This window comes from Nelusetta ayraudi, unplaced genomic scaffold (assembly GCF_046127955.1).
Source record: "Nelusetta ayraudi isolate G7.1 ecotype Tasmania unplaced genomic scaffold, CSIRO-AGI_Nayr_v1 ptg000026l, whole genome shotgun sequence".
Taxonomy (NCBI): Eukaryota; Metazoa; Chordata; class Actinopteri; order Tetraodontiformes; family Monacanthidae; genus Nelusetta; species Nelusetta ayraudi.
This window is the reverse complement of record NW_027466076.1, coordinates 914-247,189: the sequence shown is the minus strand read 5'-3', so window position 1 is coordinate 247,189 and position 246,276 is coordinate 914. Positions and strand designations below refer to the sequence as shown.

The window sequence follows — 246,276 nt, the reverse complement described above, 5'->3', positions numbered from 1 at the left end:
ACGAAAAGAACCAGCAACTTCAGGTGCTGTTTGTTGGCCTGAAGCTGCAGGTAAAACATTTTTTTTAGGTTCAAAAAGGTTTCATCCACCCACTAAAGCTGACACACACACACACAAACACACACATACACACGCACACACACACTAGATGGATACTAAGCGGCTATGAACAGGGAGGGGGCGGAGCCTGATCCTCCATTCCTGTTTGGAAAATCCTCCAGCGTTGGTGTGATGCGAGTATCTCAAGAGTGAATAAACGTCCAGTCCAGTCCTGCTGAAACTGCTTCTGTGGGAGCTTCCACACGGCTGTTCTGTGCTCTGCAGCAGCAGCAGCTGCAGCTTCACGCCGATAGAAACTCTTATCGCATTTTTTCCAACAACAGAAACTCACAGTTCTGACTGGATGTTTCTGTTTTGGGACAAACGAAGGAGCATTCTTCCGTCGCTAATCAGGGATCAAGACGAGACAAGCACGGCAAGGCCAATCAGCAGCAGTGGGACTTTCTCACTCCTGCCACTGTGTGACTGTCAAAGGTTTGAAAATCAGTTCAGTTTGACGGCTGATCTTCGCTGTTATCACAAGGATTACATTACCGGCTACGTCATCATGGCTGCATCACCGCTCACAGCGCCCCCTAGCCACCTCGAGTCAGAATGAACCTGAGCCGAAAGATCACATCTTTCTACTTTTAGAACTTTCACATATCCAGAGACGCTGTGATCACTCACAGTCGCATGGTTTGAGTTGGGAAGCCCCACCCCTCCAGCCCTTCCTTCCTATGGTGAAATGTAACAATAAACTGTTTTCTTCACGCGTGAAGTGCAGAAATCCAAATAATTCCGCCGGTTTTAAACCTCGCCGAGACTCTGCGAATCTCCGCCGCCTTTCTATAATCAGTTCTGCGCCGGAACACGGCCAAGAGTCAAGTTGCCAATTTGCAATTCCAATTAGCCTCGCAGCCCCTCAGACTGAGGACTGCGTACGCGCCGCCGCTCGCTGAGGCGATGATTTTGCCACTGAATAAAACACACTCCGGTCCCAGGTGCTGCTGTGCAGCAGGTGTGAGTCGCCCTCTGTGTCATTTGTGTGTATCATGAAAAAACAACTTGATGGCGGCTGCAGGATTAAACAACCCAGTTCCCCTAAATCATTCAGATGACAGTGGCGGAGGCAGCGAGTCCCTGCTGTGATAAGACTCTGGTAAGTGGCGCTCTAATGCACGGAGTGGAATCTGGAGTGGCGGAACATCTGCTGCGGCTCTGACTGGGAGCTGTCTGGGAAAACACTCTCCCGTCCCGCCCTTCTGCCAGCGTGTCAGTGTTTGTGGGTTTATGTGCAAGTCTCCGTCCTGCAGCCCAGCCTCAGGAGGACTGAGACCTGACACCGTCTGCTGAGGAGGCTTCCAGTCAGTGTCAGAGCTGGGCCAACTTTGGATGACGTTCAACTCTGTAGCTTTCTCAAGAGCTCCCGGCTAGAATGCATTCAACTGGTTGGTGTTTGGCTGGGCCAATCACTGTCCCTTGTGGAGACAAGAGGCGGAGCTACTTCAGCTGTGACAGAAACAGGAAGCTGCTGCCAGCATGGATGCTCCAGCGTGAACAATGTGTGTGTGTGTGTGTGTGTGTGTGTGTGTGTGTGTCAGCGTGGATGCAGCAGTGTGAACAGTGTGTGTGTGTGTGTGTGTGTATGTGTGTGTGTGTGTCAGCGAGGATGTAGCAGTGTCAACAGTGTGCGTGTGTGTGTGTGTGTGTGTGTGTGTGTGTGTGTGTGTGTGTGTGTGTGTCAGCGTGGATGTAGCAGTGTGAACAGTGTGAGTGTGTGTGTGTGTGTCAATGTGGATGTAGCAGTGTGAACAGTGTGAGTGTGTGTGTGTGTGTGTGTGTATGTGTGTGTGTGTGTCAATGTGGATGTAGCACTGTGAGTGTCTGCATGGATGCCGCAGTTGGGCAGTTTGATCCCAACTAGACAACATTTTTCTACACTTCCTGGAAGAAGAAGAAGAAGAAGAAGAAGAAGAAGAAGAAGAAGAAGAAGAAGAGAATTAAAGGTTAAACAAGATTAAATTATTTTCCCTGCAGCTGATTGTCTTTGGACGCACTTGAGTGAAACTCTGCCAGCTATCTCGCCAGAACACCAGTGAGTCACATGGCGACACTTGAATGAACAGAATGTAAAGAGTGTGTGAGACGCCGTCAGGGAGCTGTGGCATGATTTGGCTCAACCGTTCATCACTCATCACGCTGCGATTTGTTCAAGGACCCACTGCGGTCACCTGCCACAACGCTGCGCACACTGCACACGGCCGCTTCACGGTCTGGAGGGACGTTCTCACATCCTCCGCTCTCCACAGCGGCGGCTGCGCACACACAAAGCTGGCGATCCTCCACAGAGACACTTTGTGTGTTGCTGATTATCGCTGCCGGTTGATTTCCATATGTTTGCATGGCAAAACCCACTGACGCACCGCACAGGTGTGGAAGTGCTCACAGTCACAGTCACACGCGCACGTATCAGCTGAGGTGCAAAAGATTTAAAAATAGCATTTTCAATGCTTGTAAAAGTGTTGTTTCTAAACGCGGTGCGATGATGAAATCGGCCGCGGTCCCTGAAGGCATCACCAGGAGCTCAGGAGTTCAGTTCTGCCCTTTCTGCTGGAAAGGCTGAGGCTTGGTGTCAAGCTGGACTCATCAGTTTCCCACCAGTGATCGGTGTCTCCGCCCTGCGGGTGAAAAACATTCATTCTTTCCTCTTCCGCCAGCTACAAGTCCACTAGAAGCTCGGGAGACCAGCCCGTCACAAATGCTTTGTGGCCACGCCTCCAGCCAGGTGTCGGCTCCACCCCCTTCTCATCAAGCCACTCCCCAAACACGTGGAAGGTCCAACAAAGTGCCATTTTCCAGCAGGCGGCAGAAAACAGAGGGTTCAATCTTCTCCTTCCTGCCGACCTAGAGGAGTTTCTGGGACGATTAACCAGGCGCTGCGGCTTCACCTTGAGTCCAGGTCGGAAAAATAAAAGCCTCTGAGGGAGCAGAAGGTGGTGCATTTTTTCCTCCAAAAAGAATGGAGCCAAACGGCCAAACTAAGTAATTTGGACAGCGGCCGAAAAACCCAGCGAGCCATAATATGAGTCAGACACAAGCAGAAGCAGAAGATCAGACTGTGTCTGCGGGGGCTTTGACTCACGCTGTCCTCGGTCCAGACAAACAGAACTGGTCCGGGACTTTGCTCGGACGCTCAAATTGATCAAATCAGTTTGAGGATTTAACCAGAAGGAGGCGGGAGGGAAAAGGAAAAAACGTTAATATGGATCCGCTGTTGTCGTCGGTCTTCCCCAAGGGTTACGCTCAGTCTGAGGACGCCTCTCTCTCTCTCTCTCTCTCTCTCTCTCTCTCTCTCTCACTCGCTCTCTCTCTCTCTCTCTCTCTCTCTCTCTTTCTCTCTTTAAACATTAAATTAGGACGGACATATTTGGCTCCGACTTCTCAGGCAGGAAATACATATTCATATCTGCTGAGAGAAGAAGAAGAAGAAGAAGAAGAAGAAGAAGAAGAAGAAGAAGGTCACACGGCTCCACGCCAAGAGTGCGGTCACCCGGAGACGCCTCCGAGCGGGAATCTGCATCGCCTCATCAATTTTTAAACCTTTTTATTCGTCCGTCGTGAACTCAGCGGGCTCCTTTCTCTCCCTCTGTCTCTCTCTGTGAATATGTTAACGTCCACAGCGGGGCGTCTGACGGGCGACCGGTGGTCAGTTGACCGTGTCTGGGTCAGGAGGGAGGAACTTAGGCCGTCGAGCAAGAAGTCGACTTAAATTGGAAGTTCTGTTAGAAAAGAAATTTTTAAAAATATCGTCAGAAACCAAAGTCACGTTATGAGGCCGACAGTTTACTCAGCTCTCAGACTCAAAACCCGTAGACGACCCCTAAAGGTCACGGCGAGTACCGCCCACGTTAGGGCCACAAGGCGACGGCGCTCTGCTTCTGCTGCAACAAGGCAGCCAGAGACGGAGTCCTCGCTGCGCCTGGGCAGCAGATGGTGAGGAGCTCTGGGTCGCACCTTCTTCATTTCATTGTAATCCCCTGTTTTTTCTTTTCCCTGCATCCATAATTCATGGCGGAGAGACTGAGTCAGAGCTGTTTGACTCTCCGAGCTCTGTGAGTCAAACACGCCGCCGCCGCCGCTGCCACCGGAGGGTTTCTGCTTTTTCACGGTCATGAGAAAGTGTAGAGATGTTTCACTCTGTGTGGCTGGTTGTTGCCTGCGAATAAAAATCTAAATCTCACACACCAAACAGAACCTCCACGTCCTCGAGCACTACATCCACAAACCTCCTGTCAGCTCCATCCACCCACCCACCCATCCATCCACCCATCCATCCATCCATCCATCTACCCATCCATCCATCCACCCATCTACCATCCATCCATCCACCCATCTACCATCCATCCATCTACCCATCCATCCACCCACCCATCCATCCATCCACCCATCCACCCACCCATCCATCTACCCATCCATCCATCCACCCATCTACCATCCATCCATCCATCCAGCCATCCATCCATCCATCCACCCATCCATCCATCCATCCATCTACCCATCCATCCATCCATCCATCCATCCATCTACCCATCCATCCATCCAGCCATCTATCCATCTATCCATCCACCCATCCATCCATCCATCCATCCATCCATCCATCCATCCATCCATCCATCTGTTTATTTGTTGTGACCGTTGCAACCAGGCCTTAATGCAGCACATAAGTCTATTAGCACTGCATCTGCAGGCGAAGCACTTTGTGATGTTTTGAAGAGGAGCGACGAGTCGGATGAGCTCATCAGAACACGCTTGCTAATGGGGACTTCTACGACAACGTCCTCACCGGGGCTCTCCAGCTTTGCGTGTGTGTGTGTGTGTGTGTGTGTGCACTGCGTCCTACATCACTTATGTGTAGTGGTCTCTTCACATTGATTAGCAGTTAAGAGCCGGAGCCAAACGCTGGGTTCCACAGCGGCTCCGTGGGCAGATGGGTCAGCGGAGGTGGACAGACTGTTCAGCGCCACCCACGCCACCCAGGGTCGAGCAGAGCACCGCTCACTTTGTCTGCCTGCAAAAACATACACACAAACACACAAAAAAATCGACAAAAAGCACACTGTCAACGTCCTGGTTTCACAAACTCACACATTTCCAATCATTTTTATTTGGCTGTTGTGCTGATGAAAATCAAACATTTCCTGTTTGTTTATGTTGTTTTTGGAAATTAGACACTTTTTCTCCTCATATTCTTAAACCAAATTTATAATACAGTGGCCAGAATGCAACAAATTGTTAGGTAGAAAAATCAGGCTGGATTTCGTTACTTTTGAGGTGCTTAAGGTGCATAAAAACTATGTGTCCTAAGCACCAGTGTGAATGTCGCTTACAGCAAATTCTATGATAATCCACAATGGATTAAAAAAAAAAAAAAAAACAAAAAAAACAATAACTGACTGGGTGGGCTAAACTGTAGCTCCGCCCCCCTTGTGGCGCCACCTTTTGACAGTCTTGACTAACGATATCGTCTGACTGTTTGCAAGTGTCGCAGCAGGATTTTTTGGAAGAGTTGACACGCTGTGACAAAACAAAACCATCTGAGATGCATCACCAGCGTGTCGCCGCCACAGAGAGCAGGCGTCACATCTGATGGCACACAAAGCCGATGGTGACACGAAAGCAGCTCAGGGTGACGTTTTTACGGAGTGCAAATCATCTCACCGCCACGGCAAACACGTCAAAGCTGCAGCGTCTCACTGCAGGGTGAATAATCTCATAACAATCCGGAACCCGAGTCTCCTCTGGCGCTAATAGTCTTGCGTGCTAGCGCCCCCTGCAGGGGTTGAGGCTGTGGTGTTTTTGAAGGGAAGATTTTGAGATGGAAAAACTTTTGCCCAAAACTTTGATGATTTTATTTCTCTTAAATTATTAATTTTTTAAAACTATTTTTGATCCCTCTGCAATGAGACGGTGCAAGGAGGAGTTAACTTGAACAAAAATAAAATTTAAATTAAAAAAATGAAATTATGCAGTCACTTTGCAGGCGCCTCAAGCTTCACAATGTCAATAGAAAGTAAATCGGGATCACCTGGAGGGAAGTTAGTCAGCGACACTTCGTAACGTCGAGAAATGAGAAACACCCTGTTTTTATATTCACCAAATCATTAAAACTTTCTGGATGAAAAAATAAATCATTAACTTGGTCGTAACATGCAAGAAAAGGTTCGAAAACAAAAAGGGAAAAAAATTCAATGCTCTATTGGAGATTCCACCACAATGTATTTAACATTGTAGTGGAGAGAAGCCTTCAGTTGGTCTTCTTCTGTGGTTCTCAGGTTGTTTCTCATATCCATCAACATAACTGCTGTAGTCACTCCCAAAATACAATGGGAAACAACTGAAAGAAATCTGCCGGAACTCGTCAAGATGGATGAGCAAGATATCAGTTTAAAACAAGTCGTAATAAAAGCCATGGAGTTGCAGGATGATTTCAGAGGAACTCAATGAAATAATATAAGAATGGTCCCAAATAGCAGCCAATCGACGGAACATTTCTCGCACACAGCGACGCGTCCTCTTCTTAGAAGAGCCCGAGGAGTCCGAGTGGCCCGGCTGGTTCCCTGGACGGCAGCAGCAGCAGCTGCTAACCAGCCCGAGATTTACATTCAAATGAGAACAAGTATACACAAGGAAATTGGATTCCTCTTTCATTCCACAGAATGAATTTCCTGCCGGCAGACTGTATTGTATCATCTGCCGGCGTTAATATGCAGCTCCGAGCATCAGGTGCTTTTTCTTCTTCTTTTTCATTACGCCAATGCGCCGACAATTTCCATTTCTGCTCCAACATTCAAACAAAGGCCCCCGCGGCTGTTTGAGACATTTTCTTCACCCGTTTTAATTTGCACATGAAAGGCGGTGACATGTGAGAGGAGCGCTGAAGGAACTGGCCTCAGCCTCGTGTCAACCAGCCGCGGCAAAATCTGCACCACCATGGCAGCAGCCCCCCCCTTAACAAACACACCACCGCCACCTCTCAGGAGATTTTTTTTTTTGGAGATCGGGACGGTGAACATCATCCACTCACCATGTAGTGGACTGAAATCTCATTCAACATCCATCTTGTCGAACTCTAGTTTGCAGCGTTTTTATTCAGACCACAGGCTGCTCCTAACTTTTAAACTCCAATTAAATTGTTTTTTGTTTGTTTGTTTAATTTGTGCTCATCTGACCTGAATCCAGCAGTTTCTCCCATCTGGTCAAAATCAACTCATGAATAGCAAAACAACCTAAATGGTACCAAACGTGTGAATCCTGCAGGTATTCATGACTCGAATGAGCGACGATACACATTTTTCATTTATTAATGACATCAAACAAAGACAAGCAGAAAATCTTCTTGATGGCCGCGGGAGAAGCAGCGGGGAAGGAGAAAGAAAGTAAGAGTGACGTCATGACGACGAGTTCATCTGCACGTTGGGGCAGCGAGGAGGGAAGTTCACGGCCGTTTGTCACTCGGAAACAGTCGTTGAACGATCTCTGGCGCCCTCTGGCGGCGATGCGGCCGCAATAGTTGCCCGACGAGTTTTTACATTTCATTGACCACAGGCATAAAAACCGAAATCAAACAAACGCTCAAATTTGGAAACAGACAAACAGAGATGAAAGTTGTTAGAAACAAACGCTCAGTGCATTTTAATGCTATTTCAGCTCCTTCACTGTGTTAACATGTTCTGTCTATTCTGTGGCATTATTTATTTATTAGATGAAGTAGATGGTGACAAAAAACGGACAAAATTCCCAGTGATGTAAAATCCAAACATGAGTCGACACCTTCTGAAGGGACGGTCCATCTTGGATATTTGAGTGAACGACAGAGAAACCCAGAGCAGGGAGAGCTGTTGGCTGGGAGTCTTTGGTCTGTGTGAATGATTCTAGTCCCAGCGTGACTTGCGACCCCCCACTTGCTGAAATGATGTTTACAGACTGCTCAGTTATTATTCTTTCCTTTTTTTTGCCTCCCATGTACATGGGTGCTAAACAGCTGCTGCAGGGAACCTACTTGAATAAATTAATGCTCAAAAGTTACAAAGTCTTTAAAAATCTTCCAAGCTTCTCAATTTCATGTCTTCAGTTCGGTTGAAGCTGCGGCCCATCCAGCTGCAGGACATCAGACTCGGCCCCGCACGGAAATTCACAAACGCAAGAAATGCCCCAAAACAAGAGATATCAAAAAAAAAATGTCCTAATCGCTGCTGCATGATTCTGAAATCCAACACCGGCTCTTCACACGTCGCGAGGGGGTCGGACGACTGAGGCAGCTGGAAGGCTGCGCCGGCCCAGAAGCTACTTGGAGACAGAGTCCACGCTGCCGTCGGGCCTCATGCTGAAGGGCTCCAGGCGCTCGCTCTCGGGCAGCATGTTGTTGAGACGCTCCATCAGCGGCACCGTCTGGTCGATGCCCATCTGGATGCGGCGCAGGATCATGGACATCTCGTTGACCTTCTGGATCTGCTCGGCGTACTTGGCGTAGCGCTTCTGCCGCTCCTGCATGATGCTGAACAGGGTCTCCACCGACAGGTCCATCTGGGCGGAGGAGGAGGAGGAGGACGAATAGGAGGAAGAGGAGGAGGAGGAGGAAAAGAGGAGGGCAGAGGGTCAGCCAGAGGCCTCAAGGAGACCCCAAACAAAATGTTCTGAGGAGATCCAGTCAAGTCAAGTCAAAAAGACAAACTGATGGAGTTCAGTTCCTTCGTCTGCGTCTTTACCTCCTTGATCCTCTTGACCAGGGCGTTCTGGTCGAAGGCCACGGCCTCGGCACACTGGTGCAGGTGCTCCTGGTACCTGACGCAGAGCTGCAGGACCTGCGCCGTGTCCAGCCGCTCCAGACACAGACTGCTGGGCGACGTCTGGCCACTCAGCACTCCTGCAGGGGGGGGGGTCATTAGCAACATCGACCAATAACACCCGCTAACTCAGGAGGTCGCCCCTATAGGACATTTGGTTCATGATGAGCTGCTTGATGAAGAAGAAGAAGAAGAAGAAGAAGAAGAAGAAGAAGAAGAAGAAGAAGAAGAAGAATGGGCTTCATGGGACGTTTCTGATGAAGTGGAACTGGAGCCACAATCACTGTCATTGCTCCATCGGTGGTGGAGACCTCGGCCATGACTGTTGGACTGAGGGGGGTCAGACGGAGAGTTCTTGGGGAGGTGCTGGTTACCTTTGAGCAGAGGCTGGAAGGTGGGTATTTCCTGGAGCTTTATCACATCCGGGTCGTTGTGGATGTTTCTCATCGACTGGGTCCCTGGAGCCACCACCACAATATCATCCATCTTGGCCTTCTGGCGGGCTGGTGATGGCACCGCTGCAGCAACAACAACATTGTGGCTGATTAGATATGTACCATCCTGACAGTGCTTTACTTTTTATTTTCCACTCAAACTCACTTTACGACCACGTCAGATAAGAACACTGAACTGAACATGTTTCAGGGAACAGTCACTGCTGCTCCATAGGACCCAACACGCCGCAGTCCACCAGTGGCAGCAGAGATGCTAGCATTCACCTCCACATACGGTGGTTTATTACAGCAGACAGAAACTAGTCAGTAGCTGAATGGGCCTCTACGTGCAGTCACTCACCGGCTGAGCTGTAGTCGGAGTGTTTGTGCTCCGCGTCTCCACTCTGCTCGGCTCCCATGATGCTCTGCTCTGGTTAGCCAGCCAGCTAGCTAGCTCGCTCGCTCGCTCGCAGTCAGCTTTTCTCGGCAGACACGGACGCCGCAGCCATAGACTTTCAGCGACAATGTCAATCTCCGTGGCCAGAGACGTCTCGTCAACTAGACGACCAACAGGCCATGATCGAATCAACGGCAGCTACACGCCTCGTCCCCTGCCAGCTAGTAAAGCCAGGAGTCCAAACCTGAGCCGCGTCTGCCTGCTAACAGGCTAGCAGGCTGTCACTACGAGTTGCTAACTAGCTGTTTATATATTAACAAGAAGCGTTGCGATGGAACTTATTTAAACAGGAACATTAAACACTGCTGATGAGACCTGGCACTGCGGCTGATTTCTCACTTCCGTAAATATTGGTCACGGGGTTTTTGACTGCGCCGCCCCCTAGTGGAAGGAAAAATGCACTACACGTTGTGACGTATTCTTCCACGAGTTTAATTGAGGAAATATTTTGAACACGAACCTATGACTGCGGCGTGCAAAAACATTACACATTTACTAACATAAACGTAACCCAGCTCGGCCAAGAAAAAAAAAACAAACTTGACTGATAATTCAAAAGCAACATGTCGTTATTGTAGAAAACACTCAACAATACAGTCTGGTTAACGTGTGCAAACGCAACAATCGTCCTCTGAATATTGAAGAACTACAGAGGTTTACACTTTTATAGCTTGCTGACTGTTAGTGCATTTAAGAGAATCTTAATAAAGTCAAACCCCAAACACTGAGTTTGAACAACCAGAAAACACAACAACCCTCATGAGAGCTCCTAAGAGGATGACTTTAGTAACTGCACTATTATAAAATAGAACCGAGTGTGGCAACTGCTTTAATCCAGTCATGCACTCTGGCTGTCCTCCTGTTTTTCACTATCCTCCTCATCCAGCGGGTAGGGGCGCAGGTCCAGCGTCAGGATACGGCTGAACATGCACTCGTCAAACTGTCGGTGAAAGACAAAAGAGCAGACGCACGGAGCTATTAGTGTCAGCTGGAGGAAAGAAGAGAGAGGCATGGAGAGGCACGCAACAGCAGAGCAAGGCCACTTACGCCTGTGTAAACTCCCAGCAGGGCGTCAGACTTGGAGAAGAACTCCTCCTTCAGAGAGATGACGATGATCTGCATGTTCCTCACTGACTCCTCCCTGATGAAACTGGTCACCTGGATCCAAGTAAGTCACACGTGTGCAAGTCACAAGCAAGTCTCAAGTCTTAACCTTCAAGTCGCAAGCAAGTCCCGAGTCACTGTGATGAGAATCAAGCAAGTCCCAAGTCACTGTGATGAGAATCAAGCAAGTCCCAAGTCACTGTGATGAGAATCAAGCAAGTCCCGAGTCAAGTCATACAAAAATCTGATCATCTACCCCAGTTTCTACACTAAGCGTAAATTACTTTATATGACGTTACGTTGATGTCATGCATATCTTAAACTTAACATGGCTAAATATTAGCATTTATATAATTTGACCAGCCAATAAGTTAGCTAAAGACACTTTTATTGCACATTTTATTGAGAAGACATACCTTACTTACTTAGCTTTCTAGCCACATTACGTTTAAGCTATATTAGTATTAGCCAACGTTAGCTTTCTAACAGCCGTAACAGTTAGCTAAGAAGGCGCATTCTTAGAAGTTGTGGTGGTTGTGCCACTGATCTTTGAGCGACAGACCTGGCATATTGCTGTTATCGTCTTCAGAGCGTCATTGACCACATAATGCTTAAACCCAAATTGAATTATTCTTGGTCAAGCCGCCTCCATGACTGCTGCTCATGTGTTGATCTGTTGACCGCTGTTGGACTGCGCACATCGTGCATTGCACTGTAAAATCACCCGATCATGTTTCAAAATAAAACACATTTCCTAACGTAATCTAAAAAAAAAGTTGCAAATTTTTTTTGAAGAAGTCAAGTACTTTCGAGTCATCTGTCTCAAGTCTATGTCAAGTCTCAAGTCATGAATAGTCAAGTCAAAGTCAAGTCGAGTCTTTTATCAGGGTTAGTGAAGCATCTCAAGTCCTCAAATTTGCGACTCGAGTCTGACTCCAGTCAAGTCATGTGACCCGAGTCTCCCATCTCAGCCACCGACAACCTTTCATCAAAGGAAAAACCCATGAAAAGACTTCCAAACCTGGTTATTAACTGAGTGCTCAAACATAAACAATGCTGTTTTCATGCCGACGCGGCTGCAATCTCACCTTGCCGACGTTGCTGTTGTCCAGAGCTGCGTCCACCTCGTCCAAGACGAAGAAGGGGGCGGGGCAGTAACTGCGACACGACACAAACGTTGTGAGTTGCCGACGGTGCAGCGTGGCGGAGAGAATTTGGATTCGTGCGGTTTAAAAAAAAAGAAGTTTAAATCACATTTGTGACGTGACGGTGTGGGAGCAACAATGAGAAGGTTCCGCATGTCCAGCGGCAACTTAAGGAACAATTTCAAGATGGGGACAAAACAAAGTACAAAGAAAGTGTTTATGAACACGTATATGGAAGAGCAGTGATGAAGGGGAAATAAATGCATACATTACAAATGACTATGTTGAAATTGATTAGTATTTGCTATATTGTTGTATAGATGTTAATTATAGATATTATATTTACATAATGTGTATATACATGGAAGTGCGTATGTGTGCACAAGTCAAAATTAATTCTATACAGATGTTTATTATGTCTGTATTGACACTGATATGTTATATGTATATGTTTTTTCTTCTTTCTAAAATATTATATATTTTGTAGAGTATATGTTTATAAACATATGTATATGGATTATATGCCATGCAGTGTACATACATATAATATATTTGCACAGATGTTAAATCAGAATATTGTTATACAACCCATAAGAAACAGTAATAAGGAGTAGGAATTAAAATGTCATTATTCTTCCAACTCTTTTCCAAACCTGCATTAATACTTTATTCTGTTTTTTTTCCTTTCTATGAGAAATGCATTCCTCCATTTTTATTTTATTCATTCAGTCCGGTCTCGATGTCGGCGACTACTTCTTATGACCTCACAAGCTTCCGTCTGCTGTGCCCAGGTGTGCGTCTCGTCTTACCTGTGGATGGCAAACAGCAGCGCCAAGGCAGCGATGGACTTTTCTCCTCCCGACAGGTTCTCCATGGACATGAAGCGCTTCCCCGGCGCCACGCAGCTGTAGCCGATGCCGCCGAGGTACGGCTCGTCTGGGTTCTCTGGGCTCAGGATGGCCTGGAGGGGAGAAAGCAGGCGCTCGGAGGTCAAGCGGGGCGACGGTGTCCCAGTGTGACGGTCGCAACAGGCTGCAGGACTGAGTCAAAGTGTCTGTCAGTGTCTGTCGGTGTCTGTCGGTGTCTGCTGCAGGCTGACCTGAGCGCTGCTGTTCCTGCAGATCCTCTTGTAGATCTGGTCGATGACGGTGGACACGTGCTCCAAGCAGCCCACGAACCGCTGCAGGCGCTGCGACTTGACCCGCTCGAACTCCAGGCTGCACTTCCTGGTGGCCGCGGTGCTGGCCTCGAAGGCTGCGGGGACGAGCGGACGGACACGGCGGGAGTGAGTCAGCGTCGTCGAGCCACCGAGGCGCGCAAGGACGGAACGGCGGCGCACCTGTCGTCGCCCCCTGCAGTGTCTCCTTCAGCTCCCACAGGCTCTCCAGAGCCTTGAGGTTGGGCGTGGTGCTGTGCTGCAGCACCTCCTCCGCCTCCAGCAGCGACGCGCTCCTCCTCCTGATGTACGACTCCATGTCCTCCTCTGGCCGAGCCTGAGCCAGGACACATGACCAGAGAGGTTGTTCACTGACTTCAATTTTTTACTTTATTCGTTAAAAGAAAACAATTAGACACTCCTAAATGAAAGAGAGCAGAAAGAAGAAGAATTTTATATTGTCTGCCTTTTTAAATTTTAAATTCTGCCTTTATAAATGAAAAAAAACAACAATCCACAACACATTAAATATCAACAATTTTGATTAAGTATGCAAGTTATCGATTAATTCATTAATCATTAGTTGATTGTCCTCACGATTAATTGATAAGCGGCGCCCTAAACATACTTTAAGTTGACTTCTAATGAGTCACATTTCAACTTTTCTTTTTTTAAAAGTTCTTTAAAAAGAATGTGTTCTAGGTATACACCACGGCATTTAACAAAAACAAAAAAATAAAAAGGTGGAAAAAATTCAATTGACTGCGACTAATTCAATTTAATCGATTAAATTCTTAAGCGACAATTAATCAATAATTGATTAATTGTTAACATCCCCAATTTTGATAATAATAATATGATAGCAATAATAAAATAAAATAGGTGTCCTCCAACGCTGACAGTCACATTCTACTTGAGGTAAATACTCTTCAATCAAATCAGAAAATATGACAGGATTATTTATTTTTCATGACAATCACAAACAAACATACTTCTTCAACATACTGGCTTTTATTGTTCTTCTAAATGTAAATATTGATCTGGACTCTTTGGTTTCTTAGTTCAGACTGTGGTTGTGGTGGCACTGAAGCTGGCTGTGGACCCACCTGGAGGTCGGCCGTCAGGACCGAGTAGTCGATGATCAGCCGCGCCTCCCTCTTGTAGACTTCCTCGGTGTTCAGGGTGCTTTCGGAATCGGCGACCAGCTGCAGAGACCAGAAACAAGAGGAGAAGAGCGGCGGACTCTGGCAAGTTCTGCCGTCGCCTCTCAAGTTCTGCAACCGGCATTGTGTTTTTAGTGTCCCCCTTCCAAGCGTGTGGAAGGTTTGACAAAGCATCGGGAGGCTGTAAACAAAGGGCTAAGTACGCGGTTTGTCCGGCACGTCTCCAGCGGCATTTTGGGAGAAGGTGTGAACCAGCTCCACTGGAACTGGTTGGAGAAAACACAGGTGCAGAGCCTGGACCTCCAGGTCCTACCTGGACCTCGTTGATCTCGGTGAGGTTCCCCGACAGCAGAGCGACGGGCAGCTCCTGGATCTTGCAGTCCAGCAGCAGGTTGTGTCTGGCCATACGTTTCTGCTCCAGGGCCACCTCCACGCTCATCTCCTCCCGCTGGAGCCTGGCCAGCTCTCTGAGGGGGGGACACACAGTGAGGGTTGGGCTGGGGGGGGGGGGGGGGGGGTGTTGCACGACGGAACCGGTGACGCTCTGAGAAGGTTCCGTCACCAGAGTCGTGCAGCTGCTCCTCGTACCTGCTGAGTCCTTGCACGCTCTTGGTTTTCTGCTCCGCTTCGGCCTTGGCAGTCTCCGTCTGCTTCTCCTTCTCCAGCAGCTGCTGTTTCTGCTCCTGCAGTTTCTCCTGGGCCTCCTCCACCGCCAGCAGCAGCTTCTCCTCGTCCTGAGGATGAGATAAATGCAGCAGGATTCAGGGGTCCTAGTCGATAGCCAACCTGCCGCTGTGGACACAGAGGGAATTCTTTTCTTTTCTTTTTTTAATTCTATTTTATTTTTCAACCTTTTTCAGCTCATTTGCCGTTCTCTCCTCTTTTTCAACGTTCTCATCAGTCTTCCGGGACTTCTTCTTCTCCTGCTCCAGGCGACTCTGGTTGTACTCCAGCGCCATGTTCAGGCGGCCGCAGTGACTCTGGAACTCAAACCTGAAATCACCAGGATGATGAGCCGCAATGAAACAATAGCAGAGGAGTGAAGAAACATAAAAACGCTGCTGAATCTGTTTAAACGCCTCCGTCTCTCATTTTCCTTCTACCGTTTCTTCTCCAGCTCGGTCTGCTGCTTCAAGTGTTCCTGCTCGTACTCCCTGATGTTGCCCACGCCGATCTCCACGCAGAAGTCGGAAAACACCGCGTCGTTCATCTGCAAGAACCTGCGCTGTTGTCAACAAGTCAACGGCCACGGGACGTTTGCAAAAACTCTTGAAAGAAATCCTGTGGCAAGACACAACCTGGGAGATCTGGTCTCTGATCTTCTCCATGGAGGCCTCCTTGGTCTCCACGCTCTGCTGCTGCAGCTGGATCTGTGACTCCAGGTTGGCCAGGTCCCTCTCCATGCGAGAAATATCCTGCAAAAACACGAGCTCATGAATCTCTGCCTCTTCAGGAGATTCTATCGGATGCTGCAGCATCGGCAGTCCACGCCCACCGTTTGGCACCGGACGATGTTCTTCTTGCGAAGGACCTCCAGCTCGACTCCGGAGTATTTGAGGCGGGTGGTCGCACCCTGAGCCTCGGCGATGACCTGATTCAGCTGCGACTCCTTCCTCCTGAGCTTCATCAAGTCCTGCAGCGCCGGCACCAGAAAAACCACATCAAGCTTTGGAGAGCAAAGCCGCAACTCAATTCTAATGTGGATATTCAAGTGTGTGACAGGAGCAGGGCCAATGTCGAGAGCAGGCGTGGGCAAACTACGGCCTGGGGACCGTATGCGGCCCATTAAGCTTTTATATGCGGCCGACCTAACTTGAAGAAATGATATCAAGATCAAGCAAGTGTAACCCAGGTCATTTTGTTATTTTATTATGTAGTTAAATTACCCACGGTTTCCCCCCAAACTTGAACGCATTGCGTACATGAGCCCCAGCTGGCAGTGAACACATTCACATTCCTCATGGCCACCTGGGCGGTGTTGGACACCGGGCGCCCGATGTGGGCTCCGTTTATCACATTCACTCTTGACAATTCAAGAGAAGAAGAATCTGAAGAATCTATGGCATTTTCTGTTCATGTACTGCATTGAATTTTTGTTTTGCATTGTTTTATTTGGAAGATATTTTACACAGCAGATATCGTTGAGCAATATTATATTTAATTTTCTGTTGTTTCACAGAGGGAAAACAATTAATTTTCATATATGTTTTTTTTTTATTATTATGAACTGTGTGTGTTTTGTGAGGGTTGGAGGTTTATAGTGAGTTTGGGAACAGTACATCTAGTCAACCAGTTGTAGAAGCCATTGTGGCCCCACCAGTCAAAAGGTTTCACAAGACAGACAGACAGACAGACAGACAGAGAGGTAACAAGAGGGAGGGAAAGTTGTCAAATAAAATAAACATTTCCTGCTGACGCACCCGCAACTCTGCAGTCAGTTTCTCTTTACGCCCTTTCATGTTGGCCACGGCCGCCTCCCCCCAGCGCCGAGCTTTGGTTTGCAGGTCGCTGGAGCCTCCAGAGATCACACCAGACTTTGAAAACAGCGTCCCGTCCAGAGAGACAGTCTGCAGAAAAAAAACAACAATCACATTTTATATGACGACAACAGTTGAGACAAACCGGGAGACTGAACAGTGGGAAATCCTCAGACAGCATCAGGGACTGGTTGGTTGTTGGTGGCTGGGGAGGGGCGGGGGGCGGGGGGCGGAGCCGGGTCACCTTGTGGCGCTCCTGCCTGTCGAAGGCCACGCTCCGGGCTTCTCCGATGGTGTCACACACCAAAGTGTTGCCGCACACAAACTGCAACACCTTCCGCAGCTCGGGGGCGCCGTGGCCTCCGTTGACCTGCACGACGTCCATCAGCATCTTGCCGTTGGGAAACTCCCTCAGCCGCTCGTTCAGAGGACTCACCTTGGAGGGCAAAAGAACAGCAACCATCGGCTACGTCCAGCACCCCCTGCAGGCCAGCGGGGGTCACACTCACATCCAGGTAGTCGATGGGCAGGAAGGTCTCGCGCTCGGCTCGTTCCTCCTTGACGAAGGAGATGCAGTCGCGAGCCACCTTCTCCGTGGCCACCACAATGGCGTTCATGTAGCGGCCAAAGACCTTGGTGACGGCCAGCTGGTACTTCCTGTGGATGGGACTGCACAGGTTCGACAGGCGGCCGTACTGCCAGGCGGAAAGACAAGTAAGACAAGGCGCAATGAGAAAACTGAATCATTCATCCATGGAATCACTTCTGGATTTTGAACCGTTATATTTTTGTATTGGTGAAACAAACAAAAACCAACAACACAACAAAACAGTGTGACAGTAACAGACAAAGACACAAAAACAGTGAAAGAACAGCATATTAATGTCTGATACATTTTACAATGTTTGAATTGGGGACCATGTTACTGTACAGCTGGGTATAGAGTGAATAATCAGGTGAGAAAATGAGTAAAATAGATAGACAGACAGATATGAGACATTAAGGTTGTAGTGGTAAGAAGGCAAACTAAAAATAATAATGTCATGTTCAGTCCATTTCCTGTTTTATTTTGAAATCTGTTAATTCTGTTGTCAGCGTCCTCCCTGTTACGCCCTGTGTTTAATTTCTTGATGTCTTTTACCTGTGTCTGGTTGTCAGCCCTGCCCTTGAGCGCTCTCACCTGTGTTCCCCTGAGTGCTCGTCTCCCTTTGTCTGTGTTGGTTCATTGGTTCTCGCCATGGTGTTCAGTTGTTTTCAGGTCTGTTGGTTCATGTGTTCTCTTAACTCCTTGTTACGGCTTTCTTTTGTACCCGCCTTGTCTTTTCTTCTATTTAATCTGTTTTTCTGTTTGTCTCCTGATTTAGTTTTGTTCATTTTTGACCTTTATGGGCACCCTTAGTTTGGTTTCTGTTTATGGTTTAAAACAAATCCTTTTTTTGTCAGCAAAATCCAGAGTGGTCTGCATGATGGCATTATGTTACAACATGAATGGGGGAATGAATATATGAAGATATAGCGTATGATATATAGAAATATATTATAACTCACTATAGTATAATATGATATCATGATAAACATAAGTGTTGCAAGGTATAAAATAATGCAATGTTCTGTAGTGCAACAGTACAAAAATACAATACAACATCTGATCTATCACAGTTTAATGGTTTAAAATAGTTCTTTTTGCCTTTTATATACTTTTAAAAATATATTTTTTTTAAATATCTATGGAACCTTTAACTATGAAGAGCAGAACTTCAGTCCTGACTGCTACTGTGACCGAGTGTCTCACCACGCTGTCGGGGAAAAGCCTGCGCAGCTTCTCCAGCAGCTCCTTGCGCTGCAGCTGCAGGCGGCTCTCTTGGCTATCCATACGGGCGTTGCCCAGCTCCTCCAGCACCTGGCCCAGCTCCTGGTTCACCTCCTCGGAGCGACGCCGGCCCCGCTCGAGCTCCGCGCTCAGGCTCTCCTCGCGGCCGCGGCACTCGTCCAGGAAGGAGCTGGAGCGAAAGTTGACGTTGTGACAACCGGGTCGGTCGACCTCAGATGTCGTCTCAGTCCCGCTGCTCTGCTTCCTGTTCCTACAGCGTCGCTACGCTTCACGTTGACTCATTACATAGCATCAAATCACTTCACTGAAACACCAAACTCTACATACAGGTCACATGACCAACCTGCAGGTTTTAGTGTACTCCTCCAGTTTTTCTGCCCTGGTTATCAGGTCTTCCAGCTGAGTTTTGTGGCTCCTGTTGGCAGCCTGCAAAAAAAAAAAAAAGGCTTTGAATCTTGGGCTAAACTGACACTGTCAGCTGATCTGTGGGCTCCAGAGGGGCGACTTGCGGTACCTCCACCTCCTTCTTCCTGCGCTGGTCCAGGGCAATCTGCTCATGGTCGGCTTTCAACTCCCAGTGGAGCTTCTCAGCCTGCTGGCTGAGGACGGCACTCTGCTTCAGAGAAAGCTGCTTCAGCTCGTTGTAGCGCTGCAGCTGAGGAAGAGACAAACCAAAAACCAGCAGAAGGAATTAATTTCACCTGCGTGTCTGGGAGGAAGTTCCCCGGAGAGAGGGAAAAACAGTCTTTCTGGAATTCTGCTCATGATTTCTGGACACTGATCCAAGACTTTGGGTCTCACCTGATCTCCGTCCAGCTCGATGTCCCTTCCCCCGGACGTACCCTTCTCCTGCACCTCCTTCTCGTACCTCCTCCAGGCTCTCTCCAGCTGGGCCAGCTCCTGCCGCTCCTCCTCCAGCTCGCTCTCCATCATGGCCAGCAGCTTCTGGCCCCTTCTGAGGGCCTGCTCGTGCTCCTCCACCTTCTTCCTGTGGTGTGAAGAGTTCACCTTGGCTTTGACGTACTGGGAGCGATGCTGGGACACGGCGTGCTCCTGGGCTCTGATTGGTGGAGCAAGAGGAGGGAGAGGACAGGAACGAGGAAGAGGAGGAGACGACGGAGGACGAAGCATGTAAAAACAAAGACATAAGTTCTGTTTCCATTACATTTTTTTTTTTTTGCAAAATAAAAGCGATATTTCAAAAAATTTTGACAAAGTACAATTGCAATTTGCCGTAATTCTCATAAAATCTCATCCTGCAAGATTTACGAGAATTACGTTTGCTTTTGTTTGTTTACATTTTCTTGCCGTCAAGAATGGTTGTTATATTTTTCTCTTTGATTATTTGTAAAAAATATTCCGTCTCCTCCTCCGTCCAAACATAATGCGCGCGTCCAGTAACGTGTTTCTATGACTTCAATATTATTATTTTTCACTGTTAGAACTTTTAAATCAGGATTAACTCCCATCATTATTAATTGTCAAAAAAAAAAAAAAAAAGCAAGGTTGAACTTCAACCTATGGGGTTCAGACACACACCGGATCTCCTTCTCCAGGAGCTGCTGCTCCACGGAGAGCCGCCGGTGTTGCTTCTTGCCGGCTTTGACCATCTCCTCCTTGTGCGCCAGCTCATCTTTCTTTGCCACCGCCTCCAGCTGTTTCTCCATGCGGGCGCTGCCCAAGGTGTCGATGCTGGTCTCGTTGTGGTAGAGCTCAGCCAGCATCAGCTGCAGGCGGTGGTGGTGAACCTCGTCCACCAGAGCCTGGTACTTCTCCGCCTGGAGGGGAGCAAGTGTGAACTAGCCGTCGCCATCAACCTCACTCATAATTATTATATGCAAAAATACGAAGGGTCAGTGGAAATTCACTCTGTTGCTATTGAAATGTCTCTTGCACCGTGTTTGTAGTTCCAGTAAATATTTCTGTTGTTTCCTTTTGCTGACATTGTGACTGTTTTGGGTGAATATTAGTTATTTTAAATCAATGTCAGGTAAAAATTGATGCAACTTTAGTTGACAAAGGTAAATGATGTGTGTGTGTGTGGGGGGGGGGGGGCAACTGGAACACAAACACGCAATCTTTTCCTGAGGCACCACCTCTTCCTTTTCCTTGAACATCTGCTTCCTCTCGGAGATGGCCGTCTTCTTCTTGTTGAAGTTATACTGCGTTTCCTCTATGGCCTTCTGCAGGGCCTCCTTCTTTCTGTCGTACTCAGCTGCAAACTCCCTGGACTGGCAGATGCACTCCAACATCTTGGTCCTCTCCTCGGCGTGCTTCAGAGCGATGGCCTCCACTGTTCCCTGGCCGGGAGCGAAACAGGGTGTTCAATGAACAACCAACAGTGATTGATTGATTGATTGCTAATTTTATTCATCCCCAAGTGGAAATTCTCATAGTTCAGCAGTGTACAGAATTAAGAGCATGCAATAATTAAATTAAATTAAATTAGAATTAAAACCAGTAGACTCTAAGGGGCAGTGCTGGGGTAATGTACAGTGCAGTGTGTGTCACAGTACAGTACAAGTACATGAGAATGTTCCAACTGTTGATTAAATTAATTTATAAATACACATACACGCACACACATGATTACATTTATTAAAACATTGGAGAATTGTGATGAAAATGATGCCTTCTCGAACATACTGTTTGTTTTGCGCTACACTGACCAGGGTTTTCCCACGAGTTCACTTCAGGTCTGTTTTACCTGGAACACCAAGCAGTTTTGTGCTTTGGTCACGATGCCGATCTTCTCCAGCTGCTCCAGGTATTTGGCGAGGCTGACACGTTCACCGTCGAGGGAGTACTCGGACGATTCGCCTGCGAACGCCAGGAATTAGTCGGTACCCATCGAAACGCGTAAAGACTTCGACTAAACAAAGACACGAATCTGGGCATATACACGACGAAAGGCAGAAACAAAGTTGAGTGAACTAACCGTGGATGCGCCGGCAGAACACTATCACCTGGTCGTCGCCGTCGGCGCAGTAGCTCATGGCCACCTGGGCGGTGTTGGACACCGGGCGCCCGATGTGGGCTCCGTGTATCAGTTCGCTGAGCTGCTTCACCCGGAGAAACCTGGCCCGCTCGCCCATGACAAAACTCAGCGCGTCCATAACATTGGACTTGCCTGGTTGCGAATACATACATACATACATGCGAATACACATTTTATACATTCGACACATGCTGTGAATAAAAAATCTTTTAAAATGAAACTGTTTTATTATTTTTTTTTTTATTTTTTTATTAACCTTGACTTTTGAAGCTAGCGAGTCAAACCTACACCAAGCTTAAGCAACGTTCATTTTAATGAGATGTTCTCAGATGCGAAATACATGTTTCCACATAAGCGTTTTTTGTTTTTGTTTTGTTTTTTTTAGTTGGCTGTCTGACTAAATTGAGAAGTTTGTCATTATTTCACCCTCAATAAAGTCATACATGAAGTATTTTTAGTCCAAGCAAAAACATATTTGACGATGCTAGCTAGCTGTGAAGCGATTCGTCGAGCTAACCGTAAGCTACTTAGCATCATTGGTGGCTAGTTAGTTGAAAACACTGACCTGAGCCGTTTATGCCAATTATGCAATTAAATCTCATAAAAGGTCCGATCATTTGCTTCCCTCGCCACGACTTGAAGTTTTCGACATCGAGTTGTTTCAAAAAGCCCATTTTTGGCCAACTCAGCGGTGATGAGTCAAGATGTCAAAGGGAGATGTTGAACTGTTATCTGACTGATCCCAGCAGAGTGATTCTTGTGGCGGGAAAACTAGCAGGGCCTCTGAGTTCTTGAGCAAAGAAACAAAAAACATTTGGAACAGGTGAGCAGGACTTGGATTTGATATCACCAAGAGTGACTTCTGTACAGTAGAACTCTCTCTTTCCCCCCTTTCCCCACCATAAAACAATTGTTGATGTTATTTTGGGAAAGGTTAGGTGCAATTCAGTCTGCAGTCTTATTTTTTTTAAACTATTAACTCATGCATTAATATTTCTATTATGGAAGTTATTCAGTTTGTCAGTCAAATGATGGTGAGGGATATGGGGATTGGGCAGCAATATAATGTACTGTACTAATGTAATAGTAAAGAATGTGAATGTGAATCTGCATTTTATTTTGTGTTTAGCTATAGACACCATCCTTCCAAGGAGTACAAGAGTTTAACACACCAACAGTCCCCCCCCCCCCCCCCCCATCTACTTATTTTCTTTATTTCCTAACAATTGAAAAATATCTGTTTGATGTGAGCTGGTTACGAACATGGTTATGTTGAGTAATAAACACTGTCCAATTAAAAACACCAAGTTATGATGAGAATGTCTTCCAAGTATCACTAAAGATGAGCATTTTACACTTTCATCCTTTTACCTCTGGAAGTCAAGGCCAATAAAAAGTAAAAAGTAAAAATGTTCTTGTTATTGCTTTCAACAATAACTGGACTCTTTTGTGTCATTTAAGTATGAGTCATGTTTTTTTGTTGTTTTTTTTACATAGAAGTAAACTGTGCTTGTCCAAATGGCCATTCTAAGATCCCAAAACGACACATGAAAGTCGCATCCTACTTCCACAACTGCAGTGCTCAATTTTCAACCTAAACCTTTTCTCACAGAAACGTCTCAATGTCATGTTTTATACAAACACTGCATATGATCATTTGTAGGAATTTTGTTCACAAGAAGCTGAACAAAACTAACAAAAAGACAGACTGCTGGAACATGAACATGCAACTGAAGACTTTATTGTGAGGTGCTGACAACCGTTCAATAAGGATGGTCATGGACGTACTCCATCATGTGCTTCAGAGCCAGCCAGGTCTCAGAGGCTGTAGGGATGATCTGATTGGCCGGAAGGATGAAGCCGTAGCGACCGGTGTCCCTGAGCTCAAATGCGAAAGAGTACTTGATGCCGAGGTTGTAAGACCAGTCGATGCTGCTGCCACTGGCTTGATCTGCAGAAAGAAACCAGAGGGAGGAAAAACTTTGACAGGAACTACTCGACAACAGAGGAAATCACTCAAATAACTTAATCAAATACTATAACTACTGTTCTTGGATATGATTTTGCTTTTTTAATGGCATGATATCCATTTCGGAGAGAGATTGATCGGCTGACTGTTGTTTTTATTTTAACTGATCTTCATTTGTCTGTGTATTATTTTATGCTTGTATAATTAAATCACAACTGAAATACTTATATATTAGTCTTATAACAAATTTACTTAAAGCCTAAACTCATTGATTAAAGGGACTCACAGATGATGTTGCAGATGCTTCCAACTCTGTATCTGGTGCCGTAGAGGGAGGTCAGTTTCTGCACGGCTGCTCTGCCGAGAGTGTCCTGCAGGGAACGACAAAGGGTGACGACGCAGGTGAAGATGCATGTAGGACACAGTGCGTCCTTGAAACTGCAAAATAGGGCCGCTGTGGGTTATGAAAACAACACTTTAACGTTTAATGGACCTCTACATCCGCTCACAATAACGCGGGTCAGACAGCTTTGTGCAGCCCAAAACGACAGCTTTTTCTCTGAGGGTGTCGTTACAGAGCAGAAAAAGTTGCTGCTGCTGATGCACAATGTGGTTTGAAATAGATCGGTGCCAATTATCAAGGACGTTGCTTTTCTTTTTTTTCATCACAAAACGCAATAAAGCCGTCAAAGAACCGCAGCGGCAGCCAAATGTTTTGTTCACCCTGAAAATGAAGGGACACAAAGAGTAAAAAGCAACTGTCTGATTCACAAGTCACTCACTGACTCGCGAGTCAGTTTGAGGAGAGAACCTTACCAGCTCCGACTTGTGGGGGATGTTGCCGCAGGAGTAGCCGTAAGGATACATGAGCAGCTGGGAGTAGGCGTGCACGGAGATGAAGGACTTGAAGTTTCCGTGGCTCTTGATCAGGTTCACCACGTTCTTCACCTCGACCTCAGAGTGAGCCCAAGGGCCGTGGTAGGAGTCGGAGCATGGGTTTTTGCTGGCACCGCCGCCTGTCAAGGCCGTGAAACACTCAGTTAGCGCTAATTATGCCTCCTTTTTTTTCCTTTTGTTCAGACAAATGAATGTAGGTGCAGGTGTTAACTCGTCATTTGTCTGAACAAAAGAAAAAAAGCATAATTATATTCACAAAAGACCAAATGAGCATAATTAGCCTTAGGCGTCGCGCTAACTGACAGTCACATCCTGTTCAAAACTAAATAGCATCATCCTCCAAATCACTTCATAATGACTTAATAAGCATTCAACATATCTTCAGTTTGATAAAACATACATGAAAAAAAAGAAAAACATGTATGAAATTGATCAGAATTGAATTCATTCTTAGTGGCAGTAACTTTTAAAAAATATACTTTGATTCCTTGGCTTTGAATTCACTTTAATTTACTTTCTCACCTTGTTGTAAGCCTGTTTTGCTTCCATGTATCGCATATTATGTTTTTAAATTCAATATATATGTATTTTTTTTTACTGTATGTACAACATTTGCTGATCGATTGAGTGTTTAAATAATTAATTTAGTATCTTTTTTTTTTTTAAAGTGGTTGACATAAAGTCTCTACTGGCTGCTCTCTCATCACTCACTGGCGAAGGCAGCATCCCAGTTCCTGTTGGGGTCAACACCGCGGCACATGGAGCCGGAGTTCCTGGAGCGGGTCTTCCTCCACATGCGGTCCTGAGCGCAAAAGCGCAGCAACACAGGTAAAACACACTGCAGCTAATTTTCCTGCTTTCAGCCTCAGTGTAAAAAGAGACAAAAATAGAAAATAAAAAGCAACAACGAGGCAGCCAGTTTGTGACGTCAACCAGCGAGCCGTACGTTGGAATGTGTGTAGGCGTAGCCGTCAGGGTTGGCCAGCACCAGCAGGTAGATGTCCATGGTGTCCAGCAGGGAGGTCAGAGACGGGTCAGTACCGTAGTCAGTGGCGATCTGAATGAAAAACACACCAGCGAGGAGAGAAGTGCTGTTTTAATTTTAATGTCTTTGCACTCCTGTGTGATTATTTTTTCATTTTTCTTTTTTGACTATTTTCAAAATAAACTAAATTAAACTAAACTAAACTAAAAAGGCAAAAGAGATTTTAGTCCTTTTCACAAAGCTATTATTAAAATATATAATAGCTAAAAGCTAATATAATAATATGCTTATTATATTTTAATGGAGACCATCTCAAAATAGGACGGATGTGGTGGCTTTATGGTGTTGTTGAAACAGGGACCCAAAAAAATGGATGTTGAATTAAAGATCACAATGCTTTAGCTGCAACATTTTAAAGGCCCAAATGTGGAACATCTTGAGACCTCTGGGGGCAGAGAACGGAATCAAAAACATTAAATCACAGGAAAATGAAGGTTGAGTGCAGTGTTGTTGGGCACCTTGTTGGCGGTCCACACCCCAGTGGCTGGGGACACCCACTCCCTGGAGTGGATCCCAGTGTCCAACCAGATGGCAGGACGCCTGGATCCCCCGGTGCTGAACTGCAACAACACAGAGTGAGAGTGAGTAGAGAGAACACACACACACACACACACACACACACACACACACACACACAGGTGGTTTTCACTCCTACCTTGAGCACGTACATGGGCCTGTTCTCGTAGGTCCTGCCGATCTCCTGCTTTGTCACCAGGTGGGAGTACTGAGCCACCAGGGTGTCCATCCAGCTGTAGATCTGTACCGTGAGCAAATGGAGCTTGATTGGAAACGCTGGGCTGGATTTGTTTTGTCACATTGAGGAAAATAAAACATTCACAGCAAAACAGATTTTTTTATTATCTATTATCTATTCATTTATTTTTTTTACAACATGGCCTGATTTATTTCTGGCATGTGTGGAAGGAAAGAGTCCAGGGAAAACATTTGGAAGAAGGATTGGATCAACCTTGATTTTGACAAATTCAACAAACCATTCATCCAACCATTTTCGATACTGGCTTATTCCTGAGCTCAGGGTCATGGGCGTCTGCTGGAGCTCATCCCAGCAGGGTGACACAGAACCCGGAGAGAACCCACGCAGACAAAGGGAGAACATGCACCCGGAAACGAACCCACAACCTTTTTGCTGTGAGGCGGCAGCGCTAGCCACTGCGCCACCGCTAGTCAAGGCCTCCTGCTGTAGCTCCGCCTCTTTTCTCTCTCCTCCTGATTGACCCGCTGCTTGCACAGAGGACATACCGTTTCCAGGGTGTGGTATGCTCCAAAGTTGAAGCTCCTGGTGCTGCGCTCCTTCATCCTGTTCAGTTCCATCTCAGCCTTCTCCTGGTCCAGAAGATCCTGCGGTGACGAGGGGAAACAGGAAGCAGGCGTCACAAACAGGAAACAGGAGGACGCCGTGAGTACAGGCTCACCGCGTGACCACTTACCTGGAGGTTGTCGATGATGACGGTGTAGGTAAGGCTGTGGGTATCCAGGTACTCCATCACTGGGTTCACACTGGGGAGGGGGACGCGGATGTCCACCGGCTGCTCAGCGGAGGCTGGGTGGAGCCAGAAGTCAACCTGAAGTTGGCGAGGAAGGTCAGAGGGCCAAAGAATCTCGACATATGGAATGACTGCATGTGTGTGTGTGTGTGTGTGTGTGTGTGTGTGTGTGTGTGTGTGTGCGTGCGTGTGTGTACCTCCCACTCCTCTTGTGTCTCCAGCGACTGCAGCAGTCGGAGCTGCTCCTCAGACTGAACATTAACCCTGAAGACCTGATCTCTGGAAGAAATGCATTATATCAACACACACACGTATACGTATATATGTATTTATATATGTATGTATGTATGTATGTATATGGATATATATATATATATATACTGTCTATGAATACATAAAGCTATATCCAGTATTTTTTATATCTATTTATATTATTCAATTCTTTTACTGTATATTAGTAATATTTTACTTATTTTAATTTACTATTTCTCTACCTGAGTGCCGCTATTTTTTTTATCTGTGTGCTGCTTCAATTCATTGCTGCTGCAAGTTTTAGTTTCCCTGAGGGAGTCATCCCAAGGGGATCAATAAAGTCTGTCTATGTCTATATTATATATACGTATATATATATATATATATATATATATATATATATATATACACACACGTATATACATATATGTATGTTAATTGCTTAATAACCTGCATGGGACAGTTATCAATGCCCTTAGTAATATCACAAAGGGCTAGAGGTAGAGGGACGGCGTTCGAGCTACAGCCACAGCCTCTGAACAGCCTCTCAGCCCGACGCCAGCGGGGAAAACTCACTACGGAGGGACACTCTCACCCGGTGAAGAGCCTCTCGGCTGTGGCCACGGCCACCAGCAGCAGCAGACAAAGGCCTCTCATCTCGTCGACTGGAACTGTTTCGAGGGGGAAGCCGCCGATCGCCTTTTGTAGTCACCCTCTGACCCCCCCCCCGGCCGCTATCAGACAGCGACAGGTGCGCTGTTCCCACCCAGGTGTTCCCATCCTCTAGCGTCTTGATAAGCGCAGAGGTCCCGGAGATACACTATATTACCAAAAGTATTTGCTCACCTGCCTTGACTCACATATCAACTTAAGTGCCATCCCATTCCTAACCCATAGGGTTCAATATGATGTCGGTCCACCTTTTGCAGCTATTACAGCTTCAACTCTTCTGGGAAGGCTGTCCACAAGGTTGAGGAGTGTGTTTATGGGAATATTTGACCATTCTTTCAAAAGCGCATTGGTGAGGTCACACACTGATGTTGGTGGAGAAGGCCTGGCTCTCAGTCTCCGCTCTAACTCATCCCAAAGGTGTTCTATTGGGTTCAGGTCAGGACTCTGTGCAGGCCAGTCAAGTTCATCCACACCAGACTCTGTCATCCGTGTCTTTATGGACCTTGCTTTGTGCACTGGTGCACAGTCATGTTCGAGGGGGGAGGGGCCTGCTCCAAACTGTTCCCACAAAGTCGGGAGCATGGAATTGTCCAAAATGTTTTGGTATCCTGAAGCATTCAAAGTTCCTTTCACTGGAACTAAGGGGCCAAGCCCGACTGCTGAAAAACAACCCCACACCATAATTCCTCCTCCACCAAATTTCACCCTTGGCACAATGCAGTCCGAAATGTACCGTTCTCCTGGCAACCTCCAGACCCAGACTCGTCCATCAGATTGCCAGATGGAAAAGCGTGATTCATCGCTCCAGAGAACGCGTCTCCACTGCTCTATAGTCCAGTGGCGCCGTGCTTTACACCACTGCATCTGGCGCTTCGCATTGCACTTGGTGATGTATGGCTTGGATGCAGCTGCTCTGCCATGGAAACCCATTCCATGAAGCTCTCTGCGTACGGTACTTGGGCTAATCTGAAGGCCACATGAAGTTTGGAGCTCTGCAGCAATTGACTGTGCAGAAAGTCGGCGACCTCTTTGCACTGTGCGCCTGAGCATCCGCTTACCCCTCTCCGTCAGTTTACGTGGCCTACCACTTCGTGGCTGAGTTGCTGTTGTGCCCAAACTCTTCCATTTTCTTATAATAAGCTGACAGTTGACTGTGGAATATTTGGGAGCGAGGAAATTTCACGACTGGATTTGTTGCACAGGTGGCATCCTATGACAGTTCCACGCTGGAAGTCACTGAGCTCCTGAGAGCGACCCATTCTTTCACAAATGTTTGTCAAAACAGTCTGCATGCCTAGGTGCTTGATTTTATACACATGAGTATATAAAGGTCAAGAATCATGGAGGAGTTGCTGATGTTCTTTTTTTTTTTTTAGTTATCTACTCGGTGCTCAGCTGCTGATAGTGCTGCTTTCCCCATGTTCCCCCGGGCACACGCACACACCGACTGCTGCTAGCATCACTCGTCATTTTAAAGTGCAGGTTGTTTTTTTTAATTATTTGATAAAAATTTAAAAAAAGTAATAAGATGAGTCTGTGTTTTGTTTTTTTTTGAATAAACTTTATTCACACTAATCATCAGCACGTTAACAGTTAAACCACCAACTAGGCAACACATGTTTGAGGAGGAGAGGTACATCATTATTTTTTTTTTAACAAAACAAGTGTAAATACAATAACCTTTTTAAAATCAAACTGTTTATTTAAAAAAAAACGAGAAAAAAAAACGAGTCTATATTAGCCTGTGTTGGTGGTCTGAACTTTTCAGCTAATTATGCAAAAAAATAATGGACCCGAGATTGATTTTCAGATTTCAGAATTCAGATTTCATTTCTTTCGCATCTTGCCATAGTAGCCTGTAGAGGGCAGCGCACCGCAACACATCTCCGCCGGGCGCAGCAGCGACTACTAACAAACAATGAGTGATTGCGTTAATGGTGAGAACTGAGTGATGGCACTGACAGCGAAGGTTTCAGCTCGGCGTCGTATCAGTGGAGTGTAATGAACCTTCAACAGAAGATCAATTAGTAGCTTTGACAGCTGAGGGACGTATGAGATGGACAGGCAACACTGGACAAGCTGTAACAGACAACGACGACGATGATGGCATGACAAAACCAAACAACAACCTCTGGATTTGTACTATGACAAAAACAAAGACAACAGCTGAGAGACGACACATGTATCATGCATCCATTGCATTTCGTGTTCATGCATTTCCTGCAATATGCATGGACCACCAGCAGCCACGTGGATGCACTGGCCAATACATGGAATTACTGTTACCGTCTCTTCCTGCTGGTTAAACACACAAACAAACAAAAACAAATCCGGATTGAATGCGAGTGAATGCGGAGGATTCTGAGGTTTTGTGTCAACTTATTCATGGTGATATCTGCCGGTTGAGAGGGAAACAAGCTGAATTAATTAGAAGCTGATGAACTCCCTTGCTCATGTTTACCTGACACTATTTTTTTTTTCAAGTCAGCTGAAATTTGGGAGTAAATTAATAAAATGCAAAAAAAATAATAATAATAATAAAAAAGAGCTGCAGGCTGTGAAATCATGCAAACAAATGTCTCACTGCATGAGCTGCAGAGACGTGCAATTTACATGCTAATGCACGTATCGTCCTATTTTCTCTTCTTTTTTTAAAAAAATTGAATTTAAATCAGATTGTTGTTTACACTGATTTATCATATTTGCATAGGTTTACTCATATAAAAGCCAGGTGTGCACCTATCTTTGTCAACCCCTACCCTCCCCCCAAAAAAAGTTGCTTTCACCAAAATTCAAATAAAAAAAATAAATAATAATATTTAAAAAAAAAAAAAAAAAAAAAAGAAGGGTTCTCCAACGTGTCACTTCCTTTTTGCCTCCCGCCCGCCCGGGCCCTGAGACATGGTGGGCGTGGGCGTGCGGCGGGGCCTTTCCCGCCTCCCTCAGCCTGGAAATTATTCATCGCTATTCTTGCTGTGTGTGACTAAAAGTTTAATGTCCCCGTGAAGATGGGGGGGAAAGCAGCTTTACATGCAAATGTGAGTGCAGCGCATGTGTGCGTGCGTGAGTGTGTGTGTGTGTGTGTGTGTGTGTGTTTATGCTCCCCCGTCCTTCCCCTCTAAGAGCTATACGGACGCGGCGCCTCCGAGCGGCTCCTCCTTCCGCCTCGCTTCCCCCTGCGACTCTATAAATAGATCCATTTACATTGCATTTCATGGCTGAGCTCTCCCTCAATATTTCAGAGGCCCACCAGTAAATTGACCATTAATTATTCATCTCTCACTTGTTCATCACATTCTGGACGCAAGTATGCATGTGCGCCGACCGATATGGAAACACAATCAGCGCCTTTGATTTGTTGTTTGACACATAGTTTTTTTTGCTGTTGGGGGAAAAAATACAACAAAACCTTTCTTTTAAACTTCGGTCCGAGTGTGTGTTGTGTGTGTGAGAGAGAGAGAGAAAGAAAGACAAGGAGAACTGGTAGGAGCATTGAAACAAATATATATACATATGTATATATATATATATATATATATATATATATATATATATATATATATATATATATATACATATATATATATACATATAAAAATACAATCCATGTGTGCCGCCAACCTCCTGGCACTAGGGGTTGGCGGCACACCCCGCCAACCCCTAGTGCCACTGGCTTTTACTTTCTTTTATCCACCATTGACTGTGTAAAAAGATGGGCGAAACTTCTGGTGTCAAAAAAGACACCAACGTGCCAGCAAAAAAAAAAAAGCCTGCATTCTATTTTTCATTCAGCAGGGACCGCCAAAAACGGTTGCAAAAATGCTAAACAAAAAAAAGACGTAAAGAGGCACAAATTGGTTCCTATATAAACTGCTTCAAAATCACACCTGAGGGTTCGTTCTGTCGAATTTTGGTGTAATTTTGCTTAAAACCGTCGCAAAGTTGTGGGCGCAGCTACTTTCGCAGACACTCGTACCTGGCTTACACGCAAGTAGGCAGGTGTTGGGAGGCACATTGCATTCAGCGTAAATCATTTTACATTTAAACTACTTTTATCTAATTAAAAAACAAACAAACAGACAAATTCTGACACCTAGCATGACTTGTGCTAGCCTCAATGTTTGGGTTGCCAGGGAGCCTCGTTAGTTTGGCAGTCTGGGTCGTTGATGCTGATTCTGTTGACAACGTGAAAATCTTCAGGCATGATTTCAAAGTTGTTGTTATTGCTGCAGATTGTTTTTTCTTTCTACGAACAGCCTTCGTTCATGCTGGTCCGTCAGAGGATTACGTAAGCCGGGAATCGGAACCACGTCTCCGGAAAAACGCTGTCACATATTACGTTTTCCTCCTGCGGGATCTTGACGGAGCCGGGTTTGGCTGGCTCCGCCCCCTGCTTGGCCAGGATGAGCCGTGTTCGCTGCCCGTCCTAAAGGTGTCTTTTTTAATGTTCCAGGCTCAATATCAGCATTTCTTCTTTTTTTTTTATGTCCTCTCTTTAATGCTGTTACTGGAGATGACAAGTCACCCTCCAGACTAAACTCATTACCCTCCTCCCTAAGAGGTGCCAGCAAGCTGACAAGATGTCCTTTGGGCTGTTTTACCCAAGCTCATATATATGTATGTATGTGCATATATATATATATATATATATATATATATATATATATAGGTGTATATATATACACACACACACACACACACACATAAAATGTCCTCAAATGCACCCGGTCCCTGAAAGCCTCCCTCAGCCAAAGGCGAAGGAAGACTGAATTCTGGGACTGACTCTGCAAAAAAAAAAAAAAAAAAAAAACGCATCAGGCCTGAAGATTTATCTCTTACGTAATGCGTCTAAGAATAGCGCACGGCCGGCCAGGAAGGACTCGCCTGTGCAAAAAATAGAGTCGGGCACAAAATGATTTTGTTATATTTAGCAGGCTCCGCCCCCCCTCTGCTCCTAAGAATAGCAGTGCTAGATGTTGATACCCACGCCGGGAATGTTTCCACCCCTGGACGGCTGGCCGTGTGACGGCGCCTCCTATTGGACGCGCTGCTGCTGCGCGCCGTCTGAATTTTAACGCAGCTCAGTTCAGCGTGCCGATATTTCACAGCCCATGAGCTTCTGAGTGGAATGGCGGAGACGTAGAGAGCAACAACAACAACAACAACAACAACAACAACAACACTACAGCTGCATCATTTGCACTGTTCAATCAGCCTGGCTGCCTCGGGTCCTCTGCAGCCAATCCATGAGGAAACTGAAGGTGCTAGTCACGTGACTCCCTCGCTGCAAATTGCAAAACACGTCTTTCCTTCTTTCATTCTCGCTCGGTCACATGCATTCGTGTTTTGCACTCTAAAGCAGAAATAATTGGTCTGTTTTTGCGTGCGTCCAACTAGAAGTAAAAGTTGTTGTTTTTTCTTTCTTTCTTTTTGTTTTTCCCTCACAAGTCACTGCAGGATGAATAAGAGGCTGCAAGACGCTGTTGCTCATTTTTTTTCCTGATAGAATTGAACTGAGAAAAGATTTGTCAGATTACCAAGACAACAACATTTTTAATATGAACTTGAATAATGCGGATTTTCAAATTGTACATGTTGACCCTGATGGTGCTGTTAAAATGTGTGTGTGGGGCGAAGGGGTGGGGGTGATAGAGCCCAAAATTGCTAGCTGTGGCCCTGCTACCCCTGGTTTGTTTGTGTGTGTGTGTGTGTGTGTGTGTGTGTGTGTGTGCCTTCTTGAATTCCTTGGACCCCACTTGGCATTTCCATTTTAGCTGCTGACAACAGCGGTAGAAAACTGATTTATCAGGGATTAATGTGTTTAAATGAGAAAGCTGAGCAACTTTTGAGTTATGTGACTGTCAATTATTACAAGCTCTCATGGAAAACGCCAGGAGATGCATGTAGTCTGTTGCTGAAGGAATGAAAGCTTCTGACTGGCAGATAAAGAAATTAGCATGACTATCTTTTTTTTATTATTATTATTTTTGTGTCGCTACAGACCAGGTCGGGAAGTGAAGAAAGATGCCGGGAGACTTGAAGTTGTTTGCTGAATTCACATAAAGCTTCAGGGTGCAAATGTTGAAGAGTATTGCATTGGAAATACACAACAATGTTGTCAACTAGTGCAAATCTTGAAAGTGTTGAAGGTGTGATGGATAACTTTGCAACTTCACCGACTGATCAAAGGTGTAAAATCCGAAACCCCCTTGTTTCCATCACCCAGAGTCTGGAGACAGAAAACAGTTGACTGGTGCTTTTTTTGTGAGTGTGTGTGTGTGCATGTGTGTCAACTCCCTTCTGAGCAGCCGGGTTGAGAGGTTAAAAAACAAAAAGCAAAAAAAAAACCAACAACAACCAAAACTGAACAAACAACAAGTGCAAGGAAAAGGAGGGTTGGACATGAATATTTATTTAAAGACTTGAAGTTCTTACACGAAGAGTCGTTTGTTCTTGAGTGGCTTCCCAACCGGAGCAGCAAAAGAACCGGAATGAACTGATTTAATTTGAATACCGCAAACAGGAGTAATCACACCTGATTGGTGTAATCAAGGGGGCGCCGTGCAGAGGCCGTCAATCACCTCCTTCACAGCCGCAAGCAGGAGTCGTGAGAAACACAGTCGAGTTTTGGGGCCGACGGCTCGTTTCTGTCGGCCCCAGAAAACAACTGATTGGCAGGAAGTTCACTTGCGCTGTGGTTGACGTGATGCTGTTCCCGGTGGAACGCTTCCGCCTCTAATCGCCGCCCCCTTTCAGACACACAACAGTGCTGGACGAGCGGCTGGATGTGAGCCAGAAAGGGAAAAAAAAAACGAACAAAAAAACAATACGACAAGAAGACACAGATCAGAATCAGTCTTTGAAATAAATAATCTCAAGGCATTGCACAATTCAAAGATTGATCAGTGAGATTTTTTTTAAGGCAAAAAAGATCTAAAAACACCACATCCAGACGCTACTTTACAAGTTTCTTTTGAAAACTCACAGGTGCATCGCTGGTAGAAAACAATAAGAATAACACGAATAATAATAATAATAATAATAATAATAATAATAATAAAAAAATAAACAAAACACCACATGCAAACTTAATGCATGCTAAAAAAGAATAAAAAATAGTCAGAGTAAAACAGGATATTCAACCACGAGCATTCTGTTGAACCACTTTGCTAACATCATAAAGTTACAAGTAAACAACTTTCCCCCGTGTACGAGTGAGGACCAAGTGGGCGTTCATTCCCGCGGGACGCACGCTGACACGCAGCCGCGCCGCATCTCCGATACAATAAATGCTTTTTGATTGTCACACCTCCACCGAAGCTCTGCTGCTGCTGGGGGAGCAGCAGCGACCTCACGCTCTGCAGTCCACGTGACAACCGCAACGTCAGCGCCGCACGTGACGTGATGTGACGCGCGACTCCACCGGAATCCCGCTCTGCGGCTCCTCCGCTTCCTCCTCCTCGGGGGCAAATCCACGCACGGCGCGGAAAAAGCACTCGTGTTTCTGTCACATCTAGAAAGCCGCACAAAAGCGCATCGCAGGGCCAAACCGTGCGCCTGCGACAATGCGGTGCGACTGCATGGACGCCAACGGCGGTTTGTGGCGCGTGCGATTGAGTGGCTGAAAGGAGGAAGAGGAGGAGAAGGAGGAGGAGGAGTGTCTCGTCTAAAGGCTTTTGAAAACCATTTGAAAGAAAGAAATTCAAGGAGAGACGGTGACATTAAAAAAAAAAAAACGCAGCCTAATTTATTCCTTGGCCAGGAAATGATACCTTCTGATCTTACGACAGTGATCCCTCATCATCTGCTGGGCTAGCGTCAGGATTAGCTCCGCTCCGCTAACCGTAGGAGAGTTAAAAAAACAGCCAATCACTTGGCTTCCCTGAAGATTAAAACGAAAGCAGCCCACGTTGCGATCACTTTGTGATATCGAAATGAGATCTTCTGAACGGCTCCCAAGGATTATTAGTGAACTTGGCTAGCAAGCATTAAAAACTACAAGAGTCATGACTCGCTGGCGGTAAGTTAAAAACACGATGGTGCAAATGAATTGTTGGGCAAAGAGGTTCAAATTTTTCAGTTTCTTACTAAACTTTTTGTCTACTTATCAGAGTTGCTTTTTCTTAGCTTTATACGGTGGACGTAATGAATATTTAGGACACTTTAGCTTGAACGCTCTGAGCATAAAGATACCAACACTGATACTTTTTAGCTTAATGTTTTTTGGGCCCATCTTAATAAAGAGATATTTTAGGAAATGATGGAAAATCATGGAAATTGTTGTTCTAGTTTAGCCACATTGTTTCAAAACTGATGTCTCGTGAAAACAAATGAAAATATCAATGTGGGTCATTGGGTATTTTGGTAAACATCTTCAAAATCATCAAAAAAAAGAAGGACTGCAATTTTGCTTCAATAATTACTTTTTTTAAACAACGGTTGGGACAGAGCGTGAAATCGCTGTTTCTCCGAGAGCAAGAAAACTTCACCCAAGTCCGGCCTCGTTACGTAAGTGTCATGCATGTTTCATACACAAATACATGTAGACGCGGTTGCACAGCTTTTACCAGAGTGTGGGTGCGAGCACAAGACCACGTCTTTGCCGTGATAAATAAATGAAAGGCCCTGCCTTGTGTTCTTGGAGTTGACTCTCCACAAGAAAAATACATATGGTATATACAGAATCAATATATATATATATACAAACATATGTAAAAAAAAAAAAAAAAAAAAAAAAAGAAAAGAAAAACCTGTTCCTGCTTGATCCAGTTTGGTCCAGTCCAGTGCTGGACCTCAGATCGGTGCTACATTGTGCAATTCAACACCCCTCGCCAGTTGTTCAGGGTCCCCGCCAAGATACAACGATACAGCAGTGTAGAAAACCCTCTCAGCCCCGCTCCCTCTCCACCGTCGCCTCACACGGGGCACCCCGCCCAGTCAAAGTAAGGATCAGGCGTCAAGACGCTACAGCCTCACACACGTGTGAACGGGTTTGGTTCTAAATGAAATACACGTCATCGCCCCCGACGGCTGGCTTATAAAAAAATACAGGCCTGTCGTTCATGATTTAAATATGAATAACGTATGTATATAAACATGAATAAGGCCTGTTAGTCATGATTTAAATATGATTACAGGCCTCGGTATAAAATGTAATACGTCATATATATATAAATCAACAGTTGAGAAGCAGCATTGCACGTTCGGTATATTGGCAGATACGGAAGAGAAGGCAAAGAAAGAAAGATTTGTACAGTGTAAATAGGAAAAGGTTGCAAAAGTTTGATCAGTAGACACTTATAGAATATGTTTGATGAGTTTGAGGTGAAAGTTTATAAAAGTGTATAAACTTCTCGTCCACCAACTACTTAACTGGATAGGGGCCCAAAAATTCGGAACAGGATCAACGTACACGTAAAAAAAAAAAAACAATCTTGTTTTTGTTTACATGAGCTGTGAGGGGGTGTGGCTTGCAGCTCTTGTGGAAGTTTGTGCTTTTGCTTTGTGTCACATGGGAAAAGTTTTGTTTTCACGTTTACGTCAAAGATTTGTTTTTTTTTTACCCCGATGTGGCGAAAAAAAGTGTCAGTGCAAACTTTGTTTTGTCCTCGGTCGCGAAGGTGGAAATGCTGAAATGCGATTGGTTGGTTTGTTGGTGAGACGTTGGAAGGCTTGTAGCTAGCTTGTAGCTAACGGCGGTAGTTAGCTCAGATCCACAGCAGCGTCTGTCGGAATGGATTCCAAAGTTAGAGCAGAGTCGGAATGAAGAATTGGCATAATTTATATTTTTTTTTAGACTTTGCTGTGTAATGTTATGCTTTTAAAGCTGCAAGATAAGCAGAGGCCAAAATTACTTGCTCCTTTCTTTTGTTGCTGGTTCCTGCAACTGTACCGAGGATGGTGCAGAATGAAACTTCTTTTCTCACAAAGCGTTTTCTTTTTTTTTTTTTGGCTGCTCGGTGGTAAATAATAAAACTGGCCAGAATCATCCAAGCAGATGTTACCAAAACACATCAGTCAGTAACAATGATAGTTGAGGCATCAGGAGGCCGTTGGGTTCCAATGGAGAAAATTAAACTTGACCTGCTCAGCCAGTGGAATCCATTTGGACTGTTGTGGATCCAAGACAAAGAAAAAAAAGAAAAAAAAAAAGAAAGAAAAATGTTCTGTAGAGTCTCCAGACAGGAATTTTAAAATGTTGTCACGTCTTTATAATAAGTTGGCTGATTTACAGCAGGTCTGTGTGCTTTCCAGATTTTTTGTATTCTAGTCAACGGTGCAGGTGTTGCCAACACAGAGCTGCCAACTTCCAACAGTTTGGCAACTATCACCATGTTCTAACAACACCGCTAGTGAGAAAGAAATATGAATGTGAATTCTACAAATGAACCCCCATCCCTCCCTCCAAAAAATAATACAACCCCTCACTGACACGCCAACGCACAGTTAATATTATTATATATTTTTTTGGCAATACCCGACAAAGTGAGAGGTAGAGAGACGATAAATGAAAAATAAAAAACAGAAAACGCTTCTAAACGGATGAGCGATGTTCCGGTACCAAGGAAATGGAAACACACAGTGGGGTTCGGCGGTGAGATGTGTGTGTTTTTGACTCCCAGGCTTGGAGAACCCACAGTGGCGGTGGGAGGGGGAGTAGGAGAAGTGAGGGTAGGGGACTAAACAAGACAGAAAAAGGGTGCCTGTGACTGTAAGGCAGGTTCTGGTCCCTGCTGCATTTGACCCGACTCCCAGGGAGCACAGCTTCCTCCCGAGGCCGAGCAGGTGGACGGAGCAGAGGGGAGGAGAGGCGTGGAGCGATTTCAGCAGGCTGACGGCTCTGCTGCTGATGGGAGGTGGCAGTGGTGAGTAGGTGGAGGTGGTGGAGGGAAGGGACGAAGCCCTGAGTGCAAGACGGACGACAGTGCATGCTTACTCAGAACAAGCACATGCTCCATTTATAGACTTATATTGGATAAAAACACACACGCACTCGCACACACACAACTTGCACACAGTCGCACGCACACTGTAATGAAGAACACGGCACTGTGGGCCTGAAGGTCTTTTTTTTTTTTGTACAAAGTCACAAACCTCCAGTTTCTGCAGGCGAAAAATAGGAATCTGGAAGTTTCTGCGTTTTTCACATTGACTGGTAGAAATGTTCTGGTGGTGGTGTAAAACTCTCCGCTCCACTTCTGTAAACAGTATCATCTCGAAAGACGGGAGATTTTGGTGAAAGACGAACTGTGGGGTGTTGAAATAGAAAAAAATCAAAAGGAAAAACCTCTTTCCCCAGCATCACACCCCGTCGGCCTGGAGCTTTGGTCCTTTCATAGTCCCGATGCAAATAACCTCCACCACAAAAAAGAGTCGGGCTGTGAAGCTCATCGCGGTCGCAACCAAAGTGCAACATGGGACAGAGGAGCGGTCAGAGGGAACCGCCGGAGCCTCAGTAGCTTCCAGTAAAGAGCAGGAAGGAGGAGAAGAAGAATAAGAAGGAGGAGGATGGTTCGGAACCAGTGGTTGGCCGGCTGCAGCGGAACCTGGGCAGCTCTTAGATCCGGCTTACCCGTCTGGTGAGGAGGGGGTGGATGGCTGGCGGCGGACACGGGGTGTAGGGAGGCGGCAGCGGGCCGGGTTTGATCCCTCGGGTCCTCATGTAGGACAGGAACTGGTCGGGGATCTCGGCCAGCACTTCCTTGGCCAGGCGGGCCATGCTGAGGATGTGGTTACCGCGTCGGTCAATGTAGTCGCGGAAAGGGACGAACTGGAAAAAATGAGAGCACAAAGTATAGAATCCCCTTTACAAAGATGCTACAAAAATTCAAATATTTCAGATGTACCCTAGCGTACACCCTCACCCAACAAAGATCCATCAATACCATCCGGAACCCTGAAAATTAAATCATTGTGCAGTGACGGTTCAGAGTATGTGCCACCGTCAGTCAGGACTTCAAAAGTCCCCTCCAGAACCGGACACTGCCAGCACCAGAAGTCTGCCTTTTATTAGTTAGCCAAATGCTAACATAGCCGAATGGCAAACTGGGCTGCGGTGGATACATAATTCACCCTTGCCTGTACATTCTTTCTTTTTAATGCCGTATTTTGGTCCAGAAATTGCTAAATCGTGCAAAAACTCATTCCCAAGTATCTGGAAGCTTCTGTGACACGGCACAAAGGGATGTGTCAAGGAGTTGAAAAAGGATAGACAGAATGGAGGAGAAACGAAAAGGAATGAAAACGAGGAGCGAATGTGGATGGATTGTATGATAGGACAACCTATAATAGGAAAGGAGACAAGGAGGGACGTTCTGGCAAAATATCGGCAGTGAAAAAGGGATGAGAATAAAATGTGAAAAAGGTAGGAACCAGATGAAGGGGAAGAAGAGAAAAAAAAAAAAACAAGAGTGGGAACACCAAGAGAAGGGTCAGCAGGCATCATCGTTCCCTCGTTAATCACCAATCCCAACATTCCTCCGGACATTCCGCTGAGCGGACACTCCGACAGCCGAGGACGCACCTGGACAATGTCCCTCTCGGCGTAGCGTCCTTGTGATGAGATCCGCTCCTCGTCCCCGTCCAGCTCGATCATCTCTGTGGTACAAGAGGAGGAAGAAGAGGAGGGGGGGGGAAGAAGAGCCCATTGAGTCAGAAGAGTCCAGTGTCAAAATGATGCCGGGCCACTGGAGTGTCACAATTTGCATTCCCTCCGAGCGTTCCGAGCATTCCCTCCCCTGTCGTGGCATGCAAATTGTGGAATTTACATCGCAATGTGCTGGTTGCTACGTGCCGCTGCAGCCTGACGCTGCACCGGGGCTGGAACGGATGACAGAATCCAGGGGTCGGATCGGATCACGGTTTCATGGCCACGGTTGCTTCGTGGAACTTCGCTTTGATTTGGGGTGTAGGTTGTATTTTGTAAGGCCGTAGAAATACCACATATTATCGAGATATGTTACCTAGTAATTCACCATTTATGTATTTTATGACTGAAATATACAATCTATATTTGGCAATTCATTCATCGCTAAGTCCCGCCCCCTTATTTGGATTTTTCCTTCAATTTGGGTGAATAGCTCAAAGACAACCAGACAGAAAGGACCTTCAACATCAGTCCCGGACCAAGGAGGACGTTGCTACTGAAGAGAAGGTTGGCCGTTGTCTGTGCTGTGAAGGCTCTCGGTTGTCTCGGTCATCGTAGAACTTGAATATTGTTGAGCTAAACCAAATGTACTGGTTCTGAAGAACTGAAGGAGCCTTTCAGATGAGAGGCGAAATGTCTTCAAAACACCAAAACCAGTTCATTAGCCTTGAATCAATCTTCAACAAACAAACAAACGTTGTGCTGCTCGTGTCGACACCAGTGCTGATGCCGGCGCTTATGTTTGGGTCACAGTTAGCGCTGACGCTAATCTGTGGAGAAGCAGAAGGACAATTCCACAAGCGAATGGACTGAATGGTACACACACATTCCGAAACCCAGACAGTAGAACCAAATGTGAACCGTTCCATCCCTAATATGCACCACAGGGACATTTGTGCAACGGTGCCGCACACTGGCTCTCTGATCCAGTGAGGGGCACAATTTCCCGTTTTGACAAACGACAATTCTCACATCCACTCAACCCCCGGAGTGAGCAAGAAGGAAGAGGGATGCATGCATGCAGGTAAGAACACGAGCACTTTCTTACCGTCAAATTCCGCTGGTCCAACCCCGACTATTATAATGGACATGGGCAGGGAAGCAGCCTGCAAGACAGAACAGGCACATCAGGGTCTGATGACCTGAAATATGGTGGGCTGCCGGTGAAACTCCCGCCCCAGCGGGGACGACTAGCCACGCTGCTAGCTCGCGGCTAATTCCAGAGCCGTTGTCAGGACAGGCCTCTTGTCCGGCGAGAGCTCTGCCGCGTTTTCTAATTTCATGCATCTGCAAGTTTGTCTCAATCTGCTCGGAGGCCTGACAGCTCAGAAATGAGTCAATTTACATCCCCCCCACTCCATAGAAAAAAAAAGATCACACCGCCCAGCATCGCAATATTGTTTATTAAATCTGGGTCGAGCGGGACGGCGGCAAACACTTCCAGTGATGAATGATAAATGAACCAGGTTTTTTTTTTTACAGTGTTTCATAACTTCCTCTTGTTATTAGGTGGACGCTTAAATTGCCTGGGATATGAGCGGGGCCGTGGATCTTCTGCGGGCTAGTAAATAATTAGGTTCAGATCTCAGTTTACAATAAGATCACATCAGAGCAGGTGATGACTTAAAGAATAAACACACACAGAGATGGGCAAACCGTTGCATCATCTCTGGTGGTAAAGCTGCAAGATTTTCTCATTTGCAGGAATTTCTCTCCCCCTCATTAGTCCAATCTCAGAGTCTGACACTTGCTGTGCTCCTTCTTCTTCGTCTTCTTTTTTTAATTTGCCCTTTCACATCATTTGCCGGTTCATTAGGAACCAGATCAGTGGCGTCACCTTGCGGACTGCTCCAGGAAACGAACCGGAGGAATGTGGAGACGCTGCCGAGCCATAGATCAAAGCTGTCGACTCAACAGTTCCGAGGCTAATATAACGGTGGAGGCGCCGCTTTTTGCTTCAGTTTATTGCCGTCTAGGCGTTCAACAGAGGCACAAGTTTTCATTGAAGTTGAAGTTTACCGCCAGCTTAGCCAGGTTGTCAAGAAGCTCGGTTCACTGGTTCTAGAGCAGGGGTGGGCAAACTCATTGACTGGTGGGCCACAATGGAATGTAAAATTTAATCGAGGGGCCGAAGCAGGAGCAGATGAATGGAACGTTTTGATGACCCACCTCATAGGAGAAAAAAATATATCATGGGATGTGTAGAAAACATGTGCTTTGATGTTATTTGAAAATGAACAAAAGCAAAGTTACAAGAAAATGTGTCTTTGAAGCCCAGTATTTAGCTTTTCATTGAAATGACTCTTAAAACACTGAAGAAATGAATGATATACAGCAATCTTTTGACTTACTGACTATTGAAATAATTTCTTCAAGTTTGGCGGGTTGGATTAAAAAGCTTAACGGGCCGCATATGGCCCCCAGGCCATAGTTTGCCCATGCCTGTTCTAGAGGAGAAGCTTAAAGCACTGGTTATGGTGGGACATGAGAGCGGCTGGACTGGTATTAGTGGAAAGAGAAGATCTCAGAGGCCCACAGAGACGTTAGGCTGCGTCCAAGAAGACCAGAACTGGTTCTGTGTATCAGGGGGAAACACCGCCTAGTTTTTTCAGCCACGTCGCACTTTTTGGATTTTCTCATTGATCTGCTTCTTCTGTCGTTCCTCCACAGAGACGCAGCAGTTTCACATCTCAGCCTCCTTAAAAAGCAGCAGCTTCATTTCATCTCCAGTTCAACAATATCCTGCACCGATTGCATTTTTGTGGGGTTTTTTTCCCCTCATGAGTGAAGTGGTGGAAAATAAATATATTTATATATACATATATATATATAAAAAAGTCTGGTACTTTACATTGACGATGGACTCCTTGGTCTGCGCCATGTCGGTGATGACGCCGTCGGAGATGATGAGAAGGATGAAGTACTGCGAGCCGTCCGTGATCGCCGAGGCGTACCTGCCGTCAAAGAAGGAGAGGGGTCAGAGGTCAGCAGGACTGGAGGAGGAGGAGGAGGAGGAGGTGCCGGTTCTGGCGCCAAGCCCATCGGGCTGCTGCTGACGGAGGCACTTCTCCCACCGTCCAACATCAGAGTTAGCCCCACCCCCCCACCCACCCAAAAATCAAACTTTTCACTGCGAGGCCAATGAGCCAATCAGGGCGCTAATAACGCAGTAAGTCGGAGGTAAACGGATCACTCTGTGTATTTACAGCGGAGACACGGCCGCCTTGCCGCCAAATGAGCCGGAAGTTTTAATGAAGCGTCTTTCTGCTGAGACTCCACGCAGCCTGGAGGCCATGCGACCGTTCCAGCCCCCACCTCCCCACCCCCCACAACGTATAAACATATCTGCAGCCCGTCTCTCAACTGTCACCATGAATTTCCATCTTGCCGTATTAATGCGGAGACCTACTTTGTGCACAAGGCAGCGTTTATTATCCTCCTCGTGGTAAATGTGCCGCATTCATTTTTTATTTTTTGACCAATAAAAAAAACCTCTCGAAATGCCGTCAAACAGAAGAAGGCCAGCGGCTAGTGCAGCGTGTGTGGCCGTGTGTGTGTGAGTGCGTGCGCACTGTAAAAGGCCTTATTTATTGTGGAAAGTAAAAAAAAAAAACAACCTCAGAGTTGTTTGATGATTTAATGCTGTTTACCAGATTTGTCCTGTTATTCTGCTGGCTTTCACATTTTATTTCTTTAATATTATTACAATATATATAAAAATAAATTGCATTTATTTAAGCCGGTTTTCATCACATATCTCAATGTGTAGTTGTTTCTGATCATGTCTGTGCACGGGGAGGGAGGGTGTGAAGGCAGATCCGCCTCTGCGGGAAGAAAACGACAAACGCGGCTCTGTGTCTTATTTATTTATTCTCAGTCTCTCTATATTTAGTTTTTTTTTTAGCCTGGTCTGGTTGCAGGGTTTTTAGTCAGCCGCTCCACGGAGGCGCTCGCCGAACAATGAAGCTATTCTCAGGCCTAGTGGGCGGACGGCGCCCGGAGAGGGAAGAGGAGGGGGGCGGGATCTGCAAGGCAGTGATGATGAAAGGTGAGCAAAGTGGTTGTTACAGTCACCGCTGACGACGAGGAGCCAAGCTCTGTAAATAGGGAACGTCAGGTGGAGGTGTGTGTGGGGGGGGGGGGCTGTGTGTGTGTGTATGTGTGTCTGGGGGGGAGATCTCCTGTACTACAAGGCAGGGCATTAATTTTACATCAGCGGTGATTCATGTTATCTGTCGAGGTGGGTGGGCCTATCTAAAGTGTTAAAATGTGTGTGTGTGTGTGTGTGTGTGTGTGTGTGTGTGTGTGCGCACGCATTTATTTCCATCTACTGCTATTGTTTCTGCCAATTATTGGTTGACTGCTTTTCACCGCGGTGGCGGTAAAGTGGTAGGAGGTGTGAGTGTGTGTGTGTGTGTGTGTGTGTTTATTTTAAACTCTGCCCACTGACTCAGGGCGGCCACGCCCGTCGCTGTGACACTCAACAGCGGCGGTTGTCGCCAGTGCCACGTTTCCACAGTGCTGTGCGTTCAAAGCCCCTTCGCCGGCGCCCCCTGCTGGCTGCCCCGCCGACCTACCTGGCCACGTGGTTGATGACGGGGGAGAAGTGGGTGGGGCCGTAGAGACGCACGGACTTGAGACTCTGGTAGTAGGCTTCCATCACGCCCTCGATGCCGCTGCAGTAGGGGTTCTGTGGGTTGCCGTTCTGAAAAAGAAAAAACACACAAAAGACACAAATAGCTGTGAAAGTTATGCATATGAAGACATATGAACAACAATGTGTGTGTGTGTGTATGTATGTGTGTGTGTGTGTGGTGCCACACTTGTAAGGAACATGCATTTAAAATGTGACAAATCTCTGCCGAGTCAAACAGCTTATTCTGCTGTTGCTGTTGACTCTTTTTTTGAGCTTCTGGTGCCACCAGGTGCGGCCAATCAGAGGCCTGATCGGCGTCTGCTTCAACAATCGGCATACCACCTAGTGTGGGATCAGCTTGGGCGTGCTGTTCGTGCCACAGTGACCGACACAACCACTTTGGCTGACTTGCGACAAGTCTGCTGGTTGAACGATGGGATGCCATCCCACAGCAGTGTGTGACCAGGCTGGGGACCAGCACGAGGAGATGCCAGGCGGCTGTGGCTGTGTGTGGTTCTTCTACACACCACTGAGGCTCCTGTTTGTTAAATGAATCAATTGCCAAGATGTTTTGTTTCATCCAATCCACCAAACAGGAGTAAATGGAATAGAATAAGCTGTTTGACTCGGCAGAGAAGGTTTGTCTGCTCACCCCACAAATGCATGTTCCTTACAAGTGTGGCACCATTTAAAAGGGGAATAAACAGGCTTTCCAAAGATATGAGATTTATTTCCAAGAAATATTGTTACAACAATGAAATAATCTACCAAAAACAAATCTCCTTGCTTTTTGCGTTATGTTCATATACACACATACAATATATATATATGTATATGTAAACACACAAGTGTATAATAACAGCTGTGGGAGTGTGGAGCCGTGAAGGACAAGTCGACGCTCTGGGAATTATTGATCTCGGGCGCCGGGACGTTTTGTCGGCTCCGGTTTGGACGGCCGCTCGTTTACAGCCTCGCCGTGACGGCAGCTCTAGAGAAAACTGGTCCGCTGGGACCAGGCTGTCAGCCGCCGCCGCCGCGCCTGACGCGTGACGGCAGAGAGAAACTCAAAGCATCTGGAACCAGCGAGAATTAAAATACAGCTGATGTCTAAAAAAAAAAAAAAACCAAACAATATTCACTTGTAAACTGAGGTTTTCTTCTACTCATCTTTCTTGTTTGCATTTAGAACGTCCAGTCTGGTTTAAAAAAAAAAAAAATAGCAATTGAATATTTGCACACACACAAAGCTCACTTCCTCTCTAGGCACGATGCATCGTCCACAACGACGCAGAGGCACAGCAAGATGGGACAATTAGGAGTGATTCATTCATGTGTTATTTATTTTGGGTAGCCAGTGAATTTGAAGATGCTTTATTTTCATTTCCGGATCTTTACAGATACCCGTTAATCTGCGAGGTAGCAAATCGTGCCACTCTGAGACCAAGGCGTTGGCTATTTTCCCTTCCCCTCATGGGGAAATGTGCTTTTATTTTGAAACGACTGTGGCAACAAGCTGCAGAATAACAGGATTAACCCGCAGAGCTGGAGGCATCAGGAGCGGCCGCCCCAAGGGCCAGAACATCAATAACACCCGCGCGCTTTTACAATTTACGACCTGGATGGAGAACGAGCCTCTGGGGGGCGGCGCTGAGCCGCTGAGGATCCACCACCTCATCTGGCCTTGGCCTCGCTCCACATATTTTAGGCAAACACCCCGTACGCTTCATTTTCTCTGGTGCAACATTTGTGTAAGAGCGCCCGAGGCGCCGCTCCTCACATTCTGAACCTCGTTTGTGGAACCAATAGCGGTGGAATGTTGTCTCCTTAAGAGGCTCACCACCGAGATCCGGCCGTTTGCAACAGAAGATTTAACTGATTCATTAGCTGGCAGCTTCCGACTCCGGCGTCTTGCAGGAAACAAAAACAAAAACTTTGGGAGGAGGACGTTGGTGCATTATTAAAGGCTTCCATATGTTGCCGGCTCGCTAATTATCTCAGCCGACTCTGCAAAGACGTGCGCGCGGGACTCCTTCGCTTTCTCTTTTTTCGAAAAAAAAAACATTCTTGTGTAACCCCGCCGGAGTCGGCGGCAGCTGCAATCCTCGCCGAGATTACGATTAATGCGCACGTGTCTGATCTCCGGGTTCGGAGCCCGCAGGGCCAAGAAAGTCTTAGCCAACGACGAGCAGCTGTAAAAAGCGGGAAAAACGCCTCTGGAGCAGCATCTGGAGGTGGTGGAGGTCGAGAAGGAGTGAGGGAGAGTGAGGCCTGCAGGATGGATGGATGGATGGATGGGAGAGTTGACAATCGATGGATGGATGGATTGGTGGATGGATGGAAGGACACGAAGAAGGATGGATAACTGGATGATGGAGGTGTGGACAACTAAGGGTTGTATGGAATGATGGAATGATGGATGGAAGGATGGACACTACAGATGGATGAAATGACTTGGGTTGATGATGGAGGGGTGCAGTATAGGATGGATACAAAGAAGGGTGATGGGTTAAGGATGGATGGATAACTGGAAAATGAATGGAAGGATATATAGGATGGATGATGACAGAGGGGTGGAAATTAACAGATAATCAGAAAGATAAGAGGGATGATGGATGGACTGATCAAGGAAGACATACCTGGATGGATAAACTTGAGGATGGACGGATGGAAGGATCGATGATGGATGGATGAATGGACAGAAGGATGGCTGATGAACAAATGGATGGATGAGCAGATGGATGATAAATGGATGGACTACTGGACAGGTGGATGGATGGATGAATAGAGGAATGAACAGATGGATGGATGGGCGACTGGACAGGTGGATGGATGGATGAATGGACGGATGGATGGATGGATGGACAGAAGGAAGAACAGATGGATGGACGACTGGACAGGTGGATGGATGGATGAATGGACAGGTGGATGGATGGATGGACAGGTGGATGGATGGATGGATGAACAGAAGGAAGAACAGGTGGATGGATGAATGGATGGATGATCAGAAGCATGGATGGACGACTGGACAGGTGGATGGATGGATGGATGGATGGATGGATGGATGAACAAAAGGATGAACAGATGGATGGATGGACGACTGGACAGGTGGATGGATGGATGGATGGATGGATGGATGGATGGACAGAAGTCCTGCCTCTACAGAATGAGGAGACCTTCCAGAGGAAACATCATTAGATCCTGGGCAAACACAGATCCAGGCCTCCTTACCAGGGCGAACTCGTGCGAGACGCGTCCGTCCGGCGGCAGCTTGGCTCCGAAGCCGAGCGCCGGGAACATCTTGTCGCTGTCGTAGTCCTGGATGATCTCGCCGATGGCCCGCAGCGCCATGGCGTAGTCGTTGAGCTGGTAGGGGCTCATGTAGTGCAGCGAGGTGGGCTGGGACGGGTTTCCTGCCGGGGAGAAACACACAGCAACACACCTGTCACCGCGGCCCAGCTGACCTCGTCCGTCCCGATGGCCTCTTAGCTGGTTTAAAGGGGCAACACCCCATTTCTGTCACTGTCAGACCTAAGGTTGTAAAAAAGTGAAGCTCCCGTGGTGTGGTGAACGTCACATGTGCTCTGTGGGGGGACCGCTGTTTTGTTACCAGAAATGTCACAATGTCTTGTTTCCAAGGGGACGGACCTGCCTCTGTCACAGGAACTCTGCTGAAGTTCAGTTTGGTTTTATTTATTCAACTTTGGCTTTGCATGAATAAAACTAAACAATAAGTCTCACATGTTGAAAGCAGGTCCGTCACTGATCGTGGTCCCTTGGAAACACGACATGGCCATAGAAGGCGACACTCTATCCAGCATCACCGCTTGAGCTAATCCTAGCATGTCCAGCTGGATCACTCAACTTTAATACGTCTGGAGGTCCTTACACACTCCGCCTTTTTTTTTCTTCTTGCCTCTGCAAAATTCAACACAAGAGCGAAAAAAATAACAGCTGCTTTTTCGCTCCGTGGAAATTCTCTGCCGGTGTATCAGGACCTTGAGTCACTACATGTTTGAATGATCGCTCCTTGCTCGCTCAGCGGGGGGTTTCTCGCTTTGCATACGAAGTTTGTTTGTGTTTCTTTGTTTTGTTTCAGTTCTTTTGTCTGTTTATGCAATTTCATCTTTTCTCATTTCTTCTTTTCAACCAAACCTTTGTGTGCATCTTCGCTTCCAGGTGACATTTCCTTGTGCTTTGTCACCGTTTCAGATTGCGGTGTAATTTCCAATAGTACGTCAACTGGACTGTCACTCGCACTCACACTCACACACACTCAGTCACACACACACACTCACGCACACTTAGTCAGTCACACACACACACTCAGTCACACACACACCCTACAGCGCCGCTGATGTTGTTGTTGATCCTATTTTTAGTCTTTTCCACGTCCTTGAACAGCACAACTATTATATGCAAAATGACACAAGTCTGACACACAACTTGTGCGTTCTCAATTTGAATTATGGGAAATTCAGTTGAAAAACGGGCCAGAACCCTCCTGCTTAAATGCTACAGAAGTGAGGCAGCAAAGAGGAACAGTTAATTACACAGAGTCATTCTGCACGCTCATTAACTTCCACGCAGTAATGAACCCAAACACCGAGCATGAGGAAACGAACTTCAGGCAGGTAAATCGCTGCCCGACCTCATTACGATGACAGATGACTTCGAGGTTCCGCTGACTCTCCAAGAGAGGAGGGGGGGGGGGACGCCCCCTTTTCCCAGCTGAGGGAACAACATCCATAATATTGCGTTAGGAATATTTGCTCGCCGCACTGAAATGAGATCATCACTCATACAAAGTGACAAAGTTTCTGTTGGGTTTATCGATGATCTGATGAACAGCGCAGCTCACCCTCTACCTGCAGGGACTGGCAGCGACCTGATTGGCTGAGAGCTCAGATCAGACGAGTGGCAGATAATCTGACATGGAGAGCGAGCGACTGAAGGAAACGACAGCAATAACAAATAATGATAACGATGATAATAAATCAAAGCTGACTGGCGACGCTGAAAGATTTCGCACGGAGAAAAGTTTCATCTGCTGGAGCGTTGAAGCACTCACCGTTTGACGCGGTGAAGTCAATGGCCACTGTGAAATTAATCTGAGTCCTACGAGAGAGAAAGAGAGAATCAACACGCGATCAGTCCGTCTCCACACCCGGGCCGATGGTGCCAATCTGCTGCAGAGGGAGTGAGAACCGACCCGCCGCGGATGTAGTCCAGGAAGGAGAGCTCGGTGTCCACCAGGCAGGACAGCAGGGTGACCTGCACCACAAATCAGGGCGACAGTCACTCATCAGCCGGAACACAGCTGGAAGGTGTGAGATCAGCTCAGCGAGGAGCCGAATGCAGACCGTTCACACACTCGATCGCAATCAGCAACTGGTTATCAGTGAACGCGAAAGACGTCGAGATTGGATTAAGCCCGGTGTTTACAGCCTCCGACTAAAACCAAAGACTAGTTTGGTGAGTGAGCACAGAGCCTGGTCTCAATCTGATCAATAACGTTGATTGTTTAAATGACATTATGTATTTGCATGTTTTGTTTTTGTTTTTTAAAGTTTTAAACTAACCCAACAAAGGAATTGAACCAGTGGTCTTCTCACAGTTTTCGCACTGTCAGAAACAATTTAATCACATTTATCCACATCTTCTGCGGTTTTATTACCATTTTTTTTCCTGAACAGGGAAACGTTTTAGCAGATCTCAAGTGAATAACATGGGGACAGGAGCAGCTGCTGTCATGTGACCATCTGTCGTTAAAAATTACCAAAAAACACAAATCAAATTTGTAATTTCCAACAGAGTGACTGTCTAAAAAGCGACGTGTTTCACTTTTCCTGACATTCCCGTGGTTTCCAACATAAAACCAATACACCTGACGACCGGCTGCCTGTTTGTTGCTAGAACAAAACGTACCGTCCCCGAGTTCTGGTACTTTTTCTTCTTCTTTCCTTTTTTCTTTGGATTTAGCACCTGTCAAAACAAACAAACAAACAAATGAAAACAGCAACTTTTATCACAAAGCACTTTGTTCTCCTGATGAACTAGCCTGAGCTGAATGTCACCATGTGACTTGAAGAGGGCGGAGCTTACTGTAATCTGATCTGGTTCATTCCTAAAGACACTCTACGTCTAGATAAAACCACATTGATTCAGTGGGTCCAGTTCAACAATCGGCCTAATTTGCAACTAATTTTGCGACTTTCCAGGATCTGGAACAGGTAAACAAAACAAAAGCAAACAGACGGCCACACCACCTCGTAGATGTGGAACTGCGACTGGCTCCGGGACATTTCTCTGTAGCTGGTGCTGAACTCGCCGATGAAGTCGTGGCTGCGGGCACAAAAGGAAAATGGCCTCAATTAAGCAGCAGGTTGTTAACCCTCCAGTGAAGGTGACTCACTGGGATCGGACTTTTTTGTTTTAAATAAATAAATAACAGAAATAAAGGCATTATGAAGCTTAATTTAAGTTAAACTCTTTTCCCATTTTTTCTTTTTGGTCAGTTATAAAACCGAAAATCTCCACAACTACACAACACTCTTAATTAATGGTCGCGTTTTTCCTTTTGTGCATAATAATAACATAAAAACCATGGTATTGTGGTCACCTCGGCCCGAGTGTTATCACGAGAAGCTCGGATGAAAAATCAGCCTCGAAAACCATGAATATTAATGAGCCGCGAAGGAGTAAACGGCGCCCTCTTGAGAACACAGAGGATTTTTTTTTTTTTAATGTTCACTGAAACACGGGCGGCATGCCGCTGCTGTCAAGAGAGCGTTCAGGCGGCGTTAATAGTTAATGCTCGGCTCAAAGCGGCAAGGAGGGTTTTGTCAAATGTGGAGGAAAACAGGAGGGCGCGCGATACGCCGTCCCAGAAGCCTCCTCGCACCGCTTTCATTTGATTTCATTTTCCCTGTGAACCTTCAAACCGGGTGAGCAAGTCGCGTCGATGCTTTTTATATTTACACAGAGCAGCTGAATAACTGAGAGAAACGGCCTCTGGCTAACGATTTCTACGACGCCCTGAGGGTCTATTTTATCAGCGGCGGAAGAAGAAAGTAGTTCCCTCACCCTCCGTCCCTGTCCCAGTCGTACACCTCCACCTTGATGCTCCTGCAGGACAAACAAAGCAATTCCATTTGCGTGTTGTTTTTACAGCCTGCCATCTTTACGATCGTCACACAACAGAGCAAGGCATACACACACACACATATATATATATATATATATATATATATATATATGTATATATATATATATATATATATATATATATACATATATATATATATATATATATATATATATGTATACATATATATATATATATATATATATATATATACATATATATATATATATATATATATAAATATATATATACATATATATATATATATATAGATATATGTATATATAGATATATACACAACTCATCTGTACCTACGTCAAAATTCTTCAAAAGGAAAACTGACTATTCAATCTAAATTTTCAATATTCCTCCAAAGATCTATTATTTTGACATGTCACTCAAACTCCGCCTTTTTTCCGAGGCAGTAGGCGGAGCAGGCGGGAAGCCCTACCTGTCGTAGTCTCCGTTGCACAGCGCCCTGACGGGGATTTTGAAGGCCTGCCACACTGGGTCCAGTGTGTTCTTCACCACCTCCGTCTTATGGCAGATGGTGAATCTGAGAAAAAGAGGAAGAAACCAGGAAGTGAATCCAAGCCTAGCTCAGAGATTAGTGCAAGTTTCCAGAATTGGATAAAAGATGCCATAAGTGAGACTGGAGGTTTTTTTCTTGCTCTGTAAAGATTTCAATTTAATCGTAAATGGTTTCCAGCAAGATTTTGAACATGCTTGAAAGTGACGGACGAAGGTTCGCCCGTTGCAAACAGGAAGTAGAAAATGTTTGCAAAACTTTGTCCCAAGCCATCGTCACTCTGCATGCTAAGCTCGAGTGAGCTTTTGTAACATGATGTGTTGAGGCAGGGCTGTACATAAGGGGGGCAGGGGCTGTATGTTCCTTTTTTTGTTTCCCCTGCCAACAATCTTTCCACTTCCTGTTCTTTTGGACGGCGGCGCCCTTCTTTGTGGCCGCGGCCGCCCGGCCCGCCGCCTGCCGTCGCGCCCCGCGGCCCAACATTTAGGCTGCTCCACTAAACACGCAGCTGCACAAAGAGGAGGAGGCGTGTCGGCGCTAAGACGAACTTGAATGCAGCACATCTGCAGGGGCGGGAAGAAAGAAAGGAGGAAGAAGAAAAAGAAGAGGAGGAGGAGGAGGAGGAAGAGGGGGAGGGCGACCTCGGCGACACGCTCCGCACTTCGCCCCGTCGTGTCCGTCCACTCGGCTCTTTGTTTGTTTTGCCCTGACGAGTCTGTCCTATTATCTGTGCTCATCCCTCCGTCGGCTGCCGGATCCCGCTAATGGTCGCGCAGCATAAGTCGCATATACGTGGCAGTTACGCAACGTAACGCATTGGCGTTTCAGACCTTATATATTTGGAGCATGAAAAAATTGCCCCAGCTACATTTCTGGCATCTATACGGTGCGTCTGTGGGCGTCGGGGCAGGAGACGCCTGCTCGAGGTAATGCACACAAATTGACGTCGGCAAGGACAGAACGAGAGAGTGAGAGAGAGAGAGAGAGAGAGAGAGAGAGAGAGAGAGAGAGAGAGAGAGAGAGAGGAAAAAACAATAATAAAAGAAGAGCGCGAGGGCCAAAGCGCCGCCTGTCAACTCACGATCCGTCCTCGTTGCTGCGGTAGAAGACCAGGAACGGGTCGGATTTTCCAAAGAAGTCCTTCTTGTCCAGCTTGTTGCCGCAGAACTGCAGCATCACCGACTCCTGCCGAGGGAGGCAAAGTTACAGCAGGCGTCAGTCGCAGGTCCAGAGGAAGGAAACGGCGCCGCGGCCCTCGACAGTCTCAGTTCTGGTGGGGGCTGATATTAACCGTCCGGCTTCATTTGACCCCTGACCCCTCGTCATCATACTGTTTCATCTGGAAACATCGGCGGCAATTAGAGGTGGTTAATGGTTCCGCACGGCAAATGAACCACCCTGATGAATGTGTTTCGCTGTGTCTCCCCGGGCAGCCGGACGGACGGACGGACGGACAGACGGCTGTGAAGAGACTGAGGATGAATTAATGATGCAGCTGCTTTATTTTATCTTTCCACCGCCTCCCGCCTGGATGCCAAACAGAGTCACGGAGGAGGCAGCTCAGACTGGTTCCCCGGTCTGGATTTGTTTTCGGTCTGGTTTCCTGCTGCTGCTGCGGCTGCTGGAGGAGGAAAACCACTTTGATGATTTGCTCTTCCCGTAAATAACCATGTCAGGAGTGAAGAACAGGATTCTCTCATATAATACATACATACATACATACATCTCATACAAAAAAAAATGGGCTCAGGAACAAGAAGTTGCTGCCAACCACCAAAGACTGAAGGTTTTCCCGGCTGCTGATTGGCTCTGGGCCACACATTAGTTAAACTCCGCCCACAACTTCCTTCAACTCCTACACACATTTAACACTAGTTGAAACTCTGAACTAAAGTTCACATGGGGGTATTATAAGAACTGGATACCGGACTGGCAATATGGCTGCGTGCCAAATCCCATTGGCTCAAAATGTATTTTTCCCATAGATAAACATATACAAAGATAAACACCTTTAAAACCGTTGACAGGACGACTATTGCAGATTTTAATCACCAGTAAAGAGTTTATTCCCAGCGTGATGTCGCTACATCGCTACATCGTACATGCTGCTGCGTCTCAGCTCGTTCTGATTGGCTGCGTCCTGACGTGTCTGTAAGTGACATTCTCTAGGATCGTTCTGAATGGCCACATAGATCATGTGAGTTACCGAGGCATGATGGGAAGTGACACTACTAGCCCATCTGGTCTGGATTGAAAACCTCACTCAGAGTTGAGGGCAGATTTACAGCTGATTTTGAGCTTGATGGGGCCGTTACTTTAAGTGTGACAAACAAACTTTGGGTTTGTGCCTCATCCTGTGTGACGTAGGAGAAGGTGAATGTGAGGCCGACGGGCTCTTACCCGGCAGTTGCTCAGCTCCTCTGCTCTCACGATGATGGTGCCACATTTCTTCCCCGGAATCCCACTGAAACAAGGAAAGAATCAGGTTAAAATCCAAAGTTCCATTCAGAATTCAACGCGCGCGCACACACACACACACACACACACACACACACCAGTGACTGCTGCCTACATGAGAGCAACATTAATGTCAGGGGACATTTGAGCGGCGATGTTTGTTTACACGGCGCGCTGACAAAGCGTGCAGCGTTGGCCAAAAAAAAAAAGAAAAGGAGGAGTGCCGGCTAAAAATAGAACGAAAACGGACGGCGCCGACCCCGGGCCTGGTTCACAACAGGGTGGGCGGGGCTTCTCGTTTGGCTAAAAAGGGTCGAGGAATGGCGAGATGAGAGACGACTGATGGCTTTGACGACTCCTGGGACACGGCGCCACCTTTTGATGGCCAGCATGGAAAATAATTGGCAATAATGAAATGATGAAGAGGAGGAGGAGGAGTCAGGAGTCAGGAGTCAGGAGGAAGATGACACTGGGAGGATGCAGAGATCTGATTTTAAAATAAGTGAAAATGTGGCGTGATTTGTGATGTTGTGATGCTGCACTGATTGGCTTCTTCTTCTTCTTCTTCTTCTTCTTCTTCTTCTTCTTCTTCTTCTTCTTCTTCTTCTCCTCCTCCTCCATCTCCTTCGTCTTTGTCTTCTTCTTCCCACTGATATTTGTGAGATAAACACAATTTCAAAACAAGAGTTTGGGGTTTCAAAGTTCAATCCAACATTACAGCGTAGACAAAAGGCCCAGATTTCCCGACGTCAGCGTGTGTGTGTGTGTGTGTGTGTGTGTGTGTGTGTGTGTGAGGACTCTGCAGTCAGCTCAGTGAAGTGCGCACGCCTCACATGGCAAACGTGAATGAAAATTGTTCTGATTGTTTCGAGCCTGTCGTCGTCCCTTACTCTGAAGCTCCGCCTCCAGCCGACGGAGTGGAAAATCACACACGCACACACAGACATACATGCACGTGCGGAAAGGAAACAAAATGCACAAAAGTGAATGGTGCATCTACACAAACAACACAAGAAAACAGACGTGAGTGAATGACGACGGACAGATTGCGTAACCTGAGCAGCGGCAGCAGCACATTCTTACATCATAGTTCTTGTGTGTGTGTGTGTGTGTGTGTGTGTGTGTGTGTGTGTGTGAGATCTTTCAGCAGGCCCATTCAGCCGCAACTTCTCATTGATTCCCTCACTCACGCACACACACACTGAGTGGGTGCATTCACACACATTAAATGCCACTGGAGGAGAAACAAAAAGCTGCGACATTGGGGCTCCTCGCTGATCTGCAGCGCGGCTCAGAGACCAATCACAGGGAGGCGTCATGTGTCTCTGTCACACTAGACCAGAGAAAAAAGACGACGGCGAAACAAAAAAAAACAACCAAACAGTTTCACACGCAACGTTTTTCGGAAGGGCGGCAAAAGACAAGCGGCAGCGTTTCCACTCAGAGACGCGACGTTACGTAACGCAAAGAAAGTGAGAACTTTTCCTCCCCGTGTTGAGTCGCGGCTACGAGGGCGACACTTTACACCAGCGTTATCAGTACAGGGGGAAGGTTGCCGGTTCAATTCCACTCCATTCCGAGACAGCTGGGAGAGCTGGGTTGACTCCGGCCTCCAGAGGGCGCTGTCTGCTCCGGGTTTCTTCCAACAGGGGGAGTTTTTCCTGTTTGCTCTGCGGCTTCCTGCCGCTCTGGAGGCATCAGCTGCGTTTGTGCCTCGAAACGTCTTTGGCTGCGATTTAGCGCTTCACAAACGTCCGCTGATTGACTGATTGACTGATTGATTGAAAGATAAGAAAGAGAAAAATGTTTCCTGCGCTGCGACGGATGTTCCCTTCAAAAAAAAAAAAACAAACCCGCCACACTTGTGTGTGTAATTTGTGTAATCTTACATAAAGTGGCTGCAGGTTTTCTGTCTAATTTCTTCGGCTTGTTTATGTGAAACTGTTTTGGCCCGTTTGTTTCTGCAGGCTCGGGCTGAGACTTCACTTTGGGTTTGGATCCCGGTGCTGACGTCTCCCCCTGGGCCGAACCCACTGTTTACCATCTCGTGTTGACACTCTGCGGCTGCGAGCGGCGCGCTAACTATTCGTTAACTATTCATTTCCTCTGGCTGGCTGGTTTCGACTCGCTTGATTTTCGCTTCAGCGTTGCATCGTTATGAAGATCAGAACAAGGCGCTGATTTCTCGATTCACGCCCGTCTGAATGGGAACCGATCTGAAATCAAAACCACTGATACTGACACTGACTTTTCCTTGGCGGTGACTGACTGGAGGAGTCTCTTACCTCAAGGGTTTCTCCAAGCGACAGCCCAGGGAGCCGAAAATCTCCCCCAGCGTGCAGAAGGCCTGGCCCAGGAAGTCCTGCAAGGGTTCCAGAAGAAGGGACTCAGTCAGAACCACGGAGACATTCGACGGTGGAAGGAAAAAAAAAGTTTTCTAATGTGGCATTTTGTCCGAAGCAGAAAGGTCAACTCGCATGTCATTTTCATCAGCACCACATATCAAGCATTTTTCTTGTTTTTTTTTCTTTTTGTTTTGTTACAGCAGCATTTTTCTCTCTGACAGTTTCATCTCGGCTTTATTAACATTTCCAGTCGCTGCTGCGGGCGACAACCTCTCTCCACGCTGACGAATGAGTGACTCCGTTCCGGCCGCTGCCGTGGATAACGACGACAAAAGAAACTAAAAGCGGTGCGGAGCGGCCGCCTCGAGGCGCCGCCGGCTTCGTGGTCCACGGGCCGCGTCCAGATTCAGAAAACAGAAGGACGCAGGAGCAGCAACGGCAGAAGAATGAAGTGTTTTCTGTTGATTGGACAAATAGCACTCAAGGGTTTTGTCTCCGGTTAGCAGATGCCGAGATCTGACAACTCTGCACTCGCCTGTGACTCTGACAAAACATTGGGAAATGCACATGAAACATGGGAAAGTCTAGATGTGTCCAAAGCGGGCGATTTCGGGTCTGGAGTCTTGTGCCGGCAGAATCAATCACAGACAAGGATTAAAGAGGCGACGGTCCGAGGCCTGATAGCGACTCCTTCGCCGCCAGATTGTGTGTGCATGAGACGGCACACATGCATGTGTGAGTGTGTGTATGTGTGTGCGTGTGTGCGCGTGTGTGTGTGTGTGGCAGCATTTGACAGATGAGCTGTGTTGCGTCCGGCGGGCAGAAAGCTGCTCCACAGATCCGTGCCGGTGCTGAGCCGACGACTCCAAACACAGAGATGAAAAATACTGAGCCGCGGCTGAGGCGCCTCGGCGCTGGCAGGAGGAGAAAAAAGGTCGTCTGGTCGTCTGAAAGTCTCCTAAAATGCTCTATTACTCTTCCGCTCAGCTCCAAGGAGGCGCCACCTCGCAGTTTACACCACCACCGCAGCAGAGGGCGCCGTCAGGGGCAGCAGCTCTTGAATTGAATTGATGTGTTTGATTGAATACATAAATTTGAATTTAGTTCTCCTTATTCTTCCCCATATTTCTTCGTCCTATTCAGTCTGGCTGCTCCTTTTCGCACTAATTTGAACGTGTTGGCTTACAATGACGACGTCCATAAATAAAATAAATTACTCACAAAGCCGCTCCGCTTATAAAAGGAAACTAAATGAACTAAACGGCTGCTGTGAAATGCCGCCTGCTTCCAAACAGCCACCGGGGGCATTGGGGGGGCGCGGGGGGGTGGGAGGGGGGGTGGGAGCAAGCGGCGGCAGATTAATTGCTGCCCACAAACAAAGAAGCTTTTTTTTCCCGTCTTCAAATCCTGAATCCTCTTGACAATAACAGAGTTCAAAAAGAAAAATAATAACAAAACGCGCAGGCTTTGAAAAGAGGTTTTGTTCCTTTGTGAGGAAGGTGGTGATGGTGCGTTTATCCCCCCTGAAGGAAGAAGAAACAGGAGGCTGCAGGATCCAAACATCCTGCACCTCCAGTGCAGATGTACGCGAGGGAGGTATGTGAACCATATGGCACAGGGGGAAACATCTGCTGTGTGGGGGGGATGTCACGTGACCCAGGGCTCCCGAAGCTGCCAGCACAGATACTGAACACGTCTTTGCTTTGGCCTTTTCCTCACTGTTAGTCATAGCCGAGCAGCAGCAGTGGGCGGTGGCCGCATGGTATAGACCATCTCTCCGCCCACACATCGGCCGCCACGACAGGACGCAGCCAAGCGAGTCGCCACGTCCACGCTGCTTGGCGCCAGGGGTAGAAAACCCGCAGGGCCACGACGAGGAGAAACCTGGAGGCAGGCCTGCTGAAGATGGAGGCGGGACTGGTGCAGATGGAGGCAGGCCTGGTGGAGATGGAGGCGGGACTAGTGGAGATGGAGGTGAGCCTGGTGGAGATGGAGGCGGGTCTGGTGGAGATGGAGGCGGTACTAGTGGAGATGGAGGTGAGCCTGGTGGAGATGGAGGCGGGTCTGGTGGAGATGGAGGCGGTACTAGTGGAGATGGAGGTGAGCCTGGTGGAGATGGAGGCGGGTCTGGTGGAGATGGAGGCGGTACTAGTGGAGATGGAAATGGAGCAGCAGCTTCATTTCAAAATGAACACACAAAACAAAAGGGCGGTTTTGGATGAAGAACAGCCACCACATGGGGAACTCCAGCTCCTGAAAGCGCCCCCTGCTGCAGCGGTGGTGTAACCTGTGCTTGGAGCTCCAGACTTTGCTGAATTTCACCATGAGCCATCCTGCAAATCATCTGTCAGGTTCCGGAAATGAGAAAAGGCCGTCCTTCACGTCTTCTGCTTTCTCCACTTGTCACTCTGCCGTAACGCAAATGTCAGAAATGGCACATGCACCTCCCCCGAGGTAAGTGACCACTATTGAATCCTTGGATCATTTAGAGTGGCGGGATGTTCAAAGGTCACACTGGCTGACCTCTGCAGGCTCCTCCGCTCCTCTGAGAATCACGAGATTTCCGGTAGGTCACCGAACCGGAGTTTTAACGTGCACGTGTCAGAAAAACATATCTCTGGTGCGTGCACGCTGCTGCCACTGGAAACCATCTTCAACCTGGTCCGCATGCGTTTCTTTTCCCAGCCGAGACTCAGATTGAACTCGGGCGACCAATGTGGCGGAAAGGTTAAAAAATAAAACGTCAACGCGCTGCCCGGCTGCTGAGGTCAGAAAACAACAAACAAAACAACAACAACTCACGTGTTTGGAGAGGTTGTCGCTCTTGCTGTCCAGATCATACCTGCAAGACAAAGAGAGAGAGAGTGTGAGAGAGGGGGGAGGGGTGAGGGGAGGCTTCAGCGGCAAAAAAGACACAGGACACTTCTGGGCCGAGAGCCGAGAGAAGCTGTCCGGGTCTGAAGTGGAATCCCGATTACTCCTCCAAATTACGCCTCTTTTTTTTTTTTTTTTTTCCTCTTGCCGCTGATCCAATTTAAGGCTTTAAAGGTGAAACAGTCGCAGCAGTTTCAGCTTCACACCAAGGCTGCAGCTGAGACTTTCATTAGTAGAACAAAACTGCAGTGCAAGGGCTCAGTCCTTTCACCGGTCCCATTACTCCGACACGTCAGAGAGTTGAAGCGTCCTGCGCTGTCATAAAGCTGGTCGCTTTAGGGAAATACACAGCGGACTGTAAACAGAGGGCTAAATATAACCGGGTCGGACAACACCGTGTCACAAATGGCACCGGAACCCCACCCAAGGTAAGTGAACACCAGTCAGGTGTTGGCCATACAGTCGATACAATACGGGTAGGTACGATACAATACGGAACAACACAACACCATACGATATAAAAAGATGCATCGATGCGATGCGATGCGATGCGATGCGATGCGATACGGTACCATACGGTACAATATGATAGGATACGAAACAATACTATACCAAACAATACGATACGATACAATACGGTACGGTACGATACTATACGACACCGTATGATTCAAGAAAACAACTTCAGATACAATAAAATACAATAGAGACTCAGCAGAGCAGGGTTTTTTTTTTAAACAAAGCAACCCAAACAGTTTGAGGAACGGCTCAAAGTGGCTGTGCTGGTTACTGATTGATGAAATATCACTTTAAAAAAGAAGCGGGGGGAACTGCGTTTCTACATTCCATCCAAAAGAAGCTCCGCCTCCAATATTTTCCCTGTGTGACTTCGTTGTCGGGTGGGTGCTTATTTGTTTTCGCCACACCGTTCCTCCAATCACATTTTAGGGCTTTTTTCTGAAGGCCACGCCCCCCTTTAGAAACATTCCCTGTGGGCTCTTCTCCCTGCTGGTAGTCCCGATCTGGGAAACTGAAGTACCCACTTGAACAGAATCCACCCTTGGGACGGAGCACGTGGTAGTTATTTACTCCCCCTGAACTCGCCACCTTGCCGGGCTCCATCTCAGGTGTGTGTGTGTGTGTGTGTGTGTGTGTGTGTGTGTGTTCAAGTGTGCATGCACGGAGTGGTGTGGAAACAGAAGTGGGTCCTTCTCCCTCCTGCAATAAGACGCCTGCTGACAGAACCTGCAGGAGCTGCTGCTCCTGCAGGTTCCCCGCATGCACGTGTGTGTGTGTTTGTTTGTATGTGTTTTTTTTTTTTTGTCCGTGCAGCACTGCAGCTAATGCAATTCCATAAGAACAAGCAAAATGCTGTTACGCAACGTGCCGTCGCGGGACGCACAGGTGCAGCTTCATGTTCTATTCGGCCCCGTGACTCTGCGGCTCCCCCCAAACCAGCATCAATGATTCAGTTCCTCTTATTTAATATTGAGGGCTGGTGTGCGTGTGTGTGTGTGTGTGTGTGTTGTGTGTGCGCGCGCAAGTGTGTGCGCGTGTGAGTGAGTGAGTGCATGCTGCTGATATATGCATGATGATTTGGTTGCACACACGTTCACAAGAACACACACACACACACACACACACACACACACACACACACACACACACACACACACTGGGAGTTTTGCAGCAGGAGAGGATGTCCCACGGCACTTCATGAGTGCACATTAGTTTGGGGTGTGTGCACGTGTGTGTGTGTGTGTGTGTGCGCGGGTGCGTGTGTGTGCGGATGACATCACTCTGCCTCGGCACTGAGCCAGACAGGATTTCTCATGGTCCTGTGCTGCAGTACTGTCTGTCTAGCAGGAGTGTGTGTGCGCGCGCGTGTGTGCGCGTGCGTGTGTGTGTGTGTGTGTGTGTGTGTGTGTGTGTGTGTGTGTGCGCGCGCGCGTGAACGGTTTGAACTGAGTGATGATGACGAGCACACAAACAAACAGGGCGCCGGTCAGGTGGACTAACAGCAGTCGGCTGCAGTTTTTCAGTGCAGCAACGCCCCCAGACAGCCTGATGATGCTTGTTTTTTTTAAAGCATTAATTTGTCCTGAACAATCAATAATTCAATATGACTGTTACAGTGATATTTAAAAGCATGGTGGCCATATGTTCCATCAATGACCAGAAACTGGCTTCTGGTCAGCTTGTATCGTCGCAAAATACTGCTTTGCTTTGACGAAGTGCATGCTGGACTGTGTTTTCACTCTGGAGAATAGCGCCACCTGATGCTGATATTAGCGTAGCCTGCTAGCCCTAACCTTGTAAATTACATGGGAGGTAAATTTGTCACAGGTAAATATACTTCATTGAAAAGTTTTGGCAACTCTCGATGATTTGAGAATATTCACAACACAATCAGCAGTTCTGAAAAAAAAAAAAAAAGAAAGAAAGAAAGAAAATTAAAACATGCGCTGTCGAAAGGCCTTGAACGTAAGAATTTGCTTAATTCCAAGTATGTAAATACTGCTTTCAGCTCAACATTCCGTCTTAATTCCTCTTGATAGTGGAACCCTGTTCGTTTCTTTGAGGGCTGATGCGAAATGTCAGCCCTGATTAGACAATCATCCACCACCGGAGGGGGCTTCACTCAGGGAGGGTCCCAAGTTTTACTCCCAGTAAAAAAAAAATGGGGAGGGGAGAAAGGGGGCGAAGATGAAAAGAAAGATGGCCGGCAGTGAGCAGCATTTCCAGCAAAACTGTGTCGTGGCTTTGGGGATCTTCTGCTACAGAGAGCATGGGAGGAGCGGGGTGTGTGTGTGTGTGTGTGTGTGTGTGTGTGTGTGTGTGTGTGTGTGTGTCCTGAAGGGAGGTGAAGCAGTTGGATGCGATGGCGGACTGATAGCGCTACAGCCAAGAAACCCAAAAGCCTCAGGACAGTCTGAGGAGACACTGCCTCGGAAAACAGCAGGAACTAGTGTGTGTGTGTGTGTGTGTGTGTGTGTGTGTGTGTGTGTGTGTGTGTGTGTGACAAAGAGAGGGAGTGAGAGTGAGAGAGAACATTCCAGTCAAAGTCAGAAAACGCAGTCGGCTTTGTCGGTTGTGGTCGTTAGCTTTTAGCTGTTAGCTGTTAACCAGAACCAGCTGGTAGCCGACAACAACGCACCGGCTTCCTGCAGGTCTTCCAGCGTAGCAGACATAGATCTACAACAACAAGACCAGCACTGTCTGCTGTATCGTTGTGTTTTCCTGTAAACTCTAAAGCAGTTTGAGCAAACCCTCTAGCGGGCCGCGCTATCGTTCGCAGCTCTTGGTGGTTTGAAACGGTGTTGGGAGCAGCAGGTACGCACACGTGCAAGTTTTTCGGAAAGAAAAAAAAAGGCCCCAAAGGTCTAAAAAGCACAAGTGCTCACATTCACACACCTGTGCAACCTAAACAACATGAGAACATACAGGCTTAACTTGTGACTGCGCAAATAGCAACGTGGACACACACGCTCGAGCTGCCAGACGTGCTATCTGACAGTGCACACACGGCCTCAATGGACACACAGACACAGACACAGACAGCCGACAGCCGGTGCGTCTCCTCGACCTTCAGCGTGACCTCCTGGAGCCTGTGAGCAGCATGCGGCCGCGCTGACAGGCCAACAAGAAAACAAACAAAAGAGCCCCTGCATATTTCATGAGCCGTTTCTGGGAAATACAGAGTGGGCGATGAAAAATACCGATTAGCATAATGACTCGGACAGCCTCGACTTCTGCCGCCACGCTGAGAGAAGAAGAAAAAAAAAAAAAGGAATTCCTCCCTACAGTTGAAACATGCAAATTTTTTAAGTGAAACCAAACACAGAGGAACTAGCGAAGCTAGTTTTTTTTTTTTTTTTTACAGTGAGAAGGTGGAGCCAACGGCTGTCAAAGCAAAGATGGAACCAATAGGAAAGAGAAGAACACAGCCACAGCTTAAAACTCCTCACAAAAAGAATCTAAATGATCTTTTAACACAATTTATTATTCTCGAGGGCTGTGAGGAACCTGGCTGCTGTCAGCCGGCGGGTGGACTTCCTGTTCAACAGAGCAGGTTGAATTTGAGAGGAAAGGTCTGAGGAAAGGAGACCAGCGAGAGCTGCAGGCGCTCAATTAAAACTGTATGACGGGGCGTCAGAAGTCTCTCAGTCGGCCCAGGAGCGAGCCGCTGCTGGACGGAGGCCACCGACTGAAACCAGCTTGGGTTTCTGACCGACCACAGGGGGGCGCCTGTACGTCACCGTGCACGTGAGATTAACAAACATTCTCCTTTTTCTTCTCTCACTGTCGGTCTGTTGGAAAAATCCGCAAGCTAGCCGGCTGCGGTTGGCTGCTAAACTTTTTTGTGGCCATTTAAACTCAAAATTGAATCAAATGGGACAAAGTGGACAGTAGATTGTATTTTTACTTACAATTAAGACTGCTAAAGACATTTTTAACCAGTTTGTAACTGTAACTCCTCTGTACAGATTGTCATTTTTTGCAACCGAGTTTGGCGGTCCCTGCTGGCCAAACAGTAGAATGCAGGTTGTTTTTTTTGATACTTCAGCATTGGCCCCCTTTTTTTAAACTGAAAGCTCCGGACCATCTGTTTACACAGCCAGTGCATTCGGCTTACTGGCCGTGAGGAAAAACAGTTTTCTCTGTGCAGAACCAGCAGAACAAAGCCACGACAACAACATCTTCTCAATGGAAGGGAGAGGGGGGAGGTGACCCTGTTTGCTGACGAAACAACAAAGAGACCAGAAATTACCAGGGAGAAATGCCAAGTGTGTGATTCACGGTGTGCACCTGACCCTGATTTGTCTTGAGGCATCGTACGAACAGGATGAATTCACATGGAAACGCCGGAGAAGAAGAAGAAGAAGAAGAAGAAGAAGAAGAAGAAGCGGCAGGAAAACTGGTCTTTTATTTAGCAGGGAGACGACTTTCCGACTCCCCTGCTGCACACGACATGAATATTTCAAGCACGGAAACAAGTTTTTTCGTCACGCTGGAGCTGCATTCTCACCCACGCACGCACGCACGCCCGCACGCCCGCACGCCCGCACGCACACACACATACACACACACACACACACACAGACAATCCGACACCTATAAGTCGGTGGTAAACTCACAGGTCAAAGCGCAGATTCTGCCGCTCCTCGAAGAAATAGTCCAGGATGAATTTGCGGACAAAGTCTGGGTTGAGGGTGTTGTCGATGACTTCCGTCCTGCCAAACTAGAGGACAGAAAAAAGACGTTCAAACACACACAACATGACACACGACTTGTTGCAGGCCAGGCGAGGGGAAACTACGGCCGGGGCGACCATATGCGGCCCGTAAAGAATTTTAATCCGGCCCACCGAATTTAAAAATGTATTAATAGTAAGTAAGTCATATAATGGCTGTATTTCATCCGTTTTTTCAGTGTTTTAAGAGTTGTTTCAATAAAGAGCTAAATACCGTGGGGCTTCACAGACACATATTTTGTTGTAACGCTTATGTTTATTTTCAAGCGACATTAAAGCACGTTTTCTACATATCCCACAATCTACTTTTTCCCCCATGAGATCGGTCACCAAGACACTCCATCCATCCATTCCTGAAGCCACTGTGGCCCACCAGTCAAAAAGTTTGCCCACCCATGTTCTAGACAAGCGCGTGAAAAAAAACAAGTCAGACTGCAGAGGTTCCTCCAAGCCCACAGGGGGCAGAATCTCACCGGCTAAGCCACGACGCTGGGCCGGTAGCAGCGGACGAGTTCCCGGCTAACTGTTAGCGGTTTAGCTGCGTAGCCATGAAGCCTCACGTGGTTAGCGACTGGCGGGCCAGGTATCTTTCGAACGTGACAGTTTAAACAGTTCTTCCAATCACCTTGACGATGTTGGCTTTGTCCGTCTGGGATCTTCCCCTTTTTCTGCAATATTTCTTATTTTCCAGGATGAATGTGCGAAATGACGCCGACAAATAATTCTGTCAGTCTATCTGGAGCAAATTTTATGGAAACAAGGGTTTGAGGATAACTAAATAAAAAGGCTTTTTTTTTGTTGCTATTTTGTTTAGTTGTTTTGCGAAACAGACACCTGATGATGTCTCAATAATGCATCGCTGGAACAAGCTTAAAAGAAAGAAGAAAAGAAGAAAGGAAGCAAAAAGGCGGTTTGACTGACGGCGGCGACGCATCGATCTCCAGGTATTAAAATAGCTTTGACTTGTCAGGCTCGTTTAGCGTGCGCCGCGTGATGACTCATAGGCCGACTTAACGGGGAGAAAAACACACACGCGCGCACACACACACACACATTAGGCCGATTGTGGTCCATCAGCGCTGCCATTTAAAAAACCTCCTCGGAGGCCCAGCCCCCCCCCCTCCCCCGCCCCCTCGAGTACTCACCTCCCTCCACTCCCTGTTGGCAATTCCTTGAGTGTACAGCACACAAACTGGAGAGGGAGAGAGAGAGATAAAGACAGACAGACAGAGAGAGAGAGAGAGAGAGCGAGAGGGTGAGTGTGACGGAGGAGTGCGTAGCGACGAGCATCATCGTCTTCTCGCCCTGGACGACCGACTAGGCCACGAGAGGAGAGAGAGAGAGTCCCTAATTAAATGTCACTGGAACTTTGCCTCACAGCGCTGTGATATTTGAGGGGGGGGGGGTAGGTTGGAGGGTGAGCGGGTGGTTGGGGGGGGGCTCAGTGAGTGTCGTTGTGGGCGGAGCCAAGTCCTCCTTATTGACATTCAAACGTCTCCGCGTCACAGTGTTTTCCGTCCCCTTCTCCCCCTTTTTTTCATCCCAATGAGGAGGAGGAGCAGGAGGAGGAGGAGGTGGAGGAGCAGGGGGTGGAGGAGGTGGAGGAGGGGCAGGGGGAGGAGGAGATGGAGGGGCGATCAGCTGCAGCTAAAATGACATTTCATCTGCATCCCAGCGGCCTCCGCCTCACGCACGCACACCTCTGCAGAAATGTTGCAAGTCGTCGAGCTTGTCGCCGCTGACAGTCGAAATGTTTCCCATTGAGGCAAATTTCCTGCGCGACGCTGTTTTCACTCGAGATGCCACAATTTTTCGAACATTTCAAAACAATTTTGGCATCGGCATCAATCGGGCCAGTTTGATCGGAGTGTTTGCGTTGCGTTGCGTGATTTTCATGAGGTCACAGTTTAACTGAACGAGGTTCATTGCGTCTTCACAATACATCTCGTCCTGCTAGGATTACGAAATTACGTTTGTTTTTGTTTGTTTGCTGTCAAGAATGGTTGTTATATCGTTCTCTTTGAGGACTCGTATCAAAGAGCGCCATTTTCACTGAAAGCAAACTGGTCATGTGACCCCGTACGCGAAAAAGTGTTTCCGTTACGCTTTTGCGACATACCTCTATATCGATACTGATACTGTAATGGAAATGCAACCACTGGCGAAACACGTCAAGTGGCGAAGACGACATCTGAAATAGTCACACGTCTGTTTTAAAAAGAAAAATGCTAATAATCGTACGTGTCGGAGTTTAATCCGATTGTTCGCGTTCGTCGGAGTTTCCGCCTCTCAGAGTTTCTCCCCGGTGGTCAGAGTCTCTCGTTGCGGAACCTCTGAAGACACGAGGAACTCGACCGGATTCGTCTTCAGCGAAAAGGAGCGCCGAGGTCAAAGGTCGAAGGTCTGGAGGGGTCGGGGGGGCAGCCGATCTCGTCACACGCGCTGAAGCCGGCGACACCTCTTCCCCCGCCGAGGTGCCTCGCATTTGCATGAATTAGTGCGCTAATTTATTGTAAATGTATTCCGGGGTTAATATATGAGCCGCCGCCGGCTGATGAGACGCCGCCGCAGCTGATTTAATTAAGTTGTGAGGGGAAAAACAATCACTTCCTCCCCAAAACTGACATCTACATCTATATGAATTTATACATATTTAAATGAAATCATGATTAAAACACAGAGACAGGATGACAGCTGTCTTTTTTTTTGCTTTGGTTTTTTTTTAATCCATTTCCCAGAACCAGAAACTGATTGAGAAGCTCCGCCAGCGTGTTGTTTCTCCCTCCCAGTGGCCTCGTTAGCGTTAGCATTAGCGGTAGCGTCTGGTGCGCCGCTATATGTCGCGGATGGCGGTCCGGGCTCAGCTGCTGCGACGTACAGCCGGCCCGCTTTCATCTGACAGCGCCCCACACACACACATGCACGCACGCACACACGCACACACGCACACGCTCTCTGAGTTAGCGAGGCATCAGTCACATGACTTTGAACGGCACCCGGACGCTGCGCTGCGGCGAGGGAGGGGTCTCCACGGCGGCAAGGATGAGGGGACTCACGCTAACGTCGTTTTTCTCTTTGATAATGCAACCTAAACTACCCCCCCCCCCCCCGCCCCGCCCCCACCCCCACCCCCACCTTCTATTCTTTCTTCTTTCTCCAGGCTGATCAAAGCGTGTACCTGCACCGCAGGGGGAGAGGAGGGGGGGCGAGGAGCGGGAGAGAAACAAACAACAAACAAACAACAAAACAAAACAGACACACAAAGGCATGCGGGGGAGAAAAAAAAAAAAACGAGAGAAAAAACAAAAACGCCTGATTGTCGTCCGGCTTGAAAAGCTGATCTGAATACGGTGCGTGCGGCCGCCCGGGGCCTCGCTCATGTGCACTTTTTGTGCGTGCGTGTGTGTGTGTATGTGTGTGTGTGTGTGTGTGTGTGTGTGTGTGTGTGCGCGCGCTGCGGCTCTGCTGAGGCGCTCTAATGCTGTGTGACTGGGGCCAGTGCTGTCAGCAGAGCAGAGACATGGACGCAGCACAAGTGCCTCCTTGCATAAAAGTCGTGGAGCTCTGCGAGCGGCCGACACTCGCAGGGCCAATCGCCGTCCGCGGGAGCTCATCAATTATGAGTCCCGCACGAAGCCGGCGGAGCCAGGAGGATTTGATGGGAAAAAGGAGGAAAGAAAGAAGCTGTTAAAAAAAAAATGCAATAATAATAATAAAAAAAAAACAACTGCCTGCGTACATGTATTTCTACTTTATCATTATTATTATATCTGGGTTGTTGTTGTTTTTTTTTCAGGCCGCCGTGTTTATTTTTGGAGGGTCTTTTCACAGACGGCGCTGTCACAGTGCGTTACGGAAAACAAAGCACGCAAGGCAGATGGAAAACAGCGAGGAATCATTTTAAAGTCTCTCTGTGTGTGTGTGTGTGTGTGTGTGTGTGTGTGTGTGTGTGTGTGTGTGTGAGAGAGAGAGCGAGAGAGAGAGAGTCTAAACTTTTATTCAGGCCAAGTTCGCAACCGCACGACGCGGAGACGTCCATAACTCTGTCCCATTCATGTCATGTGATTAAAATTGAGACACGCCCCTTTTTTTATTGCGTTTCATGGGATGGACCTTAAGTTTAACTTTTTTTTTTGGAAGCAAATCGATAAATGTTGCTCCACAAAGTCGGTCAAATTGCCTGAGACATTTCTAAGTCAAGCCTAAGTTGCGATACCACGAGACACCACCAGGGTGACAAAGTTATATCCATTCGGTGCACACTTGGGAGGTACAAGGTATACGAGAGGTATGAGTTATATATCGCTGTCTTTCTGCAGTCTTTATGCAGTTTAGTTTGTTAGTTTTACCAAAAACAATTTAATTTAAAATAAGGAAATAAATCATTTTTGGTCGATACAAACATTTACATTCAGTCCACTCTGCTTTACCATTTGAATCTTTCTGGCAGGGCATATATGCATCATAATGGTGATGATAAATGTCCATTTAGTCTCCCGTCAGTTTTTCGTTTTGCATTTCAATTACTTTATGTTTCAGTGAAACAACAGGAGAATGAATTTGGATCAGCCAGCGTGTCCTTCCGCTCACAGGTCACATCACTACCTCCTAATTTGGAGCACATGACAGCCGGCGAGATTATTTCCAAATGCCAACATATGCACGAGGATGAGGCCTCATTTGGTCTGTGAGGGGGGGAAAAACAGTTGTTGAAGTGCAGACTGGACCTTTAAAAACCACCGGACCAGTTGCCAAATCGGGCTCCTGCTGTCAAGGGAGTGTGGAGAGTTTACGCGTGCATCGCTGTGTGCGACTGCACATGCGTGGGTGTCGGTGTGTGGGTGCGTGCTGCGTGCGTGCGTGCGTGCGTGCGTGCGCTGCAATCAGGAGGAAAGCGTGTGTGCTGCGTGTGTGAGGATGATCCGGTTCCCCTCACTCACGTTGGGAGAACAGTGACGAATACGACCCCTGACATATGCAAATGTCTGCTGAATCACACAGCTGAGGCGGCGCGCACGCGCGTGCATGAGTGTGCGTGCGTGCGCAAAGGTATGTGAAACTGTACGGCGCACACGCACGCAAGTGTTTCCAGTCTACAGCGAGTGTTTGTGTGCGCACGTGTCGTGCAAGTCTGCATCCACATGGATTCAAGCCTGCTCCCGTGTGCGTGTGTGTGTGTGTGTGTGTGTGTGTCTGTGCGTGCGCGTCTGTGTGTTACAAAGAGCTTACTTGGATCAGACTTGGAGAACGTGTCTCTGTCCAGCAGGCTTCTGAAAAACAAAAGAAGAAGAAAAGCCACACTTAGATGAGAAACGTAGCGGACATGCTAATGCCAATCAGATTCCTTTACAGTTAGCTGCCTGTAAAAAGGCAGCGATGCAGAAGAAGAAATACAGGAAGCGGGCTGCCCAGCCAGCTAAAGAGGCTAGCGTGTGTTAGCTTGTTTTTATCAGAACTAGGTGGCATTTCTCAACTTGAGTTCTGGCCAGCAGCAGCAGCAGCAGCAGCAGCAGCAGCAGCAGCAGCAGCAGCGGTGGTGGTGGCGACGGCCAATGAAGCGGAAGCAGGAGGTTGTTACAGGGATAAACTGCTTTACTGGCACCATTACTGACCCATTATAACCCGTTTAACCGTAACAAACACTGACAGGACCAACAAAAGCCCATCCCGCCTGCCCCGCCGAGGCGGAAACATGAAACAGATTATAGAATCAGGCGTCTAAAGTGGAACCCATTTATATTTCAGGACGCGGGCGGCGGAGAGGAGCTGTTTTTTTCACTTTTTATTCACTCCCCGGGTGGCGGCAACAACGGAGGAGGCCGGCCATCAAATTTACATGACCGCCGACTCCCATCACGGAGCAGCTGCTCGGCACGGCGGCGGCTAAATGGCTGCGATTGGGATTAAAGATGCAGGCGAGGAAGACGGTGGTTCGGGAGAGAAGGAGAGAAGGCCGGAAGGAAGGAAGGAAGGAGGGAGGGAAACCCGACGGTGACGTCCAGGCCCGGTTGGGTCCCGTCACTCAGCCGAGGGTCCAGGAGAACCTCAGTCTCTGAACCTCGACTTTAAAAGCCCGAAAAGGTTTCAAAGGAGCCGAGCCGCAGAGAGGCGGAGCGGTGAGAGAGTCAGCAGGGAGATGGAATCCTGGGGCTTCTTGCACGCCATCAGCAGGAAATATCACAGAAATAATCAAGTCAAGGCTGCGGTGGGAGTCTGTTTCAGCTCGACCAGAAGATAAAACTAGTTCCCCACGTGGGACGTGAAGAAGAAAAAACAGGGCATAACCACCATTACTGCCCTTTCGGCTGGACTTTTTTTTAATCCGTCCTCTTTATTTTTCACCAGGCACTTCACCATGATGATACTAGCAATAATAGTAACAGCAAATTACATTTTATGAAACTTTAATTTCTTAATGAAAAAATAAAACAGAGAAACATTAAAAACAATGAGACCACAGAGGAAAAGCAAGATCTAGAAAACAGGAGTTTTAGGGAGGAGCTCGGGCGACCAATCACAATTGGCCAAAATCACAAGTGGCTGATAGCAAAACAGGAAGCTGATGTTTCCATCACCAACTTCAACGTCAACAACGTAATTTCTTATTGCTAACTCCGTGATTCCAGGTTTATTCATATGATTTTGTTCTTACTTTGTGTGTGTGTGTGTGTGTGTGTGTGTGTATGTGTGTGCGCGCGCACTAGACAAGACCGCCAAGTGTGACGTCTGAAGATCCAAAGGTCTGAAGTCTGAAGGTTCCTACATTAATTAGTATCTGCCCTGGCACTGGGTGGTTCCACTTAGTGACCACACCCCCCAGCCAGGTGTCGGCCCGCCCCCTAAGTGTCCCCATCCAAACAAACTGAAGCTCCTACAAAGCATCAGCTTTAGCTGGAGGCATCAAACACAGGGCTAACTTTTTGGAATTATTGTGTTATTTCCGGATAGTTTACCAGGTTCACTGTTTCCCTGGAGAGCAAAGATCTGAAAACTTGCCAGAATGCGGCAGGTTCAGGAGCACCACGAGCGCACGCAGCGCAAACAACACGCAGGTGGAGACGAGCTGTGCGCGTCTGCGCAGGGCGCCACTTAAAGCCCTGCTAATTGCAGCGACGTGACTCCGTGCATATTGCGCTCTGAAGCAGTGAGGGAGGGAGGAGGAAGGAGACGCTCCGGCTGTCGCGCTCGCTGCTGCCTGAGCGTTCCGTCACCATCTCCCCCGTCCCGCCTGACGTCTTGCCGCGTCTCTGGACCGAGCCCGGCGTGGCCCAGATGGCGAGGAGCCACGCTTGGCTGCCAGGGAACGCCCACCGGCCTTCCCCCGGCTGGGGAGGGGAGGGGAGGGGAGGTGGGAGTGGGGAGCCTGAATAAATGATAGGCAGCGAGAGATGGAATCCGGCCCAGTCACATTTTGATGGGAGATGGTGTGGGAGTGAGAAGTGGCTGGGATCACCTGCCAGACAGCGTGAAAGTCCAGCGGAAGGAAGCGAAGAAAAAAAAAAAAAACAAGCGAACAATTTCTTTTTTTTTGCCGGAGCTCCAGCCAAGAGGAAGGAAACAGTGCAGGACGACGTGCACGGCGGGAGCTGGCAGAGCGGCATCACATTTGTAAGGATACGGTGACCTCCGTCTGATTGGCTGAGCAGCCCGGGGCTCCCACCTGGCCCCGGCCACGCTGTAAAAAGCCCTTTCCACCGCAGGCAGGGCGGGCGGTGGCGGGGGTGGAGGGATGGTGGGGGGGGGACTCGCCGGCCATCAAAGATTCAGGAGAGCGGCTCCCTCGCTCGACACCACATTCACATTTGAAATCCCAGCAGCGGTTACGTCACGGCCGGCCTGAACGCGGGGCGGCCACAGCTTTAAATACCTGCATGTGAGCCGCGGCAGCGGCGCTCAATCTGCCGAGAGGAAGCAAACGGCAAGAAACACAGACAGACAGACAGACAGACTGACAGAGGGAAAAAATCATTTGAACAGGAAATAAGCCTCCACTCTTCTTTTTTTTTTTTTGCTTTCCTCCCCGGTTGGTTTGATTTGTTTTATTTTTATACATTAAAGCCGGAGAGTTCTGACTCTGGCTGCAGGAACATGGAATGGCACTTAGGCTCCAGCAGCCCTGAGACCTCCAGCATCGCTTCTCCTGGACAGCAGCGTCAGACCGGCGTCCTAACGAATCATAGACACACGCATGGCAGACGCACCGTGAAGGAGCGGAGGCGAAAAGTCAGTCTCAGATCTCAGACTGTGTGCAAATATTTGCATTTCCTTTTCATTTACTTAAGAGTCCAGTGTATTAAAATTTGACCTTATTTATGATTTTTATATTGGTAGATATACTGCCAAGAAATACATTAATGACGTGAATACTAAAGTATTTAGGTTTTCCTTCTGATGGTTCTTTTGTATTTGTATTTAAGAACACACATAGAGCAGGGGTCTTTCTCCCAGTTAGCTGCCATCTTGAAACCACCACATCTAAGGAAGCCCGTGTGGACAATCCAGTCTGCCTGAAGTGCATTTCGAATTTAGGGTGAAGGCTCGCGACCTCAAATAAACCAACAAAGAAAAAGTTGTACGAGGTATCCAGGTTTGTGTGCACAGGCCATTGCAGTTCACCGGCAAGCTTGGGAGAGGGAGGTTGAGTGAACGTGCGTTGCAGTCTAAATTCTGACCACTAGATGGCAGAGTTTAACACACTGTACAGTAGGTAGTCGGAGGTAGTTGTTTTCCGGGTTATTTTCAAAAGGTCATTCTAGATATTACAGCCCGCCTCTCTTAGTTGGAGGGACAAGAGCTGCAGCTCGGGCAACGCAAAGCGATCGCTCCCGCTAATGAACAGAGCAAGGCCAGCGGCGCTGGGAGAGCAGCTGTCCAATCGATGGGGTCAATGGAGTCCTGAAGTCGACTGTTAGCCCACCTGATCAATCCACACTTTGAAGCACCTGAGACGCTCTCGGCCAATGATTTTTCTCACATTCCCAGAGTGGAGTGTTTGCTTTCATGCTGGGAGGGAAGGGAGGGGCGGAGGGGCGGTGCGGAGTCGATAACGGAGGGGAAGCCGAGGAATCCTGCAAGAATGGAGGGAGATGAACAGCTGCCGCTTTTGGATGTAAATCTATGAAAATTGCGAGAGAGTCGAGCGCCGAGAAGCGAAAGGGCAGGCGTGAGCGAGACAAGCCATCGATTCCTCCGAGAGGCGATGGATTTCTCCAGAACATCTCCACTGCGTCTGGCAGTGTTGGCACCATGACAACACTTTCGGGGAGCGCAAATAAGAAATTCAAGCGTTTTCCTACACAACGCTGCGGCTCTGTAAGGTTCTGCACAATGAAGGACTTTCCACCGTCCCAAACTTAGCGTTTACTTCGACAGCGCCAGAGGAAATCTGCTTTGTTGCTATTTCAATCTCTTGTCATTTTACTCATTTGCAGTACAGCCAATCAGAAACACAAACCTATCTACCGACTGTTGCCCGAATTTCCAATTAAATGCTTGAGTAATAATGAACTCAACGTGTTCTTTTCTGCAGTAGTTTCCTCTGAAAGTGACACACACTGCTGTCTGAGACAAACCATTCAAAATTTTGGAAGGCAGTCCTTTTTGGGTTTTTTTTTTACTTGTCTGACATGCCGCCATGCTGACACAGACGATTTTCAATCCCACGACTCCGCCCACTCCCACCTGACTAGCTGATGCAGTGGAAGTGTCAGTACCCCTGAGCAGACAGAGAGCCGTACCTACTACTACAGAGCACGGCCGTCACTTCCAGGGTCTATTTTCATCATCCAGCCTGCCAGCATCTGCATCACTTCTGGCTCAAAGCCGGCCGGCCGGCCGACATTGTTTTCTCATCGGAGGGGCATCAAACGACGCTAATCAAGTGGTCGTCTTCAGATGTGTCCGCAGCAATCGGCGAGATGGAGGGAAATTGGCGATGCAAAGAGATGAAAGCGGAGGAACGAAGGAGGTTCAAGAGGTGAGCAGGTCTCCGAGGTAACCAGGCGACACCGCCGCTGGCTGCTGCCCTTAATTAGGCCAAATCACTCCTTCAAAAGCCTATTAATGCCGAGCGCAGCGTGACCCTCACCAGGCCTCCTGTGATTGGCCCGATCCCGCCTGATGGCTGTACTAAACTCCCCACCAGCGGAACCAGCGGCAGATCCACGGAAGCTGAGCGCTACTTCAGTACTACTTCACGACTTGAAGTTGCAGCCAAACCCTCGGCCAGCCATACACCAAGCTGCTGATTAACGAGGGCAGGAATGAAATGGGAGCAACTGGAAATGTGAGAGATGATCGGCATGAGGCCAACAATCAGAGGAGAAGGCGATGAATTAATGAATGGAGCGTGTGCACAGCAGGAACTTTTGACCTCGTCACAACCGGCCAGTTCCTTAAGAGTTTATGTTGGTCCAACAGCCCTTCAGGAAAAACAACAATTGCAGAAAGAATGACTGATTCTTCCAAACTTTTCTACTGCAACCACCAATCAAAAGAGTCGTTGGCAAGATTTAGCGGTTTATCGCAGCACCAAGTGCTGTTTAAGGAACCGAGATGCAAGTTATTGGTAAATACAAAACTTATAAAGTCAACAATCACAAAGACAACATCCGCAGTTCACATGTTGCACCAGTTAGTTCGTTGCTGCTCTTCGTAGAAGGCGCTAGCATCTACATAGGGGCCTTCAGCTGTCTTCCTGACATGCTAACATACCAGAATTTATGCCTCTGCTTGGGGGAAGTGAGTACTGTCTTTTCTGGACCCAAAACATTTCCTTAATTACGTATTCCGGGGAATTCCGCTGCAGGTTTTTAACGTTTCCTCCTATCATTTCAAACCCAAATATTTATGATTCACACGTGCTTCGAACCTTCACCCAGTCAGCATCTGCGGGACCTGAAGGTCGGATCCGTCGTCCAAATTTTTTCGCTGCTTCAGTGATGTCTGTTGCCTGTTTGTGTGCGCAGCTGCAGTAGCAACAGGAAGTGGCGCCAATAGGACCCCTCCGCTCAGAACAACGGCTCCTTCTGTCTCTTTCTTTGCCTCCCTGCTGCCAAAGTGCAACACCGGCGGCGACACATCGAGCGGCCTCACGGCGGGGCGCCGGCCGCCTTCAATGCAGCCGCGTCGAAACGCATCGATACTTGGGACGGGACGCACTCGCTACCTTTGTAGCGGAAAGGTCAGAGCTATCTCTCGGCGGCAGACCAGCCCAGGCAATGTGAGTGTTTCTCAGAGGGCCAATCAGATCGCTGCGTACTGCCAAGCGGCCGGATAGATTTGACTCCATCTGCATGTGTCTGTCTGGCTGACAGCTTGTTTTATCTTTTTCCCCCGTTAATGCACAACACCGGACTGGATCAATCTGTCACTTCTTCTGCCCGACGACACACTCAGCGACTTTGCATGTCTGTTCATTATCTGAGTGAAGGAGGGCTTTTCCGCCGGAGATCTTTAGGCATCTCTCCAGAGGGGAACGCCTCCGTAGCTCCACAGATGCTGAAGTGGGAGAGTCCCAGCGCCCACAGGCTCACAATGGGTAAATTTAGTGCCGCTGAGGTCGCCAAGGGCGTCGACTCAACCTCCTCTAGACAAGCGGGGAATCCTTCAGAAATTGGCGGGGAGTGTTATTCCATCTTCTTTTGAAGGTTTCTGAGATCAGGTTAGTTTGATTGACGGATTGAGCCTTTAATGGAGACAATGAATGGCAGATTACCGGGATAATCGCATCCCTGATTGCATCCTGAAAGATGCTGACACATTGTGAGGTTTGGGAAAAATTTCCACCTAATCCTCAGTACATCCATATGGACAGGTCTGTGCAGATACAGGCCTTTTAGTTTTTTTTCTTTTCGAAATGCTGGTGTTTCCAATAGCAGTTGTTCAACTGTTTATTTAGATTGTGGGCATTCAAGAGTAATGGAAACACCGAGAGTGTTGACTACGCATTCCACCGCTCCATAAATCACTACCACTGATCTGGTGAGCAGTCAGTTAACGGGAGAAACAACAAGTTATTGTCTCGGTATCTCCTCGCCGCAGCCGCCTGGAGGCTCTGGCGGCTTAGTGGGTTTTTTTTTGTTAGCGCGGCACAGCGGTCTTTTCGAACTCCCGCCTCAGACAATGTCGCCCATCATCTCAAACTAAGACCAACAACGGAAAACGGTGCATTGTCTCTGCAGGGAGCACATTAAGAGTGCAAACAAACGGAAGTGGCAACTGGGAAACAAATTCCAAATAATGGGGAAGCCTTTGGCCGTCACGACTCGCCCGCCGTCCACGGCCTCCTTTTGTGCGAGGTGACTTATATTCGGTAAGTGTCGGAGGAGCCTGCAAGCTCCGACTGACTCAAAATCTCCTCCTGCACAACTACGAAAGAAACGTGGTTCCGGTTAGTCACTACGCTATTCATGCTTCCGTGTATACATTGAGAGCCGCCGCCGCCGCTCACGCCTCGGGTTTGCACAGAAGAGCAGAGTTCAGTCCAAAACAGGGGGAGGGTAGATGACTCACACTCCTTCACGGCCAGTCGTTCTTAACCGTTTCAAACAAACAAACATCAGAGGCCAGGTGAATCCCACGGCTGTCCGTCCATTTTCTGACTGTTCTGTCACAACGGCACCCCCAAGGATTTCTTAAGAATCCCCTCTTTTTTCACAATAAAAGGGCACTAATAACTATTTGAATTTTTACAGGCATCAAATCATGTGAATTTATCTTTTCTACCGACTCCATCAGTCAGCCTACAAGTCTACAAGCGTCTCAGTTCCGGAAGCAGCGATGAATGCACAACATTCCGCATGAATACAGTGAACCAGAGCGGACAGAGGGATTCCTCCTGGTTTCTGCATAAGTCCGAGTGAAAAGCTTCTACCTCTGGTTCCTGATGAAAGGCAACGGGAATGCCCTCGGTTAGGGTGTGAAGCATTCCATCACAGCCAGCCGAGCAACTAAATCAGCGTCATTCGCTGTGGCTTTCCCTCAGCCTCTGAGAGGTCGGAGAGGAGGCTGCTGACTGGGACCGACAGACCAAACACCGTGGCAGCACCAAGTACAGTAAAGACGCGTCAACTCTGACCTCCATCAGCCGAGCGGAGGAAGGATTTCCCTCTAGCTGCCCGCTTCTACCCCCGGAATCGACACAGAGAGGCATCCGGGAACCGGAAATGCCGCTCGACGAAACGACTGACCCTTTAAAAAATAAATATATATATATGTTAATAACGATAATTCAGCCCTTTAGGTGTAAAATAAACCAGACCTTTTAGACGAAAACCAGTCGCGACTGTGCGCTGAGAGGAAGAATTTGAAGCCGCGCGCCGAGTTTGTGGCGCGAATTCTCTCCGCGCGCCGTCCGTATTGAAACATGAAGAAGGAACAAGAAGAGAAGACGCAAAAGAGTAGTCGAAGCGGTTTTCACACACAAACCCATTCGACGGCGGCTCGCCACTCACCTGCATGACACCGTCAGCTCAACTTTGGTGGCGGGTATCGCGGCGGTGAAGGGGTCTGCGTCCGCGATGCACGCCATGTTCATCATGATGCCGCCCGGTCGCTCGCTCGCTCGCTCGGTCACACAGCGCCGCGGATCCCGCGGCGAGCAGGCGGCATGAGAGGGACCGTCCGTCCGTCCGTCTGGGGTGGAGAAAGGAATGAGGTGGTGGTTGTGGTGGAGGAGGAGGAGGAGGAGGAGGAGGAGGAGGGGGGTGAAGGAAGAGAAGCACCCGAGTGGTGGATGAGGCGATGAAGATGATGATGATGATGATGATGATGGTGGTGGTGGTGGTGATGTTGAGGGAAGGAGGAGGGAGGATGGATGGAGGGAAGCTCCGCAGCGAGGAGAGACACGCAGCCGCTTCGCTGTTTGCGTGGCTGTGTATGTGAGTGAGTGTGTGACTGCGTGCGGAAGAGAGGAGCAGCGGTTGTGTGCGCCTCGGTCGGAGTGTTCGGCAGGGGAGACTCGGATGGACACGCACGCACACACACACACACACACACACACACACACACACACACACACACACACACACACACACACACACACACAGTGGGAGGAAGTATATGTGTGGGACCCAACTTCTTAAAAAAAAAAAATCAAATTTTATTGGAATATCTGGCTGAAGGAGGGGGGTTTTTTGTGTGTTTTTTTATTGGGAAGTTGTATTTTGTTATGTTGTTTTTGTTACTGACAGTGTTTGTGCACGACCATAAAGTTAGCTGAGCACACAGAAACACACTCTTTGTAGTTCCAAGCTAGCTAAAACCTTGAAACCGTTTTTTAATTGTCCCTGAAGCGTAGCAAAACTCAAGTACACATTGCTCCTTGCATTAAATGAATGCAGAGGACAGTTGGTCACATGCTGTGCGACACGCGGACGTCACGCGGACAATGCCTTGTCTTTTCAGGTTAGGTCGGGAAAGACCAACTGTGATTGGACAGGAACCTCTCTTGTGGATAGCAAATGCCACCTGAGCACCACAAACTCAATTAGCAGTCCCAGCATGAAACTGAGCGCAGTTAAAGGCAGGAATTTGCACGTCAGCTCCAATTACTGTCAAGACGGACAGAAAGGGAGTTCATCTTGTGGGTCAAACACCTGCTGAATTTGCACACGAAGCCGAGTGTTGGTTTTTTTGGGGGTTTTTTTCATGTGATGAATACAAATAGAGAAGAAAAATAAAATAGCCACAGCTGAATGTAACTACCACCCAATGCAGTGAACTGTGGTTAAAACAGTCACCGTGGATGAAAACAGTCCTTCTGCATATGTGCATTTCCAGTGTTTGTGAGTCATGCTTTGCACAATGAAAGAACGCATGAGACTCGTTTGGGGACAAAAATTATGTCCAGTTACGCTACAGTCCCCCCGGCGCCACCTGTGTCCAGCACATTGTCTGTCTCAGTATTGTTTTTGTTCTTTTTAATGACAGATACACAATCAACATTTGAGTGGAAGAGCTTTCGGTTTCACACATTCAGTGGGTTGTTGTTTTTTTCACAAAGTGTCAAGAAGTACACTGTGTTCAGGATTGGAACGGGTTGTCACCAACAGCACAAAAAGTCTTAATTTAACATTTGTTGTGTTCAAAAAAATAATAGGACCAACCACCTTAGTTTTGAGGTAGAAGGCTGGAAGAGAGATAAGAAACACGTTTGTCATCAGATTTCCAACAACTACAGCAACAACTATTCATTTGCAGAAATCTTTGGCCAAGGCAAACCTGAAGTATGTCACAATCAGTCTTCTTATTTTCCATGTTGAGATAAAGCACTTCAACAGCAAGATGAGAAATACGATCGGGAACAAAAGGCGTCAAGGCGACTTTTAAGTCCCTGAAAAGCTCCCATTGCTGCAGAACAAAACAGAAATAAACTGGTTTTATCAGCCTGGGAAGCTGCTGTGGCTATAGCAGAGTGGCTTCAGCCTCCCCGTCATAGCGCGTCAACTGACCAAACACCTAGAGATAGAATGCTAGCACGAGTTAAACCAAGCAATAATTTCTAAATATATTGCCTTGAAAGAAGTTAACACGATTAGCTCCGCTGGGAGCCGGCACGGAAGTTTGTGATGTGATCTGTTCAGCGACTCTTCAATATTAGGAGCAGCAGCTGAGGGAGCGATCCGGATAAAATGTTGACTTTGATCACTTGCAATTAGGAATCAGTGAATGATTATAGAGAGGCTAATTGGCCGCTGGGCTTTAGTGGGCGCCCTCAAATGTTCTATCACTGCTATTACCTCAGACATGATTTGATATCACTGCTTCTTGTCAGCTGTTACAAGCCTTTGGAGAGGAGTTTGGTGCGGACAGATTATTCATAGCAGCCATTGCACTTTGATGAAGGTGCTGAGAAGAAGAAAAAAAATTAGAAAATTTAATTAAATATTGTTCTTTCAGGACCAATTCCTTTATATTGCTTGGGTCAAGCAAATTGCTTGTTGTAATCTGTTCTTTTTTTGGAGGTTTTCAGTTTGGGCTGCCTTGTTTGGGTTTTTGTCTCCCAGATCTTCGGTCGTCTCTGGATGAAAATCAGCCGTCGTGGGACTATCGTGCCTTCATACGTCCCGATGTCGTTAAAATGTGTGAGAATTATGTGTTTAATCTGCTCAAAGAGCTAATTTTGAGACTTCTCATCTACACCATCTTTTTTTTCAAAGTTGCACTTTTCTTTTATTTCTTTTTGAAAAATCACTTTGGGCTTGTGCCTTATTTTCAGAGCAAACCTCCACAGAGCTCTTTGAATGAAAAAGTGTCTTCGGTAACTCTTGCTATAATAACCCAACAAATCAACACACACACACATACGCAAATGTGCGCACACAGTTGCAGACATAAACTTCTGAGCAGCGGCAGAAAATTCACTGGAGACACCCCCACGCTACCTGTAATCTCAGCATTTAGGGCAAGGACGCTCAGCAGCTCATGAATAATGCACAACGGGCGACGCTAATAGTGTGAAATGCCAGACGAGCGGATGTGCTTCACTCCTCGGGAGATTTTACGATGATCTCATCAAAAAAAAAAACAACACAAAAAACAAACAGAACAGTCTGGTTATGCTTGTACATTATTCCCACACATCCATATTGAAATGACCAGGCAGTGAAAGCAAACACGCACAAAAGCGGCGACAATGTGGTGAACATAACTCGCAGAGCCGCAGTGGAACCCCCACGTTTGCACCCTGGTCCACGTGTTCGATGGTGATTTAACAGGGTTTTTTTTTATGCCACGTTAATTAGGAAGGAAACACCCGGTGTGTGGTCTCACATTGTTCTATACCGAGGGTTCTTTCAATCCAGGCCGCGCTGACTCAGCCAGAAGCCGTCGTCCTCGGAGGGCTGCAAAGATCCGGCCGACCAGCCCGCAGAAAAATGTGCTCATCTCTGCATCTTGAGAAACAGCTGCTTGTGCTGTTTTTTTTTCTTTTCTTTTTTTTTTTTTTTTAAGATGAGGATTAATAGACTGCCATCAAAGGAAGAGGCCGCTGACCAGCCACTCACGCGCACACACGTGAGATAGGGACACACGTGTGAGGGACCCTGAGGTTCACAGCAACAGAAACTGCAGCCTCTCCAGATGCTCCAGAGGGCTGGGAAGGTGCTGAACCAGTCCAGGAGACATGGTGTTGAGCTGAGCGCACTGCTGATTGGTGCAGCCTGTCAGAATCCACTAAGGGCTCAAAAAACACTTCATTAACAACTCTCATCAAGACAGAATGCAAAACAGTTGGATCATGTTTGAATCGTCACACGCCCTTCAAGAAAAGCTGCAGCCAAACTGTGGCAGCACCAATCACCGCTCTGCTGGCGGGAAAAGAGGCGGAGCAGGAACAGTAGGCTGCTGCCTGTTTGTGTCTGTGTCATGGATGTATAATAAGAACTGGATACAAGACTGGCAATGTGGCGGTGGAACAATTTTTTTCCCCCAGTGGCCACTCAATGTACTGCAGCAAAAAAAAAAGAAAAAATCCCATTGGTCCAAAAAGCATTTTTTTCCCCCATAGATTGCAATACAAAAATAAACGCCTTTAAAACGGCTGACAGGACAACTGTGACCTGAAATGCAAGTTAGACCAAATCTTTCTATTGTAGATTTTTCCATTAGGGTCTTTTAGTCATTTAAAAAAAAATAATGAAGGCCAGAAAATCACCAGAAAAGAACACGCTTGAGTTAAACTCCGCCCACTATTGAGGCTAACAGCTTGGGAAGTGACGAGGCTCGTGTTGCAACCGGCTCGTTTCACTCCCAGTGAAACATCTAAAGTGGTTTGCAGCGACCGAGACAGGAAGGAGGTCCGTCCAATCAGAGGGCTTTTCATTTTAGAGTAGGCCCCGCCCCTTTCCAGACAATTCCTGTGAGCTCCCTCTCAAACGTAGAAAACCAGAGGAGACACATTGATGTATCGGAGTACAAATGACCCTAATGAGCTGGTGCCAATAACTAAGCAAAAATGTCAATGTTCGCATGGATTTCAACACATTACGGAACTAAATTAACCTTTTAGTTTCACAGCTGCGTGAAGGCTCAACTAAACTAACTGACTCACTCCTCCATCTCCATTTCCCTGGTTAAAACTGCCGTATTGATTCATCCTGATCTTTTCAAACAAGGTCAGCGAGGTCCCCAAGGCTCCCAGGAGGGATTCAGTCTGGAGACCTTCGTCGTAGGGCAGCGGACAGGTTTCCTCGTCAGCCCCCGGGCTTCAGATCCCTCCTGCTTTTAACCGCTCCAACGACTTCTGAGTCCATCAGCCCCTGCTGCTGGTGGTGCTTCTGCCCCCTTCTGGTCAAAATAAACCAGTTTGGTGACTAGATTCCACCAGGACAACTGACGGAGAGGAGGAAGAGGAATCACTTCCAGATGCAGAAATTCGCAATATAGAACTTTGAATTTGATGCATCGAGAAATTAACTTTCAAAATCAGATGCATCTAGAATGACCTTCTTCTTTATGCAAATTACAAAATGCACCGGATGGATTAAATTTAATAACAACTGAAATCCGCTCAGCCAAATTTGCTTGTCGACAAACACACTTGAGAAGTGAGGCGTTTGACTGTGAGTTACGCAACTGGCTAACAAACTGTTAAAATGTGAGATTAAAAATGCTCCTTTTTTAGGCTTGTAGTGAACTACAACTACAAGCCTTAAAAAAAAAACAAAAAAAAAACAAGATTTTCAACAATATTTTAAGCGTTTCCCAATTAGAAAACAGCTCGATATCGTGGTCCAACCCCACACATCTATTAAGCGCAATCACTCAGCAAGCAAATCTAGACAACACACACGCATACACACAGAGACAGAGAGAGAGAGAGACAGACGCACAAAGAGCCACTTATTGTTTTTGACAGATGGTGTTTATTCTCACCAGGCATCTGACATTAGAATCGCTACGGAGTCCGTCATCTCAGAAAGGCTACTAGACCTCCAGAGGAAGGAGGGAGCGGGGGGGTGGTGGAGGAGGAAACGTAACAAACAAAAGAAGGAAAAAAGATGAAGAAGAAAATGAAACAATCACAGACCACTAAACACAACGCCTCCAAACCACAGCTGTAATACTGCTCGTCCATCGTGGTCCTTTCAGTTTCTGATGGTTTCCATTCGTGGTCCCACAAAAACAAAACATTCAGTCAGATTCTTATGTTTCTTGTTGTTGTTTTTTTACAATACAGGTCACATACATTAGATATGATTAAATAATGTCTACAATCGTGATTTTCTTTCTATTTTTTTTTTTTACTTTTCAAAAGCACACAAACAGTGACAGACAGATCTGGCAAGGAACTCTGGGGTGGGTCCCCTTAGAGATAAAAGCGTCGGAAGGCCTCTGCTGTCCAGATGATGCGTGATCACCACACGCAGGCGCGCGCACACACACACACACACACACACACACACACACACACACACACACACACACACACACACACACACACACACCAACATACAAAGAGTCCTTAACGAGGAGCCCTCAAGCTGCATCACAAGTAGGTGAGCACACAACGTAGCAGCGTGACAGTTTGACTCAGTAGTGTGGCTTCAGTGAGCGCTAACGCTAGCGCAACCGGTTTCCTTTTACGTACGACACGTGGACACGGACACCTGCTCACATTTAAACATGGATCAAAGTGTTTCCCACAGACTCATTGTGTTGTTGTTTCTATTTTCACAAGTGCTCAAGAGTTAACGTAGAAGCTCGACAATTTGGAGACTACACTGGATACTACAGGCTAGTTAGCTTAGCTAGCTTGGCATTAAGTGGTCGGTGCCAGCAAGAGCCATCTGGAATGAAGTCCAGTACCAATGATAACATTATCATTTGTTGTTGTGAAATGTGTGGATTTGGAAAGTTTTTGTTTTCTTTTCAATCACATCATTGAACTCAAGCTAGGCAGAGCTAACCAGCTATGTCATTCTAGCATTAAATTTTACATCACACTAACATTTTCCAAAGGTTTGAGCTTTCTCTCTTTGGGGGGTGGAGGGGTGGTGGGAAGGGCTTGTGTGTGAGGTGTGTTCCTCTCTCAAGTGCAACACTGGACAATGACAACTAAAACGACAATAAGTCTCACACAATTTTGGTCGCTGATTTTATAACAGCAGCAGGAATTTAGGAGGACTAAAGGAAGAGAGGCACGTTGAGGGAGCAGAGATTTGTCGTTTACGTGTACAGAGAAGCCACTTTTGTTGTGCATTTATAATGAGGGGATGGGGTGGTGCTAAAGGAGTGTCGGAGACACTAGTTCTGCTTTTGGTGCGCACAGAAACCTCAACTTCAACAAGCCCACGAGACCGAAGAGGAATGAGATGCAAAGACCAGCTAGCAGCCCATTAGCTCCTCTTGCCTTTCAGTCCTAAAACACTCTACTTCCTGTCCAATTTATTTAAATTTTCCAAAGCACACAGCTACCCATACTCCTGCCTACAATCGATCGTCGTTAGCAACATGTCAAGCTAATTTGTGGTGGCGCTAACGGAACCCAAATCACAACGCTGGTTTTAGTTTTCTGTCAGGATTGAATATTTTGGGCTGAAACGGTGTGTTTTGGAAGTTCGGGGTGCTGCGTGAGCCGTGCAGTGCAGTTCGCGGTCAAAGTGCAGGGCAGGAGCATCGTGGGAGGATTCAGAACCCAGTCGGTGGCTTCCTTTCAGTTGCTAGCCACCTCGTCCGCATTGTCAGTCGCCTCTAAGGTGCTGTCCAGTCCACCGCGAGCTCGCCAGATCTTCACCGTCCGGTCACTGGAAGACAGGAAGAGAGAATGTTGAACCTGTCGGGGACCTTGGATATATCAAAAGAACTAGATACCTGCCTTCCAAAATGGCGAATTTGTACTAGTGGCCACTCGAAGTACTGCAGCCAAAATTCCATGTGACCCCCACCAAAAAGAAAAAACTCCCCGTAGACAACGATACATAATTAAACACCCATAAAATGGCAGACTGGATGCCTTCAACCAAAATCATGGTTTAATCATAGATTAATCACAATTAATCTTTCTATTGTATATTTTTAAATCATGGACTTAAAAAAAAAAAATCTCCAGTATATACTTTCTTCCCAGCGGTTTCTTCCATTAGGAGTTGTGCCTTGGCTCATTCTGATTGGCTGATTACGTTCTGATTCATCACCTGAGTTACAGAGGCATGATGGGAAGCGACGCTACTGCTACATGCTCCATGATGCGGAAGTAACCAGGTGGCCACAGATGTATTCAGCATGTACGCTGGGTGAGCAACTGATTTTGGGGGCGTGGTTAGCACTTGGTGCCATAAAGATTTAAAGTGGCCACACACAAACGCACGCACGCACACACACACACACGCGCGCGCGCAAACACACACACACACACACACACACACACACACACACACACACACACACACGTAGACTCACTCGGAGGCGGTGAACAGGTGGCTGCTGTTGGTGGAGATGCTGTTGATGGGGCTCTCGTGGCCCTTCACTTCTCCCAGGGTGCCCAGCGTGTCCGTGTGCCACAGCTTGAGGACGCCGCCCCTGCAGCCGCTCAGCAGGGCCGAAGAACCGGGGACCACGCCCAGCGCACAGACCCAGTCCCGGTGGGCATTTGGGACTTGCTGTCAGACAGTCAGTTAGAAAACCTCCATCAGGTCGGGTCGAATACTTATAACAACAACAACATCAACAACAATAATAATAATAATAGCAATAATAATAATAATAATACCGAGAGCAGGCCTTCGCTGAGGCTCAGTCCCGAATAATAATAATAATAATAATAATAATAATAATAACAATAATAATAATAATAATAATAATAGTAGTAATAATAATAATAATAATAGTAATAATGGATTTGTATAGTGCTCACTCAAAGCACTCTGTGTATGTGTAGTCACACACTGCATTGGGGAAGACTCAAGGACGCGTGGCTGCCAATTTGTGCCAAACGCCCCCTCCTCCTCCGACCAGCACCACTACTCACATTCATACAAGGCATACATGTGGGAAAAGTGTCTTGCCCAAGGACACACAGACAGAGAGTGGGATGGAGTGGGATTCGAACCGTAAACAGTCGTTGGACAACCCGCTCTACCGAGAAAAAAAAAAAGGCCGAACTACCTGCAGCAGATCTTTGCGGTCCAGGTCCCACTTCTTGATGCCGTTGTCCCGGGAGCCGCTGAAGAACATGTCACCCTGGATCACCAGCGACTCGATGCCGTCGTAGTGTGGCGGCTCAAAGTTGTGGGCGGCTCCCACGCTTCCAAGGGAGCCCTCGCTGACGTCAAACAGCTGCAACCGGTTTAGAAATAAATAAAAAAGGATCAGGTCTGAGGAGGAACGTCTCGAAGCATCAGGCTGCTATCCGGTGGTTCGGTGGAGGCCCACCTTGATGTAGTGGTCCTTGGAGCCGGTGATCACCAGGTCCTGGTTGTTTCCGGACTGATCCACGGTCAGACACATGACTGGACCCAGGTGGCCGATGAGCTTCCCGGTGGAGGCAAACCTGGAGCAAGGAGGCGGAGCTTAAGATGCACCCTGAAGACAGTTTCATAAGCGGGCCAATCGGATTTCAACCTCATTGTGCTTTTTTTCTACCAGAGGAGCTGAGAAAAGTTGCTACTAGGCCTTTGCTCTTCTTGAAATTAGAAAATCAAACTGCAGCATCCGCGCTGACATAGACACTGTTCACAGGCTAGATCATAGCTGTAAGGATGCAGATTAGCCTCTATACCCGGAGTCTGGAGTTTTCCAAATGGATCTAACAGAACACAGACAACTTGACCACTACCGCTGCCCATTGTTAAAGTTTCCATGCGGTTACATTCTTCCTGCTACGCTTACGGCCAGCGTTACCTCCGTAGGTCCCAGACTCGGACCGAGTTCCCGGCGGCGGCGTACAGAACGGTTCCGTGAGGGTTGAGAGCGATCTGGTTGATCTGGTTCTCTCCGGCCGGGATGGTGACGGTCCGGCTGCTGGTGGAGGAGCAGGTGTCACCAGCATTCACCTGGCCGGAGGAGCTGAGGGAGGAGAGTGCGGAGGAGGCGTCACCCCAAAAATCACGTTAAGCGACGAGGGAAGGAGATATTTTGGTGGTGATTTTGACACAAAAATCATAATGCCAGTGAGTAACGGCTCTAAATTTAAGCCGGGGGTGTTAAATGGCAGGATGACATCATCCACCGCGGCGAAGACGAGTTGGACCACATGTACAGTGAGTCACCATCTTCTGGTCACACACACACACACACACACGAGGGAAAAGAAGGTCAGGCTCACGTCAGCGTTCGGATGCACTTGGCCGAGTCGCGGATGTCCCAGACTTTGATGTAGGAGGTGGAGACGGTGAAGACCAGGCTAGAGCTGTAGCGGACGGACACCACGTTGTTGGGGTGACCTGAAAGGGACATGATCTCCTGGCCCGTCACCAGGTTCCATACCTTGCAGGTGCGGTCTGCAGGTGGAGGGCGGGATTAGTTTGGGATTCGACATCGCAGATTTATGTCACGCATAAGCAAAACATTTCTTCCTCTCTCTTTTACGTTGCCGTTGCAGGGGATCAGTCTCCCACCGAGTTGGTCACAGAGAGCTGCAATTGCACATTTCAACCAGAGGGGTCGCCAAACCCAACAGCTAAAGGGGCTCAGTTATTATTATTATTATTATTTCACGCCAAAGTGTGACGACTGGACAGCTCTTAACAGTGAGAGAGGGAGGAGTGCTCGGGGTGTGGAGGATTGTGGGTAATGACCTTTGGACCCGGTGAAGAGGAGGTCGTCGGTGCAGTCGACACAGAGGACGGCCTTGCTGTGGCCTTCGGCCACGTGGACGCACTGCAGCGTTGCGGAGCGGCTGCTTTTGGTGGGCGGGACCGGGTTGATGACACCCCTGGAAGACAGACAGATACACACACATACACACACGCACACACATGCGTCAACAGGTGCAGGATGGACGCAGTGCTGTCTCGGCAAGGAGCTGAATCACAACCCACGCACAACTGGAGTCATGCTCAGCGTGCAATTGAACACACACTGAAAACAGAAAAACAGAGCCCAGAGACACGGAGAGAGAGAGGAAGGAGGAGAGAAAGAGAGAGAAAACACCAGGCGACAGCCGTCAGAGTCGTCATCACAGCAGGAACCACCACTGGGCCCCTGCTTTCCAAAAGTGGTAGAGCCATCTGCTGCAGAGCCCGTAGAAAGTGTTTGACAGGAAGAGAGGGAACCAGGAAGGTTCCTGATTGTAGCTCCTGACGGTAGCTCCGCCTCTTCCTCCTCGACTGATGCTGATTGGTTAACGTTGAAGCTAGGACGTCTCTGTCCCAATACACTGTGCTCGATAGCGGGCTAGCAACCTCATCATTTCAGCTCTAAGTTTTAAAGCCAAACAATTGTTCTTGTTTTTCTTCCTTACGTGTCAAAAATGTTTTACTTTATTTGAAATAAGCGACGCAGCGCCACACGCTGGCTAGGTATACATCTACGTAATTGATAGCTACTTTTAAAGTAAGCTGCCTGTTTTGTAAAATCCTCTTCCGTTACCGCAGTTGGGGAGAAGAGGCGACCTGGTGGTAAATCCACCCGAGTGGAACCATCACAGACGTTGATCGGCGGCTAACTGGCCGGCTGTGTCGACATGGCTGCAGGTGACAGTTGCGACCGTGCGACTCGCCGGCGGTGGCGGCGACGGCTGATCCAGACCTCGATACCCGGCCTGTTGTCTGCAGGATAAAAGGGCCGATGATAAAGGGGATTAGCGGGGCTTTAACAGCTTGACACGCTTTGGCTTGACGGTGATTATCTATCGATCCCAGGGAGGATTCCCTTTGTTTTATGTGCACACATGAAAGTACTGCGGTCTGGCTGCTGGGTTTATCACACCGTGTCAGACCAGCTGAGGACAGGAGAGACGGAGCGTGCGATTCAGGTTCACCTTCAGCCCCAGCCGACACCAGAGCGGTGGAGGTTAGCGGATCCAACGGGAAACTAGAGAATGAAAACATCAAGATGTACTTGGGCGGCTCAGTGGGATGGAGCCACCCATTCATCCTGACAACAGAGGTAAATAAATTTGAAGAACCAAGTGACTTTGACACCAGTGAGTTTCCAGACTCATCAGATACGAGAAAAAACGGAATAGAAAACAAGGACGAGAGAAATTGTCGCTTCTGTGAAGCGTTTTTCACGGCAGCCGACTCTTAATAATTCAACAGCCCGAAAACGGACGACGGCCTCAGCGGCCGCAAAACAAACTGACACGTTGGCACACGGTGATGGATGACCTGTCAGCGCCGCTTCCCTTTCAAATTGATTTCCCCTCATCTTTAATGCAGCTAATACGCAGGGAAAACAGAAGCTACAAGAGGGGGCGGAGCGCCAGCCAGGGGCTCTTCTAAAGCGATAAAAATCAAATGCATTATTTCAGCGACAGCGAGTTCGTTTCTTTCGTCTAAAGAGTACATGTAACTTTTTAAACCACGAAAAGAACACAAACAAAATCACTAAAGAAACAATGTGGGCTTCAAATTCTTGATTCTGGAGCAGGAAAACCACCTGACATTACAGACGTCATGACTCCTGTCAGTGAACTCACCACGAATCACAAACAACCTCTTCTGCTGGGTCTGAAAAGTATGCCATTTGTGATGTCACCAAGGGCTCTGACACCTCTCTCAGCTCAGTGACCACACCTCCAGCCAGGCGTTGGCTCCTTGTCCTCTTTTGTCCCCTTCCAAACACATGGACGGCCCAACAGAGCATCATTTTTATCAGCAGGTTGTAAACAGAGGGCTAAACATGCTGCTGCTGCTGCTGCTGCTGCTGCTTCCTAGAAATCCAGAGAGGGTTTGTGGATCACGTGTCGCTGCTCCAGCGGAGCGTGAAAGCGACACTTTGACGACGATCACTTCCTCAAAGATTTTTGCTCTCAATCTGTCGGAGATTTAAAGATTTAAATCTGGACGACTGGTTTTCAGCCGAGCTTAGAAGATAATCCCGCGTCACCGACAAGCCCGGAAGATCATTCCTACACTTCCTGCAAGTCCACTCACATTTACATATCACACGTCAGTCAGTGTGTGACGGAGCTCAGATCTGCAGAGAAGATCGTTGTGATTTTATGGACGTTTTTTTTTCTTCAGGGAGCAGGGAGACGAAAAATAATAAAATAGCGGCTGGTTCTCCATGCCAACCAAACTTCCATCAAATGACCAAACAGTGTGACGGATGACAGTCCAGCTCTTTATGATCACAATATGTTTTTATCTTGACATTAAATCTTTAAAAAAAAAAAAAAAAAAAAAAACTCACGTGTGCCTCATTATATCGGATCAAGACATTCCCCGTCTCGTCACTCCTCCCACTCCCCTCTAAATCTGACATTCCGCTGGCCTCGCGTCACTTTCACTCATCCACCGCCGGAGTCTTTTTTTTTTCTCTTATCAAGGCGCAGCCGCGGCTCTCCCGCTGCCCGTCACGCGGGCTAAATGCAGGGCGAGAGGAAGCAGTGGGCGCCGCTTTCGGAGGAGCTCTAATGAGCGGAGAGGGGGAGTGGGGGGGGGGGGGGGGGGGGGGCGCTGCGTGGCCTGCCAATTTACGACAGCGGCATAATTAAAGCGTGTGCCGAGCCGCGAGCCTGCAGCAGCGGCGGCAGCAGCCGCGTGGGAGGCCTGAGAACCAGGACAGACAGACAGACAGACAGACAGACAGACAGCAAGGAGGGAGACACACAGGCTGCCGCTGCTTTATTACAGTCAGGCTGCGTCTTCCGCCGTCACACGCTGTGTCTTCACGTCCACCTTAAAAGCATTTTTTTCCCCGGTTTCCTTTTTGTTTTCTGAGATCAAAGATGCCACCTTCTTGTTCGCTTCTGATTGGGTTAGAGCAGGGCTGGCCAAACTTTTTGACTGGTGGGCCACACCCAGTCTAAGATTTGACAGAGGGGCCGGAGCAGAAGCAGAGGGATGGAGTGTTTTGGTGGCCCACCTCTATGGAGAAAAAAAGTATATCATGGGATATGTAGAAAATATGTGTTTTAATGTCAATTGAAAATGAACAAAAGCGTTACAATAAAAATATGTGTCTTTGAAGCCCCACAGTATTTAGCTCTTTATTGAAATCACTCTCAAAACACTGAAAAGCTATTTTATTACTTAATTACCATTAATATAAACTCTTCAAGTTTGCTGGGCCGGTGTAAATCTTTCACGGGCCTCATATGGCCCCCGGGCCGTAGTTTGCCCATGCCTGGGTTGGAGGCTGGGTTTTGGGATAGGGTTAGTGGCATCGCTGCTCAACTAAAAAGCTCCGAAAGCTCTTTCCTCAACTGTCGGCCCAGTGTGGAAAGATTCCCACTACGTTCAGGATTTAAACCTGAAGGCTCCACAGGGGGGCAGCGCACTCAAGTCACATCTCCCGCCGACGCTGGCAGGATAAATGCTATGTTGTAGCGTCAGCTGGTGGTAGTGTTGTTGTGACACACACACGTGCGTGCGCACGCACGCGCACATACACACACGCACACACACACACACGCACACACGCACACACACACACACACACACACACAAACACCATGCACTTACAACATCCCTGGTTCAATTGTTCTTGTCTCCACATTTAGCTTTGTCTTCAGTCCCACAACTATAAATATCTGCTGTCACTGGAATCACAACTAAAGTTCTAAATGTTCACAAGGATGAAGCCTGAAGGCTAATTGGGTTTCAATGCTTGAAATCCCTGAGCACAGTGCTAATTGGTCAATTGTTAAATAATTCAGATCAGAGCTTTTTAAGATGGATCGCCAAGATTTCCGACCTCATAATCTTTTTCAATCTGGTTTTGCGAATCACACACACACACACACACACACACACACACACACACACACACACACACACACACACACACACACACAAGTCAGTGTGTTCAACCAAAGTCCACATCTGCAGGTGTCGGTGGCTGGTTGACATGATAAATCTGCGCCGCTACTTTTAGCATTTCCACTTCCTGTTTATTGATCCGAATGCTTTTATTTTTCTCCGCCTTCTCAGAGAGGATGAGACACAAAAGAAGATTGCCACCTAGTGGTAGCAATAAAAAAAAGGATACGGGAAGTTCATGTTTGACATGGAAGCAGCATGGAATCGCTAACGGCAATGGTTGGTTAGTTAGACCCGTTAGCCAGGTTAGCCGGGTTAGCCGGGTTGGCCAGGTTAGCCGGGTTAGCCCAGCGAACCCAGTTTCAGTTGCGCGATGCCTTTCTCAATGATACAGGAAGAGGGCAGTTCTTGTTCGAGGGCTCGCAACAGCAAACTCTGCAGACTATTTAGGGAAACCAGGTCGTTATTTCTAGGAGACTTTGCTGATGAGTCTTTTTGAAAGTTTCTTGGGTTTTGTTCAGTTAGAAGATGAAAAACGAGACGCCGATGAAAGCCAGTGGAAACTCAGCTCAGTGACTCCAGCCAGGCTTCTAGTGGACTGGACAACAGAGAGAGTCTTTCAAGAGGAGCAGGAAGCGGATGAGTGGCGGAAATGTTGATTTGAGCCCAACGCCAAATTTGAGTCTGGGCTGCTGCTGTCCGGTTGGCAGCCGGGACTCAAACCTCAGCGTGGAACCGTGCAGGTCAAAGGTCAGGATGACGACGACGGCCGCAGCTTCAGGTTTGGTTTTAGTGGGGACGACATGCTTCTCCAAGTCAGAAAAACCCAGAGGAAGAGGAGGAGGAGGGGTTAGTAGAGCGGTGGGCGGAGCTACAGCCCCTGTTTTCTCCCCTCTACAGCTACTGCTGGGCTCCGGTCGGCGTCGGCGTCTTACTGTTTAATCTCCTTGACCTTTGCCCTTTCGGCGGCGGCGGCGGCCTGCGCCTTGTCATAGGTCTTCCTGCGAGTGAGCGGCGAGGGCTCGGCGGCGCGCCGCTCGGACCCCCCAGAGGGCGCTCTGGAGCCAGAGCTGAGTGTTTGAGTTCACGCAGCACAACACAGAGAGTGAAATGAAAAAAATAATAAATAATCAACAACAACAACAACAGAAGGATGTAGCAAACAATAATAATAATGACGATGGCTGACATGCAGTACGCAGAGAGAACTCAGATACCTGATGTTCAACGTCCAAGCCAGTTGGTGGCGCTCTGTCGGCAAGGTTTGTTTTTTGTTTGTTTTTTTTAAGAAAAGACGCCTCAGACTAAACTAAAGTATAAAGCCATCCTCTTTTTTTTCACACTCGCACTTCACTTGCAGCAGATCCTGAAGCCTTTCAGCAGCCACTCGCAGTAGCCCGGTTAGCATTTCAGCAGCAATCCGCACTCAAACTATTTACTATTTAATTACCTCGGCAGCCACATTATAAAGTTAATCACCGCCGCTGCTCTCTGCATGCTGCAGCCTCCGACTGGGAGGAAACCGCTGGAGGCCGGCCAAGACTTTCGCCTTTTTTCTTTTTTTTTCTTTTTAAAAAAAAAAGGGAGCTCATGAATTATGAGCGGCCAATGTATGTACAGCACAGGATGCAGCGGCTACATCAAGACATGCAGGCGGGAGGAGAGGAGGAGGTGGGAGGAAGGGGGAGGGGTGAGAGGAGGAGGGGGAGGAAAGAGGAGGACAGAGGAGGTGGGAGGAGGAGGAGGAGAGAGGAGGTGGAAGGAGGTAGGAGGTGAGAGGATGGAGGAGGAGGAAAGAGGTGGAGGGAGGCAGGTGGAGGGAGGCAGGTGAAGGGAGGAGGAAAGAGGAGGACAGAGGAGGTGGGAGGAGGAGGAGGAGGAGGAGAGAGGAGGTGGAAGGAGGTAGGAGGTGAGAGGATGGAGGAGGAGGAAAGAGGTGGAGGGAGGCAGGTGAAGGGAGGAGGAGGGGGAGGAGGAGGAGGGAAGAGGGAGGAAGACGAAGAGGTGGGAGGAGGAGGGGAGAGGGAGGGGGAGGAGGGAGGATGAAAAAGGTAGGAGGAGGAAGGAGGTGGGAGGAAGGTGAAGGAGTGGGAGCAGGAGACGGGAGAGGAGAGGGGAGGAGGTGGGAGGAGGTGCGAGGAGGAGGAAGGAGGTGGGAGGACGGAGGAGGAGGTGGGAGTAGGTAGAGTGGCGGGCCAGGACTTACATGCTGCCCGTTTTAGAGGAGAAGCCGGGGGAGAGAGCGGCAGCAGCGAAGTCCCTGACTGAAGAGCCTGATGAGTCCACGTCGCCGCCGCCGCCGCCTTCAGGGGTCTCGGCCAGCGGCAGCAGGGGGCCGGAGAAGTCTGCGGCTGGAGCGTCAGCCGCCGATTCGCTGTTGGCGTACAGCAGCTCCATCTGGGTGGTGGTTCTCCTGCGAGCCTGAGACAGACACGCGTGGATCGATCAGACACTTCTTCCAAATGCTTCTGTTTGTTTCTTGCAAATGAAACGCGGGAATAAAAACACTCCTCATATTGAATGAATGTCACTTTCACTTTCTGCACTGAGGAAATGTACTAGGTGGGCTCAAGAAAGAGGAGAAATACTGGCTGGTGGTATAAAAAAAAAAGGAGCAACAACTGAAACATAGAAAATTACTGAATAAAGAGCCTCCAACAGTCAATGAATGGAAAATAATTAGAACTCAGGAAATTCATAATACGGAACAAACAACATTTTCTCTGAGATACGCCACCAAAAAAAGGAGAAGAATATCGAAATAACTGTTATGTCTTATTCCCTCCTGGAGCAATGTTCATGTTTCAGCTTATCATAATTAAATTTTGTTTACAAAGACTCTTTTTTTTTAATTGGCCATTTAAGGACTTGAAAGAAAACACTTGAAAGAAACATGGAATAGACGCAAGCCATCTCATTTTCTGTTCATGTATAGTTTTGTTTTTTTTTTACCTCAGCAAACTTCATCACCTCATAAACAGGCCAATTTCCTGATTGTTAGGATGACACTTTTAATGTTCCATTTTTGGTTGTAATAATATAAAAATAGCGTACAAGAAATAGAGTGCAACAAATGGAAATGTTGTTTTTACATCTTGGCAATTCAAAATAAATCATTTTAAAGTTTCAGTTATCGTACAGTGACACAAACAGTTTTCTGTATCCTTTTCTAATATTGTTAAAAAATCTATATATCAATATAATAATCCGTCTGTTCGTCACATTGATCACACACAATCTTTTTCATTTCTTTACATTTGGAGCGGTAGATTCAATCGTTTCTCCAACTATCAGACCCGTGCCAGTGCCAGTGAGCCTGGCGCTAAGGACGATGGGCATCAGTGGCAAACCTGTCGACACGACTGCAGTGCAAAAATGAAACTCTCGCTACCTTGCTCCTTGTTTTGGTCTCGCCGCACAGCTTCATGAGGTCGGTGGCCAGGCTGCTGTTGGAGGAGAGCGGACACGAGGGTCAGAAGCCAAAACGCCACCAGCAGGCGGGCTGCGGGAGGGCGGCTGAGCGGCCGGGACTCACCTCCCCTCGGCGGAGGGACTCTGAGCCGATTCGTCGCTGCTGCTGTCGTCTCCGTTTTCTGATGGCGAGAGGAGAAAAAAAGTCCCGTCAGCCTGGACGTCCGAGGCCTGGACGGCTGAGTGGTTAAAGCTCCAGTTAAAAGTCCCGCATTAGATCAAGGTGTCTGGACTCGCGTGGAGCAGCCGCATGCTACTAATTATGAAAAAAAATGTTTCGAATCTTTAAAAAAGACAGAAAAAAAGATTTAGCCCTCTGTTTGCAGCCTCCAGCTAAAACACCCGGTTTCTGCCTCCTTTCCCGCACGTCAGTTAAAACAAGGCGGTGTCCGGGGAGTGGGGCTTTGGGCGGTGTTGTGCCGGTGCCCTTTGTGACATCACAATGGGTCGATTTCCTGAACGTTATAGCTCATGACCTGGGACCTTGTTTTACTTCTTTCAAACTTTTCCAGCAGTCTTCTGATTTGTGTGTGTGTGTGTGTGTGTGTGTGTGTGTGTGTGTGTGTGCGTGAGCAGCCCAACAGAGCGCACACGGAACAGATGGAGGGGAGGGGGGGGTGAAGCAGGATGGGGGGGCGGGGCCATGCTGCTCGGACTGGGCCCTCCCCTCCTCCTGTCGGATGGGGGTGAGATGGACTGAAAAGGGTGGAGGTGAGAGGGGCAGGGGGGGTGAGGAGAGGAGGGGGGGTTACGAGGGAGATGAGAAGACCCAGATACAGATAGCCGGCAGGGTGGAGGAAACATTAGTCGGAGGCTCCCGACTAGAAGACTCCGTGTTCATCACAGCTCTTCCTGCAGGGGGCGCTGGTTAGCTGGGTGCTAAAGCTGTAGTAGGAGGTTGGTGTGTCCAGCAGATGGAGGGGGGGGGTGGGTGCTGGTGGTGGTGGTGGTTGGTGGGCTAGCAGACAGACAGATGCACCTCATGCACCTCCCAGTGTTTGTTTGCTTTGTGCTGTTGCCTTATATTTCATCGAGATGTGCTGGTGCTGGTTAGTGTTGCGGCAGTGCCAGGAGGCGACCATGCAGTCACAGACTAGACAAGACAAGAGTCACTCACCGGCCGGGACGGAACCTAGCTCTGTGAAAAACACCAAGGGAACAAAAAGAAAAAAAGAACAGAAGTGGTGGCGGGGAACAGAAAAAACAACCAAAAAGGCAAAAAGGCAATGCACAAATTAAAACCATCACCGCCCCCCCCCCCTCCCCCCTCGCCCCCGCCAAAATAAAACAAACACAAAATAAAATGCAGCTGCTGAGATCTGACTGAGGAGAACCCGGCAAACATTCGGTGGCTGTTGTGTTTTAAACTTTAGCAAAAATAGTTTTATTTTTTTCGGCTTCTCATCAGCAGAGATCAGGAAAACCAGTCCGCAGACCCACTCATGCACCTGCAGGGTGACCCAGTCTGCTTCCTGAAGGCTCGTCTGCCAGGTCGTGTTTTGACTCCTCAAACATGCTTTGGGAGGCGTCCAGGACTGAGGCTGAGTGGTGGTAGGTGAGGGTGTCTGGCCCTAATGCTCGTCTGCAGGCTACACGCTAAGCGCTAAGTGTTAGCATTACCTTGCAGGGCGTTCCCCAGCAGCGCGTCCAGCTCCGGGTTGAACTCGGCCTTCTCCTTCAGCATGTGGAAGAGCAGCTGGTTCTGCGTGGCGCTGGTGATCTCCGTCTGCTTCAGCCGGCCCTCCATCACCTTCACCTGGGACTCCCGCTGGGCGGCCTGCAGGCCCTGCAGAGTGGGGGTTGGGGGGGTATTGTTGTAGTCAAGACCGCACCGACTGAGTCCATGACATCATCAAGACCAGAGAGTATCGTGATTGAGACCAGACCAAGACAGTTGCTTCGAAATCGAGCAGCCACATCTCTTTATCTTCTAAGGTATCTTTCGAAATTTGAACATTGTGCTTCTTTGCCAACTATTTTGAACCACTTTCAAAAAAACAACTTAGAGAATATATAAGAAATAAATTAACTAGGAAGAAGTGGATGAGTTGCTCTGGGTGTCATAAACGGAGCATAAAACGGCAAAAGTTGGATTCTTTTCCGTTATTATCGTGTCATTGTAGTGTTGGCTGAGTCCGGACTGGACTTCATCAAAAATCCCAAGTCCGTCCTGTCCAAGACTGAGACAAGACCGAATAAAAATGCCTCTGGCTCCTAGACGAGAATGAGACCCTTAAAAAGTAGTCTTGAAACCAAGCCAATCTCCACTGCTCCACCACTAGGGGGAGTCAGGGAGGTGGGGGGAGGAGTCAACCCAGACAAAAACGATCAGGGTTCATTTCACACGTCCCTCTGCACGATGCAGCGTCGTCTGTGCTGACAAAATCATTGTTGACACGCTAGCAGCAACTAGCTATCTAGCTGGAGCTCCGCCTCTTTCTCTTCAAAAACGGACTCCGGTTGGGCTAAATCAGTGGCTGAAAATGACCCACACTGGAGCTTTTCGGAATGGATGTCGAATATTTCAAGCAGCTGCCTTGTTGCAGAGTCAAATCTGTGTTTTACATTAGATTATTTTTGGGGTTTGGGTCTGATGATCTATTGATCAGGCCGCTACCTTGTTGATGGCCATCGACATGAAGTGGTCCAACAGGAAGCGAGCTTCGGTCAGCGTGCAGGAGGTAATCACAGCCGAGACGTCCACCGTGTCGCCTTCCTCCTGCGGGAAAAACAAAACCAAAAAAAAAGAGCGTCAATGCAGCGCTGTGATTGGCCCATGGCTTAGCGGCTGTCTTTGGCCCCGCCCACCTTGGTCTCCTCCATCTGCATGATGTTGGCCTGGCAGTCGGCGATGCTGTCGTTGATGTAGTCGATGTTGGCCGTCAGCGCCTCCACCTCCTCGTTGAGCGGCAGCACGGCCTTCTCGGCCTCGGGCCCCTCCCTCAGGAGCCGGTCCCTCTTCCTGAGGACCTTCTCCTTGCGCTTGGTCAGCTCCTCCCGTTGCTGCAGGACAACACCACAGTGGCTGCTGGTTCACGGCCTTGTCTGACACCGATTCTCTCTCTCTCTCTCTCTCTCTCTCTCTCTCTCTCTCTCTCTCTCTCTCTCTCTCTCTTTCTCTCTCTCTCTCTCTCAATGTGAGCGCCAGCATGTCGTTGACAGCAACGTCGTCAACACTCACAAAATCCCCGCTGAGCCTTTGTCAAGTCCGACTCTGCAGGAAGTGAGTTTAATTCCTCAGACGCGGTTTGGATGCTTCTGCACATTTCTGCATTTCCCGTGTCGTTTACGCATTTCACAGCCAGTCTGTCAAGGCTTTCGTTCTGAAGCTCCTCAAGAATGCAAGACACATTTTGTTGTAGGCTAAAACTTCACTTCGCTCGCAGGGTGAATTTCATCTGAGAGGCCTCGACTGTTGAATGTTGAGCAAAGTTGTCAAAGCTGACGTTGAATAGTTACACTTGGTGAGTTGTAGTGACATTATGTTACGAAAACAACAGACAAACAAAAAAAAACAATTAACCTCGCACTACTTCTGGCACTAGATGGCAGCACCTGCAGTCAATTGAACTTGAAGCTCATTATTAAACTTGCTAAGCTCACCAGCTAACGTGTGGTGTGTCTGTGTGTGTGTGTGTGTGGGGGGGGGGGGAGCTGCAGACTCATGAATCATGTTTCACCGTCGTCCTGTGAGTCGTTTTGAAGTCATTTATTTTTGTATTGTGGTCTATGGGGAAGAAATGCTTTTTGGGCACGTGGGATTTTTTTGCTGCAGTACCTTAAGTGGCCACTGGAAATGCCATTTCGGTATCCAGTTCTTATAATACATTCATGGGTTTTTCCCTCCAGTCTAAATTCTTGCTAGTGCTATCGCTAAGCTCACCAGCTAACGGGTGGTGTGGAAAGGTTTGAGGGAGAGGGGGGGGGGCAGCGGAGACGCCCTATTGGCCCTCACCTTGAGGAGGCGGTTCATGTCGGCCTCCATGTTGGAGATGGTCATCCTCTGCATGATGACGTCGGAGATGCGGCGCTCCAGAGACTGCCACTTGATGCGAGCGACTCTGGTGGAGTAAATGCCCACCGTGCGCCTGTAGGAGGACCTGCGCGCACGCACGCACACACACAGACACACACACACACACACACACACACACACACACACACACACACACAGACGCACAGGCAGCGTGTCAAGCCTTAATTCCCTTTATCTCGTCGGCACACTGCCACAGGGCGATAACAGCGGTGCAGGCAGACGAGCTGCAGAGCTGCTTAACGACCTCCACGCTGGGGTCCCCCCCCCCCCCCCCCCAAAAGTCCCCAATCAGCTGCGTGCAAAAGGCAGATTTGTGTCACATTTTAGGGATTTGGAGGATTTAGGAGCCCGCCTGGTTTCGCCTCTCTGGACACAACGATGCGCACAGAACACACCTGTGCACACACAACCCCAGACACACACACAGACACACACAGACACACACACACACACACACGCGCGCGGGGAGGCTGACCGGGTGCCGCTGGGAGCCATGTTGCCGGAGGAGAAGGTGCGTCCAGATGGAGGGAGCCTGTGAGGAGAGTCCTGCAGCGGCTCGCTGACCTTCCGGATCACCTTCCCCGACGTGGGCCGGGCCTGCCTCCGCAGCGCCGTCACCTGACACCCAGCAACAAAACAAACAACAAAACAAAAAAACGCATCATCTCAGCGTCCAACTTCCGATTTTTAGAAAAAAAAAAATAAAGCCCTCCCGCTGACTCACCTCCTCCGTCTTCCTCCTCAGAATCAGCTCCTGCTGCCTCTTCTGGGCCTCCAGCAACTTCAGCTGATGCTGAGGGTCAAAAGGTCACACAGCAGGCCAACGTGAGCGCCGCGAGGGGGTGGGGGGGTGGGGGATGGTCGATGGGACAGAGGCTCACCTCCTGGCGCCGCTGGTCTTTCTTCAAGGAGGCGATTTCTCGGTTCCGCCGGGACTCATTCATCCTGTTCTTCTCTTGCTGCTCCTTCATCTGCTTCATCAGACGCACCTGCACACCATCAGACATTAAAAAAAAAAAAAAAGCAAACAAGTCAAAAAACTAAAAGGAGATCCTTCACAGCCTTGAGTTCTATACTTCTACTTCTACTTCTACTTCTAAACCCTGTAGCTCCGCCTCTTTCTCCTCGCACAGCCCTGATTGGTCCAGCCTCATCCTGAGCAGCTGCACCGTCACTTCAACCCTCCATCAGGTCCTGAGCGGCAAATCTCTCAGATTTGTGATTTTGAGTTAAAGCGGGAAAATGTCCGAACCTTGGTCTTCTTCATCTCGGCCACGTCCATCTGGAGCTTCTTCAGCTGCTTCTCGTACTGCGACTGGTTCTTCAGCAGCCGGGCGTGCTCCTTCTGGGCCGAGTGGAGCTTCTGCAGCTCCTTGTTCATCACGCTCAGCTTCTTCTCGTACTCGGCTTTGATCTTGCGGGCCTTGTCGTCTGAGCCGCTTTCCACCGAGCCTGGGAAGAAAGGACGGAAAAAACAACAATAAGTGCAGGTACGTTGATCTGCTGTTGTCACGCAGTCTGATGAAAAAAAACCTCTGGCGCACTTTAAAATTCTGCATCAGACAGTCTTTGATCTGGAGCTGCTGATAAAAATAAATGTGACCGTTAGCGTCCTACTGAATTTCAAGGAGGAAAAAAAAAAAAAAAAAAACAGACCTGAAAAAAAACAAAGAAACAACTGGAGAACTAGAAACAAAACACAATCTTGAGCGCCCCCTGCTGGTCCTTACTCATGTTGTGCAGGACGCGGTCCCTCTCCTGCTGCGTGTCGCGGATCTTGCACTGCAGCATCATCAGCTTCTGCTCGTACTGCTGCTTGAGCGTGTGCAGCCGCCGCTGGCTGTTCTCCAGCTCGTCGATCAGCTTCTGCTTGATGGCGATCTCGCAGGTGATGTTGGCCAGGTCGGCCTGGAAGTTCTCTGCAGGAACAGGAGGCCGGGAGAGGCCAGGTGAGGGCAGGGGGTGAGGGTGGGGAGTGGGGTGGGGTGGTGGCAGAGCCGCAAACTGGAAACCTCAGTCAGTGGCAGAGGTGCGGTCGCCAAGACAGAAAAAGTAGGGCCGCCCTTTGTGACATCACAGAGGGGCAATTTGATGGAGGTAGATGATACAAATAAATATTGATTTGATTGACTTCAAGGACACTGACTGTAACTCCAGTGGATGGAATTTAATCTCATGAAGCCATATTATTATGTTTAGATTATGAATCATTTTAACGACCTCTGTTCTAACTTAGGGCTGCCTTTTAATGACAGAGGTTTATTTTCTGTCTTATCTTTCTGGGTGCAGGAGTGTTTACGAGTCGATGCTTTTGTTCGATCATCCTCTCCCCTAACACAACCTCCTGCATGCAATTACTCTTTTTCAATGCCTCACATCTGGGCAGCTGCTGGGATCGGGGCTAGAGAGCGCCCTCTAGTGGCCAGTTGGTCCGCAGTTTCATTGCCCACCTTTTTCGTCCGACTCGGAGTCCGAGTCGTCGGAGCTCTCCTCCACATCCATCTCCTCCTCATCGTCGTCCTCCTCCTCTTCCGCCTCCTCGTGCTCGCTGCCGTCCTGCGCCTCCTGCGGCGCCGGAGAAACGCGATGAAGATGATGATCACGAGGAAAACCTCAGGGTGGCGCTCTAACGCCGACCATTACAGGATGAAAGCGCTGGCGCAGTGGTTCTCAAACTGTGGTACGGGTACCACAAGTGGTGCGCGAGCGCTCTCTAGTGGTGCGTGGAGGAAAGTCAGTCTATTAGTCAGTGGTACGTGGCGACACCATTTTTCTTTTCTCCAGTAAATTCATTTGAAACAATCAAAATACCACAAAATATTGAATGAAAATTCAGAAAATATTCAATCATTTAATGCTGGTCTACTTGGTTAGAGTCTAACCAGACCTGTTTCTAGGCATGCGGCACCTATGCGGTGGCGTCTGGCGCCATCTTGTGGATGAGGCACTGAATTGTCTTCCCCCCGTTTTTTTATAAATAAAAATAAAAATTATGATGTATACGTTATTGATGTTGTTTTGCGATTCAGAATAAACATTAGATGTGAGTCAGGCAGTCAAATGAGGACGATGATCAAATGTAACGGGTGCAAGGATGCGTCGGTGGCTCCTCTCACCATCTCGGCGTCCTCGCCAGCCGCAGCCTCCTTCTCCGGGCTCTTCTCCCGCTCGTTGTCCGGCACCTCCTCCTTGGTGACACTGGGAAGCAGCAGAGGGAGTGAGGCGTCAGAGACGGGAGGCGGAGCAACGCTGACAATATTCCACAGCAGCTGAACTTGCGCAAAGACTGATTTTTCTTCATAATTCAAAGAAAATGTATCAAAAAATACAAAAATGAAGAAAAATCTGTGACAACCAGGGATGTAACAGCGTCAGAATCTAGTGGGACAATGTTACTTTGGTTAAGGATGAAATATAAAAAACTGTTGAATTTTGAATTCTGGGCACAGCAAGAAGGTCTCGGGTTCTCGGGTTCTGGGCGGAGTTACCACAATCTCCCTATGTCTACTTGGTACTCTGGCTCCGCCCACAGTCCAGAAACACACATGTGAGGCCGACTGGGAACATTTAAATTGGCATGGGTGTGTGTGTGTGTGTGTGTGTGTGTGTGTGTGTGTGTGTGTGTGTGTGTGTGTGTGTGTGTGCGCGCCACTGGTTGTGTTTTTCTCTTACTGTAAACTGGCAAATATTATAGAAGATGAACGTATCAATGGATTGGAACGCAGGTGTATTTTTACTACGTCAAGATTTATTTCATGGCGCCAAGGAACTGGAAAGTTTCCAAATGATCCCATGATCATCATTGCCAAATGCAAAGGATCATGGGTAGGCTGGCACGAGCCCTCTTTGATCTGATCAGCTCACATCGTTGTTGTCATGATTTGCGTCATGCGCATTGACGATGGCGTTTCATCCCTGGTGGAAATCAATAGAAAGGCAGTGGTTGGGAAGCAGTCAGTGTGTGAGGGGGGGGGGGTCACACGGCCGCTCGAGAGGGGAGCGAGTTATACAGCAATGCAATAAAATTTTAAAAACAAAAGGAAGACAAAAAAATCTAGGCTGTGTTTGATGGAAGTGAAGGTGGGAGAAAGCCCCCCCCCACCCAAAAAAATAAAAAATAAAAAAATAAAAGAGGAAGTCACAGAAGCGAAGGAAGGGAATGGCAGCAGGAGGGTGGAAGCTGGAGACAAACCTGGCGTCCTCCACCTCCTCCTCCTCCGCCTCCTCCACCTCCTCCTCCCTCTCTCTCTCTTCCAACAGCAGCTGGAGTCTTCCCATGTGGGGAGGGAGGGTTCGGGGGGGGGCGGGGCAAACGAGAGACGGAAGGAAGCGAGAGATGACGGGAGGAAGGAAGAATGGAGGGAAGAATGATCAGAGAACGTCGTTTTTTCCCCCACCGTCAACCCCCTCCCTTGAACGCACCGCGGCGCGAGCAGCCGAGGCCGCTGCTCGTTAATTAAGGACAGAACGAACCGTCAAACTGCTTCATCGTCTGATTGGGCTTCCAAAACTGGCCAACCGCGGCGCCAATCAGGACGCCGCCATCAGCCTAAGAGGGGCGGGGCCTCCTCACCTCTTTTTCTTCTTGCGCTCCCGCTTCTTCAGCTTCTCCAGGTCTTTCTTGGCCAGCTCGATGATGTCGCTGGTCTCCTTCTCAGGGGCCGAGGCGAAGGAGGCCGAGCCGCCGTAGAAGGACTGGCGGGTGGAGGCGCGGGAGAGGCTCTTCCTCAGGTGCTCGTTGACCGCCTCGCTCTCCAGGAGTTTGGCCCTGTGAGATGGGAGATGTCAATAAAAAAACAAAAAAAAAAACAGGGCCAATCAGAGGCCAGATAGAGAGTTTGATCTGTCAGATCTGTAAGAGGGAACAGGAAACTATCTGCTCTTTCGCACGATTTTCCCATGGATGTATTATAAGAACTGGATGCTATGGCAGCGAGCCGATTTTTTTCCCAGTGGCCACTCAAGGTACTACAGCAAAAAGAACTGAGGCGTGACCATCAACATTTGCCAGCGCTACCGCCCAGGGTTTATCCAGGGTCAGGAACAGGAAGCTACTGCCTGCATTTCCACCAACAACAGGTGTCGCCACTGCCGGATAATCAATCTAAATAGATCATCCAATCAACAGCATTTTTTTTTTTTTTGGAGACCCTCCTTTTTTCCAACTCTTGTGTGCTGTGAGCAAGATGTGGAATAAACGCAGCAGAAGTGGAATTGTTCCAAATGGCAAAATGTAACAAACAATAGAAGCTGATATCTAAACTAATGCTGATAAATTCACAGAAATTAAACACAGATTTAAAAAGAATACAAATTCCTTAGAAGAATTAGTAGAGAATAAATCCAGAAATTGTAAGGAAAAAATAAATAAATGTGCGTGCGTGTGCACAGACCTGAGGTCCTCGATCTCCTTGATGTAACTCTGGATCATGTTCCCAATCTCCTCGCTCCCTCCTTCACCTGCAGCCCAGACAGACAAAGCACGAGTGAGCTCCTGGCGCTCCTCTTCCTCCCCCTCATCCTACACCTCCTCCGCCCACCTGCCCTGGCGAGCGCCTGGTTGGCCTGGTCGCTGATCAGCTGGGTGAGCCGCGCCCTCTGGGCGTCGATGGTCTCCTGCATGGCCTTCACCCTCACCCGCAGGTTGCTGTTCTCCGTCTGCAGCATGGAGTTCTCGTGGAACATGTCGCTGAAGCTCTCCACGCCGTCCTCGCCCGCCATGCGCTTGCCCTGGGCGGGAAGAAAAAAATTCAATCCTTCAATCAATCAATCAATCAATCAATTTCGATTTTTATAAAGCAACTACGTCACATCTGAAGGCGCCTCAAAGAGAAAACCAGCTGATCCTTCCTAGTTCCAGCAGCGCCACCCTCACCGTCTTGTACTCCATCAGCTCCATCTGCAGGCGGGCGATCTCGGTGCGCAGGGCGCTGATCTGCTGGCTGGCCTTGTCCTGGTTCACCATCACCTTGTTCTTGATGTTGCGCGCTCGGTTGGCGTACTTGAGCGTGTTGAGCGTCTCCATGAAGTCGCAGTCTGACGGGCTGATGCAGGCAATCATCACCGTTTGGCTGAGACAGAAAGGACAAGAAGAAATGACTGATCTGGTCATTTTAGACTCAGAAGACTGCATGTTTTCCCCCTTTTAACACAAAATATCAAGTATAAGAGTCGGGCTCATCATAAATACCCTTTGTGAATGAAAAAAAGACAAAAGCAAAAACCTCCAAAAAACGATCAAATCAAAATAAAACGTTAAAAAAGGGAAAGAAGTTATTTCACAGAAGCAAAAAAAAAACAGCCTACATAGAAGACAAGTAGGAGGGAAGACTCAGTCGCAGGGGCACAGTTTCTGAGGTGCGTTCACTGACCTGTTCCCGCCCAGCGAGTCCTGCAGCAGTCGGGTGAGTTTGGAGTCCCGGTAAGGCACGTGTGACGCCCGCTTGCTGCGGTCGCCCAGAGCGCTGATCACGTTCCCCAGAGCGAGCTGGAGGCAGAGGAGGGGGAGGAGTCAGGCAGAGTTCACTTTTATTTATCTATTTACTTATTTTTTGTTCATCTCTTCCTGTATTTAAGAATAACTAAATGTGAAAGGCCAAACCGACCTCTTACACGCATCCATAGGCGGCATGCTGAGAGTTTTTCATATCTTAGAAAATAATACCGACCCCTCCCATCCAACCACGTTTCACCACGAGAGGGAGTTTGTGATCCCCCAGAAGGAGAGGAATCACATTCAGGCAAATGTCACTAATTAGTGAAAACAAATGGAGTTTTTGCTGCTTTCTAGCACATTAATCATTGGTTTAAATGACTTTTCTTTTGAACAAATGAGTTCTTGCAAAAAGGTTTGCAAGTTCGTTTTTCCCCAAAAATTATTAATTTAATTTAATTTTTATTAGAGCCTGTTGTTTTTTCAACCAAAAATGATTTTCAACGGTTCCATAGTTCTACCACTAGATGGCGGCATCGCTCCGCCGAAGGCGCTCACCAGGCCACAGTTGATGGAGATCCCCTCCTTGGCTCGGTCTCCCGTGGCTCCGGTCCTCTTCAGCCTCTCAGAACCAGCCAGGTCCACGAAGTGAAACTTGGCCGTCAGCGTCTCGTACTCGTCCATCTCCGAGTTCCCGTTGGAGACCCTGTTGTCGGTCTCGGCTTCCTGCTGAGTCACACACACAGCCACACACACACACACACACACAGCGGTCAGGGAACTCTTCGGCCGCCTGGTGGCGCTAAAGTGTCGGCGGCTGCAGGAACGAACGTTGTCGGAGGAGCAGACGCGGACTTGGCACAGGTGGATGGTGAAGATGGCGTGGGAGCGCGAGCTCTGCACGTTCATCTGGGTGCTGGCGGTGGTGCGAGACAGAGCGCCGAGCTTCAGGCACTGCATCATCTGCAGGGCGAGAGGGCAGGCTCACCTCCATCATCATCATCACGGTTGTCATCATCATCATCATCATCATCATCATCATCATCCTCATTATTACCACCATCACCATCATCATCATCAATGATCAAACAATGATCATGAACGCACCTTCAGTTTAAGGTTAAATGTGTCATATAAGTAATATAATAATAAGAAACAGCGACATCAAGTGTGTCCACTTGTCCACCTTCTTCTTCATTGGTTTATTTGAAGACGTGAGCAAAACATGCTGTCAGATTGTCCTAACCTGGCTTCCTTAAAGATATGGCAGCTATGGCAGCTAACTGTTAGCAAGGCCCTTGCTCGATGTATATTAAACTTTCACCAATATAAAAATCTTATATGAAGCCATATATTACACACCAGACCTTTAATATTTGTTTAAATGCCCCCTTGTGGCCACCACGTTTACTGCACTGCCTGCAGAGCCATTTAGTAGTCACAGCAAACATTCCATATATAATTCCACTGCATATTATACATCTGCGCCCATAAGTGCTGAGCTGCAACACCCTCCCGTCGTTCCCGCCGCCTCACCTCTGCCTCGGAGGTCACCGTGCGCGTGGCCACGCCCACCGTGTAGATCCCTCCGTTGGCGTCCTCGTGGATCTTGATGTGGGACTTTTGCTTCATGTCCCGCGTGGAGTCAAACAGGTCCAGGACCTCCTCGTTGTAGAGCTGCAGAGAGCCGCAAAGGGGTCACACAGGATGTCGAGGTTCAGACAGGAAGTCAAAGGTCGGACAGGAAGTCAATCGCAGGTGTCGTGGCCTACATCAATCTAGGGGGGGCAGCAGCAGTGTTTCAGTGCGTTTTGCCGTAAATCGAATAATATTTACTGTAACAGTGTTTCCCACGGACCTCAGCGTTGACCTTTGACCTCCTGAGAAACCACAGGACAAATAGGGACGGTGTGTTTGGTGTCAGGCTGCAGCCTTTATTTATTTGTTTATATTCAAATCAAACCAAAGAAAGGTCTCCCTACACACTGTTGTTGAAATAATATTTTTTTTCTTTCTTCCTCTGTTTGCTGCCAAACACCGGGCTAATCTCCCAGAGGTCTGGAGCCGCTGCATGGCCGTGAGCCGCCAAGTCGGCTCGTTTCCCTGTTTTCACAAGGCAGGAATCTCAGCGCTGTCACCGTCAAAGACGCCTCGGCACAAGTGTGTAGCGCTTCCCCCGTGAACCTCCCACCCCCTCACCCTCCCTCCCCCCGGCCCGCCTCACCCTCCGGCGACAGCTGATGCAGTTGCAATTGTCAGTGTGGATGTTTGTGGGTGACGAAGCACCGAGGTGATTAAGTTGCCAGTGTCAACAAGCAGCAGCCTGACCTTTGACCTCTTTGTAACAGCGTGGGGACCTTTTCTTTTTTTTTTTTTTTAAATCAAAAAACAAAACAACGCCTAAATGTCCCATTTTCTGCTAAATGTGATAATAATCAGTGTCTATCTCTTGTCAGTGAAATCCCTCGACAATTCATTTCTGGAAATCAGCCCTTGGTGATGTCACAAAGTGCACTGATAACACTCCCAGGTAACAATAACCAGTGTCTCCATTCTGTCAGCGAACCAACCCTAACCCATTCCTACTTCCTCTGCTAACCCACTCAGTTCTATAAATCATCCCTTTGTGATGTCATAAATGGCACTGACACCACTGCCAAGTTAATAACAACACCCCTCAAACAGGCTCCGCCCTCCTTGGTTTTTTCCTCCTACCAAACCATGCAGAAGGTCCAACGCAGCGTAATCTGCAGGCTGCAAACAGAGGGCTCAAACACGCTGCCCCCTGGTGACCAGAGATGGTAGCTGGCAATCGTACCTCCAGGAACTGGGCGTTGATCTTGAACTCGGGGGCGGGGCGGCCCTGCTCCTGGGCGGCCTGCCGGCGCTCCTCGATGCCCTTGAAGAGGTGGTGGACGGCTCGCGGGATGATGCCCAGCTCCTGGTCCAGGATGTTGACATCGAAGCCCGTCCCCATGGTGTAGGTCTTCCCCGAGCCCGTCTGCAGGAGCAGGAGGAGGAGGAGGAGGAGTTGAAACCCCAGCGCAGAAGCAGCGCTTCAAAATTGGCAAACCACGGAGGGAGAAATGTGAAATTGTGACGACTGCTAAGACTAAGAGATTTTCTGGCAAAAGAGTCCACAAACTCGCTGTGTCTGTTTTGACCTTTGACCTTTCTTGACACCTCCTTCTCAAAAACCCAGACCATCCAAAGGATGGTGGGGGTAGCATTTTGCTAACGTTTCAGAGCATTTGCAAGACACTTTCTTAATTTCTAAAAACAGAATTCTGCAAAATTCTTGTTGCAGTTGTTGTTGAAGCTCCTGGTGAACGCAGCTATTGGTTGCAACAAAGTTTCAATAGTAAAAAGCAGGCGACAAAGGCAATGAAGCTCCGGAAAAACATCCAATTAGCTGTTAGAATTGTTGTTTTTTTTTACATAAATGGGTAAAAATGTCCAGCTGGGAGGTGCAACATATCCAAAAGAACCAGTGAAGGCATCATCAGGTCCACCAGGCTGAATCCAAACATCCAGCTGCAGTAGTTTCAATGAAGACACAGCTCTTAACGTTTATTCAAAAGGCTGCAGGGGGCGCTGTGACATCGACCGACAGCCTCCGGTGAGTCCGAATCATCGGCGACAAGGTCAGGAAAGGAGGCGAATAAATGAAAACTGTTGGCAGAACATCAATGATCTCTCCGTGTGCTGTGACCAGGTTGCATTGTGGGTCAAGTGTTTTGACCATTTCCGACACAATCTGCTTCCCACACACTTTACACAGAGCCAAAAATAAACACCTGCGTGACTTCTGCTGCCTCTCAGAATCATCTTTTTTTTTTAAAGCAAAACATGGTTTTGACGGTGATGTTGATCCGGTCAGTCAAGAATAAATCTCTGTCCTCCCTCTGCATCCCCCCCCCCCTCCAGCTGCTGACGGTTGCGGCGATGCAGCCGGTGACTCTCGACTAAATCCAGATCAGCAGAAGTAGGCCGGCCGTTACCGGGCAGACGCATAAAAGCTGCATCTGCCTGAGAGGTTGTGCGTGAGGCGGCGCAGGGTTAGAGCTCCGTCGTCACGGCGACCGAGGCCTTTGAAAGGGGGAGGTGGAGGTTGGGGAAGTGGAGGAGGCGGAGGTGGAGGAGGAGGAGGAAGGAAGGGCTGGCTGGCGAGCCTGAGCATGCACAGCGTTACAGGGAGAGTGAGCGAGAGCGAGAGAGAGAGAGAGAAAGGAAATTAGGTTTCTGAAAGCATCTCCATCACCAGTCCACCCAGTTTAACCTGTTGAGCAGTTTATTGGCTCTGCAATTTACATTTTCTGATGTTGAGTTTTGTTTTAGTTGTCATCTTGCCTCTGATTGGGTTAGGGAGTCAGAGGCTAAGGCACAGCAACCAATCAGGACCTAGCAGGGTCTTTGCTGATCTCTACCCCCCCCCCCCGAGAGAGACTCGCCTGCCCGTATGCGAAGATGGTGGCGTTGTAGCCCTCGAAGCAGCCGTCAATCAGCTTCTCGGTGCAGGTGGTGTAGATGGCATCCTGCTGCGAGTCCATGTCGAACAGGTAGTCGTAGGTGAAGGCCTTGTCCTTGCCCAGGATCAGCTGGGGCTCGCCGGGCATCACGTAGGTGCAGATGTGGCATCCCTCGATCTTCTCCCGCGGCAGCTGAGGACGGATCCTGCAGAGAGGGAGAAGAGGACGCTGCGTTGGATTCATTCATTGGTTTGTTTATTGTTAAAAAAGGACCTTCGTATTGCATTTTTTTTTCTCTCAAGGAAGTTTGATTGGATGAAGCTCCTCCAGCAGACCCAGTGAGTCACAGAGAAAATCCAGTCGGGGGGTAAATAAAGTCTTTTTAGCTCTGAAGCAAGCAGCAGCAGCAGCTTCCTGTTCTCCTCACAGCTTCACTAAACCTCGGCTGTAGCTCCGCCTCCATCCAGCCATTGACCATGTCTGTGAAGGTTCTCAGTCCTCCAGGTCACCTTGAGGTAGAAGGGTTAAGTTAGGGCAACTGGACCTCTCATCTGAAAGGCTTCTTCAGTTGTGAAGGGGGTTGGAACCATTGACCACCTTCATCGTTGACCATTGCGTGTTTTTAAAATAGGAACTGTGATGGGGACGACGGACTGAGCAACGGAGCGACGGACTGCACGTCCAGTGGAAACACGCCGATGACAGAAATGAGGCTAAAGGTCAAAGTTCTCTTCAAACAAATCCAGTCACCATTTATAAGTGTGGGATTATTTGAAGCCATTGAAGGCAATATTGAAATAGGATTATTTTTTTGCAATTTCTTTTTTTTTTTTTTTGCACTGCGAGATTAAAAGCTGAGAATGATGAAACTCTGATAAAAAAAAAATAGTGTTATTACTACTAAAGCTGGAAATAAACCATCCATCCATCCATCCATCCATCTCTCTATATGGTTCATGTCATGTCCGTGACTTTTATGACTAACGCCCTCCTGAATTCCTCTCCTGACGTCCACCTCGTTACTCTCAGTGGGATCGGGATGGAAATAATAATGTAGGTCTTTCGGAGCCTAACTGGACCAAAGCCTGTGAGTTATCTGAGGGATCTCCTGAGTCTGGGCCTGCAGAAAGCACCTCAGTGTGCTTTAAAAGGGATCCCCCACCTCCCCTTTCCTGCCCCCCCCCCCCCCCCCCCCGGTGATTCCGGCTCCCGGGGCACCTGACAGCTCTGTGTGGATAAGAGCCTCTTTGTTGGCTTCCAGTTCAGGGCAAAACAATGCAGCGGGCCGACGGGGAACAGTGCACCCATTGTGTTTGGATCCAACCCGGGTCGCCGGCACCGGCACCGCGGCTGCAGAGTGACACCGGCGGAGCGAGGACGAGGAGAGAGGGGAGGGAGGAGAGGGGGGAGGAGTGCCTGCAGGTTAGGAACTCCTCCTGCGGGGGGGGGGGGGTGCTGTCAAGTGTTCCATGGAAAAACAAGTTCTAGTTCTAGTTCTAGTTCTGGTAAATAACCCGAACTAGAATAGCTAGAGCAAAGGTTTTTTGTAGAAGAAGAGGAGACGGGAATCTGAGCAGAACTTTCACAGCAACGTCTTATAGCATCACAAGGCAAGCATGCTAACTGGCTAACTGGACGTACGAAAACAAGCTTTAAGAGAAAGAGCCAAACGGCAGCTTTTCAAGCTGGATTTGGTTCCACAGCAAAGACAGATACTTGACAAAGCTCCTCATTGTGCGTTGTGCGATCTGGATGTGCGTGTTGCCGCCGCAGGGCTGAAAACCAGAACTATCAATTATCTCCCGTGTCAAATTGGGCCAATTTTCACCAATTACATGTTTCCCCGGCCGCTTTTTGGGTAGCTAATCCTGTCGTGGAGCCGTAAAGGGTGGGCGGGGGTCTTTGTTCCTGGCGGCTCAGCTCTCTAATTGGTTGTGTAATCCCGCCTGCGACTGCCGCACAACCGACACACCCGGGAATCTCGTTTCCTGCAGCGACTGCGTGCTAATTGCTAGCTTGCACGTGGCAAGGAATTCCATTCTTGCTCGTTGAAAGAAATATCATGTTATCTTTCTGATGTGAGTGTTTAAATGTCAACAGCACACAATTTTCCCCCAAATGGCGAGTTGTAATTCATGTTGTGTTTGTTGTTGTTTATATGCGTAACACTGGCGTTTTGGTCGTGCTGGCGATGCAAGCTGTTTCCGTTTGAGTTCAGTTTTTATACTTTATACACACACACACACACACACACACACACACACACACAATAGGAAGCTAACTAGCTAAATGAGAAGCTACCGGGAACTTGTTAGCCGACTCCAGAGTAAAGCGAGCGTCCTTGTATCAGGAAGAGAAACAAACAGTTGAGAGGGGCCGTGTTTATATTTGGGTCGAGGTCAGAGTTGAGGCCGGGGTCAGGGTCAAAGGTCGAGAGGTCACCGCCGCAGCGGAGACGCTCAGTCTGAACACCGTCCGTCTGCAACAGGTTCGGAACATTTGGGGGCTAAAATCCCCGATCCTGCACCTGCCGCCTGCTGGGAACCTTTAGGTGGGCAGTGAGGGGCCGCACACACACACACACACACACACACACTGCAGAGCCAACACATTGGGTTCTTTACCAGAAGATGTGCCGAGTACAGCAGCTCCCACAAGTTTCATGTCACCTCTGGGGCTTGACAGTGATGGGGTGGTGCTAGGCGGAGGGGGTGGGGCTTGGTAGCGATTAGGGTGGCGGTTGGCGCCGTTGCTCGCCAGGACCGGTCCGGTTGGCCGCCGGTTAGAGGAAAATGTGCTTAAGTGCTTTTGAGCTGCGTCACTGTCATTAGTCCTAATCCTGCCGCCAGTCACCGCACAGACCTCCACCGATGTATTTCAAAACAGTCAAGTCATGTGACTTCGGAAACGACCACAACAAAGAACAGTGAGGGAGGGGCAGCCGGATGAGAAGGAGGCCGAGAGCCGAAGGAGAGATGTTGCCGTGCGGCTGCGACCGAACGTCCTCGTTCAAATCGACGATTTCTCCTTTGCATCCACCAGAGCTTCTCATCCTTCTCACACCGCAGCATTTCTTTATCGTTGTGTCGACAGACACAGACACAGATTTAATTCTGGCTGCAACCATTTCTCTACAAATAACTGCTTTTTATGAAACTGAATGAAAAATGTTGTGTTCACATTTTCCCCTTAAAACCAAAAATGTGTTGAAAATGTGATTCAGTGAATCATGTGATCTGACGAAAAAGAACCTGATTGTCACAAGATCTCGGTCTAGGAGAACCTCTGGGATGTGGTGGACAGTTTGGGAGGACAGTTTGGCATCGTGGACGTGCAGCGGCTGATAAAAGGGGGATAAAGCGTTCGCTGAGTTTCTAGGCCAGTCTGAAGTCGTGTGTGAGGTGTTTGGTAGAAATAAGGAGTGGTCAGCAGGATCATGGGATCAGCGCAGCGGGGACTGGGGTGGGGGTCTTAACCCTGCAGGGGGCAGAGAAAGATAGCCGGGTTTCACAGAACCTCAGAGGACTTAAGACCAGGATGATCTCTGACGGAGGGTCGGACTGAAGGAAGTCTGAGAGTCTGAGAGGAACAAGACTTGAGAGTCTGTAGTTCTGCCCAGAGTGGAACAAGAGGACCAGGAGGACTAGGAAAACGAGGAGGACAAGGAGGAGCAGGAGGAGCAGGAGGAACAGGAAGACCAGGAGGACAAGAAGGAACAGGAGGACCAGAAGGACCAGGAGGACTAGGAGGACTAGGATGACCAGAAGGACAAGGAGGACTAGGAGGACCAGAAGGACCAGAAGGAGCAGGAGGAGCAGGAGGAGCAGGAGGAGCAGGAGGAGCAGGAGGACCACCTACTGCTGCAGACAGACTGCGAACAGCCGGTGAAAGCTGTCTTTCGATCCGTGTGTCTGTCTGTGTGTCAGGGGTCCGGAGTCGTCCAGCCAGCGTCTCCACAGCCTGACATCAGCAGGATGTGGTCGCCATGGTGACCGCCGGCCGGCGCTGGCCCGAAGAATTAGAGTCATAATCTGATCCCAGTGGGGGGGCGCGGCCAGTCTGGAGGGCTGGGCTGCTGCCAAGGAGGGGAGAATGGAGGGGGGGCGGGGAGGGGGAGGGAGGGAGGAGGAGGGAGGGGAGGGGCTTCAGAGCATCCCGTTGGGGGCGTCAGGCCGAGTGACGCCTGGGCATCAAATAAAAAAACCTCACGCTGCAATTTCACCTCCTCTCAAGGCGAACCCATTCAACCAACCTGAACCCTGTGTTTACTGCCCGCCGCCACACAGACACCCAGACCGGGCCTCCGGAAGAGTCCTTTAAACCCGGAACCTGGACTGAACCTGAACCTGGACTGATTCTGGGGAGCTGAACTTCGACTTGTGCGTGAAAAAAAAATCAGGACGATGAACTGAACAGTAGCAGAGATTGGCGATTAGCCAACTAGCCGAGCCGTTTCCATCGCAGCGACACGCAGTGCGGCGGTGAAAGACGCTGCTGTGACATCACATCCTGTCATATCTCATCAAAGTGGCTCAGATTCACAACCAGCCGTCCTCAAACATTAGCAACAACAAGCTGCAAACTAAACAGAGAGACTGGAAATACACTGGAAACAAGGCCCCCCCCCCCACACACACACACACACACACACACACACACACACACACACACACACACACACACACACCCTTTTCCATTAACAGGGTGTTGAAGTTTTTATCCAGCGGCTCTCGGAAAATGTTGCTCTGGCAAAAAATAAATAAACAAGGCGGCGAGCTGATAATGGCTTTGCCGCTTCCTGCGGGTCAAAGGTCAGGAAACAGCCTAACAGCGGCGGAGGAGGGGCGGCGGGGGACTGAGGGGTGGGGGGTGGGGGGTCAACGGCCATCGACACCGAGAGGGAAAACTGACAGCAGGCGTGTCGTCGAGTCGCACAACTTCACCTCTGAGGTGATTAAACAAAATCAGGCAGGTTGTGTCTGATGTGTCTGATGTGTGTGTGTGTGTGTGTGTGTGTGTGTGTGTGTGTGTGTGTAGGTATTTGCTGGAGGTTCCACTGAGTCCAGCAGGTCTGAACTTCTGCTGTGTCATTCAACCGTGCAGTGTTGACACACCAGGCCGGCAACACCGAGGACAGCTGTGTGTGTGTGTGTGTGTGTGTGTGTGTGTGTGTGTGTGTGTGTGTGTGTGTGCGTGCGTGTGTGCGTGTGTGCGTGCGCCTAAACCAACACGCACAGCGGCTAGCTGACATCTGCAGCTTTTCAGGGCTGATCAGTTCGCGCATCAGCGGTTGGGTAAACAGTCGGCGCCGGTCGCCCGGACGGCCAATCAGAACGTCTGAAGCCATAAAATCCCAATTGGCCAAAGTGCCGTGAGAGGCCAGCAGGTGGCAAAGCTGCGATGGGCACCTGTGCGGAGAGTCGGACGACCTTGAGAGCGGCGGACGCGTGGAGACGCAAGCTGCTCCAGCGTCTGGTCGACAACCAGAAGCGGCTCCTCCTGATGATGTCATCGCCGCCACCGTCTTCATCATCAACACCATCGTCTTCATCTTCACCTTCACATCATATTCTTAATCGTCTGTCACCATCTCACCACTGAACTCATCAGAAATAAGTTGCACTCATTTTTACTTCCGCTGGATCAACTTTTCAAAAGAAACTCAGTTCTGGAGGGGGGAAAAAAAGCCCCTTGTGATGTCACAAATGGCACTGATGCTTCTGCCGTGGAAAGTGCCCACGACTCAGCTTGGTGTTGGCTCCGCCCTCTGACCTTGTTTATTGTTATTTTTTTTCTCCCCTGTCAAAACACGTGGCAGGGCCACCAAAGCACAAGTTTTTAGCAGGAGGCTACAAACAGAGGGCTAAACACGTTGATCTCTTGGAGGTTTTAGCACCGTTCACATCCTATCCAGGCCAAATACTTTTGCTATTTTCTTGGAGTTTGGGGTATTTGGGAAGAATAAAAAAGAATCAACAACCAGAAAACAAGCAGCTTTTTTCATTTTCTTTGGCAAAACAACAACATTTTGCAACAACCAGGCCGAACACAACTCAACAGTAGAGCTGCAGAATTGGACTCAAACAGCTAAAAAAAAAAATCTACAAGGATTAAAAACAATCACGAGTAGATTCGTTAAAAAACAACTCCTCTAGCTTTGCTTCAGAGAGCCACAATGATCCAAGCTGAAGAGGGGCGGACCAGCGGACGCCACACAGCTTCAACAGCTTCGGTTCTTCCTGAAGTGCAGCGTCAGGGTTGGAGGCCGGCGCTACGCCCCTCGGCCGCCAGCAGGCGTCCCGCTGAGCGAGCGCTGCTATTTCCTGGCGCTCCCGAGGAACTATTTGCGGCGTCCCCGTTCCACGTTTAGCGCTCGGCCGCTCTCAGACACTGCCCTGAGCCGTGAGGGCCGGGAGGCGGAGCTGACAACAACATCATGACGGATCAGAACGGACGAGACAACAGGATGAAAAAAAGGAAAGGGGAAAAAAAAAGAGACAAGGAGGAAGAAACAGACCGGCTGTGAAAAAAAAGACACAGAAACGGAGACGGAGGCGACATATTTGCAGGGGGTGCGGCCTCCATAATTACACCCAATGGTTTCTGCCTGGCCGAGTGCAGCGTCATGCAGCCCGTGTGGTCGGGCTGCTGCATCGCTACACATGCAAAAATAAGAAAAAAAATGCGCTGAGTCATCCAGAGAGGAGGAGGAGACGGGCAACGATCTTGCAGCAGCGCTGCGGTCGGTGGCCCGGCCGGGCGCCTCTATTCTGGGTCTGAATGTGAAAGTAGGCCAGGATCGGTGTGGCTGGTTGTCATGACAGCTCGGCCGCTGGGAAAGTGTTCCGGCCGGCCGCCACCAGGAATAAGATCAGCTCTCAGGAATAAACTCAGCGTCTGATGGACGCTCTCGGACCGCCGCTGCTCCACGCCAGGCGCGACGCCGCGGGCTGCCGAAGCTGCAGCCTCAGTCCGAGCGGCGCCGCCGGGAGATTTTTAGAAAGCCCGTGCTGTCCGTCCCGCGTCGCTGAGAAAAGATCTGGATCGGAACCAAATGCGTGTCGGATCCCTGCAGGAACCGTCCCCCCACCCCCGCAACTGACTCACGGTCGTCATGGAGACCAGGACGAACCTTTGGAGTGATTCCGTGAAAATAGAGAACCAAAGACGTCGTCCTGGAAAGCCTCACCTTTTGTCTCACTGGTGGAGGCAGTCTGCCCCACCCATCTCCAATCAATCAATCAATCAATCAATCAATCAATCAATCAATCCATCAATCCATCAATCCATCAATCAATCCATCAATCCACTTTTATTTGTAAAAGCACTAAATCGTTTCCTCAGGCATCTCAAAGCGTTCTGTGCAGAACCCAAGAGAAATCCAGCTGGTACCAGCTGGTACCAGCTGAAGCCACAGTGGAAAACAGGAAAAACTCCCCAGTGGGAGCAAACCTGGAGCAGACCCCGCCCGCCTCTGGAGGGCGGAGCCATCTGCTTTGGCCGGTTGCGGTTTAAAAGAGAAGTAGAAAATCTCCACTTAAACACCTGACAGCCTGACGCATCTGCCTGCTAGCTAGGCCAACTGACGTTAGCCTCAGCGCAACGGCATTTCAGGCTTCACAATCTCAGCTAGGATGTCGCGGCGGGAGGGGGATTTTTTTTTCAAATTCAATATTGGACAAATAAGCAACAATAAATTAGCTATTGTGTTCATTTTCTTCGGGAAACACTGCTACAGCATTGCAAAAAAAATAAAATAAAAACTATAAAAGAGGAAATTCTCTTCTTTGCATTCTGTCTCGTTTACAGCTAAAATGTTTGCACTGGACTGAAGCTCGCAGTGAGAGAGATTTCTCAGTCGTGGCTCCACTGCAGCGGCAGCAGCAGCAGCAGCAACAGTAGCAGCAGCAGCAGCAGTAGCAGCAGCAACATCAGCTCCGGTGTTGACACTGTAACATAATCCAGCCTGGCAGCCTGCTGCGAGGTCAGCGTGTCGCTCTATTCGCAGCTCCAAACTCTCCAAACTCCACCTTCCGTCTGTTCGGCCGCAGGCTAAACTGCTTGTTATTCATAGCCGCCGTGCAGGGGGGGAGGTGGAGCGTTAGCTAGCACCTTAGCACCTTGGCTAACATTCAAAAAGACAAAGTGGCGCGTTGCGATTGCGAGTTTGCTGCCTCGGGCTGCCGCTGAATGCTAACCGGGTTCGCCGAAGAAAGAAGAGGGGGGGGGGGGGAAATAAGAAGGTCACGAAAACCGAACAGAACAGGCAGAAATTGTTGTATTTTTTTTTTTTAGAGAGAAAATCTCAATGAAAGAAAAAGCAGAAGGTCCAGAATCAGATTAAAAAAAAAACCTGAAACACACCAGAACAACAAAATAAATTGTTTTATGCCCGCATGAGATTTGACAGAAAATTAGATTTTGACTTTTGTTTCTTTGACGGACTACACAGACCCTAAATATCAGGGTAAATAAGGAGCTAATGGACGAGGGGCGGAGCCACGGCAGCCTCGAGTTCTAATCTAGGCCGTCACGCCGAGTTCCGTCCTACTGACTTTTATTTAAAGGCTGCATTGGAAATAGGCAGCGCCGATAAAAGCCTGAAGCACTGGAGGGTCTGGCGGCCTCGCTGAGGGAGCGGGGGGGGGGGCGACCCCGGCCACAGAGGAGGAGACGGAGGTGGGCGGGGTCAAAACAAAAATCAGATCTCCGAATCTGTGCAGCGCCGGGCCGCATCCTGGCGGATTATCCCAGGCTGCTCCTCCAGACTTGCTAGCTCGGCGGCTAGCTTGGCGGCTAGCACCGCAGTGGCTCCATTCATTGGCTGAGAAGCTGGAGGCATGCACAGGTTTTTTATTGTTGTTGTTTTTTTATCCTCAACCCCGTCGGGAAGCTTTTTGTGTTTGCTTGCGGATGCCAAGGGCAACACAGCTGAACCGCTCCCCAGCCAGCTCCCAGAGCCACTAGCGTAGCGACAAGCCCCGCTAGTGAGCAGCAGAACACAACAACAACAACTGTCGTGTCATCCTACAACACGCTGCTGCTGTGATTTGTTTATCTGCTTATAAAAGACATCGCAGTGACATCACAGTGACATCACAGTGACATCACAGTCCTCCCACGTTCCTGACATCACGTCGGCTGGAAAGTTTCTCGTATTAGGATCATGTCTGCGGTATGTTTCCACATATCAATCTAGGGGCAAGAAGACGATTTTTTTTTTTTTTTTTTTTTCAAAAGAAAGGCCACTGAAAAAAAAAATGCAAACAATGAAGAGGGCCAATCGGATTTGTGTTGACGTGGTTGGTGAAGTTCTGAGTCCTGGCAACAGCGTTTAAAAAGCAAACTAAATAAAGACAGAAACCTTCCAGGCCTTCGTCTCTACGCTCTTCTGTTAATGTGGTCCAGTTGTGATCAAATCCTACCAATCATGACACGGACACTTTATGAGCCAGGAGCAGCTTCAACTAAATCCTGCCGATTGGTCCCGTCATATTCTGACCCAGTTGGAAGAAAAAAAAGAAAAGCTAATCGGACTGGGGAGACTTTTTTTGAGGCTGTGAGAATCTGTGAGAATTGGAACTTGTGACCCCCCCCTCTTCCTCCCCGACTACCTACCGTCAGCTGTTCCCTCTCAGTCATGTGACCAGTGGCCGGGTCGTTAAGTAATAGCAGGTATCCACTCTAATCTGCCGGCTCACTTTAATGAGGCGACCCGGCTGACCCGCGCATGCCTCAGCCTCCTCGCGCTGCAGCGCCGGCTGCACATCCCGGAGCCTTAAGAGCTTTAGGGGGCGCGTTTGATTTCATTACGGGCGTCGGCCAGAGCCCCCGGGGGGGGGAGAGTTCGGAGCCGCTCCGGGGAACAAAGACGTTCAATGCAAGACGCAACCCCCCCCACTCCTCCTCCTCCTCCTCCAATAACCCACACTGCCCCTCTGCTCCCTCTCTGTGTTTGATTGGCAGGCGGCAGGCGGACAGGTGTGTCGGGTTCAGTCGCCGGCTCCGCCCCCCTTTCGACCCGCAGACGCCTGGAAGACAAACTGCTGCGGCGACGCGTTGCAGGCGCTGTGCAAATAACCGCCGCTGTTACCGCGCAGCAAGCGAGATCTTTGTCCGCACACACCCTCTGTGTGTGTGTGTGTGTGTGTGTGTGTGTGTGTGTGTGTGTGTGTGTGTGTGTGAGTGCGTGAGTGTTGTGCATGTGTTGAGTGTTTATACCAAGCATTGGCAAACTATGGCCCCGGGGCCATATGCTGGCCTTTAAGCTTTTTAATCCGGCCTGCCGAACTTGAAGAAATGATACTAATGCTAATAGTCTAGCTGGATTTCATCCATTGTGTCCGTGGTTTAAGAGTCATTTCAATAAAGAGCTAAAAACCGGGGGGGGGGGGGGGGGGGGGGGGCGCTTAAACCATGTTTTATACACAAACTATGATAGATTTTTTTTTTCTCCTATGAGGCGAATCACCAAAACACTCCATCCACAATGGGTTCTCTTAGAACTAACACTAACCCACCCCTGGTCTATATGCTAGCACAAACGCGTGCAAACACACACACACACACACACACACACACACACACACACAGGGCTGCAGGGCTGACGTGTGGAGGTCCGGCAGAACAGGACGGCCTCTGTCCCCATCGGCCTCCTGCAACTTAAACTGATTAAACCTTCGGCCTTAAACCGCTGATTTTTACGCAACCTCGTTTCTGTTCCTGTGTTTACCAGGCCCAACCCGAACCGGTTGTGCACAGGAGACGTGCGGTGGCAGCAGTCAGAACACGCCGCTGCAGAAACATCGGCGCGGTGTCGAGGTGGGAGGGGCGGTGCCGGGGGAGATTACGTAATGCAAGCGTGCGCATGTTTATGGGCGGCCCGGATTTGAAAAATTAAGACAAAAAGTGAGATTTGAACAAACTGCGCCTCTGGGTTTGTAAAACTTGAGTTGCCGAACAGCAAAAGAAAAAAACCTCCACCTGGGAGCTGCTGAATGCCGTCAGCAGCTTGACTAGAATTTACCTGCCGGTAGTGAAAATAAAAGTGCAAGTCATCTTTAAGGATGGCAGCGGGCCTTATTTTCAGCTCGGTGGCTCCGTGTCTGAGGCTGACATGTCACATGTCTTCCTTCCACGCGTATATTACAATTCCTCCCGACAGGAAGCTCCGCAGACAGACGGATTAATCAAACACAAATCATGACCTCAAGTTGTCTCGGAGGAGCCGGGGGAGATGCAAACAGCGCCGAACACCTCGGATGGACACAGGGATATTTGAGACCAGCTATAGATATAAGGAGAGGTTGGATTTTATGACGAGTGCACAACTGTGAAGGGGTATTCTCTCTGTGAAGCGTCGAAAGCCTTTGTCGCAAACTCCTCAGTGGGAACCAACGACGCTCTGAACCTCCACACTGGCGTCTCACTGCAGCCAAGGTTAGAGTTCTGCACACCAAGTCAGAGCCAAACGTCTGTTTTGACTTCACACCAGTGACATCACGCACACACACACACACACACACACACACACACACACACACACACACACACACACAGCTGCTTGTTTTTCCTTCCTGGAATTAATAATCTGAATGTTTCTCCCTCCGGGTTCCAGCGGGCCGGCAGAATCAGGAAGTTCTCCGGATAAACGTGTCCCGCACACGCACACACGCACCATCGTGAGGCGCCTTCGTAAACAACTGCACATGGGCGCCGGCGTGAAAGGCGAGCGAGCGAGCAAGCACGAGGGAAAGATGGGTGGGAGCCTACAGGGAGGAGGGGAGGGGGGGCGTGGGGGGGGGGGGTGACTCGTGGATCTGGAGGAGAGAGAGAGAGACAACAATGCTGCCTTTCAAGTCTGAGATCAGCAGGGCCCTGAACAGCCCAGTGGACTGATCCTGGGTCAGGTCCCGGGTCAGACTGATCCCGGGTCAGACTGATCCACGGTTCCCTCCTCACCAGCTGGGTGTGGAGCCGCTGCTGCGGCCTGCTTGGGCACAAAAGCCAGACTGACACACACACACACACACACACACACACACACACAGGCATGTGTGGTGCTGGTGCACGTGAAGCCTTCATCTTGCCTTCAGACTGTGAATGCTTGGAGCCGTCAGGCTCAGAGCAGCTCGCTGTCAGCCGGAGCTGCTCTTCCATCGAGCGGCCGTCCCTCCGCCACAGAGACTGACTGAGGCCTTGTTTGTCTGCCGGCCAGACTGCCAGTCTGTCCAGAGATGATCTCATCACAGTGATGCATGCCAGCAGGGGGGGATGGAGAAGAATGAGAGGAAGCAGTGGAAGGAGGGTGCACCTGCTGCAACGGTGGGCAGGTTTACGCTTTAGGGAATCTTTCTGGAGATATTAGAATAATAATAGCAGGGCTGCCAAAAAAAAAAAGCAACTGCACCAACAGTTTGATAGTGTGGGTCTCTGTTTGTCGGTTTGTTAAAGTAGGTGAGGTGCTGGAATGGGTCTGAACCTGGACAGTGAGGAGAATGGATGAGATGCTGCTGCTGCTGCTGCTGCTGCTGCTGCGTGCAGGTGTTTGCTCGGCCCGCGGCGCTGACTGACAGGTGCCGCTGGCCCACTACGCATTTACTGTTGCAGCGGGGGGAGGAGGGTGAGCAAGGGTGAGGGAGGGACGGTTGTTACTCACCTCAGCGCCACGCGGACTGAGCTCTCATCCTGTCCCGACGTCATGATGCCGAATGGAGAATCGATCCGGGAAAAGCAGAAAGAAGAGAAAAGGAACGGCCGCTTCCCCCGCTTCTCCCCCCGCTAGGTGGCAGCCGAGCGGCTCAGCTCCGCTTTGCTGAAAGCAAACGCGAAATTGGGAAAGGAAGAAAAAAAAAAAAAAGAGAGAGAGAGAGAGAGAGAGGAAAAACAAACGCGAATGTGGCCGTGGATCGTGCACGTCCCCCTCAGCGGGGAGCCAAGGCGCCGCGTGTCCGCATGTCGCGTCTACTGGCCCCGCATCACCGCACCGCACAGCCGCGGCCCCGGATGGAAAGAGAGAGAGAGAGAGAGAGAGAGAGAGAGAGAGAGAGAGAGAGAGGCTGCCCGGCGAGTGAGAGCGAGGCAAGCGCGTGCACCCACGTTCGCACGAACGCGAATGCGTGCCTCGCGCGCCTCGGGGAGGGGAGGAGTATTTGGGGGTGGAGGTAGTGTGGTTGGGGGTGGGGGAGGAGGTTGAAGGCGCAGCCGCAATGCGTCAGCAAGCCACGCCCTCTCCCCGGAACAACCTGCGCGATTACGTCACAGCGAGCGGATTTAATTGTGGACTTTGGTGTGGTGTGAAAAACAAAAATAAACTTTGGCGTGTGTGTGTGTGTGTGTGTGTGTGTGTGTGTGTGTGTGTGTGTGTGTGTGTGTGTGTGTGTGTGTGTGTGCGCCTTGTTAAATAATAAATCACCACTCAATAAATCTGAAAACCTAAAACTGTTTTTAAAAGACTTTGGACCTGAATGCCACACATCATTTACTTTATTTTCGTTTATTTATTCATTTATTTTTCATGTATGTTATTATTTAAATTGTTATATTTTTTAACGATTTCTACCAAATGACATAATTAGTGAATTGTTGTGTGTGTTTTTACCTATTGCTTATCTTTGTTATGATCCCTTGCTCTTCAACGTGTCAATATATCCTGTTTTCACGATGCAATAAAGATCTGTGTGTGTTGGGGGAGGCATTGAGGAATTGATGTTTATCACAGGACTGAATGAAAAACAGCCGTGTTATTTGTCTATCTATATTGTCTGAACATCATAATTGATTAATCAGCATTTAGTTTTCAATAACATCCATTCAGCCAAGCACATAACTCCCGTAATTTCTTATCGTAATTGTTGAGGACCAAACTGGTTCTAATGTCAACTGAAACATTTCGTATTTTAATGCACTCTTTCCTCCCAATATACACACATTATATGCTATATAGACATTATGCAAACTTGAACTTATGCAAACTATTACCTGTAAACGAGGCGGAGAGTGCCACCGTGTGGCGACTGAGCGTAGTGTAATACTTCTGTCTCATTCTGAAGACTCGAGTCCTTTTAAACGGAATTGTTTAAGCATGATTCAAAATTTACCCGAGTACGCAAGCGTTTATGGCCTTCATGTAATTCTAAAAGTTGCTGTTTTTAAAAAAAGATTTATTTTCAAGACATTTACGAGTGAGTCTGAACTACGATGACCAATCCCTGTGAACAGATCCAGTGTGTGTTTCCAGTCACGCAGCATCTCTCAGCTCTCCTCAGGTCACGATCGCACACTGGGAATTTTGTTTTTTTTGCTCCACCCTGCCGCATCACGCTGGGCACGGAGATTATGAGCACAGCGCAACACATTGGAGGCCGGTCTTGTTACTGGGGCAACGTAGGAGTAAACTCAATAATCACCACTCACATTCCAAACGAGGCCTAATATTCTGAAGGTCAGATTTTTATGAGTTTTTTTTCCCTGCACTTTGCCCTGATTTTTTTTTTTTTTTTTAAAGATCTGCAACAGTTTCACCGGTTCTGTAAAAAAAAAAAAAAATACAGATAAACACATGGAAAATAGCTGAGGGCTGAGGAGGAGGAGGTGAAGCCAGAAGACGAAGAAGAGGAGTAGGGGAGGAGAGGGAGGTGGAGGGGGGGAAGCGAAGGAGGATGGTGTGGAGGAAGAGGAGCAAAGGTGGCAGAAGGAGGAGCGGGAGGAGGAAGGGAGGTGGAAGGGGAGCAGGAGGAAGAGGAGGAAGAGGACGATGGTCAGGGTGTGGAAGAAGAGGAGGAGGAGAAAGATGATAAGGGGAAGACGGAAGACGGTCAGGGGAGAGGGAGGGAGAGGAGGAAGAGATGGATGAGAAGGTTGAGGAGGGAGGATTGGGCCTAAAGTGCAAAGGAAAGAGGTTTAAAGTTTAGCAGTGCACATTTCTTCCAGCAGAGGGAGACACATTTCAGCTACCTGACCTTTTTTTTCCATGACAGATTATTTAAATGGAAACTTCTTCTTCCTGAGTTTGTGCACAAAGGTGTCTATGTATGAGTGTGTGTATGAAGGTGGGAAGGTTTGTCAAAGTAGCTCAAGCCGTGATTGGCCGTGTGAACGCAGCAAACTGGAGTCTCTGACCAAACTCTATTTGTGGCAGCACCTCAGATTAAGCGCGGCCACTCTCACAATGCAGCTTTGTTGCAGAAACAGATTAACACGTCAAGTGACCGGAGGTGTGCAAGTGCCCCGGCTCTCCTCTCTACGCTCTACTCTCTGCCTCCGCTCCCCGGTTTTGGGCCACAGTCTCCACGGACCAAACCGCCGAGCATCATCCTCCCCTGCCCTCCTGAGACGGTGAGGCTGAAGGAGACCACGGCCCAGCTTCTAGGTCTTTCCAGCCATTCTCGCAACAGGTGCAGTGGACCTCTGGGCGACTGGGAGAACTCCTCCGAGTGTTTTCGGAAAGCAGGAAGTCTTGAATTTTTTTTTGAAAGTGAGGTTCTATTCGTCCTCCACATGCAGATATGTGAGTAGCACGCCTACCCACCGCCCTCCCCACCCGCCGACTGAGCTCCAGCTTTCTCGACGGTGCCCGGCTGAGATGATCCTCCTGAGGAGACGACGTCCTTACGGTTCCCTTCGCGTTCCTTCGCAGTCGACGGATGACGAGTGAGCCATGACGGTGACATACTCCCGCAGGGTCGCTGACGCAGGACTAGGGACCTTCTTCAACCTGCTGCTGCGCTGGAAGGGCAGCATCTACAAGCTGCTCTACCGGGAGCTGGTCATCTTTACGCTCCTCTACTGCTTCCTCAGCGTCGTGTACAGGTACCACGTTAAAAAAACACCACCTCTTGATTTCTTGAGGGACATTGTAGACTTGGCAGAGTTGTAAGAATCTGATTCGCTGAGTGGTTGTTTTATTTTTTGTTTATTAGTAAGAATCGCAATCTGCTCCCATCGCACATGTTTAAAAAGTTTCAGATGGGAGCTTTGAAAGGCCCTGAGGTTCCTGAGATTTCAGAACTTGAGGTCTTGGCATTGCAGCTTTATTTCAATGCAGCTCAGCATGGTTGACACCTCCATAGTGATAGACCCTCTCCATGAGAACAACATGGGCTGTCAGACAGAGTAACGTTTTAACATCTCCATGTATGGAATTCAAGAGATCTTTAACGGGAGACCTTGAGGCTGCTGCAGCCGGAAGGAGGTCAGATAGGTTTGACAAAATGCTTTTTCTGGCCCATGTTTCCTTCACCAGGTTAGTACTTAAAGATGATCAGAGGAGGCTTTTTGAGCAGCTCTCCATTTACTGCGACCACTACGCCGAGCTCATCCCTGTGTCCTTTGTGCTAGGTGAGTTCCTTAACCTGAAGCCAGAAAAAAAAAACTGGCCCTCCAATCCCACAGCAGCCCACCTCACCCGGAAGCTCTTTTCTCCCATACCAGGTTTCTATGTGACCCTGGTGGTCTCCCGCTGGTGGGGCCAGTTTGAGAACATCCCCTGGCCGGACCGCCTGGCAGCCCTGGTAGGCGGACACGTCCGGGGGGCTGACGAGGCGTCCAGGCTGACCAGGAGGACCCTGATGCGCTACGCCAACCTGTCCGGCGTGCTCATCTATCGCTCGGTGAGCACGGCCGTCTACAAGAGGTTCCCCACCATGGAGCACCTGGTGCAGGCGGGTGAGGCTCGAGTTGCTCGGCAGCACGCTGGCTCAACGTCGGCAGAAGCTCCGTGATCCTTGACCGCTGTGCCTTTCAGGTCTGATGACATCGGAGGAGCTGCGGCACCTGGAGGACCTGCCGTCGCCTCACAACAAGTTCTGGGTACCGTGCACGTGGTTCGTCAGCCTGGCACTGCGGGCCCGGACCGAGGGTCGCATCAACAACGACGTGGCCCTCACGGCCCTTCTGACCGTAGGTCCTCAGCCCTGGTCAAGGGCTTGGTCCCTTGAAAGAAACTATTTTCTCTCAACGGGTTTTGGCTTGTTTTGCTCTTCACTGTGCAGGAGCTGAACAGTTTGCGGGCAAAGTGCATGAAGCTCTATGGCTACGACTGGATCAGCCTACCTCTGGTCTACACGCAGGTTTGTTACCGGTCGAGTGGTCTGGATTGTACACAACAAAACAAATATGGGCTGCTGCCGAAAAGAAATGCTCCGATTTAGCTGTAATACCCTGACTCACACGTAGGTGGCAACGGTGGCAGTCTACAGTTTCTTCCTGGCTTGCCTGATTGGACGTCAGTTCCTCGATCCGGCTCAGGGTTACCCGGGACACAACGTGGACTTCTACCTCCCCGTCTTCACGCTACTGCAGTTTTTCTTCTACGTTGGCTGGCTGAAGGTGCAAACAGACGAGTCGCAGGTCGACCGGTCACTGAAAAAAATGTTTTCCCTTTCTAAAGCGTTTGGGCTTTTTTCCCCATGTTGATGGTCACAGGTGGCGGAACAGCTGATAAATCCATTTGGCGAAGACGACGACGACTTTGAAACCAACTGGCTCGTCGATCGAAATCTACAGGTTCGAGACGAGTTGAGACGGAAGGACCTGTAAATTCCAGAGGTTTCCTTCAACTTCCTGTCTGTCTCTAAGGTGTCCTTGCTGTCTGTGGACGAGATGTACGACAATCTGCCCCTAGTGGAGAGGGACATGTACTGGAACGAGTCGGAGCCTCAACCCCCCTACACGGCCGCTAGCGCTGAGCACCGCAAACCCTCCTTCATGGGCTCAGCCTTGGATATCAGGTTCTGGTTTTTAGCCGCTTTCTTTCTTAATTTTGAGAATTTTCTCAAAGTTTTACACCACCAAAAATTAACCATGTGATTTATCTCAACCAGTGTGCCAAAGGAAGAGATGGAGTTCCAGTCCAACCTGGAGCAGATAAAGGAGAACGAGGAGGCCAACTACTCCACCCCGCTGATAGGAGGCCTGGGCCGCCTGCTCGGCGTCCAGTCCCCGAGCTTCCCTCGTTCCTCGCGGGTTTCCCTGCTGCGTCGCCGCCCTGGGGCGCCACACAGCCGCTTCCCTCTCTACCTCCACCCGGAGGCTCCTCCCACTCCGGGTCAAGCCCGGCACCCGGGGAACCAAGAGCGAGACCCGGACTACGCCTTCTCCAACATGCCCTTGTACGAGAGGTCGGGCTTCTACAGCTGCCCGCAGACGCCCATCCACTGCGTCCCGCCCGCCCTGGCCCGGCCCCGCCCGGCCCGCCGTGCCCAGAACGACTGGGACCGCAGCTGCAGCTCCCTTGCTCCACCAGTAGTGGGCTCACAGCTGCTGCCGCCCGACACGCCCAACCACATCCCGCCGCCGCCGTCCTCGGCCTTCCCCTGGCTCAGCGACGACATCCCCAGCACTCCCGCCTTCTCCTTCCCGGACCCGCCCCCCGAACTCTGCCCCATATCGAAACTCAGACCGGGGCAGGGTCTTTTGTCCCGCCGACCTCCACCCCCCCGCCTCACTCTGGACGCCCTGCCGCCATCGGAGAGCCAAACGGGACCCCCGAGCGCCCGCGGGGTGGCGGCGGCAAGCAGTGGGGGAGAACGGGTCTTCTCCTTTCCGCCCCCTTCTCGCACAGCGGCAGCGAATCCCGGAAATCCCAGCAGCAGCAGCTCCGGCAGCATCAACGCAATCGGCGGCAGCGCCGTCCCAACGGCGAGTCTCTGCAACGGCGCAAGTCACGGCAACTTCAGCAGCCACGGGACGTTCAGCGGTGCCGCGGGCATGAGGGCCAGCGGTAGCGGAGGGTCTAACAACGCCATGGCAGTGGCGGCAGCAGGCTCGGCGGCCGTGCCGCAGCAGCAGGAGCCCATCAATCAGCAGAACTCGCCCAACGACTCTGGCATCTCATTGGCCGAAGGGGACCTGCTGGGCGTCTTGGTGGACGGGGGCGTGAACAAGGTGGCTGGTGGGAGGGAGCAGGAGTGACAAGCAGCTCACAGAACGTGTCTGCAGACCCAGAGAGCTGCTCTACTGGTTCTCTCAGTTCTGCATGTTTTTTTTCTTGCAGCAGTGCCACCTGCTGGACGCCTGTAAAACTGCAATTGCAACAGAGTCTCCACTCAAATACCACTTTTTTGTCAAACAACTTTTAAAGCTTAGTCAAAAATCACAATTTGGTTAAGGTTTTGGGAGGTGGCCCCAAGAGGTCTAGCGATGCAAAACCAGAACTCGAGTCTGAACCGGCAGGTCCACAAACACGTTTCTCACAAGAAGAGGTTCGGATCCCGCTGAGGCGTTCAATGAGTGCCGATCTCTGCAAGATTTAAAGGGCATTACGTTCATCCGGAGAACACACAAACACACACACACACTCACACACACACACACACACAACTAATCTTCACTTCCTGAGGAACATTCTCTGCAAAACAATTGATCTTCTTGTGATGCAAAAAGCACCTTATGAGATTGAACCAGTTTCCCTCCCATTGGAAAGCAAACTGTTGTAGAAAAATGCCGCCATCCCAGTAAATCAATGCGTGAAATGCATCGATTATCATTTTCCGTGTCAATGAGCAGAATTGTCGTGTGCTGTTTTTTTGTCATTTTAAGGACATTTTTATTAAACATCTTTTCTTAAAAAACACAATATCTTGCATTTTATCTTGCAATATTGGCCTCAGTTTAATGCAGTTCACCTCAAGTGACGGTAAATATCCCAGCTACATCAGACAACTTCAAGCAGATACAGGTAAATGATAAAAATAAATAAAAAATAAATAAAAAAAAGCAAGCGCTTCATTGCAAATCAAGCTCACTCAAGGTTATCAGGGATGTCTGGGTGTCTCCAACTGCCCAAGGAAGGAGTTCAACTCCGTAGGGGTGGTGTACTGCTTCTCCATTTGCTGCAGTTTCTGACCTGGCAGAAGAGAAAATGAATTTCGGGAATGCAAGCTATAGCTAAGAGTGCAAACATCACGTTGGATTTTTAGTTTTTAACTCGACCTCCTGCGGAGGAGGAGGGTTGTCGCTGCTAAAGCTAGCCGTTAGCTGTGACTCAACCATAGCTAGCTACCTTGTGCCCACGGCGGGACGCTTGTCTTCAAGCCAAACTCGTCGTCCGTCGAGTCATCGCTGTTCTGGCCCGTCTGCCCGTCAGGACCTTTACACGTCCAGGGTTTGCTGCCGCCGTACGGTGGAATGTTCTGCAGTCTGGTGGCTGAAGGAAGGAGGAGAAACACATTGAAAAGTGACCGATTTTTTTTTTTTCTTGTTAGCTAGCTAGTCTTGAAGAGCCAGACTCATTGGCTCATACCTTGGTAGTTTGACCCGATTAATGCGAGCAGTGGGAACTCAGTGGGAACTATAAGTACCTTGGGCCCAGGACAGCACAGCTTTCCTCTGCGCAGTCTCGTCCTCGGAGGAATTGTCGCTGTTCTGGCTCCTCCACGTCATCAGAGGCTTGCCGTCGCCCTTCTTGTGCAGCCGGTGACCTGACAGCAAGGGGGAGAGGGAGAGTTCTGAAGCTGGAAATGTTCGACAGAAATGTATCGAAATTTTCTCTAAAAAGGGTTAAGTCGAGAAAGAGGGGAAATTGAAGTTAATTTCAGACGGTTCTGAAGATCGGCGTGACTCCTCCCCCCTCACCCCTCCTCCTGTCGCCCTGGACTGGCTTGACCGCCGCGCTCCTCCTCTTTGGCTTGGCTCCCATCCGGTTCCAGTGCGCCTCCTGGTGGTGGGTCGACGCCATGACAAGAACAGAAGTTGAGAAGTTTTGCATTGTTTGGCTTCTTTGAAAAAGAAATGCTGCTAAAAAAAAACAAAAAACAAAACCGCAGCATCACTCTCTCGCTCGACCTCTCACCTCTGTCAGCGGGGTGTGGGTCGGCGTTGCCATTTCCTGTAGGAGACAGAAGGAGAGAGGTTCAAGAGAGCCCAGCTGGATGATGATGATGAGGTTGGTCACCATGATTTGGATGATGAGCCTCATTTCTCGCTCAGCTGACCCCCCCCCCCCCCCCCCCGACACTTGCCCCCGCCTCTTTGCCGTCATGGAACAGCAGGTCGACGGCGCCCGCCTGGGTCTCCAACAGCTTCCTCTTTTCCTCGATGGCCTTCCTCCTCCCCTCCTGCACCCGCCGCTCCTTGTCCCTCACCGTCTGCTCCAGCTCCAGCTGCGCTCGCTCACATTCCCCTCGTTCCCTGGGTGAGAGGAGGGGATCCAAACAAAACGGGATGACATTTGCTTGACGGTTGCATCTTGTTGTGTGTTAAATCCATCAGTTTCACTGCATTTTCATGAATGATGAGTTCCAAAATAAAATTATTGGAGGAAAACAAAAACGAACACTTGAGTCTGGATCTCCAACACGATTCCAGTTTTTTTGGAAAAGGTCGTGCGACAGGCTGGAACATGATGTCGGGGGACAAAAAGTGTCTCTACTACGGCTCAGTCACACGACTCACCTCCCCAGAGTGGTGAGACGCTCCCGCTCCAGGTCTCTCTTCAGCTCCAGAGCCTGAGCCTTGGCGAGCTTACGGGCCTGAACCTTGTGCTCCTCTGCATACTTTGTGTACATCTGCATTTGGGACAGAGAAAAAAAATAAAAAACCCACGTCTTTTCAACGTCAACGCACAACCTTTGACCCGTTTGGACAAAGATGAAGAACTTTTGGAGAAATTTGATGTTACAACGGGGAAATAAAAGACACTAAAATGGACTGAAATAAAAATGTTCCCCTTAAACTGTTTAGTCTCCTGCTTCCATCTGGTCAAGAGCCCACAGAGAGTTTTCTGCCAAATATGCAGTGCTAATCTAATGCTAATCTCTTTAGCATCTCAGCTAGACCCGCTTTTTGGATCTCTCCATTGTTCTCACCTTGACTAACCCTTCTCTGGGTCAGTCAAGGTGAGAACAATGGGTTAGTCAAGGTGGCCAATGCGGTTTCAGCCGCTTGATTAGGACCATTCTATGATATCCGGAGTGGCTGGAATCCCTTTTTTTTTTTATCTTGGAGCTTGGCAAGACGGATCGAGCAAGACTTTGAATTTTGGCAGCAGGAAAAGTTGCCAGAAGTGCAACCCTGCATGGTTACGACCCACCTACCAACCAAAAAAATGTTTTGTTTTGTTTTGTTTTTTTTACAAGAGTGCACCTTGGAATATTTTTCCTCTTTCTCAGAATATAAACGATGTTGTAGCACCGGATTTGACTTCTGTCTTTATTTTCCGCTCTGTACCAAAACTACCAGAATCCACTTTTTTTTTTTTATTGTCAGGACCTTCCTTTATTCTCGTCCTTCTCTCCCTTTAATCATTCTTTCCTTCATTCTACCCTTTAATCTGGTCCAGGTTCAGCCGTCCCTCCCTGAGTGGGCAGGCCCACTGAACACCTGGAGGGGCTGAAAACTGAGGACTTTCACACAAACGGTGCAAACATCTCAAGCCAAGGAGAGGCCGTTTTTCCTCCGTTTTTTCGGTCTCCTGATATTCTGCGCTGCAAGATGGCAAAAAGTTCAATCGGCAGAAATCTTTGCCACGGTAGCCTGGTTTAGTCAAGACGCTCGTGGTGCCCCCCCCTGCGCCTTTAGCTTCAGACTGGAGGGGTTCACCAAAGTATGGTAATCCTGCACAGCTGGTCAAGTACCAGTCCCCCCAACCCCAACATGTCTCCAGAGAGAAAAAGGAATTATCCACACCAGGGCCTTTGGAGCAGGGTTCTGTTTATTGGTTGACGGACAGTGAGGAAGCATCCTGGAAGGACAGTGAATTAACAACAAAATCAAGTTCGGCGATTGTCCGACGTCTCACAGATCTTTCTTACGTCCTTGGAAGACATCACACACAGCGCCAGAAGGTCAACCTGACGATCGACCTCACGCTCGTCTCCAACATTACGAGCCGACGATGAAAATGCGCGCCGAGACGTGGTGGTAGCAGATGGGACACACCGACGTCTGGTAGCAGCAGCGGGAGCAGGTCACAATGTGGCAGCAGTTGAGGAAGACGCACGCTCTGGGCAACTCCCAGCACAGGAAGCAGATGTAGCGGTGGCTGAAGAACTCCACCTCAAACTCTGGCATCTGGAAGAGAAATGCGGCAAAGGAGCAGCAAGCACCAAGGGGACCAGTAGGGGGCGACGCACACGAATCTGGAACGGCGGGAACGACATGGCGACAGACGCGCTGCTGGTTGCGACAGCCAGTGGGGGAGGAATCAAGAGGAAGAAGTATGTGATGTTAGCGAGCCGATGCTAGTTCATGCTAACGCGACACTGCCCACCGGTTTACCTGCATGACTGCCCGACCTCAGCTGCAGCAGGTGGCAGCAGCTCCTTATGGAGGACGCAACGAACGGCACTAAGGGAGCCTTGAAACTTCTGGAATGTGTTTTTAATGTCAGATTAAAGGACTGCGGCAGCGGCGGGAGTCACTTCCAACCTTTGCTGTGCAGTTGTGATGTGAGAAATAAATGACAGGCAAAATCAGCCCCATGTTTTATTTATTCAACACATGAATGTGAACATTACATATTTCACATCGCACTCGCACATACACACACAAACACTTATAAAAACATACAAATAGAAACATGGATATAACAACGCACTACTAAAAACCAACATCCAACTTCCAGAAGCACCGACATAAAAGTCAAAAAGTGAGAAAAATCTGAAAGAAAACAAAACGTCTTTATTGGGACGAAAATTTAAAAGATTTTTTAACTATACAGCAGCAGTGAGGAGGGAGGTGTGTGTGTGTGTGTGTGTGTGTGTGTGTGTGTGTGTCACTGCATGGGCTCGTGCCAGACGGCGGAGCTGGTGCGCTTGAAGAAGCGAGGCTTGCTCTTAAAGAAGATCTTCTCCAGCCGCGGCGTCTCGATGGGGCCGAAGAAGGCGTCGAGGTCGGGGGGGTTGAAGTACTGCCTCATGATGACCTGCTGCAGCTTCGCGCCTACGCAGGGGGGGGGGGGGGGGGGGAGAAGAAGAAATACAAAGGTTTGAGTGAGAAAGAAATCACACAAACAAAAGTGGTGTGTGTGTGTGTGTGTGTGTGTGTGTGTGTATGGCGGCAGACACCTTGTGCCCAGGACGGGATGGGCTTCCTCGGCGCCGATTCGTCGTCGGTAGAGTCGTCGCTGTTCTGGTCCATCCCATAATTGTCAGTGCTGTGAACCACCACCGGCTTGTTGCCGCCCTTTGGAGTGATTTTGTACGACTGCGGCGACTTCTGCAGGCAAACGACCACAACGCAGGAAAGTGTGAGCCAAGTGCTGTTAAAGCCGGTTGGGATGCAAATATGTGTTTAAAAAAATAAAATAAATAAATAATAATAAAAAAAAGCGGGTTTACCTCGATGTCAACGGTCACGTTGAGCCCCGCCCCTTTTCCTACCGGCGTGCTCAACACGGGTCCCTGGAAAAAGGACATAAAAACAGGAAGCAGACGGGTGAACACAGGCAGGAGGAGCAACACGCTGCATCGCATCCACAAGGGCTGCACTCCTGGACGTCTGGTGGGCGTGTCGGGGGGGTGGGGGTGAGGGACACTGCGTCCACTCACCTCAATGTCCACCGTTTGGTTAAGCACGGTGGCAAACCGGAGGGGCGGAACGCACGCACACACACACACGAGTGAGAGTGAGACTCGCAACCATCAACAAGGTGACTTGAGGACAAAGTCCAGAGAGTTTGACTTGTTAGTCAAAGGAGCTTGTTAGTCAAACGGCGGTGTGAACCACTGACAGTGTGAGACGATGGGCGGAGCTTCCGTTTAAAAAAAAAAAAAAGAAAAGAAAAAGAAAGTGCAGGGTGGGTGGGGGGGGGCCAGGGTCAACCCTAATAAAGCCAGTTTGGGGTGCAAATATAAAAAAAAAAAACACCTGGGATTTACCTCTATGTCAATGGTCACGTTGAGCCCCGCCCCTTTTCCTACAGGCGTGCTCAACACGGATCCCTGGAAAAACGAAATATAAACAACAGGAAGCAGACGGGTGAACGCAGGCAGGAGGTGAAGGTCGGCTGGAGGAGCAACACGGTGCATCAGATACAAGTGACTGAGGACAAACACCACAGAGTTTGACCTGTTGCTCAAACGTTGGTGTGAATCCCTGGCTGTATGGCGAGATGGGCGGAGCTTCCATTTACAAAAAAAAAACAAAAAAAAAAAAACAAAGGAGGCGGCTTGGGGGGGGGCGTAGCGGGGGAGTCAATGCAGAAGTTCCAAAAAAAAAAAAAAAATCCTTGTATTTTATCATTAGGCCTTCTAGGGGCGCCAAAGCTGTCTAAAAAAAAAAAAAAAAAGCACTAAAAATGACAGACTGTCAATATGTGGGTGGAGCTTGGAATTCAAAGTTAGAATCTTTCTTTAAAAAAAATAAATAAAAATAAATAAAGAAAGAAATTTGTTGGTTGCAATCAAATAAAAAATATGCAAATAAAGTAATGGCTGCAATATCAATTTTGCCTGTTTTGATGCAGTTTTAAGGAAGTCCATCGCGGAACACGCAATGGACGTCCTTAAAAATTTTACACACTGGACCTTTAAGTCACAAGGCTGCCGCCGCTGCTGCCGCCGCTGCTGCTGCGTCTCACCTGCTTGGCTGCAGCTTCTCTCTGCCGAGCAGCTTCCCGCTCCTGGGCAGCCCTCTCCTCCGCGGCCAGCCTCTGCTGCTCCTCCTAGTGGACGGCGACAAAAAAAAAAAAAAAAAGAATGAGAAGGTCCAGCTAAGGGCCGGGTGAGGGTGCGGTGGGGTGGGCGGCTCCCTCACCAGTCTCCGCCTCTCCTCCAGGGCCCGCCTCTTTTGCTCCTGCTCCTTCCTCTCCTTTTCCCTGGCCGCCCGCTCCACCTCCATCTTCAGGGCCAGAGCTTTCTCTCGCTCCAGGCGCTCCCTGGAAAAAAATAAATAAATACATAACACAATCAGCCACCGCACCGACTGAATCATCTTTCAGAGCCACAGACCTGCATCCAAGGAAGTTATCTTCGTTTCCAATGCAGTTTTTCGTAAAAATAAAAGCAATATTTCTGAAATTTGGACAAAGTGCAATTGCGATTCGCGAGTGTTTCCGTTGAATGGCGTGAAGCGCTCAAGCCGTAATTCTCGTCCCGCGATACTTTACGAGAATTACGATTGCAAAATGAATTTGGAGGAAACTCTGACTTGAATCAGCAGTAAATTGGAAAATGGAGGTTTTGTGCCGTCGTGGCAACAACGCGTTTCCCTTGTTGTTGAATTTGGTTTTAAAACATCTGCTATGAAGAAGGAAAAAAAAAAAAAGGATTGTTCTGGAAGCAGTATTGAAGCCACTGGTTAGTTGACTCAGGCTGGCTCTCGCTTGCTCTGACCTCTCGGCCGCTGCAGCGGCGGCGAGCCTCTCTCGCTCCTGCTGGGCCCGGCGAGCCTCGGCCAGCCGCTGCTGCTCCTCCTCCTCCTCGGCCTTCATCTTGGCCAGCAGTTCCTGCTGCCGCTTCTCCTCCTCCTGGTGGGACAGACGAGCGGACGGACGTCATCGCACGCCACAGACCGACGGGACAGACAGACAGACGGGCCGCGGTCGAACCTTTTTCTTGCGGGCCTCCTCCTCCAGCTTCTTCTTCTGCTCCAGCTCCTCCTGCCGCTTGGCCGCCTTCTTGGCCTTCTCGTCGGCCAGACGCTGCAGGCAGAGTCGCAGGTTGAGCGTCTGTCGCGAGGCCACCAGGGGGCGAGGTGGACAGGAGCCGGCCGCGGCGCCTTACCTTGTCGTTCTTCTCGTCGATCTGAGCCATCTTCTGCTCAATCTTCTTCTTCTTCTGCTCCTCCTTCTGCTCCTCCTTCACCTTGGCTTGGTTCACGCGTTTCAGCCTCTCCTCCCTCTTCCTGCAAGCAGCCGGGAAGTCAATAAATCAATGAAAAAAAAATCCAAAAACAAAACAAAGACGTCTGCGTTTCTCTTCTTCTTCTGGCGCCGCCGACCTTCTGAGCTCCTCCTGCTTCTTCTTCTTCTCCTCCTCCATCTTCTTCATCCTCTCCTCCTCCTGCTCCAGTTTCTTTTTCAGCGCCTCCAGTTTGTTTCGCTCTTTCGTCTGAGGGAGGAGAGAGAGAGGAGAGGGCAGCGTTCAGCGGCGGCTCCCTGCAGCCATCGGAACATCTCAACATCCCAGAGCCACCGAGGCCTCCGGGCAGAAGCCGGAATCAGCGCTCTGTGATTCCAGGTTGCCAGAGCTCAGTTTGAAGCCAGTTCTCTGATAGGACAGACTACATGTGAATTCCAGAATCTGAATCATCTTATTAAATCGTGACCTCGAATTGATTTTCAGATATGAACCAAATGTGTTTTTGGTTGTTGTTTTTTTTTAATAACCTGACTGACTTGAAACCTTCCAGGGTCTCTGTTTTTACATGGTTACAGAGGGGAGGACTGTGGGCGGGGTCAAAGCATGGTGAACATGGTGTGAGTGGCTGCTGCTCTCATCTGCTACTACTTGACAGACAGTGAGGTCACCCAAGCCACCCAGGTGCTTTTTAAACAGGTGTTAGATGAGGTGCGGACAGAATTAGTTCCAATGTGTGGAGTGACACACACTGACTGACAGGAGGGAGGCGGCAGCTGCTGCTGCTGCTGCTGCTGCTGCTGCTGCCGGACCAAACTCCATGGGAATGTTGCGCCGTGAAAGGGGGCCATTTCTCCCAGGGGATCAGACACGAGAGAACCCCCCCCCACCCCCACCACACACACACCTACATGCAACGCTTCAGTGTCGCACTTACCACTGTACCGTCGCCCATCTGGGGAGGGGGATGGGGGGAGGAGGGAGGGAGGGGTTTCAAAAAACAAAACAAAAAACATCCAATCAGACAACAACAACTCCCGCCTGACATTATTTTCCTTCATAGCTGAAAACACTTTTCTGTTGCAATGCTGCACTTTTGGTTGTCGGGGAGGCGTGTTTGAGGAACGTGTATTGTTGAGGCCCGACGTGCAAAATTTAGCAGCACCTCCACCAACGCTGTTGCAGCTGTGATGTTGGTTGGTTGAAAAAGCCTGAGCAGAAACGCAACCTGGTCTGGAGGCAGCAGCCCGCTCTTAATGGAAATATTTATGCTTACTGCTGGAAAATACAAACAACACTGTGTGTGTGTGTTCGTTCACTGGCTCCACACAGCTAAGGGCATGTTTCCACTGGCTCGGCTCGCCCCGGCTAGTAGGTGTTTTCCACAGGCCGCTACAAGGTTCACCACTTTGGTCCCTGCTGCCTCGGGGTTCCAAGCGTGCTGACCAGGGACCACAGTGGTGAAACAGCACAGAGCAGGGCACTGACTGGGTAAGAGTTTGGACGAAAGCCGAAGGGAGTCTTTCACGAAAACCAAAAACACCATTTTTAAATAGATTTTTTGACATTTTCAGGTATTAATAACTTAAATGCTTCTGAAACTGTACCATTGGTGACCGAAGAGCCGCAGACGGTTTTGTTCTCGGTGACAGAAGAAAAAGCTCTGTAGAGCCGGACGGACGGCGCGACACGCAATGAAAAAGTCCTCCTTGTTTTCACAGCCGTAGGCCGCAGTACAGCAAAACAGTGTCAGGAGAAAAAAGAAAAAAAAAAAAACACAACAGTCAGAGTGGAACGCACAGAGAAAATGTTGGAGGTTTGTTCAGCTTAATGCGGATGCAATGGACCACTAGCCTCCCCTGGTGGGCAGCAGGAGGAAGGCCGAGGCCGGTGGACGACGAGAATAGTCAGACACGGCAATATTTGAAAACATGCATGTCTGCAAGTGTACTGTGACCTCAAGCAGCCTCAACAGCCGCTGAATCGTGTTGATAAGCTGTTAGCCACCAGAGCTAACTCGGTGTTGTGCTGGTGTGTTGTGTTCGCTGGCAGCAAAACTTAAGAGGCAGCAATTCTGATTTGAGCGCTGCCAGCGTGTTAACACCGGCTGAACAGAGCTCTTCCTGTTTTGTGCTTTGTGTGGCCTTAAGTTGTGCGGATAATTCTTGTCTAATAATAAACGACTGAGACTCAAGTGATCGTTTCAGCGTCCGCATTTTCTCTGCTAGGCCAGTGTTTGGATACAAGTCAACAGTACTAAACAACATTCAGAGCCCAATTAAAATGTCATGCAAAAGACAAAAAAAGTAAAACCTGTGGTTCCTGGGACACGGAAGGCACAAAAACCGTCCAGGGACCTTGGGTCCACCTTGCAGCCGTAACTTTGCCGACGCTCAGGTAGTAACCTACCTAACCTACCGAGCCGTACCGTACCGAGTAGAGCCAGTGGAAACACACCATAACGAAACCCAAGCTACTACCCGAGCCGCTGGTTTTAATCCCTGGCCCAGGTGTGCGGCGGCACCTTGTCTCCGCTGCTCAGCGGAAAACACTTTCGCTGGGACACAATTTGGCTGCGGGTCGGAACTCACCTTGGGGTCGAGCTTCAGCGGAGTGGTGTGTTTGATGAAGGACTTGATGACGCCGGTGCGGCCCAGGGTGTTCGGGGTCATCATGAGCATCTGGTTCTTCTGCACCGTGTGGAGGAAGGACCTCATGTTGGGTCGCATGGCCTGCACGGAAACGCCGACAGGAGGAAGAGTTTGAGCACACAGAGGGTGGCGGGCCGGCGCCTGGTGGTGGCGGCGGTGAGGGTCCGAGGAACCTCGCAGACGACAAGCTTCCAGGTGTCAAACTGGAAGAAGTGAAGGTTTCTTACGCTCTGGCTTTTCTTGGGGGGCGACAACCTCCTGGTGGGACTTCCATCAACCATTTCTAGTGCTTTGCGCTTGGTGCTCCGTCGGGACCTGGAATCAAGTCGTGATTTATCAACTCAACCACGACCTTCAGCGCCTTTAAAAAGTCTAGAGGTCACAAATACTTACTTTCGAGCAGACTGTTGCTTCTCTGCCACGACTGGAAAATGACACAAACGTTCACTCAGCACAAAGGGTTGCATATTCATGTTGGGTGAAACAACGAAAAAAAAAAAACAAGAAATTCCAATTACCCATTTTCCTGTTGGGGGTTTTGTCAACGGCGAACAAAGACGGCGGTGCCAGTTTGGGAGAGTTTGCAGCCACGGACCGAGTCACGCGTCCGATAGATTGAATCGCTTCCTGGATGGTCTCAGTGCGCAGCTGGAGGACGACAAAGGCGAGAGTGAAGTGAGTGAGTGAGCGGACGCAGAACCTGTGACACCTGAGCTGGTCACCCGAAAACAAGGCTAACAGACCTGTGGCGTCGCTTTCGGCAGTTCCTGGACAGTTGCAGCGGCAGCAGCTGCAGCGTCCACAGCATCAGCAGGTTCGGCAGCTTCGGAGATGCTGCGTCGACACGTCAGTGGAACGAGAAGTGCAAAGTGAACGTGAGTGAGAATCCCTCCGAACCAAACAGAGGAAGATTGACGGAAGATGCTCAGCAGTGCAGCAGGTTTGTTGTCTATCAGTCCTCCAGTTTGTGTGAGTCTAACGGTTCTTACCCGTCTGGACGGTCTTCCTCAACAGGGCTGCTGCATCCTGCAGAAGAAAAAAAATTCAGGCATTAAACACACCAACAAAGTTATTCAACGTCAACCAATGAGTTGCGTCTCGACTGCCTGCTGCTGTCGCGCCGTCTCACCGTCGTCGCACATGGAGTTGGCCAGGCGGGACACCCTCCTCTTGAGGATGGAGCGGCGGGAGGCCCGGCGGACCGACTCCTGGCTCATGCTGTGCCGCAGGCCGGCCAGCGAGTGCCGCAGCTTCAGCGAGCAGCGCACGGCGCTCCGCTGCGAGGGCTCGGCCGCCGCGGCAGCACCGTCGGCCGCCCGCTCGGAAGACGCCTCCGGCTGGACGGCGTTCTCGGCCGACAGCCGCTCGGACGAGGAGATGCAGACCACGACACCAGGGGAGGGGATTTTGGACGGCGACTGGGCGGAGCTGGGCGCGTCCACCTCCATGTCTGCGTCGTGCTGAGCTTCGTCTTCGTTGGCGTCGTTCCCCTCTGGCAGCTGAGGCGTCTGGTCCTGCTCCTGCTCCTTCACCTCGTGCGCCTCCGACTTTGTCTGCTTGTTGGCGCGGGCGGCGCGTTTGGGCCGGGCGGCCGCCTCCGGGACGGGTTCCTCTTCGGCAATCAAGTTCAGCGGCGCGACGGCGGAGCCGCGCAGGTTGCTGCGCCTTCCCTTGGACAACCTGGACGCACAGGCGCACACACACAGACGCACGCGTGTGCTCAGAAAACAAACAACTCAGGCCCGGAAGAATAAGAAAGCCGGACCTACCTGCGTCTGACCTGACCCTCCTCCTGGCGGCCCACCGACACCCTCTTCCTCCGGCTGTTTTTCTTTTGCGACGGCGTTTTTGGCATCAATTCCGGTTCTGCGTTAAAATCCCTGGAGTAAAAAAAAAAAAAAAAAAACACAAAACAAAAGGACATTATGAGTTTGGAGCAGCAAAAGCCAGAGAGAGGAGGACAGATTTGGTTTTCAAGCAGCTCTGCTCTCACCGTGAGAACATGCGCATGGCCTCCTGCTGGATCTCCTCCAGCCAGAGCATGTGGACATTGTCGGTGAGATTTATGAATTCGTCAGTTTTGTCCAGAAACATCTGCCGCAGGGACTGCAGAGAGGACGCCACGAGGTTCATGGCAGCGGCCTGAGGGGGAGACAGGTTGCACCGTTAAAAGTCAGGGCAACGCACTCACCGCACAGCAGAAACGAGAGGACTGCTTCCAGCTGCGGCAGTGATGACAGAAAGGTTTGTTTTGAATGGAGGAAATGAGCACTAAGTTTGCAAGTTAGGAAGAAAAGTGAAAAGTGACATCTCTTGATGTGATTTTAAAATGTCTCGGTGGGGGGTCGTGACTATAAATTTAATGAAAAATGTGCAAGTATGGTTCCTGAGCAGTTTTTGTCATGGAGCGCTGTCTGTTTATTAGTTTATTTGTAGATCATTTTTGATCGGCAGCCTTGACGTCTTTGCGAGGGCACTTCTGGGCATGCGCTGTCACTTTTGAAATGAACAACGTCCAGTCTTTTGTTTTCGCCAACAACTCGGAACGTTTTTGGTTTTTTTTTTAATGACACACACTCCATAAACAAACAGCAGCATCAAAAAAAGCATAAAACGTCAAACCTGAACGCGAACCTTCTTATTTTCAGCACAGCTAGCAAATATTTTCCAAAGGACAACCGTTAGCTTAGCTTAGCCTAGCTTCTCTCGGATGAAAACAACGGATGGAGACGAAACTTTTTGTGACAAATGATATCTGACATAATATTGCAATAACCGATATTGGGATTTTGGTGATAAGACGGCAACTCTACGTTTCCCACAGATTTAGCGTGTTAATAAGAGTCCACCCAGCGTCTACCGTTTTCATATCCTGAAGAAAAAAAAACAACAACCCTGTTTCCCGAGTTTCTGACAAGATATATTTTTTAGTTTAGCTCCGTTTTCATTCACACCCAACTAAGTCGCGTGTTCTAGTAAAAAAAAAAAAAAAAAAATCTGCTAGAAAACTGGAGGATTCCCTACCTTTGTTTCCAGCGTAGACTTAAAAACACTCCCGTATGGACTGTCCTCGATGAATCGGATGCCTTCCCCGCTGACAACCGTTTGACTAGTTTTAAACTTCGGGCGGCCTATCGCGACGCACGCCTCTGTGACGTAGACGGAGTGTTGTTTGATTCGAAGCCAGCGATTCGACAGGGGCGGAGTTTCGCCGTTCACACAAGGGGCAAGGCAGGCTCGCAGAAGCGCGGAGTGTTTAAGCCGGAAACCCAGAGCCACAAATCGAGCAAACCCCAGCGGAAGTTCGGGGTGGAGTTAAAGCCGCCGCTCGTATTTTAAATCGACCAATCGATACGCAGAAAGGCTAACATGAGCGGAAACACAACAAACACATTTGCCTTCTTTAGCATGTCCACTTTCGGTCATTACAAATGATGCAAATAGACATACTTTTTTAAAAACGAATAAATAAAAAAGTAGATACATTATTTATAATTATTTTTGTTCTGTTTGGCGTCGCTCTCCTTGCAGGATGTGGCTTCGTTCCTGTGAAAGTATAAGCCTCAAGTTATTTGAAGCCATGTGTCACATCAAAACAAAGACAGCGCTGAAAGCCACACAAAAGCTTGAAACCTTTTTATTTACTGCGTATGACAGCGTCGCCACTCGCCAGAGATAGAATGCACACTTTTTGGTTTTTATTAAGATGAAGATGTGTTTGTGGTTTGACAATTTTAAGTGATATGAGGTGAGGTTTAGATTTTGAGAGTGAATTCATTGTCTTTCAATCACTGTCTTCATGTAAAATTGATACACATTTCTATGTCGATATCTTATTTGCTCATCACTTCACACAATGTCATTCTTCTCCTTAATACATCGGACTCATCAATTCAAAGAATATCATCAGATTTATGTGTTGCTGTTTCAGAAAGGCCAGCAGTGGGATGTCACAGCCATCTTGCACACAAAACCAGGCTCTCGTGGAATGGTCACTGGCTGCCCTAAATAAATTAATAAATACACGGACAAGAACATTAATATAATTGTGTGAACATAAATGTTTTGTTTCTGTGAGTCAAACAGCTGCTGGCTGCTCTGCCTTTTAGGTGTTTGTCATTACCTGGTTTGAGTGGGAATTTGCTCCCCGATGCCTTCAGGACGACCTGCAGATCACAGTCCTGAGCTGCTGCACCGCCTCCTGGCTGTTCTCTCAGGATCACACAAACCTCATCCTTTCTGAGCAGCCAGTCCATCTGATGGCCGAGGTAGCTCACGCCGCGGATGCAGAGCTCGGAGGCGTCGCTGGGCAGGAGTGGGGAGAAGACCAGGCACTCCCTCTGAACTCTGGCACCAAGACAGACAAAAATTAAAATCCACTGTTTCACTGCTGTTTGTTCTACACTTTCTTTTTTCACTGTGCTGCCACGGCTGACCTGAACCCCGTGTAACCAAACAGCACCGCCTGCAGGAATCCCCCCATCCCAGTGAGGAAGTTGACCGCCCCGGAGCCGTCCGACGATTCGCTCCACACCTGTGAGAGGAGGTGTGGTCAGCATCAAGAGAACCGGTCCACCCCGGTGTTGTCAGTTGATTGCTGGAGTACCTGGAAGGGTCCCTGGATGTTCTTGAAACACTTCTCCAGTAAGAGCAGAGCTCTGTCAGGCTCGCCGAGCTCCAGCCAACCAATCGCAAACATACCCTTTGAATTAAAAGTCCAAGCATCCAAATTAGCATTTTGAAAGGCCCCTGACATTATTGTTTTGCGGTAAACGATATACCTAAAGAGCAGCCGGCTGTCCTTAACAAGAAATCATAGTTAAAAAAAACAAACTTCAGAAGACAAATGAGAGCTACAGGAAGCTACTGCAGGTTTAGCTAATGCTAACAAGATTCGCACAGGCTCGGCGTAGCAGGCATTCTCACAAGACGCTGGAGGTTTTCGTCTGTTGACATTTTTCCTCCTCACCAGATTTAACATGGATTTACTATTTCCTCAATGATTCAGTTGTAGCAACCAGGCACAAACAGCAGTAACCCACCTTGAATGTGGAGTGTGAACGACAAAATGTTTGTCCAATCACCTTCCCGTACTAAACAAGCCCTATTTTATCAGTTTCTTTCTGCTGATTACAGTCACGATCGACTCTGCAAGACCTGCCAGCGTCTCCTCACCCAGGTCATGGCCGGACCGTAAGGGTCCATGACTGGCTCGTACGCCTCCAGGTCGTTCCTTCTGACCTCTGGGGACATGGCCAATCCCAGAGGGAAAGACAGCATCACCGCGTCGGCCTGTTTCACCTGACGACCTGGGAAAGCATGGACAGAGAGTTCACACTCGGCCATCGCCATCTTTGTGCGATTCTTTCTTAATGATTATTATAACCTTTGGTGTAGCCATCGAATTCAGGATGGTACTGGGATTCTTTGTCAAAGGGAATTTTCAGGTGCTCGGCGACGTGCTGCCATTCTGTCGGCGCCGGATGTTGGAGGAGGGAAGCCAGCTCAACAGCAAATTGGAGACTGAGGGATTTCAAAAGAAATCATTGTTTGCACCGTCGGTGTTCGCTGTACGTGTAGATGTCAGCGTCGGACTCCCAATACCTGAATTTGGCCACAGCGTTTGTGTACACAGAGTCGTTGACGTCGTAGTAGTACTCGTCAGGTGGCATCACACCTGAAGGGACAAAAAAGGACACGGAAGGTGGTTTGTTTTCTTTAATTGCATCCGTGAGTCTTAAAACAACGGTGTGTAGGATTTGGGAAGGGATTTGAACTCAAACTACTACAAGACACTTCTAAGCCGCCCAGAAACAGATAAAACTCTACAACACAGCCTCTCACAACTTCCTTTACCGAGGATGTGATACTGCTGGTCATCGGGGTTCCACGTTGCTCTGGAGACCCAGTAATCAGCCACTCCGAAGACCACTTGACTGCCTCGACCCTCTGAGAACACCGACAAGTCCTGCCACAAAAAGAACTAATGTCACCAACACCGATGCACATGCAGACAAACAAAAAACACCGTTGCCAAGTTGGATTACCTGCGTGAGGTAGAGGTATTGCTGGAAGGCTAACGCTACGTCTCCATTGATGTGAATCTCTTGTTGTCCGTAGACGTCCTCTGGACACACCTCCCTCCCCGACACGGCGCTCTCCCACGGGAACTTCAGACCCTGTGTGTGGCAGTTGTTGTCGTCCAAACGTAGAACAAGAAGAGGAAATTGAGTTTGTTCAAATCTACATCTGATCTTTGAGGACTTTGCTTTGAAGGTAACAGGGTCAGTCGTAGCCTTTTTTTTCTCCTGAGCTAATCACTCGCTAATGCAACAGCTAGCTGTTCAATATCGGTCATGTTGTCTGAGGTTTCTGCGCAAAACAGGATAACAGTTCTACTGTGTGTGCAGAGGGAAGGCCTTAAAGTGCAACATGCTACAGAATTAATCAAATCAAATCATTATGCAGATGAAACAACAGGTCAGTTAGCTTAGCAGGAAAACTCTTTCTCTACTTACTGATCATTTTAATTGAGATAAAATGCAGCTTGCTCATCAAAACGCATTTATAACTTTTCTGATTAGATCAAAGGGCAACATTAATGCTAGCTAGCCTTACTAGTGAAATAATGCTACACCTAAGTTTGCGATAGAACAAACTTTCACACTCTTCACTAAATTACTCACTCAGAGAGATACGTTTTCCTGATACCTCATGGCCTTGCTTTTGTGCATTGTGTTTGGCGCCATCTATTGTCCGCACTCGGTACTCCAGCACAGCGCGGGCCAGTTCGGGATAAAAGAGGGCGATGCCAGGGTAAACCCAGATGTCCTGTCACAGGAATGCAGAGTCGCTGCGATGAAAAAATCTTGAGGAAAGAAAAGACAGCGTAGAATGAAAGTCACACCTGGTCCCAGAAGACGTGGCCCCAGTAGTCCTGACCGTCCCCGCCGTTGGACAGCCCACCCGGGCTGACTCCGCAGAAAGAGCTGGAGGCGTCGTGTATGGACGGGAAGGCGCTGAGCAGGTAGAAGAGGCAGCCAATCACAGCTCGGCAGAGGGTTTCTGAGCCCGCCACCTCCACCGTGCTACGCAGCCAGAGTTCCCTCCAGGCCTTCTGGTGAGACGGATGCAGGTCGCCGGTGGCCATCAGCTCCAGGCCCTGGTCGAAGACGTCCTCGGCGCCGGCAGAAGTGTCGGCGGCCACCAGCAGGAAGCCCCAGCGAGCTGCGCTCTGCTCCGGCGGTAGCGTCAGACTGGAAGGTACGGGGGTCCAGATGAGGTGCACCGTGGAGCGAGGACCTCCTGGGAACTCTGCAGTCTTGGTCTGCCCCTGGATGTGTCTGATGGAGAGAGGTATGTGTCTGGTCAAAAGATTGGAATTGCATATCAAGTGGGAAAAAAAAGTGAAATTGTTATGGGACAATTAGACATATTTACTGTAAACACATCCTGTACCTGTGTGGTACTTTTTAAGACTAGTTTGCACTTTTGTGACGCTACACTTGTTTGTTTCTGTTGTTTCTTTAGAAACTGTGACGTTTAATCTATCTGTCCAAAAAAACGCAAGTGTTTTTCCCCTTTGCAAAACTGGTAGATGAGAAAAGGTAGAGGGAGAAGAAAAATCGCGATAATAATCACAATAATAATCACATGTAGCCAGTCAAATATCACACTGACTGCACTCGCCTTGCTCCTCTGTAATCCGGGCCGGGCTGGAAATCGATGTCTGCACTCTGAGGCGTGAAGGAACTGACCAAGTTGACGGTGGTGGGATCCTCGGAGGTCACCGGTCGCACCACCTCCACCTCCATCACCATCAGGTTGGGGTAGTGCCGGTGCGCGTACAGGTGCTGCGAGACGCTTGCCCCTTCCGTGCTCAGCGTGTGCGTGAAGATGCCTGTTGGAGACGACAGGACGGCAAAGAGTCAAACGGTTCACGGCGTGAAAGACTTTCCCCTCCCTGCATCGACTCGGCTGCTACCTGAGTGGGCGTCCAGGGTGTAGGTGTGCTGGACAGGCTCCTCCCCCAGCTCCAGCTCCACAGCCAGAGGGCAGGGCACGTCAGCCCGGTGACATTTCCCACCTTCGCCGTTGTAGATGCCACCCACGTGCATGATGTCGCTGTACACCCTCCATCCCAGGAGCCCATTGGCCAGCGGGGGGAGGAAGCGACGGTCGTCGGGCAGGGTGTCGGTGGAGAAGAGGTAAGGGTCGGAGGTCATGGTGAGGAGCGGCTAGACCTGATGGGAGGGCGGGAGTATGGGGTGGTGGCGTCCCAGATCTGGACCAATGAGAGACCACTTAGGAAGCACGTCACCCAGCAGAACACTTAATGGGCACGAGGCACTTTGGTCATTTCTGTTTTTCTTTGCACCAAAGTATCGTCCTAAACCTTCATCGTGTAAACAGCTGATCTCAACCTCCCAACTTTTTGGCAGCTCAACTTCTGCCTGATTAAATTATCAATCAGGCCGCGCGAAGGCAGTGAATCATCTGTCAGACATCTGAGTCTCGAGAGCCGAAACAGAAAACCAGCTGATGGAAAATAAATGGATGTTTCAACTTGAACATTCCGGCGAATTCAACTCTCTTTTTCTTCTCTCTCTCTCTCTCTCTCTCTCTCTCTCTCTCTTTTTTTTTTTTTTTTTTAAAGGGCGAAGCGTTTCACTCTCACGGGATCAGGAAGAAGCATATGCGTCCGAGACTAAAAAGAAAAAAGAAATGGTTAAAAGTTGCAGTAAATCCGACTTTACAAAACTTAGAAAGTCCTTTTAAAAAAAAGGTTCCTTCAGGAAAGAAAGTGAGTGTGAAAAGTGAGTGTGAAGCTCCGGAAAGCCGCAGGAAAACAAGTCGGTCGGACGGAAACTGGAAAACACGGTGCGGGTGTTATGAGTTCGGAGCAGGAGTCTAGACTCGTCGATGGACTGAACCGCTGATGGGGGTAAAAAGTAGTGACGGTTGGCCGAAACCTGATGTCTCTCAACCTGCCAGCAGGGGGCGCCAATGGCGTTTTTTTTTTCTTTTCTGGTTTGTCTTTCTTATTTCCCGGAATGCATGAAGCAGCTCAAACAGGTTTAAAACTTCAACTTCGACCCAGGCCTCTCCACCTGGGTCCACCTGAGTCCACCTGAGTCCTCTTCAACCCGGTGCTACGGCTCCTACCACAGCCCAAAGGCACGCACGTCAGGTTTAAACGCAGGTGTGAGCGCCCCCCTCTGTTGGCAGTTTGTCTTGCCGGTTGCCACCACTGCTGCCAATCTCTGTGTTTATATGAGGATAATTAAAAGTTCCACTTGGCTGAGGCAATAAAAATATTCTGCTGGTCGCTCCGAGAGTGTTTACTCCAGAAATCACATCACTTTCTCTTCCGTAAATCGTGCAGGTCTGCTCAACAGAGCCCTCAGGCAAGTGTCGCTCATGTCTGACTCCATACTCCTGCAGTCCAAAGTTATTCTCCAGGAATCTGATTTCTTGGCCGAGGTCAAACTTTTGGCCAATACCTTTCCATGTCTTCTTCGCATCTAGTTGTTCCACGGCTCCCCACCATCACCACTGGCTGAACTCTGCATCCTGCCCCTGCAGGCCTGCAGCCGTTCTCTAGAGGTTTTGGCCCGAATGAGATCCAGCTGGTGCCCCTCGCTTCATCTCGCTTCCTTCCCCGTCTCCTAATCTGTCCATGTAGCTGGTTTTGGATACCGAGACGAGACTGAAAAGGTCAGAGAAATAGACCTGACAACGTTATGGATGACGTCCATGTCAGGTCAACAGGAAAACGCAGGACATCAGGGTGCTACGATATTTTAACTGGTTTTGTTTATTGGTTAATATTTAACAACAAAGAGGGCAAAGTTTAAGATATGATATGTTGTGTTACGGCAAATGTTTTTCTTTTAATTTTATTTGAAAAAAAAAACAAAACTTGCACATACCGACAGAATTTGTCTAGTTTGTGTGTAATAGAAAAACAATGCTAAATAAATAAACACAAGTGCATTAACTTAATTTTATTGAATTAGGTAAACCAATAAAGTCGCAGAGAATACCCCATCCGGACCACTAGGTGGCGGCGGGCAGCTTTGAGAGCAGCGCCTGGCGCCCTGCCGGGGGTCAGAGCCACAAAGCCTGGGAAAAGCAGCGCTTTGTCCATATAAGGCTGCAATCCATCCGCTTCCCTCTTCCTCCCCGGCTCCCTTCCTCTGTCGTTCTCAGACCGGAGGGATATTTACAGAGAGCTCCTCGGCCGACCTGCCAGGCCTTATTAGGAGCTGGGCCCCGCTGTCGCCGCCGAGCATCCCTCAGCTCCCAGAGGCCGCCAGCTGCTGGATGAGCTGCAGCGTCTGCCGAGGCTCCGGCCGAGTGACAGCACCTCTGCCGGCTCCCCCCGCTGATGGACGGTCCACCTGGGAGCAGTGCCGGACCGGAGTCACCGTCCAAACACGCTGCGCTATGTTCTATCCCAGACTCCAGCTGAGCAGCCTCTCTGTGATCACTCACCCTCCCACCCTCCCACCCTTAAAAAAAGAAAACCTCTCGGGACCTCCAGAAAGCGGCATGTTAGCCATCTGTTTGCAGCCCGCCGCTGAAACTGTTGGTTTACTGGATCTTCCACGTTTGGGACGAGTACAAACACAAGGAGCCGACTCTGGTCACTAACCAGAGAGAGGAATATGTGCCCTTTGTGACATCACAGATGGAGACCGTGTGTTAAGGCACAGTTTCTAAAAAAAAAAAAAAAAACCCATACAGTGTGGAAGGAGATATACAGGAATTACGAAAGAGGATTAGCATCACAAGAAGTGAGAAATATACTACAGGAAGAATATTTTTATTCAAGTTTCATTTCGAGTTTTAAGTTGAAATTTCGTGAATGAAGTCAAAATTTCGAGAATAAAGTTGACTTAAAAAAATATGAAATTTCTTGTATAAAGTCGACATTAAAATAAGACGAAATGTGGAAATTGGTGAGTAGACTGGATGGAGGGTGGATTAACCCAGTTACCCAGAGTTGAAAGTAAACTGCTGAAAACAGGTGCATCCCACAAGGTTCACCCACAGTAGTCAGGAAACTGGCGAAAACAGAAGTACTCCGCTAGACTTGCACGCAGAGCCTTTTGACTTTATTCTTACCATTTTGACTTACTTCACATTGATATTAATTGCAAAATTTCGATTATATTGACGAAACTTTGTCTCTTTTACGTCAATTTTAATCTCAAAATTTCAACTTCATTCTCGAATTGGAAACTTGGGGGAAAAAAAAGTCTCTTATTTTTTTCCTCTTCTTGTGGCTCTAATCCTCTTCCGTAAGGACTGACATTTATCACTAATGTTATTGTTCATCACTGAATGCTTTGTGCAAAGATTTGTTTAACATCGAGATGGAAAACCTTTTACACAATAAGAGGCGCAAAACACACTGCAGCTAAACACGTCCAAATTAACCAGGCAGCCACTTCAAAACACTTTTTTTTTTATTATATCATCATTATTATTATAATAATTAGGGTGCAGACAGCCATTCAATATATTAGAAAACCAACATGTGAGCAGAGGCTACGTGGGGTTTTACTTCATAGGGGGAGGGGTGGGGTGCTGCTGAGGAATAATAATTATACACGGGTCATATTCATCAACACGCTCCCTGGAAGGAAGAGAGAAATTCAACACTGAAAAAAAAAAAAACAACACAAAAACCCCTATGAAAATAATATCTTTATCAATGGCAATAATTAAAGAAAAAAAATTGCTCCAACAGAAGCTCCATGTCTGTGCAACGACCTTTGACCTTTAGCTATGGGTCTCCCCCCCCCCCCGGGGGCCTGGCGCTGCTCTGTGAGGAGGGTTTCTGAGGCTAAAGTGCTGTGGTCGCTCCTGCCGAAGTCACGTGATTTGGTTTCCAGAGTGTCTGTGGTCACAAGGTAGGTAGGGGGGGAAAAAAAAGGAAGGTGTGGGTGTGGCTGGAGGGAGTGCGTAGTGGAGAGGTAGGTGGTGGTGGTGGAGGTGGTGGTGGGCTTAACACGCGTGTGTGCGCAGACGATATGACGCAGCGGAGATTCAGACGGACGGCGCCCCCTCCTGGCCAGGTGAGAAGGATCGTTTCAGGGCCGCTTTGTTTTTAATTTCCCCTAAGAAGACAAAAAAAATTTTAAAAAATAAAACAACAATAACAAAAAAAACAAACAAAAAACACTAAAAGTTGCTGCAACACACCTCATGTTTAAGCGGGTAAATTGTGATAAAGTGAGTTCATCCCCAAAAAAATAAAAATGCAATAAATACTCTTAAGTGGGAGCTGCAAGGCCCAAGCTGCCCCGTGTGGCCAATGTGGAATGTGCGTTCAGGAAGAGTGTGAATCACGCAGCAGCAGCAGCAGCTGTAGCAGCGGCAGCAGCATGTGGCTAGCTAGCTTGTCCTGCTGCTGCCGTCGCCGCTGGCAACCGGTGCTTCTCCGTGACAAAAGTTGGGAGTTAATATAATATAGTAATAATAATTATGATGATGATAGAAAACGCAAAGGCACACAAAAGCCACTCCAGCTGTTCGCAGGTGGGCGTCGCCGTCGTCGGGTTGCACCGTCGCATTTGTGTGAGTGGGACACGCCGCTGCCGGCGCTCCCTCGCTCGCTCTCTCTCTTTGGCACCGGGAGGAATGTGAGGAAAGAGAGAAGGATGGAGGAAGAGGAGGAGGAGGAGGGGGTGGGAGATGGTGGAGGAGGAGAGGGGCCCCTGGCCCTCCTCCCCCCACTCCGTCTATTTGGAGAGTTTGCTGATGACGCGGATCAGCGCTCCGTTCTCGTCCTTCAGACGCTGGTTGTCCGTCCGCAGGTCCACCAGGACCTGGAGGTGGAGGGGAAAAAAACAAAAAAAAGATTTAAAAAACAAAACAAATACAAAAAAACCCTGACAAATTAAAAACAGCGGTTTGAATTTCAATAAGTGCCATGCTGGCCGGATGGAAGAGTCATAAAGTAAATTGAATCTTAAGTGAACTTGTTGCATCACGGTCAAAAGATTTTTTTTTTTTCCAGCAGCTCAGCAGCTTTTTAATGAAACCAGATGATGGGGAAGATTTTCAGCAGCCAATCAGACGCAGGCGCACCGACATGAAGATTAGAAGACACTTCGCATGAAACTTCGACTCCTACCGACTGCCTGCCCCACACACACACACACACACACACACACACACACACACACACACACACACACACACACACACACACACACACACACACACACACACACACACACACACACACACACACAGTCCTGGAACCACTCTCGTGTTACTGCCCCACCCCCCCTTCCCCTCATAGTCAGGTGTTGGCGCTGCACTCTGAGGCCACTACATGTATGTGTGTTTTTTTTCCCCCGTCCTATTGCGTGGGAGGTTTTTAGGGGGATGCTGTGAACACAGGGCTAAATTTGCTGCTTGCTGGAGGGACTTGGAGCAATATGAGACCTGACAGAGAGCAAAACTGCTACTTGCTGCTTCAAATGGAGGAAAGATTTCTTTATTATATTGTATTGTATGTATTTATTTTAGGGCTGTCAAACGATTAATTTTCTTTAATCGCAATTAATCACAGAATCTTCATATTTAACTGCAACTAATCGCCGTTTGAATTGCATGAATTGAATTGCATTAACCCCATAATGTAAATTATTTCTTTCAAGAAATCGGCCAGATGGGCCGACTACGGGTTAGCAAAAGGGCAAAAAGGCTTAGGCCAGGTTCACACCAGACGCACATTTCTCCACGAGGGTCGACAAGGGTCGACTCTGTTGCTCTCTTTCGTGTGCAAGTGTGTGTGTGCGTGCGTATGTTTCCATCTCTCTCGCACTCTGTTGAGATACTGACAAATATAACGTACACAAATATGATCGCGTTTGTCAATCGCAGTATTTTATTTCAAAAATTGGTTTTATTTTGAAAATTAACCACGTTATTTAACACGTTATGGATTGTATTTAACTAATCGTGATTAATGCGGTTAACACTGAGAGCCCTAATTTTTTTATTTATGATTTAAAAAAAAACAAACAAACACGTTTAACATGTTGCAACACATTCAGTGTTTGGCCCGAAGAAAACGCGGTCAAACGTTGTAGAACATCAGTATGATGTCTCGAGCAGATTCGATAAATTCAAGAAAAAAACGAAACGCCGAGCCAAGCTGAGCCGGCCAAGCGGACGCGCAGAGTGCCCCTCTCACCTTAAGCTCCTCCTCCAGCTCTGCCATTCGCCGCTCCAAACTCCTCCGGCCCTGATGCGAAAGGGGGCGGTGCAGACAAGAGGAGGGACAGAGGAAGAGAAGAGGAGAAGAGAAGAGTGGACACCGGTGAAGCAGTGCTCCATGCAGGGCCCTACAAGCTCCGCCTCTTCTCCCAACCTCCAATTTGGCATAAAGTCACCGTTTCAATCCGCTTAAATGGCACTTTTTGACCAGAGTATAATTTCCATTTTGCCTGTGGGCTTTAGACTTTGAGCTGTGTGGGAAGTCTGGGCGGAGTTGTTGTGAAGTGATGATGCACAGCGGCTCCAACCTGTTGCCAGCTTCCACCGGAAACGTGGGACTTGGTAACAGGCTCCTCCTCTCTTTCGCAAAAACAGAATTTTTTCCACAATGTTTTTTGATCAATAACTGATTTTATATGTTTTTTTTTTTTATTGGCCGAATTTGCGACGGCGTCAATCAGAGCGTCCTGTTTGAGTGGAGGAGAGGACAGAGCAGCAGAGGGCGTGTGGCTGTGGTGAGGCAACAACAACAACAACAGCAACAACAGCAACAGCAGCAACAACAACCACAGGAGCGTCAGTGCCTTACCTTCCTCTCCTGCTCCAGCAGGGCTGAACAGTCGCTCAGGCGCTCCTGTCTCTGTCAGACAGCAAAACACATCATGGTCATAAAAACGGGGGAAAAGTAGAGAAAAAAAGAAAAAGAAAGAAGTGGGTATTGAAAATGGATGGATAGATGGATGGATGGTTGGATGGACGGATGGATGGATGGATGGATGGTTAGATGGATTGTGTGTCGCAACACTACACCTACATCTACATGATGGAGCGACACTCGCTTTTGTCTCACAATTACAGCTCATTAGTATGCCAGATGGACAATGTTGCTGCACCGCCCCCTTGCCATGGCAGGCGGCGGACATAATCGAACCTGAAACACGGGGCGAAATGTTTTATGTGTCTGTAGGTTTATTCCACATGTAAGTCGAGGGAAAAGCCCAAAGACAGATTAGAAGGACGAGGTGCCTTTAAATTTTTTTTTTTTTTTTTATCAAACGGATAAAAGACCAAAACCTTAAAAAAAACAACATCTCCAATAGAAAGATTTGCTATGAATCGCATTTCAGGTCACAGTCGTCCTGTCAGCCGTTTCAAAGGAGTTTATGTTTGTATTGCGGTCTATGGGAAAAATGCTTTTTGGGCCCATGGGATTTTTTTAGCTGCAGTACCTCGAGTGGCCACTGGGAAAAAACCACCACGGCACCATATTGCCAGTCCGCTATTCAGTTCTTATACATCCACGGTCCGCTCATGATCCGAATCGTCTGAGAAGCATTCAGGTTGGAGCTCGTCAGAGTGTCGATGCAAAGAGAATCATTGCCAATACTTGAGGGTGGGCCGGGAAGCTGACTCAGCGTGGGGGTGGGGGAGAGGGGGGGGGCATTGGGGCAGCAGCCTGCTGACGCGAGCCCCTCACTCAATCAGGACCGCATGTTTGTTTGCAGTGTCGCGCTGATGATAACAGGCCTCGGATGCTCAGAGGTTTTTTATCTGCTTTTCGACCCCACTCAATCAAAACAGAGTGAGACGAGGCCGAGAGGAGCAGGGAGGAGCAGGGAGGAGCAGGGAGGAGCAGGGACGTACCAGATGTAAACACCCAGACGGGAAAGACGGACGCGTGTTTAATTCATCGCCACGCTGGTTTCAACACTACCTGCGTGGCCTTCTCCAGGTCCAACCTGGTCTGACTGATGATCCTCTGGGTGTCCTGCAGCTGAGACTGGAGCTGGCTGTTTTCCCTGGTCACCTCTTCAAACAACTGACACACACACACACACACACACACACACACACACACACACACACACACACACACACACACACACACACACACACACACACACACAACACAGACCATAAATAGCAACTACCAGTGACAGACGACATTTTTCCACCGTGGCATTTATGAAACCCGCCCATCAAACCTTCTTATAGTCCCTGGAGTCACTGCCGCCGCCTCCCTGGTTTATGTCGTTGCACAAAAAGTTCGACCTGAGGAGGAGAGGTCAGAGGTCAACTGCTGTGAACGAGACTGAGCCGAGGGACTGAATGGAGAAGGGGAGGAAGAAAAAAAAAAAACAAGCAGGGGGGCAAAGGTCGTACCTGGAGCCTAAGTGCCTCACTGTCTGTAAACAAAGAAGAGGAAAAAACATGTAAGAGAGGAGAAGACACACACACACACACACACACACACACACACACACACACACACACACACACACACACACACACACACACACACACACACACACACACACACACACACACACACACACACACCTGTGGATCCAGCCCACCGCCTGGAAACTCCTCCTCTCCGCTGGGCTCGTTGTCGTCACTCTGCCGAGGCGCAGACAACAAACAAACAAGTCGTTAAGTTTTCTCCTCCGTCACCTTTGACCCCAAGCCTGCCGCTCCTCCATCGACTTCCTGCAAGGTTCTCAGCGTGTTTGGTGTCGGTGGCTCCCGGTTACCTCTCCGCTCCTCTGGGCCTTTCTCCTGGCCCGGGCCTGCCTCCTCTCGCGGCTCTCCCGAGCCCACCGCTCCGTCTCGCTTTCCCCCGTGCTGGCCTCCGCATCTGCAGCCAGGAGAACAGCGGCTAAGCATTCCAACCGGGGGAACAGGAAGTGGTAATCATCTTTTTTTCTTCTTTTTTTTCTCTTTGTATTTCTGGGCACCTCTCTTGTCGGAGGCCTGAGGCCGCGACGTGGTGCCGGCCGGCTGCGTGAGGCCCAGCAGGTCGGACTTCTGCAGGCTGGCGATGCGAGACCTCCAGCTCACTTCCTGCCAGGGACACGCACACGGATTCCACCGTGAACACACACACACGGATTCCACCGCTGCGTTACGCCCGACGTCAAGTTGGCACTTCCAGATCGCTTGCTCACCCCTTCCTCGGCCTTCTTCAGCTTGGCCTCCTTCTTCTCCTCCTCCTCCTTCTTCTCCCTCCCTTTGTTGTCCGCCGTCGTTTTCATGGTCTTCTCCGCCTCCTGCAGGTCCGTCAGCGTCACCCCCTGACGACCGAGAGAGAGAGAAAAGACGTTGATTTTTGAACTTTGAAGCATGCACGTGACCTCGGAGGAGGAGGAGGAGGAAGGAGGTGACCGTCGGTACCTGAGTGGACCGGCGGGATTGGCGTGCGTGGCGGGAGCGAGCTTTCCTCTGAGCCTCCGCCTCCTCGTCGCGCACCGGCGTCAGGTAGGACCTGAAGGAGTCGAGGGTGGCGTTAGATCAGTGGCTCTCGACTGGTGGAGTCTCAAGACCCACATTTGTTTTTTCCTTATCATGCAGTGACGTGAACGCTAGCTCACATTCTATAATTTATGGTGAATAAATAATTCAAATGAATGAATTGTATTGTGTGCCTTTCAAAATAAATGTCCAACATTTTCTCTTTAAATATGTATATTTTGAAATCCCTTCTTTCTGTCATGTCTTGTAAATAAATTATTGAAAGGATTGAATTGTATTGTGTGCCCTTCAAAATAAATGTCCAACATTTTCTCTATAAATATATATATTCTAAAATCCCTTTTTCTGAAAAAAAAAAAAAAAAAAGGTAAACTGTCTAAGAAGTCGCAACCCCATCAAAAATAGCTCTGCGACCCACTTTTGGGTCATGAGCCACCAGTTGAGAAATGCTGCCTTAGGATTCATGGCTGGCCAGGGGTCAGAGGTCAATCCGAGAAGTAGGAAGCGGAGGCCGAGCTCTTACTTGCGCCTCTGCTTGCTCTCCTGTTCCCCTGCGGTGGAGCCCTGAGAGTTGGAGGTGGTGACGGCAGACGGATCCTTCTTGTCCGTCTGTTCCTGAGGAAGTCTGAGGAGTGGGAGATGGAGGGAGGGGAGGCAGGGGAGGGGAGGGCGAGTATGCGACCGGTGAATCTCACGGGCAGACGAGGGGAAAACAGCGCGCATCAACACTTGTGTGCAAAGCTGGAGCACCTCGCCGAGGAGACGCTGTTCAGATGGCCGGCGGGGGTCACGGCGGGGTCATCCAGTCTCTTCCCACTGTACGATGAGCTGCACGGACACAAAGACAAAGGGCTCTTTCGTCTGCCTTCAACACTGCAGCGGGGCGGGGGTGGGGGTGGGGGTCGGGGTGGGCTGTGACTTGGCGACAAACAAGGAGAGACAAACGGCAAAGATGCAACGAGCGGCAGTGAGCGGTGAGCAGCAGTGACTGACCTGTAGAGCAAAGAGGGGGTGGAGCTAGTGAAATCATGTCCATACGGAGTGTAGTGGCGCCGGGTGTAAGAGGAGCTGCGGCTCAGCCAGCTGAGAGACACACAGACAGACAGACGGACGGACAGACGGACGGACAGACGGACGGACAGACAGAGAGACAGTCGGACAGAGGGACAAACAGACAGCAGGACAGAGGGACAAACAGACAGACAATTGGACAGACAGTCGGACAGAGGGACAAACAGGCAGACAGACAGACAGACGGACAGTCGGACAGAGGGACAAACAGACAGACAGACAGCGGGACAAACAGACAGACAGACAGCGGGACAGACAGACAAACAGACGGACAGGCAGTTGGACAGAGGGACAAACAGTCGGACACGGACAAAAAGACAGACGGACAGGCAGACAGACAGACAGACAGGCAGACAGGCAGACAGAGGTGTGGGTGTTGAAATATGCAAACTGAGACATATTGTAGTTTGACAAGCAGTGAGCTCAGCAAGGTGTCACAGCCCCACCTGTTGGTGGAGTTGTTGTCGGGGCTGCTGTCGGGAATACTGAAGAGTCTCCTGGTGGGGATGGGCGGGACCCTGGCCAGCCTGGGCTCCTGGTGAGGAAGGAGTTAAGGTGGGGTGAAGGACGTTGAATCGGGTGGAGGGTGGAGGGTGGAGGCAGGGGGCGCCGTACCTTGGCCTCGGCCTCGGAGCTCAGCCGGGGGCTGGAGGCGGAGCGGGTCATGCCCAGGCGGCTGTCCGGGGGTCTGCTGGGGTCCTGGTGGGCGTCGCCCAGCCCTGCGGAGCCCAGGGTCACGGAGCTGCCCGCCTTCCTCAGGGAGGTCCTCCAGGAGACCGGCGCCTCAGTGGACGGAGCCTTGTTCAGGTCCTGCTGGGGAGACGAGCGGAAGTGTGTTGGCACAACGAAGCACCACAGTCCGAGGCAAGAAAGTGCATGGTATCGCATCGCATCTCATCGCATCGCATCATGTCACATTAGGGCTGCGCGATTCATCGACTTTAAATCGAAATCAGATTTATTAGTCAAGACGATGTCAGAAAAAAGGAAAATCTTAAAATCGCATGCTTCCGGACTGCGCGCCAACTGAGTCGAGGCACGCCAGTGGAATGGTCCTTTTTTTAAATTATTTTTTTTAATAAAATGTGAAAGTTTTGCACTTTATTCATTCATCGTTGTTCAAGATGATAGAAAAACCTCTTATTTTTAAAGTGATGTTTGGTGAAAAACAGTTTGGGTTGTCACTTTATCCACAGGGGGAAATCATTTGTGTTTGGTTCTTAAGTTTTCACCTTATTCCCAAATAAGGGAACTTCCTCTTTGTTTATGGAGAAGCTCTTCATTTATAAAGTTAAGTTTGGTGAAAATGAGATTCTCACTTTATTAATCTCAAGGGATTTGTCTTTGTGTGGTCAAGAAGACTGTAAATGTTGTCACTTTACTAAACCCAAGGAGGATTTACAGTATCTTTCAGTTGCACTTCATTCCCAACAGGGAAATGTGTTTGCTATTTTTCTTTAAAAAAAAAAATCTAAATAGAAAATTGATTTTTCAGAGAAAAAAAAAAAATCGGGATTTTATGTATCATATCGTGTCATATACCGTATCGTATTGCATCATATCGTATCTTATCACATCACAATAGATGGTATCTCTCTTCCCCAGCTGGGAGCTGGTGTGATGAACCGTTGTTGGCTCTAGTTTTGAACCAACAGGGTCACCAGGTGCGTTCCTCCTGACTAGAGTTGGACAGAGAGTCACGTGACAGAGGCAGTGAGCCTCTGTTTACAGACATCTCCTCCCTCCCTTGTCCCTCCGGCAGCAGCGAGCCTGGTGCTGCTGGCTGTGTGAGAGCGCTGGGCTGGCGGGATGGAAGCTCTGCCTGAAGCCTCCTCAGCCCCAATTTGTCTCATCGGCGGAACACAGCTGCTTCTTTACATCTGGCTGTTATTTTTAAAGCAGCGCTGGGTGACGTTGGCCTTGTTTGGTCAGGGTAGTTCTGGCCCCCCTCCCCCCTCCCTCCTCCAGCCTCCCAGCTCCTCTGCTTGGGAACCAGCGCTCCCAGCCCGCAGAGGGCTCTCTGTTTATCGAAGCGGGGAAAATGAAGGGTTCCGAGTCGGCCGCTGTGGGAACAGCGGGTTGGTTACCTTCTTTGCTTGGCTGGCGGCGGCGGCGGCGCTGCCAGTTGACATGGAGGTAGGCAGCAGGCTGCTGGTGTTGCGTTTGTTGTTCAAGTTGTTGATGAGCTCTCGGTTTTTCGCTTTCTCTGCAAGAATTTACACAAATAAATGAACCGATCAATCAATCGGCGCCCTTGGAGGGGAAAAAAAGACAATCCGGGCTCCGCCGCGAGGCTCCGCCTCTCACCTGACTCGGCGTCGCTCTCCGATTCGCTCTCCTCCTCGGAGCTGGAGCTGCTGGAGGCCTTGGCCTGGCCGGGCGGCGCCGCCTCCTCCTCCTCGTCCTCGGCGGGCCCGCTGGGCAGCGGCGGGTGCTTCTCACGCTCGTGCAGGCAGATCTTCTCTTTGCTGCTCATACGAGAGATAGAGGTCCTGCGGGGGCGGGGCCATGGCAGGGTGGAGGAGCAACAACAGGTGACATGCAAAGGGGGGGGGGGGGGGGGGGAGGGGAGGGGGAGGGGCGGAGCTGATCAGTGAGGGCGCTCATTCCACGTGCAGCCAATTAGAGCGTGCATGCGACACGTCGGTGGGTGGGTGGGAGGGGGAGGGGGGGTCACTTCCTGTGACTCGTTGCTGCTCCATCACCGCGATTCTCAGCGGTTCGCTGGTGTCAATTGGAGGCGACGCTCTGGTGGTGAACCAGCAACTGGCACACGCTCATTATAACAACATGAGTGTAAAGCGCAAAGAAAAAGAAACTTCTGGGTTCAAATATTAATGTGCACATCCAACATATGGACATTAATACTTTAGGTCAGATCTTTTTTTTTCCTTTCTTTTTTTTCCAAACTTGTCTGATGTGAATAAACCGGTGCAGGTGCAGAATCTGTCAGAGGCTGTGGAATGTGTCCGGGTTCTTACGGCAACTCTATTAGGACAAACTACATCGCGGTCGGACAGACAGATATATAGATAAATTGATAGATAGTTACTATATTATATCTTTTTTAAAGATAGATAGATAATCACAATCTATATATATATATAGATCTATCTATATCTATATATACAAATATATATAATAGATAAATAGAACGAACAAACGAATGATACATAGGTGTCTATCTAGCTATCGTTCGTTCGTTCGTTCGTTCGTTCGTTCTTCCGTTTGTTTGTTCAAACGCAACGTAGTTTGTCGTAATAGAGTTGCCGTATGTGACATCGTAGGCAGTCGCCTGACATACGGCAACTCCGTCAGGACAAACTACAACACGGTCGAATGAACAAACGGAAGAACAAACGATTGTTCATTCTTCCGTTTGTTCATTCGACCGCGTTGTAGTTTGTCCTGACAGAGTTGCCATAAGACCCCGGACACATCCCGCAGCCCCGGACAGATTCTGTACCGGCACCGGAAACTGATTTTGAATGGTTTCTCTTTTTTTGGGGCGGGGGAGGGGGGAGTAACTCTGCATGCAAACTAGGAGGTAAACTGGGATTACTGGGAGCAGTGCAGCATCTGCCCAGACACGCACACACACACACACACACACACACACACACACTGGCACTGACCTGCGTGGGCGAATGGGTACCATGGAGATCTGCTGGTTGGTCTCAATAACAGGACTCTGTTTCTCCTTCTCGCTGCGCAGCTGAAGATGAATATAAACAGAAAAGGCATAAACACACCCGGCTGTTACTCACGCCGGCCGGCCGCCTCGAACACTCGCCATGCCCGCGCGTGCGCACACACACACACACACACACACACACACACACACACACACACACACACACACACACACACACACACACACACACACACACACACACACTCACAGCATTCTGCTTCTTCTGCAGCTCCTCCAGGGTGTCTGCCAGGTTCTCGTCGGCGACGTCCAGCGGCGTCTGGCCCTGCGGGTGGAGACATGAGGCGCTCAGACGGGTGAGCCGAGTGGAGGAGGGAGAGGAGGGGGCGGAGCCTCACTCACCACGTTGTTGACGGCGCCCATGTCGCACATGTGGTCGGCCAGCAGCGAGCACACCTCCTCCTGCCCCCAGTGGGCGGCGGCGTGCAGCGGCGTCCAGCCGTCGGCGTCCCGGCTGTCCACCTCCACCTTGCCCTGCAGCAGCACCCTGGGGGCGGAGGGGTCGAGAGAGGTCAAGAGAGGTCAAGAGAGGTCGGCAGAGGTGCTGACACGCTGCTGGCGTGGCCCCGGCGCTCACTTCAGGACTTCGATGTAGCCTTTGGCCGACGCCACGTGCAGCGCCGTGGCCTTGGTGTTGGGGTGGGGCTTCAGGGCGCCACTTCCTGCCAGCACCGCCATGGCGTCCTGGAGCATGATCCGCTCCTCCTCCTTCCTGGCCTTGTCCACGTCGATTGCTGGCAATGCACACACACACACACACACACATTAAAGCTCCCATACTATAAGACATTAGCTGCGTTTCCATTACAGTTTTACGCAAAATAAAAACGATATTTCAAAAATTCCGGCAAAGTACAATTGTGATTTGTTTGCTTTTGCTTCTTTACCTTTGTTTGCTGTCAAGAATGGTTGTTACATTTTTCTCTTTGATAACTTGCAAAAAATATTCCGTCTCCTCCTCCGTCCAAACACAACGCATCATTAGCACTCGGAGCAAACTGGTCACATGACAGTGTACGTCACGTTGGGTGACATGTAAATGCGAAAAAAGTGTTTGCATGACGCTTTTGCGATATACCTCCATATCAATACGTCTGAGAAACCACCTCATGAGAGCGTCAAAACATTTTCGCGATATTTGAGAGGTTTTTTTTTTAATTTAGGCGTTTCCATTGCTAGGTTCTTAATTGCAATATTTGGGTTTTGCGCAACTCCAGGGGTAATGGAAACGCAGCTCGTGACAGAAACACAACTATCTTTGCACATCTGCTCTTGCTTGCTTGTATATAAATTGACTGAATGTTTTTGTAATTACTGTGATTATTGTATAGTTGCGTTATTATTATTATTATTTTTAGGCCATTACCTTGTTTCTTGATCTGCTCCTTCAGGAGTCTCTCCATGGCGTCCTCGGTGGCCACGTCCAGAGGAAGCTCTCCCTCGCTGTTGACCGCCCCGACGTGGGCGCCGTGCTCGATCAGGTACCTGCCAGAACAAAAACACAGATCCGTGAGAGACCAGAGCAACAGCACCGGGCTGGTGGCACGGGCCGGGACCGGTGCCACGCGACTGCCACCGGGTGGCGACTCACTTGGTGATCTGGATGAAGCCGCAGGAGGCGGCGGCGTGCAGGGGCGTCCAGCCCTCGTTGTCCCCGCGGTTGACGTCGCTGCCGCTCTCCACCAGGAACTGAACCATTTCGGCGTTCTCATCGATGCAGGCCTGGCGAACACACACACACACACACACACTTTAACAGCTGTGCTGCATCACAGGACTTTTAGTCTAGCACCCAGAGTCCAAGATTTAGTAATTTCAATGAAGTTGCTCCCCTAGAGCATGTTTTTGACTTCCGCATTAATGGGCCCATTGAGCATGCAGAGTAGTGCCACTTCCCATCATTCCTCTGTAAGTCACATGATCTATTCGGCCAATCAGAACGATTCGGGAGAACGTCACATACAGACACGTCAGAACGCAGCCAATCAGAACAAGCCGAGACACAGCAGCGCGTACAACATTGTGACGTCACGCTGAGAATAAACTTTTTTCTGCTGATTTTCTCGCATTCATAATTTAATGAACAACAACTAAAAGACCATAACTGAAAAATCTAGAATAGAAAGATTTGCCATGAATCATCACAGTTTCAGGTCACAGTCGTCCTGTCAGCTGCTTTGAAGTCGTTTATTTTTCTATTATGGTCTATGGGAAAAATGATTTTTGGACCCATGGGATTTTTTTCCTGCAGTACCTCGAGTGGCCACTGGGGGGGGGATCGGTGTTGCCAGTAGAGTATCAAGTTCTTATAATACATCCATGGTGGAAATTCTCTCAGACCAATCTCTGAGAAATACAAGCAAAGTAAGAAGATCTCGGAAAGCACCGATCTTTTTAGCAATGCGAAAAACAACCGGACCAATTGGCATCGTTTGAGGGGAAAAGAGGCGGGACATTTTGCCGGCAGTTCCGAAGAAGGAAACTAGCGTGAGAAGAGCGAGTTGCTTTTTTCCCCCTGTGACTAACCAGCTTTGGACAGAGTTCAATTAGACTGCGGTAAGCATCAGCACACGTCAGGTGTTGCCTTTCGCAGAAACGCGTAACAAGCCGACACACAACCGAACGAGAATCTTTGAAGAGGCTGAAAGGAAAACAGTCGGTCTGAGACTGCAGACTATAAACTGGCCTGAAGTGACGTTGAGGAGCACTGACGCAAGTTCCACAGCGAGACCATTTAGCCGCTGGTCCTCAGGCACAGAACCCAGTCCCGAGACCAATCCCATGAGGAGCTCATGTTTTACAGCTCAACTGTTATTATGGGATGCGTCGCTTCAGTTTTTTTTTTTTTTAATTTGGGGGGAAAATAAGAACAACCAACCAGCTCAAACCAAGACAAAAAAAAACAACAACCAGAGGATTTCTTTCAAGTCAAACGCAAAGACTCTTTTACTGACTTGTCTCCTGAGAGAGCAGGAGAGAGAGAGAGAGTGTGAAGGGTGTTTGGGTTGAAGTGAATTAACAGCTTGTTAAAAACACTTGGACAACGTGAGGAGCCTTTCAAAAATACTTAATTATTGCTTAAATATTTAATTAAAAAAAGAACGAAAAACAAACATCCAGAATTTTTTTTTTGTTTTGTTGTCGCGATTAATAAAGTCGGCCAGTGATGACCCTGCACAGGTTGGCACCAGACATACCATAAAGCACAATGGTTGGAACACTATAGCATTAGCATTCATGATTTAAAAAAAATAAATAAAATCTACTCTTTGTTTTCAACAAACTCCCAATAAAAATTGATTCGATTAAAAAAAAATGAAATAAAAAAACAAACAAAAAAAAACAATTCATTTCAATTAATTTTGAAAGACACATTCTTGGAGGGCTGTCAGCTTTGCGAGCTGAGAACAAAAAAGACCCAACACGACTCCGCCTGATAAAAGACAGACGAGATATTTTCTGCTCACATTCAAACACTGCGAGCCGAGGCCACATCAGTCAAAGGTCGGCACTGACAGCGTGCGTGTGTAGAGCCGACAGCAGCGCGTCCGTCAGGCCGACTTAGGCCACCTCCTGTAAGAGGCTTTGAGCCAGCTAATCACGGCGCCGCTGCTGCGACGAGTCTCCGCCCCCTCCGTCATAATATAATTAGCCCAGGCAGGAGAGGGCGGCGGCTCCAAAGTGGCGTCGCCCTCTGCAGCTCAATGAATGAATGAATGGACAGAGGGCACTTCTGGCACCCTGGGTGAAACACACACACACACACACACACACACACACACACACACACACACACACACACACACACACACACACACACACACACACACACACACACACACACACACACACACACACACACACAGCAGGCCTCCCAGCAGACTACAACAGCGCCTCATCAAGTGACTCATTGTGAACGTCGGCCTTTTCGACAACGGCAGCTCGCGCCGTTCCAGGAATGTTTTCCATTTCTTCATGCGAGATCCCCAAAGTCCCTACAAAGAGGGGTGAGGAGGGGGGCAACGATGAAGAGGGAGAAGGACGGTCAGCGAGGAGGAAGAGGAGGAGAGCGGAGCTTTGGATGAAGAGGAGGAGGAAGAGGAGGAGAGCGGAGCTTTGGATGAAGAGGCTGGAAAGTTTTGGAGAGCGAAGGAGGGCCTATATTTAATTCTGGTCTCCAGGCAACCATGCAGGGGGCGAGGGGGAGGTTGGGTCCGGGGGTGGTCCTGGTCCTGTGTGTCGGGGGGGGGGGGATAGCCTGGTGGGGCCGGATCACCCAGCGTCCTGGCTACTGGTGCAAGCCGGGGCCAAAGAGGGGACAGCTGCTGCCGCTGCTGCTGCTGCTGCCGGATGACATCAGCGAGCAAGGGGGCCGGTCAAGACACTCAGTGGAAAATTGGAAGACGTCGTCACGTCACTTTGAGGGGGGAAAATAATAAAGTGAAGCCACAGCCAGCGGCGGGACGGAGCAGCGATGTGTTTATGATACATATGAAAAAAAAAAAAAAAAAGGAGCGGGAGGGAAGGGGAGGGGAAGGGGGGAAAACTTGAGGCTGGAGGGGCGGCTGTGACAGTGATGCTGTCCAGACTGCTCCGCTGTGTTATGACTGAAGTTTTAAAAAGCGGAGGGAAGCCAGGGAGGGAGGAGGGTGTTGGGGGGAGGCTGCTAGGGCCGCAGCGAGGCAGGAACCAGCAGAGCAGGAGAAGCTGCTGGAGGGACGCGCAGCATCCGTCCTCACACCTCCTCCAAAAATTCCTGGACCAGATTCTGTTTTTCCTTTCCATTAAAGACCCCCAGTGGAGCAGCTTTGCATCATTAAAATAAAAACATGGAAAACAAATAATAAATAAATAAATAAATAAATAAATAAATAAACATGAAGTTCATAACTAGAAATATTAACATTAAAATTGACATTAACACATTAATGCTGAGTCCCAGCTGGTAACCCTCCCAGCTGGGACTCAGCTTCCTGTTTGGAGGGAAGCCACAACAACCAAAAAAAACACTACACACCGCGGTCTCAGGTGGCGGAAGCAACACCTGCCCTGGGTAGAGTCACTCCAGAGAGGTTTCACTACCCTTTGTGAGGTCATGACTGTGCAGACTGTGAGTGAGCAGCAGAGCAAAGGAAGGACAGTAAAGGACTTCGCTCACTCCTGGGTTAGTTCACCACACACACACACACACACACACACACACACACACACACACACACACACACACACACACACACACACACACACACACAAATAACACGGAAGCTTCAGCAGCAACGCCGAACCCCTGTCAAGGAGTACCAGCCCACTTTTGACCAAAAGTCCTCTTATGCTCGACACAAACACTCGTTAACCAGGATGATCCGGTGACTGGCGTGTCACTGACAGCCCGACACAACACTGACTCTCATGGTGGGAAGATGCCTTCAGGATCCAAACCCTCCTGGATGCCAGTAGGAATTTTAAAAATAAAATAAAATAAAACTCAGCCGACGGGCCAATGAAGTGACCGTGGCTGCGGCCGCAAAGAGCACCAATAAACACCGCAGACGGATGTCAACGCGATGTGTTCGCGGTTAAGCCGGCTGCCACGTTGAAAAAGCCTCGACTTTGCGAGGTTTTCTGTAGTTTTTTCCCCCCTCTCCAACTCCTCCAACTCCTCGGTTAGCGGTTCTCCGCCACGAACCAGCTCTAAAACTTTAGCCGCTAGCTTTCGCCGCGGGCTGAACAACCAACAGGCGGCCGAGGCTGCACGGCTGCGAGTTCCGCCTTAAAGCGGGAGAAACTTTTTTCCCCCCCCTCTACCTGGTGAAGCGCTGTCAGTCCGTCAATGTTGGCGTGGTTGATGTCGGCTCCCTGCCGAAGCAGCGCCGCCACCTCCTCCCGGTCCCCAGCGGAGCAGGCGGCCATAAACACCGCTCCCTGCGCGAAGCGGACCTTCGACCTCCGCGAACCGCCGCCGCCGCCGCCCGGGCCGCCGCGGCTCTCGGCGCCCGTCCGTTCCGTCTCCGAGCCGAGCCATCGCTGCAGCTGATCCTGCCGTCGCTGTTTGGCAGCTTCGGACCGGGAATGGTCAGTGGCCGCCATCTTCCCTGGTCTGATTCAGCTCATGGTACGAGGAGAAGCGGGCTGGATGGGCTGGATCGAGGACTCCTCCAACCCCTGGCTGCGCCCCCTGGTGGGCGCTCACCGGAAATGACTGTTGAACTTCATGACGAACTTCTGGGGATTTTTTTTTCTTTCTTTCAGTGCTGCGTTTACGTGCTACTATGAAATCCCAAACTCCGAACATATAAATGTGTTTTCAGAATTATTATTATTATTATTATTATTATTATTATTATTATTATTATTATTATTATTATTATTATTATTTTAAAGTTCGTGTCTAAAATAAAAAAGTTATGCATTTACATAATTAAGACGTACACGAGGAAAACTGACATAGTTCTTTTTTGTCCTTTCGTTGTATTAGTTTTATGGACTGAACTACTTTTATTGAAATTATCATGTTGTGCAACACTTTTATGGGATAAATGTTCTTATCATACAACAGCGACACAGAGTTCATTTCATGTAACTGATTATTTGGAACTACCCTAAACACCACAGTTCTCCATATATGTCCATAAGCATCGTTAATTTTATGACCATACATTTCAACAATATCCAAACTCTTTCAGCAGTTGGCGGTTGGCCTACTTTGTGGTGCCTGCATTTACAAAGTTGGTGCTGTCAAACTTCAAAAACAAACATACAAACACAAGCAGACCAACATAACCTCGTCCTGAAACCTCCTCTTATGGACTTAAGGAATGCTTGCCATCCAAAAGTTAGAAGCAAAACCTGTTATTTCAGTTAGCAGGCACAAGCCCTTTAATTTTTTTTTTTTCCCTCCCCTGAAATCACTTAAAAGGTATTGTGAAGTGTTGGCACAACACAGCGCCAAGGTAAACATCGCTGTTGTTTACAGTACCGGCCAGAGACACATTTTATTATTTGAGGGGAAACGCGTTAGGACACGGGATGCCTTCAGGGAACCGGGTTGGCGAGCGTGCGCCTCTACTGTTGACAGGACGCTACTGCGCCGAGGGCTTATTTACTCGTCGCCAGTAAATCCTCTTTGTCTCTGCGGCCCCTTTTGTCGCCATCTGTCTTTTTTTGTCATCACGTCACGTTAATAGTTGTTTGTGGTTCAGAGAGGAACATGATCATGACGCACAACTTAAAAAAAAAAAAGGCTGGTGAGAGACTTTCTCAACTAAATCCTTGACACTGTCGACTATTTTTGACATCTACAAGAACCTTTCAAATACAGCAAGTAGGAGTATCATCACAAATGTAGCATCTCTATGGTATCATAACAACATCACAATCGATGAGCTTGTCCTCAAAGTGCCCTCCACTTTGATTTGTCACTTTGATATGAGACACGTGCACGCTGTTCCCTGCTCTGTGTGCACAGCGCAGTGGGTGTACTGTGAACGCCGCTGTTCATTAACTGATCTCTGAGAACCGACAGCAGAGAGAAAAACATCCACAGCACCACAAGCGGTAGTTACTGTTAAAACAGAAGGAGCCCTGTTTATTCATTAACGGCATGAATGTGAATCCCTTTAAAATGTTTTCAACTCATGTTGAAAAAGATTTCGGTTTCAGCAAAATCATGACAGCATACACTTTTTCCTTTCGTAAATCAGAGAACAAAAGTAAAATGATTCAGAGAAAAACAGAAGATCACACATCTTGAATTGAAAGGAACAATGCCCTAAAAATCCGTCCCTCACAAAACTCTGCTTTGGGAAAAGAAAACAGAGAAAGAACGCTATCGAAGAATCTCACAAAATAATTATTCAAGTCAATTATTCACATAAACAATGAGGCACAATTTGGACAATCAGCGTGAAATGGCACTTTGACTTGTCTCTAAAAGGCAACACTTAGGTGCAAATTATTCATTAAATAAAAACAGGTTTCCTTTTGGTACATTTCTACAGCAATGTACAGCGAGAGTTAGCCTCAAAGCTGCAATTACACAACACCTTAAAAGTCTATTTGACACAAATTTCTTGAATTAATTTCTTGATTGGCACACGAAAAAACAAAACAAAAAAAACGTATATAAAAAAAAAAGACTAAAGACAAGGACATTCACATTTAAATACACATAAATTGCATTGACACTTGCATCAGAGTAATGGAGTAACAAACGGACTGGTGCAGTCCCGTGTTTTCCTTCTCTATGGCTTTGCACCACACCTCTTTTTCTCACCCTCCTCCATGCTTGCACATGACTGTGAAGTGCGCACATCCTCACGTTGGATGTAGTTCTACATTAAAACACTTACACAAGTCGTGCAAATCAGTTAGATTATTGCTCTATCCAACCCCAGTGCAACTTGGTTGACAATTCCCAGACCGCTAAAACCTTAAAAATTCTCAGAAATAAAGCCGGCTAATATTAGACTCAGATTGACTGAAGGTCTTGTTGGGTCTGGGGCCAGTATGTTGATTGGTCCGGAGGCCAGAAACTCTCGGAAACCACCTTTACATTGTGAGACCCTCTGGGGATGAGGTGATGGCTGTGGAGCGCTCGGCCGACGAGACTGGGTTGGCTGTGAAGGAGCCCTGCAGGTCCATGTTGAAGATCAGACCTCCGGACAGCAGCTGCCTCTTGTACTGGTCGAGGCGCGAGAAGGCGTCGAGGACGGAGGAGCTGCCGTTGTTCACCCAGGTGGGAAACAGGCAGCTGGATGAGCCAATGTGGGACGTGAGCGCCTGGTAGTGGTGGAGCTCCAGCTGGCAAGAGAACCTGCGGCGATTAGCATTAGCATTACAGCACGATGGAGGATGTGGTTGGCTTCAGCAGAGGCTCTAAAGATCTCTTATTGCACAAAACGTAGAACTTGGCAGACTTTTTTTTCACAATAATCTGCACTTTGTGATGTCAAAGAGGGCACTGATACAAATCCCAGGTTAGTGGGTTAACCATTTGCGTCAGCCTACAACATGTACTTTTTAATGTTTTGCACTTTGCGATTTTGCAAAAACGTTTGGGTTCTCAGTAGCAGGAAGTCCTTTCATCAACAACAGATTTCCCCCCCTGAACAAGAACTCTGCTGCCCCCAAGTGGCCAAAACCTAGCTGCTCTATTTTCTGTTAAAATCCTTTCAATGTCGGGTGCACTAAGTTGTGAAACCCACCTGGCTGAGACGTGTTGGGAGAGGCTTCTAGAGGCCTGGCGGAGGATGTGATGAACAACTTTCAGGATCTGCTCTCGGAGCCAGCCCATGTCTTCCTGGACATCAGGCAGCCACTCCAAGAGCCTACAAATGGGTTGGATAATGAATAACTAGTCCCACGTGTGGATATTAGAAATATAGCTACAATCACCTGCAGACAGCGAGTCGCAGGAAACACTCTCTTATGATAATACAAGTAGAAATAAATAGGTTTCATACGTGATAAATAAATAATATTACAGACAGTAATAATCTAATTAAAGTGCAGTAATTCTAAACTGGACAGCACCATAATTCTGTCTAAAAACACCAATGTTGATGCAAGACAAGACAGTATTTAATTTACCTGAGAGTCAAGGACATGGCGGACTCCAGAGGGAAGGTGTAGGGGAGCATCAGCGCAGACGCCATCCTGACTGGAAGCAGATTGTTCAGCTTCTGCACCAGGCTCCTCCTCTCCATGCAGGCCTCCAGTAGAGCTGCAGCAGGAGACAAAAAGGGTCAGAATTCCAAACGGTAACAGGGACAGTAGTATATATGTATATATGTATGTATGTATATATATATATATGTATATATATATATACATATACATATATACATATATGCGTTGAATGTTTTTCTCGTCAGTCCTCCTTTCTTGTGCTTTCAGTGTGAGTCACCTTTGTGCAGGGTGGGCGGAAGGTGTTCGATGAAGTGCTCCTCTATGGAGGTGCTGCACTGACTGGCCACTGGTCCCTCTTCATCCCTGTCGTCCGTCTTCCCATCCTCGCAGTCCTCGCAGTCCTCGCAGTCCTCGCAGTCCTCGCAGTCCTCGTTCCTGGCCAGCAGCGGCCTGTCCCTGAGAGGCCCGTTTAAATTAAGCAACCCTCAGGAACAGAAAGGAGGAAAAGAGCGCGTTGACTTTCCAGGATAAAAAAAAAATAATCTAGGAATCATTGTGCAAAATTCACTTTAACAACTTTCCAAAAACATAACCCACTCTCTGGAAATCATCACTCTGTGATATCACAAAGGACACTGATACCTCCCCTGGGGTAAGATTCTGATAATGTACTAAGCCAGGAAGTGGCTCCGCTCTCTGAAATCCACTTGTTTTGCAAACATGCAAAACAAGAAACACAAACTAATCTTGTTTGTGTTTCTCCAGCATGGCCTGATGCGCCTGAGGCATGTTTCCTTACCGTTCTTCTTGAGGAAGTGCAGGGCGTCCTTGTAGCCCTGCTTACACATGGCCTTCATAACCTTCGAGCGGCAGAGACAAACATGCGGGTTATTGTTCCGTCAGGCCGCTGGGTTTACTGCAGTTCATCCAAGCGGATCAATACAGTTGGGGGGTAGACGTGTGCGTGAGTCAGGTGTGAGCGGTCAGGTGATCCTACCATGGGGTCCGGCGGGAACAGAGCCCTGGAGACCCGGTAGAGGTTGGTGAGGGTGAACTGGATGCTGGTGTTGGTGAAGCGCAGCTCGTGGATGTTGGTGGACGAGTCCCGCGGGCAGATGTCGCTCTCGCCGCAGAACGGCGACACGGTGATGGTGTTTTTCAGCTCGTACTGGGGGAGGTTGTCAGAGATGCCGCCGTCCACGTAGCGCTGCGTGACGAGACAAGCACCGGCGTCAGGGGCCGAGGCCGGACGAGAGTCCTCTTTAAAAAAATATTGACGGGCGGCGAGCGCTCCTCCGGGGCACGGCACACATTGACTGCATCCTGACTATTGATTTGTTTTCTTTGAAACTCCTGACCTCCTTAAACTAGGTCGTATGATTGTGAGTAAACAGAGATGATACAGTTACATCAGTTTTGGCCAATTACAGCAACGGGGGTGTTGAGAGGATAGAACGTCCTTTTACTTCTCTGCCAACTAGATTGACCGCATTGTGGGTCGGGCACACACACACACACACACACACAAAAAAAAACCTAGCACTAAACACACAAGCACGTGTAAGCTCTTAAAACCAAACAGTGGTGGAGGGTCGGGGGGAGGGAATGGGTGCTGCAGGCATTGCGCAACTGTTCCTAGAAAACCTTTATTCTAGTATGGGCCTGGCAGAAAAAACAGTTCTAGTTTCCATTTTCACAGGAAACGCTAAAGACAACACAGAGTTGCGAGCAGGGGAACCAGGGAGGGCAGGGCCAGGGAAGGTCAAAGGTGAGTTACAAAGAAAGAAAAAAAAGGAAAAAAAAGGAAACTATGACTTCTTGTGATTGAAGCTGAGCCTAATGATTAACTTGAGCCGCCATGCGAGCGGGGGAAAAATAGGTTGCCGCTGTAGATTAAATGTGTGGGGAAACACACATGGAGAGCGCCGACTTCGACATGTGCCGCTGGTTGACTCACCACTCCTTGCAGCATTGGTGGAATTAGGCCGCAGTAAACAGGGATGAAGGCGCTGCACACACACGCCTGGTGTAAAGAAAAAGTGACATGAAAATGTTATTTTTTCCACTTTTTAAAAAAAATTACTTATTACCAGGTCATTGACCCTAATCACAGGTTTCACTAACATCATCCAGAGGGCCTCAGCAAACAAACAAACACACACTCACCTGTACCAGCTCCTCCTTGTTGTTGAAGTGCGACACCAGGACGTTCTCCCCGTCCGTCACTCGCGTCAGGGAGATCCCCAGCCGGCCGCTGGCCTGCTGGTGGCAGTTGGCGGGGAGCGTGCGCCGCAGCATGTGGCGCACGATCTTCACCAGGTTGAAGGAGGGATGCATGGGTCCCAGGAAGCGCTTCCTGGCCTCCTTGGCCACATCGATGATGCTCGCGCCGGCCTCTCCTGCGGAGGTGGTTGAGTGATTAACAGGAGGAAAAAGTAAAAAATAATCTAATATAGGGATAGAGGTGTTTGGAATCAACAACTCTTCTATTCTTTGGCTTTGTTTTGTGATTGAACGTTTGAATGTTTCTTGAAAATAGTTGCTAGTATGTTTTGAATTTCTCACAGTAATTATTTTTTATAGTAATACAGAAGATGCATAGTGCATAAATACTCTATTGTGTACACTTACAATAACCATGGCAAGACTATTGAAATAAAGTGATTATTCTGAACCAATTAACAAGTGTTGTTGAGTGTAACGGTTAAACATTCACGCACCAATGGTATGTTATTGTTTATCAACAACATACTAATTATACACCAAAACATAAACATAAACAAAATGACCGACGGACGGGACGTACCGAGGCACACATCAGTAACCAGCGCCGTGGCTGTCAGCGCCCCGGCTGATGCTCCGTATATGTGCTTGGCGTGATGCACCAGGAACGGCGCCTGCTCCACCAGGCAGCTGGCGACGCCGATGTGGTAGATGCCGAGGAAGCCGCAGCCAGCGAACGAGATGTTCCACGGCGAGTCCAGGGGAAACATGCCGCCGGCCGACCGTCCGGAGTGTCGCTCGCTCGCTGTCGCCGAGGCAAAGTTCAAACAACAGCAGCAGCAGCAGCAGCAGCAGCAGCAGCAGCAGCAACAACAACAAAGAGGAACTGACGCCCAAACTTTGCCGATGCTGTCCTCTTTACATGCCGACACCGACGGTGTTTTAGCTTGCTTTTAGCTAACGAGTCGCTTTACGTCGTTTAATTCCACTTGGCTGAAAGTACAGCAGCTCCCTCCCTAAATGTGACTGTGGTCAGTTGGACAGGTGCGCTGACCAGAACCCGGCACTCTGTCAGTCAGCGAGAGCGAAACACCGTGTCCTCCCGGCTCGCCCCGACACTTGTTTTTCCTCCTCCAACCCTGTTAGCGTGACAGGGTGCAGGGCGGAGGCTAAATCCGAGCCGTCCAATCACAAGTGAGGGGTTAACGCCAATCCGCCCAATCTAAAGTGAGAAGAACGGACAATGTCACAGATCAGGCTGCTGCTGACACAACTTGGTTGAGGCTGTGGCTGTGTCTCAGTTCAGAGTCTGCGTCCTTCGTACGTTTTTTATGTTTATTATTCTGAAATGCTCCATGCACATTTTTGGATGAGCTTTATTTTGAAATGCTACATCAGAAATTGCTGAAATTCATTGAGGGGTTTCCTTGGGTGGTGCACTAGCACCCTGAAGTGGAATGATGGAGTGACAATTAGGAATTCTCCAAATATTTTCATCTGAAATCAAGAATAATAAACAGAAAAAAAAAATCAATTTTTGAATGAGCTTTATTCTGAAATGCTGCATCAGAAATGGCTGAAATTCATTGAGGGGGTTCCTGGGGTGGTGCACTAACACCCCGAAGTGGAATGATGGAGTGACAATTAGGACATCTCCAATAATGTTAATCTGAAACCAAGTACGGAGAACAGCGATTCTATCTAGTTTCCCCATTGAGTACAGTGACCACCGTAATACCTGGTGTTCACAGAGCTAGCAAAAAGCGAGTGCCTGCTGGCTGGACCGTTTTTGTCAAACTGTCGGTTGGCTTGACCGCAGTCCGAGAAGGACGAACCAAAACCCGCCTCCCCGGTAACCACACGGGACCATAGACACGGGACGGTCTAGCCATCGGCGTATTTCCTGCTTGCATCACCGCCATTCCCGCCTGCTGGCCAAGCCCGGAATTGACTTTTACATAGCATTAAGCTAACCATTGGTTCGCTATCCAACCATGACGTTGGATGTTGAGATAAATAAAAACTCGACGTTAAAAACGTAATATTTTATGTGAAATTTGAATAATTAAATTTCTATGCTATGACGCAACTTCCTTTCAAATGCATGCTTCGAAGGATGCAGACCCTGATTTGAGACACAGGTGCTGTGTCTCAATTCAGGTGCTGTGTCTCAATTCAGGGTCTGCATCCTTGAAGTGCGCATTTGAAAGGAAGTTGCGTCATAGCACTGCGCAAAGGCTTGTCCCAATTCCCAAGGGTACTTAGGACGCTCAAAAAGCGTACTCGGAATGCGCCCTCATTTAAGCTGATTCCAAGGATGCACCGCTACTATCAATCGCGTACTTATGTATCCCATAATGCTTTGCATGCTGCTGCAAAGCATCGTGAGATCTTGGGAAGTCAGTTGAAATTAGCAGCATGTACTGGTAAAGACACTTCATATAAATTTGAGTATTGAAATTTCACATAAAATATGCAGTTTTAACATCGGGATTTTATTTATTTGAATATCGAACAACATCGTTAGATGGCGAACCAATGGTTAGCTTGATGCTATAAAAACGTCACTTCTGGGGTTGGCCAGCAGGAGGGAACGGCGGTGACACAACGAGGAAATACGCTGAAGGCTAGATCGTCCCCTGTGGTTATGGGGAGGCGGGGTTTGGTCCGTCCTTCTAGGCCGGGTCCTCGAAGAACGCTTCCTTCAGACGGAGGACACAGCAAGGTTGTGTCTCAATTCAGGGTCTGCATCCTTCTAACCCTGAAAACGTCACTTCCAGGGTTGGCCAGCAGGAGGGAACGGGGGTGACGCACGCAGGAATTACGCCGAAGGCTTTAGTCGACGAGCGGATCCAGCTGCTGCTGCAACTGCCATCATGTTTGACTCGGGGAGAGCGATGATTTTCGGATCGTCTTCGCTATATTTATCAGGATCGTTTGAAAATAACTAACACGTTTTATTGGCTTGTTAGAGTTAGTGAAATTCACTGGAACATTCTGGTCTGGACAAACTTTTATCGCACAGAAAAATATGTTGTGTTCCGACATGTTAACGATTTTCTCACGATGGATCGATTAAGCTCACTTGCAGCAATCACTCCACGTTTCTCTGGTTTTTGTTTATTCAGATGACATCAGCTCTAAAAAAAAACCATAACTAATGTTTACCTAGTTTCTAAAAAGTGAAAAAAAAAAAAAACGCTCTGAATAGAAAATGCGCAATCTATTTGTAAAGGTATTTCTATTACCACATTAGGCACACACACACACACACACACACACACACACACACACACACACACACACACACACACACACACACACACACACACACACACACACGAAACAAATCGTTCCTCCTGTCAATGCTCAGCACAACAAACAAACAGCAACTCCTAGCGGCAAAACTGGGCAGTTGCAGTAAACGCACACGTTGCAACATCTGTGCCGCCTCCTTTGGCGGGATCAGCGTTTTGTGCGCTTGGTTTTTATTGCGGAACAAACCAGAGAGGCGGGCCCTTTTTTCTCCTGCCTGACAGCGAAGGTTTGACTCGTTGCACCGCTCGCCGGCACATTTCCGAAATTAAAACAATGAATTACCGTGACGCAAAACTTTTCCTTTCAAATCACGAAGGACTCGCGGAAGTGCTCCAGAGAAGAGAAGGGAAGTGATGTGTGGAGTGGAGTGGTGTGGAGTGGAGTTCGCCTTGAGAAATGTGTTAGTCAGTGTAGTGCATCGTATTAGAACGCAGACTCGCGACAAGTGAAATAGCGATTTCAAGGACGGCAGAGGTACATTATCGTGTTTTTGTTATGCTAACAGTGAAGACACGTGGATGCTAGCCTTGTTCAGCAATTAGTGACAACACCACTTTAAAAATGTCTCGGAAGCCACTAGTCGTTGCCTTTTCTCAATTATTTCGCTCTGCATGGAGATTGTCAGACGCATCATTTAGCGTGAGGGCCACCGAAGAGGTCAGTGTGGGGTTAGCTCAAAGCGAGCACCGGTGTTAATGGACGGAAGAAGCCCGGCGGAGGAGCAGCAAGAAGAAGCTGCCGAGCAGGCCGTGGACAATGTGGCCCAAAGACTCCGGGGAGGACTTTCACTCCAGAATAGGGAGAAAACGGAGACGCGGGCTGCACATCAGTCGTCTAGCGGCGTCCCCTCTCAAATTCAACCGGAGGGCGTCGAGCCAGAGTGGGATGCTGCTTCCGCGTCTCCCTCCAGCCTCATGGACACCTGCGGTCCCTCCATATCGAGCTGCTCCTCTTCCTCCTCCCTCTCCCGACCTCTCCCTCATCCCCCTCCATCCTCCTCCTCCTCTTCCTCCTCATGTTCTGGCCCGGCTCTGCCTCCGCCCTGGCACCCTTCTGTTGAGCTCTGCGCGGTGCTGACCGACACCAGGCTGACCCTGGACGTGTACCAGGGGGGAGCGGCAGGCCTGCCTCACCTGTGGAGGTCCGTCCCAGAGCAGCTGAGTGGGGTCCGATACCTGAGGCTGGGCTCGGAGGACGAAGAGAGCCTGAACCAAGCGCTGGGAGTTCTCCACCGTCTCCCCCACCTGCGCTCACTTGCCATAAGGGGTAATGACTTGTTTATTTGATTGTCACAGGGTTAAATGCAGGTCCTTGGACTGGAGTTTGGGATGGAAACTAAAGGTCTGAAAAATTGTTCGATATGTGATAGGGATGTTAAGAATGAATCGATTAATTCGATAATTGATTAATTACACGGGTAGTTAATATCATTAAAACTAGGGAAATCCGTTATTATTGACTTCCTGATTATCGGCCGATAAAGGCATTAAAAATTAATATCGGAAAATATCGGTATCGGGGGAAAGATATTACAAAAAATATGACTGTTAAATTTCTCCTGAATTTAGTGGTCGTGCCAAAGAATGAATTCCTCGAATTTTCTGGTAATACTGAATCGTAAATATCAATACTTACTTGTCTACTATACTTGATGTCATCAAACTGCTTCGAAGCGTAACAGCAAACAACGCGCGTGTTTCAGCAGAGTGGTTTCAGTGGTGGCTGGCTGCTAACAAAATAGCTTGTTCGTAACTGACGACATCACTATCCATAATGTGTTAATTCCGCAACCATATATATCGGTATCAGTTGATATCGATTGTTATCGGTAAAAAGGTCAATATTGGACATCACTAATTAAAACACTGTAGTGGCAGGAAAGAGCAATTCACCTGTAGATACTGTATTGGTCATTATATACCTGGAACAAGTTACTTTTAAACAACTTAAAAAAAAAAAAAGTTGAATTGTGACCCATTAGAAGTCAACTTAAAGTCAGAGGATAAATGTTTAGGGTGTTTTTACTGTTCTCTAATGTAAAAATGGGTCACATTGGATCCTCAGCGTTATTTAAGGGTTAAATGATGTGTTCCTTACACATTTTTCATTGTGAAGTTTAGGTTCTCAGGAAAGATCACGCTTATCAATCAACTAACGAATAATGAGTTAATCGATAATTTGCATCCCTAAAATGGGACCTATAAAACCTTCACAAAACACTAAGAGAAAGCATGCAAAATATATGTTGTCCGGTTCCCAACGTCCCGACTGACTTTTTTACACTGTGTTTCCAGGACACTGTTTCTATGACGCCAGTGGTGACCCTCTACCTGGCCTCCTCCCCGACCTGCCTTCCTCCATCTCGTCCCTCTCCCACCTGGTCCACCTGGATCTCTCCTTCAACCAGCTGTGCCGTCTGCCCGCCTGCATCCTGGACCTGCCCGGCTTGTCCTGCCTGCTCCTCTGTCACAACCGCCTCTCGGCTCTGCCCGCCGACGTCAGCCGGCTGTCCTCGCTCACCTTCCTGTCCCTCCTGGGGAACGAGCTTGTCTCTCTGCCGCCAGGTTTGGGTCACCTGAAGGCCCTGCAGACGTTGGATGTCTCGCACAACCTCCTACAACAACTGCCTGATGAAGTTGGCTCCCTGGAGACTCTCACGAAGCTGGACTTGTCCCATAACAGGCTGAGGAACCTGCCGGAAAGTCTGGGTGAGTCCAGGAGTGAATGTCCAACTCTGTCATAGACGTTCACGGTGTAACTTTGAAGCAGCTGAATCTAATTTTTAGGCCTGTCAGCGTTAACGCGTCAATCGCGATTAGTTAAATGCAATCCATAATGCGTACATTTTTTTTATTCGCATTTGCTTCTGGTGTGAACCTAGCGTAAGCCTTTTTGTCCCTTTTGCTAACCCGTAGTTGCCCCCTCTGGCCGATTCCTGGTAAGAAATGCTTTACTTTATGGGGTTAAAACTGCCTTGAAATGCTAATTAAAAGAATTTTACACACGCAATTCAAACCGCAATTAATCGCAATTAACTATGAAGATTCTGCGATTAATCGCGATTAAAAAAATTGTTTGAGAGCCCTACTAATTTTAAATCCTGCTGATCTATCTTGTCAAACTAGACACACATTATTTTTTACACAGTGCCCACTCGTCACTCCATTTCCAATTTTCCAACAGTGATATTTTGGTAATTAAGCCTTTTATTAATCATCCATTCCACAACTTCCACAAAAGTTGTGTTGATCCTTCAGTGAGGGACCGTGTCATTAATCAACTGGATTCATCACGTTGTGGTTTAAAAAGCAAACTGTCGGTCTGTGTCTCCTAGGCTCTCTCCTGTCGCTACGGGAGCTTCTCGTCCACAGCAACGATCTCCACCTGCTTCCCCGGAGTCTGGATAAATTGCCGCAGCTGAAAATAGACGCGCGTGACAATCTCCTGGGACGGCCCCCGACTCCGCCTCCTCTCCCGCCCACACCTGGTGAGCGCAGAAGTATCAAGAGATTCAGCTGACTATAGCCGTAGATGGTGGGCTGTCTAAGTTTGTGCCACAAGATGAAGTCTTCACTGTCACTTGATTTTACCAGATCCGTCGGAGACAAAGATTCCGGAGTTGCACCTGAGCTCTGATCAGCACAGGTAAAAAGGCCACCTGTAGCCAGCACACGTCTTTGATTTTCACACCTCTGCTGTGATTTATTGTCCATGTAGACACTCATGCTCCTTTTGCCCCTCAGTTTCAGTGTTACGTCTGCGGGCTGTCATGTGTTTCTCCCAGGGGGGGCTGAGCTGCTCTTCCCCCCAGGCTGCGTGGCGGCTCCGGCCGAGCTGGAGTGGGCGAAGAAACTTCCAAGCCGGAAGCTGGTCCGACTGGAGGAGCATCACATCCTACTGAGCTGTCCTCTGGAGCTCCTTCCTCACGAAATCACATTTCTGAAGGTGTGGGAGAAGTTATCAACCACAACAACTACATGAAACTCACGTATAAGTAATAATACTGCCGCAGTGTGGAATCTACGTGAGAATAGTAATAAACTTTGGATGTTATGATTTTGCTAAAAAAAAAAGAAGTAAAATCAGTGTGTGTTGGTTCTAATCCAGCAGTATCTTCAAATTGTCCTTTTGAAATGGGCCAGAAACGATTCACACACCGTGTGTCAGGCCAGCGGGGGGCGCTGTCCCAGTGGTAGCGTAATATTTTCAATACTCCTTTGGATCCTTAATTGTGATTGAAGATACTGATTTTACCCATTAGAACAGAAAAAAAATCGCTGCTTATCAATTAATCGTAAATCGATCGATAAGATCAATCAACGAATGATTAATTAATGAATCGATAATTTGCATCCCTACGCAAGACCCACGTTTCTTTTCTTATAATGAAGTTGCAACCCAAATTTATTCCCCAGCACTAATATTTATTCCATGAAAATGAAAACGCTAGCCTTGTTTCTATCATGTCTAGTAAATAGATTATTGAAAATATCGAATGGCTAAATAAATGCCCAATATTTTCTCTATAGGTTTATATTTTAAAATTCCACTTTAAACCGCCCACCCAATCAAAACAGCTCTGCAACCCAAAAGTGGGTCGTGACCCACCAGTTGAGAAACGCTGTATTAGGTTCACTCAAACTGCTGATAGTATGCTGATTCTTTTTCCGCTTTAATTTTCATGATCGACGTTTTATCACATGTCAACCTGTTCAGCCGGTGGAGGTGTGCGTGCCGTACCACCGGTCAAAGAAGAGGGAGGTGCTGGTGCAGAGGTTTGACGGGACGTCCTGGGACATCCTGCCCACGGTGCTGCGGAGGGGCAGCGAGGGCCACAGCAGTCACCCCGGCGGACGTCCAGCCAAGGTACAGCATCAGTGTTGTCATTTTTCTTTCCTGTTGTTGTTTTCTTTGGTAGTGAAAAAATGTATCACGACATCAGTGTCTTGTGGCCCCTGCAGCTGGCCTGCTGTGCCGTGCTCCACTTCTCCTGGTTCATGGTGGTGTCCTGCCCAGTGAGGGACAGCTGCTCTCTGTCTGCAGCCAAAACTCTGCTGGTCTCCTCCGCTGACCCGAGGGTGAAGCTCCGCTTCCCCCCTGACTCCACCCTGGGGACCCGCACCATTACATTACAGGTAGCCAGACGGTTTAGTTTGTTGTGTTTTGTGTTTGTTTTTTTTCTGTAGTTTGCATGATTTGTATTTTTTTATTTATTATTTTTTGTAGGTGTTGCAAGTGTCCGTCTCAGAGGTGCAGGCTCTGTGTGAAGATCCTCAGGCCAGCGTCAGCCCTCTCCTCTGCCTCTCGCAGAGTTCCAACTCTGACTTCCTTCAGCCCATCAAAGTTCAGATCCCCTTACCCCCTGGAGTCACAGGTATCACAAGCAAAATATTGCTCATAAACGGGGCCTTTCACACCAGAGCTGCTTGGTCTTCAATTAACTGTGGTTTCCTCTCATCAGCATATAAACCTCATATAAACAAAACGGTATCCAGTTCTTGTAATCCATCCATGGTTCATTCCCACCGGAGCAAACACTCTAGGTGTGAAAATGCCTTGATTGTCCCGACCAATTCTCAAATTCCAGATATCTCTGTTTTTTTTCTTTGTACCATTTTCATAGATGTATCCCCGTATTTCAATGTGTCTGAGAGTAATGTCCGTGTTGCTGCAGGCCACAATGCCGACAGGTCCTGTCTGCATCTCCTGCATGGAGATCCATCTGCCCAGAATTGGACCGACGTCACATCTCAAGTGTCTCTCCAGCTCACCCATTTATACGCCGTGTTTTACATCAAAAACTTCTCCTGGTGAGCCCCTTTTGCTGTTTCAATTCTTATTCCAATCCTGCCGTGTCCATTTCCTGACGTGCACTTCCCTCACGTGCACCTCCTCACAGGTACTGGCTGTGGTACACCACTAAGCGCTTGGTTTGTGGCACCGTCCGCACGGTCTACCAGAAGCTCAAACAGTACAAAGTCCAGTTCCTGGTCCAGCAGCGGAAGAATGATCCCTCGCAAGTCGCGCTGCAGTGTTTACCGTCTAGCAAGGTTCGCCAGCCTCTCTGTAGTTTTGCCACCCACATGCTTCAGCACCTTCTCTCATTTATATGGCTGTGGAAATGCTAAACGGCGCCTTCTCACCGGATCAGGTGGACAGCGCCCTCCAGTGTCTGTCGGAAAAATATGACGGCCCCCTGCCCTCGGATCTGTGCAACCTGATGGAGGGAGAGGAGTTCTTCGCCGGCTTCGAGATGGGCTTGGCCCTGAAAACAGGTCTGACGTCCTGCTCTGGGCCTCTCTAGTGGTGATGTGTCTTTAAGAAATGTCCGACCAATGTGCTCCTGTCCTCCCTCTCCAGACAGTCCAGCTTGTGTGCAGGGGAGACTGCGTTTTGTCTTTTGCTCCAGCGTGAAGAATATGAAGGAAGTGTTTATCTGCACTGCTGAGGGTCAACGGGAGACAGTGAGGGGACAAGTAAGACATTGTGCTCCACAGATAAGAATGCACTACGGCCGGAATACAGCGACTTGTGTTGTGTTTTCTGTCCGGGGCCGCGCAATGAAACACAATGCAAATCTTATTTTTGCATTACGTAACAATGCAAAGGCCCGTCGGCCACGTGCTCCACAGAATGTGCATATCCCTCGTTACTTAGCATTCTCACCACGGCAGAGCCGCGTTCACACAGTGCTGTATTACCACGACAGGGTGAGGCCAGGCATTAAAACACATCAGCTGATGTGGCAGGCACCAGAGCTGAAAGCTTGGGTTGCGTTCATACCGCAGGCGAATCTGATTCAAATCAGATACCTTCTCAAATCAGATTTTAAGAGCCGACTGTATTTACTGTTTTTAGCAATTGTCCAAATGGGATTTGAAACTACCTCCTGAAGGTGGTTTCAATCCGTTTTTCAATCCGCTTTGCAAAAATCGGATTTCATGTGATTTGTGACTGTTCAGACTACAAAAGAGCAATCCGGTTTCAATCTGGGCGGGCTAAAAATCGGCTTTTGGCTGGCAGTCTGAATGCTGCTTTAAGCGGGACGATTTAGGGTTGATTAACCACAAACCCAAGCGGCAGCTTTGACACCAGTGACCTTTGACACCAGGCCCCGAGAGAGGCAGCAGGAGGCAGAGATAGCGTGTGAGTCACAGTCGTGAATCACGACTCAGTCAAATATTATCACAGAGACGACATCAACTCGATGCAACTCCAAAGACGCCGTTTAGCGTCGGTGTCGAGAACAGAGAAAAGGAAAAGGGCCAACTAGGAAACAAAGAAATAGGAACAGAAGTTGCCATTTGCAGCATACAGGGACATAACTAATACATTTCAATATGCCAATTTGTTGCAACAATAATAAGGAAATCATTATCATTAATCAACTATTAAAGTATGTGTAGTAATTAGAGCTGGACAACGATTAATAGTTTTAATCGCAATTAATCGCATGATTTCCCTGATTAATCATGATTAATCACACGTGGTTCGAGGTTCTTTTTTATTTACTTTATTCTTTATCACAATGACCTCCGACGCTCACCCCACTACACCAAGCCATCCGAGGCGCACAGGTGAATGTCATTAAATAGCGTTGCCGTTACACCCCACAGTGAGACACACATCCCCTATCCAGGTGTTAAAGAAGTGCGCTCACAAATATCAACATTAGAAACTCACGGCTATTTTTTGACGATATGACGCAGACGCCGACATATCGCCCATCCCTACTCACGGCTCTGACAGCACGTGAGCAACATGCGTTAATGTGCGATTAAAAATAATTGTCGGCGTTTATAAATAAATGAGTTAACGAGATAATAACGCGTTAACTTGCCCAGCCCTAGTAGTAATGAAGCGGAATCACATCTTGATCTACCGACATGTCTTGAGGGACAACGTTTTGTGTGTGTACCGGTCTCCTGAGGTGAACAGTTCCTCTGCTGTTTTCACCACCCAGAGCTGCCACTTGACACATGGACACGCCCCTAACAGGAACTGCTTGTAGGCTTTGGCCGGCTTTTTTTTTTTTTTTTGCCCCCACAGAATGTAAACACTGGTAGAAAAAAAAAAAAAAAAACAGGGCTAGGAAGGGAAACACGGTGCTTACCTACAACCCACGGTCAACAACAAGCTGTGGACCTCATAATGGACCCGTTTTTCCTCTGTGCAGGTCGTTCAGGTCCCTCGTTCATGGGGTTTATTTGAACATGTGCACGTTAGACTGACGCGCAACCGGTTGGAGGAGCGCACCGAGTGATGTAGGCAACAAACAAACCATGAGATTTCATGGCTGTGGCCATGATGGTTTCATGCACCAGAGTCCTGTACAAAGCGCAAGTTTTTCACCTTTCGTTTGTTGTTTTTCTTCTCTGACTAAAAAAGGGAAAATATCCGATTGTGATCAAACTGACATAAAATTCAGATTGGAGCTTTTCAAGATGGATCTACAAGGATTTTTTTTTTTTTGCCCACTTTGGCACCAAAGTCAAGTCATTCACGGCTGATTGGAAAAAGACAAAAGCGGCTGTTTGTGGAGAAATGCCCACACTAAAAATCGAGGTTTTCTTAGCATAGGATTAAAATCACAGGAGGAACCGGTGAGGCCGCAGGAAAAAGAAAAGAAAAAGCACACAAGAGGTGATTGTAGCTGCACTGCATGATGGGGGTGAAAGGTGAAAAATTAGCCACATACTGTACACGCTCCAGACGGGATTAAAACCGGGAGCAGCTGATGGCGAAACCACCCGGCTTGCCGTCACCTCCAGAGGAATAAAATTGGGTCCCGTGATTCAGCGTCTGCTTGTTATTTCAACGGGCGTTGTATTGTGTTCCTCTGCCCCAGGTGTCGTTCTACCGAGGCAAGGTTTCCAGTGACCTGCCGAAGGAAGTGGCCAGGAAGAGGAAGGAACATGAAAACCAGTGGCTTGCAACGTTACCGCTCAAACTTCCCGTCAGTCACATCAGTCATTTAATTGTAGCTCTCTTACTGCCTGGCTCGTTTTTCTCGTCTCCGTCGCCTGTTAAAACTGACAAAGTGCCCCCCCTCCACCCCCCCCCAGGGAAACTGCTCAGAAGTGTCTCCTCCTCGATTATTTCCACCGGCGCTCAACTCGGAGAATAACTTCAACCTGGGCGAGGGCCAGTATCCGCCTCTGAACCTGGGCGACCCGGAGAATGGCCTGCTGACGGAGGACAATCTGGTCTGCATCTCCCGGCAGATCGGCCGGGAGTGGCAGGAAATCGGCCTCAGCCTGGGCCTGACATACACAGAGGTGGAACACATCAATCACAACAACAAGTCAGTTTCAAGAACTTTTTTTTTTTTTTTTTAATTATGATTCTGAGTTTTTGCTCAGCAGCCTTGAAAAGTTCTAGTCGGGATGATTTTCAACCCATAAGAATGTGTCCTGACAAATCAGACACCTTTGAGGAGAAAAAGGGGCGGAGCTACCGCCAGGGTTCTACTGCGGCTGCTTGTTCCTCATCAACGGCACCTCAGCATGAAGTGTCAGCATCTGGTTCTGCTGGTGGGGATGAATCATGACCTTGGCTTTCCAAGTGTTGACGTTTTTTTTTTTTTTAAATTGGCTTTATTCTATTAGGTTCTTCTATTTCAAGTAGAGACTGTAGACCTGCTTGAATGATGTAAACGCCTCCTCTGGAGTGAGGCGTGTTTGTTAATCTGCACTGTCGGCCACGGCCGAGCCATCTGGGACGCTGTAGGAGATTATACACAGGCCGATGCTCATCTGTCCCTCCCATCCCCCCTCCGCCTCCGCATCCCCCACCTCCTCCTCCTCCTCCTGCTGCTGCTGCTCCTTGTGCCCAGAAAACCTCATGACGCATCCGTGAGGCAGAGCACAAAGTCTGCATAAAGCATCTATATCAGGCACCATTTTATATCTACTGACAGGATGTTCTCAGGATTTATTTATTAATATTTTGCTTCCTGGTGATGTTGATTAAGAATCAGGGGCTGCTTATTCTAAATGTCAAAGGGCGTATTCACACCAGGAAAGTCCTGTAGTTCGCTCTCTTTGGTCCGGACCAAAATACAATGCATCTTTTTTTGGTGTGGTGCGGTTCCTTTTCACATTGCAATTTTCGCGAGAGTCCCAGGATTTGACAACAAACCCACTTGTGTGCAAAGGTCGTTCAATCATTGGACAAAACGGTCCGGGGCAGGGTACCACGGTGCGGTCGCTTTCACACACTAACCGAACCGCACCTTGGTTCGTTTGGAAGTGAACCGAGACCACCTCTCCGGCGAGGTCTCGGACCGGCTGTTTGACAGGACAGGTTCACACAAGACACGAGCACATTCATAGGAAATCACATCTAATTGGTTTTACGTACTCAGTCCATTTGGACCAGATCCTACAGAACCTTTCTTTTTCAACTTTGAGAGAATAAGATATCTTGTCCATAACATATATCTCATACACAATGTCAATCCAATATTACCAGGACTTTTAATTAACTCTGATTGATGCTTTGGCAGGGGCGACCTGGGGGCCATGGTGCGCAACATGCTCTTCTCCTGGGCCCGGAGACAGAAAAGCGCTGGGTCGGAAGCCGTGTCCATGCTGAGGTCCGCATTGATCAACGGCGGCAGGAGGGACTTGGCCGAGGAGATCGAGGACATCGTGAACATAGGACGGGGGAAGTACAAGGAGTCTCTGAGGAGGGTGGGCCTGGAGGGAGAGGCCTCATCCCCGGGTCAGAACACGGCAGAGGACTGACCCACGCCGCCTGCACTGGAAGGACTTGCTTCTCCTCCTACTGCTGTCTCAATAAACTGTGTCAAAGAGCAATGTGATGCCCCTGCCCCCCCCCTCCCACCACCACCACCACCACCACCACCATCTGATACATCTCACCAGCTGGAGAAACATTGCACAAGAGAGTAAACTGGATCCAGTGGACCAGGATGGCGGTCTGTGCCTCTTCATCAACACTCCTTTTATTGTCCTGCTCTTCTTAAGCAGTGATGTTTTAACCTGGAAGTGGAAACAACAAAATTGATAAAAATGGATAAAAAAAAAAAAAAAGCTTAAGTAAATGCGTTTTTTATTTTTTTATTTTTACCTAAAGCAGTATTTTCTATTCCAGTCCCAGTACTGCACCTTTTCTGTATTTTGTATTGAGAATTGGTTATGTTGACATGGAATGGCTATATTTTTAAAATATTTATATTAGGTTTTTATAGGACAGACACTAAAGTAGTTCCCCAAAGTGCAAGGAAGTGCAATTTTTAAAGAATTAAAACCTCCTCAGGGTCGCTGTAGTAAAAATATGTGGTTACAAATTTGATTGTAAATTAGTTGTAAATCTTTATTTGTCATGTGTTACACACTCCGTCCCAGCTAACTGTGACAAAAAGTGTTTGCTACAGTACTTTTCTTCTGCCTACTGTTCAGTAATGGACTATGTGGACACGTATTTATGTGCACTGATGATAAAATTCAAAGAATTATCGTGTCAGCTTTGTTGTTTGAATTTGTTTCAGCTTTAGGTTTCAATTTTCTTTTAAAATATCTGTCAATTTGACCATGGTTGAGATATAACTTTTCCTCAGAGAACAATATTAGATGATTACGAAAAAAAACAAACGGCATATACTGTACATATATGGAAGCCGTTATAAAAAACAAACATAGATATATATGTATATTTATATATGAATATGTATATATGTATGTGTGTGTATATATTTATATATATATACACACACACATCGCAATATAATATATATATATACAGTATATGTATATATATTATATTGCGATTAATGCATTAATACTGACAGCCTTATATATGTGTATATGTATATATATATGTCTGTATATACAGTATATATATGTTTATATATCTATGTTTGTTTTTTCTTTTTTCCCTGCTGCATCATTCAACAGTATTCCTACTGAAGCCATTTTTCCCTCTCTCTACTCCTGTTCAAGGTCATTGGGTTTAGTCGTCACTATGACGTTGCTCACCCCCCACACACACACACACCCTCCCCTTTACACCTGCACGTCCAAATATACCCGCAGTTCCACTACACACCGCTAGAGGTCCCCTGTGAAACAAACGCTCTCTCCTCTGTTTTCATCCACCACCACCACCACCACCATCCTCCCCCTCCTCCCCGACTGGCTTTCACTCATTCCCACCTCCTCCTCCTCCTCTTCTCCGCCTCACTCAAACGCTAGTAATGCCGGTAGGTTAGCCATTAGTCCCCGTCTGTCAGCTCTACCAGAAAAAAAAAAGAGAAAAAAAAAGGAAAAGAAAGCAAGAGAGAGCAGCGACAGTCCTCGTGCTGATTCCATTCCCTCCACAGCTGGGGCCGGTAGCCAGGGAGAGAGAGAGAGAGTGCGAGCCGCTGGATGTGGTAAGTAACGTAAAATGACGTGATGATGGCCGGCGTCTCATCCTAGAAATGCGGATGCCCTGATAACCGTTACCTGCGTGTACGTATGTGCGCAAAGAGATTCGACAGCCACGGTTGTGTTCTTAATGCTTTTTAACGGAAGATGGCGATATTATATGCACGCGACCCCGCGTTCAGTTTTTGTTTTTTGTGTCGCCGAGGGCAGCCGAAAAATTGTGTTCGCAGTGACAAAATTTTAATCCTGTTTTACTATCATTTTTTTTTCTTTAATTGGCGTATGTTGTTCGCCAGCAGATACTAGCGTGTTTGACATGAAGGTGATGTGTCACGTATGACGGTCAGACTCGGTCCTCGATTGTTAAATATGCTGGTTGTAATATCAGGGCGCAGGTGCGGCTGCGTCGACAGCTTTGACACTTCCATCGACATGCCCCCCCCCCCAATTCAAACGGTTCTGTGTGAAGTGTGACGGCGGGGCTCCGCGGTGTTGGACAGCTAGCCGGCTTTGTGCAGTGTAAGATTAAGCGTTTTTCCTTTTTTTTTTTCTTTTTTTTTCTTCCCCCCTTCCTTTTCCGAAATACATGTTTCAGCCTTCATCTCCTGGAGCTGCAGTAGGTCACCGCGGCCGCCCCCGTCCGGTCACCGGCGGGTACTGCAAGGAGTAGCGATCACGCGTGTCTGGATGTGGCCGTGGTAGTAAAAGGAGGGGTTAACGCCGTCACCCCACCTCCTATCCTATTGGCGGAGAGAGTTGCGGACAGAGCCTCGCTAAATATTAACAGTCCGCAGCCAAGGGGAAAGGCTCCCATTTGGATATTTAAATAGTTCCACATTCTCAGCGCCGTGGGCTGTTCTCCTATGATCTGTACAAGCTCTGTCAATCCTGCAGGCGCAAAACTCAGACAAAAGAGTGTTACGCTTTCGATCGAGACAGGCTCACACACACACACACACACACACACACACACACACACGCACACGCACACACACACATGCACACAGTGGATAGGGGAATAACCTGGTATGAAGGCCAGATTATTCAAATTTCACCACTACCATCACACCTATCCACCTATCCATGGCCAGATTCTCCCATAGAAAGCTTTTTCAACCCATCTTTTTTTTTTTTTAAATTAAGTTCTTCATTTGAGCATAAAAAACACAAATACCATAAATAAAATAAGAAAAACAAACAAACAAACAAACAAAAAAACAATACAAGCTTAATACTCAAAAACCAAATATCCAGAATCCTATTCCATTCACCTTTCACCTGCATCTCCATCTTGAGGTTCTACAACCGATCACCATAGTCCCCCCCCCCCTCCTGTAACAGATGTCAGGATGCTGCTGTTGCAAGCTGAATGCAAACTCAGGCCGGCCGGTTTGGCTGACACTGGCAGAGTGCTTTGCCACGTCGCGGCTCACCACAGGGAGCCGTTGTCACCTTGCTCACCTGGCGTGACAAAAGGAAATCTGACGCGTCCGCTGATAATGATCGACTAAAGGTTCACCCGCTCGTCTTCCACCTTTCCACCAAATACTTTCTGAGTCCTCTTCGCCACATTCATGCGCGCGATAACGGACAGAGAATCTTCGCAAACCCCTCTGTGAACAAATGAATGGAGGAGTTCACAGGGCATTGGGGTAGGGCAGGTTATATTCAGGCCGAGCGGAGCCGCAAAGCATTCCCGCAGCCTCTGAAATAATTCATGAGGTGAGTCATTCCTTGGGGTGTAGGATGACATCCTATGCTTCCTGAGCCGTGTATTTCTGGCACTCGTTTGGCAAAGGACACGCATGCAAAAAAAAAAGAAGAAAAAAAGAAAAGCTGGGGTGGGAAGAGGGGGGCTCGACGTAATCTGCACGTGGCAGTGCATGCACACGCGCGTGTAGCTGGAATTATGCCGGGAGTCCCGCAGCCATCCCAGGCTGTGGGAGGACAGTCGCCCTCAGAGGCCTGACTGTACTCTGCCCGCTGTAACCAGATTCTCCAGCGCTGCGTCTATCCAAGGCCAACCGGCTGGCCGGGCGCACAGTGGCGTTATTATTGTCGAGTCAAGGCTGCAGGAAAGCCGAGAGTGAGGATGAACAAGAGACGGGCCTATTGAGGAAAGCCAGTCATCCAGGGTTACACCAGGTGCTGGTGAAGGGACCCAACCCTCCCTCGCAGCGCCAAGGGAGCCGCGATCGCTGCCCTGAATCGTGGCCGGTCGTACCTGAAGGCGGGTCCACGGGTGCGACCGGCCACGTCCAGACTGTCCAGACTTTTTGGAAATAGAAATAGAGATTGCGAGCGAGCCATCGAGAGAGAGATTTATTAAGTAGGTATTAGGGCTTTATAATCCCGGCTGCCGTGCGGGAGGAGGAAGGAATCATCAGATTTATCCGTGACACCACAAATTTCATCCCGTGTTTCCCCCGTGCTACAAGCTCCCATAAATAGATTGCGTCCCACTGAAGAAGCAGCTTTTTCGCAAAGTGGAAAATGGCCGGCGCAGCTGTCGCGATTGTTTTGCGAGGTGAGAGTTGCGACGCAGCTGCCGGGGGCCGAGGACTATTTAAAAACCCCGGCAGAGACGTTCGGTTGCCTCCACTGAAGTCGTCGGAATTGTTTCAGCCGACTAGATAGCACTGGTAGTGTGAAGGGAGAGAGTGGAGGATGCGCGAGTGGACAGATTGTGTTGTGGATTTTGGCTCTTTGGCTGCTGAGGCTGCTGAGAGAATCACTCCGGAGGCGGCGGAGGCCTGCAGACAAAAGCCCAGGGAATTTTTTTTCCCCCTTTCCTTCTGTGTAGCGAGAACAGAAAACATCCCCGGTGCTCCGTCTCAGGAGGCCGTGACCATGAGGTGTAATCACCGCGTTTCATTCCACAACGTGACATTTTTGTTGTGACTCTTTAAACACGCTTAGTGCTGCGACCTGTTTTGTATTTTATTTTTTAATCTGTTTCACCCGTGAAGTCTCGCAAAGGACAAACAGACAAACGTGCACCAGTTTATGTCAGGATGAGTGCGCAAACAATTAGATAGCGTCGCCAATTAGTCTAACGTGCACACCTCTGGACTGTGGGCGGAGCCAGAGTACCTGCAGAAAACCTGCAAGCTCCATTTTTGCAATGAAGCACCGATATGATTTAAAATTCCTTACAAGTCTCCTGCGATCCTCGATCATCTTGGGAGCGTGTGCTCCCCCCCCCCCCCCTCCACTCTAACTGCCCCTCCTTGTGTCCGCGCACTTCCTCTTATCGGACTTCAAACTCGGCTCCGCACCGGGGACTTTTACTCTGTCTGGCAGTGCGGGGACGGTCAGGTGGTCCAGGAGGAGCTCTGATCCAGGAGGTGCAGCAGTCTCCTCTCCTCTGCTCTGCTCTGTCTGAATCAGAGGCCAGACTCCAGTAGTAGCAGTGTGTGTGTGTGTGTGAGAGTGTGTGTGTGTGAGTGTTTCCAGGGGAACTGTCCCTCAGCAGGCCCTCAGGTAGGTCACTGCTGTCGTCGCAACTCATTGGTGATATTAAGACAGTGTTTTTCAACCACTGAGTCTGCCGTGAAAAACTATCCAATTTTACAGTCCGTCTAAAAAAAATAATAGCATCCTATTGTGGAGTGCTTTAAAAGAAATATAAGTCTGTTTACTTGGCAGGATATCAGCTTTGTGTGCATTTAAACGGGCCCGGGTCGAAATAAATCGAGAGACTAATATTGTCATTATTAGGATTATTAGGCTTACTGTCGAAAAGTTGCTCAAAAAAGGTTGAAAAGCACCGCATTAAGACGTGGGGGGCATATTTGCACGAGAAGGATCGCCGTCTTGGAACTGCCTCGCTGTCACACTGCAGGCTTGAAAATCCGCCATGCGTGTCAGTGGCATTCGAAGGTGTTGACTCGCCAGGTGCGAAGCTCCTGCCGCTGGAGCCGCTGTTGAGGAGGGAGAGGTGCTGCAGGTGCGAGACGCTCTGAGGCGGCTGTCATGTCCTCGCAGGCACACCGCTGCTGTTCCTCTGCAACCGTATAGGCAGGCGGCAGGTGCAGACCAGAAAACTCTCAGGAATGAGCCTGTCCGTCTGGCAAAGTGGGAGAAATTATGTCACTTTTGACGTCAGATAGGCGGGGGGGAAAGTGTCTGCTTTGGCCATTACTGTAGCGAGCGAGCGATTATCCAAATATTAGCTTCACGCCCGATGCCTCTGCTGGTTACATCACCCAACACCCGCTGACGACCGACTCCACGCCGGAGCGCAGAGTGTGATCCGGCCGAGTCGAGTCGACGCGGTGGCTGCAGATTCTCCCGCTGAAACACGTGAGAGGTTTTCTTTGAGAGGCGCCCCCAAACCCTCCAGAAAGATAATTGAGCTCGCTCCTCCTTTCTGAGTGGACCCTCTCGTCCTCGTCGTCACGGAGACGCGGATGTTCAAAATGCAAAGCTGTCAAGAGATACATGCTGACAGTGTTAGAGTAATCCTCTCCCAGTTGGAGAATTTAGGAAGTGAGGTCAAACTGGCACTGGTTCTCACTTTCATTTCCTCCTCTGCTGAAAACACACCGTCATTCAACCCATGAATGTAGTCGCCCGAGGCTTGGGGTTTCAAAACACAGTGAAATTTTTGCACATGCGTTTTTTTTTTTTTCCTGCACTACCCGGACCAATTGGCTTGCTTGGGGGCGAAAGGGGCGGAGCTACGGCCAAAGTTTTTCTGCTACTGGTGGTGCGAAGAGTATGTGTGTGTCTACGAAAGAGTATTCGGGCGACAAGAAGAGAAAAAAATCGACATTTTGACTTACTTTACGTTGACATCAATTGCAAATTTCGAGTTCTTTATTCACAAATTTTTGTCTTTTTATTTCAACTATATTCTCGAAATTCCGACTTTAATCTCGAATTGGAAACTTTTTCTCTTCTTATGGCCCTAATCCTCTTCCGTAGTGTGTTGGTGGCTTTTCCCTGCTGCTGACTGTAATTAAACTCCGCTCATCATGGCAGTTTGTGTCGCCCATCGCACCAGTAGGGGGCGTCTTGCCGCTAGCATTGTTAAATTTAACAGACAGAAGGTTGTGTTACGCCTTCCTGTTTTTTTTGTATGTTTTGTTTTAAGGTAGAGTCGTCCTCTTTTGAAAGGTTATCTAGCGCACGCTCTCAGATGGAACTGTGAAATAATCCTGCAGGATTTTCGAAACGTTCCGTGCCGGCGTGGTGGGGCGCGAGTGTCCTTGACAGCGAGAGCAGCAGGGTTTATTGCCCCATTGCTCTGGTTGCACCGCAACAACAACGACGGCGCTGCGGGTCAAAGGGCACAGCCGTTATCTGTGCAGGTCCCCAAGTTGCACAACCTCCCGCCCAATGACGGAGCTTATCTCCCGCTTGAAGGCCTGACTCGGAATTCTTCTTCGCACTTTATTGTCTTTCTAATAAAAAAATCCTGTTTAAGCTTTGAATCTGAAACTAGACTACCGACTAATTATCTGACTATTAATCCTCATTAAATGGAGCAGAGCAGCAGAGCACACACATTCGATAAAAAAAAAAAATTCTCGTCGACTAATTTGCACTTTGACTATGTCGACTAATCGCGGCAGCACTGAACGAGACTAAACTCAAAACTCAGCTTTTATTGTTATTTTTGTCTCCTGCGGCGAGTCCTAAAGGACCTTCATCCCAGGGTCTGCTGACAAGCGATGTCACCGTCCCAAAGTGCCTGCTGGCAGCAGTTTTGTGCGCAGGCTGCGGTCGCGATGACAGCAGCGGCAGCAGCAGCAGCAGCATCCTCGTTAAACAAACTTGCGGGCGACCGTGCGGACGAGATGGAGCGGACAAGTCAGCACTGCCAGCGCGGAGAGCAGCGCGAGGGCGAGATGTCACTTTGACGGGGTGACTCATCTCACCGCCGCCGCCGCCACCGCCGCCGCCGCTCTCTGTACCAGCCGCAACATCCAGCAGCCTGGTCCTCGAGCGCGGTGTTGTACAAACCGAGGCGGAAGTCGGCAGCAGGAAGTCATGAGACAAACTGAGGAGGCTGGCCGACCTCCTCTTCAACCTCCTCCTCCTCATCTTACGCCACCTCCTCCTCCTCCTATCCTCCTTGGAGCCAGCGGAGGGCCTCCAGCTCGGCTCCAAGGCAAACACAGCAGACCGCAGCTGCATTCACGGCCTCATACTGTCACTGGAAACACAAACATCCAGGCAGGAGGGGTGGGGGGGGGGGACGGAAAAACACGGAACCAAGAACCAAGAGAAACTCAAAAGTCAGCGAAGAGACGAGGGGAAGGAGGCTGGGGAGTCGTGACTGGGGGGAGGAGGGAGACAAGGAGGAAGGTTGCCCAGCTGTGATTGGTCGACGGAGGGGGAGGAGAGAGTGTAAAAAAAGGGGGAAGTGGAGAAAAGCATCCTCTCAGAAGTAGGACGCGCGGCAGCGGCTAATTTAGCTCGATTTCATCTGTTTGCAAGGACGCGATTGTTTTTCAGCAGCCAAAGCAGCGAGAGGGAGAGAGAGAGCAAGAGAGAGCGAGAGAGGGACAGAGAGAGAGAGAGAGAGAGAGAGACGCCTCCGCAGCGGCTCCAGAGAGAGAGAGAGGGAGAGAGAGAGAGAGGCCGCGGATAAAAAGATGAGCGCTCAAGGACGCTCGGGGAAAGACAGATGTTGTTGGTGATCTGAGATTTATTCCGACGGAGGCCGAGCTCTGATTGGCAGAGATCTGCTTCTCAAGAGGCGCCATAAATTCTTGGCCGATAAAAAACGAAGGACCTGCAACGAACGAACGACATGGGCAAGCATCATGTGAAACCAAATGATTTTTTTTTTTAAAGAAAAAGCGCTTGAAATCCAATATCCAGTCAGTTTTATGTCTGCTTCTGTCGGCTTGCAGCAGCTTCTCCCTGCTGCAATCACAGCAGACTGAGAACGCCACGTTGACTGCTAAACCCCCCCCCGCCCTTTTTTTTTTGGCCCAAGTGCTGTTGACCGTCAGTGAGCCGTGCAAACCCACCTGAGAAGCAGCAGTGTGAGAAGCCACACACACCAGCCTGTGTTGCCTCTCACTGGAGCTTTTTTTCTCTTTGGGAGGGAAAGTGGTTTTACTGAGAAAAAGTCCCTCCACTGTAACTGACAGAGTAGCCTGCTTTCCATTACAGTTTTTTTTACGAAATAAAAGCGATATTTCTAAAAAAAGTACAATTGCGATTTGCAGGTGTTTCCATTGAATGGTGTGTAAACCGTAATTCTCGTAAAATCTCATCCCGCGAGACCCCACTGTGAGGAGGACGGGGGTATAAAACAGTTTGCTATAAATCTGCATTTCGATGTTGTTTGCCTTGCGAAAAAAAAGTGTTTCCACGGCACTTCCCGATATACCCCTACATCGATACGTCTGGAAAAACCACCTTACTAGAGCGTAAAAACCTTTTTAGCGATATTTGAGAGGTTTTTCGAAGTTTGGGTGTTTCCATGACCTGTTTTTTATTGCGATCTTTAGGTTTTGCACAAGTCCAGGAGTAATGGAAGCATAGCTAGTGACAGTGAAGCAGCTCAGTAGTTTCTTGATTGCACTTTGGTTCCCATTGAAAAACGTTGCCCGTCCTACAACGGGAGGATGGCATTGGTCCGACCTGCCCTATACGTTAACCATAACCCTAATGGGAGGTCGGACTAATGGGCACTTCCCCCTTAAACCACCACCTAGCTCCAGCTAGCTGCTGCTAGCTCCCTGCTGGCTAACTAACTGCCATTTTATTTTTCTAACATAGATATTGCACATACATTTTTCTCTGCCTAACCTGACATAACACCACCAAGCAGTACATGGAACATAAATGACTGTTTTTCATGCATTTCTGTCTGATTCTGGTATTGCACTTGTTCATTTTTTCGACTCCACTGTGTGCTAAAAAGGTTTCAAACTCAGCTCAGATCCACTTCTGCTTTGTTTATATTATCCTCTACAGTTCACTGCAATATCCTCTTTTCACTTGAGTGCTCTGTTGTGACCAATTTTGATTGTTTGAAAACCCGTCTCAGCATCTGCTCGACTTTTATGCGTTTATTTATTTGCAGTTTTCTTCACTTTAATGAGTCACTCTCGTTTCCTCGTGCGGCAGATTGAGTGCGAAACAATAAAACCGGCAGTAATAATCTCATAACCTTCGGCCGGAGGAGATAATGCGGGTTGACAGATTAATCTTTGATAATGAAAAACTATGACCTGTCACAGCTCAGTGTTCATGAGTTTCCTCTATGCGTGCGTATGTGTGTGTGTGTGTGTGTGTGTGTGTGCAGATACGTCCTCAGCAGACGCTACAACTGCACTCAGAGGAGCTGACAAAGCACAATCACACCGCCGCCGCCGCCACAGCCGCCGCCGCCAGTGACAACAGCAGACACACGGAGAGGAGCAGCCGGGTCTTCACATAAATGGCTGACAAGCAGATCAGTTTGCCTGCCAAATTGATCAATGGGGGGATCGCCGGCCTGATTGGAGTCACCTGCGTGTTTCCCATCGACTTGGCCAAGACTCGGCTGCAGAACCAGCAGAATGGATCTCGACTCTACACCAGCTTGTGAGCCGGGACACTTGACCCTTGACCTCTGACGCTGAGCTCCAGTCGGAGTCAATCACGACCTGACCATGTGTGTGTGTGTGTGTGTGTGTGTGTTCCAGGTCAGACTGCCTTATTAAGACCATCCGGTCGGAGGGCTATTTTGGGATGTACAGAGGTACGTTTGGGATCGAAAAAGCTGAAATTTTCTTTTCTCCCCCCCCCCCCCTTTTTTTTTTTTTTTACTGTGGTCACATGACTCGAAAACAATGACCAAACGTTCATTATAATGTAAAACTGACATTCCATCGACTTCATTGCAATAACAGACACTCACGTCCCCTACGGTTCATCCTGTGCCAGTTTGCTTTGTGATGTCACAAAGGGCACAGATAGCCCTGGGCTAAGCGTTAATGTTAAGCAATGGATTTTTAGGGGCACAATAGAAATGTATCATACAATGTGTTCAAGCTGCTTCACTGCACTCTGGGATGAATAAAGAAAAAAACAAAACACTCTAACATTATTATTATTATTGCTAATTTTATTGCGAGACCACCAGCAGCGATGATTAACGGCAGCCAGTAGAACAATGCAGCTGCTGCCAAACAAGCAAACAAAGTCTCTGTTTGTGTTCTTTCTTAGTCTGATTGGTTTGCATTTTTATTTATTTATTTATTTTTTCCAAATCTCAGCAGGAAACATTTAATTTGAGAAAAACGGTCTCGACTTTAACGGGCTGAGGGGAGAAAGAGAAACACAAGTCGCTCGCTCTGCTCCATTACAATGGGCAATTACCTCCAGTTCATCTCCACCTGACCTGCTCTCCCTCATTGCCACCCCCCCCACCCCAGGAGCGGCGGTGAACTTGACGCTGGTCACGCCGGAGAAAGCCATCAAGCTCGCCGCCAACGACTTCTTCAGGCATCACCTCTCTCAGGACGGGTGAGTCGACCCCCCCCCACCTTCCCTCCTCCCTCCTCCCACCTCCACTCCCAACCCAATTAGTCGACGGCTTGTTTTTCGTGTCCATTAAAAGGCCCCGCAAGTGTTCGCCACTTTGAACATCATCGCGGTGTGATTAATAAATCATCTCAGGTGGTGATTAGTTTCAGTCCATCTGAGCGTCGCATTTTTGACTGGTGGGGCCACAACGACTTGTTAAATTTTGAGGGTTGCCGGAGCAGCAGCAGCAGATGGATGGAGTGTGTTGTTGACCCACCGCATAGGAGGAAAATATAAATCATGGGATACATAGAAAACATGCGTTAATGAACCGAAGCAAAGTTACAACAAAAGCAGTGTCTTTGTAGCCCCACAGTATTTGGCTCTTTCTTGAAATTATTCTAAAAACAGTAAAAAAGTTGATGAAGTACAGCTATTTTATGACTTACTTGCTATTATATCATTTCTTCAAGTTCAGCAGGGTGGATAGAAAGTTTAACGGGCCACGTATGGCCCCCGGGCCGTAGTTTGCCCACGCCTGGTCTTTCCAGTCCATCACCTTCATTTCCTTTGCTACTTTTAGCCACCAATATTCTTCCACTCAGCTTGGTTTAAAACTCGCTGCTGTTTTACAAACCCCCCCCGCTTCTGACGGCGCCGCTCGTCACGAGCGCCTGAACCCTGAAGGTTTCTGGGGCATCTTTCCCCCGTCGCCATGGCGACAAACACGCAGGCCCGGATGAATGATTGACTCGTCTGGCCCTGGCCGCACGGCTCGTGAATTATTAATTCCCCCCCCCCCCAGGGGCCCCTGCCTGTTGAAAATGAAGGCAGATGTTAGCATAGCCGGCTCAGGTGGCGACAAGATGAGGTTGTCTGCCTCTAAAACGCTGTCTGTTACCTGTTTGCTCAGAGTCTCTCCTCTCCTCTTCCTCCTCCTCCTCCTCTTCTCCACCCCCCTCCTCCCCCCTTACAGGAAACTGACTCTGTTCAAAGAGATGATGGCGGGATGCGGGGCAGGCACATGCCAGGTGAGTTTGAGCGCTCGCTGCTGACGTCGCGGAGTTGCTCGCAACCACAATCACCAGGCTCCGCCCCTTTGCACCCATGACCTGAAACTTTTCACCCTCGATTTCAATCAGCGGCACGTTGCAACCCCCCCCCCCCCGACTCGACGGCCATTGACCGGCCGCGATCTGATAAGACAGCATAGCGGCGCCGCCGACTCCGGCCGGGCGGAAGGCCTGTGAGTGGATGAGGGCAAAGTGCTCCCCGAGCGGTGGAAGGTGATTAGATTACTTGCGGCAGGCCCTTGGATTAAGATTGTGTCTCAGGACATGAAGTGTGTCACCCCTAATCCAGTTAACTGGTTACTACAGCAGATTACGGCGGGAGAGCGGAGCTGAAGTTTAGCTAATGGTTGCCAGCAGTTCCACAAACAGACGCACTAATCATTGATCAATCACTGAAACACGTTCCGCCGACCTGAAGTCACAACCAAAGCTCCTCTTTCTTTCTTTCTTTCTTTCTTTCTTTCTTTCTTTCTTTCTTTCTTTTCCTCGCAGGTTATTGTGACGACTCCTATGGAGATGTTGAAGATCCAGCTCCAAGACGCTGGAAGAATCGGTAGGGTTCTTGGATTCATTCATTCTTTTTTTTCTTTTGGAAGAGAAACAGCGGCCTCATGTGGCCGCGTCAGGGACTGCAGCCATGTCATGCTGCGACGTTTGACAGCTCTTCTGGAATTATTTCACGCATTTGGATGTGGCGAACAGCGAGAGGCGACTCGCTGATCCGTCTGTCGGTCACAGTCAAAACAAGCCAATCAAATCCCGAGTTCAGCCAACTTCAATCGCTCGCTTGATAAAATTAAACTGAGGCTGAGGTTGTTTGCATCCGGACTTTAGTGATTGCAACTAAACCCTGGATGCAGCGCCGCCTCTCTTGCCTCAGAAGAAGAAGAAGAAGAAGAAGAAGAAGAAGGGGAACTAAGTGCTCTTTCCCCCTGTGCTGCCCTGCAGCTGCTCAGAGGAAGCTGATGCCGGAGACGGTGGCGGCGGGAACCGTGGAGACCAAATCGCCCACAGCCATGCAGATCAGCAGGGAGCTGCTGAGAGAAAAGGGCATCGCCGGCCTCTACAAAGGCCTCGGCGCCACGCTGCTCAGGTGAGGCGTGTCTCGCTTGCTGCCAGATTCTTTGCAGCCCGCCGGCAATCTGGGGCCTCTTGACGCCTGGTGCTTTTTGCAGGGACGTCCCCTTCTCCATGATCTACTTCCCGCTCTTTGCCAACCTCAACAACCTGGGCAAGAGGGGCGTGGACGGGCCCGCTCCCTTCTACGTCTCCTTCCTGGCGGGCTGCCTCGCGGGGAGCACGGCGGCCGTGGCGGTCAACCCCGTGGACGGTGAGCAGCCGTGGCGGCGGCGGCGGCGGCGGCGGCGGCGCGGGCGCCTGATTCTCAGACAGCGGCCAAATATTCACCTGCACTGTGTGTGTGTGTGTGTGTTCAGTGATAAAGACCAGGCTGCAGTCGCTGAACCGGGGGAGCACGGAGGACACGTACAGCGGCGTGACCGACTGCATCAGGTGACCTCATTATGTCTTCAGCACCACATGTGGTCCTCCGCCTGCAGGGACATTAGAAATGCGCATCTGCAGCGTTTCTCTGCGGAACTCGGGCAGCTAGCGCAGCTCGCAGCTCCGTTTTGACAGATGAGTAGATGGAGAAGACCTTTCACACCTCACTCATTGTGACCATTATAATGATATAATTCATTTTACAGCAGTGTTTTTCAACCACTGTGCCGCGGCACACTAGTGTGCCGTGAGACCATGTCAGGCGTTCCGTGAAAAATGATCCAATTATCACAATAGGTCTAAAAAAACAACAAAAAAAAACGTTCCATTGTTCGACTGTGCTGTTAGAAGGAAAATAAACCTGTTTTCCTCCCTCAGTTCCTCCCAGATTATCAGCTTTGTTTGCAAATCAAAAGACTATATTGTCATTATTAGACTTATTGTCATTTCATAATATTTGTGGCAAGAGGTGTGCCATGGGATTTTATTCAATGGTAACAAAATCTGCCGTGGCTCAAAAAAGGTTGAAAAACACAAGGACTAATCGGATGTTGATGATAATGATAATACTATAATCACGATAACACTAACATGAAAAGGAAAAATAATATAAAGCCTCGGTTTACTGCTTCTCCAGGCTGCCTCGAGGGAGGAGGAACACAATTGATGACACACGCCTGCTGAAAAATCACTATGATAGAAAACCTAATCGAGTCCTCTTGTGATCCGCGTGCAAAACAGCAACTCCCTTTCTACCACTGTCCATGTGTTTCGCTCCTCCTGACCCTCGCCTTCCTCCTCTGCAGGAAAATCCTGCGCAACGAGGGTCCCGCGGCCTTCCTGAAGGGGGCGTACTGCCGAGCGCTGGTCATCGCCCCTCTGTTCGGCATTGCCCAGGTGGTCTACTTCCTGGGCGTGGGTGAATTCATCCTCAGCCTCTTGCCTAAAAAAGACAACTAAGCAAGCGCCTCCTCTCTGCCTTTTGCCCCCTCCCCGACTCCCCTGCCCTGACCCCCCCCCACTCCCTTCCCACAATGCATCACACCGAGGACTCATCTCATTAACCCCAAAAGAGAAATCTGTCGATGGGCCAGTGCTTGTGCTTGTTTTGAACTCATTCTGTTGAATGTCGCAGTGGTCGAAGAGGGAGCCTTCATTTTTTGCCAAGCAGCCTGCCACCTGGTGGCCGACACTGATTCCAGCACACTGGAGCTAAAGCCACACGCCACAACACTTTTTAGTTTGACTTCAGTCTTGACTCTGATTGTCGACTTTTCTTTTTTCTTTTTTTTTTGATTATACTTGCGGAGTTGCGGCAGTTTGTGCACGCTCTCTATCTACGGCACCTGTTTGAAATATTTATTGGCATTGCAATCACCAGGCCAGGAAACAGGAACTACTGAAATGCACTCTGTAGAATTAGAGAAAATATTCGATGTCAGTAGCTTTGTAGAAAAAAGCTAGTGTAGGGGAATTTGGAGACTTTTTTTTGGTCTTATTAGAACATTATATTTAGAATTAGAGCGTGGGCTCTGGAATGTGTTGACTCGTCACCAGCACCCCCCTGTGGTCCTTCCTAGAAAAACTAAAACTATCAACACAGAAAACAACAAAAAACAACTCAATCACTCTCTGTTGGTGGCAGACTATTTAACCACAGCCACAAGTGTCGGGTTGTTAGCACAAACTAGCGCTGGCCACTGAAGTACTGATCACCTGCTGTGACATCACCCATTGAAAGGTGGGGGCAGAAGTGAAATGTGACGGGTGTGATTCGCACGGAACTACAAGTTTCACATTCGACCTTTTCACATCACTACGGTCTTTCCCAGATGGGACCCCCCCCCCGCGGAATTATCCAGAGCATATTTAGCCCTCTGTTTACAGCTGCTAAAACTGAAGCTTTGCTGGACCTTCCATTTGTTTGCAAAGTCATGACAGCAAGTTGATCTCAGAGGGCGGAGCCAACACCTGGGGGTGGGTGGGATCACTAAGCTGTGATGGGTATCGGTCACCTTTGTGACATCACTAAGGGCTGATGCCCTGAGCTTCTGAAAGGTTCACTGGCAGGATAAAGACACAGATTATTATTATTATTATTATTATTATTGTTATTGTTATAATAATAATAATTATTATTATTATTATGAGACATTAGTAGAATAAATCGATCCTCATATGGGTCTTTTAAAATGAAAACAAACATAAGGCAAACATTATTTGATATGCTCAATCATTTTTTTATGCTAACGAATGCTTTGATGTAAAGTTCGTTAACTCTTCAAAACCAAAACATTATCGCGTCTGTTTTTATTGTTTACATATGAGTTGAGTTGAGTCAGGCGGGGACCCAAAGAGCTAATAGAAAAACATGTTGAGACTGAAGCCGAACCGACTGAAGAAGTTTTTTTTTTTTTTTTTTTTTCAATCGGTTGAGAGGTTTTACTTTGCTTTAAGCTGCCGAGAGGACAGACCCCCCCCCCCCCCCGCCCCCCACCATCACCACGTCCCCCCCGTCAAGACACGCCCTGCCATTGGTTCATCTCAGCAGACGTGGCGGTGACTCGGGGGGTTGTCTGTCGTCCAATCACATTCCTCCCTGGTTGTTCTGGAGCAGCTCGTCACTTTCCCCTCCTCAGCGTGTTCTGGTTTTTGGCGGGAGGTTGTTCTATTTATCGACGTTCCTTTCTACGGGGCAGCATAGCACTAAATATATTTGTACGTGTCGTTGATTGTGTGTCAAAGTGTCCACCTGAACTATACTGTACATATGCAGACGATATTGGATTTATTGTGTTGTTTTTTTTTCTTCTATTGTACTTGATGGCTTATTTGCACACCTACCTCTCCTCCCCTCCCCTCCCCCATCCCCCCCCCCCACCACCACCACCACACATCCTTCCTTTCTGATCTGTTGTGACGATTCATTGGTCGAAGGAACGTGCTCTGATGCAACAGCTGTGAAATGCGGCGTGAATTATTTTTTATTTGCTGGATGCAAACGTCGACACCGGCTGCTGCGGTTGCTGTTGTTGTTGTTGCTAGTTCCTGCTGGTGGTGCCGTTCCTTCCTAAGCTATGGGGGGATTACTTATTTTTTTAAAAACACGGACCAAAACGAAGCAGCATTCATCTCATCCAGCTCTATGCTGACGACCCGTAAATCAACGAGAGGTCCTCCTAACTAGCCCCTTTATACGCAACCACGTAAAGTGTGCGTGGGCAGAAGGGGGAGGAGCCAGCGGAAGCCGTAGCTCAGGGGGGACGGGAGGGCAGCGAGCGACACCTCCTGCCACAGGAAATAAGAAATAGAAGAGCAACCCTCTTGTTTCGTTTTTGACATTCCAGTTGCCAGTACTTTACATTTGTACCTGATTGTGATTGTGATCTTGTTGCCTTTTTTTGTGTTGATGTTGAAATTGTTGTTATGATTATTTTGATTCCCCCGCCCCCACTCCAAAAAAAAAAATCCCTCCGTCCCTCTTGCTGCTCCGGTTTTACTGTGATTTTTTTTTTCTTCTGTTGTTTTGTTTATTTCCATCGGGTTGAACTTTGAAAATGTGGTGCAGAGTCGTTTGGTTCCAGCTGTGAAATTCATTCCTTTCTTCTTCACCTCCTTTGGACTTGTTCGTTTCGGTTGGGTGTGTGTCCGAGTGCGTCGTGCCGTGGGTAGTGTGTAGTTGTTACTGTGATCCTGCTGTGATTGTTGTTTTTTTCCCCTCTTTGATTGTGGGAAGCGGGCTCGCTCCTTCTTCTCCTCCTCCTCCTCCTCCTCCTCCTCCTCCTCCTCCTCCACCCCCTCCTCCACCACCTTCTTCTTCTTCTTCTTCTTCTTCTTCTCGTCCTTCTTCCCCTCTGGATCCGCCACATTCCTCTGAGGGGAGGAGCTATGATAAAAGAACACCAAATGTACGACCCGGAGTGTAAGCAATCAAAGAAAGCACAACAGCTAGTTTGGCACAAGAGGCGGCGTGGAGGACCTTGATCATCATCAAGTGCTGCTCTGGCACCGAGTCCAGTTTTTAATTTACTTGAGACGATAATGGAAACAAACTTTTGTTTGTTTTGTTTGTTTTTTTCAGCTTTATGAAAGTTTTATCTGCGTCTGTAAAAAAAACAAAAAAAACTTGATTCACTGGGCCTCCGACGAGCTGCGTCAGCCGTCGGCGGCCGCCCACAAAAATGTATATCGCCTACTTATCTTCGACCAATCAGATGTACGAATGTAACTTAGATATTATCAGATGTATTATAACTATAGTGATGAAGAGTTTATGGCGTTTTGAGATTTGTGCACATTCACTGACTGGAAGAAAACATTAAAATAAAAGGAGGAAAGACACATAGCAGCTAGCTCACCAATATGCAATAAGTAGACCACATACACACATGCACACAGACACACACACACTAGAAAACAAATCACAACGCACACGCACACACCCTTGTCAGATGCAAACCTGGAGGGCGGGGTCCTGGCTGGGGTCTCCTCAGGAGGCCGGATTCTTCCTCCAGTCGTCTTCCTCCAAGAGGAACCTGAGCATTAAAGCACCAAAACCAAGGGCACGTCCCCTCCCCCGCACATCTCCAGCCTGCCGAGTGTGTCTGCGACAAAGAGGGTGTTTCTATTTAAATGTGAGATGAATGGCACACTTATGTCCTGCACAGTGTTGACGATGCAATGACAAAAAATAAATATACGATATGAATAAATAAATAAATGAATATATATATATATATTGTGTTCCCTGTTGCAGTTTACTGTTCAATAAAAATGACTGTAGTCAAATCAGCTGATGGCGTCTCTTTGCTTTCATTCAGTTAGTCCATTTATTTGTGTGAAGCACCTCAGACTGAAAGGTTATTTATATCAGAATTTGTATTGTAAATAAATGCAATAGTGTAATATATGTATTACTTTGAGAAATTATTTTCTTCCTCTTCTTCTTCTTCTTCTTCTTCTTCTTCTTCTTCTTCTTCTTCGTAGTATTATATTGTTGAGTGTCTGAGTTGAAACCGTAACCAGCTAGCTAGTAGCTCGCTACCAGCGGTCAAAGATCTGATTGGTCTGTTTTGGGGCTCGTCCAATCCCATTTCAGAAGGACGAAGGAAACGTCAGACTTATAGGGAGCTGTTATTAAATTGTTCAGGGGTTTGAGTTGAGGGCTCGGGTGTCATTATGATTTTCTGCCGCAAGGTGTCACTGTTGGGCCGCAGGAGAGGCAGCTGCGCCCTCACAGGTGGAACAGAGCGGCAGTAAATCACACACGCACACGCACACGCACACACACACACACACACACGCACACGCACACACACACACACACACACGCACACGCACACACACAAGGTGTCGAGCAACTTTCAGTCTCCCAGCTGTTTCCACCCCGCATGCTGACGTCACCTGAACCTGATCAGGTGTTTTCACCTGTTCATAAGTATGCCAGGTGAGAGTGTATTTAATGTGCCTCGCGGAGTTCTTTTTTCTCTCCCTTCCCCCCTTCCCCCCTTCCCCCCTCCTCCTCTGTGTTGGGGGCGAGTTAGTCCCTCCTTCCTTCATCCTCCTGCGATTTCTGCACGTTTCTGCAGCGTCGAGAGGCTTTTTCATTATTAATCCCCGGCTGCTGTTTGCTGTGTGCATTCAGCCACCAGACACACACACACACACACACACACACACACACACACTCTCTGTGCCCCTCCTCCTTTATGCCAGTGTTTTCACGTTTCGTCTCTGATTTCAGTCAGAGTCGATTTTCATATTGAGCTGAATGCCTCTGTGAGAGACTCCTTTTCATCAGCTACTCCAGTGTTTGAACGCACACACACACACACACACACACACACACACACACACACACACTTGAGATCAACCAAAAGGCTCAGTTTACCACAATGTCGGGTCTGTGAAATACAGACGTGATCAGCGTCTCTTCTGGCTCCTGTGCGCTCACTCGGATCCCCTCCACGAGTCTCTCCTGACTTAAGCTTCCACCGTGTTACTATTCTTAGCCTGTCTGTCATGCTTTCTAGCAAGAGGAGGGGAGCAGGTGGAGGTGGCGGTGGTGGTGGTGGAGGTGGCAGCGGCGAGGTGGGGAGGAGGGAGCACATGCTGCTCAGCTTAAAGGCAGAGGATGGAGGAGGAGGAGGAGGAGGAGGAAACGAGGAGGCGCTGGAGACAGTAAAGGAGCATCGACGGAGGGAACAGAGAGCTGCAGGGAGGGGAGTGGATGGTGTTGATGTGCGTATATGGGTCACTAAATCAATAGGAATCAGGTTTTTGAGGAGGAGAGGAGGGAGCTGGTGTGTATTTATAGATAGCGGCCGAGACAGATGCAGCGGTGACAGGCCCGGAGATGATGGCCTGGTGGTGGTGGAGGTGGAGGAGGAGGAGGAGGAGGTGATGGTGGAGGTGGGAGAAGAATCCAGGAGGGAGGCAGCGGTCAAATTCATCTGCAGAGGATTCAGAGATAGAAAAAAAAAAAACGGAGTGAGAGCTCACTAGGCAGCCGGATGGCGTGTTCCGTCTTGCCAATCTGACGCTAAAGAGGTTAGCATGGATGCTAGCATTTTCACGATGGAGAACGACTATGAAAGGTCAGCGGAGGCCTTTTGAGCTGGGTGTTGATGTGGTTGTTTGGTTGGGCGTCACTGTGCACCGAGGCTCGGCGACGGAACAAGAGCGCCCCCTGTGGGACGACTCTGGATTCAGCGAACCTGCAGAGACTTTCTGTCACAGATCTGAGCCACCTGCTTGGTTTTGAGCAAGGACTTGAGGTTCGTCCGGCTACTTCTAACATTGTCACAAACTGCAGTGTCACAGCTCACCAGCAGGTGGCCACTCACGTCTGATCTCAAGCTGCTACTCGCAAGCTAGCAAAGATCTGATTGGTCTGTTTAGGTGCTGGCCGATTCACATTCCGGAAGGACGAAGGAAACATCAGACCTATTGGGAGCTGTAAGATGCCCTTGAAAACCACAGAAGAAGAAGAGGAGGAGGATGGAGGGCTTGCTGCTGGCAGTATAGCGCTGGTGCTGCACTAAAGGCTGTTTTATTGGGATTCAAAGGCATTTTTTTGCATTCAAAATTTTCTCAGTGCCTTTGGCCAGAATTCTTTTGGACATCACAGCCCAGCAGGGGGCACCGACTCATGGCTCACGCCAGTCTTAGCACCAATAGGAGGCCTCGAGCTGTTGCTAGCTGACTCAGCTTGCAGCAAAAGACCCGATTGGTCAACTCTGAAAGTTTTTTTTTTTTTTTTTTAAACAGGCTCCTCTGCAAAGTTTAAATCGGGCACATTCCATCTGACTGTCCAGGTGACAAAAAAAAGACACAAAGCAATTTGCATGAAGCGCGGTGCTAAAACAAAACACAATAAACAACGGGACGAGGGCTCCGACGTGCAAATGACCTTCCAGCGTCCAGCGACAAAGTGCTACACGCTGCAAATAAATGCATCAATCGTGTGGCTCCGCTCTCATCCTACTGAATAATAATCCGCGATATCGGGAGTGGGGAAGGGGGGGGGGCGCGTGTGTGATTGAACGGCATATTAGCTCGCCATTCCTGCGGGCTCGTGTGCAGAGGCGGCGATTTCGCAGCGCCCGGACGGCCGTGAAGCGCAATGAAAAGGCCCGGCGGGGTCGAAAGGTGAGCGCTTGATGCGCACATTTCCATTTTAATATCACACATTAGGCGGTGACTGTTTCCACCTCCCCGCGGAGCGGTAATTCCTCGCTGTCGCCTCACTTACGGTCATGGATTATCCCATTTATTTCATAATATTATTCAACGCCTCAGCCCGCCCGCTTCATGTTAGCAGAGGGAAAAAAATTGGGGAAAAAAAAAATTTGCTCTGCGAAAAGGAGCCCGGGAAAAATAATTAGAGGAATTGTTTTAAATTGCCTCCTCTGAGTGGATTTTTTGTTCTTTTTTTTTTTTTTGCTTCATTTCTGGGAACTGAGCGAGTCAAGGTCAGAGACAGACGCTTCCCCCCTCTGTGTGGAAGTCGCGCTGTGAGATCCCCGAGCGGGAAAAACGAGTCCACGTCCACACCGCTGCGTCCTGCTGCACAAGGAGAAGCAGCCAGAGGACGCCGCTGAAGACGCCTGGAGAGCCCTTAATCGCTGTCTGTGCCGGATAATGTGGCCAATAAAGTGAACGCCGGAGTGTGTGAGCTGCTTCTCAAAGGAGGGGTTGGGGTGGGGGGAGGCGATGGATGGTTGGGAGGAGGTGAAACCAGGAACAAACAAAGGGCCCGTTCCCACTAGCGCAACCCCGCTCGGGTTTTTTTTTTAATTGACTGTGTTTTTGTTTTGTTTTTAACAAAACGTTTTAGTTTTGTTAAAAAATTATATATATATTATATATATATATTTTTTAAATCCTGTTGATTTCTATCAAAACACTGTCCTGGCAGAGAAAATGTAGAAGCTGAAACCATCACTTGGGACACAGAGCCGTTTCTTTTTTTATCATCCGCATAACTCAAGTCCACATAAAGCACAAAACAGCAACAGCTTGATTCAACTGATGGATTTTAACACACTAGCTCTAAGAAGTGGAACTGAAGAGACGGAACCGCTGCCTCTCAAGTGAACCAAACGGAAACATTGCGACCGGCCTCTCAGATCCACAGGTGGACAAAGTTAAAAGGCTCTTCACTTTGTGATTTGATTTTTTTTTTTTTTTTTTTGAAGGGCCCCGTCCACGACTTCTTCACAAACGACTGGATGAGACTTAATTCTGCTTGTCGTGTGCGAAGCAACAGACCCGTCAGATCTCTCCCTCTAATCCAGCCGAGCCGGTCGGTACCGAGGCCTCTCGCTGGTGACTGGTGCCACTGAAGATGTTCTTTGTACTTGATCTAATGGGGAAATGCCACTAACATCTGCAGCCTAGCTAACAGCAGCGGCTACGATGACGGCCGCATCCTGTCTTTCTTGTCGGTCTTGTGTGTCTTTACTTGGATTATATATATATATATTTTTTTATCTTATTTAAGCAATGAAGCTCGCAGGAAGCTGATTGGTCGTGAATGGTAAAACTGGTTAAATGTGCTGACTGTGACGGAGGTGCCAGTTTTTCCAGGCTAAAACCACTTTTTTTGAGGCTAAATTTACTCAACTAAGGGAGTTGTTGTTGTTGTTGTTTCCCAGTGAATCTGCTCTCACAGAAAACATTAACTGCCGATGACACGAAAGTGGAAAAACATCCAAACACATTTTCAAACCCCCTGACGGAAGTGCCTCATTCCGACAAATTCCTCTATTTTTAAATCCATTTTTTTTTTTTTTTGCTACGTGTGGGGGAAAACCAAACCGTCGACACTCAGTCAATATTTGTCATCATTATATATTTATTTCTTGCCTGCTGAAACCATTTAAAATATTAATCATCGTCATGAGGCTGGCAGTTAATTTCTTGGCGTCTGACCAGTCACCACCGCCATCATTCACATCGCCGCCGTCCAAAATCAAAGGAAGCAAGGAAGAAGAAGAATAATCCTAATCTCTTACCTTGTGTGAGATATATTGTGCGCGAGTCCAACGGCGCATGACAGGCGGCTAAAAATAGCCCCAGCGTCGCTCTGGCACAACATCCAACGGCTGCTCATGAATGCATTAATGAATCAATACCACTATATCCATATTAGCTGTATTAAAATTTAATTTGTGGATTGGACGTTTCATTGATGTGCGACTTATTATAACTTGCTGCCCGCCACGCGCCAGGTCTCTGGCAGCACACTTAGCCCGCTGTTTCCAGCCGGCCGCTGGGTTCCTGGTCGATGCCTCCTTCGACCTTCCTCCAGTGTCAGTGGCCCTTTTGTTGATGTTTACAGTGGAGGTCTTAGCCGTGCAGACGCCTTGTTCCTCCGAGGTTGTTGGCTGAAATGTGCTTAGAACTTTGACTCGGTGATGTCACAAAGGGCTGATTTACGAAATCGTGTGTGTATGTGTGTGTGTGTGTGTGTGTGTGTGTGTGTGTGTGGATTGTCAAGGGGCCAGACGAGGATGGATTTCGGTTGCGGTTAAAATTGAATGTGGGATCTTTAAATCAACACACAATCCTGGGCAGAGTGTGTCGGTGTGACGTGACAGCGTCCTTATCGCGCGGATTTTAGCCGCCTCCCTGAATAAAATGAAAAAAACAAAACAAACAAACAAAAAAAATGCTGCATGTTCAACTTTAGCTTCATGCCTGTTCCATCCCGCACTAATGAGATTCCCAATTCACCCGTGCGGCTCCGGTGTTTGAAATCCCACATGGCTCGCTGCGCGCGCTGCTCATTAGGTGCACACACGCGTAGACACACGCCACAGCGCGCGCACACACACGCACCTCCGAGTGACACAAACGGAATCGGGAATCAAACGCGCGGCCGCACAGAGAGGGAAGAAATAAGGAGGGAAGCAAAAAAAAAAAAGAAAAAAAAAAGAGAAAAGAACAGAAAGTGACTCCTGTCCTCTGAAGCCACAGCAGGAGGAAGAGGAGGAGGAAGAGGAGGAGGAGATAGTGAGAGTCTCCAAACTGGTGAGCCCACCTCCCCACCACTCGGAGGAGGAGAGAGGGAGGAGAGGAAGGAGGAGGAGGAGCGGCAGTGAGTGGAGCAGCGAGCCGACGACGAGCAGCCGCCCGCCGCTACTACGAGCCCCGCACATCGGCGGAGAGTTGACGGTGGAGGTGGTGGAGGAGGAGGAGGAGGAGTAGAACGCACCGAGCACCGCGAGCACCGCCAGCGAGCACCGCCAGCGAGCACGCCGCCGCCTCGTCCGTCCGTCTGTCCGTCCATCAGCCCGTCAGTCCGTCCGTCCGTCAGTCAGTCACACCGTCCGGGTGTCGCCTCAGCGGAGCAGCCATGTATCTGAACAGGGAAGCGGACAGCAGCAAAGGTAAGGAGCTCCAGACAGCCCCGCCGGAGGTGCCACCCCACCCCGACGACCCCCCACCCCCCCTCTCCCCTCTCCCCATCGCAACCGGTTGATGTTATTGGAAAGTGCGGCTCGTCATTATGTAACATCGGCGCGGTTAATTGCCTCGGCGTGAGGCTGCGTGCCATTATGAACCCCCTCCGCCTCGCCCCCCTCGAATTGCCCCCCATTATGCCCCCCCCCCCCTGCCCCTCCTCTCCTTCACTACCAACACCGCCCCTGCGCGCGCTGTCACTGCGCGCGCCGCGCACGGTCAATCGTGGAGGGGTGACAAAAAAATGAGACAAAAAAAAAAAAAAAAAAAAACCTGTTGTGGGTATTTCAGCTTCTTTTTGTGATGGTGTGCGTGTGTCTCTGTGTTGGGGGGGGCAAATTCTTCTGCGCCACCTGATCCCCCCCCCACCGACAATCACAACCACTACCACTGCCACGAGTTGTGAGTACAACACAAGGTCAAATCCCACACCGTGCGAACCCAGTGTGGCTCCGGTGCTTTTTTGTTCTTCTTCTCCCTTCTCGCGTTGTTATTGTTGTCGTGCAGCAGGAGGACGTGTTGCAGGAGGAGAGTACAGTGGTGGGGGGGCTGCAGTTGGCAGGCAGGGGGGTAGGGGGGGGAAGGCACAAAGGAGGAATATTTGAATAATCTCCCCCACGTGTTTTCGAGGCGTGATTCCTCTTCTCATTGGATGAACCCCCCCAAACCACCCCCCCTCCCCCTCTTCGTCTTACCCCGCTCAAACAAAAAAAATAGAAAAAAAAAACAGACTCGTGTCTCCAGCTGACAACATGAGGCATCACTAACTCTCCAGGCTGTGTGTGTGTGTGTGTGTGTGTGTGTGTGTGTGTGTGTGTGTGTGTGTGTGTGTGTGTGTGTGTGTGTGTGTGTGTGTGTCTGGGGAGTAATGATAATTACCAGGCAGATCTTCAGGTTACAGGAGAATCACACCTGCTGCTGAGGAGGAGGAGGAGGAGGAGGAGGAAGGAGGGAGGGAGGGAGGGAGGGAGGGATGGATGGATGGATGGAAGGGCAGAGTGGGAGGAGCCATTTTTGTTCATTGCCAGTGATGTGAGATAATGTGATCTCACCGCACACACACACACACACACACGGACGCGCACGCACACAGAGCGCGGTCATCAACAGGGTAGCGTACGGCCGGCTGTGCGGAGGACGGCGCCCCGTCCTGCCGGTGGAGCCGCACGTGCGGCGGTTAGAAATAGAAATGCAGCTTCAGCTTTAGAGGGAACGAGAAAAAAATGAAAATAAAAAAAACGAAAAAACCCAAAACAGCTGAGATCAGTTCAAAGGGAAGGAGGAAAAGAGGCGGAGCCTCAGAAACAGAGAGCAACCGCGGGGGCCAAAGTTTGTTGATGGATTTTTTTTTTTTTTTTTTTTTGGTGATGAGGTGAAGGAGAGAGAGAGCGAAAGAGCGAGAGAAAGAGAGAGAAAGAGACAGAGAGGTTCCTGAGCTCCTCGCCAGTGGAACCGTGAGGTGACCTTGCTGCTGCTGCTGCTGCTGCTGCTGCTGCTGCTGGCTCAAACGACTGCTAACGTTACAAAAAGATGGACTGAGCTCCTCCACTCCCCCTCCACACACACACACACACACACACACACACACACACACACACACACACTCTTCGTTCGTCCTGCTAATGATGTCACTTGCAGCCGCCTCGGCTCTCGCCAGCGTCCTGCATTAGCAGCCGTTCTGTCATCCGGAATGTTTTCTTCCGGCGGCGGCTCCGGCTGATTGGACTCGACACTCCGGGCCGAATGTTTTCCCTGATATTTCATAACCTCGTCTCGGAAGCAAAAAAGCCTGTAGAGTGCAGAAACTCTTTGGAGGGGCGACGGGACGCCTGGGTGGTGGCGACCTGCTGGGTGGAGTTAGTTTAAGCTAACGTCAGCGGCTAACAGCAGCGACTTCCTGCTCCTGTCGCTGCAGAAGCCTTTAGCTGTAGCTACGCCCCCTGGTCGGGATGTGGTGCTCTTGCCAGAAAAATATGTTTCAGGCCGGAGCTTCTCACCGTGAATGTGTGAGAATATAGGTTGAATTGAGTAGGTTGGTTGAACTGTTTCAATCGGTGTGTCACCTGATTGCTCTGCCTGAATGCTGCCGTTGTTTCAGTCACTCGCAAGTTGCTCGAAGGACCTCTCGTCTGGTTTTTCAGCCTGATTCGGACAACATCTTGTCTTTCTTATTGGTTACTGGAACAGCTGGCCACTTCAAGTAGTCTGAAAAACTGAAGCTACGGTTTGCACCACCGTGCTCATTCGCGAATGCTAGCAGCTTTGTGGGCTAAAGTTGGTTTCCCCCACTAACTGGTAAACAGCCATCCACTGGCCTTCTTCTTCTTCTTCTTCTTCTTCTTCTTCTTCTTAGTTAAGCCGCCGCAAGACTTCTGTAGTAGAGCTGGTAAACACAAGAGCCTCAGTAGTAACTGTACCGCTTCCCAGACGTCTCACGTCGCTGTTTTTTTTCTTCCCTTTTCCTCCGATTGGCCGCCTCAAAGCTAAACGGCGTCTTTGTTGGCGGTAAGCTGCCTTTGAAGGTCAAAGAGTGATGCGGGGTGGTGGAGGGTGGTGTGTGTGTGTGTGTGTGTGTGTGTGTGTGTGTGTGTGTGTGTGTGTGTGTGTGTGTGTGTGTGTGTGTGTGTGTGTGTGTGTGTGTGTGTGTGTGTGGGGGGGGGGGGTTGCAGCATGTCAGCCGGTGTTTGCTGTAAGCGGCAGGTGTCGGCTGCGAGAAAATAAAGTGTGCAAGGTGTGAAAGGAGGCGGAGCTGCTCCTGGAGGTGAAGCCGGAGCCGGGTGGAGTGTTGAAGATGGCTGATTGTTAATGGATCGGGTCGCGGCGGCTATCGCTCTTAAATACGCAGCCCGGCCGCTGATTGGCGTGCCGCTAATTGATTCCACGCCGGCGGGTCGTTCGCTTTTCGCAGCAGCGGCCTTTAAATTCACACCGCGTCTCAAGGTGGAGTGGCAGCGCAGCCGATGGAGGGAGGGAGGGAGGAGGAGGGGTGGGGGGGAGAGGGGGAGAGAGGAGGTCCGGCGGGGACGTATCATCGATCGGGGGGGCCTCGCAGGATTAAAAGCGAGTCGGCCGAGGGGACAAACAGGTTGATCACATGTGAGGCTGACGGCGGCACAAACTGCCGGCTTCTGTCAAATCAACACCCGAGACTGGAAGACTGGCTGCGGATCGATGTTGGAACTTCGGGGGGCGTGGTTGAGAAGAGAAAACCTTGGGTAAGGGTGGGGGGGGCGGAGGTAGGGGTGAGGAAGGTGGGGCTAAGTGGCAGCCTATTATTTTCTCCTCACTCCTCACCGCAGCTCAATGGTTCATTATTTAGACCCGCAGCAGCACACGGGCCGACTATTTAGACGACCGGGCCGCGTTAAAAATGCAGCAGCGAGCGTCGGGCGGCTCCGCCGGCGTGTGACTCACGAAACATTTAGTCCCACGGTGCAACTGATGCTTCTCCGCTCGCAGTGGGTTGAATTGAGGAGCGGCGGAGGGGGGGGTGGTGCTGGGCGGATGGGAGGGGAGCATCCGATCAGATTAGCCACCAAGCCGTGGCTTCCGCTACGGCTGGAACAGCCCTCGCTTGTTGTTTGTTCATTTGGGATTTTTTTTCCCTCTCCGACGGTAAGACGAAGCACTCCGCAAACTCTGTGGCTGGAACATTGATGCTGTTCTCAAAGGAGGAGAAGACAAAAGTTTGCTGCAAGCAAAGTCCCAGGCCCAATCTTCAGTTCTTCCCTTTTTCCCCCATGTTAAACACACACAGTTTCGACTCAAAAGGTCTCAGTGTCAATCGGACAGTCTGCTTAAATGGAGCCCCCACCACATTTTCATATTTACACCAGTCTTTTATTTTTTACCCATTAGTGGGTCCTTACCTTGCTGAGTTAGACTTTAACCGAACCTCCCCCCTCCGTCCCATCCTTTCTTCCTGCCAGCCTTATCTCCTTTATTTTTACCGCTTCCGTCCTCATCACACGGGATCCTATGTGGCTTCTTGGCCCAGGGCGGCGCGTTCCTCTCCTTTTTCACGCTGCCACAAGCGAGAGTGTGAAAAAAAAAAAATCTCAGAAGTGTGTGTGTGTGTGTGTGTGTGGAGGGGGGGGTCGGGGGGGGACCGCCGCTACTTGCCGAGCGTCTGTGCTGCCAGCTTTGCTTCTATTCCCACCATTCCGAACCCGCTGGAATTTTCAGAGGCTGTGCAGTCAACTCGACCCTCGCTGAACGTTGAGCTTCACAGCCGCATCTGTTCAGGACCGACCCGCTGAACCCAAAGATATTTTGTTTTATTCAGTTTTGGCCTGGAGCTCGGCACTTCGCGGACTTGATGTAGCTGCCGGTTAGCTTTCCTGGAGGCGCCCGCCACCAGCAAGCTGGGGCTGGTGACATGGTTTATGGAACCATCTGGGTCTGCGGTACAAGAGTCGGATCAATAACGCAGAGTCTCTGTGGCGCAGCGGCCGGGTCCGGGTCGGGTCGTCCTGTAGCTCCTGTGTTCTCACATCATGTTACACCTGCACAGGTGAACTTTGTGACCTCGACGCGCTGCCACGATGTCCCGTCTGAATTCTTCCGAATCCATTTGTGCAGGCTGCAGTGTCGACACACCTACGCAGTTGCGTTGGCCGCCCCCTGGTGGAGGGACAAATTCTGCTTGTCCATTTGTTTTTTAATTCTGTGATTTATGTTTGTGATCTTTTTATGGGAACAGGTATATGAAATTATAAAAATAAAACAACATATGCATTAGCATTATTTGCATTGAGTGAGCCCTGCGACTTGTCCTGGGTGCAACCTGCCTGTAACCTGGTGCCGACAGACCCCTGCAACAGTGAGTGCAGGAGCAATCAGGTATTGAAAGTGGATGGATGGATGGACAGTGGTATTGAGTGAGTGAGTCAGGCCACCAAATGAAGATGTGCCTTTACCTAGATCCTTTGGAGGAGTGAAAAGATGGGCGGAGCTACGGTCGGGGGGGGGCTTAGGGGGTTGGTTAGCTGACAGAAAAAACAATGCTGTCCTGTTGTTTGTCAGTGCGATCATAACATTCGCTTGTCAGAAGCCGAAGGAGAGCTGAGAAGTCACGTGATGCCCTTTGCACAAATAGCAAGCATCACGTTGTCACCGATGTCACTGAATGGCAGAGAGTGTTCCCATTCCAAACGGCTTCTACGGGCTCTTTCTCTGATGGACGCGTGAAATGAAATTGCCGTCGTAAGAGCCATTCATTCACTTTGTTTTTTGAGGGTTGTTCTCCTCCAAGCCACTAGAGGTCAACGCAGTATCACATGGTACCGGCTGAAGGCGGCCACAGGTGTTTTTAAGCTGGCTCTGATGTTTAAGTGGGATTAGCCAAGCAGTTTTCCACTGTGCTCGGGTTTTCATTATCATATCATTCCGTGTTCATTGCGCTGAAAAAGGCTCCTAAGAAGCTCCATTACAAATGAAAGGCATTTCGAGTGACTTGCCATAACTTCATTCCCACTATCAGCCGGCAGCGGCTAACGTAGACGATTAGTCACCACGGGCATGAAAATGCTGCCGCAATTTGAATTTGTATTTCTCAGTCTGGAGCTTTCACGGGTTGCTCCGATGAATATGTCTCAATATTCGCTACTTCCTGCTCACTTGCGACGCTTATCGCCCCGAGCCGAGCCGAGCCGAGCCGGAGTGCTTTTAAAGACGACTCGCTCCAGATTCATACGATGCACCGGTTCCATACGCCGCTCGCCGCCCCTCGCTATCTCACGCATCAGCGGGACGCATGGCGGGAGGAGGCAGCGGCAGCAGCAGCATCAGCAGCAGCAGCAGCAGCAGCAGCAGCGGCAGCAGCAGCGGCTGTGTTCTAAATCTCTCCTCAGCCTGAATGATTTATGTTTGGCACGCAGCCCCGGCACTCACACAGCCACTTAGGTGGAGTTTATTGTTTTGGCATCTTTGCCAAAACATCTAAAAAGGTCTGATGTGATTAAATAAGGACTCGGGATTGCGGCGTGCGCGCTAGGAAAAGATACGCTTTGAAAAGATTGATGTGAAGTAACCCCAACTCTTGTCGTCAGAGAAAATCCCCCATAATGCAGCAGTTCCAGCGTTTTCCGAGGAGTGTTTATTTGCTGCTTAACTAGCAAACAGCAGCGCGCTAGCACAAGGGGTGCGGTAAACACGAGGACATTAGCGGTGACGCTGTGACAACACGGCGCTGGACTTGCACTCTGCAGACTCACTTCAGTCCAGGACTCCTTTATACCCGGCGGCCGCTGCCTCATATAGACCTTCCTAGCCGTGGCGGTGGTTCCGGGTCAGAGGGCAGGAGGAGCAAATCGAGAGGCAACGTGCATTTGCTCAGCCAAGCGAGCGCAGATTTTCTTTTTTCCCTCCCCGGACGCAGCGAGAGGCTCACCTGAGGTTGTCGGTGTCACCGCTGAAAACATCGCAACGGGCCGCCGCTTCTGCCGTGTCTCTGCAGTCTCAGGGAAACACGTACACCGTGTAGTTTGTTTTTCCTCCCTTTGTCCCCAAGTTCTTACCTGATCTGAGATAACTGGAAACACATGGTGGCTTTTTATTTTAAACTCTGAGGGATCAGATTGTTCCGTTCACCGACTTGGGGGGGGGGGTTGGATTGAATTTGTGGGTTTCCCATAATGCCGTGCACTGTGACATGATGGCTATCACATGATCGCACGTGCAGTTACACCCTGGAAGCCTCGGCAGTCCTCCTTGTTTAAAATATGACAGGAAGAGACGAGCAGAGGAACCATGATTCCGATCCACCAGGTGGCGACGTCGTCAGTTTAGTTGGTGGAAATGCAAACGCAAAGCTCAAGATCAAAAACTTCCACCTTATCCAGTCTAAATTTTCGGATCGGTCCAATTTGATCGTAACGTTGGGTTTACATGACGTGATTTTTCTTTTTTTTTTAGAAAGAGTTTAATCCAGCGCCTCCTAGTGAGGAAGCAATGATGCTGATCCAGTCTCGGATGTAAAGGAGGGGGATTGGGCACGGTGGAGGAGTTGAGGGAGAGCGGATGGAGGGATACCAGAAGATACCTGAAGAGGCTTTAAATAGGGAACCGTGTTTAGCTCTCACCAGTGGAGTCAGGGGAACCAAACCAGCTGAACCCGTGTGTGGAGGTCAAGGATCCGAAGTGGAGGTTCGAGCTCTGCCTTCAAGTGGTTCAGAGTGTCACCTTCAGGCGGAACCACTGCCTTAACACACCGCAGGAACACAAATCCAGAGCTGGTTCCGGTGGTCCGGAGTGACCCGAAAGGATCTTGACATGATCGAGTCGTTATGCGAAGATGAGCGGTGGGATGTTGGGTCTCCGCCCGGTCCTCAGTTCGATGTGGAGATGCTCCGATTGCTGAGCGGCTCCTCCTGATGGCCGGGTCGGTGCCCCGCTATCGGTGCTGTGGCCGGGTGGGCGTGACCTGTGGTTTCAAGTGCTTGGAGTGGTCAGAAGAGTGGAGGTGGGTGGCGGAGGGTGGTGGAGGTGGATCCTCGGGGGGTTTCGTGTTTTTTGGCCGGTTCCGGATGGTTGTGGGAAGGCACCAGCGCGGATTGAACTGAGCCGCTGGAAGGAAATGACATGGAAAAATGTGGGGAGTGAATGTGTGAGGAGTCTATTAATGCGGTGTGAAGTGTTGGTGTCAGCAGCGGAGCGACTCCCTCACCTCTCTCTGGTTGCTGCCCTGTAGAAATTGATGATGTCCCTCCACTTCACGGCTCTTTTGCTAATGTGCGACGGGAAATTATTTTTCCGGGTGGTGGTAGGTGTGTGTGTGTGCGCGCGCTTGCGTGTGTGTGTGTGTGTGTGTGTGTGTGTGTGTGTGTGTGTGTGTGTGTGTGTGTGTAGGGGGCGGGTATGTGTCGCTAAAGTCCGTGGCTCTCAGAGCAAAGTGAATTAGACAAAAGGGGGAAGGACCGCCTCTTGCTGCTCCGCCATGCTAAGCATCAAATCTACATCTGGAGCACGATGGCGATAATTATTCAGCCGTGATTCCGTCTCGGTCTCGTTAGCTTGCGGTATCGAACACTAACAGATGCTACTGTTGCTGGGGTGGCCTTCCACGATGGGTGGATCCATTAAATGTAAATCAGCTGAGGATACCCTGCACTTTTTTTTTTATTGTTTTTGGGGGTTTGGGTTTTTTTTTGTGCCTGTGGCATTTTAGGTTGAATTAACGATGCAGTCCCGATGCTCTGAACGTAATTCCGTTGTTTCTCTGACGCTGACAATAAAATCTAAATCTGAGATCTGAATCTGATGACATCATCATCGTCATCATCATCGGTTTGTTCCGCAGCTCTTACCGGATCGTCCAAATGCTCCGCTTTCTTCGTTTTCTCCCCCGAGCCACCAGGGGGAGCCGCCACAGGATGACAGGGAGTTCATGTTCAAGTTCAACACCTGCACAATTTGAATAATAAACATGTGGAAATAATGACGAGAAATAATCTGCTAGGATGCTATTGATTGGCTTAGACGTGGTGGTTATGTAAGGCTGGTTATGTAATTCAAGGTAAAGATGAAGAGGAAGTTTTAACTCCATCGGCCTTTGAAGACGATTTGACCTCATGTGAGATTCACATTTATTTTTACATCCGACCGAACGTCCAATGGAAAGGCTCCATCCTGGCGGACTTGTTGACATTGGGTTCGCTGGTTCGGTGGTTCGGCCGACTAGCTTCTTCACCGCTCTTACTTTCTCTCTCCTCCTGCCATCTTCTTTCTCGTCCCTCTCTCTCTCCCTCTCTCTCTCTCTCTCTCTCTCCCTCTCTCTCTCTCTCTCTCCTCTGCGTCTCGGGAGTTGGAGGAGAACGAGGACGGCATCAGGCCGGGCCGGGGGAAGAGCGAGGGACGGGTAGCGGGAGGTAAAGAGGCGGGAGAGCGAGCGAGCGATAGAATGAGTGAGTGAGTGGAGGCGAGCGTGAAAAGATGGAGAGAGTGCGAGGGAGAGAGAGAGAGAGAGAGAGAGAGCGAGAGAGCGAGCGAGTAAGAGAGAGCAAAGCACAAGAACAAGCCCTGGAGTGCTAGTCAGTCAAGGTCACCCAGAGGAGAGGCCTCTGTGTGTGTGTGTGTGTGTGTGTGTGTGTGTGTGTGTGTGTGTGTGTGTGTGTGTGTGTGTGTGTGTGTGTGTGTGTGTGTGTGTGTGTGTGTGTGTGTGTGTGTGTGTGTGAACAGGGAAGGGAGGCCGACACACTAAAGGATGACGGGCCAGTGACGGCGGATTGGTCGAGTCTGGGACGGGGGTTGGGGGGCGGCTTGTGGTGGTGGTGTGTGTGTGTGTGTGGGGGGGGGGGTTGCAGGAGGAGATGAAAGCAGCGTGTAAGCGTGTAATGCAGCGTCTTAACGCTCCTCTCATACATAACCTCCGCTTTAGCCGCGCCGGCGGCGCCGACGGCTCAATATAACCTGCAACTTCGGCGGCGGCGAATCCGCATTGTTCCCCATCAAATCCTGCATCACTGTCGGCGGCGTCGTACTGTGTGTGTGTGTGTGTGTGTGTGTGTGTGTGTGTGTGTGTGTGTGTGTGTGTGTGTACGTGCAGCCACATCCAGCTGCGTTCTCGCACTGGCGTCCTTTATGATCGCTCTGTGTGTGTGCGTTCACGCATGTGTGTGTGTGTGTGTGTGTGTGTGTGTGTGCACGCACGCACGCGCGTGCGTGACTAAGTCAATGGTACGTCGCTACTCTGTCCTGCTTCTCCATCCATTTAAACAGCGTTTCTGCTATGCAGTGTGTGTGTGTGTGTCTATACACATATAGACACACACACACACACACACACACTATGCTGCTGAACTGCTCTACACACATAATCACACTCCATCCATGATGCATGAACGGCTTCATCCAGCGTCCTTGCTGCAGGATTTGCGAGTTGTTTTTTTTCGATCGGACGATCGCGGTGTGTGTGTGTGTGTGTGTGTGTGTGTGTGTGTGTGTGTGTGTGTGTGTGTGTGTGTGTGTGTGTGTGTGTGTGTGTGTGTGTGTGTGTGCGCAGCTCAGTCCAGGAGCACTGGCTGTTGTTGTGAGTGTCGATGTCGGCCTTGTCAATCATCTCGCAGCTAAATCCCGGCCCTGCTGTTTACGATCGAACTACGCGTCTGGTAGTTTTCCAGGATCTCGCTGGATCTGCACGTGCAGCAGCAGAGGTTGCACACCAGCGTCGCTCCTGATCAAAGAGCACAGGCTGGTGCTTCCACGCGCAGGCTGTTGTGTAACAACGGTCCAGCAGATCCAAGTTCTCTTTGGATCCTTGTGTCCTTTTATCTCTTTGCCCCCCCCGCCCCCTCCATCGCCGCTCCGTGACCTTAAAAGCTGTCTGGCTGCAGGAGCTGCAGAAGAGGCAGGAATCTTCAGGAAGATGCAAGCAGAGGCTCGAACAGGCGAGCCATATGCGGCCCGTTAAGCGTTTTAATCCGGCCCGCTGAACTTGAAGAAATTATATTAATAGTAAGTAGGTAATAAATTTAAATTTTTAAAGCTTTATTCCATCTTTTTTTTTCTTTTTTTTTTTTTGTGTTTTGAGAGTTATTTCAATAAGGAGCCGTAGGGCTTAAAAAAAAAACTACATATTTTGTTGGAACGCTTTTGTTCATTCATTTCATTTTCCACTGAAATTAAAGCACATGTTTTCTTCATATCGCATGATCCCACTATGAGGTGGATCACCAAAACACTCCATCCATCTGCTCCTGCGCCGGCCCCTCTGTCAAATTTTAGAACCCAGTGTGGCCCCACCAGTCAAAAGGTTTGCCCACCCCTGTGCTAGAAGCTACAAGAGGATGCTACGAGACGTTCTGCATCTTGTAGCTGCAACACGGTAAAGAAGCTGCGGAAGCTAAAAAAAGCTACAGAAGCTACAGAAGCTGCATTCTTTTGGTGCTCATGCGCCGCAGCAGCCTCGCAGGTTCCTCCTGCTTCCTCCCCAGATGGAGACGTTGATCCGTCCACCAGTCACAAGTTGCTCCAGTTCTGCTGCCGGTGGGGAACTGAGGCGGTTTCATAACGAGGCAGCCTGCCGCTCGTCGTCTTAGGATCAAGAGTCTTCAAAGCCGAGCCGCCGCCGCCGCCGCCGCCGCCGCCGCCGCCATCGCTACATCGCCGTATCCCGTCATCCTGGCAGGAGGTAGGAAGTGAAGTGTCATCGGCTCCGCCTTCTCCTCAGACTTCCTCCTCGGCGTCCCGGGAGCGGCGGCACGTGCACGCGGTTGCCACGGCGAGTACCCCCCCGCCCCCACCCGCTCTCACTTCCCTCGAGGTCGCCTCCCACTCTTGCAGTGACTTCATCAGATCAGCTGATCTGTCTTGATATAGCCCAAAAAAGAAATTCTGCTAGTCCTTTTGTTAAACTACTGGAATTGGACCCCAGGCTACAGAAGCTACATAAGCTCAAGAAGCTACAAAGCTACAAAAGCCAAATAAGCTATCAACGCTCAAGAAGCTATAGGAGCAAAAGCAACAGAAGCTCAAGAAGCTACAGATGCTTAAGAGGCTATAAAAGCAAAAAAAGCTACAAAAGCTAAAGGATCTATAGAAGAAAAATAAGCAGCAGAAGCTACATAAGCAAAATAAGATATCGAAACAAAATAAGATACAGAAGAGACTACAAGCAGTCAGAGTTCAGTCCTCTTTCCCCTCCTCGGGGGCTGATCGGTCTTGTTACAGCCAAAAAAAAGAAAAAGAAAAAAAATCCTAAAATTCCACTAATCCTTCTATTAAACTACCAGAATTGGGCCCCAGACTCCCATCACGTCGTCCTGTTGACAGACATTATTAGCGCTTCAAAGGGATTCATCGTCCTCGCAGCAAGAGAAACTGCCTCCAAGATGAGCCGCTTGCTGCTAGCCGCTAGCCGCTAGCCGCAAGCCACTTAACAAGGTCACCTGCAGTCAGGTGGGGGGATTTTCTTCAAACTGCGGCGGACCAGAGGAAGGAGAAAGGAGCTAGTGGGATAAGGAAGAGATGCTTCTCTGCAGGAAGGAGAGAACAGGAATTTTCTCGGAATTTTCTCTCGACAGACATTTCACCTATTTTCTTTTTACATCCAGGAGCGTTTTCACAACAGAGGGAACATTTTCACAAGCCTCTGGAACGACCTGCTTCCCCCCCCCCCACCCCCACCCCCCAACACCACCAAATGGTTCCAGGAACTATAAGTTCTCAGATCCACACCAGGAGCTCCTCCTCCTCCTCCTCCTCCTCTTCCATCTCCCTCTCTCTCTCTCGTTGCGGAACACGCTCCGCTGTTGCGTAAGGCGGTGGTGACTACACAGCAACGTTACACAAGTGAAAGACAACAGCGATCGGTTATCCAGCGAGCCGAAGAGCGACGGACTCGCTGCGCTGCTGGCGACCGAACGACCGACCGGCCGACCGCGTCTGTCGGTCCAAGTCCGGCGATTGAAAAAAAACAAACAAAAAAAAAACCACACACACAAAAAAAATAAATCACAATCAGCACGTTTATAAACCCTGGCTTGGTTTGTTGGATCCAGTATTTAAAGGCTCGGTGACTCAGGTTGTGATCAATGTGTGTGCATAAGGTGGGCGGTTCCTTCGGAAGGAGGGGGGGCGGTTCCCTTTATAGAGTGGGGGCGGGGTTTTGGACTGTGTGTGAGATGGATGTTGTGACGTTGGGTCCCGGACCCGGTCCACTGGGAGAACTGGTTCTGACTGGTTCCACCTGGGGCTCCTCTGCCAAGTACTGGTTTTTGCTGCAGGGATGGAAGAAGTTAAAAAATTAAAATCATTGTCATCATCATCATCATCATCATCATCGTCATCGTCATCATCATCATCGTCATCATCATCATCCTCACTGTGGTCACCGTTTTCTTGGGCACTCCATGTTCCACCAGTTTGGCTGCCGCAGTGAGGCGCGTGTGTGTGTGTGTTGTCTCTTGGTATTTAGAGGAAGAGTGTGTGAGTGTGTGTGAGCCACCCAGTACCTGGCAGTGCAGTCAGACTGACAGATTGGGCTGAACCGGAGCCATCATCTGCTGGCTGCCTCCACGCTGCACCGCTCCTCCGCTTCCTGACCATTGCTCCCTCCATCCCTCTCTTCCTTCCTCCTTCCCTTCCTCCCTCTCTCTCTTCCTCTCTCCCAGCCTCTGTTCCTCCCTCCTTTTCTTTCTTCCTTCCTCCCTCTGTTACTTACCCACTTCCTTCCTCCCTCCGTCTCTTCCTAACTCACTTTCTTCCTTGTTTCCCTCCTCCCTTTCTTCCGTCCTTCCTACCTCCTCCAGTTCTTCTTTCCTCTCTTCCTAACTGAGTTTCTTCATCCCTCCCTCCATTCCTTCCTTACTTCCTCCCTCCCTCTCTCTCTTCCTTTCTCAGTTCCTTCCTTATTTTCCCTTCTGCCGTCATCCCTCTCATCCTTCCTTCCTTCCTACCTCCTTTCCTTCCATACTTCGTCTGTCCCTCCCTCCTTTCCTCCCCTCCTGCCTTCATCCTCTCCTTCCTCCCTCCCTCTTTACCTTACTCACTCCTTCCTTCCTTTCCCCTTCCTCCTCCCCTTCTTTCTTCCCACCCCCCCTTTCCTTCCCTCCTTCCTTCCCTCCCTCCCTCCCTATTATCCTGCTCCACTGGTGGCCAGTAGGTTGGTTGGTTGGCATTTTCCTTTTTTTCCCCTTCCTTTCCCTCCTCTGCTGTTTTCCGGCGGCTCCTCCCTGGATGAAAGCTGCTCGCTGTTCCGTGACGCCACTTCAACACCTGCAGCTCCGCCTTCCTCCTGTACAGTGGCAGTGGCGAGGACCAGGAAGGAAGCTGTTGACAGCGTGAGGTTGAAATTCCAGAAATGGCAACAAGCCCTTTGTGCGTCTCTCTCTCTCTCTCTCTCTCTCTCTCTCTCTCTCTCTCTCTCGCCCTGCCGTTGCTGAATTTTCCATAAATGTGCGGTGGGGAGGCGGCAGGTGGAGCTGCCACGGACATGAATCAACACAGTTGTGCGTGTGTGTGCGCGTGTGTGTGCGTGTGTGTGTGTGTGTGTGTGTGCAGAGAGTCGGTGTACAAACAGCGTTGTGTTGTCTCTGTGGCCGGGCGATTGACAAGAGGAGAGATAACATGGTGACGCTGTTCTGACGTTTTATTTTGACGGTGCCTGAACTGCACACCGTCCCGGCAGTGGAGTTGTGACAGCGGCTCCGTCCTCCACTGTGGGCGGAACAAAAAGTCGCACAAAAATGAGCTTTTTTCCAGCGGTGGAGGTGGAGGTGACGCTGGTGTGTGTGTGTGTGTGTGTGTGTGTGTGTGTCGGTGGGGAGGTATATGGGCGGTGGGGATGGTGTTTGGCATCTCTCCGGCTGGTGTAGCTCCTCCTCCTGGTCTCCTGGTGGCGACGGAGAGGGAAGGAAGGAGCTCATGGAGGAAGAGGAGGAGGACTGAACAGAGCCTAATGAGCCCAGGAGGGAGGACAGATGATGTGGGGACCTGGCGAGCATACACACACACACACACACTGTGAATGTTTGCGATTCACCTGTTGAGCCTGAACGAAACAACACCGACGTCAGTCCTGAGTTCCTGGTTGGTGGCTGTGGCATCAATCCATCCATTCATCCATCCATCCATCCATCGATGTAACATCCTTCCATCCATCCATCCATCCCCCAAAAATGTAAGGAAATTATTAAATTCCTGGCTTGGCGCTCAGAGGGTTCAGAGGGCGGAGCTGCTGAAGCCACGCCCCCCTCACAGGTGCGAGAGACGCAGCCACTCGGAATCCAGCCTTGTTGCTCACCCGAGGCTCCTCCTTGAACGCCCCGTGTGACCAGAGGGAAGATCAGATTCCAGCCAGCCTCAGCCTGTTGTAACTCTCCTCTCCAGAACCGATCTGGATCACTGTGTGTTTTTTTTTCTGACCCTCTCTCGCCGCTTGCAGGCTTATCATTGGATGTTTTCCCTGGGTGGCTGCTGGGATGAATCGGAGGCGGAGCGGTCGTGGAAGAGCTCAGTGAGGGAGTCGGTTGGTTTCCGGACAGCGTGCAAAATATCTGTCAATTTTTGCGGGGTTCCCATGTATATATATATGTATATATGTATATATATATATATATATATATATATATGTATATATATATATATATATATATACATACATATATATGTATATATATATATATATATATATATATTATACATATATATATATATATATATATATATATATATATATTATACATATATATATATATATATATATATGTGTACACATATGTGTACACATATGTGTATATATGTGTATACATATATATATGTATGTAGCCTTTTCAAAACATATGTCACCCCTTAAATTTTGCTTTGAGGTTTTCAGGAGGTCTCGTGTCTTAATTGGGAAGGTCCGACACCCCCCCGGAAATTTCGCACATTGGTTCTGGATCAGATTTCCGGCTCTACGGCTCTGCCTGCTCTGGAAGCCGCCGCCTCTTTTATTGGTGCCACCGCCTGACAAATTAGAACTCCTGCTTCCTGCTCAGTGTCCCGCTAATGACACTGAGCGGAGCCATTTTACACACATCTTTTTTTCCCCCCCTTCCGACACGGACGCAGTAAACCGCTCCGTGATTAATCCCGGCCGCCCCGAGACCGTTTTTGTGATTATTGCTCTTGAGCTCGGCGGCCGACACCCTTAACGACTCGTATAAAAAGGCGGAGAATTATTCACTCTGACGGCGTGACGGCTGATATTCCTCCCTCACGCTCTCTCTCTATCGCTCACTCCCACTGTGTTTGCCCACCTTGCTCGCCCGGTCTCGCTCGCACGCAGCTCTCCCCAGAAAGCAAACAGCTGAGAGACTCGGGATGTTCTGCTGCACAGTGCAAACAGCTAACAGTCCACCAGATATTCTACACTATATTCTACCCACAATGCACTGGCTGGATAGGAAGATGGGCGGAGTCATGGTGACTTCGCTGAACGGTCGGTGCTGCCGTGAGGTTCCGGTTTGTTTTCGGAAACTGGAAGATTCCCATAGTTGGAAGTGTGGGTGGAATCGGAGGTGAGCAGTGATTGGATCACGATTGCAGTGCTGTGCCCTTCTACCCGATGGCTAAACTGTAGCCACGCCCACAATTTTAGGGCCATTTTTGCTCAAAATTTAGACCAAATCAGTGAAAATGGACATTAGAGCTGATTGGCTGATTTTGAACAAAAGATGTACTGGCAGTTGTTTTCGTCTTTTTGCAACCATTTTTGGCACTCCCTGCTGGCCAAAAGATAGAATGCAGGTTCTTGGTAGCTCGATTTTTTTTGTATGGCCCCGAACGAACCTGGTGACTCCTGGTGTGTGTGCTGATTACATAATGGGAACCTCGAGGCGGATAAAGAGGTGATGTACGGCCGGTGCCCGGTAGCGTCTGCGAGGACGGATGTCTGTTTCGGAGAAAACGCCCAAGACGGAGGACGGACGGCTGCTCGCCGGCGGTGGCGACGCTAATTGAGCTATCACGGCTGGAAAATGCAGGACGTCATACTATCTCACACTATCCATCCCTGGGGTGGGTGCGTGTGTGTGTGTGTGTGTGTGTGTGTGTGTGTGTGTGTGTGTGTGTGTGTGTGTGTGTGTGTGTGTGTGTGAGTGAGTGTGTGTGTGTGTCTTTGGGGCGCACACACACACACACACACGCACACACTCTGCCTAATTGCAGAGCGACAGAGTGGGAGAAAAGGAGGGAAAAAAATGCAGGAAGCAAACAGTTTTCCACGCCAGCTGGGCTAAAAATAGCTTGTGGGCGGGGCTTTAGCGGGCGGCGGCGGCGGGGAGGCTGCTCATAATAGTTTTTTTTTTTTTTTTTATGTCTCCCCCCCAAACCGTTTTTCCTCATTTCTCAATATTTGTGGGCGGCGGCCTCTGAGCGATGGGCGGCGGCCTGCGACTCTGAGGCAAACGCACAGCGGCTGCACATCAGACGCTGCTGAGGATTGACAGGCGCGTGGCTCCCGGCGCCCTCTGACAGCCCCCCCCCCCCTTTCTCCCCCCTGTCCTCCCCCAGCCCCCCCAACCCTCAGAGCGCCTGGCAGAGTAGAAGAAGAAGCAGAAGAAGAAGAAGAAGAAAAAAAAAAAGAAGCTCATTACGGACTTTTCCGTGGCTCAAGTCCGTCCGCTGGCCTGAGAAATGTTTCAAACATGCTCCTGGTCGTCTGGAAGGTCGTTTGGAAGGTCGATGAGGTGCTCTGGTGGGAGGAGCCTGCCGACAGCGGGAACCGTCAGGGAGGAGTTACAGCAGCGGGGTGGATAATCAGTCCGGCTGAAATAGGAACATGCTGTAATTGGCTGTAATTTTTTCTCATTCTCTGTTCAATTTTGCGTCTGTTTTTTTTGTGTCTCATCGTCGTCGTTTCAGTTTTTGAAGTTCCAGCGAGGACGGCGGCGACGCTGGTGCGCTGCAGGAGGTTCAGTGAGAACCTTTCCACTCCCTCTCCCCCGCTCTCTCTCGCCCGCCTGCTGTTCATTAGCCGCTCTGTATTAGCGAGCGGCACCACGCGTGGCCTGGATGCGTCCTAGCGCACTGGTGGGGCCACAATGGGCTCTAAAGTTTGACAGAGGGGGGCGGAGCCGCAGCAGATGGGCGGAGTGTTTTGGTGACCCACCTCAGGGGAGAGAAATAGAGATCATGGCATGTGTAGAAAACATGTGCTTCAATATCAACTAACAGAATTACACAAGCGTTACCACAACATGTGTGTCTTTGAAGCCCCGCTCTTTATTGAAACGACTCTTAAAACACGGAAAAACGGATGAACTACAGCTATTATATGACTTACTCACTGTTAATATCATTTCTTCAAGTTTAAAAAGCTTAACAGGCTGCGTATGGTTTGCCCACGCCTGGTCGAGGAGGAGGAGGAGAAGAAGAGGAGGAGGAAGGTTCAGGCTTTTTTTTAATTAACTTTGGAAAAATGTAGTTTTTCTGTTTTTTGATGAGCACTGGTGTGAAAACGGTTGATGTTGCTTCTTCCTGCTGCTGATTTGCTTGATTCATTGGTTTCCGCAAGGCTGAAAAGTCTTTTCCTCGTAAACAGTGTAAACAGTGTGAGCGTGGCTGCTGCTGCTCTTCCTGCTGCTCCTGCTGCTGCTGCTGCTCCTGCTGCTGCTCCTGCTGCTGCTGCTGCCCCTGCTGCTGCTGCAGTGGTCCTGGTCACCGCTGGACGTCCTTGTTAGAAGACCAGCAGAAAAACTCTGAAGGCTCTGAAGGTTTTTTCTTTCTTTCCCAGACGTCTCGTGTCGTTTCCAGTCGGGCAACTCGCTGCTAATTGGGGAAATCTGATTGGCCGTTTTTCTGCTGGCTTGGAATGAATCCCACAGAGTTTCAGAAAGCTTCCACCTTGTCGTCAGTCAGTTTCTTTTTCCTTGTCTTCTCTCTTCTGGTCTGCCTGTTGTTTTTTCTCTGCCGTCCACCTCCTGCTGTTCCTTTGTTGCTGTGTTCACACTGTTTTTATGAGCTGGGTATGATTGTCTGCGTGACTGGGCCAGACCAAACTGGACTGGACTGGACTGGACTGGACTGGCCTAGAATAAACTGGGCTGGAATAGTCTGGACTGGACTGGACCTGACACGACTGGACTGAACTGGACTAGGCTGGACTGGACTGGACTAGAATAAACTGGGCTGGACTAGTCTGGACTGGACTGGACCTGACACGACTGGACTGAACTGGACTGGGCTGGACTGGACTGGACTAGAATAAACTGGGCTGGTCTAGTCTGGACTGGACTGGACTGAACTGGACTCTGGCTCGGTGCCTTCTTTGGCTGCTTTATGACCTGCGACTTGCCTCTGACTCGCAGCCCAGTCGACTGGACCTGCTCAGCCTCAAGCGGTTGCATCTGGGTTTTTTTTTTTTTGTTTCTGTTTTTCTGTGGGTTTTTTTCTGGACCGGTGTCGTGTCAGATTGTGGCTGCAGCAAAGTCTGAGGCCGTCTTTAGCCTCTTAGCATGAGCTGTGGTGAGGAAAGCTGCAGCGTCACTGGTCGTGATTGCTGGGTGGAACTGCTGCAGAGTCGCTCCTCTGGGGTTCTAAACATGCGGTGGGTCGGTGCTTCTCAAATCAGCAGGCATCAGGCAGCATAGGTGAGTTCATTTTCCTTCAAGTGGAAACCTGTTTTCTCCAGTGTGTGTCAGGTGCACTTTGAAGAGTCGCCCCCTACCTGGATTCTTTCTTTTTTTCTTTTTTTTTTTTTTACATTTGAATGCTAAAAACAACAACAAAAGCAACAAAAACAACTAAAAACGCGTTGTTTTCTGGCCAGAAGGGGTCGTCAGTGTTTGATGAGCCCCGGTGGGGAGCTTTTTTTTTTTTTTTTTTTTTTTTTTAAAAACAACAAATAAAAACAACAAATAGAAGAGAAGCAGGTGTAAAGGCCCTGGGAGACTCCGTGGCAGCTGAAGCGGCGTGTGGATTTGATCGCTGATGCATGCGACTGCATCGTCAATGTGGTGTGAAAACCAAAAGGGCCGCCGCCGCCGCTTGCAACGGAGGCCTCGGGGTTAATTTCCACTGGAAGCAACATGCCGTAATCATCGCCGGGTGTTTGTTGTCGCCAGGGAAGGAAAAAAAAAGCAACACATGCACACATTATGAAAGTGCAGTTTGCTCTTTGCCACGGTGCGGTTCTTTCTTCATGTGTGGGGAAAAAAAACATGCAATCAAATCAGGGTCAGAGAGCAACACGGTTTCAAAGGCAGTGGCGCAGGGCAGCTTTTGACCACTAGGGCTTCAAGGAGACTAGCTTTAGCATTAGCATGAGCCTGCATCCCTCAGTAAAAGCCGCAGACGCAAGTGATGCATCTGTTCGCATGTGTTTGCATTTTAGCGCAGGCTAACGATGCTACGCACAGCGACCGCCTCGTCCGTCTCGCTTTCGTGGCTGGATGTTGCTCGAATGTGACATCATCACGTTTAACTTTGAATTTCCACTTCTGAGGAACAAAAAAAAAATAAACCCGGATTACCCAGAATGCCCCACGAGGACCCGAACTTCAGCCTGTTTTTTTTTTTTTTTTTTTGCAAAGATGGGTCAACCTGAGGGGGAAAATGAGTTCTGTGAGAAAAATCCTTTGTCGGCTCTGAAGTGGCTGCACGTCCAGCTGCCACACACACACACACACACACACACACACACACACACACACACACCCCAGCCTGCAGTCTTTCCGGAGCCCAGCTAGCGCACCCTGGAGGTAGGGCACCGCTGCCGCTCCTCTGCGTTTGATTCTTTTTTTTTTTTCCTTCTCCGCTCTCTGATCCTATTTCAGGCACCGCTCTCTCTCTCTCTCTCTCCCTCTCTCTCTCTCTCTCGTGACACTCCGGGATGGAGTGACACGGCACCCCCCCCCCCCTCTCTCTGCCCCTCCCCCCTCCTCCCGTGCCTATTATTACATCATCTGTTTTATGACCGGCCGAGCGTGCGGCCGTGCATCACACGGAGACGTGCCGAGGTGCCACATGTCATTTCACCAGTGGCTGGAGACGAGGCCGGGCCGGGCCGAGCCGAGCCGAGCCGACCCAGGCCGGGCCGGTCCAGGCCGAGTTGATCCTCCCCCTTGCCTTGGATCCTCGGCTCTCCTTCCCCACGACATCCCGCCGAGGAGCCGGTGAATCTCGCCGGCGTCTGCAGGGCAGCGGCGCTCGTTCCTCTGCACAGGAAGCGCCGCTCGGCAGCGGCCGAGTGTGAAGGCACCACGAGTTGTTGGTTCCAGTTTCCAAAAAGGCCAAAGGTCAACGCGAAAGTGTGTGGACGTGGAGGCCAAATCTCACCCTTGACTTGAAGAACCTGCTCGGTGGAGCCGCTGGTAAAGGTCAACTGGCATTTAAATCACAGAGCTCCGCCCCCTTTGTCGTGCCAGGAATTTAACAGAGCGGCTGCCCCCCCTCCCCTCACCGCCCCCCCTCCCCTCACCGCCCCCCCCTTCGCCCCCCGGCCCTCACGTCCTCCGCTCGACGCACCGCAAGAGTCAAGACGCTTCTCCAGTTCATAAATCAGCCACCAATCAGATTAGCTTTGCCCCCCCCCCCCCCAACTCTACTCCTCGCTCCAATCAGAATAAATAGCGCTCCCTGGCGCCACCGGATGGCTTGTGACAAGTCTCTTTGCGTGCGGCTGCGGCCGGGCGGAGCCGCCGGCTCTCCAGAGGCCCGGCAGTAAATTGAGAAAGTGATGGAGGAATAAAAAAAGAGATGTGAAAAGAAGACAAATAAATAAATAAAGCAGTGGCCTGACAAGCTCCTCCACACTCCCACACTCCCGCAGTCCCACAGTCACAGACACTCGGTGGTGGCCGATTTCCAATCGACTGGCGAATCGCATCCTAAAGTGATTCCCAGCCAGTGATCCTCGTCCGACCTGAACCTCCCCTCGCCCCTCGCCCCCCTGTTGTTCTCCACCTCAGCCGTGCCTGCCCTCGTTGACCGTAGCTGTGAACACTCGGCGTGTGTGTGTGTATGTGTGTGTGTTAGGTGACCATACCATTTATTTACTGCTTTCAACTGTAGCGTCTGGCAGCTGTGATGGCTGCAGCACCAGATTAAGGCTAGCTGAGGCTATTTAGGCTATTAAGGATAAGATCTCCTCAGGTGCACGAGAGATTGCAAACAGAAGGGAGAAGGAGAGGGCACAGAGGTGGGGGTGGCGGTCACTACAGTTATTGGTAAATCAGCCGAAGGAGGAGCCAGATTGTCCACAAGAGACGCCTGACTGCTAACAGCTGCTAGCAGCCAGTAGCTAGCAGCAGCTAGCAGCCAGTAGCTAGCAGAAGCGCGGTGGTCCCATAGTCAGAAAATCTGTGGACGGTTGTTCACAGCTAGCTACAGGCGCTTGCTGAAATTCAGCTAACTACAGTGACAAACTACATTTGCAAGCTGTATTGTAGCTAGCGACAGCTGCTAGCTACATCCGCTATGTTTTGCATTGTCTAATTCAAGTCAAGAAGTGAATGCAGTGAAAAGTGAAAATGTTTTCCAGTAATGTCGTGACTTCAGCAGCACTCTCTCTCTTTCATTGCTGCTGCTGCCGCACCAGCTTTCATGCTAATGTCATTAGCGGCAGCTTGGCTAGGCAGCTACTTCCTGTTGCCCCCAACCTGTCCGCCTCAGTTGCATGCATTGAGGCAACAGGGGATGTTGCTGTGACGCACGTCATCACTTTTTATTTTCGTCTTTGCGCTGACATTGGTCGATGCTAACGAGTTTGTTGTTGTTGTTGTTGTTGTTGTTTTCTCTCTCTGCGGTCGCTCCGTCCAGCTGGAGTCTAAAAGCGGAGCGGCCGGTGTTTAAATCTCCTCCTGACACAGAGCCAGAACCGGAGCGGCGGCGGCGTCCTCGGGGAGAGGGAGGGAGGGAGGGAGGGAGGGAGGGGCGAGCGAGGGGCCGGTGTTCAGTCCAGCGCACCGAGAGACCGGAGCTTCAGCGCTAATACGCAGCTGATGTTAGAAGGTCACCTGGGAAGAAAGCCGGTTAGTGCAGAGATGGGATTCTTCTATTGGGCCTGATGAGCGGCGGCGGCGGCGGCGGCGGGGAACACAGCGCGGCCAGGTGGCGAGCTACTCTGCCGTCCCTCTCCGGCGGCGGGTGAATTACTGATGGGCAACATCGCACCTGTTATCTCCCACCGGCCAACCTGCTGCCGCCTGCGCTGCTTCCTGCCTCTGCTGACTTCTGACAGCAGCTGCAGGACGGTTGTGTTTCCACGCGGTGCTGTTTCCTCTCGCCAGGACGGCTGTGAGGCGACGTCCAAAACATCCAATCATCTTTTTTCTCTTCGTCTCTCACACAGTGAATCATCCGATCTGATTCCCCCCCCCCTCCCTCCGTCCTGCTCCTCTACATCCTGGTTACTGCCCGAGGAGAAAAGCCTCCATGAACAGAGAACTTAGGCCGGAGCGTCTGCTTGGTGTCTGTGCCGATACTCCACAACCTCCAGCAGGGGTCTCACCGCCTCCAGCTGGAGAGGTTCTTTTTTACCGGGTCGTATTGGGTTCACGGTGGAGTCGTTCTGCCGCGAGTGGCGCTCGTCTCGGTCCGTGTGAACCCGACGGGCCGTGCGACGGCGTCTCCTGGCCGGCCGGCCTCGGCGGAGCCGTTCAATTAAAGTTGCACTCGCTCGTCCTGCCGATACTTTAATTACAGCGTAATAACCGTTCTCCCTGATTTAGCCGGGGGGGGGGATATCCAGGCCACTGTTTTGATGAGCGCTGCAGTTTAGACACAATGAAGGCTAAGAAGTGGTCCGCGCGCACACACGCACACACACACACACACACACACACACACACACACACACACACACAGTGCTTCCTTTAGACAGATACAATTGGCTCGCACTGGGATTAGCTTCTATGACGCCGCCCACACGATGCATTCGCTGCAGCCGAGACTCTTTTGTCTTGGTGGATGTCACCAAGGCTGAGCCGATGATGATGAAGACGACGATGACGATGATGATGATGATGATGATGAAGATGATGTGGTGGGCAGATGGGGACCGTAGGCTCTGCATGCATATGCAGCGGCTTCACAAATTGCATCTCAACAGCGCTGCACAGTTGAGCCGCGCTCCGCTTCCTCCCACTCTCAACCTTTTTATTTAGAAAGAATAAAATGAGAGGAAGAAGGAAAAAAAAATATCCCGTTCCTGCGCGCCGCTGCGTTCACTTCTCTGCTTTTTTTTTTTTTTTGTTGTTTTTTTTTCTGTGCGTTCCTGCGCTCCCACTCGCCGCTCTGCGCTTAAAGCCGTGTCAAGTGGCAGCAGATCACCGTCAGAAAAGGTTTTAGGATCCAGAGCGCAACTCTCAGTGCAGAAGGGCAGCGTTGTCCTGTGCAGTTGAAGTGTTGCATAAGTGAAGACGCAGGCCGGGACTCAACTTCTTCCTGTTTCCCAAAAAAAAAGAAAATAAAAAAAGAAAACCTGGACTGAAAAAGTGGCGGCACACCAAAGTTCTGCACTGTGCTCCCACGTTGCAGTTCTCACACGGCTTCCAATGAAATAGATTTACAACAATGTGATTTGTTGAGGAGGAGGGAGGGGAGGGCGGGGCCTGGGGGGGGGGGCTGTGACTGATCCACATTAACACCTTGACGACGCCCCTTCTGAAATACCAGAAAGACCAATATTGTGCATTTATCATTGGATGCATATGAAGGTGGGTGGAGCCATCGTGACCACCCCCCCCCCCCCCCCCTGGTTTGCAACCACTCGTTCTGAAGCCTTGTGATGAATCTCGCCGGTCATTTTTTTTTTCTTTTTAGCAAACGGCTTTGGGCGCCTCCTGCTGGCAAAACGATAGAATGCAGTTTTTGGGTAATTCCAGCATTTGGCCTCCTTTATGAAATTATACAGTCAACAGCCCCCCCCACTTGTGTATGAGCACTGCTCATACACAACATGTGCAACCCACAGTGCTTAACAAAATAAAACAAAGCAAAACAAAGAAAGATAACATTCGATAAAATGTCTTTGTTCTTTAGTATCAGTCCTCTCTCTGCTTATTTCACTCGCTACCGGCCTGAATGAATGCTTCATTTTCAGGAAAACTTAACTCGGAGCGATGGTGTAAGCGGTGAAAGACGCGTCCGCCGGCGCTTTTTGTCGGGCTACAAAAAAAGAAAACCTCCCCCGACGAGAACCAATCGACTCTCTGACGGCGTCTGATTGGTTGCGATGAATGCAAAACAAAGTCTTTATTAAAACCATAAAAAAAAAAAAAAGCTCAGCGCCCGCTCGCCGCTTCCCTTCTGGACGCCGGGCCGCTGATCGGAATAACAAATAAACCTAGGCTTTTAATGGAGCCGCTGAACCCGGATTAATGTTAGTCACGGTCTGCTGGTTTACAACTCTCCCTGCCGGTTTACTGAGACGGATACCGGGAGCGTCTCCAGAGCCGCACTCTGCTCTGAAGTCAATAAAGTCAAGGGCGTCAGTGGGACCTGGTGAGTAATGGGCTGTTTGTGTCGGTGTGAGGAAGCCCAGCGAAGCTCCTCCTTGGGGGTTGGGGGGAGGGGGGGGGGGCGGGGGGCTGAATAGGAAAAACTCATTCCGCTGCATTAGATCTCCACAATATATTGGAGTCATTTGTCCGGCCGTGATCCTCGTTAAAGTGAAGAGTCGGCGAAGAGTTCTGAGAAGGAGCCGGGGGGACTGGAGAGGATGGTGATTAGGTACCGCAAGGCCGAGTCCAAACCTGATCACTCTGGAGCACTGAGCAGCGCTCTGATGTTGCCAGAGTGTGTCAGAGTTAGCATGACCTCTGTTTGGTCAAGAGTTTACTGACTAGAAAGGAGGGAGGGAGCGCTGCTAACGTCCCTCCTGGCATTTCTTTGTTGAGCGGAGGAACGGTAGCGGGAGCGCGCTATTGCTGTCGTGCTACGCTAACGTGTCTGCAAAGTTACATGGCGGGGGGGGGGGGATTATGACTGCCTTCACGCGGGCTGGACAGAGACACGCAGTGGGCCTTAGTTTGGGGACCCCTGGCCTTATTAGTCAATGTTATTGTAAAAGTAGGCTAATGTTAACTTCAGCTAATATTAATGCTGGCTGAAGTTAACGTCAGCCGATGCTAACATTTGCCAGTGTTAAAATTGGCTAATGTTGGCTAATGTTACCGGTGCTAATGTTAACGTCGGCTAACGTGCCCCGTGATTTATTTCAGAGCAACATTTCTAAAGCCGAGGAGCATGACGGTGGGGGGGGGGGGCTTAGCTTGCTATTAATTAGCTGCGCAGTGCTTTAAGAATATGTGCGGGCGCTGTGATGGACAGCTTTGAGCGGCTGTTTACACAACAACTGAGTCCCAGTTTCCACTGTTTTAAATTTGTAATTAGCAGTTAATCTGTACAAACAAACACCCACTGTGAAAATAACAAACCGTTGCAATTTAAACTAGTATTTTATGTCGACGACACAGTGATATGAGACTGTAATCCACCGTTAATTAGCTTCATTTAGAGCCGCGGTAATTAGCAGAATGGAAGAGGCAACTTTGTTTTAATTGTGTCACGAAGAAGTCAAGAATAAAACAATACGCGTTATGTCGAGTGTTATTATGAAAGAGCGGAATGAATTTCAGGGGCTTAAAGGTTTGGCTTTCCCTCTTTAAGACGAAGAAAGAAAGGAAAGAAAGAAGAAAAAGAGAAAAAAAAACATGTTTCAAAATAAAACGGCCTCTGTTCAACAGGTGGCTTTTTTATGTTGAAAAAGAACGAAAGGAGGACACAAGGTGCCGAGCTCAGTGTGAAGTCACTGCTTCAAACAGAGCCCATTCCCCTCGAAGCTCCTCAGTGACGCAGACACAGCTACATGTTTTAGCATGGATGCTGCTAAAGCTGTTAGCACAGATGCTGCCACAGGCGTTAGCATAGACAGTAAATAACATCCAGTCCAGTCGTCCCTCCACTTCTCCCCAAAGTGAAGCCGTTGCCGCCGCACCGTCTCTTCACGGCGCTTCCTGGAAGTGTTAGCTGGAGCCCCTCCCAGCTGTCACAGGGCGAAGGCAGGGTGACACCCCTGGACAAGTCGCCAGTTCATCGCAGGGCACTCCACACAGAAAGGTCTCAGGTCCAGGCCCCGGAATCGAACCCACGACATTCTTGCTGCGAGGCGGCAGCGCTAACCACTGCGCCACCGTGTCGCCCCATTCTGAACATTTTCACTATGAAATAAATTTCTCCGGTAGCTCGGCGAGCTTCTTACTGCCACTCGTCTATTGGCGAAACATTTTCCGCATAGAGTGATTCTAAAGTGGAGCCGCGTCGTCAGAGAAATACGCCCCCCCCCCGCCCCCCCCCAAAAAAAAAAGAACAGGTGGTGGAACACAAGCGGCGTTAAAAGCTGCTAAAACACACAGCGTAGAGGCGGCGGGTCGGCGGCTGCGGCCCGGCGCCGCCGCTGCGCCTCATCAGCTCGCTTTGACAACAACATTATTTACCGGCGGCCGCGCTAATTATTCATCGCATCCACTTCTCAAATCGATTTTACGCTCTTCCCACGCAACTTGTCCTGGCAGCGGGAGAGGCGCCCATTAGCAAGCAGCCGCCGCAGAGAAATAGATAAAATAGATGTTACAGCGGAGAGTGGCTGGGAGGCTGACCGGGGCCCCCGGAGAGCCAGGACGCAGATGTGAGGACCGCCTCCAGCAGAGAGCTGCGCTGAGTGGACGCCGCTACACCTCCACCTGTCCAGTTATAGCCATCCGCTCTGCATCACCTGCAGACAGCGGGACTGACAGGAGGGGCGCCGCTCGCTCGTCACGCCAGACTGTTAAACAGTGGCTGAGAGCAAGATCAAGCCACTGGACACTTTATTAGGCACACAGCAACCTAATAGAGTGGCCTTTCTATGGTCTCCAACCAAGCCTGACCTCTGACCTCTGACCTCATTCAGCCCCCCCCCCCCCCCCCCTCATTTATATCTTTACACTCAGTCTTTCCTGAATTCTTGCAAAATTATTTTTTTCTCGCTGGTCAGGTGATGTACAGGCTCCGCCCACGGAGCTCCGCTGCCTTTACTTGTGTATTCAGTCACATGATTTTATTTTTCGTTGTCATTTCTTACCTTTTCGAAAGCTTCTCTGGCCACACCCCCCAACCCTCCCTCGGACACACCCATCAGGGGCGTCACTGAGCTCCAACCACACTGGGCCGAGCCCCGGGATCCAATGTGTGCCCATTCACGTCAATGGAAAAGTCTTTGACTTGCGCACTGTCAGGCCCATAGAGCATGCACACTTCCCATGGTGCCGCTGTAACTCCCGTGATGCATCAGGACGCATCAGCCAATCAGAACGAGCCGAGATTTCTGGCCTTTATATAATTTCTTCATCGACTAAAAGACCACGAGTGAAAAATCTGCAATAGAAAGATTTGCCATCAACCCACGTTTCAGGTTGCAGTCGTCCCGTCAGCCGTTTCAGAGGCATTTGTTTTTGCATTGCGGTGTGCGGTGAACATGCTTTTTTTTTCTGCAGTACTTCGAGTGGCCACTGAAAAGAAATGGTGCGCCGCTATATATTGCTAGTGCGGTATTGAGATCTTATAATACATCCATGCACTGGGCTCAACCTGAGCGTCCGTGATGATTTGTTCCATTACCGCTGTCGATTGCTGTTTAATGGACAAGACTGTGAGCTCGCTGCTAATACACGGCGGCAGTGGCGGCAGTGCGTAACTACAGGCTGCGTCTGTTTCTGAACGTTAAGTTGCGACCCTCGGACGCTCCGCAGCCTGCCGTCGATCGGAGACGAGCGCCGTCGCCGCGCTAGCTGAAGCCGTAGCCGCCTCGCTAACGTGATTAGCGGCCGGAGGAACCGGCGGGAGTTTTAACTCTGTGCCAGAGAAACTCCCACCAGTAGTTTGTTTTTTCTTCCTCTGTGTAGGAGGAGGAGAGTGTTTGAGCAGCTTCGCTGGAGGAATCTGAGGGAGCAGATTCTGGCAGGAAGCAGCAGTCGGCCGCCGCTGCCGCTGCCGCCGCCGCCGCCGCGTTCCTTCCTGTTTGAGTCGCCAGTCTCTGAATCTCCCACTTCTCTCCTGCTCTTTTCTCGCTCTTTTTTCTTTTCTTTGTAATGACTTTATTGATTCTGTGCCACTTTTTTTTCCCTCTTTTTTTTCTTCCTACCGTCGGTGCCACTTTGTTTTTTTTGTTTTTTATCCCTCACTCCCCATTCTCTGCCACCAGTAGGGGGCCTCGTGCTGTTCCTTTTTAAAGAGACGGACGGACGGACGGAAGGACGGACGGACTCGTCGTCTGCCGCAGGAAGCAAACAGATTTTTTCTCCTCTTTGTTTCTCCAAATGTCGCCTCCCACCGGCCGTCTACTGATCTGCATTAATCATCGGCTTTCTGCTGTTGTCAGCCTGCCCCCCCCCCCCCAACACTGTCACTTAACAAGTTGTGACACGGTGACAGTGATGTGTGTGTGTGTGTGTGTGTGTGTGTGCGTGGCTGACTGATGCCTGGTTTATGATTGGAAAGCTATTGAAGGAGGAGCTGGAGGAGGCGGCTCCTGATGGGATTTTTTTTTTAAACTGGCAGCCTTTTCATTGAGACTCGGCCGAGGGGCCTCGAGAGGCTGCGGTTGCTTTGTTTCATCATTGGCCTCTGACGTGGTGATCAACCGTGGCACTTACCTGGCGCGCAGAGCGGACCAAGCCTTTAACCGAATCTCTTTGCATTCCTTTCACGTCCGTCCCCGCCCCCCCCCCCCCCCCCCGGCGAAATGCATTAGTACGAAGAGCAGCGAGGTATTTTTTTTCAGTCAGTTTTGGAGTTTTAGAGAAATGCAAACATCTGCACTGAGGAAAAAGTGTTTTCTCCAATATTTTTGTTTGTGTTAAAATGCCTATTCTGCTAAAGCTGTTGCCACCTTTAGCAGCATTCTTGCTAGCAGCTGAAGCAGCATCTGTGCTAAAACATGTAGCTGTGTCTATGCTAACGCCTGTGGCAGCACCTGTGCTAACAGCTTCAGCAGCAGCTATGATCGCGTTGACTTCCTGTATCCGTCTTCTTCTGTGGTTTTGTCACAGCTCACTGGCAGCTGACTGTTCACAGAATCCTGCGAACGACAGAGAACATTTCCTGTCGGAGGGTTGGCAAGACAAAAAAAGAAAACAAAAAACAAAAAAGAAAAAAAAAAAGCAAGATTTCCGAATCAACTCTGCGGCAAATTGAATCCTGTTTTATTCAACTCTGTCTTTTTCCCCCCTGATTCTCCATGTATCTGTGTGACACAGCGTGTCTTTACATCTTTTTTAACTTCCTCTGTGTGTGTGTGTGTGTGTGTGTGTGCAGGCTCGGTGTCCCTCAGTGTGTTCCTGGTCTCCCTTGCAGTGACAGTGTGTGCTGTTTGGCTGGTGGCTCTTTGTGGCGTCTGTGGATGGTGTCAACGCAAGCTGGTGAGTTTTACACACACACACACACACACACACATCACGCACACTTAGCATCGCTATCAGATACACTGTTGCTCCCAGTCACATTTGGTAGCGTCTTAAAATGCTTCAGTGATCAGCAGAGTAAAAATAAATCGCCTGCTGCGCTTCAAGAGTGCAACAAGTGCAGCAGAAGAAAAAAACTGTGTGTGTGTGTGTGTGTGTGTGTGTGTGTGTGTGTGTGTGTGCGCGCGCACTGTTTTTGGTAATATCCAGATATAAAGTTCTGCCGTCACGCAGCTGGAGATAATCTCACACGCCAGTCGAAGCCTTTGTGGGCTGGAAAATAATGTGAAGAACGAAGAACGTTAAGATTTCAAAAAAACTTGAAGACTTCAAATTTGTGTGCGACGCAAAACTCACACAGACAAGAGGAGCCGTCCAACACGCTGTGGGGGGGAGGGGAGGGGGGGAGAGACTTTGCCCCAATTAAAGTTTTAAAACTCTTCAATGAGTTTCCACCGAACATATGCAAGAGAAAAATCCCGGTGAAACAAAGCAGAAGTTTTGAGAATCAGATTATTTTTGGTGCCATTTGGGCTTGAAAGTGTCTTTAATCACAGACGTCTCGCACAACTACACAACAAAAAAAGCCAAATGGAAAAGGTGCAAAACCAAGACAGGAAATCACAATTAGGCGATGAAAGTTGCTGGAGGACTCTCGTGGGTTGACAGACTTTAGCTCAGGGCAACAATTAAACCCGCCCAGGTCTGAGTGAGTGCGACCTCTTCAAACGGGTTCAGACAGCAGGAACGTGGCGCCGCGAGGTTCCTGACGAGACGAGTCGGCCGGAACGCCGCCGCGCTGCACCAATCTGCTGCCTTTTAAGTTGAAACTCTCTGTCTGCCTGGGAGAACCAATCAGATTCCAGGAGCACCACCTCATCACCTGTTTACCCTTCTGTCTGTCTGTCTGTCTACCTACTGTCTGTCTACTGTCTGTCTGTCTGTCTGTCTGTCTCCCCCACCTGCTCCTTGTCGTCACGCCGCAGCTGCGATCATTTAGCTTTTAATTGCCTCTGATTGAGATATTAGAGGCAGCAGTTTCGGCCAATCAGGGGCCGGCTGCTTTGATTTTCACGCCTCTCTCAGGTGAATCACTTCCTGATTCGTCCTGAGTTGCCGCCCGTCTCGTCCGCCTCGGCGGTAACGTTGGCTCCGCCCCACCGTTTCTACATTCTCTCCCTCCCTCGCATTGATCTGTGTGTGTGTGTGTGTGTGTGTGTGTGTGTGTGTGTGTGTGTGTGTGTGTGTGTGTGTGTGTGTGTGTGTGTGTGTGTGTGTGTGTGTGTGTGTGTGTGTTGTCCATGCTGAAATGGGGCCGAGGTGCTCAGCGGTTCCTGTTGGAACGTTCGAGTCCTTTTAAAAGTAAATGAAGCCAGGAGGGACCGGCGCCTCCTGCTGTGTGATGGAGGTAGTCCCGGCCCACCTCCCAGCGATGATGATGATGATGATGATGATGATGAGGATGGGTGGTGATGGTTCCATTCTTCCAGCGGCGGCGGTGGGCTGTGATTGCTTCCGTGTGGCCGCTGGTGACCGCAGGAGGTCGACGCCTCTTTCTCTTCTGATTGGTTGGTCTTCGCTGGATGCAGGGTGTTTTCTTTTCTTTTCTTTTCCCGTCTTTTTCTTGTGGGTGGTTGGAAAAAACGACAGCGCCTCGCTAGTTTTCAGCGTGTTAAATTGTTCCTTTGTTTGTCTCTTATTCCCAAAGTGGAGGAGCTCTGCAGCGTCGCAGCGAGTCTCCCCCATAAAACCCGACGAGTAAACGCCTTCTGGTGTCACCACTAAAAAGATCAACGATCTTGTGGGCGTAAATAAAAAAAATAAAATTGAAGTCACACACGGAGGAAATTGTTTTACATTGACGTCCATGGAAAGTAGTTCCTGTTTTGTTGGCCACGGTGACGATTGGTTAACTCGCATGGATTCACCAGAAAACTTCTGGACGACGCTGCACAG

At 49.0% G+C, this 246,276-nt stretch overlaps 12 protein-coding genes and 2 long non-coding RNA genes across 22 annotated transcripts; 3 read left to right on the top strand and 11 right to left on the bottom strand.

The window, feature by feature from the left end:
- Positions 1-7,391: 7,391 nt before the first annotated feature.
- Positions 7,392-10,117, bottom strand: borcs5 (BLOC-1 related complex subunit 5). Its single transcript, XM_076028608.1, has 4 exons — positions 9,681-10,117; positions 9,260-9,403; positions 8,808-8,965; positions 7,392-8,625 (listed from the first exon to the last, which is right to left on the bottom strand). The coding sequence occupies exons 1-4, from the start codon at positions 9,736-9,738 to the stop codon at positions 8,386-8,388; spliced, it is 600 nt and encodes a 199-aa protein (XP_075884723.1). The 5' UTR covers positions 9,739-10,117; the 3' UTR covers positions 7,392-8,385.
- A 75-nt stretch (positions 10,118-10,192) lies between these two features.
- smc1b (structural maintenance of chromosomes 1B) lies at positions 10,193-22,393 on the bottom strand. The gene is made up of 25 exons (XM_076028607.1): positions 22,216-22,393; positions 21,591-21,782; positions 21,360-21,472; positions 20,749-20,952; positions 20,192-20,430; positions 19,454-19,712; positions 19,167-19,307; positions 18,996-19,078; positions 18,614-18,821; positions 17,331-17,516; positions 17,066-17,257; positions 16,765-16,911; positions 15,840-15,977; positions 15,643-15,759; positions 15,448-15,554; positions 15,196-15,337; positions 14,933-15,078; positions 14,658-14,811; positions 14,288-14,386; positions 13,365-13,518; positions 13,125-13,279; positions 12,835-12,986; positions 11,969-12,038; positions 10,824-10,934; positions 10,193-10,716 (listed from the first exon to the last, which is right to left on the bottom strand). The coding sequence occupies exons 1-25, from the start codon at positions 22,322-22,324 to the stop codon at positions 10,615-10,617; spliced, it is 3,720 nt and encodes a 1,239-aa protein (XP_075884722.1). The 5' UTR covers positions 22,325-22,393; the 3' UTR covers positions 10,193-10,614.
- A 976-nt stretch (positions 22,394-23,369) lies between these two features.
- Positions 23,370-28,030, bottom strand: cpa4 (carboxypeptidase A4). Its single transcript, XM_076028606.1, has 11 exons — positions 27,914-28,030; positions 27,264-27,345; positions 27,010-27,144; positions 26,822-26,920; positions 26,217-26,318; positions 26,020-26,121; positions 25,463-25,573; positions 25,228-25,318; positions 24,436-24,635; positions 23,906-23,990; positions 23,370-23,601 (listed from the first exon to the last, which is right to left on the bottom strand). The coding sequence occupies exons 1-11, from the start codon at positions 27,973-27,975 to the stop codon at positions 23,414-23,416; spliced, it is 1,257 nt and encodes a 418-aa protein (XP_075884721.1). The 5' UTR covers positions 27,976-28,030; the 3' UTR covers positions 23,370-23,413.
- A 9,994-nt stretch (positions 28,031-38,024) lies between these two features.
- Positions 38,025-79,546, bottom strand: LOC142889925 (copine-8-like). The gene is made up of 20 exons (XM_076028605.1): positions 79,330-79,546; positions 71,105-71,145; positions 67,021-67,067; positions 65,760-65,863; positions 60,550-60,589; positions 57,688-57,764; positions 55,346-55,409; positions 54,027-54,130; positions 52,868-52,972; positions 52,356-52,397; positions 51,539-51,614; positions 51,198-51,254; positions 50,482-50,543; positions 50,341-50,387; positions 48,501-48,682; positions 45,214-45,341; positions 43,488-43,590; positions 41,685-41,742; positions 40,514-40,587; positions 38,025-39,760 (listed from the first exon to the last, which is right to left on the bottom strand). The coding sequence occupies exons 1-20, from the start codon at positions 79,413-79,415 to the stop codon at positions 39,548-39,550; spliced, it is 1,710 nt and encodes a 569-aa protein (XP_075884720.1). The 5' UTR covers positions 79,416-79,546; the 3' UTR covers positions 38,025-39,547.
- A 5,172-nt stretch (positions 79,547-84,718) lies between these two features.
- Positions 84,719-125,206, bottom strand: LOC142889924 (kinesin-like protein KIF21A). Its single transcript, XM_076028604.1, has 34 exons — positions 124,812-125,206; positions 112,136-112,358; positions 110,503-110,685; positions 109,221-109,361; positions 108,516-108,647; positions 108,243-108,410; positions 107,623-107,738; positions 107,127-107,322; positions 106,792-106,981; positions 106,645-106,711; positions 105,825-106,019; positions 104,368-104,449; positions 103,702-103,816; positions 102,982-103,170; positions 102,504-102,703; positions 102,133-102,240; positions 101,976-102,044; positions 101,727-101,869; positions 101,171-101,315; positions 100,024-100,218; positions 99,833-99,934; positions 98,836-99,001; positions 98,333-98,353; positions 97,280-97,337; positions 97,136-97,190; positions 95,951-96,165; positions 94,680-94,814; positions 89,614-89,750; positions 89,142-89,316; positions 88,718-88,882; positions 88,250-88,367; positions 87,983-88,153; positions 87,278-87,477; positions 84,719-86,622 (listed from the first exon to the last, which is right to left on the bottom strand). The coding sequence occupies exons 1-34, from the start codon at positions 124,853-124,855 to the stop codon at positions 86,532-86,534; spliced, it is 4,710 nt and encodes a 1,569-aa protein (XP_075884719.1). The 5' UTR covers positions 124,856-125,206; the 3' UTR covers positions 84,719-86,531.
- A 1,514-nt stretch (positions 125,207-126,720) lies between these two features.
- best1 (bestrophin 1) lies at positions 126,721-131,466 on the top strand. The gene is made up of 9 exons (XM_076028603.1): positions 126,721-127,963; positions 128,397-128,491; positions 128,585-128,818; positions 128,898-129,052; positions 129,145-129,222; positions 129,329-129,481; positions 129,578-129,658; positions 129,731-129,882; positions 129,976-131,466. Exons 1-9 carry the CDS (start codon positions 127,812-127,814, stop codon positions 131,063-131,065), a joined length of 2,190 nt encoding a protein of 729 aa, XP_075884718.1. The 5' UTR covers positions 126,721-127,811; the 3' UTR covers positions 131,066-131,466.
- A 3,320-nt stretch (positions 131,467-134,786) lies between these two features.
- Positions 134,787-144,716, bottom strand: incenp (inner centromere protein). The gene is made up of 21 exons (XM_076028574.1): positions 144,567-144,716; positions 143,536-143,684; positions 143,312-143,422; positions 142,672-143,222; positions 142,532-142,568; positions 142,286-142,376; positions 142,061-142,190; positions 141,936-141,966; positions 141,770-141,857; positions 141,483-141,623; positions 139,829-139,846; positions 139,034-139,143; positions 138,817-138,937; positions 138,642-138,734; positions 138,427-138,560; positions 137,849-137,969; positions 137,673-137,756; positions 136,972-137,034; positions 136,432-136,494; positions 136,159-136,309; positions 134,787-136,033 (listed from the first exon to the last, which is right to left on the bottom strand). Exons 2-21 carry the CDS (start codon positions 143,673-143,675, stop codon positions 135,867-135,869), a joined length of 2,445 nt encoding a protein of 814 aa, XP_075884689.1. The 5' UTR covers positions 143,676-143,684; positions 144,567-144,716; the 3' UTR covers positions 134,787-135,866.
- A 447-nt stretch (positions 144,717-145,163) lies between these two features.
- pgghg (protein-glucosylgalactosylhydroxylysine glucosidase) lies at positions 145,164-149,777 on the bottom strand. Its single transcript, XM_076028601.1, has 13 exons — positions 149,527-149,777; positions 149,232-149,442; positions 148,450-148,885; positions 148,254-148,373; positions 147,590-147,721; positions 147,399-147,510; positions 147,147-147,219; positions 146,929-147,065; positions 146,718-146,851; positions 146,149-146,244; positions 145,979-146,076; positions 145,666-145,889; positions 145,164-145,546 (listed from the first exon to the last, which is right to left on the bottom strand). Exons 1-13 carry the CDS (start codon positions 149,765-149,767, stop codon positions 145,470-145,472), a joined length of 2,091 nt encoding a protein of 696 aa, XP_075884716.1. The 5' UTR covers positions 149,768-149,777; the 3' UTR covers positions 145,164-145,469.
- A 3,226-nt stretch (positions 149,778-153,003) lies between these two features.
- On the bottom strand, positions 153,004-170,000 carry LOC142889919 (protein phosphatase 1 regulatory subunit 12A). Of its 6 annotated transcripts, XR_012927023.1 has the most exons (26): positions 169,624-169,999; positions 165,410-165,540; positions 165,185-165,303; positions 164,396-164,552; positions 164,161-164,305; positions 164,009-164,083; positions 163,742-163,821; positions 162,414-162,598; positions 162,194-162,312; positions 160,722-160,919; positions 160,553-160,641; positions 160,029-160,118; positions 159,786-159,863; positions 159,559-159,660; positions 158,958-159,048; positions 158,732-158,857; positions 158,522-158,627; positions 158,318-158,421; positions 158,124-158,183; positions 157,947-157,969; positions 157,769-157,835; positions 157,498-157,602; positions 156,373-156,423; positions 155,761-155,811; positions 153,756-154,381; positions 153,004-153,670 (listed from the first exon to the last, which is right to left on the bottom strand). XR_012927023.1 is itself a non-coding variant. In XM_076028598.1 (25 exons), the coding sequence occupies exons 1-25, from the start codon at positions 169,903-169,905 to the stop codon at positions 154,295-154,297; spliced, it is 2,697 nt and encodes an 898-aa protein (XP_075884713.1). In that variant the 5' UTR covers positions 169,906-170,000; the 3' UTR covers positions 153,004-154,294. The 6 variants fall into 6 exon arrangements, 5 of the variants coding, with proteins under 5 accessions (XP_075884713.1, XP_075884711.1, XP_075884712.1 ...); XM_076028598.1 differs by having other exon boundaries at positions 153,004-154,381; positions 162,414-162,574; positions 169,624-170,000; XM_076028596.1 differs by having other exon boundaries at positions 153,004-154,381.
- On the bottom strand, positions 161,173-162,048 carry LOC142889921 (uncharacterized). The gene is made up of 2 exons (XR_012927024.1): positions 161,469-162,048; positions 161,173-161,434 (listed from the first exon to the last, which is right to left on the bottom strand). It is a non-coding gene; the product is annotated as an uncharacterized LOC142889921 (long non-coding RNA).
- Positions 170,001-171,376: 1,376 nt separating the features above from the next.
- pnpla2 (patatin-like phospholipase domain containing 2) lies at positions 171,377-176,931 on the bottom strand. Of its 2 annotated transcripts, none has more exons than XM_076028594.1 (9): positions 176,252-176,921; positions 175,612-175,844; positions 175,403-175,468; positions 174,443-174,652; positions 174,245-174,305; positions 173,723-173,929; positions 173,407-173,539; positions 173,022-173,144; positions 171,377-172,630 (listed from the first exon to the last, which is right to left on the bottom strand). In XM_076028594.1, exons 1-9 carry the CDS (start codon positions 176,436-176,438, stop codon positions 172,366-172,368), a joined length of 1,485 nt encoding a protein of 494 aa, XP_075884709.1. In that variant the 5' UTR covers positions 176,439-176,921; the 3' UTR covers positions 171,377-172,365. The 2 variants fall into 2 exon arrangements, with proteins under 2 accessions (XP_075884709.1, XP_075884710.1); XM_076028595.1 differs by having other exon boundaries at positions 172,412-172,617; positions 176,252-176,931.
- A 2,087-nt stretch (positions 176,932-179,018) lies between these two features.
- On the top strand, positions 179,019-190,476 carry pidd1 (p53-induced death domain protein 1). Of its 2 annotated transcripts, XM_076028592.1 has the most exons (15): positions 179,023-180,252; positions 181,281-181,694; positions 182,321-182,473; positions 182,580-182,631; positions 182,730-182,931; positions 183,703-183,852; positions 183,948-184,121; positions 184,213-184,360; positions 184,661-184,796; positions 184,886-185,036; positions 185,138-185,261; positions 185,347-185,462; positions 187,835-187,942; positions 188,052-188,290; positions 189,494-190,476. In XM_076028592.1, exons 1-15 carry the CDS (start codon positions 179,682-179,684, stop codon positions 189,732-189,734), a joined length of 2,979 nt encoding a protein of 992 aa, XP_075884707.1. In that variant the 5' UTR covers positions 179,023-179,681; the 3' UTR covers positions 189,735-190,476. The 2 variants fall into 2 exon arrangements, with proteins under 2 accessions (XP_075884708.1, XP_075884707.1); XM_076028593.1 differs by lacking the exons at positions 188,052-188,290; positions 189,494-190,476 and adding an exon at positions 187,163-187,250 and having other exon boundaries at positions 179,019-180,252.
- Positions 190,477-191,158: 682 nt separating this feature from the next.
- slc25a22a (solute carrier family 25 member 22a) lies at positions 191,159-204,433 on the top strand. Its single transcript, XM_076028590.1, has 10 exons — positions 191,159-191,380; positions 199,651-199,931; positions 200,033-200,088; positions 200,765-200,855; positions 201,832-201,886; positions 202,421-202,481; positions 202,877-203,021; positions 203,104-203,258; positions 203,365-203,440; positions 204,238-204,433. The coding sequence occupies exons 2-10, from the start codon at positions 199,786-199,788 to the stop codon at positions 204,389-204,391; spliced, it is 939 nt and encodes a 312-aa protein (XP_075884705.1). The 5' UTR covers positions 191,159-191,380; positions 199,651-199,785; the 3' UTR covers positions 204,392-204,433.
- Positions 204,434-206,643: 2,210 nt separating this feature from the next.
- Positions 206,644-207,419, bottom strand: LOC142889916 (uncharacterized). Of its 2 annotated transcripts, none has more exons than XR_012927021.1 (2): positions 207,242-207,419; positions 206,644-207,202 (listed from the first exon to the last, which is right to left on the bottom strand). It is a non-coding gene; the product is annotated as an uncharacterized LOC142889916 (long non-coding RNA). The 2 variants fall into 2 exon arrangements; XR_012927022.1 differs by having other exon boundaries at positions 206,644-207,199.
- Positions 207,420-246,276: the final 38,857 nt, after the last annotated feature.

What these genes read in the sequence shown, in the direction of transcription:
- incenp (XM_076028574.1), bottom strand. Translation starts at nt 143,675, where the DNA reads ATGAACCTCGTGGCGTCCTCTCTGCAGTCCCTGCGGCAGATGTTTCTG. An exon ending in AAGCAACAGTCTGCTCGAAA is followed by an intron (nt 141,858 to 141,935) that starts GTAAGTATTTGT and finishes ACTTGATTCCAG; the next exon opens with GTCCCGACGGAGCACCAAGC. An exon ending in ACGTGACCGTTGACATCGAG is followed by an intron (nt 136,310 to 136,431) that starts GTAAACCCGCTT and finishes GTTTGCCTGCAG; the next exon opens with AAGTCGCCGCAGTCGTACAA.
- best1 (XM_076028603.1), top strand. Translation starts at nt 127,812, where the DNA reads ATGACGGTGACATACTCCCGCAGGGTCGCTGACGCAGGACTAGGGACC. An exon ending in TACCTCTGGTCTACACGCAG is followed by an intron (nt 129,223 to 129,328) that starts GTTTGTTACCGG and finishes ACTCACACGTAG; the next exon opens with GTGGCAACGGTGGCAGTCTA. An exon ending in TCTACGTTGGCTGGCTGAAG is followed by an intron (nt 129,482 to 129,577) that starts GTGCAAACAGAC and finishes TGATGGTCACAG; the next exon opens with GTGGCGGAACAGCTGATAAA.
- pgghg (XM_076028601.1), bottom strand. Translation starts at nt 149,767, where the DNA reads ATGACCTCCGACCCTTACCTCTTCTCCACCGACACCCTGCCCGACGAC. An exon ending in CACCCTGGACGCCCACTCAG is followed by an intron (nt 149,443 to 149,526) that starts GTAGCAGCCGAG and finishes CGTCTCCAACAG; the next exon opens with GCATCTTCACGCACACGCTG. An exon ending in AACGCTGTGGCCAAATTCAG is followed by an intron (nt 147,066 to 147,146) that starts GTATTGGGAGTC and finishes GAAATCCCTCAG; the next exon opens with TCTCCAATTTGCTGTTGAGC.
- cpa4 (XM_076028606.1), bottom strand. Translation starts at nt 27,975, where the DNA reads ATGAGAGGCCTTTGTCTGCTGCTGCTGGTGGCCGTGGCCACAGCCGAG. An exon ending in GCCGAGAGGCTCTTCACCGG is followed by an intron (nt 27,346 to 27,913) that starts GTGAGAGTGTCC and finishes CATTTCTTCCAG; the next exon opens with AGATCAGGTCTTCAGGGTTA. An exon ending in AAGCATCTGCAACATCATCT is followed by an intron (nt 23,602 to 23,905) that starts GTGAGTCCCTTT and finishes TTCTTTCTGCAG; the next exon opens with ATCAAGCCAGTGGCAGCAGC.
- LOC142889919 (XM_076028596.1), bottom strand. Translation starts at nt 169,905, where the DNA reads ATGGCGGCCACTGACCATTCCCGGTCCGAAGCTGCCAAACAGCGACGG. An exon ending in GACAACAACTCCACCAACAG is followed by an intron (nt 160,119 to 160,552) that starts GTGGGGCTGTGA and finishes TGTGTCTCTCAG; the next exon opens with CTGGCTGAGCCGCAGCTCCT. An exon ending in ACCTGGAGAAGGCCACGCAG is followed by an intron (nt 156,424 to 157,497) that starts GTAGTGTTGAAA and finishes GCTGTCTGACAG; the next exon opens with AGACAGGAGCGCCTGAGCGA.
- pnpla2 (XM_076028594.1), bottom strand. Translation starts at nt 176,438, where the DNA reads ATGTTTCCCCTGGACTCGCCGTGGAACATCTCGTTCGCTGGCTGCGGC. An exon ending in GGTTACTGATGTGTGCCTCG is followed by an intron (nt 175,845 to 176,251) that starts GTACGTCCCGTC and finishes CCACCTCCGCAG; the next exon opens with GAGAGGCCGGCGCGAGCATC. An exon ending in TCCGCCCACCCTGCACAAAG is followed by an intron (nt 173,540 to 173,722) that starts GTGACTCACACT and finishes CTCCTGCTGCAG; the next exon opens with CTCTACTGGAGGCCTGCATG.
- slc25a22a (XM_076028590.1), top strand. Translation starts at nt 199,786, where the DNA reads ATGGCTGACAAGCAGATCAGTTTGCCTGCCAAATTGATCAATGGGGGG. An exon ending in CCAAGACGCTGGAAGAATCG is followed by an intron (nt 202,482 to 202,876) that starts GTAGGGTTCTTG and finishes GCTGCCCTGCAG; the next exon opens with CTGCTCAGAGGAAGCTGATG. An exon ending in GGCGTGACCGACTGCATCAG is followed by an intron (nt 203,441 to 204,237) that starts GTGACCTCATTA and finishes CCTCCTCTGCAG; the next exon opens with GAAAATCCTGCGCAACGAGG.
- borcs5 (XM_076028608.1), bottom strand. Translation starts at nt 9,738, where the DNA reads ATGGGAGCCGAGCAGAGTGGAGACGCGGAGCACAAACACTCCGACTAC. An exon ending in CTTCCAGCCTCTGCTCAAAG is followed by an intron (nt 8,966 to 9,259) that starts GTAACCAGCACC and finishes CCCCCCCTGCAG; the next exon opens with GAGTGCTGAGTGGCCAGACG. An exon ending in TGGTCAAGAGGATCAAGGAG is followed by an intron (nt 8,626 to 8,807) that starts GTAAAGACGCAG and finishes TCCTCCGCCCAG; the next exon opens with ATGGACCTGTCGGTGGAGAC.
- LOC142889925 (XM_076028605.1), bottom strand. Translation starts at nt 79,415, where the DNA reads ATGATGAACATGGCGTGCATCGCGGACGCAGACCCCTTCACCGCCGCG. An exon ending in AGGAGCTGAGCAACTGCCGG is followed by an intron (nt 54,131 to 55,345) that starts GTAAGAGCCCGT and finishes CTCCCTCGGCAG; the next exon opens with GAGTCGGTGATGCTGCAGTT. An exon ending in CCGAGAGGGACATTGTCCAG is followed by an intron (nt 39,761 to 40,513) that starts GTGCGTCCTCGG and finishes CATTTTTTCCAG; the next exon opens with TTCGTCCCTTTCCGCGACTA.
- pidd1 (XM_076028592.1), top strand. Translation starts at nt 179,682, where the DNA reads ATGGACGGAAGAAGCCCGGCGGAGGAGCAGCAAGAAGAAGCTGCCGAG. An exon ending in CTTACCCCCTGGAGTCACAG is followed by an intron (nt 184,361 to 184,660) that starts GTATCACAAGCA and finishes GTGTTGCTGCAG; the next exon opens with GCCACAATGCCGACAGGTCC. An exon ending in GGGCTTGGCCCTGAAAACAG is followed by an intron (nt 185,262 to 185,346) that starts GTCTGACGTCCT and finishes CTCCCTCTCCAG; the next exon opens with ACAGTCCAGCTTGTGTGCAG.
- smc1b (XM_076028607.1), bottom strand. Translation starts at nt 22,324, where the DNA reads ATGGGCTTTTTGAAACAACTCGATGTCGAAAACTTCAAGTCGTGGCGA. An exon ending in GTTCTGCCGGCGCATCCACG is followed by an intron (nt 21,473 to 21,590) that starts GTTAGTTCACTC and finishes TGGCGTTCGCAG; the next exon opens with GCGAATCGTCCGAGTACTCC. An exon ending in TGCTGGGAGTTTACACAGGC is followed by an intron (nt 10,717 to 10,823) that starts GTAAGTGGCCTT and finishes TTTCACCGACAG; the next exon opens with TTTGACGAGTGCATGTTCAG.
- LOC142889924 (XM_076028604.1), bottom strand. Translation starts at nt 124,855, where the DNA reads ATGACGTCGGGACAGGATGAGAGCTCAGTCCGCGTGGCGCTGAG. An exon ending in AAGGAGATCGAGGACCTCAG is followed by an intron (nt 106,020 to 106,644) that starts GTCTGTGCACAC and finishes CCCATCTCACAG; the next exon opens with GGCCAAACTCCTGGAGAGCG. An exon ending in CCGAGATGAAGAAGACCAAG is followed by an intron (nt 102,241 to 102,503) that starts GTTCGGACATTT and finishes GATGGTGTGCAG; the next exon opens with GTGCGTCTGATGAAGCAGAT.